Source organism: Sceloporus occidentalis, unplaced genomic scaffold (genome assembly GCF_023333645.1).
Source record: "Sceloporus occidentalis isolate IW3139 unplaced genomic scaffold, rSceOcc1.0.p SCAF_5, whole genome shotgun sequence".
Taxonomy (NCBI): Eukaryota; Metazoa; Chordata; class Lepidosauria; order Squamata; family Phrynosomatidae; genus Sceloporus; species Sceloporus occidentalis.
In genome coordinates, this window is record NW_028316985.1 from 38,904,973 (window position 1) to 39,193,330 (window position 288,358).

Here is a 288,358-nt window from a genome sequence, read left to right on the forward strand (position 1 = left end):
GGTCAGTTTGCCTTCCTTGTAGGAAAACTAGTGGATGTTATCTTAGATTTAATATGCCATATTCCTTTTAAGGACAAAATATCTTCATATAAATCTAATTAGTCATAGTGAACTATTATTGTTTCTTTTATCTTATTTAAATTTTTTACAGACTGCCTTTTATGTAACTCTTGGCAAAGTGGCTAGTAGAACCAATATAAACACAGCACCTAACCAGTCTTCTTTAAAAACATTAACGTACTAGTTACTGTTCTTCTTCTCACCTCTTTTTCCTCCCCCTCCTCCAAAATATCCTGCAGCTCACTTCCTTATTTAAAAATTATCTTGTCATTCCATATCTAATGTTTTTGTTACAGACTACAGTGACAATGTAGGTGTCAATGCTACATTTAATCGCTACAACAACACATCTCTCTATGTTTCACAAGGCTGCCGCACTAGCACTTGTGAAGGTGTGGAAGTCATCAGGACACTCTATGTGAGTATTAAAGCACTTCTAGGGAAACTGTTGCTGTAGTTCATATAAATAAAGAGACCAAGCACTCCGGAAATCAAATACAGCAGTAGCAAAGTCTGCTATGTGAAGTCCTAGTTATATATCAGTATAGTTGCACTTAATAATAATGATCATAATTTTTATTTCTATCTTCCTGCCTCTCCCAATGGATCGAAGTGGGATCACAGCAAAGTTAAAATTACAATTACAATATTGCAGCATTAGTTACTGCACCATTAAAAACCACAGTTAAAAGAATAAAGAGAAGAACATAAAAACCTAAAAACATTAACAGCAATCAATCACGGGGTCAGCTGGTCTCGTTCCATGCTAGTGGTCTTCATAAGAGGTCAGGAGGATAAGCGCAGCGAAAGAGCTCTGTCTTTACTGCCTTCTTGAAGGTTTCTAAGAATGTAACAAGGCGGGTCTCCTCTGGGAGTCCATTCCAAAGTCTAGGGGCAGCCACTTCCACTTATACTACCATTCCGGTTTGTGAAAACCGTTTTTCAAGCGGACAGTTATGCCTCTAATGCATCTTTCTCTCGGACTGCATCTGCAATACAGAAATAATCTAGTATGACACCACTTTAACTGCCATGAATCAGTGCTATGGAATTCTGGGAATTGTAGTTTTGTTGGACATTTAGCCTTTGCTGTCAAAGAGCTCTAGTGCTACAACAAACTACAGTTCCCAAGATTCCATAGCACTCATCCATGGCAGTTAAAGTGGTGTCAAACTGGATTATTTTTGAAATGTGCATGCAGCCATACCTTCATTTTGTTTATAAAATGGCCTTGAGGAGTTACTTGTGACCCATGGGGTGCACTTTTCTCACCCTTGCTTGAACCCCTGCTTCATCTTTAGGCTCTTCCGTCTCAATAATAATCTTCTTTTCACAACTGTAATTTTTAACATCTCCAAGCTGCTTGTTTCAGCACTATAGTAGCACTTTGCATCTGGATAATGGTTTCTATCTGAGTCTCAGTCCCTTGCTGATGGTGGCATTTTCTATTGCAGCATGATGGTCTGCTTGGATGTACTGTCCTGGGTCCCACATGTACCTATGCCACATACCAGATGGTCTCGTAAGTATCAATTGGAGGTATCAGGTTAAATTAAGTTTAAAACATTTAATGATCCTAATATCCACTTAAGAACCTAGCAGACACATGTGTAGACTCTTGTTCTTCGGGACCACTTTTCACATTATACTTCATAATGTTTAAGTACTTAGAAAAAAGCTGAAAATGTACAGATTTGTAAAGTTGGAGCAGTCAAATTAATGATTCCTCTTAGATTTGTAAATTTTGTAAATGTAAGCATGACATGGGAATGAGGACCACATACAATAAATAAATACATGTCAATTCTAATATTGTGTGCATACCTGTACAGTACTATTTTTTTCACCGTTCCGCTGGTGTTTCCCCTTTTAAAAATCAACAACGTCTAAGAAAGAATACTGGCCTCTCTCAGCTAATAAGTGCACATTCTTCATAGGCTGGGTTTGGTTTGAAAGTGATGGATACTGATAGCAGACAGATGCTAGGGCAATACTGACTCAGCACTTATCCTCAGACACCAGAAGAATTACTTGTTTTTATTTTATGTTATTTTAAACATCTATGTTCTATGCCTTAGCAAAAAAGGCTCACAGAGCAGCTTGCAAGAGTAAACTATATACAACAATCTAATTTTAAGACACAACATAGAAGGAATAAGAGATGGGGAGAAAAGAGGGAGAAAGCTGAAAAGGCTATCATTAGATGACAGTTGAGTGAAGACCAAATGGAGCTGGTCTCCCAACCGAAGATCTGGAACAGCCCTTCCTGCTTTCTGTTTTGTAGTCTTCTAGAAAGGCTGCTGCTAGGTGTGGGGCATCTCTTCAGTGTCAGAAATGCAACAACCCTTGGCATTTGAAGAGTTAAAGAGTTCTTTGGTAGCATCCACACTACAGAAATAAACTGATTTGACACCACTTGAACTGCCATGGCTCAATGCTATGGAATTCAGGGAACTGTAGTTTATTGTGCTACCAGACCTCTCTGATAGAGAAGGCTAAATGTCTCACAAAACTGAAAAACCTAGCTCTCCCTAGCACTGAGCCATGACAGTTAAAATGGTGTCAAATTGGATTATTTCTGCAATGAGGACAGCTCCTTAGACTAATAGGGTCAAATAGTTTTCAGTGACTCAAAATCTCCTTAGCCACCAATCCTAACCTCTCTACCCATCTCCTTATTCTCTCACTTCTACCAAAAGTGAAATTAGCAATTCTGTATTGGCTTAGCACCCTTTAGAGAGTTTTCCTATCTTTTTAAGAGAGCAGTCACTGTAAAGCCTTAGTTTGTTTCTTTAGCCACTGGTGTCTTTATTCCTTAATCAGAATTGCTAGCTATTGCATACATACACTATTCATCACATCTTCTGTATTCAGTGTTTGGCTATGAATGGTGTTGCTTATGTAATAAAATGCCATCAATGATGCACAACAAGAAACGTATCCATTGACTCTGAAGAGCCCTTCAGTTGTACAAATATGATAAAAGAAAAAAGAAAAAAGAAAGGAAAACCTTATAGGTGCTAACCCTCATATTAGCTAAACAGAGGGAGGGTGAACAGAATAGGGCAAAGCAGATTGAAACCAACAGGATCATTCAGCACACCAACATTCTTCCAGGGTGTCACTTGCAAAATGTACAAACACTTTTCTTAAAGGAACTTCTCATCAAGGTTTTTTTTGACTTCATATTTATTTTGCAGTTTAGTCAAATCAATGAAAGGGTACTGATAGAAATGTTAGAAATTTTCAGCACCTGAAGCCGTCATACTGATATCATTTGCTTCTTATTTTTCTTAGAGTAGAGACTGTTATGGGACTCCCTCTCATCTCTGCTGGGAGTTTTGGGGTGTCTTGTGACTTCAAAGAAAACTTAACACGGATGCTGACTCCAGCCAGGAAACTGAGCTACTTCTTGATTGATTTCTGGAAAAATAATGGATTACCATTCAAGAGCGCCACTTGGGACTCTACCTACCTTTATAAGAAGGTTAACAACACTGAAGATTGCTTTTGGTAGGAATCATAGTTGTATAAGATTTCAGTACTTTTTGACACTTACCGTGCTTTCACATGTGAGGTTAAATCACGTGCTAGTAATGTAGTGATATGGTTTTAAGTAATTATTACATCTTGCTGGGAAATCAGTTCAGAGCTGTAGGAGGCCATAGACGCACAGAGAAAAGCAGGAGCTGAGTATGTAAGGGAAGAGGACTAAAAGACCTCTGAGACAAATGTTAACAATTACTAAATTGTGTATAAATGTAAACAAAATGAATAAGTGAGAAGAAAGTCTGGATTCTCTGTGAAGGAGACAAATACATGTAACAGTGACATGGTTTATGTCCAGACTATCTGAAAGACTTATTTATTTATTTATTTCATTTGTATGATGGCTTTCTCACCCTATACAAGACAGCTTCTGTCTTAAAATCCTCAGGGGAGGTCTTTCTTATGATCTCATTGTTCTCAGAGTTTCATCGGGTAAGGATATGTGAAAGGGCCTTCTTGGTAGATGCTCCCAGGCTGTGGAATTCCCTCCCTTGGGAGGGTTGGCTAGTCCCCCTCTGGTCTCAGTCTACAGCTAAGTAAAGATCATTTTATTTAAACAGAGATGTCATTATTAATGGGTCTTGCAAAAGGACTCTTACGGGCTGTACAGACATTGAAGCTTAAGCGCAGTTATGGAGGCGGTGTGAGGATGTGGCATTTGGACAATGCACACCCTGACACCACCCCCATGCTGGTGTCATGCCACCCACCTAACCACATGGCAGGCAGTATCATGGTGCTCCTTTGGCATGGTGTTTATATGACACACGCCAAAAGGAGTGCTGAAAAATGCTGCCATGCCAGCAAGGGTGCCTTTTTGATGGCTCTAAAAGGAACTGCATTTTGTTGTTTCTTTTAGAGCAGGCAAAGCACTGGATTGGGGCTGCGGCATGTGATTGCTGCAGCCCTGGTCCAGTGCTGAAAGTGGCAGTGTGCCACTTTGGGGTGGTCTATTTTTCCCCATTATGGGGAAGGTTGCTGCATTTTAATCCTTATTGTTATATTTTTAAATGATCTTATACTGTTTCTAAATTATGGGTTACATGATACCTAATTTCATTGTTCGTTTGTTTTTTTTTACTTTGTTTCATCTGGTTTTTAGGTGCATTTTGTTTTAACTTTGTTGTCAGCCACCTTGGAAGAAATGTGGGATATAAATTAAACAAACAAATAGGTAAATTAATCAGTGCAAGAGCTGGACATAGCTCTTATCTCTAATAAAATTCACTTCAGTTAGACTTCCCAGCTAAGTGACCTCTTGCTTTCAAATAGTGGAATAGTGTCCAGCCTCAGACTGCATCTACGCTGCAGAAATAATCCAATTTAACACCACTTTAATTGTCATGGCTCATTGTTATGGAATTTTGGTCATTGTAGTTTGTTGTGGCACCAGAACGTTCTGACAGAAAAGTTTAAATGTCTCATAATGCTACAAATCCAGGATTCCATAGCATTGACCCATGGCAGTTAAAGTGGTGTAAAACTGGATAATTTCTGCAGTGTCAATGAAGAATGGCTCTGGTAAAACCAGGAACAGTTATGGGAGGGGTGGTCCAGGGTGGTTTCACTGTCCCTGCAATATCAGACCAAGCAGCCATCTCCCAGGAGTGACAGGTATAACTGTCAAGAGTCTGGCTCTTAGGCAGAAGGAGAAGCCATCTGAATTCAAGAAGTAATATCTCCTGTTCTCTGACTGTGAGGGAAATGGGCCATGACATCCTTTCTCCTTAGCATGAATGGCCTTGGGCTGAGAGGTGATAAACAAATAATAAGAAGCTTGAAGAGGCGCAGAAAAGGGTCACCAAAATGATCAAGGAACTGGAAGAACTCCCCTGTGAGAAAAGGTTGCGATTTGCAGAACTGTTTAGCTTAGGAAAAAAGTGATTAAGGGAAAGCATGATACAGGTAAATAAGACCCCCCACACACACACACACATACTCTTGTAATGCTAGAATGTGCAGCCATCCATTGAAGTAGAAAGTTGGGAAATTCAGGACAGAAAAAAGGATATTCTTTTTCTTACAGCACATAGGTAAAATGTGGGATGTGCTACCTCAAGATGAAATGGTAGGTGCCATCTTTTGATAGCTTTGTAAGGGGGCTGAACAAATTCATGGAGAATGGGGCTAATCAGTGGTTACTAATCTAGATGGATATATGGTGTTTTCCAGTACTAGAGGCAGTATGTTTCTGTATAATCAGTTGCTGGGAAGCAAAAGCAGGAGGATGTCGTTGCACTCCTGCTCTGTCTCTTGACTTGCCAGAGAGATTTGCTTTGCCACTATATGAACAAAATGTTGGCATATATAGGACTTTTTTCAGATCCAATATGGCTCTTTTGATGTTCTTATAAATGTCATATGTTCTTCCGATATTCTTATGAAATTTATATGTGTGGTGTCTTAAAATGACAGAACTGTAATTTTCTCTTTAAAAAAAAAGAATCAAGATGGAAGAAGATTTTTTACTCAGAGTGCAGAAATATATAATTATCCCATTTATTGGTTGATTGCACTGTTGGATTGTCTGACAATGGATTTTTTAAAAACATCTATAATTGTGTATAATGGCTATTTGCTAAGACAATGATCTGTTATGGTATGGTGTGTCTGACAACTAGAGTTCTCTGTGCAGTGTACAATAGATATAAAATATGAAGAATAAAACAGTGGTTGGGTACAGGATATTATAAAATATTAAGCCAGCAGTTTATCTCTAAGAACAGTGACTTCAAGTTTGTCTCTAAGAAGACTGGAACTCTTTATGCTAACTTGAGCAACACTTTACTGAAGTGTTTGTTCATACAAGTATGCATTTTTTTTGCACTGTTCTTCAGATCTGTTCATTTGTGACAAGCAACAGCTCCCCTCATGTTACGTTTTGCAAAAAGTTTTTTTTTTTTTTTGCTATTTATTTCCATCAATGTTCATTTACCTGCATTACCCTAAAAAAATGGGGAGGGGACTTGGGGTCCCCACCAACAGTGTCAAGGTATCCCTGGTATTTTGGGGAAATTATTAGTTCAAAAGGAGGCCTGTGAGAGCAGCCCAAAATCCAGGTTGTTCGCTCCAGCTGTGTCTATGCTACCTTTCTCTTTAGAGGCACATGGGTTGAAATATGAGGAGTTTTCTAAGTGCCAGAATGCTAGTAATCTCCTTACACCAGGCTCAGATTTGGGCGTATTCACACAATGAAAATAATCCAGGTTAAATTTGAGCTGAATCCTTACTATTCACAAGCACCCCAAATACACCTGAATCAGTTTTGTGGGGGGCTACCAAAACCCCCACTTAACCCAGGGCAAATGAACCTGGGAATTTCCCCAAGTTTTAAAAAAAGATTTGCATCATCAGCAGTGTGAATAATGATATGAACAGACCTGCATTGAACAGGTTCCAAATACATACTCATCATTGTCTTGTTGGCGAGGTGAGTCTCTGCCCAGCTGGCTTTACAAGGAAATGCTTCTCCTCTCCCTTTTTCTTTGTGCAATCGGTACCAATGGATGGCTTCCAGGGGCTCCTTGACAGGAAAGCGGCATGTCCTCATCCCCTCAGATCATGGAGGATAAGCCCAGGACCAGCAATGGGGGATTCCCCTCTCTTCCTCAGCTGTTGGCTCCCACTAAAATCTTGAAGAGATACATACTGATGCCATTTCAAAGTGTGAATAACAAAACCGGAATGCATGAGTGAGGATATTTGTATTGCTCTGGTAAAAAAAAAAAGATGTGTGAATGACCCCTTTGACTCTGAGTGCCATTTCTGGAAGAAAGCTGCCATTCCGTAAAAAGGTGTGTTATCTGATGCTGGAGCCAATCCTCTTCCTGTAATCAATAACACTGTGGTCTTTTCTATGCCAACAAATGCAGTCTCTGTCCATTATTGCCTTGCCTGCTTCTGAGTTTGTAAATAAATAGGTAAAGTGTTTAACCCAAAAGTATGCCACTGCACAAGCTGATTTGTACCACTTGCTTCCTGTACGAATTCCAGGTATATGAATGCCTTAGAGGCTCAAGTTACTTTTTTTTCTGAAAGAATGAAATTCAAGGAGATCATAAGGAGCCCAGAAGACTTACAAGACATTGTGAGGAATCCAAATCGAAAAAGCAATGGTAAGGAAATATGGAGAGTATTTTGTTTCTGATGTCCCTGAGAGTAGGAGCATCTGCACATGAGAGAAAAGTCTCTGAACATTCCAGGTTTTCTTCCTGTACACACTTTTTTTTTAAGTGGGGGGAAGATCCACATGATATTTCTTTTATCCCAAAGTATTTCTTTGGAACTCCTAGCATTATCAAGGACTTTTCAATCATAAACTAATCCAGTATTTTCCAAAACAAAACAAACCTCAATTTGACTGTCTGCATGTTCCCGGAACTAGATAAAATGGCCACCACCAGTAAGCGCAACTGTCGTTTCCTGGACACAAATTCAAAAGAGATCCAGGGAGGGAGAGCAGAATTTTTGCACCAAAAGACAATTGTATTACTACAGTAATATTGTTAATTGTGAAGGAAGGAGAAAGAAAAATAATATACACTTGTCCCTTTGACTTTTGTGGATTTGATTATTCACAGATTTTACTAATATGTTCTCTTTAGGAATATCTAGGTCCTACAGAGCAACTCTATGGTCAACTTTAATCAAAAGTCACACTGAAGGATCTAGGGATTCCTAGAGAGAACACTCCACTAGGCATTTGTAGCTCCTCCAGCACATTTCTTTGGTCAGTGTCTGGCAGACATTGACTACAGAGTTGCAGTGGAGGACCTATAGGTTCCTAAAGAGGTATTCTCTCATGTAAAACAGTATTTTTGTTATTTGCGGTTTTTCCACATTCACAGGGGTCCTGTGCCCCTGACCCCAGTGAATGTGGAGGGATGACTGTACTGCCTTTCTCTCCACACACATTTGGCACTAAAGAGTGATAGCTGAGCAATTGCCTCTTTCACAGTCAGTGAACTGGGCAGTAAACCTCTAAGTACTATCAAGTAGAAATGAAGGACTCACTTCTCAAGAGTCTTCCCACATGGATTGTTTTTGATTTTGCAGATTTAAAATACACAAAAGAAATACTTCCTCACACACCATATAGTTAAATTTGGGAATTCACAGCTGCAACATGAGATACTGGTCACTAGTTTAGATGGTATTAAAGGAGTGTTAGATTCATGAAGAATAAGGCTATCTGTAGCCATTAGTCATGAACAGTAATACAAGTTGACAGAAAAGGCCAACTGTGAGAGGAGTACTATCACTATTGTCCTGTTTGTGGGCTTCCTGGAAAGGCCTGCAGAGCAGCTGCAAATGGTAATTTCAGAGGACAAGATCTGTTTGAAGTTTTAAAAGATTATGAGATGAGGGAACAGGTGCCTTGAAGTTATTCTGAAGCAGTTAGTATTCAGATAAGCAGCCTGGACAGGCAAAATTGGTTACTTGAAAGGTCACAGCCATCCCTGCTGTAGTGGGATGTATACATTACAGTATTTTTCTAGTATTTGTATTTGCTTATATAAAATAGCATAATCAAAGCATAATCAAATATATACCCTCTTTTGATCTCTTTTTGTTGAAAAATTATTTTCAGAAATTTTGTAAATGTCTACCGTAAATATTTGGGTGACTGCTGTTGGAATCAGACCTTTGATCTGATTCAGGAAGAATCTTTGCATGTTTTTCTGTAACAACATCCTTCTTCTTCCTTCCCCTCTGCAACATTAATCTGCCGCTCCCATTGAGGAAATGAGTTTTATCAACCTGGTGTGTGGGAAAAAAATATTCCTAGCTACATAGAAATAGGCCATAATACAAAATACAATAATATATTGTGACTTTTCATTTTATTCTCAGACAAAATAAATATGCATTGTTTGTTTGTATTCTGGTCTTCTGAGGTTCTGCACAATCATAATGAACACAGCAAAGTGGAATTTCAACAGGATAAAAGCATCTTTGGATGGCACTTATCACACAATGTCATGTCTCCTTTTGTTGGCTTGCATTTAAGTTGCTGTTGTAGCACAGCAAAATCATGGCAGAAATAAAAAAAATTGAAATACATGCATGAGCAGAGTAGGGCATTAAAAAGTAGGAAGGTGGGGTTGTTGAGCTGGTGTGGAAAGGACCATGGATTGTCAGTGCAGCACACTCACAGCACATTTGCACAGTTGCAGTGAAGTGTGATACTGAATGTTTTCAAACTAATATGTTCCTGTTTGCTTCACTAACATGATGGTTGCAAAACAAAACAAAACAAAACAAAAACAGGCTTGTGAATTTCAGGGTGAGAGTGCTGTTTGAAAAATGTATGTGTGTTTGTGCACGCAAGCACATTTTCCTCCTTGTTTGTACTTGGTGCTTTTTATTTCAATGGCACACTCTGTGCAATTATGAACAATGTTTAATGACATCAACAGGTCCCTCCCCAGTGATGTCACAAGTGGCCATCCCTTAATCTCAGATTTTAGCCCTGAAATCTCAGGGCTGTACATAAGCAAAGTTTGGAAGCTCTTTACATAACAAATATAACATATAAAACATGGACCTGTTAGAGAAATGCTGCTTAAAAATTAGGAAAAATGTCTTTCTTCTATGCAACACCTCTACAGTAAGGGTGGGGGTGGCTGGTAAAATTTAGCACTTCTGTAGTGTAGTTATTCATTGCCTTTGGAAACATTGTTTTAAGAAAGTAGGACAACACAATCAATGTGTGGAATAAGATTTGAAGAACAACTAGGTGGGTGTTATAATGCTGGAAGCCTAAGGAAACTTTATATAGGCATACCTCAGCTAATGATGCCTCTGAGAAGAAAGCTCTTTTTGCAAAAAATTGCACATGTCTAGAGGTGAGTTCATTTCTGCTCTCCTTACCTGATAGAAAGAGAAAAGCTTTTCCAGTGCCACCCTACCCAATCATACTTGAAGCTGAAGTGATGAATCAGTTGCCCAGGGGTCAAGGGATCAAACAGAATAATAAATCTTTAGTTTGCTAGTAAAGGTTTATTAAAATATACCTATTTACAGCATACAGCAGATTAACTCTACTGAACATTTTAATGCTCTTGCATTTTCAGTTGCTCTACACCAGCATTTTTAAAGGAGAAAGAAAAATGATTTGTTACTCTTTGTCTTTCTGTTTTAGTGATCATCATGTGTGGTATCCCAGATGAAATCACCTTAGCCCTAGGGAATGCAGAGGTGGATGAAGATATTGTTATTATCCTGATAGATCTCTACAGGTAAAACCATGGCAAAGATCAAAATGAGACCTCTTAAACTTGGAATATCTTTCAAGTTTCTTTCAATGTTGTCAATATCTTTCATTGTTGTCAGACTCTAATAATTCTAATGCATGGTGGGACCGTAGGAACAATGCAGCCTATGGATGATGTCTGGCTTCTAAAGTCACTTCTGTGGTTCACAGGCTCATCCTAGACCCTATAAGATTTGCGGAGGTGGTTGGACATAGCCCCTGAACCCTCTGCAATAACCCATCCCTTTTTAAATACATGGCTAATGGGCTGTGGTTAAGTTTATAGACTTATATAATGGATATACTTCTTTTTGACCAGAGCCTCCAAAGTAGTTTACATGAAACAGATTGATAACACAGATTAGATTAAACAATGCTGCCTTTCCAAAACAAAACAAAAACAGTGTTAAAAGAGTAGTTGTGTTATGTGCCTTCAAGTCAACTTTGACTTATGAGGACATTACCCTAGCAGGGTTTTTTTTAACAATATTTATTCAGAGCAACTTTGCCACAACTTAAGGCTTACTTAGAGAGCATTAGTTGCCCAAGGTCATCTTGCAGGTTTCCATGGCTGAGCAGTGATTTGATCCCTGATCCCCTGGAGTAATGACCTAATATTGAAGGGTAACTGTTGACTGGATAACTCAGGGTTTCTAATACCCTTGTTTGTGCTTTCCACTTGTATTTTCCTTTTCAGTAATCAGTACTATGAAAATGCCAACTCAGTTGAGTACATGAGGCATGTCCTTGTCCTGACTCTGGCACCAACAAACAATAGCGCAGTTTCGAATTATAGTGGGATTCCTGTGGATCCTGAGAAGCTCTATTTGGTAACTTTTTCCTGACTTATATGGTCTGCTTGCAATTGTGTCACAGAGTTAAAAGGTTTTCCTGATTTATCATTTAGCATGTGTAGATGGTATTCCTCCTTAACTGACATGGCAACATCGTATGGAATCCTAGGGCTTGTGGTTTGGTGAGGCACTAGTTGATTGGCTAAGAAGTTTAAACCCTTCCCTAAACTGCCCTTGCATGTAATGGCAGTAGTCTACTAGTTATGAATGTGGGACATCACTGGGGTAATTTTTTAAAGCAGATACGCCAAGTGTGTATGGAAGGATTACTTAATCATTTCCCCACCTTCCAATTTTATCACAAATCTCCACATCCTATTACTTTTCTACCAGTGTGGCTTAGGCTTTTACATACCCCAGTCTTATACATATCCTCCTCCGAAATAGCATTCATCCTGCACAGTACTTTGCATGCTTTATAGACAATTGTGTTCAAGCGTCCCATAGCACTCCTACAAAAGAAGCACATTGACTTAGGAGTTTATCAGACAAGGGGAATTGGAAGTATAATCCAATGGCAATCTGAACGCAATCATGGGGTTTAACGTTATTACGTGATAACGCACTACACACAAATTCAGGCAATGGGAAGTCAGTCCGAATGCAATCATGTGGTTTCACGTTATTGCATGATAGACTGCCACACGCAAATTCGGGCAATGGCATGGTATTTTCAGGCAATGGGGAGCCAGTTTGAATGCAATGCGTATTCACGTAATTGAGCAAAACTAGCGACTTTAAGTGAATGCGTTTTGGCCCCACTTTCTTTTCATTCGAATTTAAGAGAAATTCTTCCCGTTTGATAAACTCCTTAGAGGCATTGCTTCACTCAAGCCAATTGTATTCAGAGTTTGGAAATGTATTTTTTTTGCACAACAGCTCCCAGAATCCTATAGCCAGATTCTGGGAGTGGGAGTAAAAGCAAACAAATAACTTTTCCAAGATCTGGTAATGTTGGTTATAGCATGAATTTGTGAGAAAGTGTCCCTCACCATTTATAAAGTCTTTACAGAACCATTTTTGTAATGGTTTGGTTGCTTTTTAACTTTTGTCTGATGCTAATTTTTGACAATGTTTTGACTTTTGTAACTGTCTTGTGTCTCAAAAATGGGAAAAAGATGGGATGAAGATGATGGTGATATTTTAAAACTGATAAAAATCGATAGATTTTGATGGAAAACCTGGATATGTACTTATTTCCATTCTTTTCTGAGATTTCAATAGTGTTTCATATGAATGCATGTGATAGAATCTTGTTCATCTGACTAAACATTTAATTTATGTGAATTTAAAACAGGAACAAATTGGTAGGTGATCACTCTCACATAAATAGGTAACATGTTTGTAATGTGTCTTTTTCCTTAACTTCTCACATGTTGTCAGTTAAGAATTCCATAGCATACGAAGATAAGCTATGTTCAGCTAAGCATCGGTTGCTTCTGAATCACTGTATCATGGGCAATGAATGGATCCATTCCTGTAGGGATGGCAAATCCATTCATGGCTTTACAGCCATTCCTTCTGCAGCTGATCCAGGTTGTATGGGAGCATTACACATGTTGTACCCTATTCCTAAGAGAGGTATGGAACCAGAAGAGCTCCCATACAACTTGCAGCAGCCATGGGAAGGGTGGCTGTAATACTGAAAGTGGATTCACCACCACCTCAGTAGGAGATCCACTAGCTGCCCTAGTTTGGAACTGAGATTCAGCAGTTTCTGTAAATCCACTTGGACCTCTCCTTTGACACTGGAGAAGATCAGTCAAATGGATGTTGGAGGGATTAGGTTCGCACAGTGAACAGGGACAATCTAAGGGTAATCTGTCCCAGTAATAAATCCTTAGCTAATCTGATCTGATTGTGAAACATAAGAAGCTTCACTGCATAAGAAGTGAAACAATCCATTGCTCAGTTTGATCTACTGTAATTTCGCTTCTGGTTTCCAAGAATTGTCTCAAGATAGCCATGGCACCTGAATTTGTTGTGCCCTCTTTCCTTATTATATTGCATCTGTTCAATTGTAACCCATAACTTTAAATTATGAGCTGACATGTGGGAATTGACATGTGGTATAAGGCTGCAGGAATGGATGGACAGTTAGGTTTTGTAGGCATAAATTTTGTAGGTTTGGTAGAAAAGGGAAATGAGACAATTCAAAGTGAATTGCCAGAGTCCCAGACTATGATATATAAAATATGGAGATAAAGGAAAGCTGTGGGGTTTAATGAAAAGGTTGAGCCTTGTGCTGTGCACAGAAAGTGGAAGCAGATATGAGCGCAGCTCTTTTAGTATTTCAGTCTGTATGTTGTTAATTCTTTACTGCTTGTAATTACTCTCCCACAGAGAAAATATTAAGCATAATCTTCTGCCATCTTTTAAGGAAGCAAGCTTTCTACTTTCAATGAATTTACTGAAAGGGGTCGAAGTTCCTTAGTCCTTTGGTATATTATCTGCTGCCTCTTACACAGTTTAAGATTTCTCATTTTACCATCTCTTCTAGCTGGAAGATGACTTCATTGTTGGCTATTTGGATGCTGTCTTGCTTTTCGGCCATGCTTTGAAAAAACTTCTTTCTAAACAAAAAACAATAGGTTCTCCTGATTTTATTAGCCAATTCCGGAACGTCACTTTTCAAGGTAATTGTATATACTTAAAAAAAAACTATTCATAGAACATACTATAGAGTGGGCCAACTGTAAAACACGGGTAGTGTTAAGTAGCAAAAAAGACTCTCACAGATAATGTGGACTGAATGTTCTATCCTCTTATTTTTAATTATCTACTAGTTTCTCATAATAAATATTATGTAAGTACTGAGGAAGTGGACAAGATCCTTAGAAGTGTTAGGAAGACAACGTGCTCTCTCGATCCCTGTCCCTCTTGGCTGGCGGCTCAGGGGGGTGCGGCTGTAACAACCTTGTTGCGCTGCGTAATTAATTCATCCTTTATGGAAGGGCGTTTTCCATCCAGCTTAAAATTGGCCACTGTAAAACCGCTGTTAAAAAAGCCCTCCCTAGACCCCCTGATTCATAATAATTATCGGCCTGTTTCGCTGCTGCCATTTCTGGGGAAGGTGATCGAGAGGGCAGTTGCCATCCAGCTTCAATCGATCTTGGATGATACTGATTTTCTAGACCCATTTCAAACCGGTTTCCGGGCGGGCTATGGAGTTGAGACTGCCATGGTCGCCTTGGTCGATGACCTCCGTCTGGGCATGGACAGGGGTAGTGTGTCCCTGTTGGTGTTCTTGGACATCTCAGCGGCATTCGATACCATTGACCATGGTATCCTTCTGGATCGCCTGAGGGAGTTGGGAATTGGGGGCACTGCGCTCTAGTGGTTCCGTTCCTACCTCTCGGGCAGATTCCAGATGGTGCAGCTGGGGGACGTGTGCTCTGATAAGAGGGCACTAACATCTGGTGTCCCTCAAGGGGCCATTCTGTCCCCCATGCTATTTAACATTTACATGAAGCCGCTGGGAGAGATCATCCGGAGACACGGGGCGCGGTGTTATCAGTACGCTGATGACACCCAAATATGTTTCTCTGTGTCTCCGACTGATGCAGTGACCAGGGATGGTATCTCTCCTCTAGATGCCTGTCTGGAGTCGGTAATGGGCTGGATAAGGGGAAACAGACTCAGCTTGAATCCAGAGAAAACGGAAGTACTCATGATAGGTTCCCCGGGCCCGGGAAAGGTAATTTGTCCACCTGTCCTGAATGGGGTCATGCTCCCCATGAAGGACTCAGTTCGCAGTCTGGGGGTGCTCCTGGACTTGTCGCTCCACCTTACATCTCAGGTGGATGCAACAGTCAGGAGTACTTGTTATCAGCTTCAGCTGATACGCCAGCTGCGACCCTACCTGGGCCGGGGGGGCCTTGAAACGGTGGTACACGCTCTGGTAACCTCTCGGTTGGATTTCTGTAATGCGCTCTACATGGGGCAACCCTTGTACCAAACCCAGAAGCTTCAGTTGGTGCACAACATGGCAGCCAGATTGGTCACTGATTGTTCCAAGGCCGACCATATAACACCGATTTTGTACGATCTTCATTGGCTGCCTGTTCGCTTCCGGGCACAATACAAGGAGTTGGTTATAACCTATAAAGCCCTAAATGGCTTGGGCCCAGGGTACTTGGAGGACCGCCTCTCCCCATATAATCCACCCCGCACACTCAGATCAGCGGGGAAGAAATTGTTGAAAGTTCCAAAGGTGAGATATGCATCTACCTCGCAAAAGGCTTTCTCTATCTCTGCCCCTAGGAACTGGAACATCCTCCCCGAGGAGCTCCGCTCCACCCCCTCTCTAGATTTCTTCAAAAAGAGGCTTAAGACCTTTCTGTTTGAGCAAGCTTTCCCTGATGTCTCTAATAACATCTGACTACCCCCCCCCCCATATGAATGTATCACTGTCCACATTCGCTAGTTGGATTTGTTATATAGTGTATATTGTGAAGGTTTTATTGGTAATTTGTAATGTTTTATTGAAGTTTTATGTGTATTGCAATTTTTATTCTCATGTCTTCCTGTTATTGCAATTCGTGTTGTACGCCGCTTTGATCACTGGAAAAGCGGTTAACAAATAAATTATTATTATTATTATTATTATTATTATTATTATTGTATATTTTTTCAGTGATGTATGTGCAGGTAAGTGCAGGCACCATAGTGTGTTGCAAGGAGCTTATTGCATTGAGTGTTGCAAGGACAAGTTATTGCATGAACTTTAAAATTGTCTCCAGGCTACTGGGCTGGAGCCAGGATGTGGGATGAAGGCAGGGATTGTCACATACTAAATCACCGCCTAATCACTGCCCACCATCAGCCCGGGTCCAGCACATTTTAAAAGTTGGAAGTTTTCCGGCTTCGAAAAAATGTAGCAGAGCGTGGCTGGGACCTGGGCTGATGACAGGTGGCAATTAGGTGGTGATTTAGCATGTAATAACCCTCACCTCCATCCTGCTTCCTAGCTCCATCCCAGGAGGCTGGAGCCAGTCCTAAAGATCATGTGATAAGCTCCTTGGACTAGGACTCCAGAGGAATAATGTTTGAATCCCCACTCAGCCATGGAAACTTACTGGGTGACCTTGGGCAAGTCACACTCTCTCAACCTGAGAGGATGGCAGTGGCAACCCCCCTCTGATGCAGTGGGGATATATTTCTTTTTTTAAAATAAAATTTATTCATAAAAAACCTGAAATTAACATGAGAAAGGTAGATCAACAGCACAAAAACACTTACATAGAACATAGGGCAAGTATTATGTTATTGTAGGACACAGGGGAAACAGGGCAAAATCGGGGGTTTAAAGAGTGATTATCATATGCAAAACATGATATCGCAATTAAGATTTTCACTTGACGTTGCTATTAAAAAGGCAATAAACAGCAACAAATCATTCATGGGGAAATCCCGAAAATGATTAGTTGCTGTTTATTGCCTGTTTAATAGTGATGTATGTGACAATCTTAATTGCAATACTGTGTTTTGATAATCGCTGTTTAAATTCCCAATTTCCACCCAATTTTCCCCATATAAGATCCCTAGTCTTGAAATTCAAAGTAAATCTCCCTGCCATTATTTGTTCTATTAGATTAATCCTTTCCAAATGGAACCATAGGTTAATAGAATATGACTTCTCTCCTCATTAATTTGATTTACATAGGAAATAAATGGGAACCATGCTACCTCAAAGTTATTGTTATCTTTCTGTTCTTTCACTTGTCTTACTTGCCATATAAGTAAGCATTATCTTTCTGATAGTACTAAATTCCAAACCCTTTTTATTGCCATCAACTGGAAGAACCCTATAGCACCCATTCGATCTATGGTATAAAATGACATATTTCTAATTAGATAGATATAGCCACATTTCTGCTGTTCTGTATCACAGCAAGAGGAGGAAACTTGAGACAAAAAGAAGAGAATTAAGCGAAGAGAGAAGAGAGAAATCTTTGGTCAGATTTTGATGGTTGGGGTGAGAAGCACTCTATTTTTTTCCCTTATGTTGATTGTTACAGGAAAGGGTGGTTTTTGTTAACTATGTGGAGGAGAGTAAAAACTTTCTTTCCCTGCACACAGTGCCATCTTTTTTTTAAAAAAAAACAAAAGAACAAGAATGGGTGCTTTCCTCTGAAATACTGAGATGAAATTCCCATTGTAGACTTAGGGTCCTTTCACACTATATAGTTATAGTGTTATGATTCCACTTTAATTGCCTTGGCAGCATCATATGGAATCCTGGGAATTACAGTGCAAAGAGGGGTACTTAGAATTCTCAGCTGGAGAAGTCTAGTGCCTCACCAAACTATAAATCCCAGTATTCCTTAGGGATGCAACTATGGCAGTTAGTGGAATCATAGTATTCTGACTATGAAAGGATCCCCACTCTGAAGTTTGAAGAGAACGTTTCACCTACCACTTCAACAGTTAGCACTAACCTGAAGGTTATACTCCTTCACGATAATACATAATAGAAATCAGCTTGCCCACTGTTCACATAGTACTATTTCACTTTCAGAGGAAATGCCCAATCTGTTACCAGTTTGTTACTATGTTTTTTCCCCTCCTGCAGGCATTCTTGGTCCTGTAACCCTGGATGAATATGGAGATATTGATGTCAATTTCACCCTTTTCTATACATCAATAGATGTACCTAAAGTAAGTACCACCATAAAACCCATAATAGCAGCAGAAACTACAAACAACAATGATTTCCTCCCCAAAAGACTATGGGGGGGGGGGGGAATCAGAGGCAGGTATTGGATTATGTTCTCAGCTGGAACTAGCTACAGTTCCAAACTCCTTAGCTGCCCTCAAGTCGATTCCGACTCATGGCGACCCTGTGGATGAGACATCTCTAAGGTCAAAACTAGACACACCTTACTACTTTAAGATAAGCTTTATTGGTGGTAATTGATGCAACAGGTTGTCTACAGGAAAGAAAAGCACCACAGTCCTTCAGATGATGGATTCTAGTGTCCCCTCATAGCAACTGGCAAAATTGAGCCCCTAAACAATGAAGTGGAGTGTACCCCTCAGGGTGAGACAACTGGAAGATGTATCCCTGGACTAAATTGGGCAGAACCAAGCAGAGGAAAAGGAACAAGTCAGGCATAACCTCCATCTTAATAGCTATGAGAATGTACAGCAAATTGCTAACATTAAAGTCTACTCTCCCATCAGTTCACAGTTCCCAGCTCCGAACTGTCAGGCTAAAGTGAAACTTTGAACTAGCTGTGCCTACTGAAGTATAACCTTTTATGCCATTGAGCAGTTAACCAAAATTTGGCTATATCAACATTGATTTTACTCACAGAGCCCATCTGCCTGGTGGCAGAGGCCATGTGCAGTACAGATGGTGCCTCTGACTTCATGAAAGGAGGTCATCTATTGCTTAACAATACCACTTTGTATCCCAAACAATTTCAAAACCTTTCCAAAAATTATTTGGAGGTTGTGTTACCTTCTGTCCAAAGCTGGGCTGTACACTCATGACATATGATGGACAGAGAGTAAATTAGCTGTACCTAGTAATTGCAGGAATTATGTTTTTTTCTAAAATAAATAAATAAATTATAGATGCAGCCCTGCTATTGAGACTAGAACCATGCTGTGTGTGCATGTGGGTAGAGGCAGAATGTTAATCCTTTGAACTTGCTATAGTCCTGATACAAATCAGGTCCTCCCACTTCTATTATATGCATTGGAAAGAAAGATCCCATTTTCAATAACTGGAACTTTTTCCATGGTGTAAAAATAAGATGCAGCTAAAACACTGGATGGCCCATGTTACCTCATTTGGAAAGGACAGGAAAGTCTGACAAAGGGATCCAAACAGAGATCCAACTGTTTAGATTGTCTCTAGCAGCCAGTGTGGTATAATGGTTTGAGTGTTGCACTAAGACTCTGGAAGACTAGGGTTCAAGGAAGGAACTCAAAACCTATCTCTTCCGACAAGCTTTCCCCCATGTGTCTTGACATCTGTCCTCTCCCTTATTACTCAGTTGCTATTCAGCTAGTTTGTTTTTGGTTTTATTTTTTGGAATTGTATGTGTTTTATCGGGTTGTGTTTTATGATGTTTTAACTTGGTATGTTTTTATATTGTATATTGTATTTCTACACGTATGTTGTAACTCGCTTTGATCTCTGGAAAAGCAGGCTAGAAATAAACATTATTATTATTATTATTATTATTATTATTATTATTATTATTATTATATCTGTTCAGACATGGAAACCCATTGGGTGACCTTGGGCAAGTCACACTCTCCCAGTCTTACAGGAATGCAATGGCAAACATTTTCTGAATAAATCTTGTCAAGAAACCTCTAGGATAGGGTCACAATAAATTACAGTTCACTTGAAGGCACGTATCGATAATTGTTTGAACTGACTTAATATGAAATATAGGCAGTGTAAGAAGGAGGAGTTAAGGGTGTAAAGAAATTTGTTGAGTGAATTTGCCTTAATTTTTATTAATAGTCACTAATTATCTGGGGGAAAGGAATATCAGAGTGAATCTTGCCTCCATTTTCTCATTCCAGTACAAGATCCTCTTGCAATATGACACACATCTGAATAAGACAGTAGTAGGAAAGGAGAAGCCAAATTTCATCTGGAAAAGAAATATGCTGCCTAATGATACTCCTAATGCTGGTGAGAAAATCTGGTTTGGGGGTGGGATTTGAGCAGAGCTGGAGAAAGCTCTATATACAATTTGAAACCACATTAATCTTAACCAAGTCTACCTTTTGTTTTCTTTGAATGCCTAGCCCAATTCCAAATTAGTGTGGGGGACTTCAGTGGACTTTACTGGGAGAGGAAGTTTGTTAGAGGACACATCAGCAGGGCTTAAATAGTGTGTAGTTCCTAACTAAATATGACAAAGCTGATCTTGAATTTAATCAAAACCCATTTATAATATTCCCAATATCTATCTTCATTATCAAAAACTCCATGCAGATGCCTTATAATTCTTGCACAGTGCAGTAATTTCCCCATTTTCACCAATCCCCTCTTTAGTCTCCCAAGCTGAGCAGGAACCATAGAGTGCTTAATGAATGAACAGTTGTTTCTATGGAAACACTTCCGTGGCTGCCTATATGGAGCCACAATTGTACTTGAGAAATGTGTTGAGAAGGTCAGAATATTCTCCTGTCCAAATATTATCCTCCACTACGATGTAGTTCTTTGGTCTTATGACCAAATATTGTCATATTTTTTCAGATGCATGTTCCGGTGTGAATACTTTGGTCATCTATAAGAGAGTACCTGTGGCAAGTAACACACATTCACCAGATATAGCTATGTTAGGCCCTCTTCAGACTGGCCATTAAGGCCAGCCTGGGGGCGGAGTCAGGGTGTCGTGTCCAGATGATGTATGCACTGACTCCGCCCCAGGTCACCATGGCGCCGCACGCCGCTCCACACGGCATGCAGCATCATGGCGCTCCTCCAGTGCTATGTCCTGGTGATGCAGCTACGGTGCCCTTTCGAGGGCACAAAAAACCCCCGCTTTTTGCGGCTCCTTTTTGCGCCCTCAAAAGACCAGATCGGGGCCATGGCCTCGATCTGGCACAGGAAGGGGCAGTCTGTAGAGCCCCTTAGTCTGTAGAATCAGTATGTGGAGATATCTTGTAGCACCTTTGAGACTAACTGAAAGAAAGAAATTGGCAGCATGAGCTTTTGTAAACTTCAGTCCAAATGCATCTGAGGAAGTAGACAAGTCTACAAAAACTCATGCTGCCAATTTATTTCTTTCAGTTAGTGAAACCACATTAAAAACATTGACAAGTTAAAACAGGTTTAAAACATTAAAACTATTTGTTTTAACATTTGAAGTAAACCAATTAGACCCTAAAGGATTTAATAAATAGCCATGATTTTGCTTGGCACCTAAATGAAACCAGTCTTGGTGCCAGTTGGGCCTCCAAGGGAATGCATTTCACAAGTGGTATGTGATCACCTCATTAGACACAGAGCATGTTCACTCAGAGATACAGCTTATGCAATAATTAAAGAGGAGATGGATGAAGACTTTGAACAACTTTGTCATCTGAAGGCCCTCTCCCATGTCCTAACATAATGTATTGACCTCAGTGGTAGGACACAGAGGAGCCCCCCCCACCTCAGGCCTTGGGCAGTCACATATGGGGAGAGGAAATTCATCTTAGGAGTCTTGAAACACAAAGGGAATAGAAGCTCCAACAACTTAAAGTAGCCTGGAATGAGGAGCAAAAACAGAGTCCACTGATAGGTGCTACAAGGCACACATCCTTTGATCTAAACCTTTACAAATTATTCTATATATTACAACAAGGGAGAGTTAAATCTGCACCTTTCCTTGTACTGCATTGCTCTATTCTGGAATTAGATCCGCTGCTTTCTACTTACTGTCCCAAATATTAATAATCAATGCTATTGGACAGTTGAGATACTGGGCCGCTAATGTTCTTGATTATGTCAGCAGAAAGCTTCTATTCTTGTCCCAGAGCAGGGAGTGGATCTATTGTCCCATAGGTGCCATGCAAAGTTTTAAACCTTCAACATAGTTTTAGTCTGGTGATGTAATTTCCCACCTCGCTTTTAAATGAATTCCAAAAGTATGACTCCTTAATTTACCTAGACAAATTTTTATCTATATCCAAATTAAATTGTATAATCAAATATCTTGGCTCTGTGGAACATTGCTCCATTTTTGGTTGAAAAAGTTATTGAAGTTCTTCTTGAACTAGATATTCAATTAAAATGAATGGTACGACAGAATATAAAAGAAAACTCTTTGCAAAAAAGCTGAACCATATTGTACAGATTAGACTGCTTCTATTTCTCAATTTCTTTATGTAACTCAAAAATTATTAAGTGCCTTTTTACCCATTTGAAATGAAATTCAGAAATGTAATATTATAATGTCTGTTAAAAAACATTTAGGGGTAGCCATGTTGGCCATATAGCAAATCCAATAACACCCAAACAATGATACCTTTATTGGGACAACCAAAATGCACAATTACATGTTGCAAGCTTTCAAAGACACACTGGCTTCTTCATCAATCAAACAGGAGGGAAAAAAAATGAAGATATTAGTCATAGGACTGCATTTTCTGTTTCTGGTCTTAGTTCAGATGGTAGGGAGGGCTATCTGCAGGCTGGCACCTCCCCCTTTGGCTATGCAATCACTGGTAGATTTTCAAAAATTTAATGCATGCAGGGTTAGCTGTGTTGGCCATTTAACAAATACAAACAAAAATTCATCGGTGATATCTTTATTGGCCAACTGAAATGCACAATATACTTGTTGCAAGCTTTCGAAGCTCCATGGGCTTCTTCATCAGGCAAGATGTTATAAACCAAACTGGAGAGGGGGAAAAATGGAGATGTTAGATGCCTGCATGTTGTTTCAGTCCTTAGTAAATATGTAATGCTGGGGAGGATATCTTTTGCATGGAGACTCCTCCGAGGGAGTTTTTCAAAGTCCAGGAAATTTAAAGTCCATTTGCATCTCAACAAGGAGAGGGATCCCTGTTGAGATGCAAATGGACTTTAAATTTCCTGGACTTTGAAATTCTCCCTATTGCTGCAGGGCCAGAAGGAGGAGTCTGCATGCAAAAGATATTCTCCCCAGCATAACATATTTACTAAGGACTGAAACAACATGCAGGCATCTGACTAACATCTCCATTTTTCCCCCTTCTGTTTGGTTTGTAATACCTTGCCTGATGAAGAAGCCCATGGAGCTTCAAAAGCTTGCAACCAGTATAATGTGCATTTCAGTTGGCCAATAAAGGTATCACTGAGATTAAGGAAATTTAATGTTCATTTGCAATTCAAAGAAGATGTTTCCTTGGAATCCAGTATGTCTCCTTCCTTTGTGAAGCCACAGGCTCCAATGTAGGTAGAGAACACTGAACTTCTCAAGAAGTCTTCATGTTTTGCATCAGGAAAACTTTAGGTGGTGTAGAGGCAAAGCATGTTAATCAGTCCCAATATTAGGGGGGAAATTGATTTACCTTTGTTGGAGGCAGAAGCCTCAGATAGCAAAATCCCAGTGCATTGGCTCTCTCTTTAGGTGCCAGCCTGCAGATAGTCCTCCCTACCATCTAAACTAAGATTAGAAACAGAAAATGCAGGTCTATGACTAGCATCTTCAATTTTTTTCTCCTTTTTTGCCTGATTAAGAAGCCGGTGTGACTTAAAACTTGCAACATCTAATTGTGCATTTTGGTTGTTCCAATAAAAATATCATTGTTATAATGGCAGCTTAGCACAATAATAACATGCTTTTCAGGAATGAGGATTTCTTTTGAAATTGGAGCGTGGGAGTAGTCTTTTTTGTAATGATATTTTGGACCACTAGAGGACAGCACAATCTCAGAAATATAAATATGCCACTCTTCTGTTTCTGAATTCCAGACCATCAGTTTGTAATTTTATTTAAAGTGTGCTTGAAGCTATTTAGCCTTCTGTCACTCAGCCTAGGGTACAGGGCAGGAAAGCATCTTTTAATTTGCCAAACACATTTGCTTGCTAACTGATTTATTTATTGGTGACCCAATGTCCTGACTTTCTACTCAGATCAGCCAGCTTGAGTGTTTTGACAAGGATCACCTTCTTGTCGGAGAGTTAAGGGGGTAAGATTGGCCCTTGGATGAAAAGGTAGAGGGAGAGTATGGGTAAATGCCAAAACAAAATAAAACAAAACAAAGACCAAGAGCTTTCAAAGTAGAAGATGCAATTTTTTCTACATAAAATAAAATGAAATTTCTCTTTGTTTTTCCAGTGTTAGGTAATACATCTTTTTTATTCAGACAGGCCTTCAGCAACTAAATGGGTCTAAATGGAATTGTTGGATTTGAAATGATTTAATGCTGTTATTAAGATAGTGTTTTAAAGGAGTGTTTTGAAATGTTGTAAGCTGCTACCTTTGAAGAAAGATGGAATATGAATGAATGAATAAAATAGCAGAAATTTTTAGGGCCAAGACTGCCAAAAATGAGATCAATGTTCCTGTTGTTTCCATCCCCCCCCCCCCCCCCCCATTTTCCAAAATGTAGAATATACTCTGAAGTTTACTTTGCCTTTCTATAATTATCTTAGGCTTTGTCAGCAGTACTTGTTGCATTGACTTAATTTTTAAAATGCTACTAACTCTTTCATAGACAGAATTTGGAAAGGTTACTTTTTTGGATCACAATTGCTAGTGCTCCCTGAAGAGCATCATCAGCTGTGGAATTCTGGTAAACGCAGATAACATTTTCAAGCTCTGATCCTGTATCTGTGTATTGAAAGTAAATTCCATTATCAGTGGGGCACACTGTTAGGAAAGTCCCATTGAACTGAGTGGGGCTTACTTTTCAACAGACACATATAGTGCACTGCAAAGCTTCCAACTGTCTTAGTAAATTAATCCACAGAAAGTACATAAAACTTGCACATCTATCTGCTTTGTATTGTTTTGTTTAAATTAGTGTTTTCCAAATTTTAGTCTTCCAGGTGTTTGGGACTTCAGCTCCCAGAAGCCCTAGCCAGATTAGCCAAAAAATCAGGAATTCTGGGAGCTGAAGGACGAAAGTTTGAGAAACACTGGTTTAAATAAAGTAAAAGCAGTGACTGGCAGACAGGAAAAACAAAGATGCAGTGTTTTGACAAATTCCATTTCATAACTCTTTCTAAAACAATTTAAGAGGCACTTTGCATATGAACATGTGACTTCCTCCTAATCTACTTAGTCCACCAGCCCTCAGATATAAACCAAGCTCCTTTAGCTGTAGGTGTCAAGTATTTCTCTGGGTCTTCTTCCATGATCCCATATACATATGTTAACTTCGGTAAAACTAGATTGCCTTATTCACTAAATGGTGACTTCAAGCTGACCATTGTTTGGTGGTTGTCATTTTTATGTATCTCTGTGTATTAGATTATTCTGCTGTAATACATTACTTCTTTCTTTCAAATGTTCTTGTTTGCCAATTTCTCACTTTCACAGGCCCACACATTCTGACTATAGCTGTTTTCACTCTTACTGGGATAGTGGTGCTGGTTTTGATCATCGCTCTGCTGGTCTTGAGGTACAATCCTCTTTTCCTCTTCCTCTGTGGAGACAGGTTCACAAATCCTTTCTGAATTTTTCACTTTTGAACCCTTCCCTAGCAAAGGTTAGCACAAATGCACTTGCAAAGCACTCTTTGTTTTTCCAGCTAATCAAGTCTTCTATGGTATATTTGCTGCCTCATCATAGCAATGTCTTATTTATTTTACCCACCTGGAAATAAGGATTCCTTTTCAACTCCCCTGCCACATCCTGCATATAAACTTAAGTAATGCTTTCTCTACACTCCATCTCTGAGATATCTCAGTTAAATAAATGACAATTTTTGTACAGGTTTCACTTGAAGCATGATTAAGATGTCCTTGAAGTGAATGCAAGAACTAAAACTGCTCCTAAAAGATTGCTTTTAGCTTAAGTCAAACTGACCCATCGAGAGAGGTCAAGTGTTCTGTTAATTTAATATGTGATGACTAAATTGTTAGTCTGTCTTCTATGTTCATGAGTAATACCATCTCTAGATTCAAGTGCTCCAAAAATTACTGCAATTATACTTTTTTGTGATGTGCAGGAAGTACAGGAGAGCCAATGAACTCCGACAGAAGAGATGGTCCCACATTCCACCTGACAAGATATTGCCTTTGGAGACCAATGAGACAAGTCATGTCAGTTTGAAGGTAGGGCACAGGTGTACTTCACAATACATGTGAAATGTCTTCTGAATGTCTTCTGAACACAGTCTGGACTAGGGTACCCAGAATCATAGGTGTTATCTGTGAAACCACTGTAATAATCCTAATGTTCTGCACTAAAGCAAATTATCCCACTTAATATCTGTCCAATTAAGCGTCTTTATGACAGTAGAGCAGAAAACCATGCATTATATTTCATGCTCCCTCACTAGGCTTTTGTACTATGTATTCTTGTGATAGGGGCCAGTTATGCTTACATTTTTTGCACAGAGAGATTCACATCTGTGAATCGATTCAAACTCAATTCAAAATGCAGCAGTTTAAATTGACTTTTTGGTCCTGTCCCCCCCCCCCCCCCCCCCGCAAATTGCACCAAGTACAATTGGTGCAAGTCTGAACAACAGAGAAATATCCCAGTTTCCAAACCAGGTTATTTCATAGTGTGAAAGGGGAGTTACTCATCAAACCTCTGGACGTGGACTTTCCAGTGAGAAGCAGGCCCAGGTTTGTGAAAGTATGGCACAAGCACATTTTTATCTTTCCTTGACATTCCCACAAATGAGTTATATATGATGGCAGCACAAAATTCTGTCTGCATTTAATTGATTGTCAAGAGGTAGTGGTGTCATGTAACTGTTGTGGTTCGTTTTAAAAACCAAAATTGTACAGCAGGGGGAGCACATTCCTAAACATTTATTCTGCAAGTAAATGTACGGTATATATTTACACCCACATAGGCTTATAGACAGCCTTCAAAAATGAGGAAAGAGTCTACAAATATTAAGCTATGGAAGCGCCGAAGAGTCAAGAGTTGTTGCACCCCTGTTGAACTCACTTAGTGTATCCAGAATAATATCTAGTAGATGTCTATATCCATGCTTCAAATCACAATAGCAGCTACTGTGATATTTGGAGGAGTTGACTTTTCACAGGGATGAAATGATGTGACCTAATTGATTGGAAATGCAATATTCTTACTTACAACAAGAGGCCTACCTGGATATAAAGTTGTGAAAGATGAATAATAAATGGAAAACAAGTGACATTTCTTGTTAAACTCTCTTCAAGCAAAAATGTTCACAGCCACATTCATGATGTGTGAAGTATACTGAAATCCCATGTCCTAATACATTGTGGAACACATAGGTATCACATTCTGCTTTATGACATACACTGGGTGGAGTATATTATGGAAACCTGCTTGATTTAGCTGTCTTTGTTCCACAGATTGATGATGACAAAAGGCGTAATACTACCCAGAGGCTGCGTCAAGGCAAATATGACAAGAAGGTATATTTATTCTAGCACCTCTGCTATTCTTCACCCCTTTAGAAGTGTTCTTGTGCAAGGCAAATCTCAAAGTGCCATTCATATCCTTTCCCAGTTATTTGCAAACTTGTGTAGATTAAGGATAGAGTGGGAATCTTGTTTTGTTTCCAGGGCTCTATCTTTGGCATTGTCTTAGTGTTGTATAATAGGTGTAGTGGATCAATAGTACTGTAACAATTTGGAGAACCTGTAGGCTGGATGCAGAATGAAGACTGGATGTAGTAGATTCATTATACATTTTTAATGATTAATGATGTGTTATAGTCATAAAAGTTTGGTTCATTTCACCTGCTTCTGTGTCCAAACAATTTCAAAGCCAGCCACCCAGCCTCCTGCCTGCCTGTCTACTTGCCTATCTGTCTGCCTGTCTATCATTGTATAACTAATATCACAAAACATAAAAAGCAGCAATTTCCTCATTATTGCTTGAGCTAAATATAAATGAATAAAAACGTATTTCTAAAATATATTTGACTTATCCAATCCTTATATGATGAATTACTGTTTTTCTGCTATTATTTTCTTCCAATTGTTTTCATTTTCTAGGTGATAATTCTGAAGGATTTCAAATTCAGCGATGGGAATTTTACAGAGAGACAGAAGATAGACCTAAACAAGGTGAATGTTGAACTTACTATGTTCACCCATTAAACATGTCAAAAATAGTACAGATTGATTCTCCCTTTTCCAAAATGCTTGGGACCTTAAGTGTTTTGGATATTGGAATATTTACATATATGTAATGATAGATCTTGGAGATACCCAAGTCCAAATGTGAAATTCATTTACAGTATGTAATAATATGCTTTATTTTTATACCGCTTTTCTGAGGTGATCAAAGCGGTTCACAGAATCAATTTAAAACTTATACATCATAAAAACAACCTCAGAAAAACCAATAAAAATCGAACAACATGCAATAAAGACAAGCAAGATGGTGGTCGGGAGGAGGGCTTGTCTTCTTAGCAGGCAGAGGCCTGGTGTTGCTGGCCTGCTTCTCTCCCCCTCAAGATGGTGGTCGGGAGGAGGGCTTTACTTCTTAGCAGGCCTTTTACACATAGCCTGAAGGTAATTTTATACATAATATTTTTAATAATTTTGTACATGAAACAAAGTTTGCACACACTGAACGCAAAGATGTCACTATCTCAATCATCCATATGGGCAATTTTAGATTTTGGAGTATTTTGGATTTGGGAATTCCAGATAAGAGATCCTCAAGCTATAACTATTGTATAGAGTATAGGATCCTTTTTTCTCTCTTTCATCAGTCACCCTATAGAAGATTTTAATCCCATGAACTTCCTGCAACACGGTAGCTCTTACTAAAGAGGCAATCATATGGCAATACCTTTCTGTTTTTACTGTTGAATCATGGTTAAATTGGAAAGCATCAAATTACTGATTCTGCTGGACTCCTGTGCCTAATTCAGGACATAGTAGACCTAAATGGCTTGGGCCCAGGGTACTTGGAGGACCGCCTCTCTCCATACAATCCGCCCCGCACACTCAGGTCGGCCGGGAAGCAATTGTTAAGAGTTCCAGAAGCAAGATATTCCACCACCATACAGAGGGCCTTTTCCACCTCGGCCCCCAAGCTCTGGAACTCACTTCCCGGCGAGCTCCGCTTGGCCACCTCTCTGGACCAATTTAAAAAGGGGCTTAAAACATATCTTTTCCAGCAGGCATACCCCTAATACCCCCGAAGTTACTCCTCCTCTCCCCTCACTGTTGCACTACTGTGCTAGTTTGGGGAAAAAATATTATCTGTATTGCAGTATGTACTAATCAATGTTTTTATTGACTGATGTTTTTATAGTATTTGTGGATTGTATTATTGTATAATCTATATGTTGTAACCCGCCTTGATCTTGGGAAAGGTGGGCTAGAAATAAAGTTGTTGTTGTTATTATTATTATTATTATTATTATTATTATTATTATTATTCCAGGTGGAGGACCTCATGAAGATCTCTGTATCTCTTGTCCGTATCATTTCTTACATTATAAGTCATGCTTCTGTTTCTAATAAGTGGAATTTTGTTTTGTTCTAGCTCCTTCAAATAGACTATTACAACCTAACTAAGTTCTATGGAACAGTCAAGATGGACATGATGATCTATGGAGTGATTGAGTACTGTGAGAGAGGATCACTGCGGGTAATCAGTTCTGAAGCTCACTAACTTACTTGTACTACTACTACTACTATTCATCATCATCATCATATTGTGACTCCCCTAGTTGTTGTTTGAATGCAACTCCCATTACACTTTGCCATCATACCCAATGGTAAGGGATTGTGGAAGCTGCTGTCTGATAATAGCTGGAAAATCAGATGTTCTTCAGAGCTAAACTATACTAAATAAAGGCTCTAGTTTAGCTCTGAAAAACAAGTGATTTTTCAGCTATTATCAGACAGCGGCTATTAATTAAACAAAAGGTCAAAATTATGTATTGAAACATAATGATGCTAGTAGATTTAGGAAGGCTTCCTTTGGATCCACTGAAGTCATAGCTGTTAGCATGTGAAATATTTAACAGGATCTTACTTGGTGTATACACTCCATGGTTTCATGTCGCCTGTGTTGGGTTTTTGTTTCTATTTTTAGTCAGTCAAGTGATGGGTACATTGAGGAACCTAGGGTTATTATTGTTTTATTCTCCTACTGAAATGTATTAATAATTAATAGACTTTTTAAAAGTGTGAAAAAAGAATAGGATGGGAAGGGACTAGGCTGATTTTTCACAAATGATATGCACACCATAATCACTATTGTAATGAATGTGGTAGTATGTATAGCTGGCCCAAGTGAATCTCTGGTAAACAGCAGCCGGTCTCTGAAGGAGGACATCTAGGTCCCCTACATCTGAGAAATAGTTCCACCCAGCACTTAAATTCTTGTTTGTCTGGACAAGCACTTACAGTCCCGAGGCTGTCTTTCACTGTTTCTTGTCTTGCCCATTTAAATCAGGGTTTCAAGTTTTTCAGGGCCAAATTAGACAAGGTATAATCCATTAATTAGCTTTTAAAGAGTAAATTGCAGGTCCCAGGGTGGTGATGATGTGTTTTAGGAGATGGGGGCTTCAACCCCACTGCAGTCCTGATCTAGATCAGCCACCCCCATCTCCCTGCTATCCCATTCTCTTGCTTTAGTTAGTTTGGATCTTACTGAAAGCTTCAGAAGAACTTGAAATTTTGTTAACTATTTTGTGGCATTTTTGTTGCTCCTAAGAAACATGTTTCCTGACCATGGACTTTGGGATTTTTTCTTACAGACCAACACAGAGTGCTTCCATTGCTTTTTGATAACTTTGATAAAGAGTCTTACTAGAACCCCTTTATTTCTTTTTATTTCAGGATGTCTTAAATGATAACATTTCCTATCCTGATGTTACCTTCATGGATTGGGAATTTAAAATTTCGGTTATGTATGATATTGCCAAGGTACGTAGATGGGCGCCAGTCATGAATTAATGGAGAATATGCTTGCATTTGTACCATATGTTCCACTGATTAAATATCAGAGGTTAGAAGTAGTAATGAACTACAAACATCATAGTTACCTGTAATGAATTGTGCTTTTTAGTAATTATAGTATAACATTTACCATTCAAAATCAATGTAACAAGTAGGAACAGAACTGTTTTACTGGTACAATGAGTAACATTTTATAGTTACATTTAAGAGTTACTTAAACCCATTTTAAAGTATTTTGACGGGTTTTGAAATGCTTTATGCCATTTTCTTGTCAAGCCTTTAGGTTTTTTAAAGTAATGAAAAAGCAAGAAGAACACATTGAGCAATCTTTATAACAATATCATCAAGAAATTTCTCCTTAAATGAGTAATTGCTATGAATAACTGTTTAACTGAGTAATTACCATAAATAACTTCTTAAATACTGTAATGAGTAACAATACCATTTGAAAACAAAACAAAACATAACCTTGTAAGCTCTTTTGGATGTCAGGGTTTTTTTTTTTAAATAAAAGAACTTCAAATAGTTAGCCAGTTAAAAACCTTGTGTGCAGATTGCTCCCTCTCAATCTTTTCTCCCTCAGACTAGTCAATATATTTTTGTGATTACTCCCAGGCTGCTTCCAAGTGAAGCTTTTATTGTGAAATGGTTGCCCCAGTTTACAGAATTTTGCATGCAGTCAAGTCTTTTCTTTTTCCTGCAATCTGCTTCTCTTATTGATCTTATCAAAAGGACTACAGGCTGGCATCTTTTTCTATAGTTATGAAATCATAAACTAGAGTTACAATCTCATAAATGCTGGGGATTCATGTTTACATCTGTGACTCCCCAAATCCATTTTTTTCTGAAGGCTTTTCAAAGTGCTGTAGTTTAAGACACTTGGAAATGATGACTGCAGCACTTTCCTAGTCATAGAAAACATTGACCCAAGCAGTAGCGGCAGGACCCTAAAGTGTCTCTCCTGCTGACTATTCTCAACATGCCCCACAACCAGGAGAGTGTTGCAGACATCATTGTCATCATCATCATGATGTTTATTTATATCCCGCCTTCCACCCAGTTCAGGGACTCAAGGCAGCTAACAAATCTAAAACAGTCCAAGTTAAAACACTATAAAACATGCAAAATACAAGTTTAAAAAACAATTAAACAATTAAAACAATTACAAACATTGCATTATTAAAATTTAAAGTTTAAAACTCTTTAAAACATAAACAAAAACAAAACAGCATTCATTATTAATAATTTCCTCTTGCCCAAAATTTGCAGTGCCTCTGAAACCCTTTGGCTGGGGCATTGCCTGGCTGAAATGTTGGGGGTTTGGGGAGGGTCTGGCACTATGAAGACGTAAATATGATGATGGAGGTCTGTCATCGTAGTTATGTCTGATGATGCAGGATCTTGGTCATCTTTGGGGTCTATAGCCCTCTGAGGCCTGCTGGGGTAGGTAATGTTGGCCCCTAAGTTCTCACTGTTGCCCACCCCTGCTGCTGAAGTCATGGACAGTCAAAGACATTTTGTGCTTGAGGCCATTCCTCAAAAATTCATGTTACACAATCCTCAAACACCAAAGAAATTATTTTGGAATGTGAGGCACCCACAAGCACCTCTCTCCATTTCCCTGATAGCAAAAAGGCAATAGCAGCAACAAGAACAATATATTAATAACTAATAAATATATTAATAACCTAAATCTACCTATTGCCTCACTCTGTCAATGGCAGGACTGGCCTTTATAGAACAAAAGCACTAGCATTTGTATCTTCTTTATGACCTCGAGCTGCAAACTGGTGGCTTACAGTCATATAGAACACAATCTGTTGATATCCTCCTGCTGACTAGCCCTTTCATGTTGTTGTTGTTGTGTGCCTTCCATTTCCGACTTATGGCAACCCTAGGGTGAACCTATAACAGGGATTTCTTGGCAAGATTTGTTTAGAGGTGGTTTGCTATTGTCTTCCCCTGAGCCAGAGAGCATGTAACTTGCCCAAGGTCCCCAGTATCTGGATGCAAAAGAAAAGTGAGATCAGGAAGAAGCATGCATTTCTGCTTGCACTGCCTATAAGCCAGTCTCTTCCAGTGCAGATATATGACAGCTTTGAGGACAGCCAACTAAGTGGCCCAGGCCTTTATTGTGGCCTGGCAATATTGTCTGGAATCAAGGCCAGATATGTGGTGCAAGATGATGGTCAAAAATGACATTTATTTTATTTTATATTATTTTATTACCTTTACTTGCAGCAGAAATTAACTTTGAACCTGTCTTGAAGGAGAGAAGCTTCTGTAATGCAAATGCCATTCTGATCAGTGCAGGTTATACACCTGCATTACAAAGTACCTTAAGCAAGAACTGCTGTAAGCTTTATGGAGGAGGATAAATCTTATACCTTGATCACAGCCTACCAAACAAAGACTCCTCCATACCTAAACAAAGAATCCTCCATACCTAATCTAGAAGAAGGTTTTCTCTGTAACCAGTTCTTGTTTGAAATATCTTGATGTGTGGGTTGATGGTGAAATCCATGCTGTTTGGCCTTCTCAGCATGTATAAAGTGCCAGAAGAGAGGGTGTGCCAGTTTAAATAAGAACTTGTTAGTAAGAGCAAGTCAAAGTCTCCCTCCCCTATATTAATTTCCCTTAAAATATTAGGTATTTTTTCTTGTTGTTTTTCTCCTTCAACTTTTTGTCCACATTTTTGTGTTTTCACATTCACTTTCCTTAATCAAAGGGCTTTTTCTACTGCAGAAAGAATGCCCAGCTTCTAAGCATGTTATTAACAAGAATTGGGAAAGGAAGGATGGATAAAGAAACGGGAAATGTCCCTGTGAAAGAATGGTTGACCAGCTGGTTACCTGAAGTGCCTTCCCTCCTGTCATTTGATGGAAAGTGAGGGTACTTGTCAGAAAGTCTGTTTAGTCTCCTTTGACTGGATTTCTCCTTTTGTTTAGCCACACTGAATGCACCTTCAAATAATTAAAGCATTATTACCCTGCTATCCAGCTCCCAAATCCTCCCAGAGTAGTTTACAATGCCTCTCTGCAGGTTTACAATACTAAATATATATCATGAAAGGATGAGGAGGGAACACAAGGAAACTCAGGCAACAATTTGTAAAATTATATATTTCTTGGATGGAACTGAAAAAGTTCAGGGAGAAAGACAGAAACAATTCAGGGAAAGGAAAGGGTTAACAGGAGCTGGATTCTTAGCAAGAAAAGTGTAGTGGGCCTTAGTTGCAGCCTAATAGAGTAGACATTACTTCTCTCTAGGAAACATTGAATTGCAGTCCCATGACAAAGGCATGGAACTCTAAAAGGAAATGTTCAGATTCTTCACCAAATTGACATTCACATAAACTTTTGGGGGAAGGCATGGCAATTAATTTGATACAAAATGAATGTAAATTCAAAATGTTCATCTGGGAAATAAGTACATGGACAGTAACAATTTAAGCAGCTGATCTAAATCCTCTTAAAACGGGACCAGGATCCATTGTTTTTCCCCCTCAAACCAGTGAGGTGAAAGGTACAAGAAGCAAAATGAGAGGAAGCATAAAGGATGGGGTTTAGGTCATAAAAGAATAATCCCCTGCTGTCTGTTCTAGTAGACAGCAATGAGAGCAGGACCAGGGTATAGTTGTGGAGGTAGAGAGAGAAAAGAGGAAAAGTCTGGCACACCCCTGAAGAAAGGATCTGAAGATGTAAAAAGGTGGCAGGCTTAGGGTTTGGCAGAATAATTTGGGATGGATTATTTAACCTATGGAAGTGGCATTATATGGTGAGGTATTATTACTGTTGTTAATAGTGTTATATGTATTTATATCCCACCTTTTCCCTAGTCTAAGATTCAAGGTATCTTATAAAAGTTAAAATAGAAAGAGAGGGCTAAAAAAAATGTAAGACCCGGAGCAATGGATGCAAGCTAAAGGAGAAGAGATTCTGCCGCAACATTAGGAAGAACTTCCTGACAGTAAGGGCTATTCAACAGTGGAACACACTCCTTCCTCGGAGTGTAGTGGAGGTTCCTTCCTTGGAGGTCTTTAAACAGAGGCTGGATGGCCAACAATCAGGAATGCTTTGATTGAGAGTTCCTGCATGGCAGAATAGGGTTGGACTGGATGGCCTTGAAGTCTCTTCCAACTCTATTATTCTATGATTCTATGATTCTTTGATACCATACAAAATTCAAATATATAACTAAACTATCAATGATATTAAAAGCAGTTAAAAGCATAACAATAAATAAATAACTAGCAATAGATTTTAAAAAAACCTATGCATCAGATGAATTGCCCTGTGCCCTTGAGCAGTCAGCTCTCAAATGCCTGCCAAAACAAAAAAAGGGCTTCACCTACCAAGGAAAGGTTGGCAGGGAGGGTGTCAGTCTAACCTCTCCAGGAAGGCAGATCCAGAGCCTGGGAGCAGCCACCAGGGAGTCCTCTTCAATGTTCCTACCAGATGCCCCTTGGAGAGTGGTGGGACAGAAGGGCTTTATAGGATATAACTAATAAATAAATTTATAGGTTATAACTAGCACTTAGACTGGCAGCCAGTGGAGCTGTTGCAACAAGGAAGTTGTGTGTTCCATATAGGCAGGTCACAATCTGGCTGCAGTTCTTTGGCCCAGTGGAAGTTTCTCCTTCAAAGGCAGTCCCACATAGAGCACAAGAGAAGGTAGTATGGTGTAATGGCCTGTGTATACTGGAAAAATCTGGCTTTAAATTCCCTATCATTAAACTCAGTAGGGAATCTTGAGCTATTGTTTAGCATAATCTACCACACAGAATTGTTGTGAGGATAAAGTGAAGAGGGGAATGGACCTTGTATATAGCATTGAGCTCTATGGAAGAGAGGGGCTCACAAAACAAATAAAACATACTGTATGTATATAATTTATAAATAAATGACAACTATGATTTAAAAGATTATTCATTACATTTAACAGGACTTTTTTGTCAGAACTTGGAAGTGAACCTGAGTTTCTAGAGTTCCATGCCAGTTTGCTAACCACAAAATCTTGCATTCTTCTGCATAGCACATCCAGAGAATCCAGTGTTCTTCCCGATAGCATCTGCATTTATGGGGCATCTTAGAAATGCATTTCCTTCCGGCTAAGATGATAAGACTGGACAAGTTAACTAGTAGTTTCTGTAGTGGCCTGATTCCCTGCCTCAGTTTGCAAATCTAAGAGGGAAGAGCTCCCCTCCCTCGCCTCATAGGAGGCAGCTAGTGCTTAATAAGTGGATAATGGAAAGATGAACTAAATAAACAATATTTTGATAAGAATGATAGAGAAGTGGGACCAGAATGAAAGTAGCAGGACAGGACAGCTCTGTTCCTTATCCCATCTGAAATGTAAGAGAGCCAATCTATTAAAACTCTTCCTGGAATTGCAAAGAATTATGAGCAAGCCCATGCTAAGATAAGAGAAGTAAGTAGAGCCGCAGTTTCTATTTTCTGGGATCATTTTGTTGGTTGTTTACTGTGGCTTTTGCTAAACCAAACTCTCATGGTGAGAGTGAGTCATTTGTTCCTCTTTGATTAGTGGCCATTCTGATTAAGCACAGGAAGTGCCCAGAAGATCTAGTTCTGTATTGTTACATGCAACAGATATAGACCTCTATTCTGGGGCCACAACAAACTCCAGTGGGGCCTATGAGTTCTATACTGGATAGAATTTTCAAGAAGAGAAAAAAAATTATTCCCTTTGTTTCATTGGTGATTTAAAGGGGGGCTTTAGCATATAACTGTAACCTGAAGAGTCTAACTTGATTATTTGCAGAGTCTTCTTTACATAATATCTCAATACAAGATACAGACAACATCAGTTAAGATCATTATCTCCCATTTTTCTCCAGCCTACTTTTAAAAACTTTTTCAACTACTTGTTTGTCTAATGAAGAAACCTGCAGTTTCAGATGTTTGCCTGGACAGCTTTTAAAAAAATAATAACTTTTTTTGTTGTCCTGATAAAGGTATTAATACTATATGGATCTTGGAACTAGCTTAATGGCGATACTTTCCACATCAAAGTCAATTATATACACTTATTCTGTCTCCACAGTAAACCAATCAGATATAGAAGATATATACTTAAAAACATATTTAGGATCATGCAAGTCTGGGAAGTATTTTTATATCAGGAGGGGAACATGGGAAACGCTAGCAAACCTTAGTTTGCATTAACCTTTTATCTTGAAATCACTCCAAAATACCTTTAGTCTTGATTAAGTTCATAAGATAGGAGAGACATTTCTGCTCACAAAGGCAAGCTGTCCCCAAATGTGATTTTCATTTTGTAGTTATGCTTAACATTGACTCACACCTTATGGGACCATTTCACATCTCATCTAGAAAGGTAGTTGTGCAGTTTGCCTTTCCTGTGGCCATCATACTATTTTGGAAACAAGCTTCAGTCTATTGGCAAATGGAGGAACATAGACCTGTGTCATGTGTATGACATATTGAAAAACCCAGCTGTTACTGGTGATGTTAATCAGTGAAACCAGACAGACACTTGTCACCCTTTTCTTAACACAGGGGATGTCCTACTTGCATTCAAGCAAAACGGAGGTCCATGGGCGCCTGAAATCTACAAACTGTGTTGTAGATAGCCGCATGGTAGTGAAGATCACTGATTTTGGCTGCAATTCTATTCTGCCACCCAAAAAAGGTACACTAACGAGACTATTCATAATGGCATACAGCATCATGGCTACAAATCAGTGCTGTACCAAGTGGGATCAAAATTGCATTAGAGTGTTGCTTCTGACACCATCTGCATAAGGATCAGAGCAATGTTGAGTAGAAAGTTTTATGCTTTTGTTATTTCTTGGTAAGATATAAAATATCTCTCATACAATTCAGTTTCCTGCTGTGGAGGTGCTTTTTTTTACTGTCTTCTCTAGTATTCACTGATATTCATAATATATGGAATTTTAGATTTTTAATCCATGAAGAAAAAATGCTTATTTTTTATGATATCTGAGTTTACTACATGGCATCATGTTGCTTAGCATGCATTGTTTATCCTGTATATTGTAGAATGAGGGTGCAATATCTGATGCAGTTTGCATCTTTTGTACAAGTATATTCAAAAAATCATGTATTTATATTGTGTGCATATGTCCTTCCAAGTCAGTTTATGGTGACCTCATGAATTTCATAGGGTTTTCTTAGGTAAGTAATACTCCGAGGTGATTTTGCAGTTCCTTTCTCTGAAATATAGCCTACAGCATCTGGTATTTGTTGGTGGTCTCCCATCTAAGTACTAATCAAGGTTGACCTTGTTTATCTTATATTAGTACAATTGATGAAGGATGAATTGTAGCACCTAGGGGAAGAAGCCTGCATACAGTTGCCATAAAGGAAATAGGGCACTGAAGAAAAAAGCTGTTCAATGCTAGCAGATTTTGTCTGCTGTCTCTCATTATCATTGTGTGGCACTGAGAAAAGTACAACTGCTAGTGTAAGTTCACCAACAGGATTCTGGCAACTGACTGCTGTTGCAACTGAAACTTGAAATTAGCAGTCATGAAAAAGATAGGAGACTGCTGAAGAAATAGGGGGTGAACAGGAAAAGACTCTTGTTAACAAATAGGAACAACTGAGATAAAGGTATACAATAAAGTTCACCAAATTATGGCAAGCATTATATCAGCATTCTTTATTGTGATCTATAGTGAGATCCAGCACGGTGATCTAGTGTGGTGATTTGTTGTGAGAGCCAGAAAGGTGTAGTGATTTGAGTACTGCAGTAAGACTCTGGAGGCCCCAGGTTCAAATCCCTGCTGAGCCATGGAAACCCACTGGATGACCTTGGGCAAGTCACACTCTCTCAGCTTAAGAGGAAGGTACTGGCACATGAATTTAACTGAATCTTGCCAACCCCCTTCTCCCTCTATGATAGTGTTGCCATAAATCAGAGTTGACTTGAAGGCACTTAATAGCATAAAAAATTAGGTGTACTTGATCCCTGCTCAGCCATGCAAACGCACTGGGTGACTTTGGGCAAGTCATGCCCTCTCAGCCTAAGAGAAAGGAAATGTCAAACCCACTCTGAACAAATCTTGCCAAGAAAAACCTATGACATATGATCAGAATATCACTCACTTTTTAATCTGTTAAATGAACCACATTGTGATACTTTTAATCTTTTACCATTTACATATATGTAGCCTTAAATTTATATTGCTCAACTTCCTGCTGTTTGTGCTAATGGAACCACATCAGATTCCATATGTAAATAGTTCTTTCTCCCCAGTTATGGCAGTCAGGCAGTTAGTTGCTACTAATTAGCTCTTTCTAATCTCATGAATAAATAAGAAATAATTTTGCTGTGAACTATGGCCTCATAGCTGGAGCAGAGATGGACAGAGCTCTTGTATGGGGGTTCACTTTTGCTTTTTACCAATAGGTTCCAAGGTCCATCAGTTGGTTTAATATGTTGGGGGTTGCTCATATGAAGTTCAAATTAACTTGCTATATTCATTGTCAAATAGACAAATATGGGAACAGAGACAGAAATAATCTCTTATTCTGCTCTGGATTCTGCTTTTCTCCTCCAAGGATAATCTTCAAACCCTTCTGTATATGCTCCCAGAACAGATGTTGTCTCTGAACTCCTCCAGACAGAACAAATGTGCTGGGAGGTTGCTGTATTTGTTTCAGTAGTTTTAAAAATCCAAATGATGTTTCTGTTGTTCTGGAATCTTTTACTGCAATTCCCTGCACCAGATGAACAGGTTGCTCACCTGTAACTGTGTTTCTTCGAGTGGTCATCTGCGAATTCACACAAATGGGTTTATTCTGCGCCTGCGCAGCAATCCTCGGAAACTTCTAGAATCTCCAGGCAGAAAGCTATGTATCTTTCTGCAACTTTTTGGCGGTAGCCCCGCCCACCCATATATAAGGCCCCTGGTGGCCCGCTCCTCTTCAGTTCCGAATGAGCCGCTAATCAGCGCGGCAACAAGCGTTGTCAAATGAGCAGACACTGAGGGGATGGATGGGCGGGTTTGTGTGAATTCGCAGATGACCACTCGAAGAAACACAGTTACAGGTGAGCAACCTGTTCTTCTTCTTCGTGGTCTCTGCGAATCACACAAATGGGTTTAGACTAGCGAGCTGTAGTCAGTGGAGGAGGGAGTGTCAATAACCAATAAATTGCATAACCAATAAAGTATGTAAACCAAACAACTGTGTTATTTATTAACAGTGCAACAGGTCTAATGCATGGCAGAAAGTAACACTGCCCTCCCAAAGGCTGCATCATGCCTGGCCCTTGCGTCCAGCCTATAATGTCTAATGAATGTCAATGGCTGGGACCAGACAGCCGCCTTACACACATCCTCAAGGGGAATCCCGGTCAAAAAAGCTGAGGATGCAGCTACCGCCCTAGTTGCATGGGCTCTAATCCGACCTGGTAGAGGCTTCCCTGCCAGATCGTAGCAAAGGTGGATGGTGTTGGCCACCCACTTGGAAAACCTCTGCGGTGACACCGGCAGCCCCTTCTTAGCTTCGGAGTAACACACGAAAAGTCTCTCTGAACGCCTGGAAGCGGCAGTCCTGTTCAAATAGAACGCCAGCGCCCTGCGGACATCCAGGGCATGGAGTTGGCGCTCAGAGTCTGTGGTCGGATTAGGAGCAAGAGTCGGCAAAACAATGTCCTGGTTGATGTGAAAGGCAGACACCACCTTAGGCAAGAAAGTGATGTCTGTACGGAGCACCACCTTGTCCTTATGGAAACGAAGGAAGGGTTGGTCCATCCTTAGGGCACACAGTTCACCAGCTTGGCGGGCTGACGTGATGGCTACCAGAAAGGCCGTCTTCCAAGTCAGGAGTCTCAGGTCCGTGGTAGCTAAGGGCTCAAAGGGCTTGGATACCAAACGTGCCAGGACTGTGTCTAGACACCACTGCGGTGTAGGGTCCAGAATCGGTGGATGTAAATTGTTGAATCCCTTAAGGAATCTCTTTATGAGAGGATCCCCAAACAGAGAAGGTTTGTCCTGAAATAGGTAGTGAGATGAAATGGCTGACAGGTAGCACTTGATAGAGCTCAAGGAGAGACCTGCGCCTGTTAAAGCCATAAGGAATTCCAGGACTATCGGGATGGAGACACGGGATGGTGGAATGCTCTTTGCTTGTAGAAAGGTTAGGAACCTATCCCATTTATAGGCATAGGACCTCTGTGTGGATGGTCTCTGTGCTGCCTTAATGATATCCTGTACACCGGATGGAAGTGTCCTCAGGATCGTATCCTCCATGCTACCAATGGGAGAGATTGCATCTCGGGATGGTGGACTCGTCCGTCGTGGAGAGATAGCAGGTCGGGCCGGTGCTCCAAGCGGAGATGATCTTGCGCCCGTTGAAGGAGCGGAGCAAACCAAGGCTGTCTGGGCCACCACGGGGTTATCAGGATTGCGTCCGTGTGGTCTGCCAACATCTTCGAGAGGACCCGTGTGATCAGAGGAAACGGAGGGAAGGCATACAGGAGGCCCTGAGTCCACTTGAGCTGGAAGGCGTCCCCTTCCGATCTCAGGTCTCTGTACCGTGAGCAAAATCTCGCAGTGTGGGCGTTCAGCCGGGAGGCAAACAGGTCGAGGAGGGGGGTTCCCCAGCGATTGAAGAGTCGGGACACCACCTCTGGATGCAGTCTCCACTCGTGGCAAGTGGAAGGTGACCTGCTGAGATGATCTGCAAGGTCGTTCTGGTCGCCGGGCAGATGGATGCATTGCAGCAGAACCTTGTGTTCTATACACCATTCCCAAATGCGGATGGTGACTGACAGCAGAGTCCTCGACTTTGTACCACCTTGTTTGTTGAGGTGGTACATGACGGTGGTGTTGTCGGTGAGAAGAAGTACCACCTTGTCCACGAGGACCGACTGAAAGGCTCTGAGTGCTTTCTCCACGGCAAGCATTTCCAGGACGTTGATGTGGAGAGTAGCTTCCGCCGGTGACCATTTGTCCTTTATTGTAAGGTCCAGTGTGTGGGCGCCCCATCCCTGCAGGGAGGCGTCCGTAGTGAGGGAGAGATCTGGCTGAGGAGGTAGAAATGGCATCCCTACACAGACGTTGTTGGACTGGAGCCACTATCGTAGAGACCTCTGTACAGTCCTCGGGATGGTGAGCAACTTGGTAGCCGTGTCTCGGACGGGATCGAAGACGGAGAGAAACCAAGATTGAATGGGTCTGAGGCGCAGTCTGGCCCACGGTGTGACGAAAGTGGTAGAGGCTAGGTGACCCATGGCGACTTGTACGGCACGGGCCTGAAGGCGTCTTTGGCGGAGGCAGGGCTGCAGAGATGTACAGAGGGTCTGAAACCTTGTCTCTGGAAGGAATGCCTTCCTCTGTACAGAGTCCAGTGTTGTCCCTATAAAGTCTATTCGATTGGAAGGAATCAAGTTGGACTTGTCGAAGTTGACCTGTAATCCCAGTGCTTGCAGCAGGGATAGGGTGAATTCGAGTTGCCCGAGTAAGATGTCCTTGGAGGGCGCTGTGAAGAGCCAGTCGTCCAAATATGGGAAGACTGTGATCCCTCTTTGACGCAAGTACGCCACCACGGGTGCCATGCATTTGGTGAAGACCCTGGGAGCTGTGGAAAGACCGAAGGGAAGGACCCGGTATCGGTAGGCGTTCTGGCCGACGGCGAAGGCGAGGAACCTCCGGTGGTCCTCGAGGATCGCAATGTGGAAATAGGCATCCTTCAAGTCCAAAGTCACGAACCAGTAGCCTTCCTGCAGGAGTGGTAAAATAGAAGCAAGGGTTACCATCCTGAACCTTTTGTAAATAATAAATTTGTTAAGGGCCCGTAGATCCATTATGGGTCTGAGGCCAGAATCTCTCTTCGGTACGGTGAAGTATCTACAGAAAAAACAGCGCTTGAAGTCAGAGGGGGAGACGGGTTCAATAGCGCCTTTGTCCAAAAGAGTGCGCACTTCGTCAAGAAGGGTGTCCGAGGGGGCAGTGGAAACAAAAGCTCCAGTTGGTGGGAGCTGGGAAAATTCTAGGGCATAGCCCCTACGGACGATGTTAAGTGCCCAAGAGTCACTGGTAATGGCGGCCCAGGTGTCAAAAAAGGGGCTCAGCCTGTTAGAGATGACGAGGTGCGCCGGAACCCATCAGAATCTCTTCTTGCCCCTGCCGTCCTTCTTCCTATAGCCCTGTTGGTATCTGGGCTGGGAAGATGGACGCCCATCGGTTGGAGGAGCAGGTGACCGGGAGGATTGGCTTTGAGGCCGAGTGTCCTGATGGTAGGGACGGTCCTGTGGTTGGAAGCGGTAGTGGCCGCCTGGATGCCAGGGGCGCTGACTAGTGTACCTCTGTCTGGGGGACTTGGAAGCGGAGGATGACATACCATGTTTTCTGGCGGCAGTCTTCATCCTATAACGGAAGCTCAACTTCTCATCCGTGTCCCGGTGAAACAAGCCCGAGTTGTCAAAGGGCATGTCTTCTATGGCCGCCTTTGCTTGTGGAGTGAGGTCTGAAGACCGGAGCCACGCGTATCGCCTGAGGGCTATGGAGCCAGAGAGGACCTTTGATGCACAGTCCGTCGAGTGCCTCGCGGAGATGATCTGCTGTCCGCCTATGAGGTGGATTTCATTCCTGAGTGCAGACATCATCCGCCTCCTGTCATCCGGCAGGTCAGCGATGGTGGGGTCCATCTTCTCTACGAGGTACTGCACGGAGGCCCCCATGCAGGCCGCGTAGTTAGCCACCTTCAAATCCAGGGCCGCTGAAGCATAAAACTTTTTAGCTAGGCCATCCAGTTTCTTGCTGTCCTTGTCGACCGGAGTAGACAAGGACTTTGGGACGAAGGTGGACTGGGCTCCTTCCACGATAGCTGAATTAAGCTTAGGGTGGTTGGAGAGCCAAGAGGGTGCCGAAGGAGTGACCCGATAGAGGTTTTCAATCCTACGGGATGTCGACGGGATGGAGGCCGGTGCGTCCCAGGAGCGTTTGGCAATTTTCTCTAGCGATGGGAGATATGCCAAGGCTGGTGGAGCTGGGGCAGAACCGTGGATCCTTCTCTCCACCGGGTCGAGGGCATCGTCCTCGGGGTGGGCGACTTCCAACTTCAGGGCATCTGCCATACGGATTACCCTGTCAGCAAAGGACCTGACGTCGTCTGTAGGGGACGGAACCGCAGGTCCCTCCAGGACGAATGGAGCCTCGTCAACGTCGGAAGGTGACGCAGAGCGTGGGGACCTCGATCTGGATCTTGATGGAGATCTGCTACGCTTCCTGGGCGACAAGTCGGTGGTGGTCAAGTCATCCAGCCCGTGGGAGGCATCAGTGTGGCGACGGTCCCGTGAGCAGTCCCGGATGTTGCGCCGTAGGCGGGACGGATCTACCGGGATAAGATACTGTCCGGTACGGTGATCGAAGACGAGATCTGGGAAGGCATCAAACAGGTCCTGGTCCCGTTCCATTGAGTCTGGGTGGTCCGGATCAAAGGCGGCATCCGCCTCAGCCCCTAGTGTGGCCCGATCCTTCCTCGGGGGGGAGCGGGGGCGCTCCACGTCCCGTCTGGCGGAACGTGGTCTCACCACAGGAGAGGGAGAACGGGGTCTAGCCCTCTGTGGGGATATGGGAGCGTCGGAGTCGTGGAGCTCCCCTTCGGACTCCGAACTCAAGTCCACGATCTGCAGGGCGTCTGCCGGTGCAGAGAGGTGGCTCGCAAGGAGGACCCTGGGTTCCAAGGGTATAATCCGGGAAGACGCCGGTACAGGAGTCGGGGTCTTGGCCGGTTCGGCCACTGGGGATGTAGACGGTGCTGGCCTCGACTCAGGCGGAGGCACTGAGACCGTACTTGGAGGGCCCTTGCGACGGCTCTTGGCTGGTGGAGATGAAGAGCGGGCCCGTTTCCTCTCATGGTCGGAGCGTTTGTCTCCTCTCTTCTTGGAGGCCCTGGGAGCGTCCGTATGTCCAGAACCACTGGGCTGGCTCAAAACCTTCTCGTAGAGCGCAGCCTTAAGTGTCCGGTCCCTGTTCTTTAGGGCCTGGGCCGACATAGCTTTACAGTGGGGGCAGTTGCCAGGGATATGGGACTCCCCCAAACAAAGGACACATTTTTCATGGCCATCGGCCTTAGGGATTTTCACCCCGCACTTAGTGCACTGCTTGAAAGAGGCCATGGTAATCAAGTCCGTTACCGGTCCGAGGTCAAGACGAAAGATCACGTAGAAGACAAGCCGATAGGGAAGTCCGAAGAATGGTCAAGAGAAGTCCGAAGGTCAAATGCCAGAGATTCAATAGTGAACAGAGCAATAAGATGCAAGCGAAGTTCCTCGAGCTGCTTAGCGCGGCGGAATGAAGGAACTGAAGAGGAGCGGGCCACCAGGGGCCTTATATATGGGTGGGCGGGGCTACCGCCAAAAAGTTGCAGAAAGATACATAGCTTTCTGCCTGGAGATTCTAGAAGTTTCCGAGGATTGCTGCGCAGGCGCAGAATAAACCCATTTGTGTGATTCGCAGAGACCACGAAGAAGAAACAACATTTTATTCCTACTCCAAGTGGCTTTCTTTTAAATTCTGAGACATATCAGAGCAAAAACATTCCTTCTCTTTGCTTCTTATTTCTCTTTTAATTTTTTTTAGAGTTATAGTGCTGTAGTGCTTGACTGAAGTGGCATTTTTGCACTATTGCACTGTAATGTTAAGATTTTTTTTTAAAACCAGAAAAGCAAAAACCTGTCCTTCAAACCATAGGACAACCTCAGCTACACACACACTGTTGTTTGTTGCTGTAGTTGTTTTCAATTAGAAAAACCCTAGTGTGGATTCAAGAAATCTATACATATAGCCCCTTTAAAAAAAACAAACCCTGAAACAAGAGGATTCAGAAAAGAAAACAGGCAAAGTTGAATGAGAAATGATGCTTGTTTTAGACCAATGTTGAACAGTCCTCTTAATAAATCCGTGTGTCTGTACTCTGGCAGATTATATAGCATCTGTCCAGGAATGACACCTCATCTGAGGAAAGTCAGAGATACTAAGCTAACTGCCTAGCCTACAGCTGGAAAGGCTTGGAAGACATGTACTCAAGAGAACTGTGCACTAAAGCATACTTTGCCACAAGATCATGCTATGTAGAATCATAGAGTCATAGAGCTGGAAGCGACAACAAATCCAGCTAATTTTCCTGGCTTCTCAGTTGCTATGTCTAGAGGCAGACGATCAAGTTTTCCCACATAATGAAAGGGATTGTTTTAAATGGTGTATACATTAATTTTTTTCTGACTTTGATCAAAGATATATTGCACTGTGTTACACAGTGGGTTTTTAGTTTAAGAAAACTTACAACAAGGAAAATCTATTTGACCAAAATTTGTAGACAATAAAAGAGAATGATGGTTCTTTCACAACATTTGCACTTTCAAATTATAGTATCTCTCCTTTCTTAAATCACAAATGTTATGACATAGTTAAGTATAGAACTTTAATACATTCTAAGAGAAGTATTCATTGTACAGATATCTTTTCTCCCTGTTCTTTCCACTCAGCTCTTTGTAACAAGTGCATTACTAGATCATAAATAAGGCTTTGGTGGTAGTAATTAGGCAAAGATATGTTTCAAATAAACCATGCAAGCAATAATGGAAAAGTAGTTCCAGACAAGTCTTTATCACATTAATATTCTGCTAGATTCACTTAATTTTATGGGGGCTTCAGTCACTTGAACTCCTCATTTGTTTTACCATTGTTTATTCAATGTTTTTGTTACCCTGAAAAGTCTGTTAAAGAGAACAAGACAGAACTAATGTACATGTGAACTACTGTTAACACAAGGAGTCCTCCATCTGGAAAGGCTCCAGATCCGACCAAAATGGGATCAGATGGATTTGAATAAAGGTCACAGCTGTCAGCCAATATTATTTCCCTTTTTCTTATCCCTTCTTCTGCCACCCCTTCTTTCTTTGCTCCCCAGATCTCTGGACTGCTCCTGAACACCTCCGCTATGGTGGTGTTTCTCAGAAAGGTGATGTGTACAGCTATGGAATTATAGCACAGGAGATCATACTTCGTAGAGAAACCTTCTACACTAACAATTGCCGGGATCATAAAGGTAAATGGTGTGCATAAATAAAGATCTAAATCCATGCTGATAATAATTTATGTACTGAAGGGATTTATACTGCATCCTTTATCAGGTTCCCAGGGTGGTTAACAAAGAGATTCTGAGCAATGGGATTAGCAGAAGGGGTCCAAATTCCAAGGCACCTGTGGAGGCTTATACAGTAGTGTGTGCATGCTTAGTTCTTGCTTTTTTGGAATCATCATTATTTAGATCACTTTGGCATTTGCTTCACCTTGCAATTTGTTTTTCTATAATTCTTGCTTCATCTCAGCATTATTGTTATTTAGATCCACTGAATCAATGGAAACCTAGAGTCCGTTCACACTATATAGTTAGCAATATGATTTTACTTGAATTGCCTTGGTTCTACCCTGTGAGGTGCAGTTTAGGGGAGTGATATTTAAAATTCTCAACCAAAGAGCTCTATTGCCACACAAAAACTACAAACCCCAGGATTCCATAAGATGCAGCCATAACAGTTAAAGCAGAATCATAGCACTATAACTTTATAGTATCAAAGGGCTTTTAATAAGTCAACACTTATACATTTTCCATTGATTTTACTCATGGCAAGAGCAAGAAGGGGTTTACTCTAGTTGGGACATTTACTCTAGTTGGGACACCTAAACATTTGGGATTAAAATGTATTTTAGCTGAAGCAACATAGTCACCTTAGGTAAGATATTCAGTTTTCCAGGATAGTCAGGGTCTATCTACATCTTGCATAGACTAGCAAAATATGCTTAGGAGATGCAAGATATGGATACAAAATAACAAAAGCCTGCTGTTGCAAAGGAAAAGGGATGTTGTGCAAAATGGCTATACCATCACTTAAAAGGCATCTGCTTTGTTGTTGTATTTATTGTTACCAGGCAGAGAGAGTAAGAGTGAGAGAGAGCCAGCTTGTAGCTCCAAAGGATTGCTAGATGCTCTGTGTTTGTACAAGTCATGATAGAATATCCTAACGGTTAAACTACATGGTACACAAGAAATGTGTGACTGAATTTTCCAACCTTTTGAAGTCCTTTAACTACAGCTAAGAGGTTTTAGTTATGATTAGATTATTAGTACTATTTTACGCACCTGAAACATCCTTCTTCCCCTAGCTGCTGCTAGCTGCACAGTGGAAAAATGCAAGTGAAATCATCACACCCCAAACAGTCCAGATAATCTTTTATACCATTAAAAATATGCTCTGATTTATCACTGGGATCAGGATTCCAAGTGTCACACCCAGTATATGCAGATAGCTCTCTCTTCCTGTCAGTTTACGCCATTAGGCACTCTATTTTGGCATGCCTCACAAATAGAAAACTCACAACATAGAGATCTTTATCAAAATATAAGTTAGTTACTCAGATCCAGGACTATAGTTGAAGCCTATCTGTACTTATAAAACACTGCCTTGACATGTCCTACTTGGCTAAGAGAATCTGCTTGTCATGTTTTATTGTCTGCATGTACTGAATTGTTTGAACATTCTACTTTTTCTCACCTGTTTCAGAAAAACTTTACAGAGTAGAAAGCAGCAAGGGACCAAGACCATTCCGACCAGATCTTTTATTGGAGACCGAGGGAGAGAAAGAACAAGAAGTAAGATCATACTGAAATAAAACCATGGTCAGCAGAAAGTGGTAGCACTCAGTTACAGACTGAAACCTGAAGGCTTGACAGAGAGAGAAGGATAACACATCTTCTTGTTTCAGTCTTTGCACCATGAAAAAAATGTCCTATCAGCAACTCTAATGCACTGCAGTTAAATGAGATTAAATTATCCATTTTATAAAACACACTACATTACGGCTCCTCCTATATATTATCTGGTTGTATTAACAGTTTAGGGTAGATCATTAAATATCCATATAGTGTCTGGGAAGGAAAGGGGACAGGAGTTAATTTGGCAATCAAAAAAGGAAATAAATGCTAAACATTTTAATGAAGTTAAACAATTGGTTGTAAAAGTATTGGTGGTGCTGTGCCCCAATAAATAGCATAAAATCTATGACATTTCTGTGGATATAATGCAAAAAGTGCAAGCTTTCTACGCATGCAGTGGTGGAACAGTATATAGACAATTGTGTATCTGTATCTACCAGGATCTGGAAAAAAGATTGCTGAAATTCTGGAAAAAAAATTAAGAATGATGATTTTTCCAGATTAGAAATTTTATTGAGCTAATCTGAGGCTCAGTTGATCTAAACATGGCTATCTGTCAAGAAGGGCCGCAGGTAATCATTTGGTGGTGGTTGAACTGCAGCTCCAGTCATCCTTCCCCATTGGTTGCATTGGCTTGGACCGTTGGTTGTGAGTTGCAGAACAACAAAATCTGGAGGGCTACACATGTTTTTTGCTTGGTGCCAAAATGATACTAATGTTAATGCCACTGGACCTCCAAGTAAAGAGTGTTTCACATCTGGGACACCACAGCAGAGATGGTCCACTCCCATGTCCTCCCACAGTCTATTGTCCCCACTGATGAGATGGGCCACTCCTGTGGTTCCTGAGGATATAGGAACCGGTGGTCCTTCAAGCACCAAGATCTCAAGTTCTTTAGGATCTAGAGGTTCCTGTACATGGATGATGCTGTTGTAGAAATGGAGGCAAAAAGTTGGGATTTCATTACAGTTTGATAATTCATAGGTCTAGGTTTCATGAATAAGGAAGAAAGCCTGTGTATAGGGAAAATGTTATTTTAATATTTCACTTTGGGAATAAAAAATACATAAGCTACTCTGACTTGGATTTGTGCATCTCCAGGTATACCTTCTAGTGAAAAGCTGCTGGGAGGAAGATCCAGAGAAGAGACCAGATTTTAAGAAAATTGAAACTACTCTTGCAAAGATATTTAGGTAAAAAAAGAGAAAAGAGTGGTGTTGGTACGCATATGTCTTTGTGTCAGAATGGTTCAGCACAAAGAGAAATGTTGTTTTGCTTTAAGTGATAATTTTTAAACCATATTTAATTAAACATCTGTATATGTAAAAGGAGGTGAGAATAAAGTAGTGAAGAATACAGAGTACTGGGGTGGGGAGAGGATGATATACGCTAGCTTGAACCCCTTGAAAAATGATTCACATTTTTTAAAATATACACATCAGTTTTAGTGGTATAGGTGAGGTGAAGAAAAAGAGTGAAGTTGTTCAAGGTTAAAACAAAATTTGCTTTTATTGAAATGTAAATGTCAAGGACACAAAACTCCCACTCAAACATATGCAGTGCTCTACTCCAAATTATTGTCTGCATTCATTTTAGGAAATTAAAAATAATATAGAACTTTAAAACATGAAGTAACAAGACTATAATTACTTCATTATCAAGCTACAATGTTTAACTTTTCTTAATGAAACAGTACTGCCAAACTAGAATCATAGTTCATGGGGGAAGTTTAGGGGATTTCCATTTTTGCCAAATGTTATCTAATATAGAAGTAATTTTCACTAACTTCCTTTTCTCATCAGTCCTGAAAGTTACCTTCATTACCTTCATAACTGTCTTCATTTCTAGCAATTACCACAGCCAAACTAATGAAAGCTACATGGACACCTTAATCCGACGTCTGCAGCTATATTCAAGAAATCTGGAGCATTTAGTAGAAGAGAGGACTAAGTTATACAAAGCAGAACGAGACAGAGCAGACAGACTTAACTTCATGCTTCTCCCAGGGTGAGTGCTGGGACTACATGGCAATTACTGTGTGGAGTCCAGATGTGAAAATCACTGACCAAGACTCTTAAGTAGATTTACACATTATTATTTTTTTCATTTACAAGATTATTTTCCAGAGAGAGATATCATTGGAAAATATGACCTAAAAGATTCCCTCAGTTGTTCCAAGTAATTTAACAAAAACTTTTTTAAAATGTCAGTTTGAGAACAGTTTCAGACATTACCTTGCTGCACAAGAACAGAATGCACAAGCTTCCTGGGTTTCCATTATAAAATCATATTTGAAATATAAATGTTGCTCCTCCTTTCCCCAAGTGATGTGTAAACTGCTTTTTCAGAGACAGACTATGCTGTACTGACAGAGGAGATGTCAAGTTTGAATTTCTGAGGTAACATCTTTCAGAAATATTAGTAAACATTGGGAGTTTATACACCCTGCTCTTGCATGACAAAGTGATTTTCAAGTAACCCCCCCCCCCCCAAAACAAAACAAAACAAATTACAAAGCAAGAGTTGTTGTCTTGAGTACCTGGTTTGGACTGTACCACTTGACACCTGCTCCTATTAAGTTCTCCTGTGACTGACCAGTAAATTTCAGAGACAATGGAATACCCATTTCCTTACCGGCCTAGCAGGAACACAGAGCAACAAATACTATAAAGTTGACCTTTGAAAAGTGAGACACCTGGGGATGCTTTCTTCCTGCAATTCCTTGAGCAAGATAGCAGAGATAGATCCTATTAAGTTCTCCTGTGACCGACTAACTGAAGGATTCAGTGCATAACCATCTAAGTGGGCAGGAGATCTAGGGAAAATGTGGCTTTCTCTGTCCTTGCCTGAAAAATGCAAATGAGACTTCTGTCTATATTGCTAGAGAACAGGACATATTTCCATGGATTTTCTCCCTCAAAGATTCCCACGTTCAGGCCACTTTCAGCCTGGTGCTCTGTGTGGCCAAGTAAACAGTGCTGTCAGCAGTAAAGGGAGCTGAACATCAGAAGATGGAAGGCTCATGTACAGCCAACCAGGAGATCTCCGCTACCGTCGGGAAATGGGGCATCTGAATCACTCTGAAGACAAATGATTCAAAATGTCCCGGAGCCACCTGTTTTTGCATGGGACCTGAAATCATTGCCCTTCCATCCATTATTTTAGTGGCCACAAGCACAGCTTTCTGCATGGAGATGGAATGAGTAGTTCCAAAAATGTCACTTGCAATATTACTGGCAGTATCTTCATGAAATTAGTCATCTGGCATGCACAAGATTACTAGAAGGATACCTGTAAATACCTGTAGTATTTGGAACCATCCCCAGCTTTCATCATCTTTTGGCTACACTGATTACCAGGCTGAAAGTGGCCTGAGTGTGGGAATCCATGGCAAAGTGTCTTGTTCCCTTGCAATACAGAGAGAAGTCTCATCTGCATTTTTCAGGCAAGGACAGACAAAGCCACATTTCCCCTTGATCTGCTACCCTTTCAGATGGTTGTCAGTACTTGCTTGTAGTCCTAACAATAGGACTAAAACGCCTTTTGATCTAGAGCTTGGCCTTTTTGAGATTGGGAAAATTCTTAAGGAGTGATGCATGGACCAGCTCATCCATGATTTCATTCTTCAACTCCTGCAAGTCTGGGACAAAAGGCAGGTTCATTCCTGCCCATGTTTAGGGCCCACAGGTGCTAAGAGCTTGCATAATCCATGAATATATGTTAGACTATTGCTAAATAACTATCATATGTGGTTATGGACATTTTGAGCCTTCATCGGGTCCTCAAAAATTTGCTTTACATATACCAGAAACACTGCATAGTTGTGCAAGAGAGCTGTGGCACTGCAGTATGTATGGTGTAGGAACATAAGCCTGCAATCTCTCTGTCCGCATATTGATTAGGAAACTTATCTTAACACAGGCATTAGGAAAATCTTCAGGCTGAATTTCCATATAAAATTCACATTGTGCCACGAAGCTGGAGAAGAGGCTTTGATCAATCTCCCTGGAAGACCCACTAGGCACTTTCCCCATGTGAATGGGGAATACATGCTGCTGTGATGAGTTATCCACCCCTTGGAGGGGTCACTGCAGCATCCATCCTATTTCAGTGGGTCAGAGGAAGATAATCAAGTCCAAAGCAGTCTGGAGAACAATCAAGACAGAAAGATTCAGCACCACTGACAGCTCTTGGTGAGCATCTTGCTCTGACAATGGCTGGAGCTGAACTGAGGCCTCTTACACTGCTCCACCTTTTCCCAACATATAGGAAGCCTTAAGGGGACTTTAAGCCTGGTATGTGGTTCCTTCTCAGGAGCTCCTGTTAGGCTTCCTGCTGACACTGATGTACTAGCTTTGAAACAGTCCTGGAGGTCCTGGTGATAAATTGCTTTTTCTAGTGCTGTGGCTAGTCTCAAGAGGTACAAGGTTATTACAGAGAAGAAGGCCTCAGATTCAGGAGTGCTGTGTCTTACCAACTTTGGGGTGTCAGAATTGGTCATCTGAGAGGTAAGACCTAGTCCAGTTTCTTCAGTGCTGGCTCCTCAGCTTCCAAGTCTCTACTGTTAGTATTACATCTGTGTGAACAACTGAAATGTACAGAGACACAAAAGGGATTTTTGGGATCAAATGACCATCTTTTTCAATATACTATTGCAAAATGTAATCCTCACCCCCCTAACCTCCAGCATATTTTGAATACAGATTGACTGTCATTCACATTTTTCAATTTTAATTTGTCTTGTGCTTTACCATTAGCAGAATTCATGGAGCTATATTGACACATTTCTTTTAACAAACTATGGCCATCATGCAAAGTTACAAAGCTTTTCAAAATAAAATCTGAAATTAAGAAGATTTCTTCCCTATACCTTTCTTTCCCATTTTGACAGGCCTGTAGTAAAGTCTTTGAAAGAAACTGGACTGGTAGAGCCAGAACTCTTTGAAGAAGTCACCATTTACTTCAGTGACATTGTGGGATTCACAACCATCTGTAAATACAGCACCCCTATGGAAGTGGTGGACATGCTTAATGACATCTACAAGAACTTTGACCACATTCTTGACCATCATGATGTTTACAAGGTGATCAGATTTGTGAAAAGAGCACAAAAATCTAGACAGAATTGTGTTGAAAAGAAGGGGGAAACAGAACAATGCCACCAGTCATGTAAAATTATAACATGAAAGACAAGAATTATTTTTCTCTGAGTTGGTCTGTGTGTAAAATGGAGAAGGAAGGTAGGGTTCCTTTTCTTAACATTTTAAAAGTTAAAAGAACAATTCATTTCAGAGAAAATCACCCTCACATAGACCCACTGTACTGAACATAATTTACAGTTTTTAATACCTGTATAAATGTTTATTAATTGAAAGATGCTTAGTATATTCCTTCTCAAGTTAGCAGGAAAGAACTGGATGACATATTAGCCCTTCTCCCATTTGATCAAAATGTCTCTCCTATCTGGGAAAGACAATGACTTTTGGTTGTGTTTTAACAGGTGGAGACCATTGGAGATGCATACATGGTAGTGAGTGGTTTACCGAAGAGAAATGGCAACTGTCATGCAGTGGATATTTCCATGATGGCACTGGATATACTGAGTTTTATGGGCTCCTTTGAACTTCAGCATCTTCCAGGGCTTCCTATATGGATTCGAATAGGAATTCACTCTGGTATGGAGTGATATAAATATTTGAGGGGAGGAGATCAAGTAGTCTCTTTCAATTGCATGTTTTACTTTCCATAAATTGATTACAGAAGTGGGTCATATTATGACATTGGGGGATTTTGGATGTTATATTTTTTAAATATTAGTTGTAACAAATTGCTGGAGGAAGAAAATAGTAGATTTTAGAACAGATGATCTAACACTAGTATTCTTGGCTAGGTTTGAGAAAATTAGCCTTTATGTATCTAATAGTGGCTTACTTCAAAAGAAGTAAGGAATGAAATGACATGGGGGTGGGCACTCTGTTACCTGAGGCACTTCACCCAACCACTTCATTGCTAGTCATAACTGAACTCTTCACAACAATTACAATAACATAAGACAACATTATACAGGAGATGTACCACTTTTTTTTAAAAAAGTGCAGCTATTGAACTGAAGTTGCTTTTCACTGTCTACTATCATTGAAGGTTGCTTGCTCAAAATATGCTACTAGCACCAAACAAACAAACAAACAAAAATCAAAAACAACAATAACCTAACAACACCAAACCAATGTGTTCAGCTGGAGCCAGAAGCTTTCCATCATCCTTGCTGTAGCGCTTTGAAATAAAAAGATAATTTAAAGGGCAGAGACTGGTGTAATCCTTGTGTCCACAAATGCTTTAGGTGTATAAAATTATATTTCATGTTCTCGAGATTATGTTTAAAACAATGATTGCTTCCTTTAAAGACTGCTTTCTTCTTATAATGACTGACTAACCGTGGCAGCTATGGCATTTTCAGAAGTTGTCTATCAGATCATACCCACAATTTTCTAATGTTGCTTTGCAAGCCTTTACCTAAATTACATGTATTCTCTTTACTACTTTCACAGTTTTCTTGCAACACTAATTTCCTAAATGCTCCTGTTTATTGGTCTGCACCAGTCTTTAGAGCAGGGGTGGGATTCATGTGTCCTCCCCAGCAGTTTTGGACTGCACTTCCAAGCATTCCTCACTATTAGTTAGCCTGGCTAGGGCTGCTGGGACTTGCAGTTTGACAACAGCTGGATGGTGGCATGATTTCCACACCTGCTGTACAAAGTAATAATGAACACAGCAAATAAATCCAAGCAAATAGGTTGAGCAACCGATAGTCCCCTGCTACCTCTGAAATTGTCCACTCACGTGATTTGTGAAGTTTGTTTCTCAGCCTTTCTCTAAAACAGTCAGAGTTGCATCACAGCTGTTGGCTGCCAGAAAACTGTAATGATATAACTAAGGGAGGTGGAGGAGAGAATGCCAGGATATGTGGGTATTAGGCTTGCCAGAATGAAAACTGGAGAGAGTTCCTGTACCTTTAACGGCTGTGTAGATGAGAGAATTTCAGCAGGTGTTCCCTGTCCGGCAACCAAGTCACAAGAAACACCTGCTGAAATTCCCTCTTGATTGAATGTAGAAGTGGAGGAACTGGAGAGTAACAAAAAACTGTATCTTTTCAAAATTACAAATAGCAAGCAACCAAGAGTGAATGAAATACTTTTAGCTATGCCCTTGCCTACAAGCTGAAAAGACAAGTATCTTAGATTAGATGCAATATGCAGTATACTTCCTGTGGGAATTCAGATTTTTTTAAAAAAATATGACAACCAACCTTGACAATATTTACGAGGGAGGAAAACCAAAGTCCTAAGACAATGCTTGCACCATTACGGTCTGATTTTGGCCCCTAGAGAATCTGATTCCAGATTAATTACTATGATTACTGAAATGTTCAACTATTCCTTTTATCAGAGATGTATCCATATTAAGTTGGTTGCAGTGAAAAATGTACCACCCTTGTGGCACCTTAAAGAAAACAGTGCATAAAACCTTTGTAGGTGCATGAAATGTCATCTATAGTTATGTGTACATAAATACTGGAGGGTGAAAATTTAAAGAGTTTTGTTGATTTCTAAGATATCCTTTGGACATTGCAGGCTCATCTTTTCATTTACAAATGCCCCATCTTTCTCTTAATTCTTATTTTGTGTGTCTTTTTCAGGTCCATGTGCTGCTGGCGTGGTTGGAATTAAAATGCCTCGTTACTGTTTGTTTGGAGATACAGTGAACACTGCTTCAAGAATGGAATCTACAGGTTTACGTAAGGACAGACTTCTGCACAGAAGAATATTGTACACAATCTAATCCAGAGCAAGCCACTATTTTATCCAGATAGGAACTATTTTATCATTCTAATTTACAATCTGACTGGTGGACCTACTTTTTAACCCTCATGCCTCTCCCAGCACAGTCATTTCTGAGCTGCTAGAGAGGACAGGAAATGTGACATGTAAGGCCTTCTTTCTGTAGCTGGGCCTTTTGCAGCTGTACCCAGCTATATAAATAGGGCTGGACACACTTCTGCTCACCCACCCAACACTCTATGCAACTGAGAAATGGCCATGTTGAGGGTGTTATATGGCTTATATGTGGAGTGTAGCATCAGAAGATGTACACAGAGTCATAGCTATATCTCTGTTTCCTGATGTCTTGGCTGTTGCTTATAGAAAAATATATATTTGTAAAACAGTCAAGTCCTAAATATTTTCAACATTGGAGGCTCACAAATTTCATCAACTAAACTCTGACTCATCACAGCATAACATCCAAAATGAAGCAAAAGTGTGTATTATTGAACTTTTCACTTATTTAAATGAAAATTATATCAATAAAATTAACCTTTCATTTCTACTTATTTGTTGTTTGCACACTTATAGCTCTAAGAATCCATGTAAGTGGCTCTACTATTGCTATACTCAAGAGGACAGATTGTCAATTCCAGTATGAAGAGCGAGGAGAGACATATCTGAAGGTAACATACACTCATACCATGGATCATTTTCAAATTCATAATTTAAACAGACCTCTCCAGAGGTATCACATATCTGAACAGCTCAATTAACTTTAAATTGCTAGTTGCAGACAAAAGAACATGCCCAGGCTGTCCTGTGAGCTTTACTGGGCTAGGATCTGAAGATGGGTTTTATACATCCACAGCCTGAACACTCTAACCACTGTACCTCACTGGTTCTCTCATCTAATCTCAGCAGGATGTCCTGCTGATTTCACTGGTAGTTATCTATGCATAACTGTGGGCAGGATTGCTGTAACCTCAATTTGCTGATCATGGCTTCTGATATATTTATATATGTACTAATTTCAGTTAGATGCCACTCCTTTGAACAATTTATGTAATGGGCTTTTCAACAGACATTGTATGCCTAGTGAAAATGCACTAGGCAATTTATGCTCTACATTCTCTTTACTAAAATTGTACAAATATATGTTTCATATATTGCAGCACTGTAGTTGGCTTTGAACCAGTGGCGTCCTTGTAGTTGGTGTCACCTGGTGTATGGGGGGCAGCGAAGAGGAAATGGGGGATAGATTGCCCCACTGCCCTCCCTCCCTTCCAATGCCTTGCTTGCTAGCTCCCCAGCCTGCTCACCACCACCCTGCAAAACTGTTGTGGTTGTGGGGTGCTGTAGTCTCTGTATAGCTGTTTGGGGTCTGGCACAGTTCCTAAGGGGAGTAGCCACACTGACCCCAAATGAAAAGCAGCTCCCAGTGCTGTGACCTCCTGATGGCCATTCAGGATCCATAGTGGCTGCTCAGGAGAGCAGCTGTGCTAGACCCCAAACAAAAGGCACTGCCCCCCCCCCAGCAGCAGGTACTATTGGGGAAGCAGTGCTGTGGCCTCTGGAGGGCCATTTGGGGTCTTGGGTGGCTGCTGGGCACCCCCACATCTCCTAGTGATACCATTCCTTTGAACAATTTATGTAAGGGGTTTTTCAATAGAAGTTGTATGCCTATTGAATTTTACAAAAGGAAATGAATACATAAAACACAATTTTGTGGTCATCAAAGGAATATATTCTCTATTCTAACCTCAAATTTATTATTCTTTCATTTTATATTAGGGCAAAGGAACTGAGATTACTTACTGGCTGACAGGTGTGAAGGACCAGCAATATAATCTTCCAACACCTCCTTCAGCGTAAGAGATTCTGTAACTTGTGGACTGCAACTTAAAGAGCGTTCACCAGTCAGAGTATCTTTATGTTCTCCTTCTGAGAATATATTATCTGGTAGTGTGGCATGTTCCTGGAAGACATCAAAATGGCACCAGTTGATGCATACATCTTAATATCCCAACAGATGCACATACCTTCAGTCTCATGAATCCTAGGACTACATAAAATCATGCTTGTGCATCTGTGAGATTTATATACACATATGCACACACATACATACATATAACACATACACACAATTTACATATATTATTTACAAAGAAGAATGCAGATAAAAAATATCACATTAACTTTTCCTGTATTTTGCTTCCATTAACAAACCTTTGTTATGAACAGTATGAACTGTAGAGTAGAAAATGGGTGAGAGAGAACAGGCCTTCAAACGTTCAGTAATAAGCAACTGTATAATAGTAGCCGGGGCAACAGAGGTGACAAATTGCCTCTCAGCTATCCCTAGCTTTCCCAATCACTCTGGCAACCAGAGACCAATGATCCATACCTCATTTTTATGAGGGTTTTAAAGTAGGGACTATTAAGGGGTTGTTGTTGTTGACTGCCCTTGAATTGATTCTGACTCATGGCAACCCTTTGGATGAGACCCCCTATCCTCTACTCCTCTGTTTAGGTCCTGTACCTTTAGGCCTGTAACTTCTTTGATTGAGTCTATCTATGTGATGTGCAGTCTTCCTCTCTTTCTACTACTCTCTAACATTCCTAGCATTGTTGCCTTTTCTAATGAGTCATGCCTTCTCATGATGCATCCAAAGTACGACAATCTCAGTTTGATAATCTTGGCTTCCAGGGAAATTTCCAGATTGATCTGTTCAAGGACCCATTTGTTTGTCTTTTTGGCTGTCTGTAGTATCCTCAGCACTCTTCTCCAGCACCACATCCCAAATGAATTGATTTTCTTCTTATTTGCTTTCTTCACTGCCCACCTCTCACATGGTAATGGGGAATACAGTGGTTTGTACGATTCTACCTTTAGTGTTCAATTGTATACCTTTACTCTTTACTCCTATCTAGTTCTTTCATAGCAGCCCTTCCCATTCCTAGTCTCTTTCTGATTTCTTGACTGCAGTCTCTGTTCTGGTCAATATCTGATCCAAGATACGGCAACACTTTAACTATTTTGATTTCTTCATTGTTTAGGTTGGGTTTATGTAATTCCTACATGGTCATTATTTTTGTTTTCTTTATGTTCAGCATTATGTTGCTTTTGCACTTTATTTTTGACCTTCCTTTGTAATTGTTCCATCCATAGCTTTTTGTGATCTAGGCAAGCAAAGGCTTTGCTATAGTCTAGCACATGCTGATTTTTCTGGAATTCTTTTGTATGCTTCATTAGTCATTGTATGTTTGCAATATGTTCCCTAGTACCTCTTCCTTTCTGGAACTCTGCTTGAACCACTGGGATTTCTCTCTCCATGTATGTTGCAGAATTTTGATTATACTTTTGCTTGCATGGGAAATTAATACTATGGTCTTATAGTTGCTGCAGTCTTTTGTGTTTCCTGTTTTATGTATTGGGATGTATATTGACCATTTCCAATCTGTTGGCCACCATTTTGTTTTCCATATTTGTTGACAGATATTGGTTAACACCAGAGTTGTAAGTTGTAGCAGTTCAATTGGTGATTGCCCCTCACTGCAAATTCTCCTAGTGCAGTTTCCACCTCACTTTTTAGAATTTATGGTTCTTTGTTCCATGTGTCATTCATTTTTTTCACCTCTTTTGAATAACTCTTCTGTGCATTGTATACAATGTCTTTATTTCTTCCTGATCCTGTAGTATGTTCTTATTATTGTCATATTGCATCCTGGTCCTTGGTTTGAACTTCCTTTGAGTTCCCAGATCTTTTTTGTTGCTGTCCTCTGTTTCTCTGTATTGATTGTTGTAGTAGTTCTCTTTAGCCTAGCATACTAGTCATACACTGATGGTTCTGATTTTGTTCCTATCTACCTTTGCTTCTCTTGTTTCCTAATACATTATCCTGTAATACATATTATTTGACATCCAGGTCGTTTGCATTTAATAACATATATTAAATCACTGGACTTACAAATAACTATTCTTTTAATATAATAAGTCTTGCCAATCATTATGTTTTTAAAGGTGAACATGAAGAGGCTGAAACACTTAGCTAAATAATTTTAATTCTAGCTGTGTTTTGTCAATGATTTGTTTACATGTGTAGACAGCTTGACGCTTCTATTACTTAGTCACATTTAACATCCTGCTCCTGTTTCTTCTCATTGGCTTGAGTACTGGTGGATTGGGACGCAAAATTGGGAAACAGGCTGATCATAGGTGGATTATGTCAGTGGTATCACTACAATTGTTCAAGGTTTTTTGACAAAAGGAAAAAAGGAGGAAGGAAGTAGGAGAATGGGAGAGGAAAAAAGAGAAAGCAAGACAGGCATCTAATTAAAAAAAATAAATGAATTGGATATCACTGCATTAAAGTTAAAGATCGGTCTCAGGTCTAAAAAGTCAAAAGGCTTCTGGGACACTGCAAACAGTGTAGTTAGATTCACTATGGGTTGGTATTAGAAGAAAAGGTCTTTTAAGATTTACCTGGCATCTCCATAATGTTTGACTTGTGTTAATGAATTTCCTGCTATTTCTCAGGTCTTAATGTCAGAGGCTCAGATGACCTTGATTTTGGTGCTGAGATCTCAAATAAAATTAAGCCTTTAGATTGGGTTGGCAACTGTGGAGAGAGTAGGGGCCATTTTTTGCCCCCAGAAGCTCCTCCCAGCAAGCTGCACTGGTGTGCCTAACATGGATAGAAGTAATATCAACTTGTTCTGGCTTCACTTTTGGCTGATTTTATTTTTTGGGGGGGAGGGCAATTTTTGGATGATGATGGTGCTTCTATTTCTAAGGTAGCCATTCTGGCCATAAGAGAAACACACACACACACACACACACACACACACACACACATTAAGGCAGTGCCTTGCTTTCACAATCTAGAGATCTCTTCTTGAAGTACAGTGTTACAAAAAATGGTGGAATGCTGAAAGGAGAAAAAAGGATAACATGATGTTGAAATCATAATATCTGGATGGTTAGAATCTTAAGATGAAATTGGGCCGGAGAAGAGGCTGCAGACATTTAAATCACTTGGTACAGATGAATTTGAATGTCTGCAGTCTCCTCCCAGTTTTATCTCAAGACTTTATGACTTCATGGAAACTTAATGACTTCGGCATTAAATCACTTTTACCTCCTACTCTTACCCTGCCTTCCAACCTCCTTTTTGTAGTATCTTTACTGACGAAAAAAGATAGAGATTTTTAAAAGATTACCGAGAATTTTTTAATCTTTGAGGTCTCCTAAAAAGGTGTTGCCCTAATATAGATTTGGGAAATCCCCTAATTGCTCTGTAATTGTTCCACTTCGAAGCAGAGAAGAATGACACTCCTTCACTTGTCACTTACAGTTTTGTTTCTGTCTTCCTCTGGAGGCGTTAAACCACCATGGCAAATTTTGTAACCATGCTCAGTCCCTCCCTGGAAGTGTGACTGTGCCAGAATGGTTTTGCCTAATGGGAAGATCCAGCTCCACCAGAATCCCTTCCACATCCTGGCCACAGGATCCTCAAGTCCATACTAAGACGCTTTGAAACATTGTGATTAGTTTTAATAAAATAAAATTTTAAATCCAAGAGCATGTTATGAAATATTTCATCTTTCAAAAATTCATATTGACCCAAACATCCATATTGATTTGACTGTTATGACTATTTGACTGCTATGGGCTTCTCAGTATTAGATATGACTTAGAATGCTGAGTGTTACAAAGTAATTAGTCCATAGGAAACCATTTTTATTTGGTTTATGAGACTGTTTGCCTTATCTCTGCTTGCCACCCATTGGTTCCACTCCATCCATTTTCATTATTCTCTGTTCCAAATAAATTTTAATTTACGTTTGGGTTTTTGACTATGTGACATGATGAACTCAGTGAGACATGCATAAATTGAAGACTGGAAAAGGAGGAATAGCTTTGCCTTGGCTGTGTCTTCCCCTCGTGAAGGGATTTCAGTTTATGGTTGTTTCTACAATGGTATGTAGTTAATCCAGAACATCTAGAACTTTAGGAAGAAGCCACAGTTCAGTGGCAGTGATGGCAAGGAACTACTGTATAAATGAGAAACTTTTGCATGTATCTTGGAAATTAGCTGTGAGGCAACTCAGCAGAGGTTCTGAACAGGTGGTCTCAATTGGATGCTCCAAATATGGAGCTCCAGTATAATGTATAAATCATACTTTATATTAGATTATGGATTTAAAATGAACAGTATAAATATACAAGGGTTTATTATTGGGAATCATGGTAGATATGCCACTGTGACTAATTTGAACATTTTCTGTTCTGCTGTTTTTAGGGAGAATCAGCAACGTTTGCAGGCGGACTTTGCTGAGATGATAACACACTCTCTTCAGAAAAGGGAAACCGAAGAATTCCAGGTGCGAGAGATTTCACACATGTCTAGTTACTGCAAAGGCACTCTGGAATATCTTCAACTGGCTACTACTGAATGCCCTAGCACCTACCTGTAAAACAGTATAAAGAGCATGATTAAGAATCCCAAAAAGTTAGAACTAATTTGAAAACAGATCTCACAAACACCTCACATATTTGCAGTATTGTAGAGAGGACAGGTTGGTTAAGGAGAGAAATTTATTCCTTCACTGTAAATTAATCATTTATGGAAAGAACATTCTTTCTGTTACACTGACAAATAGAACTTAGCAAATGCAAGATGCTTCTTAACTAATTAGAGGCTTCACTGATGCATTTTTTTTAACAGTGGGGGAAGACAAAATAAGAGGGCATCCACATGGCAGCTCCCTTCACATCCGTTTGCTGTTTGTGGGCTAAACCGACAGTGAAGAATGACAGCAAAGGAATCAGATGCACAAAAAGCATTTTCCCCCTCTTCCAGTATTTTAAAAGCATTATGAATGGCATAAATTATGCCGATTCCCTGCTTTGCAATGACATACATTGTAATGCATGCAGACAGTAGGAAGGAGGACTGTTGCAATTAATACACAGATCGTGTTTATCTTTTATAAGCCATTTTGAGCATATAGACAAGTATTATTTGAAAAAGAGAGCGAGAGCAATGAGAAAGAGAGAAAGCAAACATTGAATGCACCATTTGAAACTATTCCTTTTTTTAAAATGGCTGTCCATGCCCTTGCTTCTTTAAAAACTGAAGCCATGTATATGTATATGTATGTTAATCTGAGTCTGTCTTTCATATACAGGTAAGGTTTTGTTTTTGTATTGCAAGTACCTTCTTCCCTATTATTAAAAAACCTAAAATATTTGTTATTTAAAATGTGTTATCTGCTATCCATTTTCATCTTTTAAGGCTTTGATTGCCATGACTTGTTTTATATTTGTTTTGAAATATGTGTATCAGTGTATTTGAAGATAAAAATAAACCCCTTTGAATGAGGTCCTGTATATTTGCTTGTGTTCAGTCTCATCTTGCTACAGATGATATTGGTGTGTGCTAGTCTGCAAAACTAAATTAGATCCTGAATAGTTTCTATTTCTTTCTGCCTATGTTCCTGAGGGAACTACCAAACACACAAGAGCCTACAGGATTCTGCAGCATTCTATTTTGTTGCACATGCGTTTAAAAATCTGTATGAAATTGCTGGGAGAAGTTGTCAAGAAATTTGGAGGAAGTTACTGTTAACATGGAGATAACACTTTATTTCACATTTCTGTTATATTTTAAGGAGAAAATGCAGTTCTGAACCATCATCTTGATGCTGTGATAAGCTGGAGGGCAGATAACAAACTAGATATATCTAGATTAAATGAGTAGTTGATACTTACTGAAAATTATTCTCATGAGGCTGAAGGAACAGTCCACAACCTTTTCCCCCCCCTCCCACACAGGAAAGGTTGTCCAAGTGGGGAAATGTATGGGGCTGTCTTAAAAGATGATTCAAAACTGTGGATTGTTTACAATGCTGTAATTGGGCTGCTTATAAGGGGTCAATATGTTAGAGTGTATTATTTAAATGCTGCTTAATCACCATTGGTTTCTGATCCAAAGTGCAATCCCATTTCAAAGAGCAATTTATGATCTCCAAAGTCCTAAATGTTTTGGGTGCAGAGCAATTAAAGGACTATCACCTCCCACAAATCTGTACTGTGTTGTATCCCCCCTTCATCAGCAGTTTGGCTGGATAGTACACAGTACAGGGACTTTCCTGTGATGAAGCCTGGTATTTAGACCTATCTTCCTTTCTCAACCTTCTGAATGACCACAAAGACAGTCTTCTAACTTTTTAATGATACCATAGTTGCTTTTTTAGTCTCTGGTATCTGACTTATTATGGATTATTCTAATTCTTTTATTCCATGGTGGCTGATACGTTTATTTTTTTAAAGTAATTTTATTGATCGTGAGTGTGTGGAGGGTGAGGGTGAGGAGCAAGTGCTCTTAAGGACTGATCATTTCACCAATACAGCTTCGCCACCACATTTGTTAATAATTGCAAGCATGTCACCTTGGACTTGCAGTAACCCTATGAAGGAGAGACCTCAAAGACAACCTGTTATTGATGGCCCTGCTCAGTTCTTGCAACATATGATGGCAGAGGAGGCGGAGGAGAAATAGTGGAAAGATATAAGAGAAATTTGCAAGTCATATCTTGCAGCATGAATTCCTCTTCACTGATTTAAATGTGGTCTTCAGAAGAGTGAATTCAAGATCCTGTTGGACATTTATGTGAAATAACAAGGCAAAATATCTGTACAGGTTCTGAGAACAGAAGTATTACCAGTCTCTTCTTCCTATAAATTATTCTCAGGGCAGGATATCTGTGCATAGTAACTTTTCAAATCATCCCCATAACCAAATTTCTGCTTGTGTGCTCTAAGGGCATAAAATGCCAGAGAGCTGTGACATGAACTGACATGCACTAGATCCTGAGAACTGAAAGTTTTAAATACTACAAGAAAATGACTGATTACAAGCTGCATATGTCTGTCGTTGTTGTTGTTCTGCTAGTTTGAGAGACTTTAGGACACAGACAAGCTTACTCCTCCCCAGCATGGCCACTATGCTGCCCATTTTTGGTCCTTCTGATGCCAGGTAGTGGCATCAGGATTTTAGTTGTATCATATTTTACCCTTGATGTAAATAAGTTACCTTGGATCCCATGTCAGAATCCCAAGTCTGGAGAAAAAAAGGGATATAAATTAAAGGTGAAAAAATATTTAAGTGTGGGATAATTTAACCTTTAAACTATCAGTTTATAGCTATGGCTAATTAATAATAATAAAAAAGAGCCACTTTTTTTTTTAAAAAAAATACTTATTTACAATTGGATTGTATTAAGGAATACTCTAAAGAGCCACAATGGTTTCAAGAGACATAAACTCTTGCTCCTACCAGTTGGATGAAATATTGCACTAATGCATAAACCATTGTGAGTTTTTTGGGCTATGCGACCGTGTTGGGAAGAGTTTATTCCTGATGTTTCACTTGCTTCTGTGGCTGGCATCTTCAGAGAATGGTGGCATGGAGGTGTGTGGCATATATATACATAAAAAACCTAGCCTTTGATTTTACATTGTGGTAATGTGTAACTAAGTATGATAGTCTTTTTGTTGCTGAGTTCAACATTCTTTCTAGATCTTCCTATCATTTTAAATTTTTACTAACAGGCAAAATAATCCTAAAGAAGGTCAGCAGTTGGAGTAATGAAGCAGATTTACAATTGGCTCATGCTGGTTAGGGTAAAAGGGTAGTGGTGTGTTTTTTTCTCCTTTTCTCAGTGCATTAGTGTTCCTAAATCTCCCCCCTTCCACAATAGAGGGGATTGCTATGCTATATTTGAAGGGGGAATCACCTTTATGAGAAATACCATTCAGAGAAGTGTACTTTTTTGTATCATTTCATTTTTATTATTAAAAGTTACATGTTTGCTAAAAACATATTTTTTATTATCCATTTGTTACAATCATAATTGTTTTTTATTATATTCATCTGCTGAACCTTCTTTCTTTTATTTGTCCCCCCTACACACACACACTCTGTGCTGAGCTTAATTCAAGGTGCTAGTGGTGACCTACAAAGCTCCAAATTACTTGGGGCCAAGATATCTGAAACATTGCTTCCTCACACATGGGCCTGACAATTTGAGTTCATCAGAAGAGGCTGAACATCAGAAATGTCCCAACACTTTGTGAGGTTAGGTTAGTGCATAAGGGACTGCAGGGTGTGCATCCCACACAGAGTGACATCCCAGAAGAGGGTGACACCCGGTTAATAATAATAATAATAGGATTTATTTATATGCCGCCCAATCATTGGGAATCCGGGCGGCTTACAACAGAGGGGATAATAGACCGTTCCCTGCCCTCAGGCTTACAATCTAAAAAGACACAACACAAAAGGAGAAGGGAATGGTGGGGGGCGGAAGGGATCAGGTCCAGCATTCTTCTCTCCCTCTGAGGCCCGGACCAAGGCAGATGAACCGAAGGGAGGGCTCTTCTTCTTCAGGCTATCCCTGGTGGAGCTGGGCCTGCCTGGTCAACTCCCTCATAGGCCGGAAGATGACAGTTATGGAGGGAGGAGTCTCTTCTTCCAGGCTAGCCCTGGTGGAGCTGGGTCTGCCTGGTCAACTCCCTCATAGGCCAGAAGATGACAGTTATGGAGGGAGGACTCTTCTTCCAGGCTAGCCCTGGTGGAGCTGGGCCTGCCTGGTCAACTCCCTCGCAGGCCAGAGGATGACAGTTATGGAGGGAGGAGTCTCTTCTTCCAGGCTAGCCCTGATGGAGCTGGGTTGTCCCCTCACTCCTCACTGCTGTGACCTCATTCTCCTCATTAGGAGAATGAGGTTGTCGCAATGAGGAAGGCCGATGCACCTCATTGCTGCAGCCTCATTGTCCTCATACAAATGATGCCAATGCAATGGAAAAGGCTGAGCGTGCCACCCTGCACCTCATTACCACTGATGCTGCCATTCCCTGAAGCCCCACCTCAGGAAGCCTTGCCCCCTGCATTGGGTGATACCAGGGAGAGGGACGCCATTGGATTAGTGGACACACATAATGGGTCTTTCTCTGTAGCAGTGCCTTGGCTTTGGAGCTTCCTACCCAAGGAACTTAGTCCCATTTGTGGTCCCATCTAAGCTTCCACACAGCATTCAGTTTGAAATGGCTGTTTTAGCTGATTAAACACTGGAATCTAGTATTGTTTTAGATTGCTTTTAAAAGTTTTAAAACAGTATTTGTGTTTAAAAAACGTTTTTATCTTTCTATTGTTTTAATTGGTTTTGATTAGTTCATTGCCTCAGGAACCTTGTGGGCTTGAAGGTGATACAGAGATATTTAAAATAAACAAATAACTTTTTGTAACCATTCAGAGGTTTTTGTAAACAGTGTCTTCCTGAAAATTCAAAACAGGAAAATTGCTGATGATGTTTCATAATACATGTGTGTTGTCTGCATTTCCTGCCCATTTGTATAATTGTAAGTTATTCATATATGTTGTCCATAACTGATCATTAGAAGGTTTACAACCCAGTTCTAAGCATTACTTGGAACTGATTCAACTGACTCCTTATATTATGGCAACAGGCTCTTGAGGTAGACCATATTCCAGATTAGTCCAAAAAAGTGCAAATTCTTGCAATATAGCTGCTTGGCCTTTGCTGGGGTTTGTCAATTTTTGTTGCTTCTCCACCCACAAATTCCATTCTTTTTTTGCGGGGAGCTGTTTGTAGCCATTTCTTGGATCTATACAAGACCTCTTCCAAAGTAAGATTTGCTGAGGCGGTCCTATGGCTTGAAGAATAATTCTTCCCATCTCTGAATTTTTTTATTTTCTTTCTTTTAAGAATAGCATTTGCTATTGTTGTTTGCCTTCAAGTCATTTCTGACTTACGGCTACCCTATCAGAGGGTTTTCTTGGCAAGATTTGTTCAGAGAGGTTTGCCTTTACATTCTTCTAGAGAGAACGTGACTTGTCCAAAGTCATCCAGTGGGTTTTCAAGGCTGAGGAGAGATTTGAATCTTAGGCCTGTTACAGACAGGCCAAAATAAAGCTGCTTCGAGTCACTTTGGAGGTATGGTATTTCAATGATGCATGCGTCCTAAGAGTCCAAAAGCTGCGCCAAAGCCATGCTCCAGTCCTAAGGACTGGAGTGCAGCTTTGGTGCAGCTTCCAGACTCTTAGGACTCATGTATCATTGAAATACCATACCTCCAAAGTGACTCGAAGCAGCTTTATTTTTGGCCTGTCTATAACAGGCCAAAGTCTCTCAGAGTCCTAGTCAAACACTCAAACCATTACATGACAATAGCTCTGACATATTATTACCTCTGTGGGGAAAAAAACCCCCAAGAACAATCTACTGGATCATCACTATTCAGAATGATTGTCCAAGAACTGATTCTAATGAACTAGTTATCAGCTACAGGTCCCAATTGAATTTCCTGGAAAGAAAGAACAATTGCAGCCAATGGATGCAAATATGGCCAATCTGGGATATTGGAAAAACGTAATTGCCAGCCATCTACATCAGACAGCCTGGAAAATGCTGAGTTAGACAACTTTTGACATCAATGTGAAATGTTGAAGTACAACCTTATACATGTCTGTGTGTAGCCTTCAAGTCACCTGTCAGGGTTTTCTTAGGCAAGGAATACCGGAGGTGATTTTGCCAGTTCCTTCCTCTGAAATACAGCCTATATCACCTGGTATTCATGAACTTCTCAGTAGTAAATTCAGTTAGTTAACTGCAGATTACTCTCAGAAAAGTAGCTATATAGTTGCAGTCTAAGGATTATTCTGTGTAATTTATTTCTTAGTACAGATGTATAGGATTGCATAGATGGTGCCTTTTGCAATAACACGACACCACTGGCAAACAAAAGGCCACACAACTAAAGGCAAACCCCCCAAACTAGTTAAACCTGAAAGCACCCCATAGCTCCATCCCACCAGAAGCTCAAGCATGATAAACATTTTTAATTTGCATTAATCCTATGTACATCCTAGAGCGGCATTACAATAGGATAGCTCAACTTTTTTAAAAATGGCTTTATTGGGGATTATGGAAAATCACTCTTTCAGTTAATAAAATGCATTTATAGCTGAAATTTCATTTTTGGTTTATGTGAAAACAGAACCTTAGTGATATTTATTCACCTGAAGGATAATTAGCATATTTACCCTGCTTATCTTTGGGACCTCTTTATCTAGAAAAACAAGGGAACACCAACACTTCCAATGGATATTATCTGTAACAGACATATCCTTCTTATCACAGCTTCTACTTAAAATCATCTTTGATTTCTTCACTGTTTGAAATATTTACATCAAAGAGTGGGTGTCTTCTCAAACAGGGTTATTTATCATTCTGCATTCATTTGTTCACTGTTCTTCCAACATCTTGAAGTTGTGAACAAAGTACCTTTACATCCCTCCAAAATCCTATTTGACTATACTTTAATTCTTGAACTGCAGTAAAGTAATGGATCAACATATAAAGCAACTTTTGTAACAAAATAAGTGTACTTGCCTCTGGCTTAAGTCACAAGACCTCATGACATGTGATTCAAACAGCTCTTGATAAGAGGACACTACCTCTTTTCAAGCAATACATAACTAGGATACACTTCCATTAACATGCCAATCCATATACTTTCAGATACTTCAAAATGAGTGAGCCACAATAACTGCATTAAGCCAGAAAAGGTTTAGAGTTTAATGACATAAAAATGATAAAGTAGTTTGTATACTGAACAATAACTTAAAATTAACATTGCTCCCTCCCCATATGACTTTTGAAGAATGGTCCAATTCCTGAAATGTCTAGACATCTGATTTAAGATCCTTGCAGAACCATGAAGTATGTTTGCCTCAGTAGCAGAGTTAAGTAATCTATGGTAAGTACTCCGGATACTGTATTTTTGAACTTCATTTTCCATAATCCCTGGTCATACAACTTTGAGCTGATGGGCGTTTGAGAGATCTCAAAGGCAGTAGCTTGCTGTCTTGCTAATGGAACTTAATGGAATTTAAAGTTTATTTCCTGAACTTTAAGAATCTTCCAGTACCCACATGGCCAGAAGGAGGTGGGGTCTGCCTGCATGTATAATTACAGCGCTCTAGAAATACAGTTTAATAATAATAATAATAATAATAATAATGTTTCCCCATCCATACCATTTGAATTGAGGACAACCACAACATCTTGACAAAATGCAGGCCAATGACTAACATTGTCATCTCCCCCCTTTCTCCTATATGATTCTTAACACTTGTTTGATGAAGAAACCAGTGGTGCTTTGAAAGCTTGCAACGTACATATTGTGCATTTTGGTTGGCCCAAGAAAGGTATCACTATTTTGTGAATTTTGTAAGTTATTGTACTTTGCTATACAGCTAACATGGCTACCCTAGATATGTTAGAGCACCACAAGTTTCTCATCCGAGCTCTATATTTCTATAATCTAAGAGCCTAAATACGGTGAAGGGATCATATCCCATCTGATTTTAGAAGCAAAGCAGGGTCAGCCTTGGGTATTGCTTGGGTATGGGAGACCACTGATGGAATACCATCAGGAGGAGATATTTCAGATGAAGGAAGTGTCAAAACCATCTTTGAATATTCCTTGCCTAAGAAAACTCTATGAAATTTATGGAGTATTCACCATAAACCAAGAGGCAAAATGGAAGCAGGTGTGTGCGCACACGCACCATTTACACAGTTTACTAAGTTGAAGACAAAAACTGGATAATTTTTTATTTTTTTAAGTCCAAATGACATCTTAACATTTCAGATTTGTTGTAGTAACCCAAGATACTAAATGAACTTGGTGCTCCCTGGTTTTGAATGTAACCTTTCTGAGCAGGGTTTTGACTAAGGGCAAGGAAAGCCTGCTTGGTGTAGTGGTTTGAGTGAAACAACCATGAATCTGGATACCATGGTTGCAATCCTGACCTGGCCATGAAAACCCACTGGATGACCTTGGGCAAGTCACACTCTCTCAGACTCAGAGGATACTAATGTTAAACCCCCTCTGAAGAAACTTACCAAGAAAACCCCATGATAGGGTTGAATAGCTGCCCTGAATCCCATTTTGGGGGAAAAGAGGAATATAAATCCCATAAATAAATAAATAGGTTTGCCATAATAATGACTTGAAGGCACTCAACAACAACAGCAACAACAACAACAACACGGAACCTAAGACTGCCTATTTTACCTGGATTAGATGTTTTCCTAGGCAGGCTCAAGAGCACCGAAGACTACTTGTGTGCTTTCAAGTTGTTCCTGACCTATGGCGACCCTAAGGGGTTCTCTTGACAAGATTTGTTGGCAAGAGGAGGTTTGTCATTGCTTTCCCCTGAGGCTGAGAGAGTGTGACTTGCCCAAGGTCACCCAGTGGGTTTCCATGACCGAGCCGGGAAAGTCCAACACTCAAACCACTACACCAGCCTGGCTCCTGAAAACACTACTAACTCCATGATTTTAATGACTTTGGAAAGGTCAAAATTGAGACTGAGTAGGTGAAAATAAAAATACAGCTAAACAAGACAAGGAGACCCATCCTCATTTCCAGGACATATCCTCCATGTCCTCCAAAGATTCCAAAATGTCCTCCATTTTGAGCAAGACTAAAAAGCATGGCATTTACATTTCTAGGAGAGTTTGTTAGCTTCTCTGTGGTCCTGCCCCCCATTTTTCCTTGAACTCCCTCCATGTTTTGAGCATGAAGCATGGCATTTACATGTCTAGTAATGCATGTTAGCTTCTTTGTGGCCCTGTCCTCCCTTTCCTTAGTCCCCTTGGCCTTGAGGAGGAGGAGGAGGAGGAGGAGAGCAGGGGGATGCTGCTGCTGCTGCTGCTGCTGCTGCTGCTGGAGCTGGCGCTGGGGCGGCTGTGTGCCGGGGGGGGCGGGGCGAGGGCGGGCCCTGGGCCTGGCTGGGGCCCAAGGGAGCCAAGTGGCCCAAGTGGCCCGGCCGCCTCCCTGAGAAAGGCAAGCCATGGCCCCAGTCCCTGGAGGAGGCTGCTGCTGCTGCTGCTGCTGGTGGCGGTGGGGACTGTGCCTCCTGCTCTGGTGCCTGCTGCTGCTGCTGCCGGACTCTGGGGCAGGTGAGGAGGAGGAGGAGGAGGAGGAGGGCAGGGAGGGCAGCCCTTTTCCCAGGGGAAAGGGGCTTCATGGGGAAAGGTGGCCTTCCCCCGCTTTGCCTTTGGGGAGGCTGAGGAGGGAGGAAAGGGGGCTCCTTCTGGCACAGGATAGTTGTGGTGGTGGTTGCTGCTGTGTGCCTCCAAGGCGTTTTTGACGGCCACTCTATCCCTAGGGTTTGCTTGGCCGGTTTCTTCGCCCTGTGTGGGAAAAGGCTCGGAAGGCACACAGCACACAGCACACAGCACACAGCACACAGCACACAGCACACACTGGGGTTGAAGGCAGGGCTCCTGGAGGCTGAAATCTTGGCTGCTCTCTTCACAGAAAAGTTTGCCTCACTTTCTTAATGGCCTCTTTGCTGTTACTGTGCGTAAAAGTCTTTAAAAAAACCCTCTCTTTTTCTCTTTCTCTTTCTCTCTCTCTCTCTCTCTGTGGACCCCAAGAGGCCCCCCAAAGACTGGCGGTTTCCTTTCTTTCTTTCTTTCTTTCTTTCTTTCTTTCTTTCTTTAATAACGGAGACCCCCCAAAGGTCCCTCCTTTGGAAGCAAGGCCTTCCTAGGTTCTGAATGTCCAGGTTCTCATTGCCAATAGTTGAAAGAGTGTTCTGGAACTGTGGAGCTGGTTCTGAATAAGGTCTAGGAAGAGGTTCCCTTTGGCAGAAGGGGAGCCAGTAGATTATGACACTGGAGGGATTATTTTCAAAGACTCTTAGACACCTTTGAGAGGAACTGAAATATATAGAAGTGGGCAGCATGAGCTGTCCTAGGAGTTTATCACGCCAGGGGCTGATTTCCACATTAAAGAGAGGTTAAAGTGCATTTAAAGCATCCCAACAACAACAACAACAACAATATTTATTTGTATCCCGCTCTTGTCCCAGAACTGGAACTCAGAGCAGCTTCACAACATTAAAAACAGTACAAGTAAAAACATAGAAAAAAAGTACACACAAAAAAAAGGAATTAAATTATTACAAAGCCAAGTAATTGCAGAAATGATTATCACACACAATGGCACAAATAAAGCAACATCGGAAATGCGTTGTCACTGAAATCCCCAAAGTACAAAGATGCGCATTAATGCTTCTTTTGTGACCACTTTAATGGCAGGTTTTGTGCGTCGTTGTGCAAAATTGTTACACGTAATTACTCAGTGTTTCCAGGATAGTCAGAGGATAAACTCCTGATCTCCTTCATGAGATAAACTCCCTAGACTTCAGTCTACTTCCTCAGGCAAGATGCATCTGAGGAAGTAGACTTTAGTCTATGAAAGCTCATGTTGCCAAGGTCTTGCTTTTAGTTAGTCTCAAAGGTGTTACAAGATCTCTCCACATACTGATTCGACACAGCTATACATTCAAAGGAATCTTACAGTTAGACATTTTCAGCTCCCATGTGTCTGTCAGTGTTTGTGTGTATCTTCAAGTCGCCTGTTGACTTATGGTGACCCCATTAATTTCATAGGGTTTTCTTAGGTAGGGAATACTCACAAGGTGGTTTTGCCAGTTTCTTCCTCTGAAATATAGACTACAGCACCTGGGATTCTTTGGTGGTCTCCCATCTAAGTGTTAACCAGGGTTGACCCTGCTTAGCTTCTAAGATCAGAACAAAAGAGACCGGGTGGCTTTTGGGTATTTAGGCTCATGAGCGCCAGCATGGTGTGGTGGTCTGAGTGTTGGACTATGATTCTGGAGGCCATGAAACCCATTGGGTGACTGTGGGCAAGTAACATTCTCTGAGCCTCAAGGGAAGGCAATGGCAACCCTCCTCTGAAGGAATCTTGCCTAGAAAACCCCATGATAGGGCTGCCTTAGGGTCGCCATAAGTCAGAAATGACTTGTAGGCATACAACACACTCACTGAGGCTTTTTTTCAGTTCAAGACTCTACAGTCCCAATGTCTGCTGTCACATTTAAGGATGTCCGCAAGAATTTTTCCAAGGCACGGCAAAGTTGCCTGGTTGTGTGTGCATTTAATGTATGCACATTAGTGTGCGCCATTGCAACACACCTCTGCACTTTGATTGCATGTGCACACAAGTGCCTTTGATACTTTGTGTTACATTCGGGTACATTTAGAAGCCTACAGAAAGTGAAAGGAAAATGTGTAGAAGCTGAAATGTGACAACACTTCTGTGGAAAACAAGAGATGTCAAAAATTCCAACCAAAAATTGGCAGAGTGAAAGATATTATAAAAATTGCTCCATATATTTGTTTGGGAGCAGTGACCTAAAAGAATGAACACTATGCTTTGGTATGTACTGGGTAGTTTCTGTCATTCCCTTCCAATTTCACAAAACACGTCAAAAAGGGTCTTCAAAAAAAGGTCTCTTTGGGATTATTCCCCTCATCTTAGAAATACGGATTCTGACAAGAGGTTCTAGAGGTGCCTGTACTGTACTGATCTTTTTTCTTTTTAACAATTCACATTGGCTGAATCTGCACTGCAGAAAGAATGCAGCTTGACACCACCTTTAGCTGCCATGGCTCAGTGCCATGGAATCCTGGGAATTTGTAGTTTTGTGAGCTATTGAGCTTTTTCTGTCAAAGCGCTCTATTGTCACAATAAACTACAAATCTCAGGATTCCATAGGATGAAGCCATGGCAGCTAAAGCAGCATCAAACTTTATTATTTCTGCATTGCAGATTCGTTCAGCCTTTGTTACTGGTCAATTTTTCCAGCAGGAGTCACAAAACAGCATTATCATTACTTCAGTTTTGAATTGGACAGATTCTTTGGAACTGCACATTTGGTGGATTAAAAAGTCCTGACAGTTTCAGAGAAAACATTTACAATTGTCTGGTATGCCAGGTGCCAGGTCTGCCAAGATAGGGGAAACGGAGCAATCTATACCAAGAAGGTATCCATATTACATACCTAGCAGATTGATACGACTTTAATCACCATGACTCCATTCTACAAAATTCTGGGATTTGTAGCTTGATGAGTTCTCAGAGAGAGAGAGCACTAGTTTGTGTCACTGAACGATATTCTCTGAGTGCTTGTATGTACTACACAATTAGACTGTTTTAATCTTCAGTTGCTCTTTTCTCTGGGTACTTTGGAAATACTTGCTGTGCTACTGAAATGGAAACTGTTTTCATAGCATAGCTTTTTGTGGGGTTTTGGGGCTATATGGTCGTGTTCTGGAAGAGTTTATGCCTGACATTTCGCTAGCATCTGAGGCTGGCATCTTCAGAGAATACTGTTTTCATAACACTTCGTCATAACTATCATATAACTACTATTTGTCTGTGCAGTAGTGCTTGTAGGCTTGTAATATAACTTGCAGTTACAAATATGGTATATGAGTGTGTTGGAGCTATGAATTATGAGATTGCACAATCTAAAGCTTTCATGAGAGCTGAAAGAGATGTGATAGCAGCCATGGGAAAAGCACTTGTGCATGTACATTTACCTCATGTACCCAATCATTTATAAACACACCATGTAAGTTGGTCCATTTGTGTGCAGACAGCTAGCAGTCAGTGGTCCAAGCAGATGCACTGGAGTTAATCGAATTCTGAATCTGAACAGGCCAACTTGCATTGTACATTCATTTAAATATGATTTATATGTGATCTATGGAATTTTTGTTTGGTTAAACGCTTCACTCGCCACTGCTATCACTTCTGCGCATTTGTGTCTGGTTGTACTCTTATTCATATCTATGAATGAACCTTCCTGGAATCAGTAGGTCTTTCTTCTGAACAGACATTCTGGCAGTTAATGTTTGTGTTTATTGTAGTCATTCTAAAGTGCATATGAATTCAAACATTTTGTGAAATCTGTTTGTTAATTCACATTGATACTTTAGAACTGAGGTTGCTGTGGCACTTAACAGTTTTTCTTTCTTGTCTCCATTTTTTACATCTTTATTCAACATATTGACTGAGCCTTTTGATGTCTAGGGAACAAAACTAAAGAAGCATGCTATCAGCGTTTACTAGCTATCTAGTTGCTCTGAAAATTTGAAGCACTCCATTTGTTTTTATGAGGTGTGTGAAATATGAAACTAAGTGTCACTAGTATTTCCCCCCCGTAAATACATCTTCTATTCAAAAGAAAAAAAATAGTGTATTTTAAACTAGTGGTTTTGTGATGGGTGTCAGTCTACTAACTGAATAGAAAGGCAGGATAGGCATATTTCAAATGACTAAAAATAAACATGCCACCCTATTTCTGTCTTACCATATGTCTGCCCTTATAATAACTGTCATTGTGGGGAAGGCATAGCTCAACAACAGATCTGTTCAGACAGGCCAAAATAAAGCTGCTTCCGATCACTTTGGAGGTATGCTGTTTAAATGATGGATGTGTCCTAAGAGTCCAGAAGCCACATCAAAACCACTCTCCAGTCCTAAGGACTGGTGCATGGCTTTGGCCCAGCTTCCAGATTCTTAGGATGCATGCATCATTTAAGCATGCCTCCAAAATGACCCGAAGCAGCTTTATTTTGGTCTGTCTGTATGGGGCCAACGTTACCTTTTTTACTATTGCTTCCAGAACGTTACCTTTTTTACTATTGCTTCCAGAATTCCTCAGGCTGCATAACTATGGTCCAAGACACACTGCAGAAATAATCCAGTTTGAGACTGCTTTAACTGTCCTGGCTCAGTGCTAGGGAATCCTGGGAAATGTAGTTTGTTGTGGCACCAGAGCTCTCTGACAGAGAAGGCTGAATGTCTCAAAAAATAACAGTAGCCAGAATTCCCTAGCATTGAGCCAGGGCAGTTAAAATGGTCTCAAATTGGATTATTTCTGCAGTGTGTTTTGAAACTATGTTGCTTGGAGGATTCTGGGAGCTGTAATCCAAAAAGGTAACTTTTCCAAGCTCTATAGCTAGCTCACTGTAACACTCCCTTTTGATATGTGGGAAACTGAAGAGTTCAATTTGACCAGGAACACATTATGAGTTTATTACTGTTATGGACTGTACAGTTCTCCCTGGTGTTTAACACCAGCGATCCACTAAAGCAAACATGGCTGTATAGTGTTACAATGGATCATATAAACACTCTGCATGTCCATTAATTTTCTTAACAAAAAGAATGAAACCGTTAAAATGTAACTATACAAATATAGTAACCTGAAAGGAACAAAATCTTTATTCTTATTCTTATTTATTTTACATATAACAAATTTTAACAAATAAAACACACAGACACTTTAACAAACAAAAAACGTGACTTCTTAAGACTCACCCTTCACTGATTCATAAACTCATTTTTCTTATCTGTTTATCTTATTTTAATTATTAAGCTCCAGTAGTAAGTTTACCCTTCTTGTTTCTACATGAAAATCTAAAGTTATAATATAACCATCTAAACTTTCAAAAGGAACAAAATCTTAAGAGCAACAACGACAAGACAGCAAGATTAAAATTGCATCTAAGGACCCTATCGTATGGGGTTAACAGACTGGCTTACCTTTTCCAAATTCAGCGTTAATTCGGGAGGCAACCACATCCTATCACATCTAAATTGCTGCCGAATCACCGCCTGAGTCCGTCCCGACTTCTAAAAATAGCTGCAGATCCTGGCTGCATCCAGGATGGACCCAGGAGGTGATTTGTTGGTGGTTAGTTGTGATAGGACATGGCTGCCTCCCAAATTAACTCTGAATTCGGGAAAGGTAAACCAGTCTGTTAACCCCATGTGATAGGGTCCTAAAATGCTTTAGGAAATAAAACGATTTTCACCTGGTTACTGAAAGGATAATAAGGTGGGTGCCATTTGAACCTTTCTGAAGAAAGTGTTCCAAAACTGCATTGCCAACACTGAGAAGCCACTTTTCTTGTAGCTTCAGATAGCAGGGGCATATATAGGAGATCCTCCGTGGAAAATTGCATAAAAAGGTCATCATAACACCCCACTCCATTCAATAATCTAGCAGTTGCAGTCTACATTACCTCCAATTTGCAAATAATAATAATAATAATAGATATTATTTAGTAAAATATTTATGCCCTTCCCTATATCAAAAGATTTCAGGGCAGCTTACAATAACATTAAAGGAAGCTAAACAGTTTAAAACAATAAGAATAATTTTAATAAGCTACAAATATATTAAATATCATAAAACAAATTTTAAAAAATCTGAACATTTTTAAAACAGTATTTGGAATGGATTAACGAGGCCCAAAGACCTTGAGGAACAGCCAAGTTTCCAGATGGTACCTGAACATATTGAGTGTTGATACCAATTGGGTCTCCTGAGGGAAGGCATTCCACAATTGGGGGGCCATGGCTGAAAAGGCCCTCTCCCATGTCCCAACACAGTATATTGCACTTTCTGGAGGAACATAGAAGAGGACCCTCTCAGCAGACCTCAGTCCTCCAGCAGCCATGTATGAGGAGAGACACACCCTCACGTACTGAGATCCCAAGCCTGGAATTCAAGCACCTTGAATTCAGACCAGATACACATCAGCAACCACTGCACTTTTGTTAAGACTGGCACAATATACTGTCTGCATAGTATTCTAGTTAGCCGTTGAGCTGCTGCATTTGCACTAGCTGCATCTTCAGAGAGTATTCTATAAGGGCATCCTCACATAGAACATCTTAATCTAATTGGAAGGCCACCAGTGCATGGACTGCCATGACTAGGTTGTCTCTGTCCAGAAAAGGCTGTACCTGGCATACCCATTGAAGTCTTCAAAGCCAGCTCAGCATATAGCACATGGCTCAATAGTTCCCAGAATATGGAAACTGAGGCAAGACTGTTTCTGTCAAGAAAGGATTGTTTTGAGCAAACCAGCCTAAACTAGTAAATTAGACGCCATGCCAGAGAAAGAACTTGTTCTTCCAGTGACTAGAATTTATCAAGGACAGTAAACTATTCATCTGTTTTGTTTCAGGGGGAATGCAGCCCTATCTAGCACACATGGAACACTTTTCCATAGCAGGTCCAAACAGAAGTCTTCTCCCCCCACCCACTTCGACCCCAAAAAGCCAATGGAAGCTGCCCCTGCCAAAATTCAACAACAGAAGTGGAAACAACTGCTTCCAGTTGTTGGAGAAACTGGATTTTTTGCTTTATTTAATACATGTTCCAGGAGTGCAATTCCATGCACTTTCTATGCACTTTGTTTTAAAACAAATATGCATACTTGTACCACTATGACATGGGGCAGTGGCAGTAAAAACTAGAAAGAGACTTACCAGGGGCATCACTAGAGATGTGCAGGGGGTTTGAGCTTCATCAGGTGACACCTTGAAGGTGTCTTCCTTTTGGCAGAAATGATTTGAGGTGTTTGCCTGCGCCCCTTTAAAACATGAAGAGTGGGGCAAGGCTCACTCTTGGAAGGTGTGGGGGGGGGGAAGGAGGGGCTCCAGTTTTTTTAAAAAAACCCTAAATGTTAATTTTAACATTTTAATTTTGTTTTTTAAAAAATTACATATTACCAAATTTTCACTTTAACCACATTATTATTATATTTATTTATATCCCGCCCTTCTCCCAAGACTGGGACTCAGGGTGGCTTACAACATTAAAAAACACCATACAATTAAAAACATACAAAAATAGTATATTAAAATAGAATTATACTTTTATTTTCTTTACACCTGCACTCTTTCTTCCTTTCTATTTTCCACCTCTCATACCACTATCCTTCCTTCATATCACCACCTTACCTTCTCTACACATCCTCATACCCTCAGCGCTTAGTTTTACTTCCTTCATTAACCCTACACCTTCTATGAAACCATGTACATGTAGGCTGCACAAATTATATTGCAATTGAAAAGTATAATTTTAATTTTGCTAGTTGTTTATGTCACAAGTATTGTCATGACACTCAGTTATATACGGGAATTACAATTTATGAGTAAGATTTATACAAAAAATGTATTAAGGATTCTGTATGGTGTGGTGTGGGAGGAGGCCAATGGGGGGGTGACACCCTGAGTCACCACCACACCAGGTGACACCAACCGTAGTGACACCACTGAGACTTGCTGTAAGAGGATCAACAGAGTTGTACTACCCCACCTTTCTTCTATCATAGGATGACCAATGATTTCTTCAATCAGGCCTGTAACCCAATTGAAATGGAACTACTTTCATCCAAGAGTGTCTGGAGTTACAAAAAAGAAAATATGTTAGGTGACCATTTGCCTTTGAGTGTTACAGTGACCCTTCGCATTTGCTGGGGTTGGGGCACAGGATGCCCATGAAAGTGGAAAAACCGCAAATTAAAAAAAAACAAACAACTTTTTTTTTTTGACTGAGAGAACATCTCTTGTAATCTCTAGGTTGTGGCCAGACGTTGACCATGAAACTGTGCTGGAGGACCTACAAATGCCTAGAGGATAGTCCTCTCTAGGAATTTCTAGGTCTTCCAGCATGACCTTAGGCAGAAGCTGCCAATAGAATCACACTGGAGGACCTAGAGATTCCTTGAGAGAACATATTAATCACATCTGTGAATAATCAAGTATTTTGTTCTAAAGAAACACTTGTTATCAATTATAATAAAACAAAGGTGATGGTGTTTGGGAAAAGACATGCTGATTTTCGTTGCTCTATTAATGGCCATCAGATTGAACAATGCCGAGAATTTAAGTATCTTGGCATCTATTTTACAGAAAACCTCTCCTGGAAGTCCCACATAGAAGCTAGTAGAGCAATAGCTGTGAGATCTATTGGAGCAATCCTTAGATTCTACAACCAGGCAGGGGGCCATCTGGTTGCACCAGCTTTAAAAATATTTCAGAGTAAAGTTATAGCTCAGATCCTTTATGGCGCTGCTGTGTTGGGATGGGATGATTTCCAACTGGTCAAACTGGAGGCCATCCAGAATACATTTTTCAAGAAATTGCTCTTACTTTCACCTGGCACGCCTGCAGTTTTGGTTCAGGCTGAGGTTGGCCTCCACTCCATCAGAGCTCATGTTCATTTTGCTTTATTTAACTACTGGAGATCTGTAATAGATTCTCTGGTTAAGGTTTTTCCTAAGCTGTGTTTCCAACATTTACCAAGTTGCAAAGTCTGGAGTTTAAGATACCATAGGTTGCTTGATTCATATCCTGCTCTAACTGAAAATCCTTCTACCTGGAATTCAAGAGAGAAGCTTCGTGAATACATTTTTAACCATGATGTGTATCTGGATAGACTGGCTAATAATAATTCGAAATTTTCCAAATGGTTTAGATTATATAAATTGGACCATCAGATGGCTGTTTACCTAGGGAAACTTACATTCCCAAAGCTTAGGCAGGCTTTTACAGCTCTTCGTTTTCAAACAATGCCTTCAGCCATGATCGATGGTAGATGTTCACCCACACCTACGGATTCCCATTTTTGTATTTGTGGAGCTCCAGAAATTGAGGATTTGCCTCATTATCTGCTTTTTTGCTCACTATATACTAATCCAAGAACTAAATTTATGGGATCTATTCTGCCCAATTTACAGTCTAATACTACTTCTGAAAAGATTTTTTTCTCCTGTCTGATATTGATTCTAAGGTAACTTATAATGTTTCACTGTTTGCCTCAGCAGCAATCAAAATTCGGGCAAGGGTAATAGCAGACATTGCAGCTAGGCTTGCCATAACTGTCAACCTCCAAACTGGGACAAATGTGTTAAAAATGTAGGACAAATGGAGGGCAAAATTTAGCCCCAAATGTAGGACATATTTTTTAAATGGAGGACACACGAACAACTAAAAAATTTAAACATTTAAAAAAGGATTAATATAAACGCATGTATCTTAGGCATGCTCAAAATGGAGGACATGTTGGCATTATTCCTAGACAGATGGCAGAAATATACTTCCTTTTCTGGCCAGACCACCCCCCCCCCCAATCCAAAACACACACAACACACATTTGGGCATTTGACATGGCTTTATTGAACATAGCCTCTTGCATATTTCAGAGGCTTATTCCATAACCAAACCCTTTGGGTTTAACACTTAACATGGTTAACATGGCTATGCATATCTAACATGTCAACGTGGATTTGCCCTTGGTTTCATCATCCTCAGACCATGCAGAGGTTGGGGGAGGCAGCTGGAAAGTCCCAGAATGCTTGAGCCCTTCTCCAGGGCCATGGGCATGTGGGTTGGTTGGGGGTGATGGGAATTGTAGTCTGAGGACTCTCGCTGGCTCTTTATTCAGCTAAAGGGCCATCGCTGCATGGCTCTCGGGCGCCCTCCTGTGGCTAGCATTGGGAAATGTGCTTGAATGCAGCCACAAGAGGGCGCCCGAGAGCCAGGACTGAGTCCCTTGGAGCCTCCTGACTCCTTTGTGATGCAGCGATGGCTCCAATAGTCTCCTGCACAAAAGTTTCTCTATATCAGGGGTAGGCAACATTTTTGAGCCGGGGGCCGGGTTGGTGTCCCTCAGGCAACTGGGGGGGCCGAAGCCGGGGGTGGAGCTTCAACCCTCTAGGGCGGGGCCACGTGCAGGGGGTGGAACTTCCACCCTCTGGGGCAGGGCCGTGTGCCGGGGGTGGAGCTTCCACCCTCAGGGGCGGGGCTGCGTGCTGGGGCAGAGCTTCCACCCTCCGGGGGCCAGGCCTCCCCATCTTTGCTGGCCCCTGACGGGGCCCCAGGCCCCGTCAGAGACCGGCAAAAAAGCTGGTGGGGTCCACCAGCGCTGGAGGGCCCCCTGGAGGGCCCCAGCGATGGCACCGGGCCTCCCAGAGGCCCCCTGCTGCCGTCAGAGCCCTCCTGGAGGGCCCCAGCGATGGCAAAGGGCCCCCAGAGGCCCCCTGCCGTCCCTCGGAGCCCTACTGGAGGGCCCCAGGGATGGCAAAGGGCCCCCAGAGGCCCCCTGCCGCCCTCGGAGCCCTACTGGAGGGCCCCAGGGATGGCAAAGGGCCCCCCAGAGGCCCCCTGCCGCCCTCGGAGCCCTACTGGAGGGCCCCAGGGATGGCAAAGGGCCCCCCAGAGGCCCCCTGACGCCCTCGGAGCCCTACTGGAGGGCCCCAGGGAAGGCAAAGGGCCCCCCAGAGGCCCCCTGACGCCCTCGGAGCCCTCCTGGAGGGCCCCAGGGACAGCAGCGGGCCCCCCAGAGGCCCCCTGCCGCCCTCGGAGCCCTCCTGGAGGGCCCCAGGGACGGCAGCGGGCCTCTTAAAGGCTTGCCGCCGCTGCCGCGGCGGCCGCCCATCGCAGTTTTTCGCCGCTCTGGGCGCCGCCATTTTGGGCGGCAAAATGGCGGCGCCCATAGCCCCAGAGGCCGCTCTGGGCGTCGCCATTTTGGGCGAAAAAATGGCGACGCCCAGAGCGGCCTCTGGGGCTATGGGCGCTGCCATTTTGCCGATCAAAATGGCGGCGCCTAGAGCGGCGAAAAGCCGCGACGGGCAGCCGCAGCCGCAGCGGCAACAGGAGGCAGGGGCCGGCCGCCAGGCCTCCACGGGCCGCATCCGGCCCGCGGGCCGGAGGTTGCCGACCCCTGGTTTAAGGGATACATAGGAAGGGTGAAAGTCTCTCAGTCCTTGCTTACTAGTCAGCAGCCACCCTGTTCTTCAAGAAGCAGTTAACTACCACCTCCTTTGTGCAAGCAATATCTGCTGTGAATGGGGATTGCAACAGGACCTGCTCCAGGGGCCTGATTTTTGCCTATGCAATGGAAGAGACTGCTCACACAAGGAGTGGGAACATTAGTCTGCTACTTCTCCAGCACAGGGAGATAGACACACACACACACACACACACACACACACACACACACACACCATCAATCGCAGTGGCTGCTGACCCAGTAAGTGGGGATTGGAGGGGTTGGGCCAGGATGCTTTATGTAGCCATGTAACTACAGTAGTTATGTAGCAACATAGTGCATAGACGATTCCAGCCCTGGAGCACTGAAACATACACATAACTCTGTATTTGCTCTTAAATGCAGAATCATTAAAGTTTCCACATTTCTTTTGCATTTCTATGTATAGAACAGCAAGCTCTAGGAAATAACAATATTGAAGGTAAAAACAAGCATCTGGAAATGAGCTGACCGTTGATGGACTGATTCAGCCCTTAAAAGCCCTGCAGATAAAATAAAATGATTTTCATCCCACTTGGTCATATAGTGAAGTACATAAAAATGAACAGTCAGGTGTGCTCCCTTTACGCCTGACTACCCTCCCATAAATAAACTCAAGATGCCTCTTAACAACAAAGTCACTGCAGAAGCGATGGAATGTTTTCCCCCTAAAATTATTGGTCCTTGTGGTTAATTTATGGAAACAGTTTGCTTGTCAAACAGTAAAATAAAATAGTGCCTGCATTTCACTCCGTACATTGATGGTAACGCTAGAGGTGACTCAAGCCTCAAATATAAAGGAACACCATGCTTAGTTGTGTCTTTTGAAAAGTTGCTTACAAACAACTTTAAAAAACAAATACTTCATGACTTAACAAATGCAGACTAGTCAGTGAGGCACAAATAGGGCGAAATGTGGGATGCTGCAGTAGTAGAAAACTTGAAACATGAAATGGAAAATATTGGCGTGTTACAGACAGGACGTACAAGATGGCGGTGCCCCATCTACATGGGGACTGCCATGATGGCGTCACGAACGCACCACCTCCAAACGCGGCCTGGAAAGCGGCGGACTGGGGCCTCAGCGGCTGCCGCTCTGGCCACTGAGGCCCCAATCCAGCGGGAAAGGGGCGGGTGCAGGCCGCTGCTTTCCAGCGGTCTGTAACGCACCATGATTACCTTTCAAAGTAATCTCTGCCCTTGCTAAACAAGGAAAGCACCCCATAAATATAACTCTCCTGACTTATGATATAGAAGCTTTGTCTGGTGAATCCCATAAATTCATTGGAAGATGCATTGACAATCTAGTAAAGTTCCAAGGGGTGTAGGAGGAAAGATTTAGCATTAGAGCACTAAAAGCAGTGCTAAAACAGTTCCAAAATACAACTTCAATAACCATCTCATTTTCCTGGAAACAATTCTTGTGGAAACTAAACAAATGCTTACAAAATAATTAATCAGATATTTGTTTTCTGCTGTCAAGCAAGGGACTAGTCAGTTTGGCACAGCAAACAGCATGTGTACCATGAAGCTCAGCATGGAAATGCTGGCCTGTTACAGACTGCCAAAATAAAGCTGCTTCGGGTCTCTTTGGAGGTATGCTGCTGTTTAAATGATGCATGCACCCTAAGAATCCAGAAGCTGCACTCCAGTGCTTAGGAATGGAGTGTGGCTTTGGCGCGACCTCCGGACTCTTAGGACCCTTGCATCATTTAAATAGCATACCTCCAAAGAGATCCAAAGCAGCTTTATTTTGGCAGTCTGTAACAGGCCTATATTTCAGAAGCCTGCTTTCAAGAGCCACTATTCTACTAAACATGTTTTCTTCTGACACGTGGAACACATTTCTGACTTCATGGTGCAGAACAGAACTGCATGACTGGTATTTTACCATGCTTTTAAAAATGCAAATACATATTGAAGAGGTGTGAACGACAAGTTCTGTGTATTTGTCACCAAATGTTTCTAGTCAGATTCCATTTTACTGTGCTTATGCTAAGCAATACCTGTCTTGATCTGTATGTATTACAGGGTGTAACATATGGTTGGCAAGGATGAATGAGCTCATGTCTGCCAACATTGATTTTGTGTTTTGAATGGGAGGGGTAATTGCCACATATAGCATCTTGTCTTCCTGTCTTCTGGAGTATTAGCTATTCTTCCTAATTGGTGTCATCTGCAAATTTGATAACTATGCCCCCAATACTATCATCCAAGCCATTAATAAAGACTATCATTCAAGGATAACCAGATCCATGAAACCCAAACAAAGAGACATACAAACTGGAAGCAGGATTCCATTTCAACATCAATGTTTTATTTACAGATGCTTTACAGTAGTCCCTCTGAATTTGCGGTTTGGGAACTTGAAGTTTTGATTATTTGTGGGTTTGCCAGCTCTTACTCCGGCCCCCCTGCTATTTCCATCTCTCCTCCCTTCCCTCCTTCCCTCCTTCTTTTGTGCACAAACAACACACACTGCATAGCTTTGCCCAGGGGGCTAGCAGAGGTCTTCCCCACAGTCCAGGGGCACTGGGCTAGAGGCTTGTGTTTCGTCGTAGCTGCTGGGCTTCCCGCTGTTCAGCTTCTCTCTTGGCTTGAATTCGAGCGCTTCTGCGTAGAGCCTGAAGAGGTTCTACTCTCTCCTTAGCTTCCTTCTGGGCCCTAATGCGTTCACTCCTCCGTAGGGGGAGAGCCCTCATGCCCTGTTCAGCAATGCCATTTTCCCCATCATGGTTATTGCGTCGTCGAAGTGGCTCTGCTAGGATGATGTTCCTCTGGGGACACTGGTGGTGGTGGACTTCAGGCATATGGCCGTTGGGTTGTTGCGGCGCACCCTGCTGGTGGTGGACTTGGGGCATACGGCCGTTGGGTTGTTGCGGCATGAAGCCCATTCTCTGTGCAGGGGCCTGCTGGACGTTGATATAGATGGGGACATATTGGATCACAACACAGGGAGGCATCTGGGCGGCTCTGCGTGGCCTACGAACCTGCTACCCAAGAGAAAAAAGAAGACAAAAAAGACAGTCATTGACCAGACATTTGATACTGAAAGATAGAACATGGGAGTGACAGACAGAGTGGAGGGGGAGGGTCTGCAACCTTGCTCAGCCCCACTGCCTGCTCCCAGAATACAGACATTGACACTCACAGGCCAGCAAATAGCTTTCCGAGGACGGCAGCCATAGGCGGGCACCTCTGGTTGTCACCCTTCAGAGTTTGTCCACCACTCCTCCACCCCCCATGCCATTTCAGACCCATAGCTGTCTCTCCGGAGAGAGCTATCGATCTGAAAAGGCCTGGGGGAGGGGGGCTGGAGAAGCTGGCACTCAGAGGGCAGCAAACTCTGTGTGTCCCATTGTGCCACCTTTGAGGTTGAAAACAAGGCATCCGTTTGCATGGCTGGGCACCTCGTTTTCATCTTGCACCAGCACTGAAATTGCCCCAGAGGGTTCTGGATTGTTTGGACAATGCAGAGAAAAAAGGTGAGTTTTAAAAATCTGTGTGAAGTGTGGCAGAAGGTGGATTCAGTGATGAAATGGCATCATCCGTAGAGTGGCCAGTACGTATGGAAGTAAATAGTATGAACAGTCCATTGGACTGACATTTTGCACCAGAATTGGGGATTGGGCCCTGTGTCACATGGACTTTTTACCATGAGGACAGGTAAGGGATGTGTTATTTGGACCTTGCAGACATAAACTTGATCTTGCTTTAATTTGTTTCAATCTTTTTTATTTGATCTGAGGCTGAATGAGGTTTTTGGAAAATCTTTATCTGCCTCTGCAGTATTTTAAATGGCATAGGTCCGTTACAGACCGCCTAAAAGCGGCAGTCTGCCGGTGCTGCCAGTTGCTCCGCAAGGGAGCCACAGCGGCCAAACTGCACAGCTCCCTTGCAGAGCAAAAAGAAGCCCCAAAATGGGGCTTCTTTTCGCGGCACGCTTATGACAACGCGAGGCACCAATGGCACACTCATGACGTCATTTGCGCCTCGCGACGTGCGGATGCTATGCGTCCACTACATCAAGATGGCGGAGCCCATGTGGAAGGGTGCCGCCATTTTGTACGGACCCAGTCCGTACTAGGGTTAGGGGCGTCAGGAAGTGATGCCCCTTCCTAACCCTAGTATGTCCAGGGGACATACTATATGCCCATGCAGAACGGGCCTTATTTAACCAATAGCAAGATCAGTATCTGTGTAAGCCTTTTAAGGGACTTTTAAAGTGTACTGCAATGACAGTAACTGTATACTTATAGTGAATGAAGGTACAATGATCGTGGATTTTTGGGTATACAACTTCAAAATGAAATTATTAGGATTTATATGTAAATGCTTTTCTAGGTTTAATCATTGACCAACTATAATAAATTGTCAATATGCCAATTGACATGCTTTTTATATTTCTCAATGTATTGTGAATAATTGTGATTAAGCACATTTCCCAGTCTCTTTCTTAAGTCTAATGAATATTATTTCTCCATAAATTAGTATTAATCTTAGTCTGTTGCTTCTTTCTTTCTTTAATTAGGGATAGCTTGTTGTTATGAACCAAGGCTGAAGATATGGTTTCCCAGCTTCAGACCAATCTTTTGGGGACAATATTGACATGCAAAGCTGCTGTGAAGAATATGATTCAGGAGGAGGGTGGTTCTATTGCTAACATAGGTCTGTTTGCCTAAGCAGATGTGATTTTATTCTACTAATACTGTCTAGGAATAATGGAAAGCTCTATTGTAAAACCTCTTGCATAAAGGTCTAAGTAGAAAATTATCAGTTCATTCCAACTCCATTTTTGTAGGGTTGGGTCAGAAGGTGGCATTTTGGGTGTAAAAGGTACTTAAGTGACTGCAGCGACTTACACAAGATACAGTTAAGAAAACTCCATCATACAGAACTTAAAAATATAATTGGACTATCAATACAGTTAAAAGCAGTTTGTTCACCCCTGCTTTTGTGTGAATTGATTCAGGCTTAGGCTGATGGCAGGGTAACACAGAACACACTACCAAATCTATTGTTTACAGCCAAGCCCTCAGCTCAATTCAATCTGCTCAGACTCACAAGGAAAAGAATCACTGATGTAACCCTCTTGCCAAACCTTACAACAGCACACATAGCCTGGATGCTAATACAATCAGCCCTCCATCTTCATGGATTATGCATCCACAGATTCAAGCTACCATGGTTTGAAAATACACACATGACATCCAAAAAGCACACCTTTATTTTGCCATTTTACATAAGAGATGGCATTTTGCTACATGACTGCATATAATGGCACTTGAGTAACTACAGATTTTGGCATCCATGGACCGTCCTGGAACCAAATCCCAGCTGATACCAAGGCCCCGCTGTACAGGGACAAGATGCTGTACAAACCCAAATGCCAACGCTGACCTCACATCTACTCTGGGAGCAATATCACAGGGACTAATAGTATCACCTAGAACATTAGAGGTACATTGTTCTTCTCCAGTGTGGCATATGCCAGCAATGCCCTTCTACACTATACTAGACAAACTGGACAGTCTTTACACAAGAAGACAAATTGTCACAAATCCGACATTATAAATGGCTTTATCGAAAAACCAGTTGCAGAATAATTCAACTTTCCTGAACATACATTGGACAATGAAATTACAAAGGAAGACTAGAAATTGAAACAGCTGAATTGAATTGCATTTGCAAATTCCAATCCACTAACAGAGGTATGAGCAAAGACAATGGCTTCATGGCATGCAAAATATATTAATACAAGAGTTCTCACTACTCTGACAAAAAGAATCTTCTCAGAGAAGGTTGATCTGAAGGAAACTGACTTTTAGCAAGCAAATTTATTGCTTTCACACATTAGTACTAACTGACCATGTAAAGATCTGAAAGACCTGTATTACCTTATTATGCCCTTTGAAAATTTAGGACAAGCATCATGATTTGCACATGTTACATCTTATTACTTCTGTCCCACTCCCACAACTATGTGACTATGCTTTATAGCTGAGCATTTATCATCACTCTGTACTGCATCAACGACCACCTGTGTCTCATTTATTTATTCAGTTTAGATGTCCCTTGATTTGATTCTGGCAAGCCCTCAGTCATGATAAGGGCAGGGGGCAGGAATTGGGTCACGATACAGATTCTAAACAAAGGGGAAACAGCCAGAAGGAAAACAAATTTCCTGCCTCAAAGGACTGGAAAGAAAACTACTTTTAGCGCACATTTTCCCAAGGTGCTGACCTTTCCGGTCTCCAAAAATGGAGATGGGAGACGCCAGCCATTACTCACCGGCATCTGTGCATATGCTACATTCCTGTAGTGGACCTGGCGGTGGCGGGTATACCCTGCAGCCATGATGCAATATAGCTCAGGCAAAAGGATGAGCAACATGTGCGAGACACCCAAGAAGCCAGTTATTATCGGAGACCATGTATGGGAGAACAGATAGAATGAAGCTGCAGCTCCTCCAATAACGATCAGCCAGATGGAAACCAAGCTCAAAAGCACAACCAAGCCAGCCATGTCTCGGCCGAAGGGATGCCAAAGGCCAACTGCCCAGGCCTTCTGGAACCTCATGACTTAGGCAGCCCACCTAATATGACCTCAGGGCTATGCAAATCTGCCTTTGTTGGCTCCATTCCATGGGTCTCCAGCCCCATGGCTCCAAGGATAGCCTATAGTTCTTTTTATTTATTTCTTGCATTTATGCCCTGGCTTTTCTCCTGGGCTGGTCAGAAGCTTCTTGGTCCTGATTGCACTCTGGACATGCTCAGGACCTCCCATGATTCAAAGATATATAACCTCATTAGTCTGTAAAATCAGGGTCTTGCAGAACCTTTGAGACTAACTGAAAGAAAGACGTTAGCAGCATGAGCTTTCACAGAGTAAAGTCTAATTCCACAGATGCATAAGACATTATATATGTGTGTGTGTCACACACACACACACACACACACATATATATATATATATACACATCTCAAATTACTATATATACATATACACACATACATAATATTGCACACACAGTTATGTATACACATATATAACATAGTTTCATATATACTCATACACATATATAATTATATATACAAAGTTATAATTTTATATGTGTGTGTGTATATATATATATAGACGCATACATAATATTACACACACTGTTATGTATACATATTTATAACTATATAAATACACACACATATATGCATATATAACTATATATGCGTGTGTGTGTGTGTATAATTGTGTATATATATATATATATATATACACACACACACACACACACACATATATAGACACACAGACACACACATACATAATAATATTACACATACGGTTTTATATATACACACACACACATACACACACAAATAACATACAGTTTATATATATATACACACACACACATATATAAATTAGATACATATAGATATATACATAATAAATACATTCTATCATCTATCTATCTATCTATCTAATAGGTTTTGCTGCAGAATGGGCCTTTTAGGGGAGCCTTAGGAGAGGAGGGATCTGTCCCTCTGGATCAGTCTCCCAATTTTTCTCGCTGGATTGATCTACAGTGCTATATAATTAATTAATTAATTAATTAATAGAGGCTGTAGTGTCAAGAATGTCCTTTATTAGCCAAGTCTTAATAAAACCAAAGTCTATGGGTACTCATGTGATTTCCCATTGGCTCCCCATTCCTGAGGGGCGTGACCTCCATCCCTTGACCTGGACCTTCCTCCGCTTCCATTGGCTGCCTATTCCCAAGGGGCGTGGCCTCCTTCTTTGCACATGGGGCATGCTCATATTTATTTATTTGTTTATTTGTTTATTATTTTTAATGGTATTTATACCCCGCCCTTCAGCCCTAAAGGCTATCTGAGTGGCTTACAATTATTATGTTTAATTAGATGGTTTCCTGCCCTCAGGCTTACAATCTAAAAGTATAATCATTTTAAAGGTGAATGGTTTATTATTATTATTATTATTATTATTATTATTATTAGAGAAACATTCAAGAGCAAGGCTCCCAAAAACTGGTGGACCTTTGCCTCTGGGTTCCCAGGAGAACGAAGAAGAAGCAGTGGCCAGAGGGCTTTCCAGAAGAAGGCTCCCAGAAGGTCCATGCCTGGCTTCAGACAGCGGCTTTTTACCAGTGTCCCTCTCTTGATCTTCCATTGAGGCCAATGCTGCTAGAAAGCCTTACAGCTGGATGGAGGAGGAGGAAAAAGGGCCCTTGGCTTTGCCAAGCGAGGGATGCCTCTGCACTTGGCACTTCTGTGTGTGTGTGTGTGTGTGTGTGTGTGTGTGTGTATATGTATATATATCAGAGGTCTGCGTGCGTATATATATAGATAGATAGATATAGATGTGTGTGTGTATACACGCACACACACATATATACAAACACGCATGCATACTTTTGCTCTGTGTATAATACATACATACATACATACATACATATATACACACACACACACATATACACAGCAGAAGTATGAGTTTGGGTATATATGTGTGTGTGAGTATATATATATATATATATATATATATATTGCACACTTCCGATCTATCTATCTATCTATCTATCTATCTATCTAGATATATAGACATACATATACACAAACACACAGGATAGGATAAGATAGGAGTTTCAACTGGTTGATGGAAACTGGAATGTCTATAGCTGATCTGAAAGTGTATTTCAAATTCTTTTGACAGTTTTTAAAAACTGTACTGTGCAAGTATTATTTTATTAATTTTTGTATTGGTCAAAGACCAAATCAATTTTACTACTCTGTGTGTGTGTGTATATATATATATGTGTGTGTGTGTGAATATATATATATATGTTTACACACACACACACATATATACTGGTAAAAACATTTGTAAGAAAGGGGTTGGTGACTTGAATGTCAGTGTCAGGGGTCTTGGAGGACACTTCCCATCATCCTCACAAGGCACAGCATGTCGGGGGGTTGGAGGACACTTCCCATCATCCCCAGACCATGCAGAGGTTGGGGGAGGTCTCCCTGCAGCCTGTCTGCGCCCTTGGCCCCCTCAAGCCCCTTTCTGGACATTTCCAGAATCCTTGAGCCCTCCAGAGCCATGGGCATGAGTTGGGGGTGATGGGAATTGTAGTCTGAGGACTCTCGCTGGCTCTTGTGTTTGTGTATACAGTACAACACAATAGCGAAGTCGTAAAACACGCACACTCTGCCTCTGCTCTGTTCAGCCCCCTTCCCTTCCCTTCGGCAAGAAGAAGGGGATGAAGAAGAACTCGGGGCAGTCGAAGGGGAAGCGTTCTGCGGAGGGAGGCTGGTCCCACTCTTTCTCTGTCCCTCTCCTTCCCTGCTGCACCTTCTTCAGAGGAGCCTGGCCAGCGAGTGACGGACGGAGAAGGGCTCCAGATGACCGCCTCCCGGGACTTTCCTTGAAAACCGGGCGGGGACATTCCCTAAGACCAAAAACCGTGCAAGTCCCGGGTAAAAGGGGGACATGGCAACCCTAATTGCAGCTGATTGTCATAGGGATGATCTTATCTAAACTTTGAAGTTCTTTTTAATGTTGTTTTATTTAATTGTCTGGAATTTTATTATGTTTAATGTATAATCAAGTCCACAGTCAAAACCGCAGACATGGAGGGCTGACTGTATTCAGATTTTCATTTCATCAAGTGGACATCTGATTTTATGCTGAAATATTTTAAATATCCATGATCATAGAATCATAGAGTTGGAAGAGATCACAAGGGCCATCCAGTCCAACCCCTTGCCATGCAGGAAATCTCAATCAAAGCATCCCCAAAAGGTGGCCATCCTGCCTCTGCTTAAAGACCTCCAAGGAAGGAGATTCCACCACACTCTGAGGGAGTGTGTTCTACTGTCTAACAGCCCTTACTGTCAGGAAGTTCCTCCTAATGTTGAGGTGGAATCTCTTTTCCTATAGTTTGCATACCCCAGTTTCGAGATGATACCTTCAAATTCATTAGCGTATAAATGAAATATGATACATTGTAGGGGCACAATGTATTTTAGGCTTTTTTGAACATAAAGTTTGTATGACAGAGAGTAGAGAGGGTGTTGTTTTAAGCTGAGGGTTTAGCCTGGCTGTGATTCCTCTTCACAGTGAAGAAAATCATTGTGGCATCCTAGCTACAAATTTGCAGTTTTGGCAACTGTCATAAGTAGCTTCATAAAATGAAGCACTCGTGTTCCCGCATGCACTGAGAATGTGATTAGGAAGACTACATGCCACACTATACATGTCATAATTTGCTGAATGGCAAGCAGGAAATGTGAACAGCTATCTTTTGTATTCATTTGTTGAGAGATATATGATTGTCACAACTGTAGGATCAAAAATCCTTTGTCTCAAAACAAGAAGTGTGCAATTATAAATTCACATGCACCATAAAGCACAGACAATGTTAGTTAAGATGCTCATCTTAATTCCCTTGTGACATATTCCACAGTCTCATATCTTTGAGTTGTTTCCAACTTGGCCTCTGTGCAGCTTTTCTTTCCCTTGGTTTTGGAGTCTTAATCCTTTTTCTCTGCACACTGGGGACAACACTGAAGTGCAGGACCCTACAGAGGCATTGACCACTTAGCAGTGTAATAGATAATATAATAAAAACCTGGGAACCTAAGAACCTGGGCCTTCTCTCAGAAAGCTTCAGGTCCACGGACGAAACCAGGAATTGGCAAAGGCCCCAGTAAGATGAAAATTCCAAAGTTTTATTCTTAAAACCGGCAAAGAATAATGTCTTCAGTGGATTTCAAAGTTCCAAAATTGAGGCCCAGAACAAAACAAGATGACCTAATTTTATAGTCAATTACACAAAGAAGCTCCTTCTTCACATTTCATTGGCTAATTACAATTTAAACATACAGAATTCTTACAATCAAGACAGAGAAATATGCATATATTAATAACTGCATCATCACTCCTTACCCCTCCTTCAGGAATTCAGTAGCTTTCCTTCTAACCTTCACAGTTGCATCTGCTTATCTAAGTTGTGTGTTATGTCTACTTCTGCTGGTGCCAGCTCCTTACAGGTCAAGATGCACTCTCCATGCCTTTGTTCTAGTTTGCTAAACCTCAGTTTTTAAAAACTATTCTTCTTCAAACCAAAGTGATTCCATCTTTCTATAGCTTTTTATTATAACAGGAAAATTCCCACTACAGCAGAACAATCATTGCCTAATTTCCCCATCTACTTTCATTTGGGTTAGAAGGCCTGAAATACATTAGCATGTGTGTATCTATGTATGGGGGAATAGGGACAAGACTGATAAACAAGAGGAGCAGACCACAAAGTTTTGTGGTTGGGACTAGATAAGCCCCAGTATTATAAGGCAAAATGCAAATCAGGAAGTGAACATAAAAGAGGAGCAAGCCCTGCATCAAATCTTCTAAGAGCTCTATTACAAAACCCAGTATCTTCCCACTGTGGCAAACAAAATATGAGAAAAGTCAATAAAATCCACATCAGCACTAAAGTATTTATGATAACAAACAGTAATATTGAGAACAAAAAAAGCCATATAATTTTCTGTTATAAAACAAAGCCTCTAAGAACAACAAATTCATATTTTTAATTAAAAGTAGTCTGAAATATAAATATTCCTAGTGTAAGTCTAAAACAAAATATGGAGGAAACTAACAATAAGATAAAATGTTTCATAAATGTGCGGCCAAAAGTGAAAAGACCCTGCTCTTGTGTCCACTAGCCAAACTACTCCTTGTGGTGAACACAGCCGATCTTAATATTTGGGTAAATTCATAGGGGAGCGCTCAAAGTAGTAATTTAAGTAAGTTGATCCTAGATTGCTACTATCATTAAAATTCAACTCCAGTCAATGCAGCTGATGGGGAAGAGCTATAGTATGGTCCAGATGTTTGGCTGATACAAAACTCCAAGCCATTGCATTATATATCAGATGACGCTTCTAAATCTTCAAAGACAGACCCACATGGAGTAAATTAAGTGGTAGCTTTACAACAGGTTGGCTGTGTTTAAATTAGCTAATTAAAGACTTGCAATTTATAAGCAAAACAAAACAAGTCTTGACTGTTTTACATTTGGTTAAATATGCAGAAGATTGCATTCTGCAGCTTTGAAAATTGTTGTTTGTCAGAAGTAAAAGTATCTGGCTTAATCCAATATCAGCCTCAGCTGGAACAAAAACATTGAAATGAATGTGAATTGTTAATCACCACATACTTCCCATCCACTTCAAAGAGTTTATTATAGTTAGGAATAACATTGGATTTAACTAATAGAATTTGGAAATATATCCTTCTTGTGGCAAGAAATTTCATAATTAAATGTCATAACTGAACCCTCTTGAGACCAGGGTTCAATTCCTAGAACAGCAAGTCACACTCTCAGCCTCAGAATAAGGCAATGGCAAACCTACTCTGAACAAATCCTGCCAAGAAAACCCCATGATAGGTTCACCTTAGGGTCATCATAAGTTGGAAATGACTTGAACACAGCAATGGCCTATCACAAATGTAATTTGTAATTTGGCCATCCCTCTGGGATGAGTGTGGCATGGCAAAGTGGTCTGACATTGTTGAGTGCCCACTGCAAAACTAGCAGTGAGTTGTAGTGGACCATCGTAGGAACACTGGGCCATTTCCCCCCTTTATTCTGACATTAATTGTGACTGTGATGTTGCATTTGGATTGAGTCAATTTTTAAAAGCAGTGAATTCCATTGCATTACAACAGCGGGTAGCATTAAATGGCTGGAACAGTTTAGAAAGAGATAAAAAGAACTTGTATTTTATTTCAAGAGAGTACAGATATAGTGCTTGTTAATGTGTCAAAACTATATTGCTTTTATGTATATAGATCCCCTCCATTAATAAAACATTAGTGCATTTTACAAATTAAAAGGCTTTCTATTTGTTCGGCCACCATCACAAGTTCACTTGGTGAGGAAACAAGAGAGTGTCTTCTTGGTGGCTGCTCCCATCCTCTGGAACTTCCTTCTGCAAGATGCTAGACTGGCCCACTTCTTGCTTTCCTATCCCAGGCAGGCAAAGACATTTTTGTTTAAGTAGGCTTCTAATGTGTAAGCATTATTGGGATGTATTTTATTTATTTATTTTTAAATTTTGTATGACTTTTAAATTATTTTATTCTGTTTAATGTGGAGATTTAAAATTGTTTTTAATTTTTTATTGTGAACATTTTTAATTTGCCATTTCTGGAAGATGTCTTTGGTCCCATTTTGGAAGAAAGGTGGCATATAAATGAAGTAAGTAAGTAAGTAAGTAAGTAAGTAAGTAAATAAGTAAATACAGATAAGGAACAGAAACAAATGGGATTTACAGCATAACCTGTGTTATGTTCTCTCTTTCACACATACATAGCCATATCCCACCTCATTTTCTCTATGAGATAATCATTGTTTTACTGTTTAAATGAGGTTACTTTCGCTAAGGCTTTATCTGCACTGCAAAAATAATCCAGTTTGACAGCACTTTAACTGTCATGGCCCAATGTTATGTATTTCTGGGATGTGTAGTTTTGTGTGACATTTAGCCATCAGAGAGCTCTAGTGCCACAACAAGCTACAATTCTCAGAATTTCATAGCATTGAGCCATGGCAGTTAAAGTGACATCAAACGGCGGATGCAGCCTAAAATTTAATCTCCTGCATTTGATAGCATGCACCCCTACCGTTTTCCTCACAGAATAACTGCACAACACACCTTGCACAATGTGCCACAATTATTAATTAATTAAATAAATAATTAACCCAAACACCTTAGCTATGGTCACCTGTGACTATAATATTGTGATGAAACATTGATTAGCTTGTGTTTCTAGGCTCATAGAAGCTGTGATAACATGTTGACAGGCTTTCCTCAACATAGCTACCTTGTAGCATATTATGTTTTGCAAAGGGTAAATATCTGTGTTTCCTGTTTGATCTAATTACATCTTTTTTGAAAAGTGACTGAATATTAAGTATCATATATGCAGGGTGATGCAGCCAGTACTTAATTAGTAATGACTAAAAGTTCATTTTGTATTTAGTGCAGTTGAGTCACCAGTCTTTCTCTGAACTTGCTCTCTTTCATTACTGCATAACACTCTTGGATGATGTTATTTCTTAGCAACGTCAGCCCATAGCCCTGGGTCAGCTTACTTAAACTGGTGCTACAGGAGATCACATTGCATGGCACTGTATTCGTTGAACCCTTTCTAACATTGATTTACTGATGCAATGGCTCATAATACCATAGTACTGGATAATGAAAAAAATCTTATTTTAAGGTTCATTCCTTTCAGAGAATCAGGAAGCAAAAAATAATTAGATTACAAGAAAATCCCATGTCGGCATGTTCACTATTATGTAAAGCTCTAGGAATACAGTATAAACCAAGTGCAGGTCAGGTTATAGAGGTAAAGTGCAAAAAATATGAAAATATTAAAAATATGAAAGGATGGTATTAAGAATGGAGCTCAGATACAACAAAGCAGCAACTGCTTATAAAAAGTGCAGGCAATACCTAGAAAGCTGAAATACTGTAGATCAGTGATACTTAAACTTTGTACCCTTGAGACCCCCCTTTACATCTACATCTACATGAGGATGTTGCGTGCTCCCTACTCAGTGTAGTATATGAATAAAAATATTTTGTTTATTTAGTAGGCATATTTTCTACTGACTTATGAAATCATGGGAGTTGTACAGACAGCCTGGTAAGGGGCAGCTTTATGCTGCCCCTGGAACTGCTGGATTGGGGCCACAGTAACTGGATGGTCAACCTGTGGCCCCAATCCGGCATTTTTGGCCCTGAAAAGGGGTGTGCTTGTGGCTTCATGCCGCCTGGCACCCTGACCCTACAGAGGAGAAAAGGGCCGCCCCTTTCTCCTCTGGATCATTGGCGCAGCTGTGTAGTGGCCACGCCAATGATCCGCTGCCAGGAAAAAGCTGCTTAGAGCAGCTTCTTCTTTGCAGCATCATAAGGGCTCTATGATGCCGCTTCCTCTGCACGTCGTGCACCTCATCATGGCGGCCCCGGTGTAGACATCAAATCTGGCTACACTAACAGTTAATTACATCCTGTTTGGCTACTATAATCTACTTTTTGGAAACTGTTCAGAAACCTCAGTGGGATCAAAATACTGTGGCCAGAATGCTTATTGGGATCCTCAGGGAAGGGTATGTATTGAATTACATGCATATAAAATCCTAATGGTTCATATTAATTCTGTTTAATATTAGAAACATATACATACCACTCAGTCTTTCAACAGCAGAAATTTCTGTAGTTGGCTAAAAATCTTGCTCCATATAACGGGGCTATTACACAATAAAAAGGGTGACTAGTCTTCTACTTTCATTTATTTATACATTTCAACAGATGGTCAGAAAAAGGAGAAGGGAGGGTAGAGATATTGTGGTGAAAAAACTTTCAAGGACATCTGCTGTAATATGGTTGGAAAGTCAATTGGAGGTTAATGTCAATTAAACAGGCACGTATTCCCCCCATCATTATGTTTCCATAGGACGAAAAGCTGTACCTTTGGATTGTACTATAAATTGCATAGTAGATTTTATCATGGGCCCAAAACACAATGCAAAAATAATCCAGTTTGAGACCGCTTTAACTGCTCTGGCTCAATGCTACGGAATTCTGGGAGCTGTAGTTTTGTGAGACATGTATCCTTCTCTGTCATAGAACTCTGGTGCTACAATAAACTACAATTCCCAAGATCCCCTAGCACTGAGCCAGGGCAGTTAAAGCAATCTCAAACCGGATTATTTCTGTAGTGTATTTTGGACCACAGCATCTTGTTTGTAAATACACTCGTCCCTCCACATTTGCTGGGGTTAGGGGCACAGGACCCCATGAAAGTGGAAAAAAATGCAAATAGAGAAATAGTACAGTACTTTTTAAACTTCTCTAGGAATTTCTAGCTCCTCCATTAGAACTCTGTGGTCAATATCTGCCTGAATTAGACCATAGAATCATGTTGCAGGACCTACAAATGCCCAGAGAAGTGTTTTCTCTAGGAATCTTTAGGTCCTGCAGTGCAACTCTATGGTCAGCTTCCAACAGAATTTTTCTGGAGGACCTAGAGAATCCCAGAGAAAGCATGTTAATCAAATCCGTAAATAATCAAATCCACAAAAATCAAAGCCGCAAATGTGGAGGACTGAGTGTAGTCACTTACCTATGGTAAAGATTTTTTAAAGGCAATGAAGTAAAAATGCTTTAGTGACATTTTTGCTTCTTTCAGACCAAAAATGGCTGAAAAATGTCCTTTCTAAAATTTGAATTTTATTTATTATTGTTATTTATGCTTGCCTCTTCTAGTATTGCCTCTGAAGAAGGTCATTCAGTAAAGGCTGAAATGCTTTGGGCTCATTACAAAACAAGATAATCATAATACGTTTTAAAGGAATAAAAATACAAACATCAATAAGCCAGTGAAGACTTGTTTCTTCATTTGCATGTGGATCCTGTTTAATTTCTATCTGCCCTCTAGTTTTAAAGTCAGGGGCCCATTCTAGTGAAATAGTAGAAAACCTGTAATTCAGTTTCTATAACTCTCATAAATATAATGTATTGGTGTAAAAGGAACTGAGGGAGGGGTGAGTTTTGTATTTCAAGTTTTATTCTGCATGTTTGTATTTCTACACTAGCAAATAGAGTGTCATCTTGTAGATTTGCAGTTGTGCAATTACACAGAGGAAAAAAGGAAAAAACCTAAAGGCTCACGCTTAGAACTAGGGAGTTGACAACAGATTCTGAGGCAGGTTTTTGCTTGTGAACTTCTAGGGGTCATGTTCAATTTGAAAAATATTACCGGCAATCATTCCACCTAAATCACTTTGCTTTTATGATAAAAGAGGATCTAAATAGTTCCATTTCCCCTATCATTTAAGTAGAAACCATTATGAATCAGTAAATAACCATAGCTGCAGAAGTTGCACAAAAGTACTTGTTTCATTTTCTGCAACAGAAATACCACCCTATAGTTAAAGATCACGCTTACAACTTTAGCTCTATTGAGAAATGTACAGCTCTTTGAAAAATATGTTTACATGCTTCAGATGTATTGCATAAGCTTATGGGAAGGTTTGAGTGGAAACTTCTGAAAGTTTAGGATCTAAATGTTGCATGTACAAACACAAGGAACTGAAATTATTCCATGAGTAAATGTATCAGAAGCACTTAAAGTAGGGTATTTAAGTAAAAATGTGCATTTCTACATTTTCACATCTCTCAAATACTTTGTTGTGTTTTGTTGTAATTATCAGGTAGGGTGCAATCCTAACTGATAATTATTTTGGTTGAGCAAGGCAAAGATTAAAACTTTTGTGCATATTGATGAAACAAGAAGGCAAACCCAAGGTAGGGGATGTTATGTTAATATCCGTACGGGTTTCCCAGAACCAGGATGCTGAACTAGGTGAATCCTTTGTTTGATCTAGCATAACGCTTAACATCTTATCCACTGCAGTTACCACTCTTTCTTCTCCCAATAGGCCATAGGGGGAATACAGACCACTGAGTAACGGCCGTCTGCAGGCACCTGTTTTTACTCTGGAGGGACAATGCAGCCCCCAAACTGCATGCCGTCACTCTCCGGGTTCTTTTTGCACCTCCATTGTTATGTTGCGAGTGCCCCAATGGTGCAATCATGACGTAATGGATGCACCGCAATGTGCGGATGCTATGCGCCTGTTACATCAAAATGGCAGCACCCGTGTACACAGGACGCTGCCATTATAGCGCCGCCAGCATGTACTAGGGTTAGGGACTATGTGGTTGGTGCGCGGTCCCTAACCCTAAAATCGGCACCAGCATGGCGTATTTGAATAGTCTGTTCTGGGCCGTAGTTTGCACCACAGGCAACCAAGCAGACTTTCAACATGCACTGAAAAAAAGAGTATTCCCCACTATCGTACATGCAGAACACAGTAAGCATCAGTAGTGACCTGTGAGAAAGTAGCACTTTCAATGTGAGGTGCAAAGACCCTGGAAAGTTATTCAGAAATGCCTAACATGTTAATAGATAATGCCTTATTATCACAGTACTTATTATTTAAAGTGTTGTTAATGCAACATTTTACTTTTTAAAATTATTATTTTTAAAAGCCTTGAAACAGAAGAATGGTGTCCACTCATGACCCTTACGAGGCTAAGTTTTAGGAGTAATGAGTAATTCTTATTACTCATTACTTCTTATACACGGCCCTTCTTATACACGGAGTTTTTTATACATGTATTCAAGCATCTACGGTTTGAAAATGTTCCAAAAAAGTATAAATTTCAAATATCAAACCTTGATTTTCCTTTTTTAATAAGGGACACCATTTTGCTATGTCATTATATTTAATGAGACTTGAGCATCCACGGATTTTGTTATACACGGGGGATCTTGGAACCAAACCCCAGTGGAAAACAAGGGTCCACTGTACTTGCAATTCCCCTAAAATAATATATTAATATTCGTATTTTATAAATATGGGCAAAAGGACATTATTACCCACTCTTTATCCTCAAAGGTAACACATTACAGGGATTTAGTTATTTATTCCATTTATATGCCACCTTTCTCCCGATGTGGCTCACATACTTTGAACAAGATTGGCTAAAATCTGATAACAAAAATTAAAACACAATTTTAAAACCATAACACCATTAGTCATGGACTGAAAATTCACAAGGTGGAAGAAATTAAATAGTGTTCAGTTTGCTATTAAAGGGATCTGATTCATTCCACTGTGAATGTGATAGTGCTCAAAGGAACAATACGGTAATTATTATACTGTGTTTTAATTCCTCCATTAATTTATTGTAAATAGATAGAGTAGTTTGGAGAGCAAGCCAGTGATGAAAAGGATAACCTACACTTTGGTGGACTGCAGAAGTGTAGGTCATGAATATGAATATCATTTCCTCCTACTGTGAATGTCATTTCCTCCATACATTCTTTGATCAATGACATATTTACACATACCTGTTCCTCAGTTTTTTACTTTGGGAGGGTTATTCTGTTGAACTAGATCTTGAAGTCAAATTATGACACAGCCAGTCTCCTCAAAGCTTAATCTGGCAAGTTCAAGGCAAAAAAATATGATGACCATCCTCAAATACAAACCTATGGTGTTTAAAAGCTGTTTAAAACAGAGTGGCTCCACAGCTTCAGATAGAAAGAAGAATGATATCTAAAGTTTGTTGAAGATTGCAGTTTAATGGTAAATTAATTAAACACTTTAGGATTTCTGGGAAGGCAAATTGCATGTCTGAAATCAGACTGACATTGTTAACTAATGTCACCTGTGAGATGTGTAGAGAAGAAGCAGATTAGAGCTCAAAGGGGAAAGGTGAATTGCAATTAATACACTGAAATACATGTGACTTTTTCTGTCACATTCAGCCATTCATAGTATTAAAAATTTGGCAGTAATTTCTAGTGCAATTATTGCAATTATTGTTTGAGTGAAGTAATGGAACTGGTTCCTTTTAGTCTGCATTTCTCCTGTTGTAACTAACTCCCCCCAACAATCTGCTAATTTGGTTTAAAGTTGCTAAATCAGATATTACTGCTCAAAGCATATTGAATTTCTTATCTAAAGCTCTATTAAAATAAAATTGAAGTGATAATTGGAAATTTAATGTCTTATGATGTAAATATTGTACATTGGTTGAGGGATAAGATCAGAAGTTAAAAAAATTTCAATGCAAAATAAGTTAAAATGTTTCAAATGAAGTAATTATATTCAGACATATAGTACTGACATTCAAATCAGATTCAAAGTCACACTCTCTCTGCCTCAGAAGAAGGCAAACACAAACCCCTCTGAACAAATCTTGTCAAGAAAACCCTGGGATAGGGTTGCCTTAAGTTGGAAGCAAATGGAAGGCACACCACACACAACACATACACATCAGATAGTTTAGGAAGCACTGATGTACGGCAGGAAAAAATGGCTTATTCATGTCTGCTCAAACATTAGAGCCTCCTAGCTCAGGCCCGGTACAGATGGGCTTTACATGATGTCTTCGTCACAGGTTAGGGTTGCCTCGGGGCGCTCCGCCCACATGCAGCCTAATCCTAGCACGTGACGGCCTCCCGTCCACACGGGGGCTGCCATTATTATGTCAGACACGTGCCGCATCCAAACAGTGCGGCGCATGTGTGATGTTGTCACGCCATCCCAGGCTGCTTATGACGACCTGGGCATGGAGTGTGAAGGAGCTCCAAAACGGAGCTCCTTCTGAGGGCATGCCTCATTCCCACAGCCACCAAATGGCTGCGAGAATGACGCCAGGGGAAAGGGCCCGAGTGGCCCCTTTCTCCCCTGGCTGTGGCTCCCAGGGTGTCCTGGGGCATGAGGCCCCAAGGACACCCCTTTTCGGGACTAGGGAACACCGGATTGAGACCTCTGGGCTGCTGGTTTGGCTGCCCTGGCACCAATCTGTGGAGTAAAGGTGTGTGTGCAGGCCGCCCCAAAGGGGCGGTCTGTACCCCGCCTCAGTTAATTTTTCCCTTCCTTGTTCCTCCTTGCTCCATGATTCTTTACCTTTGGTTTGCAATACACAGCAACATATTTACATGGGGCAAGCCTTCCAGAGAAGGGCGAGAGATGTAGCCAGTGACAAAGCTGTGCAGCCCACCTGTATGCCCACCTACCCAAGATGCTGTTCCGAGGGGGAAAGTTCTGTGCCATTCCCTCTTCATTAATGGTCATTTGTGTGTCAAGCAGGCACTGGTGAATGGGCTCTGTGTTCAATCAGTCCTTCTTTGATTCATCACCTGGATAGAAAGGGAGAAAGTACAGAAAGAGAGGAAAGGGACAAGAGAGAACTGTTGTGAAATTTATACTGTAAGAGGGGAAAGGAAAGAAACAGTCAGGCTCATAAGGAATTAAAAAACAGTCAACTTCTCCAAAGAGAAAATGTGGAAGGTGGAAAAGACAATGTTTGCTATACAGCCATGGGACAACTTAGTGTAAAGGGTCAGCATATAATAGGGGAGGTATATACTCACTGTCTTCAGTAGGTTCTCTGAATTTTTCATTTGTAGATTTTAATTCTTTTTAAAAAGACACACAACACAGGTGGGCCTGCGAAAGAGGGAGGGAGCAGGGGTACTGCTTCTCCCTTTCTAATGTATTGCTTGGCAGTGGACCTATTGGTCACAGATAGACATGTTACTTCAACAGTCTATAAAGAAGTACGATAATGTTGGAGAAATAAGTGCAAGGATAATCTAGAAAGAGGGAAAGGAGATGTTGCTGATTGAAAAAGTCTTCTTCATCATTTCGGTCCGATAAGGTCATTTTCACCCTTTTAAAAGAAAGGTTTTTCCTTAGCTATTTGTAAATGTTAAGACAATGTACAATGTTTTATTGTACCTCTCAGTGTGACAAATTAGGCTTACCTTGATGTTGCTGAATTACACAATGATCTAGAAATAGTTCAAAGAGAATAATTCAAAATCTGAACTTGTGTTTTGAAAGCAAGTAGGTAAAAGCATCCTCTAGTTTTACCATTTATTTTTTGACATGTTAATGGAAATGTATATCTCTCATTTAACATCCATTTTAATTTCCATTTGCAGTCACCACGGCTGAACAATGGCTGATGTAAGATTGAAAGACATGAACTTGTCCTTTAATGTCTTTTAAAATTCTCTCTCTCTCTTTCTCTCTCTCTCTCTCTCTCTCTCTGTGTATGATTCTTTATAAAAAGGGCTGTACTTAATACAGAATACAGGTGGGGTACAGACCGCCCAAACAAGACAGTCTCCCGGTGCCAGGGCCCAGTACAGATGGTGCCAAAGCGCTGTGCTGGGGCCAAAAGTAGAGCTGGGGAATGTGCAGCAACCGCACACTTCCCAGCCCTACTACATGTGGAGGGTGCCATCGTGGTGTGGCACCGTCCATACACAGCACGCGATGGTGTTGTCATGCACATGCCGCATCCAAATAGACTGGTACGCACCTGAAGTCATCACACTGCTGGAGGGCGCTTATGGCATCCTATTTGCATCGCAAGAAGGAGCTCCAAAATGGAGCTCCTTCTGGGAGGGTGCCTCGTTCCCACGGCAACTAGAGTGCTGTGGGAACGAAGCCAAGGAGAAAGGTGCTGAGCCCCATGGACACCCCTTTCCAGTGTGCTGGGTTGGAGCCACAGGGGCTGCTGGTGAGGCTGCCCTGCCTCCAACGTGGCAAGAAAAGGGGCGGCTGCAGACCACCCCTTTTCTGCCGTCTACCCTGGCCTAGTTTTGGTCTGCGGGGAAGCTGCAGCCTCCAGACCGCGGGGTTTCCCCATGGACCAAAATGAAACCGCAAAAAGCGGGTTCTTCTTGCGATGCCAGTTGGTTTTTACTCTCTGCTTTCTGCCTTATTATGGATGTTTTCTAATTCTCTTGGATATTGATGACTGGCATCTAATTTTTTAATTTAATTTTATTGATTGTGAGTGTAAGTTGTTTTGAGTTTCATTACAGTGGCAGAAAAGTACTGTAGTATACAAAAGACAAAGAACTATCTTTATAGTCATTCAGAAGGCTGAGAAAAAAGAACATAAATAGTTCCCAAGGAACAGAGGTCCAAATACCAGGCTTCATCACAGGAAATTTCCTGTCTTGTGTACTATCCAACCAAAGTGCCCGATGGAGGCAGATGGAGAACACAGTACAGATTTATGGGAGGTGTTAGTCCTTTAATTGCTCTGCACCCAAACCATTTAGGGCTTTGGAGATCATAAATTGCTCTTTGAAATGGGGTTGCACTTTCAATCAGGAGCCAATGGTGATTAAGCAGCATTTAAACAATACATTCTAACATACTGACCTCTTATAGGCAGCCCAAGTTACAGCTGTAAACAATCTGCACTTTTGAATAATCTTTTAAAATAATTCCATGAAGGCTGCCCATACATTCACCCACTTGGACGACCTTTGCTATGTGTGAGAAAAATAGATGGGTGCCAGAAACTTGCATTAGGGAAGCTTGCATCTTAGCTAAATTTATGGAAGGCATTGTTAGTCATAAGAGCCAGTGTGATGTAGTGGTTTGATTGTTGGACTGCGACTCTGGAGACCAGGTTTCAGTTCCTAGCTTGGTCATGAAAACCCACTGGGTGGTTTTGGGCACATTATGTGCTCTCAGCCTCACAGGAAGGCAATGACAAACATCTTCTGTACACATTTTGCCAATAAAACCCTGTGATAGTCAGAAATGACTTGATGGCACACAACAACAAGAAGTCCTGTTTATCCCAGGATCGGGTTAGATCTGCTGGATCCACATCTGGTCTGCCAGGATCCAGCTTAATCCTGGCCCCAGGCTTTTTGACTGCACTGTCCAAACAGGATGATGCAAAGCTGGGGGAAACATGGACCTTTTGACCTGTGCAGACAGCCCATAAGAGAATCAGTGAAAATGCAAGAGCAACATATACTTCCATTCACAAAAGTCTTATTTCTACTTATTTATCCCTCTGTAGCAGCATCCCTTCACAATGTCAAATGCTGTGCTGAAGGGCTCCCAAGTTCTCAAGAAAAATATTTATGTAGCTGGGGTGGTGGTGGTGGTGGTGTAAGTGAGAAAGTGGAGATGAGAATTTCATGTAGTGATCAGAACTCCACTTGTAGTTCTTATGGTTTATGTGACTCTTGTTTTCCAAAAGGTTTTAACTATTCTTAAAGTTGATGTTAATAAACAGGCTCCGATGTCACTGTGAATAAAGCACTTGATGATAAGTAGATGCTGCCTAATCCCTTTCTCTGAAAGCAGGAGCAGCTAAATAAACCCCTGGCCTTCTATGTATGATATATTGTGATGATAATCTGGTTTGTCTCTTATCTAACAAGCCAGAGAAATGAAGATTTATTCCTGGTTTATTTCTCAAGTTTCTAATGGAAGAGACAAGCTAGACTATCAGGTTTGGATGTCAAGAATATTCAAGAATGAGAGGTATGAATCCAGCCATTGTCGTCAGGGAAAATGATGTCCTCCTTCTTACACATATGCACACACATGCAGGCTTCAGAAACTTTACTTCAGATCAAATTAGCAAATGAGTATCTTATCTTGGAGGGCTGAGTTCAAATGATACATGAATAATATTTTTAATTATTGGCAGTCTGTTTATATGCACCACCAGACATACATTTGCCTTAAACAGATGTGGTGACCATGAAGGAAATCTCTTCCTCTTACCAATCTTCGCTAACAATTATATCAATTTATTCTTTCCGTCCAAAACAAGTTCTTGAATAGTTCCCATGTCTGACATTTTATTTTTTTAAAAATTATCTGAGATATTTTTTAAAATGTATTTGCAGTATTGTATACTGATTATCTCAATTTCTCCTTTGCAGATATTCACTATGCAACTGTGAATTGGATGAGAGCTGAAAAGTCCTTCCAGGTTAAAGATGTATTGGACAAGAATGGTGATGCTTATGGCTACTACAATGACACTGTACATTCCACTGGGTGGGGGGTTCTTGAGATCAAGGCTGGCTATGGGAGCCAGGCCCTTGGCAATGAGGACCTCATGTATGCTGCTGGTTACTTGGAGGGCTATCTCACTGCTTCGTAAGTGCTTCTGTAAACTTGAACTGAATGACTGGTCCCTGGTAAAAATCACTGCTTCAGTATAATTATTTTTTCTTTCTTTTTTTTAAAATCTCAGCACCTACAAAAGCCTGTTTTTTGATACTTCTTTTAATTCTTCCGTTAGCTGTAAAATTGAAGTGCCAAAAACCTAGATACAATGTTTGTATCTTATATAAATCTTAAAATGTTGAGTAAAATTTTAATAATTTAGATTTAGTATGGCTCATATTAAAATATGGAATCAAGGCTTTATTAATAAATCTAACTTTCTAAATTGCAAACAGGGTGTTTTAATGAGATATGGTGGGATATAAATATCTCTCTTAGACATTGCATAGTTTAAAATGTTAGCGTAAGTAGCTATTTCAGGTACGTATTTGTTGTTATACATTTAAAATTGAACAGGACTTCCTGTACTCAAGGAATCAAGGCTGGAGGATAATAGCTAATGATGTCCTGACATAAAATGGAAATCAGTTATTAAACCAGAGCACAATGTTGATATGTATGTAATTAAATCATATTAAATACGCTATAAGCGGCTTTGAGCATATGGTGAAAGCTGTGTGGGAGCGCGCAGGGCGCATGAATGGAGCATGCTCCCATAGTGTGCGCCTTGTGCGCCACTGTCATGGGCATAAACTCCATTAGTTTGAATGGGGCTTGAGCATCCACATGTTTTCTCTTGCATGGGGGAGGGGTCCGGAACGGATCCCCCACGTAAGAGAAGGGTGGACTGTAATACAGTTTTGAAGAAAATTTAAATTATAATAATTTTATGTAACTTTTCCAATGAAAGTAACTTGAAGTAGGTTCTGAACAAATGAGATAAAGTATTTTTTTCATATTGCCCTGGAATAGATGCATTTGTTGTTTTCACTATCTGTAATTATTGACTGGAATTCTGTTGGTTTGTCTCAACTAAAGTAGACACATTGAATCAATTATTGAATGTTGAGTCAACACATAGGTAAATCCAGTTGATTCAATGGGCCTACTCTAGTGAAGAGCAACAACAGGATTCAGACTTTTATGTTTTTGAAGCCCACGTTTGTTCTGTCCTGTTTCCATATCAGTTAGTCAATGCTATTATTTAAAAATGTACATGAAAATTTGTATGGATTTTTGTATGCCTTTTCCTTATACATACGTTGTGTATGCTATTTCTCCTAATATTTATCTTCTTCTATGTATTCCAAAATGTATGTATTTTTGATAGAACTGCATTGCAAAATATAAACAGGTATGAAAGCACAGTTTCCCTTGTCTTTCTTTCAGACATATGTGTGATCATGTTGCAAACCTTTATCCCCAGATGATTAAAAATCTTGTTGTTGAGAGAGAAGTTAAAGATTTCATGAGGTATGTACTCAATTCTTATAAATGTGGCCCTTTTATAAGTACTGAAGGAACAGAAGTTTCATATTAGGCATCAGACATCCCCAGTGACATTTTCCTAAACCATCTGATGCAGGAAAATCTTATAATACAATAAATAAAACCAATTACTTTGTAAGGCTCCACCAGACTTCTTGTTTTATTTTAGTTTCAGCCATAAATACCGCAAAGGTTAATGGAGATAAATATAGTGGGGGTTGGTGGCTCCCATGTCAGTGTGGTGGTGAATCTGCTCTGGGTTTAGTCCACATTTTAAAGGAATTATCTAAGAGGTTGAACTTACTTTGGGGATAGGGCTCAGCCCTATGGAGAGCTCTTTGAAGTCTGGACTGCAACTTCAAGCAGATTCATCACTTCACTGACAGGAGAATCACCAGAATAAATATGAACCCCTCTCTCCATCTGTTCAAAGGTCTACATGTAGCTGAGGGAATAAGATGCCTGAATATTTCCCACATGGAGAGAAAAACCAGCACCAACAAGTATCAGGGAAATAGGCTGAGATATCTGAGCAAAATGTGTTGACATAGCCTGCATTTTCTCAACTGGCTGCATTTTTTATTACTTGATAAATGAGTGATTCACCACATATTTACAGAGAGAAAGTGCCATGGAGTTTCTATTGAACTTTTTCTGCTTATCCAACAGAAACCCACATGTAGTTTGAGATTACGTGGATTATAAAAAATGTACTCTAAAGTCAAGTTTTCTTCTGTACAGGAAACAAGACCAGTGGACCAGGCAACAAATTAAAAATAACAAGGACAACCCGTTTTGGAGGCATGCAGGATACATTATTGCCCAGTTGGATGGGCTGTACATGGGGACTGTGGAGTGGGCTAAACGAGAGAAAAGAACAGTAAGAATAATTAAGTTCACTATGAGCCAGAAGTGGAAAGAGAATTCAAACCAATGTTCTCATTTATTTTAAGAGCAATGGTTCTCATTGCTTCCTTGTAAGATGTTTTAAAAAAATCAATTTATATTATAGCTACCAACTTGAAATGGAGTAGACTGTTATTCCCAGGAATTTTTATTTGCAGTGTTTAGGTTATTTAAGTGGCATGATGAAGGTTTGCTCGCAAATGTAAACAAAATAGGGAGCAAAATGACACTGCATGGAGTTACTATCGTTGTAGTTGTAATTGTTGTGTAGGCTGCTGACCTCTGGGATATCTACTGGGATTTAGGAAGTTGTGAATTGAATGCAGACAAATAACTTTCACCTTTATTGCCAGGCTCAGCCATTTTATTTCACACTGTGAGAGTAAAGACTGACCTTTCCATCCTTGTCTTAGCACTGCAAGGAAACAGCCTGGGGTTTATGAAGTCTGGATCAACCGCCTTTAAAACAAATAGCATTTATTCCCATTGATTTACTTCCAGCCTTCTCTGAAAGTGAGCTACAGAGAAAAAGAGAGAAGGAAAGGGATTGAAAGTTATTTCTCAGTCGAACATATACTACTACTAAGCACACTTGCATGAAAGTGAAGGTATCATTGAACATTAATAGGTCTTGCTTCAGATTAAACACATTTAGGACTGGTATGGAAAATGTAAACCAAAACATTCTGCTGTAATTGTAAGAACATAAGAAGAGGTGTGTTGGATCAGATCAAAGAGCTTTCTAGTTTGGCCTTTTCCCCAAACAGTAGCCAGCCTCTTGCTGATGGGAAGTCCTCAGGCAAGATGTGAGTGCAATCTTCACATATTTAATGGATCCAGATAAACAACTAGCCTGGACTTAGAGAATATTGTCACCAGGTGGTGTTTTGGGAGCGCAATGGCCATTTGTATGAGTATTATATTACTCATAAATGGTGAGTTTGCAACTCATTTTGTCTTGAAAATCATTTGGATCTTCCATATGTGTGTGTATGCATGTGAGCGTGTGTGTAAGGGGGTTGATTTTACATTTTTTCCAGACTCAAACTAAAATGATGAGAAGATATGAAAATTAAAGTATTTTCCCTATTACATGTGTTAATTTTCTTAATTATATAATTATTATATAATATAACTGTTACACTTATTTGGAGATGAGAGGCATGCTATCTCTCTAAAAAACGTAGCAAATCTTTCTCTGCTTGAAATCCCTAACATTTCAGACACCATGTTTTATTCTGAGCAAATACTTTTTCCTCCATGGGATAGTAATATATATAATATTCATTCATCCAACAGTCATGCCCCAAAGATACCCCCTGGTTATGATATTGCCTCAATCACAAGCTGTTCGTCTGGACTAGGAAGTAAAAAGCTACAATCACTGCATTTGTCCTTGATATTTATTTATTTATTTTACATCCTACCTTTCTTCCAACAGGGCAACTAACAGTTTAAATGAAAACAAAGTACAGCTTTTAAAAAAACCCTACCCTTTTAGAACAGTGCAGGTTAAAAACAGTAAAAAAGACCATTTCAAAACAACAATGGAATCAAAAGTACAGCAACCTCTGCCCCATTAAAAAACCTTTTATTCAAAATGGTAACCCCCCCTCATCATTGCAGTGTGTGCATGTGTGTGCGCGTGTGTGTGTGTTGTTTGCCTTCATGTTGCTTTGACTTATGGTGACCCTGTGACAGGGTTTTCTTGGCACATTTCTTCGGAAGGCGTTTGCCATTGCCTTCCTCTGAGGCCGAAAGAGAGTGACTTGCCAGTGGGGTTTCATGGCTGAGTGGGGATTCGAACTCTGCACTCCAGAGTCATAGTCCAACACTCAAACCACTACACTATGCTGGCTGAATTATCACCTCAGCAGATCCCTGTCATTCCCTTATTTATTCCTATAGCACCAATTTAGACTTTCTTGCACCTTGTATCAAATCTAGGACCAGTTTTTCTGATGATACCACCAAAGGAACTGGTCAAGCATTGACAGTGTTCTTACAAAACTTGTAGGCACTAATCCAAATCACTAGCAGTGTACTCTTTTTTTGCAGTGTCTGCCAGGTCTGCAACTTAAAAGCAGCATTCATTCATTCTGTCCATCCAACATTTTAACTATAACAGAGTGAAGGGAGTAATTTATGCACCAAGAAACATGGGCATCTATAAGAACAAATAAAATATAGTCTAACTATTTGTCTGTCTCTCCATATTCTGAATGTCTCTGTATATATAATGTAAACAATACACCTGTTCTGAGATGCATTGGGGACGCCTGGCAGAGCTCCATAAGATGTTTTCAGTGCACTGCTTATTTGTCCTCTCACAATATGAGCTCCGGGCAGCATCACCTGCATTTGTTTTTCAGAAATCCATATGCCTATAAAAGAAAAGTCTTTCCCATCTGTACATTTGTCAGGTCAGTTTGTGCTGTAACACCTCACGCCTGCCATCCAGTAACTCCTAGTTTCTAACACACAAAATAAAATTTAGTTGACCAACTGGTAAGAAATCTACAATATTTTTTTCCCTCTGTATTTAAGGAATAGACCATCTGACAGCTTCATAAGAACTTTCTTCTCCATTGTCAAGCATGCACTGCTTTGCAGTAGATCTGGATTTGATGATAACTTTTTGTTAAAGGAATTCCTTTATTATTATTATTAAATAAATAAAGGACTTGAATCCTGAGCACAATTAGAGAATTATATACACATGTGCATATATTAAATTGTTTCTTCTTACAGTTTTTATGCCTTTTTCCATTGAGTCTAATCCTGCTTTACATATGTGTTCATCACACAAGTTAAACAGATAGGGTGATAAAATGCAGCCTTGTCTGTTCTCCTTGTCAACTGGAAACCATTCAGTTTCTCCATATTCTGTTTCAACAGTAGCTTCTTCTCCTACATACAGGTTACACATAAAGTAACAAAATGTTGTGCTACATTCATTTCTTTAAGAGCGATCCATAATTTTCATGATCAAGATATCAGTTTCCTTCTTACATTCCCATTTATATAAAAAGCCAAAAAGGTAACTAACCCTATTTACTATATTATGAAGCAGAGTGCCAAAAGGTTGAATACTTCACTGATGCACAGTAATTTGGGTTGGGAAATTCAGTTATAGTGTGCTGTTATTATTTTGCAATATCTATGAACTGAGCGTTTGGATTTCCTATTGCCTAATATTAGGGCAAACAAAATTCTACATTTACAGAAAAACAAGTGTTGAGTTCATTATTACTGTATATACTGTAGAGTGAGAACTAAAATGGGGTGGGGGACCTCATTCCCTTACTCCAAACACCAAGCCCCAGACAGACAGATTGACCCCAGAGTAGAAAAAGCTTTATATTTTGCTTGCAGGAACTTCCAGATTCAAATATAGGATAGATCTGTCCACACACACACTTCATTTGTTCAGGAAACTGGCCTTAACCACCAAAGTTTACTTGTATCTGGGGTTGAGTGCCAAACTTTGATGCCAAATTTGATACCAGGGAGATATAACACTGTCATCTGAGTTGTGGTCTTCTCATGTATGCTATGTTTGGGTGTTCACATACCCTGTGTCCTATACTATGTCATGCTGAGAGCTATAAAAATGTTATCTGTAAAGCTAGCATGTTGGTATGAATCTCTGCTTGTTACCTGGTATGGAGGGTAGTAATGTGTTCATTTAGTTATTATTTCCCAAGTTTTCAAAATAGAAGTAAGGGACTGTCAAAATTCATACCATGCAGGATATCAGGAAGCATCTGTTAACAAGTTTGCATTCTCCTTAAATACCACATTAAAGTACTGATTTCAGTTAACCTAATTTCTCTGTAAAATTAACACATTGTCCAAATTCATAAATTACATGATACACACATTTTTGTCTTTGTGAAGGGCTCATACCCCTGAAATATGGGATTTTTTGGCATCTTGTTTAGTCTGTATAAAAGAAGAGACTTCCAACCCTCAAATAGGGGACATCTCTTGTAATAAGTGATACCTACCACCCTTATAAAGAACAAGATTTCTGGTCATCAAGTAAAGGACATCCCTCAGAAGTCACATTGGCAGCCCTTGTTATTAGTAATATGCCATTTTTGTTGTTTGAGGGTAAGGGGGTGTTGCATCTTGCCTTTGATATAATGTTCCCAGATGGTGGTTCCTTTCCCTTGCCTTTTAAGTTTTTAACAAGGGTTCTGTGCCCCAGATCAGTATAAGATGCTGTTGCTTTCCATGACCCTTCTCACAAGTGACCCAGCACTTTCTGAAGTAGCCAGGACACAACACTAACCAGTCTTAGTAAGCAGAAGGATCACATCTGAGAAAGCAACAGTGTCCTATGCAGGACCGTCTTTAAAAGTGAATAGACCTATCGTGCCCCACTGTCTTCTCAACAAATAACATGTAAAATGTTAATCAGTGAACAACTTTCCCAGCACTGTGTTTGTTCATTTTTTGCAAACCCCAAACATTGCCCCATATTTGCTCCAGAAGTAATTGGTTACAGGTAATGTTCATTGCTGCAATGAATTCATTCCAGACCTTGGCTGTGATGAATGCATTGATGCAACACTGTGTTTTGTTGTTTGTAACTTAAAGTCAATAGGGAAGGGAATTCTTTGCAGCATACTTGGGGCTAATGTAAGCTTCTGCAATAAGCAGGTGTGCCGCCATGGGTTGAAGGAGCAGATCATGGAATACATATGATTTTGTCTCTGTTGCCCACATCCAGCACAGAATTCTAACCCATTTTAGTAATTCTCCCAGGAATAGGTATAACTCTTTTTTGTCAGATGATGACAATAATTTAAAAACATAGTTAGGAAGGAAAATGTTTATATTTTCTGTGACATCATTATAGAAGTGCACTATAGCATTATAGAGGTTCACTACAGAAATAATACGATAGAAACAGTGATTTGATTGACTGTTAAGGAAAAAAAACAACCACTAGCTGCAGTACTGTTCTTGCTGATAAGTGATTTGAATGGGGCAAGAAGATATATTGAGTCAACAGGAAAGTACTTACTTATGTTGCTATCAATGTCCTAGCCTTTTTGTGAAAATGACTCCTGACATTATGCTGGCTACTATTTAATTCCTTCATAAGGAGGCCAAATTTTGACAATGTTTCTTATTTTGAGCAGAATATTAACTAGTTTGTTTCTGACTAAAAACTCTCAGTTGTATACTATCCAGAATTAGTAACTTATTCTCAAGAACTTCATCATTTTTGTTTGACTTACAGACAGGCCAAAATAAAGCTGCTTCAGGTCACTTTGGAGGTATGCTGTTTAAATGATGAATGCGTCCTAAGAAGAGGACATAAGCCATGCCAAAGCCACTGGGACTGGAGCACAGCTTTGGCACAGCTTCTGTCCTCTTAGGACACATGCATCATTTAAACAGCATATCTCCAAAGTGACCCGAAGCAACTTTATTTTGGCCTGTCTGTATGGGCCCTTATGTGTCTTTTTTTAAAAACCACTGAAGCTGGGTAGGATAAATCTCATTGTCTTTCTCTCTCCATCTCTTTCCTGTTAGCCTCTCACTGCCTTTCAAGTCAGTTTCTTGAATGCAGTTGGAGATCTCCTCGACCTGATTCCTGCCTTATTTGCAGATAAAGCAGAGGCCAACTGTCATATATTGCCAATAGGCTCGCAGCGATACCAGTGGGACATGGGTCATTGCTCAGCTCTGATCAAGGTAAGACCAACAGTATTCCTAAAAGGAATGATGGAACCTACTCCTGATTATACTTCTAGATCTCAAAATGGTATTTTGTATTCCATTTTTAATAGCTTTCATGTACACACTACACTATATTAATCTCGTGCTGTTGGTTATAAAGTACTTTTAAAAAATCACAGAGACAGACTTCATACATTTTCTCTCAAAATTGTGTGGTGTATTGTGTTTTCGGTTATGACTAAATTATATTTGCAGTCACTGAGTGCATATTTGTAATGTATAGGTGTGATTGGTAAAAAAAAAGTTGGGTTTGCATCTTTTGTTGTTATAGAAACAAATTACCATTACTGTATATACTCGGCTATAAGTTGAGCTCATCTATAAGTTGAGGGCAGGTTTTGGAGCCAAAATTACAGATTTTGATCTGACCCATGGATAAGTCCAGGGTAAAACTTAGAGGCACGTAACAAAGGACATAAAGGACGAACCTAAGGAAAATGATGCTAAACAACTTACAAAATTCTGGCAGGCATAACTGTTAATGCTTTTCCAACCCAGGCATCTAAAAGGTTCAGACATGGAGCCATGGTGGACAGAGTAGAAGGGACAAAATAGAACAGCTTTTCAAGCTGTGGATCGTTGACAGAATTGATGCTTCTTTTAGGTGCTCCTGGAATGGACTAAGCTCTCACCTTTCACCACTCTCTCCAGAGAAAGAAAGTGGTTCCATTTTTTGACCCGTGGATAAGTCGACCCATTTTGAGGGTCAATTTTTTGACTAACATTTTTAGACTTTTACAAGCTCATCCTTAACAAATTTCTCTTGGGTTTTGAATATAACATCATTATCACTCCACTTTAATAAATCTATATAAGTAATCCATCTTTTATCTGCACCTAACAGCAGATTTATGAGACTATAAAACAACACAACAAAATTAAACATGGAAGCATATGAGCACCAGTTTTAAGTAAATTTTTACTTCTAACTTAAGCTACTTCAAAAACAGTATTCTGCATAAATATTAGGTGTTACAGGCAAGCTAATTTTGTGGCTGGTGCTCCCAGTAATCATTCTGGAAATGCCTAACAATACTACAGTGTTGCATGTGAAAAACAGCTACAGTGAAAAACACCTCTTAACAAAGCAAGCTGTTGCTTTGCATTTTTCAATGGACTTAGCAACAATATTAAGATGTATTGCTTTATTTATTTATTTATTTATTTATTTATTTATTGGAATTATGTCTTGTTTTTCTCCCCAAATGGGATTCCGTGTTACACTACTGAATGCTAGCATGACTGGATTTCTTTTTCGCCTTCCTCTCATACAGCCCCTAGTTGTCTGTAAAACCTTGTTCCAGGGAGTTTCCCAGTCCTCTGAAGTTTCCCAGTCTTCTGAGAGTGTATGGTCATGATAGTGGGGAGATAGTAGGGGAAAATGGGAATCCTACCTAGTTCTGCTGGTACAATTTCAGCCCATTAGCCCTTTCAAATTCTGCCAAATGGCATGTACTAATTTGGCTTTAAATCAGAGTTTACATCTTACTGCATATTCTCATATTTCTGCTACAGATTGTGTTCAAACTATCAATTTGTGCTGAGGCCACCAATAGAAAATATTAGCCAAAATTAATAGATTATATCAGCTATCAAATTCTTTTAATTATTTACTAGTTTTCATTTAATTTATTTAAAAGATGAAAATAATTGGATAGATTTGATACACTGTTAGCAGCATATTGTCTTTGTGCTGTAATAAAGCAAGAGGTTTTACAGCAGTGTGTCAGATAGACTTCAGAAGTAATGCTCACTTTTGTATGTTTTTAATTGTATTGTTCTTTTGAATTGTAAGCTGCTTTGAGTCCCATTTTTTGGGGGGGAAAGCCAGATATAAATAAATATAATAGCAACAATACAACACAACAACAACACAACACAGAATCCTCTGTCTTTCTCTTTCCTAGGTTCTTCCTGGATATGAGAATATCTACTTTGCACATTCTAGCTGGTTCACATATGCAGCCACTTTGAGAATATATAAGCACTGGGACTTCAGGATTGATGATCCACAAACAAGCACAGGCCGAGCTTCATTCAGCAGTTACCCAGGTAACCCAACTTTGTGAAAGGAACTTCATAAGTTTCCATGTTTGAGTCTTGCCTGAGTGCCTTGTGGAAGAGACTGGTCTGTAATCTGGGCCTAGGGTATCCTGGCACAGTACCAAAAATGCCATAAAATTGTATAGAGGAGGAAGGACTTTCCTCCATTGTTCCCATGGTCAGAAAGACAAATCAGAAGTAAAACAGACAGGTCTTGGGCTCCCTTCCAGACTTTTTGGTCCCAGTAATATATACTGGCTTTCATTCTCTTTGTTGGTCTTGATCCTGCATTATTAAGGAAAAAACAACAGACACATCAAATGCTTTCATGCATACCCTTTTTTGTCTTTTTTATTTTTCTATGTTCAGAAATGGGACTTTACTAATATAGTATTTGCATCAGATATATCCTAATCAAGTTACAACTAGAAGAAAAAGGTAGAACTGAAAGGCTCCAATTTCATGTTGAAATATGACATTTCATTATGGAGTATTGCAGTGAGAGATACCAATGAAACTGAAATTCAAAACTTTGATAAATGTCAATTCAAAGCATTTAACTCAGGGGTAGGCAACCTTTTTGAGCCGGGGGCCGGGTTGCTGTCCCTCGGACAACTGGGGGGGGGCGAAGCAGTGGGGTGGAGCTTCCACCCTCTGGGGCGGGGCCATGTGCTGGGGGTGGAGCTTCCACCCTCCAGGGGCGGGGCCGCATGCTCCGCCCCCGGAGTGATGATGATAATAATAATAATAATAATAATAATAATAATAACGGTTACTAGCATGGAAACTACTAAAATGCAATTCAGAATAGAAGGGAGAAAGCATGCACCACTGTCTCAACCCAGAGAAGCACAAGGAGCTGAAAGGAGTTTTTGCAAAGAGACCACTAAGGGCAAATAAATAATAATAATATTAACAAGTTACTACTAAAATGCAATTCAGAATAGAAGGGAAAAAGCATGCACCACTCTCTCAACCCAGAGAAGCACAAGGAGCTGAAAGGAGTTTTTGCAAAGAGACCACCAAGGGCAAATAATAATAATATTAACAAGTTACTACTAAAATGCAATTCAGAATTAGAAGGGAGAAAGCATGCACCACTGTCTCAACCCAGAGAAGCACAAGGAGCTGAAAGGAGTTTTTAAAAAGAGACCACCAAGGACAAATAAATAATAATAATACTAACAAGTTACTACTAAAATGCAATTCAGAATAGAAGGCTAACCCCCCTCCCCTAAAGAAGCAACCAACCTCTCTCTGGCTTGCTCTTGCTCTTGCTCGCCGGCTGGCTCCTCCTTCTTCCTCCTCCTCCTTTTCCTGCTCTTCTATTCATAAGGAGGAGGAGGGCAGAGGGCAAGGTGGAGCCTGATGCAGGCCTGCTGGAGCCCTGTTGGAGTGCTCCAGGGGCTGCACCAGGCCTCCTAATGGGCGCCGCCATTTTGTTTTTCAAAATGGCGGCCGAAGTCTCGCGTGACCTTTGCCCTCCTGAGGTCATGCGAGACTTCGGCCGCCATTTTGAAAAACAAAATGGCGGCCGTAGCGGCGCGAAAACGGGGAAATCGGCGGCAATCGGCGGCAGGACTGCGCAGGGGCCGGCAGGAACGCCTTGGCGGGCCGGATCCGGCCCGCGGGCCGCAGGTTGCCAACCCCTGATTTAACTAATCCGAATTTATAGATTCTTACCATAGGCAAAATGTGGTAGATTATACAGATTGTTTATGCATTTCATCTGCAAGAGAGGTTGTGCTTCTCTGGTTAACAAAATCTGCATGAAGCCCATTGCACCAATGCCAAGGAGTGCTCTGTCCTCCTTTTCTGGGGTAATTGCAGAATGAGCTATATTATCTTTAGCCCAAATAGTGTGTGATCTTGGTTGCATACCAGTGATACTCAACATCATTTACTTTACAGTTTATCATTTTCATCAAACAATTGAACAGACATTTAGGTTTGTAATGTTTAATCTTAGACCACAAAGAAGAAGTTTACTTAATAGCTGCTGGTGCCAAGTTTCCCTTTCTCTTTGAATGCCTTTTTCATGTTGATTTTCCCCCAATAACAGAAATGGAAAAACAAGGATTTCCCCCCCCCCTTGGGATATGTCTTGTGACAATGTATCAGTTTACATCAAGGCAGTGTCAAAGTGCATTATTTCTGCAGGGCAGATGCACCCCCAGATTGCAAGGTCCTAGAGGCAGGGTCCTATCTTTTGTAATCTCTGAAGCACCATTCACCTATGTACTATGTACATACATAGAAACTTCTGTAACAGTATATATGTTTAAATGGTGGTGCATGATAATGCGTATGTAATTGTTTATATTACCTGCAAGGGAAGAGGAAGAGAGCTGCAGAAGGATCCATCTCTGGTGTTGATGGCTATAGAATAACTCCATTAATTTGTTGAAGGCATACTACGGCATGCATTTGTATACATCAAATTTTAAAGGATTTTTGTAAAGTTTATTTGGGCTTTTGTGGGGCCCATGCTGTAGCTTTCCTACATACTCTTTCCTGCTGCTGGCACAATATCCTCCACTGAAGCATGTTTGTTTGTTTATTGTTTGTTTATTTTTGGATAGGTATTTCCTTTGTGTTGTTATGTCCTGTGCATGTATTCTTTCCAACACAGGTAATTTCCCTTCAGATCAAACCTAATCACTTTGGGAAGTGCTTGAAATAACTATCATCTCTAATGAGTAAGGTTATGATAAAGGAAGTTGCTAGTTGTGAGTTCACTGTAATGTCCATTGAGTAGTTAGATGACACGGATCCAGAAAATTAAAGCAGAAACAGTCTTGTTGGGTTTGATAGAATAATGGGGTTTATTTAGGATTACTTGAGAGTTGTTGATGATACTCACAAACATACAAAGCTAACAAAATGAATTTCAATATGGGGAAATGTAAGGTACTGCACTTGGGTCGGAAAAATGAAATGCACAGATATAGGATGAGCGACACCTGGCTGAATGAGACTATGTGTGAAAGGGATCTGGGAGTCCAAGTAGACCACAAGTTGAACATGAGTCAACAGTGTGATGCAGCAGCTAACAAGGCCAATGCGATTTTAGACTGCATCAATAGAAGTATAGTGTCTAGATCAAGGGAAGTAATAGTGCCACTCTATTCTGCTTTGGTCAGGTCTCACCTGGAATACTGTGTCCAGATCTGGGCACCACAATTTAAAAAGGATGTGGAGAAACTGGAGCATGTCCAAAGGAGGGTGACTAAAATGGTGAAGGGTCTGGAAACCATACCCTATGAAGAACGACTTAGGGAGCTGGGGATGTTTAGCCTGGAGAAGAGAAGGTTAAGAGGTGATATGATAGCCCTATTTAAATATTTGAAGGGATGTCATATTGAGGAGGGAGCAAGCTTGTTTTCTGCTGCTCCAGAGAACAGGACCCAGTGCAATGGATGCAAGCTGCAGGAAAAGAGATTCCACCTCAACATTAGGAGGAACTTCCTAACAGTAAGGGCTGTTCGACAGTGGAACATTCTTCCTCGGAGTGTGGCGGAGTCTCCTTCCTTGGAGGTCTTTAAACAGAGGCCAGGTGGCCATCTGTTGGGGAATCTTTGATTGAGAATTCCTGCATGGCAGGGGATTGGACTGGATGGCCCTTGTGGTCTCTTCCAGCTCTATGATTCTATGATTCTACTTTCACACTTCATTATTGATGAAGTAGGCAAATCTGATTACATCAAATTCTTATAAATGCACATACAACACAAGGGAATTAGAGCTGACTGAGCAGAATTTAACAATAGCTTCTGATGCCAAGTTTTCCTTATCTTTGAATACCGTCTTGCTGATCCCCCCTCCAGTTTTGGGATAATGGTGGGGAAAGTATGCCCCTCGGGATGGTGTTGGACTCCCATCAGTCCAAGCCAATATAACCCGTGGTGAAAGATGAGAAGGCTAGTTTGACCAGTGTAGTCAAATTGGCCCATATGTATGATCATTTATTGAAGAACCTGTGAATATGAATGTGGAGAAAGTGAATGTAAAGAATGTGAACACCCAAAAAACTGTTGTCTGGTTAGTATATTTACAAATTTTAAGGTCTCCCTAGTAGATAATGTTGAGAATCCTCATGGTACACTGTGCTAGCAGATAGCTTTTTCCAAGGTCAGAGATGAGAAAAGGCAAACAAAATCTGCTGGCTCTGAGCAGCCTATTTTTCCTGGTTTAGTTACACCAGACTGGTAGACTAACAATTTCAGTCAGTAGGTGAGGCTCAAGATGTCTTTTTTCTTTTCTTTTTTAATTTTAGCAAAGTGAGGCACTAGGAGTACTCACCCTGTTGCGCTTTTTACAACCAGAGTGAACTTAGCAGCATAGCCAGGCTTTATGTCCTTCACCATTACTAGTCTCACATGCATTTCCAGAAAGGAAAAGGGACGTTTGACAATATTTTCAATCCTTCATCCCCACTCCTTACACGAGGGGTGGGAATTGTGCAGACCCATTGTTGCATTGTTTCTGGATGACAGTTTCCAGTCCTGGCCAACATAGCCAGTGGTGCGGAATGCTGGGAGTGCAGTGCAACAGCATTTGGAGAGCTACGCTGTTCCTTATACAGCATTACATTATGACAGTAATATATTTTGGTGGTGAATCACATATCAGAGTCATTAACAGCATCATACCTACATGCCTATGCAGAAGTAAGTTATATAGGTTTCACTGGGTAGGCATGAATGGATTTGTAGCGCAGATGGGTTTCCATTACAATTAAAAATAAAGTATGAATAAGGTATGAATCAATAAAAGCAATGCTGAAGCTGTTCCTTGCTTTGGGCATTATTGGTTTGAGGCTAGCACTATAGATAATGCTTCTCTTGCTCTTGTGTCTTTATTACATTTGAATATAATAGGAAGGAAGCCAGTGTGGAGTAGTGGTGTGAGCATTGGACTAGCACTCTGGAGACTAGGGTTTGAATCACCGCTCGGCCATGGAACCCCCCCGGGTTACCTTGAGCCAGTCACATGCTCTCAGTCTCAAAGGAAAGCAAAAGCAAATTTCCTCTGAAGAAATCTTTCCAAGAAAACCCCATGATAGAGTCACCTAAGGATGGCCATAAATGAGAAATGACTTGAAGGCAGACAACAACAATGGAAGACACCTTGAAGATAATTTAATCTCAACAACTTCTCAGTGCAGGATGCAATTACACCATCACTGACAGATGACATTCCAGCCTCTGCTTGAGCATTTCTAATGATGCTCTTCGATCTTCCACCATTGAATATGTACCACTGTCAAACATACTTTTGGGAAATTTGAATGTTCAGCTGAAATTTCAACCCAATTTCAACCCATTGACTCTATGGACTCTGGAGCAGTAGAGAACAACTCTGCTGCATTCCCTGCTTGGCAAGCCTTCAGATATTTCAGAACTGTTATTATGCATCCCCTTAACAACAATTTCTTATTGTGGCTAAAAGTGCCTAGCTCTTTCTACCATTTCATGTAGGACTTAGTTTTCAGACTCTTTCTTTCCTGGTTCTCTTTCTCTGGACATATTCCAATTTGTCAACATCCTCCTTAAAATATAGTGCCCAAATTCAGCATATTTAGGATCTGTGTGTATCAAGCTATTTGTTGTGGTAGGTCAGCATTTTCCCCCAGTGTGCCAATGACTAGTGCCATATTTATACCCATCTGTAACAATTGTTTATTTCCTAGAAATTCATCAAGGACCGCCAACTAGTAGCTTGGGAAGTAGCACTGGTCTAAATATTGCCTGATAAGTGCAGAATCTTGTTAGTTGTCCTGAGTGCCCCTTTTGGACAGAAAGGAAGGCTACAAATTGAATGAACAAATTCATCTGCATACATACATAAGTGCAGAATGTTTTTAATGAGATGTCTGAAAGCACCTTTAGAAGTTGTCTGTAAAAGGGGGGAGGAAGGTCACACTCACATGTGATCCAGCTGCTGAAAACAGGAAAGGGTTTCTTAGGTTATATTTTAAATATAGTTTAAAGTGTATGTATGTATGCAGATGAGTTTGTTCATGCAATTTCTAGCCTTCCTTTCTTCCCAAAGGGGGCATGCAGGACATCTAACAAGAACAAAATTCAGATAAAACAAATACAATTAAAATATAAAGTTATATTTAAAATACTATATTTAACACATCAATTTTAAAAATTCATAATTATGCTTCTGTTAATGCAACCTAAGAAACCATTTCCTGTTTTCAGCAGCTGAATCACATGTGAGTGTGACCTTCCTCCCCCTTTTTACAGACATCTTCTAAAGTGCTTTCAGACATCTCATCAAAAACAAAACACTACAAGACTTCACTGCAGATCAAACCTATACAGTATTGCTGTGTGTATGGGGTGCATGTGTATGGGGTGCATGCCTTCAAGTCCTTTCCAACTTAAGGTGACCCTAAGGCAACTCTATCATGCGATTTTCTTGGCAAGATTTGTTCAGAGGGGTTTGTCATTGCCTTCCCCTGAGGCTGAGAGTATGTGACTTGCCCCACATCACCGAATGATTTTGTAGTGCTACTCTGAGTGTATTCAGACTATGTATCTGGCCATGGAGTGCTTGAACCTTTAAGCTGCTTCTGGACATTATTCTACTAGGAAACTATTCTTTGTTATGGAGTTTGCTTACTAATGGTCCAGAATAATTGTTGATGATTAGTTGATGATTCGTTAATGGGGGCTAAAGTTTGGCAGAAAGTGAGCAAAATCTCTGTGACTGGGAGATTTATTAAGCTGTTTCCTCCAGGGAAAGGGGCAGATGCCTGGAGGGAGAGGGAGAGACTGTGAGCTAGCAGAAGGCTCTTTGACAATGTAGAGACTCCCTCTTTGGGAGTCTTAAATTGCTTAACTGATCTCCACATATAAGATGTTCATATTGTTTGTCTCCATCTACTGTATATTCTCAGTTTACTTTATAATTGGCACTCTTCCAAAGGAAACCACAACCTGGGTGATGCAGTCTGGAAAACCTCTCACGCAGGAGGATACAAGAACATATTTCCTGTCTGTCAAATGTTGCCTCTGTCTTCTTGGCTTGAGCTACCTCCCAAGTGCCCCAAAGGCCATCCTAAATAATAAATTATATGAACATATTTTTAGGGAAATGGCTGAGAAAATAAAACTCTTGTTACAACAACTTCTTCAGTTCTGGTCCTAGAACTAAAATAAAAGAAAGCTAGAACAGAACATATATTGTGAAGCATCTGTTTATGGATAACTCACATACAATTTTTATTCTGTATTCAGGTTTTTTGGTATCCCTGGATGACTTTTATATACTTGGCAATGGCTTGATCATGTTGCAGACCACCAACAGTGTTTACAACTATACTCTCCTGAGACAAATAGTACCCGAGAGTCTCTTTGCATGGCAGAGAGTCCGCATTGCCAACATGATGGCAGAATCTGGAAAGTCCTGGGCACAGATTTTTGAAAAGGAAAACTCTGGTTGGTATATCTGAAGTGGAATCTCTTTCTCCTTCCCATCTTTCCCCACAATGTTGTGAAAATTTAAATGTCTCTTTATTGTCCCTTAGGTACCTATAATAACCAGTACATGGTCTTGGATACAAACAAGGTCAAATTGCAAAAGAGTCTTGATGATGGAACTCTCTATGTCATTGAACAGATTCCGCAACATGTGGAATATTCTGATCAGACAAATGTTCTCCGAAAAGGTAGAAACTTACATAGAAATTCTGGGGTGGGGTGGCTTGCTAAAACATGTGGAATTAGAACTGTCTACAGAATAGTTTTTCATATTAGGAATTCCAAATCTGTATTTGTATAAAAGAAAAAAATAGAAGAGTCAAAGGTAGAAGCTTTGGTATGACAATTTAGGATCAGATGAGTCCATTTGAAGTTGTTGCAAAGGTGACAGATGATGCACAAAGAAGAGAGGGCTTTTGCTTCTCAAGAGTGTTAGCGGTAACTAGCTGTGTGCATGCCTTCAAGTTGCCTGCTGACTAATGCTAACACCATTAATTTAATGGGTTTTTTTTAGGAATACTCAGGGGTGTTCTGTTAGTTTCTTCCTCTAAAATACACCCTACAGCACCTGATGTTTGATGGCATTCTCCCATCCGAGTACTAAGCAGGGTTCACTCTGCTTATTATACTAAGATCAGACAAGATTTGATACCTTTAGGATATTTAGGCAGCTTATAATTATTTTTAGTTACTTCTATTTTGTTATATTTAGTATTTAGTTATAATTATTTTTGCAATTACTAAGGCATAACTTCATTGCTTACAATTATAATTAAATGAGGGATAGCTTCATTCCTTTTGCACTGTATCTAAACTTTTAGTTAATTTTATAGTGATGAGGTTGTGGTCCCACTAAATGATGTAGGAATGCTTCTCATGGTTCATATATTTCTTGTGTTGCTGCCTGGCTTTGTAGGAAAATACAGAGTGGGTAAAAGACTGTATTTTGTATCCCAAACCAGAAACTTGTGCTATTCCAATTTTTTAAAACAATAACAGCCCTTACAATAATTATTTTTGTTACCTTTGAGAAATCGGAAATTAAAGAGTTGCTTTTAAAATTATTAGTATAATGTGTGGGGGAGGAACTATAACTAATTACTGCTATTTTAAAAGTAATAATCCAAGCTCTACACTAGGATTACTTGAGAGTTCAGGCTTCCCTTGATACTTCAGCCTGCCAAACTTGCTTTCATGGCTGTTGATTATTGTGTTCCTTCCCAGTTAAGTGCTATCACGTGTGAGCAATGGGGATTTCTAAACATAGGGCAGCATTTTTTTTTCACATCAGCTATTGAAGTTCAAATCTTTTAAGGACATACAAGATGTATGCAAAACATCTGGCTAATCTACTCACTGATACTGCTTTCTCTTACAGGATACTGGCCTTCCTACAATGTCCCTTTCCATGAAAATATCTATAATATGAGTGGCTATGTTGAGTATGTTAAGAAATATGGATTGGACTTTTCTTATGAAATGGCTCCCAGAGCAAAAATCTTCCGACGGGACCAGGGAAAAGTTGTAGATATGGAGACCATGAAATACATCATCAGATACAACAGTATGTCATTTAAAAAAAAAACTTTTTAAACATATTCCTGCTGCTTCTTCTATGATAGGAAAGAGCTTCTTGCTTTGCCAAGATCTGAACCTCCTAACCCTAATTTCAAGCAATATCAGAGAAACTATAAGATGAATTCAGTGTTCCCTAGACATTATTCTGAAGGTAAACAAGGAAAGAAGGTGTTGAATTTTATATATCAACACACACATTTCAAAATTCATGGTTGGGGGGGGGGGGGGAGAGAAATAAAATGCCAATTAATATTAGCCCTCCTCAGTCAAGAACTTCTCAGATCTTTAGTGAAAAAGTTTGTGTCTATGTTTTCCAGTCCAGAAGGAGGGAAAACCCTATTTTGTGTAAGTTCTCCAAATCTTGATATTGCCAAAATACACCGAAGTAAGACTCAAGTTGAACTGTTGTTAAATTCCTGTCTAGAAATATCTAGACAGAAATATCTATCCTTGTGACCAGTCAGGAGTGTCTGCATTCTGAACAGCTGAGACTGCCCTGTATAATATCCCTCATGTGAGGCACTTGATTTCTGTCTTGTAGCAGCATGCCAAGCAGTTTTGTTTAAAGTGAATGTATGGTTCTTCCTCTCCAACTTCTGGATGGGTCTTAATCACACTAATCAGTACAAGCTTTATCACTTCTCAGCAATGAAGTTTTCTTGGTACCCTTGGGCTGTGCTCTCATTCTCTCAGGGGTTATTCAGACAGTGAAAATAATCCCGGTAGAATGTGGGTTGAATCTTTGTGGTTCACATTCATTTCGAATGCACCCAAGTAAGTTTCGCAAAGGGGAGCTGCCAAAAAATCCCTTTACCAGGGATAATCAATCTTGGTTTCCCCCCCTGAAATTTCCTATAAAATTTGCCTTGTCAGCTGTGTAAATAACCAGTGCAAACAGAACCGGTATAAACTGGGATAAAACTCTGCATGCCTTGAACATCTGCATCATCAACTCCAACTTATTCGCAGTGCTGACATGTATGAGCAACAGAACTCAGAAAGATGTGCATAGATGTCATTCTGATAAAAACAATAGTATGAACAACAAAACTGGAATGTGTGAGTGAAATTATTTGCATAGTTGCACTAAAGAAACCAACAACATCTGAATGACTCCTCAGTTTGTTGATGAGTGCCCTCCAGTTTATTCTGACTCATGGCACCCCTGTGGATGCCATCTCCAAGCCCTCCTATGCTCCACCTCCCTGTCCAGGTCCTACAGGCCTATGACCTCCCTGATTGAGTCTAACCATCTGCCATTCAATCTTCTTCTCTTTCTACTTCCCTCCACCTTTCCAGCATCATTGTCTTTTCTAATGAGTCGTGCCTTCCCATTATGTGGATGAAGTATGGCAGCCTCAATTTAGTCATCTTAGGCCCAGTCCAGACAGGTACGATAGGGCGCCCTCATCATGTGTGAGGGGCAGCCAAGAAGACCTATGATAGATTCTCCTTAGAATTGCTATAAGTCAGAAATGACTTGAAGGTGCACAACAACAACAATGTGTTTTTCTGCATGTTTCTTTGACTATGTCCCTGGATACTGACTATAGTTCTTTTTCCTGGTAGATATGCTTAATAATGCATATCTATTTCTTACATTATCTGTAAATTTTGTTGAGATATTGTTCAGATAGTATTTTGGTATGATGATTGGTTTTGTGTTTTTCTTCAGCTTTACCCTAATCTTTGATATAAGTAGATCTGTGCATAGACTGCACCTGGTCTGGTTTTGGCCACAAGAATGGAGCTTCTCCATCTTTTGCTTCCAATTATGTAGTCTATCTGATTTTTGTATTGTGATATCCATGTCTATAGTCTCTTCTCTGGTTGGAGAAGAAAGTATTTGCAATGAACAGATAATTGGCCTCCCAATATTCTGTGAGTTGCTCTCCTGCTTCATTTCTTGTACCTAGGCTGAATCTTCCTATAGTTTATAAGGTAAAGGTCTCCCCATGGTCATGTAGCCAGCATGACTAAATGCCAAGGTGTACAGAATGCTATTAGCTACAGCTTACCCAGCCTCATAAATTTGTTGTGAGAAATAAAGGCAGTAGGCATAGGAAATGGCTTTGAGTTGTTTTAAGAAAGGCAGGATTAAAATGTAGACAAATGAATGTTGTTGCTGTTGTGTGCCTTCAAGTTGTTTTGGATTTATGGCGACCTAAGGCAACCCTATGTGTGACTTGCCCAAAGTAACGCAGTGGGTTTCCATGCCTAGGCAGGGATCTGAACCTTGGTCTCCAGAGTCATAGTCCAAAGCTCAAACCACCATGCCAGGCTGACTCCTACTCAAATGAATACAGGTTGAATATCCCTTATCCAAAATGTTTTGGAACCAAAGTTTTCAAGATTTGAGGGTTTTGTTTTGTTTTTTATTTTGGAATATTTGCATATATATGATGAAACATCTTGGCAATGGCATCCAAGTTTAAACATGAAAGTCATGTATGTTTCATACACACCTTATACAAATAGCCTGGAGGTTATTTTAAATAGTATTTTAAATAATTTTGTGTATAAAACAGTTTGTGACATTGAACCATCAAAGAGAAAAGGTATCCCAGCCACCCATGAAAAAGCTTTTGTATTTTGGAGCATTTCGGATTTCCAGGTAAAGGATATTCAACCTGTGTGCAAAAGTGGCACTGGACTATTGCTTGACAAGGACACAATCCTGCATGGCTTGGTGTAGTGTAGTAGTTCAGCATGCAGAACTACAGTATTCTGAACAATTTATCACTCTCCGGACCTACTGCAGAGCTGCTGAAGCCTTCTCCCCATGATCTGTACCTGGTAGAGAATGGGAATTGGGCTGGCTGCAGAAGTGTCTGGCTATGTTTCCTTAGCCAGATGTGAAGAGAATTCATAATTCACTGCAGTTCTCTGTAGCTGTCAGCAGCTGATGTAATCATTTGGCATCTGGCTATGATGTTAATGTATGCCTAACTAGTATGCCACTAATAGGATAATAGGATGCAAAACTTATTCAGATACCCCTGTTCTGCTCCTTTTATTCCTCAGACTACAAAAAGGATCCCTATGCAAGGAACAATCCTTGTAATACTATTTGCTGTCGAGCAGACCTGAATCTCAAGACTCCAGTTCCAGCTGGTTGTTATGACTCTAAGGTAAGGAACCCCAGAGGAAGTAGCTCCCTAGTGATGCCTAAGGGGAAAACAGGCAGCCTGCCTGCCTCCATTCTCATGCCCTTATGATTATTTGTGCATTTAATTACACAAGCCATCAGCTCAGAAGACTCTCAGACTTCAATGACCTCTATAGTCTCTCTCTTTGTTTAATTCATCTCCTCAGAAATGAGTAAGGGATTTCTTTAGAGAAACCTTCCAGTGTGCAAGCCAGGAAAATATTAACCAGGAAAAAAACAAAACAAAGTGAGAGTGAAACATCAGCACTTGCTTTCAGGTCAGGGTACAAAGGTTGGCAGCTTCAGTAGTGACATCTGCAGTGTTGCTGCTTCATGCTATAAAGAGGGTGATAAGCTTAACTCACACTACGTAACCTCTACCTCTTAGAAATGTGTGTTTGGACCACAACTCCCACAGTCCTCCAGAAAGCAGAGTTTACTCACAGCATAGGAGTTGCAGTCCAAAGGGATAAAATTTCCAAGCTCTTGTTTTAACCATTCAGGTGATATCACACTCAGAAATTAAGTTGTTGCTCCAGTTTTTTTTAAGAGTGTCTATAGATGTTGTGAAACCTCTTGCTTCTGTCTTGCAACCTGAGTCTTGCCCTATCTAAATACAGAGTCAGCAGAAGCAATAAAAGTATACTGATAAGGTATCTGCACATGTCCATGTCTGGTGCTTACAGGCAACAGTCTGTATTGGGAAATGCTATTAGAGCAGACAGTTTTGTCATTACTCGCTTGAGTTCTTCTTTTGCCCCTTTGGGTAACCCTGAAGATGTTTCATCTTTTTTCTATTGCACAGAAACATATTAATAATTTCCATAAGTGAGGCTGTCTCAAAATATTTTGATTTGTGGTGCACTGTTCCACATGGATAACTAAAGACACTACAATTCCCTGTATTTACACACTAAAATCCAAACAGCTCTACATGTGCTAATGGCTAGAATCTTGTTGGTTAGTCTCAACTAGATTAGACCAATTGGAACAGTTCCTGAGTCAACAAATAAGTAAATCCCATTGATGTAATGGATCTGCTTTAATCAGGAGTAACAATAGGATTTAGGCCAATATTCCAACGCAGAGATGTGCCAAGTGCTTTTCTACAACTCAGTTCATTTTCTGCTGCCACCACCAGGCTCTCATTTTAAAAATAAACCAACCAACAACCTTGGGTGAATGCACAAATCAATACAACAGGGATGGAGAAAGTATAGCCTCTAGGCTACAAGGGGCCTCTAAACCCCTTGTTCTATCCTTCAAGTATAAACACCCAATTTTTATTTGGGGGAGGAGCAAATACCACCTCCAAATGGCTCAAACATTTCAACATCACATCAAAATGCAGTGGTTTCCCCATTTGTACACCCTGCTATCACCCAACCCTGCCAGTACTTCTCTTCAGAAGGACCAAAATGGACTGCAAACAGAGGAATTGGAAATAGATGTCTGAGCACTTTTGATTTTTGACCAAAAATGCAATGGTACAGCATGTTTAGATAACATCCACCTTTCCTTCCTTTACAATGGTGTCTTCTCCTGTGATTCTTTCCAGGTGGCAGACATCAATATGGCTATGAAGTTTACAGCTTATGCCATCAATGGCCCACCTGTGGAGGAAGGCCTACCCATCTTCAACTGGAGCCGTTTCAACCAGACAAAACACCAGGGCTTGCCAGACTCATATAATTTTGATTTCATCACTATGAAGCCAGCTTTGTGAAAATACAACCAGAAATTTAACTGAATGGTGTGTGTGTGTGTATCTATGTATGTGAGGGAGATTTTCTCATTACTTTTACTGCCTACCAAATAAATTGGCCTGTACACACCTTAGTTTCCCTCTTTGGTGCCCTATCTGATGTTCTGTGAGCTGGGAGCAGTCAGAGAGACAATGCAGTAGCATCACAAGAAAGTGCATCAGGAACTAGAAAATGGAATACAGACAATCTGCAAAGCAAGCAACTTCACTAAACAGTAGTACTGTTTAATTCTCTGTACAACAGGGAAGCTAACATGCTATCCTTGGTAAAGTGTTTTATATGCTGTAAAGAAAATCTTTAATATTATAAAGCTTGTACTACAACAACAGGGTTAGCTCAACAGGGTTAAACCTATTTGAGTTAGTTCCCAGAACAGGCTTCATATGTATGTGATTCTTTATGTACAGTGATGGCTGTAGACTAGCTGTGAGATTTTTCCATATAGTACACTAGTTCAGTGCTTCCATTTCAGTATGGCATCCATACTTTGGCTTCAGTTCACTATCTTCAGGAAACTTGGATGCAGTCCTTGAATGCTTTAAAAGAGAAGTAATCCACTGGCCTGTAAGAAGCCTTCTTTCCATACATCAAAGGCAGCAGGCAAACTTTTCACTTGTATAAGACAAGATCAAACAATTCCTGATCCCTGGAGCAAACATGTCCAACTTGTGCTATAAAATGAATATAAAAACCAAACCCTTGGGTAGAAGTAAGGAAACTTCTCTTTAAAATTCAAAAGTGAGCAACTGATGACAATCCAAACTAGGAAAGGCGCAACTAGCTGGCATCTGACTGTGAAGAATATGTTTGTGTGTGACATCTCTCTCTTACTCAACTCCTGGGACTCTCAGGATGGGTTATCTTACTCTTGATCACTGCAAGGAAAGGAAATATTCCAGCCCATCTGCCCAAATTCTGTTGCAGCAAAAGCATCTTAGAATTTTTTGTCACTGGAATGATTACTCAGTTTTATTTAGCATAAACATTTGTGCTCACAGTTCATTTCTTCATCAGATACTTCAAATGAGGTGTTTAGTTGGAAGATGATTATACAAATGCTTGGGTAGGTGGAGGAAGTTACATTACAGCTGCAGCAAAACTAGGGGAAAGTTCACTCCTGTATCATAAGAGTTGTTGGCTTTAAACTGGTTTTTAATTTCATGCATAGTTACATGTTGTTTGGCTTATTTACTTAGGTGTGTTTTCGTACTACAGACTAGTGACTTGTAGCATTCTGATTTCCCCAGGACCAAACCATGTAGTTACTTTTGAGATAGAAGAGAGTAAAGTTATATTTTAAAAATTGTATCTTTCACAGTAATTAATTAGTGGTGGAGAAGAGAAGGGCTTGGAACTGTAAGTCACTTACAAATTCTGGAGCTTCTTTAAACTGTATTCGCACACATCCCTGTTCAGAGACTGGGCTTGTACAGAGCAAACATCTTGTGGAGAAGCAGCTCCCAAAATATCACCCTGAATCAATGAGCAAAAAAGGTTTAAGTTTGCATAGAGCCTATAATCCCTCAGTAATGGTCATGCTGGCTAGAGTTGTTGGGACATAACTCTTGTGGTTCCCTCCAAAAACATCTGGAGGACTACAATTAAATCTGGTTTAACTTCTGAGCAGAACATAGGTAGAGCCATGGTGGTTCATTCCGAAAGCCAGGACTGTGATCATAGTAACCAAGATGATTCTGCATGTACAGGATTGAACTGGTACACTTGGAAGCTGCACTCAGCAGGATAAATACACATACATTACAGCACATGTTTCCTTGACCGTTGAGCACAGCTTTACCTTTCCACACTTTATACATTTTTTTTAAAAAAATCAACAGAATTCTTGTCTTAGTGTGTCTTTAGTTCAAATGTTTTGCATTAAAAATGGTGCTAATAAGGGGGAAGCACTGATATTGAACCTGGACAACAGATTTAAGGCACATTCACATGGAAATGTTGAGGTCCTGGGAGTGGGGGCAGCCACTATGTATGATTTACAGAAGGAGACATATGGATGCTCTTTGTAGCCATCAAATGCAGGAACACAAGAGCAGTGAGCCCAAATGATTGTGATAAATAAATAAATTATTACCTTCAGGAATAACACCCCTTTCAAATCTCACCTTCCCCTTTCCTCTCCTCATGTCCACAATGCAATACAAATTGAACCTATTTTCTGTATCTTCATTGCAGCAGTGTAGCAGAAAGAGAAAGAAAACAAGTTGGAAGAAAAAACTTGTCATGTAAGCAGAACTATGCCCTTCATGCACAACGGGAGAGAAAAGGGCTGCTGCCTGCAGGTCAGCCTTCAGCATGCTAGAATTTGATCATTTGTCAAGAGTAACTTTACAAGTTACTTCTGTAAAGACTATCACCACAAAAAGAAAGTATATGATTAGGGTCAGCTAGGGGAGAGGCCTGAATCCACATAATTTCCCCCCCTACACATTTATTTTGCAATATCAGCTGTGCTGAGTATCTCTGCTTGAATGCCATCTCTGAAAGGCTGCCATTGGTTCTGTGCCAGAGTAACACTTCCACAGAAGCAGTTAAATATATTTTCAGGTGCAATTAGAAAGCTCCTTCGGGTACCCAGCTGGATATACCTGCCTCTTGCCTCTCTGATTTCTCTTTGTCTTCTTGACTATAGTAATCATCCCCTCTCAACACAAAACAGGAATGATCTTTTTGACATTTGGCAGCAGCTGCTGGTTAAATTATGCATACACATTGTGACTGAGCACCTGCAGTTCTCTGTGATTGATTTTATTTGAATTAAAGCAAAGAAGAGCATATCTTTGCATGCCTTTCAAACACGGCTATTAGCACTCTTTCCTTCTGTGAAGTTCTAGATCTTCAAAACCCCTGCAGATTGGAAGCTGAACAAATAGAACAGCAATCATCAGAGAAAGCTGTGAGCACACTTTTTCACCCGACTCTCCTTGATTCTTGCAATCTAGGCAAAAGCCACCAAGAGGCAGCAGTACCTCACTTGCGCACTTGCAGTAGGCTAACAGACAAGCCACCAAATTTTTTCTTCCACACCATGTATATTAGCCACAGAATTCAAATCCAACAGAGAAGCTCAAATACAATTTGTCTGTGCTAATGTTCTCATCATGTTGTTGAAAATATATTCATTTGCATTTTAAACTTGTGAATAGTAACTGTTCTTCCAAAAAAAGGTAAGAATAACAGTCTTATAGCACTTCATAGCACAATTCAATCAATGGATGTGTAGATTTACCAAGTTCCCATTGATTTAATGGATCTACTTTTGTTGCAACTCACATTTGGATTTAAGCCTCAAGTCTTTTAAGGTGCCACATTCTTTCTGTTGTGATAGACTGATAAAGCTAGTTATCTCGACATGGCCACATTTCTAATGAGATTTCATTGATAGATTTGATTCACAGGTATAATGCTAAATTACAACTTTCCATTATGTTTAAATAGCAAACATTTAAATTTAGGATTCTGTTGGTGGCTAATACTGTTGTGACCCTGTGTAAGATTTTTAGAAACCCTGAAAACAGAGATACAGTACTACATACCTCCTTGTCTCTGCACTGAGTTTAGAAAGTTACTGTAAAATACATCAAACATTCTTCGATAGTCAGAATTTGTAAACGGCAACACAGGATAGAGAAGTTGCTTTTCAGAGAAGCTTATGGAAGCTTTCCTTAAGCAATCCCAGTTTTTCAAAGCATGATTTGAAAACCAGAATACAGTGGGCTCTTGCTATCTGCTGGGGTTTAGTTCCAGGGCCCACCATGGTTAACCAAATATGTGGATGCTCACATCCCATTAAATACGGGGGCACAGTAAAATGGTGTCCCTTTTATAAAATGACAAAGTCAGAGTTTACTTTTTGGAATTTAAAATTTTTATGAATATTTTCAAGCCATGGATGGTTGACTCCATGGATAAAGCATCTGTGGATATGGAGGGCCAACTGTACAAAACCACACATAAAGTGGGGAAGCCAACTTTATGATGTTTCTACTGTAAGCTCCTCAAGGGAGAGAGTACTTTTCTTGTAAATTGTAAAATGTTATACATATAGAAGTCACAATGCTGCCACTGTTGGAATGGGATGGATAAGAATATACAAATTTTCAAAGTGTGGTAATCATCCACTGAAATTCCTTGGCTGGCGCCCATTACACTAGTGACAGAGGCTGAATTTTCTGTACCCATCCATTACTCACCAAAGAGCAGAGCTTGCTTAATTCCACTGGGAGACTGAGCTGGAGCACTCTCAGAACTGAGTCATGTAGGGATCACACATGAAAAAATTGCTCTGCTGTGCTGATAACTGAGGGTGGAATGAAGGCATTGCTCACTCAGGCAGGATCATTTGTCCAGGGAAAAGGAGAGGCAGACTGATGCCAGGTCTTGTCTCATCAGTGCCATTCTGGGGCCACAATGAAGTCCACTGGGACACCAGAAACATGGCAGAAGGAGCGGTTGAAGACAAAAAGATTACTGAGTTTAGTTTCAAGGTTGATTAGACTTGCTTCCTTGAATACAGGAAGCTCTACTCTCTGTTAGAGGATCACCAGGTTCTAGAGCATGATTCATCTAAGTGTGAAAAGAGGGCAGTGCATTCCTAATACCAATAGCTGGGTGGTTTTGTTTTTGAACTCGGCTACGATATTGTTTTGGCTGTAACTGGGTAGCCTTGTCTCCAGATTGCGCTGGTAGTTGGCTTTCCCCTTGTCAACAGATACATGACAAAGTTCCTCACATCACACCATTCCGCCTCCTCTAACTCTCTCAGCCCATCTCCATCTATATGCATTCTGGTAATACTTCCACTCCTGTCACAAGTCAATTCTCATACATACCACTGGTCTTACTTCAAATTACGTTAATTTATGAAGTATGTAACATCACATCAAACCCCTCACAGCAGCCCAGTTGATTACCAAAGTGTTCACAACTTTCTGTGTAGTCTTTGGGGAAGGTTGGACAAGCTCCTATGGAGCAAAGAAACAAAGAAATCGACTTCAGGCAACCATAGTGCACAAGCCTGAAGCTTGATCCAGCCAATTCTATTTAGCACACAGTTTCTCCAAAGCAATCAGTATGTGTACCCTTGCATGCAAAATTGAAGGTGTGTGTGTGTCCCCAGTTTATATTAAGCATGAATTTGTCATAAGAATCATGAAAGTATTTAGAAAATAAAAACAAAAAACAGGCTTTCTTGATGATCAGAACCAACCACATGAAACTCCAAAGGTTAAAAACCCAGTAGTTTATTTCAAAGTATAAATCTCAGGCTTATCAGACAAAAACCCACTACAGTTAACACGTATACAGACACTAATCTACAATGCATACAAAAGTTAGAACTTGCCATTGCCCTGCTGAAACTGGACTTTTTGGTACGTCCCACTTTATCTTTATTTACACGTTCGTCTGCAGAAGGGGAAAAAATCAGAGTGCAAGTTCGTAAGAAAAGGTTTTGTAGTTTTCCAATGGCTGATAAGCTAACTGAAGTTCAGCAAGTAGCCCAAGGTTTGGCTGTCTGATCACTCTATTTACAAATAAAACTTCCAGTGCAGACAGCATTTAAAATATATTTTCAAAGAGGAAAAATCCAGCACAATTAGATAAGAAACCTATCAGTGTGCTTTAAAATATTGATCAAACACATTTTAATTTATCTTTGCCTACTTGTACATTTTACAGTTCTTAACATAAAATTAATTACAGGAAGGATGGAATAACTTGTCTGTGGCATTAGTAGAACCTCCTTTGTTGCCAAAACTTTGGTACCCAGTTTTCATACACTTCAAGTGAAGGGGCAGGGAGGAAGAAGTATCTTCAATATATCAAACTGTCATTATTAAAATCTGGATATTTTTGTCATCGACTCATAATACAGTTCTAAGGGGCATTATCCCAACTTCATTTTGCATTGCCGTTGCAATCCCAATATTGTAAGAGGGCCATTCTGGAAACCAGATTTAATGCTACTGACACACTAGCTCTCATGTACCATGGATTCCCTTAGGCAAAAAAGGCATGTATGAAAGCATGAGCCAGTGTAAATTATTTCAGTACAACAAATGTTGTATCTTACTATCTTTCCTTATGCTCTCAAATTCAGCAGTTACCATCTTTTTTAAACCTTTGCAAATCATAGCTTTAAGAATGCTGAATATTCAGTCTTGATGTTTCAACAGTCCTTGAGACACATGACACACCTCCTTAAAGTTTGGAGTTCTTAAGAGTTCCCAATACAGGATTTCCTAGCTGTAATCCAAAAATCAAAACAGAACATAACAAGCAAATTAACAGAATGGGAATTGTCCTGTCACATTCTCCTTTTTGAATAGAAAATACTTTTCCTCTGCAATGGAACTTATTATCTGGAAATGGATTTTCACATATTAAAGACAACAGAATATTGATGTAATACAGATGAAAAGAACATACTGTCTTGCACATGATAGTATTAGAAAACAATTTTTTCAAGCATGGGCCAGCCATATACTTCAATAAGCAGTGAGGTGGGGGGGAAATAAATACTGGTACAGTACAATGTGGACACTGAAATCGCCTTGAACTCCTCAAAATCTTTACAAAGTAATTGTTAAGAAGTTCTGCCTAATCAGTAATATATTCAAAGTGCTGAGTGGGATGTACCATTTCTTAATGAGCACAGACTAGTAAAAATCCAATCTCTATCCAGTTCTGTATTGTGAAATCCAGTTTACTTCATAATACTTTGACAGAAAGGAAATACTATTTTCAAATATCCTTTATCAAGCAGATAGTCAACCTGGTTAACCCAGTTCTCTGCTTTGAGACAAAAAGAAAGAAATATGGCACCAAGTACAAGGCTGTAAGGTCCCAAAAATGTGCTCCCATTCATTCTGCTCAGAAAGTGTGTCCTCCTATTCAGTTCAGAAGTCTGAAGATATCTAATTAATTAATAAAGTACTACCTCCATATATTTTTGTTCTCTTCCAATGGCAGGTCTTTTAGTATTATGATGATTAGTGTCAGCACTAATGTTCCTCTCAAAGTGAGAAAAAAATAATCTCAATAGGTAGCCATGGTACACAGCTCATTGATTGCTTTTATACTGTACTGCAAGAAAACAAGTATCTTTATTCATAGAGACAAACCATTGCAATATTTCCTGTCTGTTGCTTGAGACTGAAGAATTCCACTCAGATAACAAGCACAATATTCAGCCTGTTCAAATATATCCCTTGACTAAAGCCATTAGGGGAACAAGCTATAACTTTTTAGGAAGTAACATTTAATGTCACTCAGAAGGAATACAATGCAGACAAGAACACAAGATGTACCATCTATCAAAATGCAAGGAATTTTACTCAATCAGAATTAAGACCTATCTTCCCCAAACACACAATATCGATAAGGACCAGCATGCTCCCATTTTGAACCTTTCATTTCAGTTTCAATTCTTATCAGCTTCAAAAGACAATGAAGTGGGAAGAGCTACCCTGCCCCCCAAGCTGATAGGCCAGGAAGACAACATATGTGCCCTGCTTTCCTCTGGAAGACAGTAGGGTGCAGTTTTCTTCAAGTCCAGTTCAGGTGTGGTTTGGGCATTAGGTTGTGACACTTAACTCTTTGTGTGATGGAAGAAACTAGGTGGAGGCACTATTCCATTGCCTTGACTCAGCCACTGAAAGGAGCAAATATTGGACCAGAAGGTTTATTTGAATACTTTCATCAAGGGATTTCATCAAATAGGCCTTACAGAGCAGCCCAAGTATTTGTGTTTAAATGAGAAAGGGGTCTCTGATGCCACCAGTCTATAGTACATCTTCCAAGAAGAACATGATGCAACCAAATGCTGTTAAAGGTAACCCAACTTCATAGATAATTCATAACAATTAAATATTGACTGGAATGAACTGGGAATTAACCCGAGAGCTGGGTGCTATACTTCTTCAAACTCTGCATGGAGAGGTTAGAACATTCTGGGGCTAGATGAAAAGCAGAAGAAGGAAAGAGGGCAGAAGCAGGAGGACTGCACAAAGTGTGACTGCATTTATTTTTGAAATTATTGTTTAAGGCACAAATTAAACTTTTGTTTAAAAAAGAGAAGGACAAAGAGGAAGGTGGGAAGCTACCGGAAATGCAAATGAAGTTTTCTACAAACCTATTTTTGGTCTAGCTTCAAAATGCCCCTACCTCTGGTGGTGAGCACATTGTGAGCTAGCCAAGATACTACTCACTCTTCTCTAATTCCACTCAAATAAGTGGATGCACATACATTCTTCAAGAACTGGCCACGCACAAGGTCCTTTTGCCCTCTAGAGAGTAGACGATGACCTGCAAAGTAAGACTGGTTACTGTCCAGAACAAAAGAAAGCAAGACCCTGAATCCTGGCTTCCCTTCTAACCTGATCATTGAGCACCCACTCCTGCCCTTGTATCAGAACTTGATATTCTTGATCAACTCACTGGGACACATCAGTATGAAGTAAAAACTCCCAACTTAGTGTCTTACTACTTTTCACGTAGAGCAGCTTGCGGGAGAAGGAGAGAGGATTTTGTACTTCAAGACTTCACCAGAAATACAGGCTCTCCAACTGCTGGCTCGAATTTATTTTGGTTTTGGTTATATGTCCTGTAGTGTATGACATAGCTGTCCAAAATAATCCTGCAGAGGGTATTTTACAGCAACTTTCATGCATGAGAATAAACCCAAAACCAGAGTAAGCCACAGGTGAGGGGCAATAATGGAAGCCTTCAAAGTCTCAAGTTTAACTGCTTTGGGACGCAATGACATCTGTTGACTGGGGGTCACAGAAGGGTCCAAAGCGGCCAAAGATGTCCTTAGCACGCACTGCAAAATAGTATTTGCTGCCAGACACAAACTGGGTAAGTGTGCATGCCATTGGTAGGGGAAGGGCCTTTACTTCCCCAATCTTTTTCCACTGAGAAGGCACAGTGGCACTGGGGTCCTCATGGTATGCATACAGATGATAGCTGTCCACAGTGGCACAGCTTCGGTCCACTTCCAAAACACTCCAGGAGAGTACAATGCCGTTTTGACTTTGCACACGTGCCAACTTCAGATGTGGCTTCTGAGGCAGGGAGGTATTGGCAGCTTCAGGTGGCAAGCGGGATGGCTGTGGGGCTTCTGGCAATGGTGCTGGGTGCACAGGTTGTAGTGGCTCCTGAGGAACAGACAAGAGAAGCAATGAGGGTAGCAGAAAAGATTGCCACAACATCCTAGCTTCAAAAGGTATACTATATAATACTCTATGACATGCATACTGGAACACAAAAGTATGATCTTACATTGATAAAACATACATTACAAACATACAGTTCGCCCTTTGTTTACACAGGGAATTCCAGAATGCCTTTTTGGATTGCATAATATATCTGTGTACTTTTATTGCCTATTCTTCTATCCCTCTGAGGTCACAGAATTTGGCAGTTGGAGGGGAAGACCTAAAGTTTTAGTTTGAATTTTAAAGGAGCTGTATTTCAGAGGAAGGAACAAGCAAAAACATTTCAGAGTATTCCTTGCTTAAGTATACACTATGAAAACCATGGGGCTGCCATAAGGAGACTGCTGACACCCCATCTCACCCCAACAATATGTTCAGCACTTTGGATCGTTTGTTTAATTTTCTTTTATTTTTATTTTTTAAAATATTTTAATTAAAAAAAGTAAAGAAACAATGACAAGCGAAACAGAACAAAACAGAAACAAAACCACTCACAATAAAAACCTATACTAAATAGAAGATTAAACACATTAAAAAAAGACATAAAACTTATATCTAATAAAAGTATATCACTCTCTATATAATTATTACCATATTTTCTGGCATATAAGGCGATTGGGGGGGGGGTATAAGGCGACCCCCAAGTCGCCCATCGGCAGCATCCCTGGCCTCCTAATGGGGGGTCTCACGCCGGCTGGAGGGGGCCTCTCTGGAGGCCTGAGACAGGATCTGCGGCGGCTAGGCTCTCCCCATTTTTTTTCCAAAAGGCGGCGGGGAAACTGCTCCAGAACCGGCCAGGCCGAGGAAAAGAGCTGGCTCCTTACTCCTCTGCGCCGCCGGCGGGGATCCTCTGATCCTCCAGCGGCTTCAGAAGTCCGCCGCAGAAGCCGCCGCTGCCGCCACCGCCTGGGATCCTCCACTCCTCCAGTGGCTTCTGCGGCGGACTTCTGAAGCCGTTGGAGGATCAGAGGTTCCCCGGCAGTGGCGGTGGTGAGGAGTAAGGGGCCGGCTCTTTTCCTCGGCCTGGCCGGCTCTGGAGCCGCTTCCCCGCCACCTTTTGGAAAAAAATGGCGGTGAGAGCCCAGCCGCCGCGGATCCTCTCCCAGGTCTCCAGAGAGGCCCCCTCCAGCCGGCGCAAGTGCCTGCTGGCTGGGAGAGGACCCAGCAAGGACCCTAGAGACAGGGAGGTGGCTATGCCATTCGCCTGTCTCTGGGGTAAAAATCCAGCGCATAAGGCAGACTTAAAGGGTTGCCTTATACGCTGGAAAATATGGTAATCCCTCTAGCTTAAACAGATCCTTTTCACCAAATGATTTCTAAATTCTAAGATCACTATAAATACCACCTAAATACCAATATACTGGTTTCCATTCAGAAACAAAATAATTATTCAACTACTCAATCCTTGTAGATAACTATCTTAATTCTTATTCCTCAAACACTATGCATATTACATCCCTGTCTGTTCTTTTCAGTTATTCCACCTATAAGTTAAATTTTTAAAAAATAACCCTTAATAAATATGTTAATTTATTGATTTCCACTACTTTCAATACTTTTTAAAACCAATCTTCATTTGAAGGACTACTGAGTCTTTTCTAATATTTAGTATAAACTATTTGTGGTGCTGTAACCATATGACACAAACTTCCCATGCTCTTTTTCTAATATCGAACTTTCATCAAAAATCCCAAGTAAAAAATAAGAATAAAAATATAATTTTAAAAAAATCCCAAGTAAAAAAAGTTCTGGTTTTAATTCTAATTCAACTTTCAAAGCAAAGGATGCCAAAGAACTTAGAAAATTCTGGGAGGCATAACTGTTTGTGCTTACCCTAAGGGCTGGAAGAATAAGGAGGGAACTATGGTGCATGGTGGCTGTGCGATGTGTAGGGTTCTAAGAAAATTCACACATATCAAAAAGGATGAAAAGGCAAAGCAACTATGTTAATAATGCTTAGAGAAAGCAGAGGGGGTCAGTGTTTCTTTTAGGTTCTTCTGGGATGGACTAAATGAACCAACTCCTTTTTTTACATTTCCAATAATTGTTATTCATGTCTTTGTATATGCCCACCAGTTTCACTGGGAAGAGATACCACCGATACATCATTCAAAAAAATTCTTTCAGATCATAATGAAGAATATATTTAAGTGTTTTCATACTCTCTCTCACTGGGCCAAGTTAATATTATTCCCTATACATCTGAACCATTTGATCACATACTATTTTATTAGTTCCTCCTTCAACTTAAAAGTTCATTAAGAAGTTATAGATTTTGGGGAGTAAGTGATCATTATTATCACATCCCCCCCCCCAAAAAAAATTCTAATGCGATTACTTCAAAATCTCCATTCTTTTTATTTAGTTTGTATCTTTCCAAGATTTGTAAGTAAGTAAAATATTTTAGCCTAAAACTGTCCTGTTCCAATTATTTTCTATCTTTAATAATAAATCCTCCCACTTTGCTTTTTTAATAAATCTTGTATGTCAACCATCTTTTGACAAATTACTTCTTGTGGTGATAACCATAAAGAGATTTTTATACAGTTTGTATTTTTCCAAGACTCTTAAGAGTACCCTTCTGATGGCAGGATTATTAAATAATGCACAATCTGTAAACTTGTTACACCAAAGTTAACCATGCCAACCACACCTTAAATTGTGGCCTTTTAAATCCAGAAACTCTTTATTTTTCAAACTATTAAAATCTTTTATTCATCCTAAACAGACGACAACAAAGTACAAACTTAAATATGGTACTCAAAAATATTCCTTTCCCTTAAAATTCAGTTTTGGTTTCCTCCCATGTCTCATTCGAAATAAAATTGGGCAAATAATAATACAGCGCGCGCCCGCATCATATGAGGCTTCTAGCATTCACTAGAAACTGCGCCGGAAAGACTTCTCCCACATCCTGGAAAAAGCACTGGGGCTTAAGTTTATGTGCTTTTTTCCTTATGTGGCGGGGTCTGGAATAGATCCCCCACATAAGGGGAGGGCCATCTATAATAATATCCCGCTCTCCAATTGGATTGAGGCAACTTACAACAAACAGCATTAAAATACATTAAAATACAAAATTATAATTAATATCATAAAAGTACTTTAACCCTAAGACCTATCCACTCTCAAGTTTAAAATGACAATTCAAAACAAATACCAATAGACAAAATCAAGCAGATGGGCAGTTGATGGAGCAGTCAAGTTAATCTGCGAAGGCCTGCCAGAAGAGATCTGTCTTGACTGCCTTTTGGAAGCAGTCAAGGTTGGTAATATTCTGGATCTCCTCTGGCAGGTCATTCCATAGTTTAGGGGCAACAGAAGAAAAGGTCCTTTGAGAGACTGTAGTGAGCCTAGGTTTTATTGGCTGCAACAAGTTTTTATCTTCTCTTAATTTTAAAATTACTTTCTTATTTCTCCCTTTATGAAGCTTACATATTGACCATCTACTGGGCTTATTACCAAATTGAAAATTCCATTGCTTCACAGATCATAATTTATTTTTCAATTAGTTTATTGTAATAACTGAAAGCTGGTTTTGTAAAGTTTTCAATTGTTCAAAAATTTGGGGATCCATTGGAGTATTTCTTCTTCTTTTTCTCTTAATTTCTACTAAAATAGTCTTGACATTTTCTTGTTTCTTTTCCCTCCATTCTGGACTTTTACTTCATTCTTTAAATCTCAAAATAAAACCTCGAGCTGATGCACCACTTCACAGCAGCCACTGTTTACCATATCTATGCAGTGACCTATTTATGGACAGTATTTGTACACATGATCTATGTTAAATGTAGCTAATGCACTGGGGCATGAACTTTTTGAGAAGCAACATTTACTTCTATCAAAAATGAAGTAGACCAAGACATTTATAGTGATTATATATGTCAAGGAAATGCAACATGGGACATGCAGTTATAGAAATAAAATATGTATGTGAGAGTCAGAATGACTAAGCATGAACAATTAAGAAATCACACAGGTGTAAAGGATGATATAATTTAGAAGTCTTGGGAGCCAAGGACAAAATTAAGGAATGTACATTGGTAACACCTGAGACTTGTTACATGTACAAGGTGATCAGATGATGTTCATGGGTTGGACTTGAGTATGGGATGAACAAAAGTCAACCAATCATTGTGAATGTACACACCCACTGGGTGGTAATTGTCTAGTGGGTGGTAACAAACATTTGCTATAATAATTGCCAGTTTTGCTAATGTAACTTGTGGGTAGTTGTGGAGTATTGGTAGAGTGTAGAGATATTGTGGATTGTTGGGCATATAGAGATAGTAACTGTATATAGTAGAATAAAGTAGATCTTTTATCTAAGACTACTGAGTTGTGTTGGTGTCTTGAGAGAAGATACAAGAACCAGCAGAATCCTGATGGTGAGGTGTAGAGCAACAACTCCCATCATCCCTGACATTCTATGAGCTACTTCAGAGAATAAAGCAAGCTGACAATGGCCAGAAACAGAGGGGCCCAAAGAAGTGCAGTGAGGCTGTGCTGGCGCCATTCATGCTGAGATGGCGGCAACTGCATGTGCCCGGCCCTAATCTGGGCTGCTGCCGCGGTCCTGAACCTAATTGCTGAAAGGAACTGATTCTATCTGCTCCTTCTTGGCTTGTGCTTTCCCCCACCACCCAAATGCTTATTGTAATTGTCTGCTTTATATTTCTGGGGGGCTGGGAAGGGATTAGTTTGTTTTTTATTGTATTTTTATTGTACAGGTACTTCCAACTGTTGTCAGCTGCCCGGATTCCTCATTGATTGGGCGGGATACAAATAAATTATTTATTATTATTTTTTCCCCATTAGTGTGGCTTCAGCGTAGCTTCAGGCCGCATTTGGAGTGTGTGATGTCTAAACACCATGCTCCTACGGCGGCCTGAAGCCGTGTCATTTTGCCCATGTGTTTTGGGCAAATATTAGGACTGAAGTCCTTGATATAATATGAATACTATAATCTGAACATTCGTTAGAGTGATAAACTCAAATTCTGGATAAATAGCAAAAGCAACAGTCTTCACAATATAGCACTTATGCCCTAATGTCCAAGTTGCTTATTTCAGATCCCCTGTGTGTCCTGTTCCAAATGCTCTCTGAGATGTTGGTGAACACACTTTGTTGCTTTTATTTTTCTTTGCTAGGAAGCTGACTTCCAACTTTTGGCGAACCTATGAAAGACCTCCGCATTTCCAGTCTGGAGGCCATTCTTTAGTTTCCCATGTTTTTTGTCTTATTATTGTTATAATTTCAATTGATTCTGTCTCTACAGCTTGAAACTGATCTATTGGTATGTCGTGTCTCCTGGTGATTTATGTCTCCCAAGTGCTTTAAGAGTCTTTTCCACATTATTTTTTAAAATTGTGGGTTCATCTTCAAATTGTTTTTAAATACCTTTTATTGAAATTGTTTTAAATCACATTTACAAAATATATTGACAACAACTAAAACCATTCATACTTCATCCATTACTTCCTTATTGCCAGCTTCAATAATTTTCCTTTTCCATTGCTAAATATAAAAGACTATCTTAAATTGAAAAAATCAGTTAGCTAAAGTGACACTGCCATGTTCTCTGAGAGATCTTATCAACCTCCACTACTGCTGCCTCCCAATGGCTGTTTGACACATTCAGTCTGACTCCTCACCAAAAGTCTGGCTCACATAGGAGACCCTCACCACCAGCAGTGCTACCTTCAGTATAACCTCTTGCTTCACAGGAAAATGCAATCCCACTGAATTGGGATTAAACTTAGACAAACAAGATTGATTTTAAGGGCAGAGAGAGAATGTGCACAAAAGCTTTCTACATGCTTCCATTTTAAATATTTATGGTTTAGAACAACATATTGGAAGGAATGCCTCCTGTCCATTTACTAAGGTGATTAGTGGAGACATTCTTGAGAGCCCTACCAATGTCTCATTCATGTTTTGTAAGCTCCATGGAGATGGCCATGCAGTAGTTTTACCTCAGTTTTGGAAAGTTAACTAGAACCTTCTCTTGTCCTTGTCACAGTATGACAAGGCTTTTCTCTTTTTTTAAAGCAAGGATTTTGGACCCTGCATTGTTTTAATGCTGCTGTTCAGCTACTTTAATCCTACTGCTCTTTTTCCCCCTCTGTATATATCATACTGGAGATACTATTTTCCTTGGCCATGCTCTGGCATATTACTATTATATACCCATTTCTGTTCAGCTCTATTCTATGTTTTTATTAGTCTTTCAGTTTGTTTGTTTTTAAATAATGGTTAGTCACCTCCAACTCTTCAAGAAAGTATATGAATAAAACTTATGTCCATGTAAGTGGAGACTGGCCAGTTCTCCATTTCTTAAAAAGGGCATTTTTTGCAAGGGAGAGTATGTAAGGGAGAGGTCAGGAAGAAATATCCCTCTTTGAATGTTCAACAATTTAGCCATGTTACTTACTGAATGCACTTGTGGTGGTCGATGATGTACTGTGAGCTGGGGCCCTCCAGATCCCAAGGTTAGTCCATTGTTCACAACATATGCAGTTGTCTGAGGCATTCGCACGGCCATACCTACAAACACAAAATATATAGCCAAAAAGAAAAAAGAAAAACAAAAGAGGAAAAACAATGGTTAATTGTATGAATATGTCTGTATGTCTGCACTTTGTTTTATGGGAAGCAATTAACAAATTGGATTCAAGAAGCAAATTACTTGTTGGTTTCTCAAAAGTGTTGTTATTCTCATTTTTTCCCTATCCAATGGTGCACCTGTAGAGAGGTTTACCATAATGTCCCTTATAATTGAAAGGGGGGGACAAGTCACTAAGATCCGATGATTCCGTCTCCATCGTATAGTTTAATACAGAAATAAAATTAGGAACTTTCTGGATAGCATACCTATTGTTACTGTGTATAATGATGCAACTGTATCAGAAGACAAATTAACCATTTTCGGCTTTCATACTGAGTGAATTGATTAGAATATTCATACTATAAACAGCTCTATTACAAGAGAGATGGAGAAGGATCACTTCTCATGTTAACATGTGGTTATGATGACATGGTTTCTATTCAATTTATATTTGTCATCTCTAGTTTTTATTAGGTTGGCCACAGTGATAAGCACAGTTCTTTAAATACTCCTACACACCATGCAATTGCATGAACATGACAGAACATGTTCTTATGTCCTAATCCAGGAGCTGAGATTTATATACTATCAGCTTTTCACTCACATTGCAAAATGCATCTAATTCTGAATGACATTTGAATGCACACTGGTTTTACACTTCACACTGTAAAGACACATACTTTCATCTCCAGTTCTATGAGGACATTATTAAAAGACATAGCTGTGTTAGTCTGGAAAATTGGTATGCAAAGAGATGTTGTAGCAGCTTTGAGACTAACTGAAAGAAGCTGGTAACATGAGCTTTCATAGACTTGGGCCTACTTCTTCCAAGCATCGGAGGAAGGTGGCTCAAGTCTATGAAAACTCATGCGACCAGCTTCTTTCTTCCAGATAGTCTCAAAGGTGCAATAAGAGGATGGATCGGTATCTCTATAAATTCTATGACCACTAGTCACACGTATCTCCTTCTTATAAATAACTTGAGCTGGAGAACTTCAACATGTGATAACAAAACTTAGGGGAGACATGGGTTTTATTTTTAGCAGTTTGTTGCTACTGTACTTACTTTTGTGGGTTTAACTTGTGCAAATTTGATTATTTGCAGGTTTGCCACAATAATTAAATGGGAATTTTTAAATTTATGTTTTTAGTTCTGCTGCCTACAGTGGAAAATCACAGGTGACATGCATACACTAGAATATGTAAGCTTAGTAAGTCATAAATGTATAAATTAAAACAGAGTATCCCTGCTCTGCTCCCCCCACACTCTTGAAGAACTGGTCACTCTGCTGCAGCTGCTTTCCTCCTCTCTCACTGCATTCGGGATTACAAGGCCTAACATGTCCCTAGAGACAGGAACAGACTAAGGTAAGGTTTGTGGGAGCCTATAACTGTTTGTGGTTTTTCCACATTCACAGGTATCATGAGCCCCTAACCCCCATGAATGTGGAGGGCCTACTCTATATCAAACCAAAATTGGATGATACATTTCTACATAGGATGAAACATACCACCACTGTCCTTGTGAACCTATGTTATAAGTAAGGGACACAGAACCTCTTTTGGCCTAAATGCTTAATTAAATTAACAAAAAATTTCAGGGGCTGTATTCTAGCGTATACTAGTGGCAGGGTCAAAATACCCTAAAAAACACCAGACCATTTTTGATCTTGGAAGCTAAGCAGTCAGTTCTGGTTAGTGCTTGTAAGAGAGCCCACCAATGAATTCCAGGTACCATAGCTATAAGTCAGAGAAAGGAGCTGGCAAATTACCTCTGAGCTTTTCTTGCCTAAGAAAATTCTAAGAAAGTCTTGCCCCAGACAAACTATTCAAAGGCTGAACCACTAGCGGCCAGCAGATTGTATCCCCGAACATTAATGACTACAAGGTAGCAGAAGAAACAATGTTTGTATTGGTTGATGTCAAGCTGTGTGAGGAAAGCACAGCTCTAGAGAAGGAGTGGGAGGAGTATTCCAAATCGATTCTTCGCCTTTCTCAGATTGAGAGGTTTTCCTCACTGGGGAAGTTTGAAGTCAGCTATTCTCCTCTCTGCACCAGTTAAGAAGGACTGAAAGTCCTTCCTCAGTAGGGAGAAGCTTCTTCCTTTGCACCCAATTACCTAGGGAGCAGCAACTGACCAACTGATCAAGCAGTGGCCAAGAAGCCTATCACCCATGTTGGCCTTTGTTGCAAGGCTGGCATGGGTGAGAGACCTCTTGGTCACTTCTCAGCCACTGCTCAGTTGCCATTCCCAGGGTGACTGAGTGCAAACAGAGCAAGGATTGAACAACATGTCAAGCAGTGACTCAAGAGCCTTTCGCTTGCACCAGACTTGCAACAAAAACCAGCACAAGAGAGAGGCTCCTTGGTTGCTGCTCGACTGGCTCCTTGGTAACTGTTTGGTCACTGCTCACTTTGCAACTAGTCACTCTGAGAGCAGCAGGTCTTCCTTTTGTTGGAAGTCTGGCACAGGCAAGATGGAGCAGCAGGTCTGGGCTTCTACTGCTACTGCTGCATTCACACATGAGAGGCTGAGGCAGAAGAGAAAGCAGTGGAGAGCTGGGCATGGCTGAGATAGACGCTGCTGGCTGGATTGCTTTGTCTGAATATAAATGCCTGAGTGAATTCACAAATAATTCTCATAGATTCTGATTTCACACAATAAATCTATGTACGAACGAGGCTTCTTACCTGAACTTTGTGGGTTGACTTGCCTTAAACTAGGGCTCTGCATAACAGTGGTTCGCACAGGATTTTGTACTGATGGTGCAGGAACAGTAGTATAGACTACTTGATGGTTACTAGGGTTTCTTGGTACTGGAAGCCTGGGAGCAGCCTGAGTCATTGGACGATGAGTTACATTCACAGTTGTCTGAGCTATTAAAAAAAAAAGGAACAGTTGAAACAATAAAACAAATGTTGTCTTGAAATAAACTATACCAGAAAACTGAAATATATGAATGAAGCAACTTTTCATAGCACCCAAGTACTTTGCCTTTTAATGGAATTTACTGAAAAAAATAAGAGATGGCTTTCAATTACTGAACATCTTCAGAAAACTCATTATTGGGCTCTTTGCCATATATATCTAACTAGTTATGTGGACATTCTGACTAATTCTCTCCGGGTCTCCAAATTAATTATTTGTCTGTTCTTCTCTGGGCATCATTAAAATGTAAAAATAATCTTATTTTATAAGAAACTAGAGATTCTAGGACTGTAATCCAAAAAGATAATTTCACCAACATCTGTTTATTACACTCCCATAAAATCTCCCATTGTATACACCAGCATACAAATGGTGTCCCTCATAGAAAATGGCAAAATCAAGGTTTGCCTTTTGGATGATTTTTTTAAAAAAAATTTTAAGGTGTGGATGGTGTCAATCGTGGAATCTGTGGATACAAAGGGCCAACTGTATATCTATGACTGCCTGCAAAAAACTGCATGTAGTAATAAAGTAATAAATAATAAATAAAATAAAATGTAGTATGAAATCCATTGTTCTAGTGTCTCTCCTTCAACAGTGAAGTATCATCTCATCAAGCTTATGCAATCAGTCTGTTTCTACAGCTACATATAAGGAGGCGTAATTGACTTGAATACAGAAAAAGATAAAAACATTCTAGAAAATGCAAGACCCTGTGCAAGAAATACTGGCAATAAACACACATTACAATGCAGAGGATTTTGAAAGTATATCTACAGATGAAGCCAGAACTATTATTATTGAGACTAATAGATGATCAAGAGAAGTATGGAAGATTACTAGAATACATGACTATATTTTTCAGGAAAGCGTTCCCAGGCATTGTGTGATTGTTTATCCGATCATTATCTGAGATCTGACATTTGATTTGATCTTTGATCTTTTTAATTTGTTGTCTGCTTTTTATCTAATTCTATCTTGTATTATTATCTATTGTTTTATATGTATTTTGTAGAATGTACGCCACTGGCAGGTTTCATTTTTATTGATTTTACTGTTTGTGTGTACAGTGCTGTGTAAATCTACAGCACTATATAAATAATAATAATAATAATAATAATGATAATAATAATAATGGCAGTGAGACTGTTACATGCACAGAGATGGAAGAAAACACAAATTCCAATACAAAAAGTGAACAAAACTGATGGACTTAGTGGATGTTGACAAATTATCTATTTTGTTAAGAGAGAAGTATTTGAGAACATTTAAGAAAGACTGGGAACCCTTTATTTTTTTTACAAGTTATAAGATGAAATATTACCTGTGGACTGTGACAATTAGGAGTGATTAAATGGTAGAAGCATGAAACAGGTAAGAGGGGAAGGCATTAACACACACACACACACACACACACACACACAAATAACCATGGGTAGAAAAGTTGAAAGCTTTCCCACTTTTCTTTTATTGGACCTTTTATTATTATTTTTGTTCCTTTTCTGTATGCATTTGAATGTTACTTAAATGTGTATTTTATCTCTATCTTGGTATGTATGTGTGTGTATATGTGTGCGTATGTGCATGTATTTATATCTATATATATATATGTGTGTGTGTGTGTGGCTGCCTTGAGTCCCTATATTGGGAGAAAGGCGGGATATAAGGAAATAATAATAATGAGTGTGTTTGTGTGTGTACACACACACACACAGAATCATGCCTTCATATTTGCGGCTTTGATATTTGCGGCTTTTATTATTCATGGATTTCATTAATATGTTCTCTCTAGGACTGTCTATGTCCAGTCCAACTCTGTGGTCAACTTTAACTAAAAGTTGCACTGAAAGACCATTTGTAGCTACTCCATTGCCATTCTATGGTCACTGTATGTTGGACATTGACCACAGAGTTGCACTGGAGGACCTAGAGATTCCTAGAGAGGTGTCCTCTCAGGTAAAAACAGTGTTTTTGTTATTTGTGGTTTTTCCATATTCACGGGGGTCTTGTTTCCCTAACCCTATCGAATATAGAGGGACAACTCTCTCTCTCTCTCTCTCTCTCTCTCTCTCTCTGTGTGTGTGTGTGTGTGTGTGTGTGTATATAAAAATCAAAACTGGAGCATGGGGGATTACCTGCGGGCAGAACATGTATGGTGGTCTGTGATAGTCCATTTGTTGGTGCACTTGCTTGTTGGAGAGGGTTTGTCTGAACCGGCTGCAAGGGACGAGCTACAGATGGGGTTGATAGGCCCATTCCAGACGCGTTCAATTGGTTCTGTTTTTTGCCATCTGTTAAACAAAAACAAAAGCCAAAGTGGAAATATGGAAAAGAGACAGCTGGAAAAACAGGTTGTTCCATATCCTTCCATTAGTTCATAGAAAATGACAACCTAGTAAATGCTTGCTGCAGCAACACTCTATGCCACTGCAGATTTACCTTTTGCATCTTGGTTTTTTCCCTGTGCTTGAGGAAAAAGACACCCATTAGAGTAGCTTCCCACTTCATTTTGGATCTATAGTAGTTTGCCCATTTTATGTGTCCAATAATATGTAATCTAGAATCTATCTAAAAGAATTGAAATCCTCAAGATACTGAGCAAACCCCACAATTTGACTTCTTGTGCAATTTCTTTTCCATACTAAAAGTCACAGTTTTCAGGGAAGACTGCACAGTTTCGAAGAGAAGCTATGTTTTTCCAGAAAATTACAGTGTTCTGAACTCCTAGACAAGCTGCACATGGAAACTGAGCAGTTTCATGGAAAAGCTGAGCAATTTCCTGTCATTGCAGGAGGAAAAACTCCAAGTACCTTAAAGCCATTTAAAGAAAAACTGGTCCACTATTCTCAACATCTGTTAGGATTCAGAAAAATCAGGATTTGCCATCCCTAGCTTGAACATGTTTGCAGGTTGCAAGTAAAAAAAACAACACCACGAATCTAACTACAATGGTGATGTGGATGTTCTTAGTTCAAAACATCATCCCAGAAACACAAGTCAGCGAATGCTTAACTTACTCTTATTCTACCCTATTTCTACAAAAAATATGAACTATCTACACTGCTATATTCTTTCTCCAGGTTTCACAGTCCCTCAGAATCTAGATTAGTATAAATCAGGGGTGAAAAACAAAAATGGGGTGGGGAGATGATTCTTCTCAACAGATCTCCACTGTCTGACATTAGTGATCGGCCATGCCCCCACACTATAGGTTTGTGGTTGAAGCAGTGAGTGGGGTCTTTTAATCTGAAACTTCATCCTGGAACTATCTTTCAGGTTCTGCCTGTTTTCCTAAATGGGAACAAAGGACCCTCAGGCACTATTTCCATTCTTCCTGTACAAAGTGCAATGGAGGAGTGAAATTACAAGCTCTCTATTAATATTTTCAGAAGCCTTTAGAAACAATAGCTGGGAGTGTGGCACTTGCTCTCTATCACTTCTCAATGCAGGGAGGGAGATAGCATTTCCACAATGAATTTTATTTAATCATGTTTAGCATTTTTTTCATTCTCTCTTACACAGTTATTCTAAACAGACAATCATGTTTACTTCAACAAATATAAAGAATCTTGTAGCTTCTGAAAGGTTAACAAATTTAATGTAGCATAATAACATTTTTAAAAATGTAATGGCATTTTAATGAGATAACCTGTTTAATTCTATTTTAACTTTTTTACTTGTATTTTAAGTTTTCTATTATCGAGCTTTTAGCTTTTCCTTGTTTTAGCACTTTTCTAAGCTGTCTTGCGTCTCGTAGTGGGAGAAAAGAGGGATAATAAATAAACAAATAGATAAATTGCTAGTATTTGTGGACTACAGTCCACTTCATCTGAACTGTACATATACAGGTCTGTACATGAAAGCGGGGGGAGGGAGGGAAAGGCATTTGAAAATTTAAAGCTCACTTAAATATTGCTTTCTTGTGGAATCATTTTACTCAGCAAACATTTATTCTAGTACATACATTCATCCTCTCCACTTAGCCAAATCCCATAATGGACCAAACACATCTTCTCATTTACCTTGAGATGAGCCATCATCTTCCTCATCCAGTGTCAGATCAATTACTCCTCCTCCAGCACTGCCTGGGGCTTTGCCACTCTGGAAGTTTAAAAGAAAAACAAACTAAACAAAGCCTATTATTTTCCTTCATTGTTCTTTTCCTAATAGTATGCAAAAATGCCACATGATAGGTTAGACACAGACACTTCCAATGAAATTGACAGAAGGTAAGCCTGAAAACTTACAATATGACTTAGAGAAGTAAATAGAACTTAGCCCTGAACGTAACTTAAGGGAATACAGCTAAAATAGTAACATGTTTCTGAGGGGTGAATAGACAATAGATGCTATGCATAAGCAGAAAAACATATATGTGATGTAGAGTAAGTGAAGCTTGAGCAGCCAACCATGAGTTAGTGCCCACAGAGTCTACAAGTTTAGGCTGTGTTTGTATGTAAAATGCTGTCACAGCTTGCTCTGACGTCATAGAGATGATTATAAAACTGTGTAAGAATGCTGTTCTCACCAGTAATGGGAGGACACATGATTTGCTACTAAGCCACGTGTAGTCAATATTGCAAGATTTAACAAAGTGCCATAAAGAATCTCTCTCTCGGTGTGTGAACAGGGAACCATGCGTGCTGGCCATGGACCCTCACTCTGAAGGGCTTTATATAAGGTTTCAGGTGACAAAATTCATGTAGCAAGTTAGTCCATGACTAATGCATTGTATTAATTAAATGTGACTAATTTATCAGGTTAAAAATCCTATTACAAAATAGTGAATTTTCGAAACACAAGACAAGCAAGGTCAATAAATCCAAGCAAATTACTGACTACTAGAAAGGTCTTTTTCTGATGGTAGAAATACAGTTGGCCCTCTATATCCATGGATTCTGTATCCATGGATTCGACCATTCACAGATTGAAGATGTTCCTCCCTTTGAAGCTGGAACAGGAGGCAGCCATTACCAACATTTCTCTTTCAGTTAGTCTCAATAATATTGCAAATATGGCCGCACCAAAGATGTGTATGAATGCACTTTGTAACTGGATTTCCCTTTTTATTTTTTAATTCAAGATCCCCAAAATGGAATAAATAACCAGTACGCTTGACAACAAACCTGAAAAGTTTCTAGAACTGATTAAACAGATGTTCTATGAGCAAGAAAGAAATAACATGATTACTAAGATTCAGCATTGATTTCTGAAAAGCAAATAATTGCAGACTAATCTTCTCTCTCCCTGTCTCAATTTGGTACAGCTTTAAAAACTTAGTAGACCTGGGAAATGCCACTGATGTAGTATATCTTGATTTTATAAGGCTTTCAACAATCGGTCATGATAGTACAGCAGAAAAGCAAGTAAAATGTGGCCCAGATAATGCTATTCTTAGGTGCATTTGTACTTGGCTGATGGACTGAACCCAAAGAATATTTACCAATGGTTTCTCATCCTCCTGGAAAGAAATAATGAATAAGATGTTACAGGGTTCTGACATGAGTCTGTAAAGTTGCTAACATCCACACACACACACACACACACACACACACACACACACACACACACTGGGTGAAGGAATACAGGAGGTGCTCACCATAATTGTAGATGACACCAAACTAGGAAGGGTAGCTAATCACTCAGAAAACAAGATCATGAGAATTAAGAATTCAAGGTGAAGGACTAGGAGAAGAAGTTTCGGAGGCAGTGAAAGGCTGGAACAGGTTTGATGGCTTCTTTTTGCAAGAAGTATCCAGTCCTTGGAAAAATATGGTGGAGGGAGGTGTAGTTCACATGGCAGGTCCTCAATCATCAAATGAGCCTGCTCAGAGATCCCTGAGGAGCACAGCCTTGCATGTCTACAGAGAGCCATCTCAGCCATCGCTCTGCTACTGCAATCCACAATGTGCCTATAAGTCATGTTTTACTGGTGAGCCAATTTGTATGCCTCGGAATGGATCACGGATGCCGCTCTCCTTTCTTCATCATTCAACTTGTCAATGATGCCCATATAGATCAAGTAATTAGAGATCTTGCAGCGCATGTCATGCCCAATCAGGCTGAGGACTCAGACAACTAGGTGGTTGAGCTAGAGTCCCAATATGAGGTTGCGCCTAAACCTGAGCCGGGCCCTACCTCTGCCCTGCCAGCTCCAGCAGAGACTGTGGTCTGTCAGGAGGCTCAGCAACCAAGTCTCCTGGCAGCAGAGATTCCAGGCACAGAAAACATGGAGGAGGCGGCGGCGGCTGCTGCCAACATACTTATCTTCAACCAGAGAAGGTCTGAAAGGGTGTGCCTCCACTGCTTATGGAGGCTTTATGAAAGATGCTCTCTAATCGGCAAGCACCTGTGCTCATGAAACCTGAAAATATAAACAGGTGCAGGACGTGAATCTCATTGTCAGAGATTATCTGAGCTTCCTGGCGAAAACACATTTGTCTCTGACTCCCTGTCTTCTTGGCTTGAACCTTTGACTCTCAGACTGCTGACTCATCTTGAATACCTGGAACCCTTGACCTTTGGATTACCTTGTTAAACCTGCCTCTTCGGAATCCTAGACCTTGGATTGCTTGACCATTCTCTGACCGGACCTTGAATTGGTACGTTGAGAACTTTGTTTTATTTCCTTTTTGATTTGCCTTAAACTTTCACAAACCTGTGTCAGCAGCTATCAGCATTCTTGGCAGCTTTTCTGGACAGGCAAAATAGGAGTAGTATTTTCTGCTCATTGAACTGAGCTATTTTTGCTCCTTATCAGCCAGCATAGAATTGAAACAATAAGAGTCTTGGGACTAAGCAGCATCAAAAATTGTGGACTTGAGATTTGGATGTTGTGGCCAATCTGAGTCTTGAACCCTACAAAGGTTCTTGATTTTAGTATAGGTAGCCAGAATGGAGGATGGTGTTCTCCATGGTTTGTGGATCACCTGAGCCTGATAAGCAATATTGGCAGAATAGTGGGAATGTTGTAGAGGAGACTTTGGTGTAGAAACTATGGTTGAATCTGAATTGGTATCTGAGGTGCTAGTGGTGGAGGCGGACTGTTGAAAGAGCTGTGTCGAAACAGTAGAACTTGTTAGCCACATTTGGTTTTGAAGCAGGAGGTTGTTCAAAGGCTTCTTGCTGCTCCCCCGAGGAGACTTGGACCTGCTATTTTGCTGGGTGCCTATCTTGGTCTGACCTTTCTACTACTGGAGTGGTGTCAACAGCAGATACAATATAGTTGGGATGCTTATGTTGGGGATGTCTAAACATCTTATAGTGGCACCTAGCCATGTCTTCATAAAAAGCAGTTGTAATCCTGCCAATATTGACTATCATAAGCAGAGCAATTGATGTAAATGGCATAATGGGATTCTGAGGACCATGATCGAGAGTATCCAATGCAATGATACTTCCAACGTTTATATCGATGAGTCTGTTGATAATGACAACAATCTGTGGAACAGGACCTGCAGGTCAAATATGAACCATAACTGGAGCGTGATCTTGAAGCTGACAGAGGAGCCAAATAGATTGGCTGTAAAAGCCGGCTTCTGGGTGGCTTAGGGGTATGGTGTTTTGATGCCGCACACCCCTGGAGTGGCTTGAAGCTGCCCTGGGGTTGTGATGGGGTGGCCTAAGGCAGCTTTTTACCGGCCCAAATAAAAGCGGATCTTTTTGGTAGAGGCAGCTTGGGGCTGCGGCACGTGATTGCCACGACGGCCCCAATCCATCCAATCCTGATCTGTCCCTAAGATCAGGATCAGTAAGACTGGTGAGAAGATCATTGGTTGTCAGCTGACTGGAGATGAAGGGTTCAGCAGAGGACAGGAAGGCCTAGGAGACTGATCTTGCCTCAAAGGAGTGGGTGAGACAATTACCCTGACTACTGGTGAAGATGCAAGACTACCCTTTAGAGACACAGGAGAAAGAATGGACAACAACCACTAGATCCACAATAAGCACAAGCCAGTGAGCTATCTCAGAGGATGTCAATGACACCCCCTCCCCCCCGAAGTAACACGCCAAGAAAACCCTTGATAACTTTCATCCTTCGGCCTGCGAGGGAGTAAACAGACAGGCCCAGCTCCATCAGGGCTAGCCTGAAGAAAGAGCCCTCGCCCTCCATGATAAATGTCATCCTTCAGCCTGTGAGAGAGTGAACAGGCAGGACCAGCTCCACCAGGGATAGTATGAAGAAAGAGAGCCCTCCCTCCATAACTGTCATCCTTCGGCCTGTGAGAGAGTGAACAGGCAGGACCAGCTCCACCAGGGCTAGCTTGAAGAAGAAGAGTCCTCCCTCCAGTCCATCTGCCTTGGTCCAGGCCTCAGAGGGAGAGAATAACCACTGGACCTCATCTCCTTCCCCACCACCATTCCCTTCTCCTTTTGTGTTGTGCCTTTCAGATTGTAAGCCTGAGGGCAGGCAACCATCTAATTAAAAAGACTGTAAGCCGCTCTGATAGCCTTCAGGGCTGAAGGGCGGGGTATAAATACCATAAATAAAATAAAATAACCCTATGATAGGGCCTTACGGTCGCCATGAGTTGGGAATGAATTAATACATATAACAATATCAACGTTGCTTTTGGACTATATTTTGTTGTCCTATTCACACACAGATTTGAATGGACTTGCATATTTATATGACTCCATCTTAAATTATGGAACTTGGTTCTGAACCACGGCATATTTTCACAAATATGTTTATATTGTACTGTTTTCCACTGCCTCGATATTTAAATCTATTGTAATATCTATAGGCTTCTATTGCTCTGTGTCCTTTAGGTTTTTCATACTATTATTCACTGTTATATTAACACTTTTTGACATGCTATTTACAGACAACTGTAATTAACTACCGTATTTTCCAGCGTATAAGACGACTGGGTGTATAAGACGACCCCCAACTTTTCCAGTTAAAATATAGAGTTTGGGATATACTCGCTGTATAAGACTACCCCTCTTCTAACGCACACCAAAAAATTTAAAAAAACATCAGATTTGATTTCAATATGGTAATTTTAATTCAAATGCTTATGATATGCAGGTATTTAGCAGGAGAACTTGTTGTATACAAAGCCTACTTGGATTGGTCAGCTCTTCCTGTCTGCCCAGCCCTCCCTGTCTCCAAGATTTTCTTCTACTGTACTTGTACAGCGTCACCCTTGCTGCTTTCATACGGTCGCCACATATGGAGGGTATGTGGCCATGGCCATTTTTGAGCTCCCCTCACCATATGCGGCAACTGCAGATTCTCCAGTCTGGCTCAGATGTTTCAGCACCCGCCCTATAAGATGACACCCGGCGTATAAGATGACCCCCTACTTTTGAGAAGGTTTTCCTGGGTTAAAAAGTAGTCTTATACACCAGAAAATACAGTACTATTTAAAATATGATTTAGTAATTACAACAATTATATCAGCACATTCCACTCTGGGAGACCTGTGTTTCTTTGCAAATGACCTTAAAAACCAGGGCATGAATCTTTTTTTCTGATATCAGGTGCACTTAATTTCATCAAACACCTTATCATTTCCAGGATGAAAGTATCCCCAAGCTGGTGAGGGAAATGGTCAGTTCAGCAGTACTACTGGTAAGTACAGTTCTAGGGAAAGCTGTGTCCTATACTGATTAAATTATACAAAATTTTTCATGAAACTATTAAAAAAAAAAAAAAAAAAAAAACGCTGCAAAAGAACAATTTCAAAATAGACATAAGATTTGCCTTAGGGTTGACATAAGTAGGAAATGACTTGAAGGTACATAACCAAATAATAATAATAATAATAATAATAATAATAATAATTTTTAAAAAATCACAAACATGATGAGTACCTCCAAATTGATTTGCTAAACAGGGAATATTAAATCTTAGATGAGATGCATAACTGTGAATACTACTCTGTATTAAAACAACTTACCTGTGGCGCAACTTCAGGTGCTTTCTTGTTGGCTGAAGTATCTGGTGGTGGTGGAGGCGGTAGCAGTCTGGCTGTCTGACTCTCTGGGAGAGGGTGTCAGGAAACAACTTCATCATAATGTTTTATTGAACAATGTCCTTTTTCAATACACAAGCCTGAATTCTATTACTAGTCCCAACTGGAGTAGACCCTCTGAAGGAAGACAACTTACATAAGTACTAACATACCAAGTTACCACTGATTCTCTATTTAGGATTCATAATAGGATTTATGTCATACACTTAGTTTATCAGCAGCATGCTGTATACCAGTTTAATATCAATTAATGTCAACTAACAGCAGATTAATGTCATATAATTTATAATAAATAAAAGTTATACTACAAAATACCCAACGTTCTATAAAAAGTTCTGAAAGTTTGGACCATCAGGCTTAAAAATTAATTTAATAATGTGAAATGTTAGAAAATTAGAAAAAGATGTTAGACCCACCCATTCTTCCCCAGAGTGATACTTTCCACATACAGCTGCAAGTCCCCCCTCCTCGGGCCACACAAACAAGGCCAATGGATCTCTCATCTTTCTTGCACACCAATACTCTGTTGCCTCCCTTTTCCTCACTGCCTCCTATTGCCTTTCCCCCCCATCACCACCTCTCTGGATCTTTCCACCGGCCCTAGGGGGGAGGACTGCCAACACTGGTTGAGACTCTCCCTGCTCAACCTATCAGTCTGGCAATTCCTTTGAGTTACTCCTCTCTCAGCAATTGACAAAGAACTTCCCTCCACTGTAAAAGTAGCATCATCTCCCACATCAGGGACCAAGAATATGTCCACTCTTGACTGTTTATGTGAGTTCTGGTGGACATATTGTCCATCCATATCAACACATGACTGCTCTGAACTTCTCCCTGTAGACTGAGGAGTGCGTAACAATGCCAGTAGCTCCAGCCAGTTGATACTGCGTATCTTCTTACTGAATGACTATAGGTTTCAGCCATCTGTCCATTGAAGTTCATTCCTCATTCTCAAAGGCATCAACGGTAACCACTACAATCCTCAGGTCTCTGATGGGCACCTCCACCCTGAACACCTCAGATTGCCACCAACCCAGAGACAACTTCATAGTCAGTGGAAGTTGTACTTTCAATCAACACTTTCTGGCAATTTCGTCCTGCAGGGGCAAGAGCAACCACTGCAACCTTTTCAGATGGAATCTGGCCCAGGGGACTGAACTGATGCATGCACCATCACAGCTAACAACTTGGCCAACACCATCAGCTCTGATGCCGATTGTTCCAAACTATCCTTACCAGAGCCAATAGCATCTTCCTCCTTTACTTTGGGAAGAAAACCCTGTGGTGAATTGTATTGATGATGATGATTCCCAAGTGCTGGATCCTCTGAATTGGATCCAGGTGGCTGTTCTTTCTGTTGATCACAAACATGTAAAACTCTAGATAATCCATAGTGCCCCTCTAGCCTTCCTCGTGAATTTACTTCCTATGCAAAAGTTGAATCAGAATGTACGACCAGGCCTCCTGGAAGTTAAAGCGCACCAGATAATCCCCATTCTGGACCACTTCCAAAATTGACCGAAGAGTTTCCAGGCAGAAATTCTACCTGACAACAAACTGACTGATGCTGTGAAGAGTCTGCACAGCACTTCAGTCCTTGTTTTGCTTTGAACCTAAAAGAAGCACTGAATGGAATCCTAGTAACCTGAGGAGAAGGCACTGCCTTTATCTGTACAAGATGATTTATGGACTCAAGCATCATTCTCCTGATGCAGCAGGACTTCCTGTTTTACTGGAATGTGACAGAGGGAGAGGCATCCGGTTCAATGAATTCTAACAAAGTATAATGATCTAATTCACTAATGCATAATTTTTCTTTAATGTTCCCATGGAATCTGGAAGGTTTGGTGAAATCACTAGGAAAAAATAGTGAATTAATAACTTAATGAGTTCATGAACTAGCTAATCCCAAAGTTTGCATGCTTCCCTCATATATCAGTTCTCTACTACTATTCAAGTACAGTGGTTGGGGATATATAACTTACCAACTCTAGGTGTTGCTGCAGTGCTTGTTTCAGGAGCCGTACTGTTGAAGGCTGATAACGGGATCTTCATTTGTATGTTACTCCTATTGGTGGGAGGAGTATAAATCCCTGAAGTAGTTACAGTAGCCAAAGTAGTCCTTCCAGCTTGTGCAACAGGATGTGCTGTTGAGACGGCTTGTACTGCTAGAGTTGTTCCTATTGAACAGCCAACACTAGCTGGTGAGTTCCTCTGAATGCCAGAGCTGGGTACTGAAGTGTTATTATTTGGTTTTGATGAATTAGCTGGTGGCAGAGCCAATGGAGTTTTGGTTAGGTTACCAACATTAGATTGGCTTTGTACAGGAATAAATTCAACACTGCCAGATTGCTGGTTAGTAACCAAGGTACCAGTATGGCCTTGTAGAAGTTGAGGCTGGGAGGACATTGCAACGGGTACATGCAATATTACTGGCAAGGACTGCAGTGAAACAGACATTGGCTGTGTGTTGCCACCAGCCACCTGGCTTGTGCCAACTACTGTTGCTGTGTTAGCTGCAGGAATAACAGATGTTGTCAAGGTACCAGATGTTAATGGTGCTGAGGTGACAGGTGTTTGTGGTTTGGGATGTCCACTGATTTGTGTTTGCGGAGTAGTAAGAGTAGCAGCAGATACTACAAAGAAAGTAAAAGAGAAAGGTTTTAAATTTTGTCCCAAACACGCTATTTCAGTTAACAAAAGTGGCATGAAAATGAGATCAACAATTTTAAAATGTTATTTCAACATGCTAATCAATACTTTTAAAGTAATAAAATATGATTTGTCAAGCCTGAATTGCTCTATCTGAAATATGTACAGACTGGAAAGCAGAAATGATGATTAGAATGACACTCCCCCCCCCCCCCCCAAATATTCTATTACATTCAGTAGTGGATCTACTGGACAGATACACTAAGCCTTCTTTACTGAATAAAAAGTCTTACAGAGAATTACTTTACTATTGCCACACTATTACTGTTTTACCTAGATAAAGGGTGATGATTTTTGAAAGAATGAAATGAAAAAACAAGACTAATCCAATCTGTATGGGATATTAATCTTGGAGGTCCTCACAGTAAGATAGCATCCTACTGGGTTTGAACAGAATCTACACTGAAATTACCAAGAATGTATTTTAGTGTCTGTTATTACATGCGGGCAGGAGGCAGACCAGAGCTAGCATGCCTGAAAAAAGCAACTGACAAAACAAGGGGCTTAACAGCTGTGACTGCAAAAGAGAAGTTTCTATAGCGCTGGTCAGATATCCTGCTGAACTCAGGTGCATGTGTCAGGAAATAAATGGCACACTAGAGAAGAAGACAGTTTCAAAGAACAGGGCCAATATGATTCAATCAAGAGGTTCTATAAATCAATCAAAATTGGTCAGATTTGATTTGAAATTCAGTCACATCAGTTGCATGTTCCAAATACATATCTGGTACTGAACTGTAGGGACTGAATTAGGGATTTCATTGTCCATCCACTGTCTGCCTCTCTGAGATCACAAAACTGACCTTGAACCTTGACTTTTGTCCTTGAACCAAAAAGTGACCTTAAGCCTTGGGTCCAATTAACATCATGGTACAGTCAAATTTCTTAAAGTGTGGTCCAAAACCATTGCCATTTTTGTCTTTTAGCAGATAGCCTTGTCAATGTTGTGTTTAATACATTCTTGGTAGAGGGTTATTTTCTTGTATGGTTTATTATCCAGTATCCTAATGACATCTGACTTTATGATGAAATGCAGCTGAAATTATAGTACCCTTTCATGTGTTCAACCCCAATATTTTTGCCATGTTTTTAATAAAGACCTCCTTTTTTTACAGTCTACGTTTACTTTTACAATCTCATACCATAAATATCCATGCCAAACCAATCTTAAATCATGTCCCTCCAATTCTAAATATCTTCTATTCTCTAATACAATCCACTGTTTCAGCCAAATTAAACTTACCGCCTCAAAGTACAATTTTAGATCTTGCATCCCTAATCCTCCTCTTTCTCCTGAATCTGTTAGTATTTTTATTTTAATTCTTGTTGGTTTTTTGCCAGCCCATTTAAATTTAGACAGTTCTTTTTGTCAGTTTAAAAGGGTAATATTTGAAAACAGTATTGGGGTAGTTTGGAGCAAATACATTAATTCTGGCAATCAATACATCATAATAGCTGAAATCTTTCCATTAATGATAATTTTATACCCTTCCATTTATTTAAGTCTTTCTTAATATTTCACTGTGTTATTCTCACAAAGGATGGAGACATACTGGATTGCAAAGGAGTATCTTTTTGTGTTGCAAACGGATGTTAAATTTCCTGGACTTTGAAAATCTCCCAGTTGCCACATGACCAGAAGGAGGAGGTGCCAGCCTGCAAGAGATACCCTTCCACACCATCTGAACGAAGAACAAAAACAGCAGAATGCAGGCCTATGACTAACATCTTCTACTTTTTTTCTGTCCTGTATGATTTTTTTAACACCTTGTCTGATGAAGAAGCCAGTGGCGCTTCGAAAGCTTGCAACATGTATATTGTGCATTTTGGTTGTCCCACCTAAGGTATCACTGTTTGGTGGATTTTTGATGTTATTGGATCTCCCATTCTTGTCTCTTACATCAATCTTCCTCATTTGGAGCAGCATGAATGTCTTATTCTGCTTATATGCATGCTCACTGACCATGCTATCAAAGGTATTATGAAAATTTATCAGTAAGATATGAGACACTTGTGCCTTGCTGATCCTCTTTCTGCTATTTCCTTCCCTAAAATTGCAAAAGAAAAAAGGTGAGGATGATATTACCATTTGGGGCAAGGCTTTCCCATCTCAGAATTCATGAATGATCTGTGTAACTAGCAAAGAAATGTAAAACCACTCTGTAAGGCTGTATAATGTAGAACTATTAGAAAGCACTTTTAAAAGATTCTTAATTTGCCTCTTTGTCTTTATGCTTAACTTTAATAAAACTTCTTAACTGCAACTTAAGGGTGACTATGTACTCTCTCTTGTGTGACAATTCAATGGTGAAGGGTCTGGAAACCATGCCCTACGAGGAACAACTTAGGGAGCTGGGGATGTTTTGCCTGGAGAAGAGAAGGTTAAGAGGTGATATGATAGCCCTGCTTAAATACTTAAAGGGATGCCATACTGAGGAGGGAGCAAGCTTGTTTTCTGCTGCTCCAGAGACTAGGACCCGGAACAATGGGTGCAAGCTACAGGAAAAGAAATTCCACCTCAACATTTGGAGGCACTTCCTGACAGTCAGGGTTGTTTGACAGTGGAACACACTCCCTCGGAGAGTGGTAGAGTTTCCCTCCTTGGAGGTCTTTAAACAGAGGCTGGTTGGCCATCTATCGGGTATACTTTGTGATTTCCTGCATGGCATGGGGTTGGACTGTATGGCCCTTGTGGTCTCTTCCAACTCTATTATTCTATGATTCTATGACCTAAAGCAGGAGTGGACAACCCTCACAGGATAGGTGTATGTCTGCAATGCCCCAAGGAATATGGGACACTCACCAATTTGGAATTTCTTTTGCATTGAAAAGCCCCTGGGTGTGTGAAGGGCAATTTTGTGACTTTTGGCCCTCCCTGGCCTTTTGTGGTCCAAGAGTGTCTCCCCCCACCCCCCACCCAACAGGAAGTTATCTGGCAGTATGTTAGTCCAAAACTTCCAGAGGAGGTAACAAAATTACACTCCATAGAGAGATGTTTCAAGTATAAACATTTGTGTGGCCCTGGGACCAACCTGGCCTAAAGGGGGACACAAAGAAAATAAGAGTGGACTCTACTGACATGTGATGGAGTGAGTGCCCTCCTTCCAGGTAAAATCCATAGCCTATGGATTCCCCCTTTGCTTCTGTTCCAGGTTTGATGAAAGAAGCAGCAATGGCAAAATTAATGTTAAGTCAGCATCATGTCCTACACTGTATGGCACATGATGCTTTGGTTCTCTACAGATGTTTCTTTGGAAGGACATCTTCAGAAGACTGTATTCTACAATCCAGAATCACATGATTCTGTCCAAACCTGGCATATGTTTTTGCACTTTTAAACTTTGGATCTAAGGAGGAAAATAATTTCTGCTACTAAATGCTGTTTGTACTACACTTCCAAAGTCCAAGGTCAGTAGATTTAAACAATTCTTATCATCTAACAGTGGGGATTCATCAGTACTAAATGTTTTAACACCAAAAGGCTCAGAGTACTGCAGAGCTTAATGAAAAGCCATCTATCTGCAAGTTGCCATCTTGCTTCCCTATACATGTAATTTCTGCTACTATGGTTGTTATCTGATAGAATTACACTGACATTTATACAAATTCTTTTTTTTAAAAGACAGCATTGTATCTCAGATGAGAAAATATTTTCACCTGTATTTACAGGAGATTGAAATGTAGCTGTTGTGGTGTCTCCCACGTTTCTTTTGGATTCAAGCATCTGTCTTACTGTGCCAGCATTTCTATGAAATAAAGATTCGTGTTAGCTATAACAAGCGGTGGAGGTACAGAAATAAGTAGTATGACGCTGAGATCCCATTCAATTCTGGCAGACTATACTGCACTTTTGATGTGGTTCCATTAGATTTCACAGCATACAGCTGCTATTGGAGACCAGTTCTATTTCAGCACATATTTCTTAAAAGCCTGTCTCTGAGGGGTTCTGGGAGCCAAGGTATTATGGAGAAATGGCTTGGAAAATCACCTGTACCTCATCAACAAACTACTTTATGAACCTCCCCTCACAGCATTTTGACTTCAACAGCCTCTTAGGACCAAGTTCTGGAGAAATTGATGGGTTGAGACATGAGCTGGCCTCTCTGGTGGGAGGTGCATGTCAGGTGGCCACCTCCTCCTCCTGCATGCCTGTACAGTAGGTAAGGGCCACCTGCTATTTATTCTCCACTGTTTTTCCACTTGCAAAGACATAGCTTGAAGTCTTTCCTGCATGAAGACTGAGACAGTCTAACAGCTTGAGTAAGTTCACTGAGTAAGCAGTTTGACACTAATGTCCCCCGCTTATTCATTAGTCCTCCCCCACCCACATCCACTCCAGTGGATGCTTCAAACTGTCAATAGTATCAGACTCTATACCTGTAATGTTTTTGGCCCACAATTGACTGCAGGTAATTGAGACTGCAGAGAGCAAAACTGTGGATGGGGTGGGAGGCTACATTATATTTGGAGACCTTGGCTGATGGCAGATAATGAAAAACACAGATAAGAGTGGACTACTATACATGATTCTGGCCCAGGTGACCAGAGGGGGGCAAATGTTTTAAAGCTTCCAGGGTGTCTCATTTACAAGACCACTAGCTAGGCCATATTTATTTGCATTAAAAAGACCTAAGATGAATTCCTGAAAAATAAGGGGGAAAAACATTCTGGGCTCTAAGAACTCATATTCTACACAGGCAACTTCCTACCTACATGAGAATACATGAACAGACTCATGCTTTTAACAGCAGAAGACAAGAACCGTTCACAATAGTCAAGTTATGAAAAATATCATCCACAATATACATTATACAATGAGTTGATGTACTGGTAGTCTAGCCATCCAGACTGGGGCTCCCATGGACCATCCCATTCCATATTAGCCAACCGTGGTGTGGACCTGTGGGTATGCTGATATGGGTGTGCATGCATCACTGCCCATTAACTTTGAATTTCTGGGTTTGAATTTCTGCATTTTTTCCTTCTGTGGTGGGCTTGGAACCAACCCCCTCCCTTGCGGATGGAAAGGACCCACTGTATTTTTATGGAATTTTTCATAAGAATTAATTTCCACAAAAGGAACAATTTTCAAAGCTTACCGATATTGCACACTGTTGATACCACTTGTGTCGCCAGCTGCTTTTCCTGGGGAATGGGCCATGTTTTGTGGATTCTACAAAGTGATGTAAATTAGGTGAGTTCTATGTTTTAAAAGTTGTAGTTCATACATGATTATTCCATCCACTAGGCACATGTTTATGCTTTTAGAAATTCAAAAGCACATTCATTATATAATATGGTTTGCTCTTCTCCTGATGCCTCTAATACTGAAACCCTATACGTATAAAAATGCTGGTCTATCTATCTACAAATTTATAACGACCCTGCTTTTTCACACTGCACCATGCAACGACACAGAATAACTTTCAGCTGAAAAAAATGTTAAGACAACAGATCTTTTTTTTCTAACTACAAGTTTCCAACTAAAAGTTAAGAAAAAAATCAGACACTTCTTAAAAGAGAGGTCTTTGCTCTGATTTATGAGTCACAGGACATGAAGTATGTCAGAACTGTGAAATATTCAACTTTCCCCTGGTAACACCCAGTGCCAGAAGACCTTTACTTTGGGCACTCAACTCCTAAAATGTTCGCCATCAATAATGTGGGTTATTTTATGTACCGCATGCCTTAAATTATTAGGTGAAGATTTTTTTAGATAACAACTAGATTAATTACAGAGTTTGAAGTAATTATGGTTTATTTTTAATTCTGTGTTAGCATCAACGGCAGGATATCTTGCCCTGTTCCTCCTGCCCAATTTCTGGCAAGAAAATTAGTCATTAACTATCTAAGGCTAAACATCTACTAAGCCGTTCACTAAGAAGCTACTCTGATGATGATGATGATGATAATAATAATAATAATAATAATAATAATAGGATTTATTTATATGCCGCCCAATCACTGGGAATCCGGGCGGCTTTACAACAGAGGGGATAATAGACTGTTATGGTGAAGTAAGTGAAGATGTTCTGTCTCATTATTTGAGAAAAATCCTCCACTTGTTTAATCCTTTGAACCAAAGGACAGGCTGCTTACCTGAACTGAGGATTTAGGCTGGAAGCAGTTCTGTTAGGAATGTGGGGAGTGGGTGTGGCTACCATTAAAAACCTTATGTAATAGCTCTAGAAGATTCCGAATGATGCACTGCTCAGGCACAGATAACCTATTTCTTTGAGTCACAGAAACAACAAAGAACTAAACTGTTTCCAATATGTTTACCAAATTAATACATACACATTCCCATTGCTAAATGCATTATGTAGCCAACTAGTATTTTGAACAGGAGTATTTTTCATCATGAAAGTATGTGAACTAGCAGCAAGAGAATTATTTGTAACAATAAATCAGAAAAGTAATCAAAAACTCAATTCTTACTTCAGACTTTTTTTTTGAGTCTTCTCTGGCTGCTCCAAACCTTTTTGTCAGTCTTGCAATTTTAGCCTTTAAATAAGGGGGAAATAGCATGGAAGTGAAACAGATTCTCAATAAATCTTTGATTTGTTTAATTTATTGGGTTAGTAAAGCCTAGTATTGTCAAAACAATAAGATTTTGGAATAGTAAAACAAAAATGAACATGTACTCTCAAGCTAAATACATTGCTTTATAATTATTAAGGAACCATCATTTATAGAACTGTGCAAAACTTACTGCACTATATAAATGAACAACAACAACAATAATAACAATAACAACTATCAATACACAGTATCTTTAATTTTAATACACAGGAATACAAATCCTATGAATTTCATACCCAGCACCTTTAGAGACAGTAGTGAATTTGCCATGGTTAACAAAGTCAAGTCTTCTTTATTATCAAGGCTGCCTAAAAAGGATGAAATGTCAATTACACCTTCTGTCCTGATTAAGGAAGTAGCTTACTAAGAACCAATCTAAAGTCTTTACAAAATGTCCACTGCAGCTGTGTCTCTACATATAGTTTTATCTACAATAGCCTTTCATTCTTGTTTCCACAGCCTAAAAGTGTAAAAAGCAGAGGAAATGCTTTTCATATTAGTGCCTTTCATATAAAATACAATTTTCTATGCCATGACTGGATGTACAAAAATAAAGGAACAGCAAAATCCTAAAAATAGTATTTCTGCCATATTTTTAGCAACCAATATTTTTTTAACAAACTTATTTGCAACCACAATCCAATGGTCCCAATGGATGCCTTTTAACGAGGCTTTATCGATTCCTGAGACAAGATACTGGACCTCCCAGAGAGTGTAAAAATCCTAGGGTAAAAGGACTGTTTCAAATAAGCCCAAACACAGATTTCATTAATCCATTTTACTGTGTCTTCAAGTTGTTTCCAACTTATGGCAACCCTAAGACGAACATTTTCTTGGTAAGATTTGTTTAGAGGGGGTTGCCTTTACTTTCCTCTGAAAATGAGAGTGTGACTTGCCAAGGGCACTCAGTGGGTTTCCATGGCCGAGCTGGAGTTCAAATCTTGGTGTCCAGAATCCTAGTACAATGCCCAAACCACTATGCCACACTCTCTAATACATACATACCAGATATTTAAATGAAGCAAAATTTTCAAATCCAGTGGGATAGACTTTCACTATACCAAATATAAGGCTATATATATACAGTCATCCCTCCATATTTGCGGCTTTGATATTTGCGGATTTGATTATTCACGGATTTCATTAATATGTTCTCTCTAGGACTGTCTAGGTCCTCCAGTCCAACTCTGTGGTCAACTTTAACTAAAAGTTGCACTGAAAGACCATTTGTAGCTACTCCAGTGCCATTCTATGGTCAGTGTATGGTGGACATTGACCATAGACTTGCACTGGAGGACCCAGAGATTCCTAGAGAGGTGTCCTCTCAGGTAAAAACAATGTTTTCGTTATTTGCGTTTTTTTCATATTCACGGGGGTCTTGTTCCCCTAACCCTAGCGAATATGGAGGGACAACTGTAGTTTACTTTCTATTACAAGTTGAATAAACATCCCACCTTCTCCTTGTACATCAGCCAAGGTGGCTTTAACCCCCTTTTCAAACATTTTCTTCCAACGATCTATTTGACATATTTGACACACACCAACTATTATCTGATACTGTTTGGTCCAGTGAGAATTTCTTTTAAAAGTGGTCTTATCTCTGCACTGGAGACATGTGTCATCTGCATGCCCCGCCCCCAGAATGGCCAGAAGCCGCTCTTTCCAGCTCATCTATTTCAAGCTTAAAACTTCTTTAATTAACATGGGCACCGACATTCCAGTTACATTTGTGGTGTCTCTGAATGCTTCTTAACTTAAGAATCTGAACTATTAGTTTAATGTTCCATGAAAAAGAAACAATTTTTAACTTGCAAGCCATTTCTAATCTTGCTGTTAAGCAAGGAAAAATAAATTTTTATGTAGGAAAAACAATACTGTATTTTCCAGAAACTCAGTACTGTTGAAAATTCCACCTTTTCCTCCATTGGCAATAAAATTCCATTTCAGAGAAAATTTCTACTTGAAAATGAATAATCTGTGGGCAGAACCAGAGTGCCTAATTATATCTGCAGCATCTGAAATCACTGCTTATATATATTCAAGAATAACTGTGCTGTCCATACAGCAAAATAAAACAAAATCCAAAACCCACAAAGGAGTGATACTCTTATTGGCCAACAAAAAACACATAATGCAAACTTTTGAAGCTCTATTGTCTTCTTCATCAGGAGCAATATGTTAAAAATCATACAGGAGGAATACAAATGACTGTTGTAGGCCTGGGGCACCGAAACTGTTACTTTTCTTTCTCCTGTATGATTTTTAACATCTTTTGCCTGATGAACAAGCCAGTGGAGCACTGGAAGCTTGTATTATGCGTTTTGTGCATTTTGACTGGCCAATAAATGTATAGCTCTTTTGTAGATTTTAATTTTGTTTTATTCTGCTTATATAGTTTAGCTTAATTGGAGTATAGTATCACAAAACTACCTTAATAAAATGCTCTGTAACTTTTGTTAAAACTGAGTGCACTGAGTCCCTTCAACTGAGCCATGTAAGTCCAGGCCAATTCATCAGTGAAAAAACTTTCTGTCATCTGGTTCTACTGCTCATGCAATCATGCCAAACGTAACTGTCTGTCCCTCCATCCAATTTATCATTCTCTCCACATGAACCTTATATCTGCTATATATTTGATGTCCAAGTGTCAGCCTGTCATGTGCAAACTGTAAAGAACTTACAGCTGCTTAACATGGGCTTCCTCAAAGAACTTTATCCAATGAAGGTCACTATGATGTTGGAAAAGATTCACAAATGGAACAGAAAATGAGTCTATTTTCAGAGATGCAACCTCCTCCCAGAATACTTGCCCATACCCCAGACCTAGTCAGAAGAACTGTGGAATCCTCTGGAATATATCTGGAAGTTGGACAGGGAGAAGGGGAATCCCATTAGCAGAAATCCATCAGTAGAACAGTCAGTATTGGATACAATGCTTTGTTTCATTTTTCCAGGTAGAAAACACAAAATGTTTTGACGTAAATAGAAAAACAAACACATAAAACAAAAGGGGGTACTACCGAGGAAAACATTATATCCATTATTAGGAATTGTACTTTTTAAATCTGGGGAAAAACGGGAAAACGATGTCATAAAGTCCTGAAAACATATGGTTACAAACCTGTAATTCAGTAAGCACTGTTTTATGTCTCTTGCTACATTCAATCTTCTCTACTCTGGTTTTCAAATCTGCTAGAGCTTTATCAAACACAGCACACTGTAGGGCAGTGAACTTCTCTTCTAGAAACTGATGGATGACCTGCAAAAATATAAACATTTATTGGTTATAATGCTAATTCACGTGAAGTATTGTGGTCATTATTACTCAAGACAACTGAACTCTTTTCTGCAATACAAGTATTATGATTCAATGAAGTCTGAATTTAAACCATAGATGGGCAACACATGATTCGTTGGATCACATGATACTCTTCTAGTTCTTTTTGAAACATCCAAAACCTCTGCTACACACCACTGAATTCAGGATTTTGATCATTTAGACTTACATTTAAACCAAGGCACTGTGGTCGTAAATAGCAATCCTTTTAATATACGTTACCCTTTTCTCTCAAAATGAACTGTAAAGAAAGTACTTTAAGAGAATGTGAGAGACTGCTGGCCTTTAAGGTCTCCAAAACCATTAGAAACATGGAAAGAGAATGAAAAGAAGTAAATATCACTGTTTAATTGAACTATTTTAACTTTTAGGGAGATTTTTACTAAAAATATTTAAAGTCTTGACAATAAATTTAATAACTGGGGCATGATCTAACACAATCATAGATACAATGTCAACTTTTGAAATTTGAGTTACAGCATTAGAGAAAACAAAAGTATCAGTTCTCAAATATATAATTTATATGGATAAAAGAATTGTATAAATTTTCACCACAGTGCTGTAAAATATCCACTGGGCAATTAAATCAAGTTGATCACCACCAAAGTACAAGTCACTGGAAAGCCACTCAAATGTATTGATAGTTGAAGTTGGTTTTTATTTTTGCTTTTTAAAATTCTATTAAATTTATATCACACATTTCTCCTCATGCACGACCCAAAGATACCATTAAAATTTCTTCCTCATATTCCCCTACACCATGCACTGCCAAGCTACTTTGGATCCCATTTTGGGAAAAAGGTTATGTTATAAATGCAAAACAAGGAGTATGTCCAACAAGTAATGATAAAGACTTTTTGATAACTGAATAAACATGATGAATATACATTTGTTCTTGCTACATCTTGTTCAGTAATTTTAGTGGAAAAAAATAACATGTCACTCACTTTCCCATACTTATGACTGCAAATTTATAAAATTATTATGTGTAAAAGAATCCACTCTTTTTAAAAGCATGACAAAAAAAAGCATCGCCTAAATTTGTATCATGCCCTTTTAAATTCCTTGTTGTTGTGTGCTTTCAAGTCTTTTCTGACCTATGGCAACCCTAAGGCAAACCTATTAAGAAGTTTTCTTTGCAATATTTGTTCAGAGGAGGTTTGCCACTGCCTTCCCCTGAGGCTGAGAGAGTGTGACTTGCCCAAGGTCAAACAATCCATTATTTAACTAATTCTATTGTTTTCTTCCTTTCTCAACTACCTTAAGTAACATGTTGTGCCTCTCTCAGAGATGCTAGCAGGGCTGGAGTGTTTGGGGAGAGATTCCTCTGCAGCTCAATTGGTGCCTCCTGAGCAATTTGCACAAAAGAACCGGCCTCCCTAGGTCTGGCAATCGATACTGAATGGCTGCTTCAGGCAACGTTGATTACTGTGAGAGGAATCCATACCAGCTCAGAGATTCTGCCCTGTTCTTAAGTACTCATCGACATATCCCCTGTTGGTTTTGGCTTCCCAGCTTTGGACTGATACCTTGGCTCTTAACTTCTGGACTGCTAATCAATCACACGGCTTCCTATTTTCCAAGTAAATTGTAAGATTAATGTTTCAAGCTTGCTGGTGTAACACCACTAGGTACTTGGATCACTGTCAGACAGCAGCAAATGGTACTGATGTTTAGCAAGGATAAAAACAGGGGTATGATCTCACTTCAGTCTTGCATGGTCTACTTTTTTGTTAAGCTCCATTGATGAGTTTAAAATTTGCATTTCACAAACTAAATCCAATTGCAGTTCCAAATACAACATACCCCAAGAATTAATGGGATTTACCAAGTGTTGAAGTATTCAATCATTGAGTCAATGGGTCTATTCTAGTCGGAAGGAGTAATTGGATCCAGGTCAATTACTGCATACTCAAGATCTCTACAAGATGACCTAAATTTTGGCTAAAATTTCAGATGCATCACAATATGGGAGTATACAGGGCTAGATAAATCCACCCCAGTTCAGTTAGATTTACATCATAGCTTATTGGCATAGTATTGTAGCCCTGAGCCGACATTCCCAGTCTTGGCTAGAATGCTAGCAACAAGCAGATACTAGATGGTCTACAGTTTATTCTGGCATAAAGGACAGTAAGAGAGGAATTTAGTTATTGGCTTAATTGCAACCAGACTAAATAATGATAATACAAAATATAAGAGAAGCCCAACATTGTTTTGACAGGATTGCTCGGAATGTGGTAACATCTCCATAACATTACATATGATTTGTGAAGTCAAAGGCTTTCAAGGCTGGAATCCATAGTTTTTTGTGGGGCTTTCAGGCTATGTGGCTGTTTTCTGGAAGAATTTATTCCTGATGTTTCACCCGTATCTGTGGCTGGCATCTTCAGATATGCCAGCCACAGATGCTGGCAAAACATCAGGAATAAACTCTTCCAGAACATGGCTACATAGCCTGAAAATCCCACAAAATTCCATATGATTTTTGCTTATTTACAGCATAACCTCAACTATTTGGCCCTCCTCAAAAAAGCATTCTGAAAAACAGGTTATTAAGAAAAAGCTAAGACTGTTTATATTAAAATCCAAAATACACACAATAGAAGAAGATAATCAACTCTACCTTTTCTAGCTTTTGGTGAACATCCCCTCTTGTTGTAATTTTTACTTCAAATTCTGCTTCATATTCTTCTTCCGTATATCGACGACGCTTTGAATGGACACTATCCATATCTTCTGACTTGGAACGCTTTCTTCTTGATGCTTCACCTAAAATTTATGCATTTTTATTAAATTTAAAATACTTCAGCTGCCTACTTAATAATGCAATCTTCAGAAGGTGGTTTCCATGACAAAAATAAAGTATCAAAGCATCTTATCATAATGAATGTTAGAAAGAAGGATATTGCAAACTAGCAGTTAAGTAATCCTGCAGTAAGTAACAGAAATCAGATCTGAAATAGGAAGGACATCTATTATATAAATTTTAACATATACGTTCGCTAAAATTAAACTAGACATAAAATAATGACGGCAAGCTTAGCTAAGAAAGATATTACAATTAGTCTGCGCCATACATGCATATATGTTTCACTTCCATGGCTTTCAGCATATGCTGAAACCACAGGAGAATCTAATGAATGGCGCATGCGACTGTGGCGCGAGCGCTGCATGCACGCACCACATTATTTTCAATGGGGCGCAAACATACGTAATTTCCCCCCTACACGGGGGGAGTTCCAGAACGGATCCCCCCACGTAAGGGAACGGACTACTGTACCCGTATGTGGGATTAGACACGGTACAGGGATATATTGCTGGGGAGAATAGTAGCATCAAGCAGACTAAATATGATACTTTCATGTAACCTGGTGTGGTTTTTTAGTTTTTGTTTAACATTTATCAATAAAAATTGTATATGTGACACACAAATAATAGCTTGAAGACATATTACTGGAGCCATCTGGTAAATCTACAGTGCTATATAAAGTATAATAATAATAATAATTGGTTTTGTTGTCATAACCTATCCATTCTGTCATTAACTATCAACTTGACATAGAGATACTTTATCAAAGTACAAAAGTACTTTGCGTTGTGGTCTTGCATAATCTGTAGAATCAACAGCAAAGTGACAGCTAAGGCTGCTGTCACATTGATAAATAAAACAAATTGACACCACTTTAAACTTCCATGGCTCAGTGCTATGGAATTCTGGGATTTGAAGTTTGGTATGGCACCAGGACTCTTCACTGCAGAAGGCTAAATATCTCACAAAACTACAAATCTTAGAATTCCATTGCATTAAGTGGTGACAAACTGCCTTATTTCTGCAGTGTGGCAGCAGCCTGAGAAATCTGAAAACTAGAGGAACCAACTTTGCCCCCTTAGCAAGCCTTCCATGTGCCACCAAAAGCAATAAGCACACATACCCAACACTGAATAGCCATTTCATGGTTGATGGAGAACACGAGAAGCCTCTGGCTATGCCCCTTAGGCAGGTACAGACCAGTGACATCAGATGGCAAAATATGCCATTTGCATCTGACTATGAGGAATAGCCAAACACTTCTCTAATCCCTCTCCCTGCTCTAAAGCAGCTACAGAATGGCTGTTGGGGGGGGGGTGTAATGCAGCAAAACTGTGAGTTCTCAGGCATTCTGCTGGGCAATATAGGAACCTGCCCAATACTTACTTCTTAGGTATGAAGAAATATTTAAATTTCTAGACAAAAAGGAAACAAAACTGCTCAGCAATTACCTATGAATCTTCAGGACAACTGCAGAGGACAGGGACTGGCTTAGAGCCATTAAACATTTATAACAACTACTGGGGCAATGGTGATGGAGATAAATATCATGAGGCAATATATACCTTTCTGCAATATACAGAAATGCTTCAGTGGGAAAGAAAGCTAGAAAGATTCACTTTTTTTACCCCACTCCCACCTGAATGAATCCCACTTGCTATATAGGTATCAGTCTGGGGATGACAGGGTGTACTCAGCCTAAGCCTGTTGGCTTGCTGAAAAGCACTGCTACAAACAACAGTAAGGGAAAGTTGTGCAGTGGAAAGGACTCCTCCTTACATTCTGTACTATCAAGTTCTTGTTTCAGGGTGGCTAGCGGGACCAATGCTATTTGTGGCAGGGTTACACTAATGTTTTGCTGAAAGTTCCACTGACCTATAATACAGTATGACCCCTTGCATCCACAGGGATCAGTTTCCATGGTTATGGCCCATAAGTGAAAAACAGCAGTTATCACTGAATGCTATATTTCCACTGAATGTTGATGACAGAGTCACCTTGGAGGACACCTTCAGATTCCTGACCTTTTACTCCCTGGACGCAGGTAAGGGAAATCATGGTTACCAGATACAAGGATCATATTGTACTTTCAAACAGAGATTAAAAGAAAAGTGCAATTTAATTCCTTCCAAAATACGATTCTGTCACATTTTGGAAGGAATTAAGTATGCCTGCCATACATACTTCTTTCTGGAGGTTTCTCTTCCTCATTGTGCTCTTTTTCTTCCACTTTGTTCAATTCTTTTTCATTTTTCTCTTCTTTATCTTCTATGAGAAAGACAAAACATTTAATCTTATTTAGCAAAATCTCTCCAATATGTTTTAAAGAGATTTTCACAGGTACTTCTATGGCTGTATACATACACAGGCAGCTAACCAAGAGAAATAAACCTTTTAGTTCAAAAATCCAAAGATATCAAACATTTATATTTTAACCCACAACATTTGATGAACACACAAATGTATTTAATTATACTATATTTAAAATTAAAAATGCTGACTTAACCACTGAGTTAATTATACATTTGTTTTTGAATTTCAGGTCTCTACTTAAAAACTTGCATGTTTTAGCAAGATAGGATTTGAGTTATATTTATTTTAGCATTTGGAAAAGGATAAAATTAAAGGTGTATTTGCCACTTCAAACAAAGATTTGTGGAATTTTTATTCAGTACAGCTCATTTCTAACTCAGAAGAGTTCTGTGACATCATGAAGTAGAGATAACTAGGAACACAGGTCACATAGATACAGGATTCACTTAGGTTATATATTTCGAAATGCCCAAATTTCTTTGAGAGTAACAAATTTTATAGCTGGCTATAATGTACTGAATTTTTTGGGTAGAAGCCAAAGCTAAGGAACAGTAATTCCACTTGGTTAGCTGGATCTCTGTTTAAATATGTAACAAAAGCAGCAGTGGTTGCTGGAATCACTGGTCACAGAGTGAAACTGTCTTACTCTTATGCTTATTGGTGTTTGTTTTTTTTTTAAAAGAACACCCTGTATTGAGTGAGTTGTGGGGCATTTTCTGAACTTAAGGAGAAACTGAATGTACTATGAATTATACAATGTATTAAGAGACAGCTATGTTTAGTGTCAGGATCAGAGCTAGAATTAGGAAATAATGTACATATCTAGTAATTCCTCACTTCAACAAGATTCAAATCTTCCCCTCAATAAGGCCAACCTAATGATAGCTAGAATCATTTCTGATAAGCTTAAACATGGTTCAATGAACAGCAAGGCCTTTTCCATCTCATTAAATTAGACTCATAAACTATTTCAATTTCCTTGTCATTAACATTGAATATATGTAAATCCTCTAGGATAATTATTTTTGTTTTCTTAATGTTCAGCAGAATGCCTGTTTTAGCCCTTTCTTCTTTGACTTTCTTTAGCAATTGTTTCAAGTGCTTGCTGTTTTCTGCTAGCATTATGGTGTCACTTGCATGATATTCCTTCTTCTGATCTTCACTCCTTTTCCTCCAAATCTAAACCTGGTCTACGTATGATGTTTTCTGCAGACAAGTTGAACAAATATGGTGATAGAATGCAGCCCTCTCTGGCCTCTTTCCAATTGGGAACCATTTTGTTTCATCGTGTTCTTTTCCAACAGCAGCCTCTTGTCCGGAGTACAGGTACTCACTACATCAGGACAATCAAATGTAATGGTACCCCATTTCTTTGAGAACAGTCCCTAGTTTTTCACAAAGACATTACAGTGGGACCTTTTTATCTGCTGCGGTTTGGTTCCAGGATCCCCTGTGGATAACAAAATCCGTGGATGTTCAAGTTCCATTAAATATAATGGCAGAGCAAAATGGAATGGTATCCCTTATATACAATGGAAAATCAAAGTTTGCTATTTGGAATTTATAACTTTTTTGAATATTTTCAAGCCATGGATAAAAAGGGCTGACTGTACTTTTCATGTTGACAGTACTTTCTGCTACAGTTTTAGCTAACTGTCATATATAAGGCTGGGATGTCCACTGGTGTGTTATCCCCAAGATATCAATGGAATTTGACAAGATGTATGAGAGTCTTGAAGGACCATCTTTCTGGCATTCCTGCCAAAATCCTACTTTACTTTACTTTTTTGAGTTGGTTAATTGATACAGCTTCTCAAGAGAACATGCCAGAGCTTCAAGATCAGGGGAAGGCTTCTTCTTGGTCCTGTCAACATCAAAGGCTCGCTTGGTGAGGGCACGAAAGAGCACTTTCTCAGGGGCTGCTCCCATACTCTGGAATGCCCTTTTACAGGAGGCTGGGCCTGGCCTTCTCCTTGCTTTTCTTTTGCTGGAAAGCAAATATGTTTCCCTTCAAGCAGGCTTTTATAACATAATCACTCTCAGTGAGGCTTCTTATTGAGATGTGTGCTGTTTTATTTATATTTTTAACTTCTGTATTTTTAAACATAATTTTATACTGTTTAAATTAAATTATTTTAATTGTTTTTTTAAAAACAGTATTAGTAGGTTTTAACCACTTTTATTTGTGAGCTGCCTTGGGTACCACTCCAGGAGAAAAGTGGCATATTATGTTAATAAATAAAAGTGGCCTGTCCTGTTATGTATAATTTTGATAATCCCTTTGGTTTATTTGAGAAGTAATGATATTGAAGCATACAGAAAAACAAAATCAGGGCAGGAGAACTCTGTATATATACATCAGCACTATGAGCTTATTGGCAAGCATACTCTACAGCTGTGATCCTAGGAAAGGGTTACTTTGTCAATGTGTTTTCAGCACATGATCCAATTTTAATGGTTCAGAATCTTTTACAGATGGTTCCACAAATGAGAAATAAAGGAAACTTCTAATGAATGTTATAAAATGTTTCCTAAACAGTTTGAAGGTACGTATGTTGAGAAATCTTGTAGCACTTTTGAGATTAAGAGGAAAAAAATTGTCAACGTGTGCTTTCAGAGACAAGTCTACTTTGTCAGATGCAATTTTGAGGATAATTCACTTGTATCTGCCTTGACTTAGACACAAGTATTTCTCCAATATAGTCAGAGGCTTTAGCTATACAGCATAAAATTCAGTTATGGCTTGTAAACAGTGTCTGGAGAAGCGAGGTCTACCACACGTTAGTCTGGCCTCTTCCCCTTATGACATGAGCAACTTGACTAGTTAGTTGGGTCCAAAAAGAAGAGAATGTATCTTTGTGAAAGGAGCAGTCCAAGACACCACACAAAAGGCTACTCCTAAAAGAATCTCTCTGGGCCGCCTCAAACTCTCTTTGGCCAGATTCATGAGCATGCAATAACTGTTCAGGTTCTGGCATTCTGTTTAGGAGTGTTGACTCATCAAGCTTTGACAACGAAAGCCTAAGTGACGAAGTGGATTAGAGTAATCTTCACAAGTAGGACTAAGTACACCAGTTGTAACCTCTTTTTAGACAAAGACAGCCGAGCCATTGTTATCTCTGTGTTAGTAAATCAAGACTAGAAGACGTAATGGGTGGCAGATATGGTGTCTTTGCTCAGGAAACAAGGCATTCCTTTTATTTTATTTTTCTGTGATACAATTTTTTAAGATTAACCTTTACCACAATCTAATATGCAATCAAAGATAAAGAAACCATGGGGAGGGGGATGGAAAAAAGAACAAAAATTAAAGGAAAAAAGCAAGAGAGAGAGAGAGAGAGAATACACCTAGAATAGAATCGAATCTTTATTACGGTCATAGACCAGCACAGATAAACAGGGAGATACAGAATAAAAGAAGGTAAAAACACAGCCTAAAAACAGTATTTAAAGTATCCTTTCAGATTCCAGTATAGCAAGACAAGATTAACACTAGTGTGCTGTGGAGCTCATTGTCTGGCAAATTTTAACTGTAGCTGCACAAAATCTGGCAACATGTTGTATTGAGGTTGATATATGAAAGCAGCAGAGAAGTATCAAATTGACTGGTGTGTACTTGGTATTTATGCAATAAAGGTGAAATAAGGCTGTGGCAGATGTCCCTGTAGTATGAGTGCTATTAGTATATTAGTAAGTATATATTATTACTATTAGAATAGTACATGCCCTGTTGTCTCTCCTTGGCCAGAGTCACAGGGGCATAGTTTGTCTGAGAAGGGGATCTTCTTATATCAGCCTTCAAGGACAGCTGAGGGAAGGGCATGAGATCATGCCAAAGTAAAGGCTGTCCGACGTTTAGCTACTTTGAGTTTTGCTAAGTACGCCACAGGTGATGCCAAATATCTATTGAAGTCACTAGCAATAAAATTTGGGGCGTTAACTAGATCTAATAGCCACTCTATATCTACCACCCGTTGTTTGATAGTTGCTCTAGCCTTTTCATATCCCAAGTCAAGCTGAAGATCTGGAGAAAAGCCCAGTGAAGACATTTTACTCATCACCATTTGTTTCCACATACATCGGAAATCATCAATGAGGGTTAGTGGAGCACGGCTGGTGGGGAAGACGGATAGTCTAAGCCAGTAACTGAGTATAGTCACCCACACTCTGGCCTCCAATTTCATAAAGCCCGACTCCAGTCTCAGAGTTGCATCAGAGACACGTTGGAGCTTGGAATGCTGATCTTAGTCATTTGGATTGTACAACTTCTATTGGTACAGAGTTGGGGAGGGGCCCCAGTTGGGATCCATAAAGCAGTTGTGGAATTGATTTGGCCTTGAAATGTTTGAGTGCTACCAGTATATAATCCTCATCATAAGAAATCTGAGCATGGTTGAGGTCCACTGTGTGTTACCAGCAGCATACTCTCCATGCGCTTTCCTACTAGAAGTAATGTGAAAGATTACCCCCAGATAACTGAAACAGGAGACCTGTTCGAACTTGTGGCTATTTATACCCCAGTTATGGTTCTTGGGGCTTTTAGGAAATGCCACGATTTTAGGTTTTTTTAAATAGTTGTGTACTAGCTGGCCCTCTCTGCATTGCTATATTAGTGCTCTTTTTATTTATTATTTATTTCCAGGAGTTATATCCTGCCTTTATCCTACAATGGGATTTTTGGACCAATGGATGTTCTTGAAAGTACTGCCGCATCATCTGCATAGGGCAGAGCTGAGATATGCCTTCCCTCCAGTTTCAGAGGATGGAAGTTGGTATTGTTGAGATGACCTGCCATGTCATTGATGTAAAAGTTGAACAAGAGTGGAGCTAGAATGCAACCTTGCTCTATGCTCTTCTCAGTGATAATGACATTGGTGAGATCAACTAATACAAAGTAGGGCTCTGCCCCCCAATCCTGATATAATGGGGGGAGGGGGGGAAGAGTTTTAAAAATTTTTCTACCATTACAGATCCAAATAAGTAATGCCACTAAAATTGCTAATAGCCATAGTCACATATTATTAAATCATTAGATTTCTTACTACTCAGAAAGTCCAAAATGGTTTCTAGTCTTTAAAAAGGTCTTCATTTGACTTCTCCTTTAGAACCCATGCTAATTTGGCTATTTAGGCTAACTCAGGATCCTTAATAATCCATTCTTCCATTGTCAGTGCTTTAGTGCATTTCCAAGTTTGAGCAAACAGTATTCTTGTTGCTATTCACATATATAGAAGAAATGATGTATATTTACTATCCAGTAATCTTTTCCCATAATGCCATAAAACAAAAGTCTTTCTGGTGACATTATAAAATTTATTTTTACAAACCTTCTTTATCTCAACAATTTGAAACGTTGTGTCCCACTTATGCTCCATCCCCAGCTTAAATCCCCTTAATCCAAAATGCTTGGGACCAGAATTGATTTTTATTTTTTAAAATTTTATTTTTGAATATTGGAATTGCTTATAAGTACATAATGGAATGTAGGAGCACTGTGCCTATAATAGAGGAAAATACTTTTGAGTGACAGGGAACACAGAGTGACATATATTCCATGGGACAGTGAGTCAGGAGCACATGGCATGATGCCAAGTTGCAGCAAGGTTGCATTATGCTATGTGGCACTGAGTGAACCAACACACTATATAAGTGGACCAAGAGTGTGGGTTAGTTGGAGTGGTTTGGAGAAACAGTATTTGATTGGAAGTGTTGGGGAGTCAGTGTATGTAAATATTGTTGTAGGAAATCACCAGTTCACTTGCACCTCCAATCGCCAGTCAAAGTAAGGGTACGTCTTGTACTTGGTCTTGTAAGACTAAAGCTGTTGACCCTGGCAGAGCAGACTAGGTTGTTTTATAGTCCCACTCAAGACCAGAAGGCCAAACTGTTGAAACAAGCCAGGGAATAACACTACCAATTCCACTTTGGGTTAAATCCGTGCTGCAAAAGACCACATTACTTGTCAAGAGTCATTCCTCTTCTGCCTAAAATGATTATGTTGGATTTATCACAGGTTTCGTCAGGTATTTCTATAATGAAATCCCACCTAGAATGTTGGTAAACATGAATCTAGCTCCTCTGCAGATGATATCTGTTCCTTTATGGAACAGTTGTTTTGGGGGAGGCATATATCTTTTTAAGAAAGCAGTAATCTTTGCTGCTAAAGAACAAGAAAACTGTAGCATCCAGTCACTAATGTGCCTTTGGGATACAGACATTTTTTGCTGATATTGTGTTAAATAAGGTTATGATGTTTCATTTCTTAATTTTTTGTGAAATAATTTTTAGTACAAGGCTCTGAAATATGAATATGGTAGTACACTGTGAGTAACCCTTATCTGGAATTCCAACCTCCGAACTACTTCAAAATCCAAATCTTTTTGAGCTAAGACACAAATAGTGTAGTATAGACCTTAGGAATATGATATGCAAAAACAGATGCAAGGATCTATCAAATGCAGGAATCCACTCCTCCCCACATTTCACAGATCCTCAGTTGCTCTCCAGCCTCAATGCATATATGCAAGTGTAGGTATTCCAAAATCAAAACAAACATACAAATAAAAAAACTGACATACAGAATATTTCTAATCCCAAGCATTCTGGATAGGGGATATTCAATTTAGATATAGAAGTCTTAAAAGTCTTAAGTTAAAGAAAATAGTAACCACTGTTCTATTTGTGGCAATGGGAAATCATTTCAATCACATTCAGACAATGTTAAAAGTACAGTTGTGCTAGGAGCCAGACAACAGGAATATAATCCTTTATTTCTCCTGTGTATCCCACACATATTTGATATTACTGATTACATGATCGTTCTAGGCTGTACAGAACCCAGAAGTTGTGGGTCAATTATGTGACCACATGGTCTCTGAAGATGTTGATATTCTGTCCCATGTTCCTTGGGAGTTCCATGATATACCCAATATTACTGAACATTTACAAAAGCACTGGACAAGACTTTCTGTTGGAATGCTATAACTGAATTTTTCAGTATGCGAGAACATAAAGTTCAATTTTCATTCTCTGTTTATCTCAGAGAATCTGGGAACCAGTACCAAAGCTCTTTAATGTACTAACTATAAATAAAGCCAAATCTATTCAACTTAGATAGAGAAATGGGTAGCCCTCCTTAACACATTTCCTGCCGTCAGGTTTACATACTGGGATATGCTCTTGCTTCTAAGTTTTAGTTCTTCATGTTCAGTGGTATCTATATCAGACTATTCATCAGTTCTATCTAAGATGCAAACAAATTCCTTTCGGGAGAACAGGGATGAACAGGTTGCTTACCTGTAACTGTGGTTCTTCGAGTGGCCAACTGTGTCCTCACACAATAGGGTTTTGTGCCTGCACAGAGACTCCACTTGGAAAACTGATAAGCTGAGCAGATTAGCAGGAAGCTCATCTACTGCTGTGTACTAAGCATGCCCAATCCCGCCAATCTAGCTCCACCTCCAGTTCAAGTCTGCCACAAGAATATGCCGGGACCTGACAGGGGAGGTAGGGCGGTTTCGTGCGAGGGCACAGATGACCACTTGAAGAACCACAGTTACAGGTAAGCAACCTGTTCTTCTTTTTCATGGTCTCTGTGCCTCACACAATAGGGTGACTAAAAAGGTTATCTGTGGCAGGTGGGAAGGTCACTGCAGAATAGAGGACAGCACATCCAAAACTGGCATCCCAATGAGACCTGGAATCAAGCTGGTAGTGCCAGACAAACATAGAAGGCTGAGAGCATGTAGCTTCTTTGCAGACATCAGGCAGAGGAACACCTCTGAGGAAGGCAGCAGATGAGGAGATGGCCCTAATTGAGCGTGGGCACACACCAACAAGAGGAGGGCATTTAGCAAGTTCATAAACCAAGAGAATGGTCTGTGCAATCCACTTTGAAAACTTTTGTGAAGAAACAGAATGGCCTTTCGTAGGTCCACCATAACAAACAACTTGCTGGTCAACCTGAACTCAGTGGAATGTTGAAAAGGCCAAAGCATGGTGGAGATGGACAGTGTGCAGAGTCTTTATCAGAGGTGTAGAAGGGTCTGGATAAAAGTGGGTAGCTCAATAACTTGAGAAAAGTGAAAAAGGGATACCATTTTCGGAAGGAAGGAGATGTTTGGTCTAAGGACCATCTTTTCTCCATGGAAGGTCAGGAAAGGCTCAGCAGAGCGTAGTGCAGACAATTCGGAAGATCTACTAGAGTAAGAGTCACAAGAAAGGCTACCTTAAAAGAAAGGAGCCCAAGGGAGGCTGTGTCAGGACCATGTTGAAACAGGTCCTGATAAAATGACAATGATGTGGTCACTAGGTGGAGCTGTTGTGCAAGTTATTTACAGCTCTAGTGTCAGTTATATATGTCAGCATTTAAACAGTGCATCATTGGAATGCTGATGCAACTGTCATTCTCAACTGTCACTGAGGGAGAGTGAGACAGTTGGTCCTTCTGAGAGTGTGTGTGTGTCAGTTATGACAGTTGGTGATAGAGTAACTGCCTCTCTGTTTGTTGTTATGGTTGCTTGGTTGGCAAAGTAACTTATTTATTAAAGCCCTCGTGAAGAGTGAAGGCTTGTTAGTGTCGTTATTTCTCAAGCCAGGAGCTCAAGGCTGTTTGCAGTGGTGAAGGAATTTTTCCTTCTTGACCTGAATACCTTTGCAGACATCTCTTCAAAATCCTTCTCCCTGGCGTCCTGTTGACGTGGTTCAACTCTGCAGGTGGCCGTGGTGGACACAGTGCGTCTTTCCACGCCCCAACAGGCTGATCCCATAGGCTCAAACGGGGGTATCATGAGTTGTGAGTACAAGCGAGAGTGACCATGATGGGGCCAGCGAATGTATGAGAGAGTAGAGATGACGAAGGCCCTTGAAGAATCTCTTGAGAATAGAGTAAGTGAAAAGTTTGGAAGATGGCAAACCAGGAGCTTGGTTAGCAACATGGCTGACAGATAAACCTTGTGAGTGGAAAGGGCCTGATCATGAAGGTAGAAGAGAAAATGCAGAGCTGTGGAGAGCTGAACAGGTGAGGAGGGCTCTGCTCTAGCCTTGGCAGTAAGGCGCCACTAGGATTGCATTGGATCCATCATCTTGGCCACAACCCTCGCCACTAGGGGAACAGGGGGAAAAGCATAAAAGAACTGGTGGCTTCAACTCAAGAGGAAGGCGTCTCCTAGTGACCTCTTCTCTTGGCCTGCTCTGGTGCAGAAAAATGGACACTGAGCATTCACCGGAGGTGTGAAAAGATCCAGTTGAGGGTCCTGCAATGGGACGTGAGGAGATGAAAGGCATCTGGTGACAAGGTCCACTCATGTTGCAGGGTGTTGTTTCGACTCAGAGTCTGCCAGGACATTGTTTTTGCCTGCAAGGTGAACTGCTACTGGAGGAATGGAATGGAGGTGACACTACCTTCAAAATTGGAGGACGAATCACAGAACACTGGAGAATGAGCGTCTCCTTGTTGATGTAACAGACTACCGTGGTGTTGTCTGTTATCACTTGGACCAAAGCCTTGATGACTGCTAGCACTGATGTGCATCTCCATCTCGGAAGGAGACCAATGGCCTTGAATACAAAGATCCTTGTAATGTGTGTCCCAGCCTGTCATAGAATGTCCATAGTCACCATCCTGGAAGGTTCTGGAAGTTAAAAGGGCATTCCCTTCAGAATGCTGGATGTGATTGACCACCAGTGGAGAGAGGCTCATACCTCCGGGAGAAGGGTGAGCCTCTTGGATTATCTGTTGTGAAGATGATCGAAAACAGAGAGAAATCACATTTGGACAGGACAAAACTTGAGCCGAGCTAAATAGGTCACAGCCTTGGTGGAGGTCATCAGGCCAAGCAGAGGTTGTATGTCCAAATGCTGAGGGGCGGCTGAGATGCAGAAAAGCTTGGAGGTGGGACCACAGAGCATCTGCTCTCTGAGTAGTAAGCAGGCGCAAGCCATGCCTGAGTCCAGAGAAGTCCCAATGTATTCTATCACTCTTGACAGTTTCCAGAATAGATTTTGAAAGGTTGACTGTGAGGCCTAGGTCATTGAGGAGAGATTGTTGTGGACATCCTGGAATTGTTGTGTACAGGAGGAAAACACCAGCAGCCAATTGTCGAGGTAGGGAAATATCTTGATTCCACATATCTGTAGATGAGAAATTACCACTGCCATGCACTCTGTGAACACTCTGGGAGTGGTGGAGATGCCAAAGGACAGGACGTTGTATTGATAGAGATCTCAGTCAACAGCAAAATGGCGGTGTCTGCAATGTTCAGGTCGAATAAGAATGTGAAAATAGGCATCTTTCAGATCGATAGACGCATACCTGTCTCCTTGGTGGAGAAAGAGGGTAATGGACTACAACGTCACCACTTTGAATTTGTGTGGAGTGATGTAGCTGTTCATGCTCCTGAGATCGAGGATAGGGTGAAGACTGCAGCCTCTTTTTGGCACTGTGAAATATTTGAAAAGTAACCATCCATCCTGCATCTGTCTGGCATGCGTTGGATGGGACCTTTGTTGAGAAGGGAGCAAATCTCCTCTTGTAGAGGATGGGAGGAGGGAGTAGAACAAAAGATGACAAGCGGTGGAGTACTTGTAAACTCTATGAATTAACCCAAACGGATGATGGTAAGAACCCAGGTGCCTGTGGTAATTTGGCACCAACTGTTGTGGAAGCAGTAGAGTTTGGAGGAATGACATGCTGACAGCAGTGGAATTGGCTGAAGGGGAGGTGATGTCCTGGAGGAGTAGCCATGGTTAGCGCTTCAGAGCCACAGCACCAGATATGACTTTGGCAGCACAATCTACAGAATGCCTGGCCAAGGTTATTTGCTGGTTAACAAGAGAAAGGGCCTCAGATTAAAAATCAAGAGCAACTGCACTTTGATCCTTTGAGAGATTAGGGATAAAGGAGGCCATACGATCCCATAGATTTTTTTGATAGGCTCCCATGCCAGCTTGCATGTTTCCCACTTTAGCAGAGAGAGCAGCTGAAGAATAAAAGCTTATCCCAAAAATGCCCAAGCATCGACCTTCTTTGTCCAAGGGGGCAGAGTGGGTTTTGCCAGAGGACTTGGAGGTGGACTCAACCACTAACGAATTTGGAGTGGGATGAGTGAAGAGGTATGGAGATGTGTCTGGTTGAACCTTAAAAGGCAGGTTTAACTCATGAAATATTCATGACATCAGAGAGGGAAGTCAGAATGAGAAGAAGAGCTGGAGACACAGGTCTGTTATCTACTATCTGAAAGATAGGATCTCTTGCCAGTTTGGGAGGGGTTTCAGCCTGTAAATACAAAGTCATGGCTATCTGTGCCACTACGTCTGAAAAGTCATACATCTTCAGTAGGTGAATGAGTGATGGTATCTTCCACTTCTTCCTGAGGTGACTCAATCAAAGGAGAAAGAGACTTAAGTGATGTCATAAGCTGATTGCCTATGTAGTCTGTTGTGGTATGGCAGGAGTGGCAAACTGTTGGAAAATAAATCCAGAGGAAAATGTTCAACGTGGGTGAAAGGTGACTGGGGTTACTATAGGTCACTTGCAGCCATGATGACTGTGCATTTGGGCTGTGCCGAGTTACAGGCTGTGACATCATCTTGGTTAGAAAGTGTTAAATCACCCTGCACAGGGGACATGTATATATGTTGCACACATCAGAAAGAGGCTGGGCTAAGTGGCCGCGTGGTGCCTATGTATATAAGGGAGGAGCCTCATTGTACATTGTGGCTTGTCAGTGTGATGGTGTGTCGGAGTGTCGTTGGTGTAATGAGAATAGCTTTGTTGGAGAAGACAAGCTTATACACATTGGAACTTCAAGTAAAGAGCCTCATTAAAAGATATCTGGTTAGAGTCTCTTTTGTCTGCTTCTGGAAGGGGAGATGAGTTCTCCCACCTGCACACAGCTCTGTATCGCTTTTCAGGTGGTCATCCTGGTGCAAAACTTCAGTGTGGTACAATGCACCCTGCGCTACAATGCTAACACAAACTGTATGGCCTGTGTGGTGAACGAAACAGATGTAATTTATTTAGGTGGTATTGACAAGACAATAGAGACACCCGAGGGAACAGGTGCTATCACAGAGGGACAAAGGCTGCTGGTGAGGGACAAAGACTGTTGGTGCCGAGGCCCAAGGTGATGAAGGTGGAGGACTAGAAACAATCACAATGGTTCTAGGTGGAGGTGAGCCCCCCCCCCCCGTCAGATTGATGTTCTCGATGGCATTCGGATTGAAGGTCCTCTAAATGTTGATACCAAGAAGGATCTTGAGGAGAATGAGATCGAGAGAGGGATTGAGAGAATGCTTGGTACAGAGATGGAGAAAGTAATATGGCTCTCTGTGAAGGTATCAATCCCGATATGACTGGGAATAGGACCGGTATGAAGAAGGTCGCTCTTCTAATAATCTTCAGCCCAATACCACTTCAAATAGGAGCTGGACATGAAGGGCAAACTTCGATAATAAAGACAGGAGGACAATACTGAGACATCAGCCCTGTCTTGGGTGGCGTAGGAAAATGATGAGATCGAGCCAGAGAAGTCTTCCAAGGCAGAGGGGGCAGAAGCGAGAAGGAATGCTTGCATGCCTACAGAGGAGAGGTGAAAATTTGAGACTGTACACAGTTCGGGACCAGTGGTAGCAGTGATACCGTCAGCAATGGCATGGACACAGAATGACTAGGTTGCAAGGTCGATGTCGTAGCCACACTCAAAGATGTCGAGGACAATGGCTCCAATGTTAAGTGCAGCAATGGGACTGAGTCAAGAGGCTGGGCCAGTGGCATGGTAGGTGGGAGTAGAAACGCCATGGTGGTTTCAAGGGCTGCTACCAGTGAGATTGTCTGAGCTGGAGCTGATGTCAGTAACGAAGACAGAGGTGATCTTGCCAAGTAGAGGAAGGCTCCTGCAGTACCAACTACTGATTGACAGAGAGATCAAATAGGGTTTTGTGAAGCCATAGATGAAGTTAGGCCAGGAGTACTCGATACCAAGGGTGTCATTAACGAGGCACAGATGGTTCGCGTCAATGTTGGTGTCAATGTCAAAGATGGTGCAGGGGATACTGACTTTTTGGAAAGCTCAGGAATCTGTGGTAGTTTGGAGATGGGAACCAAGCCTAGGGGAATTTGTTGGGAGAAAGATTTCTCAGCCACAGAAAGGGAGCATTCCCAACGAAAAAGTTTTCGACACTGAGCTCTACTGCATAAAGTTTGAGAGGTGAAGGAGCAGCAGACAGAGGAGCAATCAGTAACGTGGGATTCTCCCAAACAAAAAGGGCATTTGGAATGTCCATCAGTAAAAGCGACTTTCCTCTTACAAGAAACACAAAGTTTAAAAAGCGAATTGGAGGCTATAAGAGGCCTGGAACTTGGGCGCCCAGCTGTGCGAAAAACAGAGTAAAAACCGAAACAAAGCGCTAAAAAAAGTAGGCAGCTCATGTTGACAATGAAAACAAAGTTAAAGAAAATGAAAAATAAAAATGTACTGTATCCAAGAGGTAACTCAGCAAGAGAAAGCAATCTGAGCAGCTTCTCTTGAGGAGGACAAAAGAAAACTGCAGGTGGAGCTAGACTGGCAGGAGTGGGCATGCTTAGTACACAGGAGTGGGTGGGGCTTCCCACCAATCTGCTCATCTTTTCAGCTTTCTGAAAGGAGTCTCTGGGCAGGCGCAAGCCCTACTGAAGGCACACAGACCATGAAGAAGAACCAACTACTACTACTACTACTATCACCCCTGTAACCTCAATAACTGACCTGTAACCATCCCATCTGATTTTGGAAGATAAGCAGGGTCTGGCCTGGTTACTGCATGGATGGGGAACCACCAAGCAATATGAGATGCTATAGGTGATAATAGAGAGGAACAAACTGACAAACTATCTCTGTACATTCCTTGCCCAAGAAAGCCCTATGAAACTGAGTTGCCATAAACAGAAGGTGACTCGAATGCACATAAGCATCTTAAAAGAAACACATCTGCAAATAAAATGCAGCTAGCCCCTTTTGGAAGGTGAAATGCTGTATCTAAAGAAGATAATACCTGATTTCTTCTTATTCAAAAAAAATGGTGCTGACCCATAAAATTCAGCTTTGCACTGAAGCCTTCCCTGAACATAAGAGAAAGGTAGGAATGCACACAGAAGCAAAGAGGCAAAACTTACCAGATTTTTAGTATTTTTATTTCTAATGGACACTAATGGGTTTAGTATGTGCTCTATAACTAATGTTGGGGGAGGGGGGGTTGAAGAAAAGGCTCAAACACAGCAAATTCTTCCCAAGCCACTAAACGCACAATAAAATACAACAACAATAAAGTTGAACATTATGGACAGTTTGTCTGTTAGTACTGTTACATAAAAAAGAACCACACTGCTGAGATTCACCTTTCCCAACCTTTAATGTTTAAAGCAGTTTACACATCAAGCAAAAGTGAGGAAAGGAGACTCTGCAACTAATCTAATTATGCCACCTGGCTACCTTCAAATATTTCGTAAAGCTAAGAATGATCTTGCTGATAGCAACGTATTTTTTGTCTATCATCTACACATTCTAACTGGAAGAAATTACTGGACTATAATTCAAGAAAAATAGGCAGTCATCATTAACATAATTTTTAAAAATGTAGGAAAGCCTTCAGAGTCACTGTGAGTTTTCTCAATAAAGTTATTGTAGAAACAGGACTCTCTGGTCTTGAGGAAGTGGCCCATCTATACTCAAGTGCTGTGCTCATAATATCATAATTACATTTAATTTTTACAAATACACTCATCCCTTCAAATTTGCAGCTTTGATTTTTGTGGATTTCAATATTCACAGATTTTATTAATATGTTCTCTCTAGGAATATCTAGGTCCCCCAGCGTAACTTTATGGTCAACTTTAGTCAAAAGTCACACTGAAGGATCTAGAGATTCTGAGAGAGAACACTCCACTAGGCATTTGTAGCTCCTGCAGTGCAATTCTATGGTCAATGTCTGGCAGATGATGACCACAGAGTTGCACTGGAGGACCTAAAGATTCTTAGAGAGGTGTTCTCTCAGGTAAAAACATAGGCCTGTTACAGACAGCCAAAATAAAGCTGCTTCGAGTCACAGTGGAGGTATGGTGTTTCAATGATGCATACGTCCTAAGAGTCCAGAAGTCGCACCAAAGCCATGCTCCAGTCCTTAGGGCTGGAGCATGGCTTTAGTGCGACTTCTGGACTCTTAGGACTCATGCATCATTGAAACACCATACCTCCACTGTGACTCGAAGCAGCTTTATTTTGGCCGTCTGTAACCGGCCATAGTGTTTCTGTTATTTGCAGTTTTTCCACATTCACGGGGGGCCTGTGCCCCTAATCCCAACAAATGTGGAAGGACAAGTTTAATGGGCAGCATCCTTTTTGTAAATTATGATAACATATATCAGATTTATTCCCTCATACTTCTTTGGTTGTTATGGAGTTCTGAATTCTGTTCCAACCAAGAAATGACAAAAAATCCCCCTCCTCATTCTCTTATCAACACAAAAATGGCCATACTGTGGGAGGGGGTTGCACTACCTCAAGGCATGATTTTTAGGGTAGCACTAGAAGATGTCACTAAGAGTTATCAATATACAGGTTCTCAGAATTTGCTGGATTGCATAGTCATCAGATTGCTGGGAGTTGCAGTCAACAACATCTGGAAACCTCAAAAATTCCCACTGCTTTAACCTAACCTTGACATTCCATCACAAAAGTACTGAATGTTCGCTCTAAATTTATGATTAAGTACTTATGTAACTATTTCAGATAAATTTCTTTTACAGTTAGAACCTACTATTTATTAAAATGTGTTATTCTAATAAATCAGTATATTACAATTATATGACAAATATTCTTGAGATGAACACTTTTATTACACATCGAAATTCCCAAGCAGGTGAATTCTGTCACACAGTTTATTGTAATTCTAACTAGTTTATTTGAGAGATGTGATCAAACTAAGAAAGTTCATTCAATGAAACACTACTTTAAAGAGAAGATGGAAAAGAGGCACCACATACCTGAATGGACTGATGTTATCATTTCAGCTTCTTTGTCACAACAGAGTTCTTCTTCATCAGAAAGCACTAAGAAAGCTTCTTTGGGCAAACTTTCAGTGCTTTCATGTTTAGATGGGGAATTCACTGAATTTTCTGCTTTATCCTCTGCATCCAAGTTAGCATTTTCCACTGGAAGCAAGATAGATTTGGAGAAACTATTTAATTCATCTGCTGGTGCAAGCTTTTCCAAAATTGGAATAATTTCATCTGTTTCCATAGTGGCTGCATTTCCTAAGATGTTATCAACTGATTCATCTTCTGCAGCTTTTTGAATGTTAGTCTCTGTAGGCTCTGAAGATTGGACCTCTTCCATTTTTTGGCCCTCATTTGTATCCAAACTGCTAGATATTGTTTCTTCGCCGATATTCTCTTTTATAACATTTTCTTCTGCATTCTTTTCTTCTTCCACAATCATATCAGGACCAAGAGCTAACTCCTTTGTTTCTGCTGGCTCCATTACACAGTCATTAACATTGCAACTTACTTTCTTATCCTCTTCAGGCTCACTTGGTGTGGTTTTTTGGTCCAAATCATCCTTTACATAAGCATCATTATGGTCCAAATCATTTTGTATACTGACCTCTTCTTGGATCTCACTGTCTTTATTACATTCAAGTATTTGTCCTTCTGGGACAGAGCCTAAAGTAGTACTAGTATCCTCATGAACTTGATCAGAAGCAATGCTCTCAGGAGAAGGTTTCGGGGTTGTTTCAAGTCTGTCAGTCAGGTCACCAGCCTGGTTTTCTTTGACATCTGGGCTTTTGGCATCAATAATTTCTTCAGAGTTCATTTTTCCTTCTTCAGAGTCAAGTCCTAAATCCTCTATACCATTTACCACTTTGTCCTCAGGGCAATCAGGATTGAGTACAGAAGAACTGAGATCTGAATCCCCATTTTCATGTTTCCCATTTACCAATTTAATGTCGGTAGTCTTCAAAAGTTCCTCTTTCACCTTATACACGCTCTCAAGCTGTTGTCGATCACTGGTTCTCATGGTTTTGCGAGCCTTAAACACTTTTTTTTGAGGCTCTTCATTGCTTTCCATTTTGATCCTAAAACAGAAAAAAAAATCTTTAAGACAAAAAGGATCAAGATAATATTTTTCCCCAAGTAACTGTGGTATTTAGAACATCTAATAATAATAATAATAATAATAATAATAAATAACTTTATTACGGCCATTTGGCCAGCACAATTACAAAATTCCAGTTTAAAACACAACAGATTAGAGAATATAAACAAATTACAGTCTATAAAAAGTAATGATAAAAAGCAATGATAGGACAGCATGATCAGGCAAACACACAACAATGAGTAGGCTGCCATCACCTCGCAAACAACTCTATCATATTATGTAAAAGAGGACCACATTCATGACATATTGGTTCAAAATTCACAAACATATCCCCTATCCAAGCAAGAGTTAAACTACAAAGTGCCATTAATCAGATGCAATTGATTACTAATTTACAAATTTTACCGTTAAATCAAGCCCTCTGTACAGATTTTGAGATTATATTATAACATATTACATCTGTTTAACAAACTGTTTACGATTTGCAATGGCAGCTGCAAAGAATTGTGCAACTGCTTGCGTTATATCTTCCTTCTGATCTGCAAGTAGAAAATTTGTATAAAATTTCTCTTGTCTGCCTGGAAACTGCAGCACAATTGGTGTTATATATAAAGCACGTATTTCTGTATACAAAGAACAGCCAAAGAGTACATGATTAATATTTTCGATTTCCTCTGAGCCACAAGGACAGTATCTGTGTTCGTAAGGGATCTTTTTAAATCTGCCCTCCAGGACTGCTGAGGGTAAGATGTTAAACCTTGCTGACATGAAAGCTCTTCTAAATTTCGGGACATTCAAATTCTCAAAATATTTCGCACATTTGCCAGGTCTACTGGATTACCAACAGGATGTAAAGTTAGTTGGCTTATATGAGTCTGGAAATCAATATCCTTGATGCGTTGAGAAATCACAGATTTTGCTTTATCATAACCTAGTACAGTTATTTCAGATAGTGAGAGTCCAAGAGATGAGAGTTACAAGGTCAGTGTCTCCTTCCAGGGAGACAGAAAGGAGTCTGTTAGAATTAATGGCACTAAACCGATCGGAACAAAAAACATTTTGAGCCATAAATTTAATTTGCGTATCCATACACGCACCTCAATAGATAGCATCCCTGTTTCTAGACGGAGAATAGAATTCGAAACACAATTTGGGACACCTAAAATTGTCCTTAAAAATTTGGTTTGAACTACCTCAAAGGTTGTAAAGCTACTGAAAGTACCAATCTCAGAACCGTATAATAATTGTGCTAATATCTTAATAACAAAGACTTGGAGAGCTGCTGGAATATATTGGCCTCCCTTATTATAATAGAAAGAACATAAAGCTTTAATACTTCTTTGTTTATTCATTACAGCATTTTTCTGATGTAATTTGGTAGATCCCTTGTCATGAAATGTGATTCCCAGATATTTATAAGTGAACACCTGTTCTATGGGATGATCATCTAGGGTCCACTAATATCGGAGGCGGCTCCTCGAGAAGACCATTACTTTGGTCTTATTATAATATATTTTATATTATATATTATATATTATAATTAATTTTTAGAGCATCATTTGTGCAGTAAGAACATCTTAACAATTAATGTGCATGGAAAAGGAGATTTCCCATTTAGAGGACACTTTTAAAACTTTAACTTCTTGTTTTTAAAAATATCATTATGCTAATGAATTTTCCCCCTTTTTAACTTAAGGGCAGCACAAAAATGTACTAAATAAAATTCTATATGATGCAAAACCACAATTCATACAAATTGTCTGGGGCTATCTGGTGGCAAAGTTTCATGCAAAGAAAAGAACAGAGCCACATAAATAAATTTTGTAGTTCCAGTGTTACATAAAATATAATTAAATTTCATGTAAGTTTATGGTATTTTCATATTTTAAAAAATAGTTAAGAATTTACATTCTGCTAACCAAGCTCTGCAATCCTTGATCATTTGTAAGAGTCCAACTAGAACTTCCCAATACAGAGGTGAAAAAAGGAAGTAATGTAGAACAACAAAACATGCCCCCGCCAGGACTATGAATTTTAATGATCACATACAATGTACTAGCTTATTTCTTGCTCATCTTTAAAACAGCCAGAAATGAGAAGAACTCCACAGCATAGAGTAAGAATGTTTATTCACAAGTAACTTCCCACCAACCCCCACAGTACTTCTAAGTAAACAAGGGAGCCCAGGACTGCATAAGACAGAATATTTAACTGAAATTCAAAATAAGGGTAGTCATAGAAAAGACTATGAGTTATTTAGCCAGGTTTTCAGTACACTGGGCCCACAGTATCCACTGGGGTTTGGCTCCAGGATCCCCCACGGATACCAAAATCTGTGGATGCTCAAGTTCCATTATATACAACAGTATAGTAAAATGGTGTCCCTTATATAGAACAGCAAAATCCAAGGTTTGTTTTTGGGATTTTTTTTTAAAAAGAGTACGGTCGGCCCTTCTTATACACGGATTTTTTATACATGGATTTAAGCATACACGGTTTGAAAATGTTCCAAAAAAGTATAAATTTACCTTGATGTTCCATTTTTTATTAGGGACACCATTTTGCTATGTCATTATACTTAATGGGACTTGAGCATACACGGATTTTGTTATACACGGGGGATCTTGGAACCAAACCCCAGCGTATAACAAGGATCCATTGTATTCCTGAACTGTGGTTGACTGAATCCGTGGGTGCAGAATCTGTGGATATAGGATTTCAACTACGGGTGAAAGCACATTAAAGAAAGTTCAGAGCTGTCCATTTTAGTTGAGATGCCAGGTGCTAAACTGGGTATCCAAGGTGGTCAAGGGTCATGGTTCAGACATGGTCCTGCCATGCTCAATTGCAATACATGTGTGTGTTAATGTGGGATAATGAGTTATGCTATTCTATTGATAATGCTGGGAAAAGAAAAATATTGTGCATCGGTAGTGGTCTGGGATAAAGAGTAGATGTGTGGGGTGGAAGTATGTGCTGCAAGTACCAAGGTTGAGCTTTATACATACTGAAAAAAGTCTTCAGTCCTGAAAACAACTATGTACTGTGAATCACAGTACATAGTTGTTTTCAGGGCTGAAGATATAGTTGTTTTCAGGACTGAAGACTGAAGACTAATCTGTGATCTACTTTGCTTACTGAATAAAGGTTTTCTGACTCTGCTGAATGCTTGTGCTCTTAGAATGGAGTTAGGCTGTACATTAGAGACTGTAAGCATGTCCTGTAACACTGAAGGCATATAGTAAAAAAAGGACGATGACCAGACAAAGAAATCTGACATTAGTTAAAGAACAAGACAAGATTGCTCAAGAGAGGTGGGATGGGTGTGGGAGCTTCACCATTCCCAGCAGAACTTTGGGAGTCTCCATAGTGAGGAAGGGCCAAATGCAATGGAAAAACCTAGAAGATACTCACCTCTATAAAGAGTCACAGAGAACTTGGTGAGTCAATGAACAATGAAGAACAAGTGGGAAATTACAGGAGCCTGCCTTTAAAAATGCCAAAGGGCAGGCTGGGGAAAGCAAGTACGCCAAGACCATGTCAGTGGCAGCCCAACAACTTTTTAAATCAAAGTCAAGCTGAGAAACCTTCACGAGGGGAGGACACATCGATTTGTCAGCAAAGTTGGACTCTGGATGTATTGAGTGTCTCATGAACCTTGTGATGACTATGGAATTGGGATTATAAACTGAGGGGCTTGACTTGCCCATCAATTTTGTTCCAATAGGTGGAAGTAGCATGTAGGGCAGCCTTGTTTGTCTTTTTTGGGACTGGGGAGCCAATGGAAGGCCATCAAGTTTGTGCTGATTCTTACCACTAACTATCCCCTGTTGCTAGGGCTAAATTGGTTCAGGTTCCACAATTCCAGTGTTAAAAAAGTGCCCTACCCCCTGATGAAAGAACTGTTGGCCCAGTTGGCAAGAAGGAAGGTGTTCATCAAGTTGGACTTATGGGCTGCTTACTTCCACGTAACGATAAGAGAAAGAGACGAATTTAAAACGGCTTTTAATTGGTTTCTTGGTTTCTTTGGGTACATGGTCATGTCTTTTGGACTTGCACCCTTCCAAAGTACCTTGATCAATGACATGTTGCATGAATATTTGATAAGGGGGTGTTGGTCTATTTGGATGATGTTTTGATCTGTTCACTCAAGATCTTAAGTCGCATGTAAGCCTGGTAAGGAAAGTGTGTAAAAGGATGCTGGATAATCAGCTACAAGCAAAACTGTGGCAGTGTGAATTCCACAAAGAGAAATTATTGCTTTGGATACCATATTTCAACTAAAGAAATAGAAATGGATCATGCAAAGGTGGAAATGTTTTGAATTGGGAGCCTTCAAGAACATGAAGGCAATTGTAGCTTCTTCGGGTCTGCCAACTTTTATACACAGTTTATTTCCCAATTTCACTCCAGTGGCCTTGAACTTCACTGATTTTCTGAAGACAAAAAGAAAGACAGGAGACGTCAAAACCGAAGCCGAGCACTAAGTGGGGCCACGAATGCCAAAAATCTTTTGAAGAACTTAAATGATTATATGGTTTTGAACCGATCCTCATACATCCTGACCTCACTCAGTCATTTCTGGTACAGATGGATACTAGTGATGTGGCGTTTGGAGCTGTTTTCTTGCAAAAAGATGAACAAGGATTGTAAAATCCATGTGCTTACCTGCCAAAAGAATTTTCAGGTCCTGAAGTCATAGACTGGGTTTGAGAAAAGAAAACTGCAGCCATCAAACAGGCTCTAGAAATGTGGCAGAATTTATTAGGGGAGATACTTGTCTTTTTGAGGTATGGTCTGATCGTCAAAATCTGGAGAATTTGCAGAAGCGTAGAAGTTTGTCCAAAACAAATCCAATGGACAAAATTATTTCATAAGTTCAAATTCAGATAAACTACATATCTGCCTGGGAGAAAAGGTTTTCTGGGAAATATGCTAAAGGGCCCTCTTGACCTTTGCCCTTCATGGCTGGTTGTCGGAGGAGATGCTTTGATGACTCATCTGAAATTTATTATAAACGCATCCCTTAGGGAGGGCTATTTTCCACCTTGTTTAAAAGAAGTGGTGGTACAGCCACTTCTGAAAAAGCCCTCACTAAATTCCTTGGTTAAGGGTAATTATAGACTGGTCTTCCATCTTCCATTTCTAAGCAAGGTGATTGAGAGGGTTGTTGCTCTTCAACTCCAAGCGGTCTTGGATGAAACTGATTATCTGGACCCATTTCAAACTGGCTTCAGGGCATGATATGGAGTCGAGACTGCCATGGTTGCCTTAGTAGATGATCTTCGGCTTGAGCATCGACAGGAGAAGTGTGACCTTGCTGGTGCTCTTGGATCTCTCAGTGGTTTTCGATACCATTGATCATGGTATCCTTCTGGAACGCCTGAGAGAGTGGGGGTATCGGAGGCACTATGTTACAGTGGTTCTGGTCCTATCTCTTGGGCAGATTCCAGATGGTGATCTTGGGGACAGTTGCCCTTCTAAAAGAGAGCTTAAATTTGGCATCCTTCAGGGCACCATCTTGTCCCCAATGCTGTTTAACATATACAGTACATGAAACCACTGGGAGAGATCATCCAGAGGCATGGGGCAGGGTGTTACCAGTGGGCTGATGACACCTAATTATATCTCTCCATGGCCCGGACCCGCAGTGTCAACTAAGGAAGGCATCTCCCCTCTGAGTGAATGTCTTGAGGCAGTAATGGGCTGGATGTGGGAAAACAGACTGAAGCTGAATCTAAATAAGACGGTGGTGCTCACTGTTGGGGGCCCTAATCCAGGGTTGGAGGTTTGTCAACCAGTCGTGGATGGGGTCACACTCCCCTTAAAGGACTATGTTGGTAGTTTGGGGTACTCCTGGATCTGTCACTTCAGATGTCAGCTCAAACAGATGTGAAGGCCAGGAGTGCCTGTTATCAGCTTCGGCTGATACGCCACTACACCTTTTCCTGGAATCTAAAGACCTAAAAACTATCATGCACACACTGATAACCTCACAACGTGACCTGCAATGCACTCTACATAGGGTTACCCTTGCACCTAGTCTGGAAACTTCAACTAATTCAAAATATGGCAGCCAGGGTGGTCACTGGAAGCTCTTGAGGTGACCATATTACATCAATATTAAAATCCCTTCACTGGCTGCCTATTAATTTCCGGGCACAGTACAAGATGTTGGTTATAACCATTAAAACCCTTCATGGTTTGGGTCCAGCCTATCTATGGGATTGTCCTCTCCCATACAATCCGCCTCATATATCGAGGTCCTCAAATAAAAATCTACTGCAATCATCTAAGACTAGGCTGGCTGCAGTTACTCAGAGGACCTTTTCATCTGCCACTACCAAGCTATGGAATGGCCTGCTGGAGGAGATTCGACATTATCACTAGCCTGGGTTGCTTTAAAAAGTCAGTCAAGACATATCTCTTCCAGCAGGTCTTTCCTGAGTAAGATCAATACCCTAACAATCTGTGACTGATTGTTGATGAACGCCTAGTTGCCACTGCTCCGTTTATTGTTAATAATTATTAATTATTTAACTATTAATGGTTCTTTTAATAACTGAAAATTTAATTGTGTTTTATTATTACTGATGGGAGTATTAGGGTAATAATATTATATGGCATTGTATTGTAGTTGTATTTTATTGATTTTAATATAAGCCGCTTCGATTGTTCGGAGCAGTGGGGTATTATTATTACTATTAATATTAAAATGTCATGTTATCTTGCAAGAGGGACCCATAATAGGAGGTTGGTTGTTCCCAAACTGTTATATGGCACAGACAATCTTGATAGGTTTGCTAATAGTCTTCCTGGATTAAAAACATTGCTGCTCACCTGCATGTTAGTAACTTGTAAAATAGCAGCTAAACAGAATTTGACCTTTTTATTACAGAAGCCTGGCTGGATAAAGTTTGAAGGTAGTTAATTTCACTTTTCACACCAAGATGCCCTGGTTGCAGCAGCAACTGAAACTTGGAAGGCAGGTAAATGGAATTACTGTCAAGATTGGGTTAATCCTGCCATGATTTGCTTTGACTCTTATGAATACGTTTGATGTTTTACAACAACAACAACAACAACAACAACAATAATGTTTATTTATATACCGCTTTTCCAAATTAGATCAAAGCGGTGTACAACAGGAAGTACAATACAAAGTAAAAAAACAAACAAACAAACATAACAGGCCTCTCTCTCCCTCAAGATGGTGGTCGGAAGAGGGCTCTTAGTCTTTCAGGCAGGCAGTTGGAGCTAGCCTGCCTCTCTCCCCTCAAGATGGTGGCTGAAGGGAGGGCTTTTCTTCTTCAGGCAGGCAGTTGGAGCTTGCCTGCCTCTCTCCCCTCAAGATGATGGCTGAAGGGAGGGCTTTGTTATATGTTATAATATAATATATGTTATATTATATATATATATGTTATAAGGGTTATGTTATATGGTAGATTATTTAGAGTGAGATTTGCAAAGATGTGGGGTATATATATTATATATAGGTTGAAAGTTGGGACAGCTATGTAAGTGGGTATTAATATGCTTTTGGATCTGTTTGTTTTGTTGTTATGTTTAGTTCTAATATTTGGAATGTTATATAACTGCCTGGTTCATAATAAAGATTTACGCCACTTATATCAAAGTGGGCAAGATCATCAATGCTTAAACAAAGAACAAAGAAACCAGAGACAATTTAAGGTTTTATAAATTAGATTAATCATAGAATTAATAGAGAAATTATAACTGAGACATTTTAGCATGTTATATGGGTTTAATGAAAAAGATACAAAATATGTGATGTTTTATGTTTTAAAATATGTTAAATGCCTAGGTTGAAACAACCTTTTAGAGAAGATTTAAATTAATTGGTAAAGAAATGTGGAGGAATGTTTTTTGTTTGCCGATTTTAGAAGTGTTTGAAGGTCTGTTATCACAAACTATGGCCGCTAGCACAACCAGGTTTAAATTCTCTGGGAAAGAAAAGGGAAAACATTGGAAGAAGAAATTGTTCTAAAAACTGCATGTGTTTAATCAGCCAATTGCTTTCATTTGATGTTTGGGTGCTGGGCTTTTAGTTCTGTCTAAAGATGCCTTCGTAGATGGATCTTTCTGACTTCTCAATAAAGTTTTCTGCTAATCCTCAGAAGCCCAATTCACTCACTGAGTCTGGGAAGGGTTGCCACTAGTTCTGACAATTACAATGGTGTACAGCCATTCCATTGTGTAACTAGGTGCCGTTTCATTGTCTGCAAGGTCTTAACCTGTCTATCTAAAGATGAGGGTCCAGGGCAGAACAGGGATTCTGTTGGTGTACAATCCACTCCACTTCCCAGCAGTCTCCCTTCTTGAGCCAGCTGAAGTGGTCTGAGGTGTTGTCCCCCCCCACCCCATGATTCTATGACAGAGTTTGTCTTCCAACAAATATCAGGATGGCTGAATGGGTGTCAATTGTACATCTATTGAAGACAGTAATGCAATCCAGTCTTTTTGTAATAGTTATGTATCAGTTGTACTGAATCACAAATCAATTATTTGGTTTGTTGGTCCATTTGATAGGCACTTCTTTCCTTGTGGTCTTATAAGTATTCTACTGCCATGTTAGATTCAAATGAAAGTTATTAATTATATTGACTGTTTGGCCAAGAATCATAGCTGAAACTAAGTTACCTCAAGTGGCTAGTTAGTAGGGTTTTTTCCCCCTGAGAAATTTCTGGTAGACTGATGCCAATATTGATTTCAGAACCTCACAATACTGCATGCCATTGGTGCTGGCATGTACTACAATGACTGATTCTGGCCTACGAATATCTTTATTGTAGTCTACATAGCTCTGTCTCTAATGTTTTAAATTGCTTCTTTCTATGAAGAATGTGTTCCTTCCAAGGGTTTCTCTTTCTTTGTGAAAAGATTTTTCCTCAATACCTTTATTTTTCATGATATTAGAGGAACTAGGACTGAGACAACACTTTCACATTTGTGTTCCACAAATTTGTCTGTTTCTCTCTAGTTCTTCAGGTCAGCACCCCGGCTTCATGGGGATAATCTATCTCAGTCATGTTTGGCAAATTTGATCGTTGACAGCCAAGAACTCCTTGCATGAAACACACATGATACTTCATTGTATCCATTCATTATATTATAAATTTTATGAAAGAGGCTGGTTTTTAGATGTAACATTGTCCACAGGGGTTAATTAAACAGTAGAAAATTGCTGCCTCATGTCATTATCAGAGAGAGGAACATAAACAACAGTCTCTTGTTATTCTTGTGTGCCTTTGTCATTTTTTCTTATGGCGATCCTAAGGAGACCCTATCATGGGGTAGCTTTGATGCTTAATTAAATTCAGTTCAGTTCATCTTTATTATTGTCACAGACCAGCACAATTCATCTGATGTTGAGAGAGTGGGACTTGCCCAAGGGCATCAAATGGATTTCCACAACTGAGCGAGGGTTTGAACCCTGGTCTTCTCCAGAGTCGCAATCCAACATTGATGAATCTGAGGAACACAGTTCCTAGTGATCCTGCTGCAGCAGCTGACAAAGAGGAACTGCAGTTTCTGCAGGAAGGCCACCAAACACAGAGAAGTGGGCGGAGCTACCACCAAAAAGCTTATGCAGTGCTCTAGAAGGTTCAGAATGATGCATTGCTCTGGATAACCCATTTGTTTGAGCCTCAGAAACCATGAAGAAGTATCAAAAATTAAAATGTTCAGTCTTGAATCCTGCAAGTTACACAGTATAGTGATGTAAAATCAATAAAATTATTTTTGTAACTACTTCTCATTTGAACAGAACACATCTTAAAATCCCAATGTATTTTAATAGAGGTTTTGAAGGGGAGGGGGATATAATTAGCACACTCATTACTCCTTAAGAATACATATAAGTAAAAAAAAGTGTGTGTGTGTGTGTGTGTGTGTGTGTGAGAGAGAGAGAGAGAGAGAGAGAGAGAGATCCAAATTTTAGGTGGATAAAATAATTTAAATCTTTTAAAATTCAGTTTTACTTGGTCTCTAAAAATAGCTAGATTTAAAGTACTATATGAATCTAACACTAACATTTAAAGAAAATTATACTCATAATCACTTCCAAATGATTTAATGACCCAGCTGAACACACTCAGTTAAAACTGGCTTTTCAGTGTAAATGTACAGTTTAAGCAGAAGGGAATTATATCACTTGTCACATAGGTGAAGTGGACTGCAGACATTATAATACAGCAGTCATGTTTTCCAGAAATCACAAATATTCAGACTGTCAAACAAACAGTGTGGATACAAAGTGATGATACAAATACTATTTACTTTAATAATAACCAGCTTTTGTTTCTTGTAAATTGTGAACACTTTTTAAGCCTGTAATGCAGCTGTGTTTTATTACTATTTTATTTCTTCCTGTGAGAACACTAAGCAGAAATTCTTTATTTCACAGTTGTTCAAAGTGGTTTGTAGAATACAGCACAAAAGTGTGATTAACTGCCAAAGCATCAGTGTGATATCAAAGAGGTATACTGCAATTTTCTGGTTTGCAAAAAGGAATATGCCTAGTAATCCGATGTGTAAGGAACTCTATGCAATAGTACTTCCAAGACTTTTTTGTCTTGGTTAAACAGATAAGCAAACAAAAATCTCACTAATACATTTAACAACAAGACATGGAGCATGCACCAAACTGTGCATTTCACATTTCTGACAACTGTTTCCAAAAGTTCATAATCATCAAACTGAGCCCGCAGACAAATATTAAAGCAAGTATTGCAAATTTCTGTTAGATTCCCCAGCAGTTCCTCCTTAGTTTAATATATATTATACTCTGCATTTCAATTATCTCAATAGTTTTTATATCTACAAAAATGGTTATGTAATTCCAACTAACAAATATTTAAAAGCTGTGGTTGCAAAACCAGGATGAATTCCTGAAGAATTTTATCTAGAAGTTCTAATTGCCCATGTCAACACTGTTTATTATAATTAAGTACATCTGTGGACTGACATGTGAGCATAATGCCAGTCTTTTAGATGATATGATGATAAACATGAAGAAATTAAGTTGATCCCCATCTTCTTAGATTCTCATTGAGAAATTTCTATGACTGCATACAACAAATGTCATTCACCATAATACGAATTGTGGCTTAATCGGAATAAGACAGCACACTTGCAGTGACACCAGCTATACATGTCATGTAACTTCCATTCATGGTTTCCTGTGACACCTCACTTGTCAATCCAGACTCTTCAATTACAGTTTATTTGTGATGTATGACTGGCTTGAATGGGGAGAGATAAGCCAGAGTGACAAGTCTGTGCATTACAATAAACAAACCATGGATGAAAGGTATGTAGTTTGTTTAGCTACTCCTGCTTTCAACTAAAGTTCGAACTCATTTAGGTGTGCTGATGTGCCTTGTATTTTGCTGCAGATCTAAGATTCAAAGGAATGTATACACATGATGCGCTCAGCCCACATAGTGCATGATTTAAGTATATGACCCGACCAGCCCACAACATGAAGGATTTAAGTAATCAGATAAAGGAAGTCAAACATCTTTTGTGAAGCTACCTAGATTTTGCAACTGAAGCATAAAGACTGACTCTACAGCGCAACTTCATTCTATATCCACAAGGGTGCACACTGTAGCTACTTAACAAATCTCTCATGGTAGTGAATAGAACAAAAACACAAAGCAGTAGAGAATTAGATCACAATAGACCAGTTTACATAATTTGGTCATATCTGTGCAAGCCAATCAGTGGTCCTCTTTTACAAGCCTTCTGGTTCCAATCTAAATTGTTTTATCTATGGATACATTTATAATCATTTGATTCTTGGAGACCATGTCTACAATATTTAGCAGTTAATAATGCCAATACTAAAGACTTCTCAAAATGGAAATTCATTGTTCCAAAAATTTAATTTTTTTTTTTTTGCACAAGTGACACTTTAAACTGTTATTTAGTTGCATATCTGCTAATCTGACAAAGATTACATTTCAACAGTTTTGAGTCCTTTTCAGTGTGAAATAAGGCACTTGCACGAACCTCACAGGCTACCGAGATTTTGCTATTTAGTTTGATTCAATACATTAAAATACAGACATCCACATTCCTCCTGCTTTTCTGGCACTCCATACTAAGAAACAGCACTTATAAGACTTCAACTGCTTTCTTTCAATATAAGGAAACTGTACAGTAGAGTTACAAAGAATTACTTTAGAAAAGGACAGTATGTAAGTGAGACCTATTATAACCCCTTTACAAAGTCTTGTTTAGATATTAGTAAAAATATATTTGCCTAGGTCCTGTCCCCCCATCGCCTTGGGCTGCATTATACAAAACCGGAACCACTGGGAAGGGATTCCACAAATTATTCATGACCTTTTCTTAATAAGAAGTCAGGTTATCAAAAGCTGCAAATCACAGCCATGAGGTAAAGTGAATGCACCAATGGATTTACAAATAATACCCAAAAGGATCCCTGCCCTCCCAATTTGGTAGCTTTCCAATTCCACACCTCCCCTGTGCTTTTTCTCTGGAGAGAGATCACTGCTGTGTGGCAACAAAGGAAGGTATTAGCATATCTGCTGTGTTTTAGCCTATAATCATAAACTCATGCGAGCAGCTTTTTCTTTTTCTTTTTTTTTTTGAAAATGTTAGCCAATCAGCTGCTAGTTCTTTTGAGTTTTGCCTGGCAACAGAGGAGGAAAAAAAGAGAGAGAGAGAGAGAGAGAATGAGAAAAGGAAAAAAAGCAATATGTGCTAGAATCCAAAATGACTGTTTAGTGGTTCTCTGCATAATAGAAGTACTCTAGAACAGCACTTCTGTCAGTCATACAAACACAAATGGCATTTGCCCGACCCACAAACAGAATGTGTAAAAGAAGAAAATTAGGTGATCACAGAGTGCTTGTTGAAACCCTGCCAGTAAGTCTGACTTGCATTTAATGTTCTCTGCATAGTAATTGAGGTCATTTATCACAATATCTTGTTCTAGATTAAGAGCCCCAGATTCCAGTCTCACACCATACAAATAAAAACGAAACATCCCTTGTTGAGAACCTGGCTGGATAATTTCCAAATAACCTATTAAAATTTAACTCTGCTTGCAACAATGACCACTGCTTGTGCATTTATCAATTGTAACATGGAAGAGGATACTATCTGCCATAGGCAGCTTGTTTCACTTCATTTTGCGTTAATTGATTAGTTTGCCTTAAACAACGAAACCAACCCCCCTCACTTACTGAAGATTTAAAAATTATATATAAACATTTATTCAATTTCCATAAATCCTATTCTACATTAATACTCTCTATTCAACAAACATTCAGAAGATATCTTTGAAATAGACACAAAAAATGCACATGCATCGAACAAAATGAAGAAAACATGTATCCCAAGATTAGCGCCTTATAACTGCTGGTTTTACTTCCCAAGAAACAAATTCAGATAAATTGGAGCACTTCATCAATTGTACATGAAGCATTTTGTTTCTTTGTGCAATGTTCCATGATTCAGAATGAGGGGACTGAGAAATAAAAGCACAGCCTTCCTCCTCCACCTAATTTCTCAAGACCTTGTAATTTCTGAGACATACCCAAGAGGGAGCCAGCTGTAGCCACACACTCAGTTTGTGTGATCTTCACACAGGGAAAAAAAGAGAAACCGGCAGCCTTGCTTCATTGTTATGGAGTCCCTTCCTTGTTCCATTTTATGTACTCTGATTGGCTGAAGGAAGCTGAAGCTCAGCCACCAATCAGAAGCAAGCACTCTAGTTCTGCCCAGCAACAGGAAAAAGATACAAAAATCAACAAAGAACATTTAGATTGCTGCTTAAAACAAAAAGTTAAAACAGTGAATTATCCAAATACTTGAAAGCATAACGCTTTAAAATGCTTTGCTTAAACGTATGGAAGTCAGTTACAATCTTCCTGGACTTACTAAACAAAATTTGAGGATAAAATTTAAATTGTTTTTAAGCACACACAGAGATAATGTTGTACGGGAGAGCATGACATTGGATATACTATTCTCTGCAAATACTTCAGAAACTGTGAAAGAAAATAAGCAGACTAATCCAGATTCAATATTACATGTTGATGACACCAGTGAGATGAGCACTCTCTCTCCTCCAGCTATTTTTTTTTAAATGCACATTAGTGTGAGATCTGGTTAACTTACAAAGATGCTTTTGAACACCTTAGATCAGTGCGTGCCTGCAAAAGGCTGTTGACAAACATCATATGGTGCCAGACAAATCAATGGACTATAATGGCTTATCATTATCATGACTTCCGTTTTTCATGTCCTTTCCTTCGCTTCCAGGGCTGTGGAATTGGAAGCAATTCTGGGGGGAGACAGAGTTGGCAGAAATGTCCTGATCCCAACTTCAAAACAACAAAACCTTGGACAATGGGCCCTTGTCATCCGCTGGGGTTTGGTTCCAGGATCCCCTGCGGATAACAAAATCTGTGGATGCTCAAGTTCCATTAAATATAATGGCATAGGAAAATTGTGTCCCTTATACAAAATGGAAAATCCAGGTTTGCTATCTGGAATTTATACTTTTTCTGAATATTTTCAAAACATGGATGCTTGAATCCATGGGCAAAAAATCTGTGGATAAGTAGGGCTGACTGTACTACTGAACGCCTAGTTTGTTGCAAATTTACTTTCCTATGGATTTAAAATTTCTTGTTCAGATATTTTAATCAAATAAATATACTTATGTTCTATCAATCTAAGTAGCCTGTCTTGCAATGTCATTTTACTACAGTAAATTGATTAGTCGGCCCTTCTTATACACAGATTTTTTAATACACAGATTTAAAATGTTCAAAAAATTATAAATTTCAAATATCAAACCTTGATTTTCCATTTTTTATAAGGGACACCATTTTTGCAATGTCATGATATTTAATGGGACTTGAGCATCCACAGATTTTGTTATCCACGGGGGATCTTGGAACCAAACCCCAGTGAATAACAAGGGTCCAGTGTACTACTAATTGATATACATTTGCTATTTATGGAGGAATCACAATTGTAGAGTAGAAAAACAGAGGAGTCAGAGCCAGAATTAAGGCATGGCATATCAACTCCACAGCTCTGTTTCCTTCTGTATTTTGATATTATAAATTTATAAAGATATGTATGTGGCTCTCTCTGTGGAAGAGGCTTGTGCAATGTTAGCATATGCCTTCCCATGTTTTCAAAGACACTTCTGATGATAGGTCCTGGTCTGTGGAAGTATTGACTACTGACTCCGTGTGAGGAGAAGTAAATACAGGTTGAGTATCCTTCAGCTGAAATGCTTGGGACCAGAAGTGTTTTGGATTTTGATTTTTTTTTGGGGGGGGGGGGGTTGGAATATTTACATATACTTAATGAAAAATCCTGGAGATGAGACAATATGGAATTCATTTGTTTTCATACACACATTATACAAATAGCCTGAAAAGTAATTTTTATACAATATTTTTAATGATTTTATGCATGAAACCAGGTTTGTTTATCCTGAACCATCAGAAAGCAAAGGTATCACTATCTCAGCCACCCATTTCAGATTTTGAAGCATTTTGGCTTTTCAGATAAGGGATATTTAATCTGTATTATCTGGTCTTGTTATGTATTATTGTGAGTTGTTATTCCCATGTGCCTCCACAGCACTACTTTGCCCATATTTCACTGGTGTGCAAGGCTAGATTGAAATTGCTTTTGTACTCACAAGAGATTTTGTTTTAAAATATACATAAAGCATGTTCTTGCATCATTGGAAGCAGGCTAGATCAGGCGACAACAATTAAATATTGCTCCATTTTAAATTTGTGCAGATTATCAGAAAACAGCATGTGCAAAAAAATTCATACCCACAAGCACATTAAGTCACAAGTTCCTAAACAAAAGAAAGGCACTGAAATCTTGAATTTGAGAAATTTTATTGGGGGGGGGGGGAGAGACTTCCTTAATGAGGACATCAATTTTGATGGATTTAATACTCAAGGCTGTATATTATTTAACATTATGATACTCTTGACAAGATGGACAGTGTGTCAAAGAAAGCAAAACATCTATTATATGTGCTTACATTGATAACTACTTTCTTTCATGCACGTACAGGAAATTGTGCTACACGCCATGATGATGCAACATTGACCTTTAATATCCTTGAAACTGTATTTAATACCCCACCTCACAACATTTTAATGTCATCATGAGAAATGCTTTTGAATTCTCTAATTAAATTTGAGAGAAAAATAGTAAACAATATTTATATAGCAAGATTGAGCAATATGAAACTAGCATTATGAAGTACCATAAAGAAATATTAGTTTAAATATTCTGTTAAGAAATTTCAATGCTCATTATCAAAAGGGCATTCTGAAAACCTACCTAAATTGCATCCAATAGGTTTCTCACAAAGAACACATTGTTTGCCTACTTCTTTTATCCACTGAGGAGAATTTCTTTCTTAAGGGAAATGAAATGCATCTGATGATTTGGACATGCACAGCCACAGATAGAGGTCACTGCCCACCTCACGCCAAAGTCATAAATGTGGCTCAAGTAGGAAGGACTGCAAGCTTGGGAGGCATGACAAATTAAAATCTGATTAACAAGAATGATTCAGCTTTCCCCCCCTTACCCTAATAGTTTATAACTTTGCATTAAAAATGACAGTCTCTTTTGTAGGTATGGAAAACGTCCTCTAAAAAGGAGCCCCCTGAAGCCATGTTGACATCAAAGCATTAAGATGAGCCATAGAATGTATGCTTGACTATCTTATGTCAAAAAACTGAGTTGAAGATTTGCATAGTCACCCTGGTTGGTTGCTGAAGATCGCTTTGTGCAATCCCTTTGAAACCAGAGGCTGAGACTCAGCAGGAAGTGCAGGCAGATCTGCCCAGCAACAAGGCTAAAAATAGAATCAAGTCTGAAGCACTGGAACCGGTGTGGAAACAGGGGCAGAGTGCGCATCAAATCTTCCTCCCCTCCCCCATATGCAAAGTTATACAAATAAAGGGACAGGCTCTTCACCAAAGTTTAACCCCACAATGCTTTCTGAATTGCACAGAGGTGCCAGATATTCTGAATGCACCATCATATTTTGGGGGGGTGGGGGGTTGGGGGTCTGTCTTGAAATAAAACTGCTTAACACAAATGTTAAATACTTTGTTTTTCTCATGTTACTTCGTTTTTAAAGCCATCTTTTAGGCAGGAAATGCAATGCAATCTACAGGAGTGTAATTATTCAATTTCACAATAATTTCACAAAATTTACAAAAAAAATTGTTGCTTCATTTACCATGAAAGTGGCAGGGATGTACGGTGTAAATCTTTCTTTCGGGGAGCTTAACAGTGGCCTGACTGAGTTCATTCCAGGTGCAGTTCACAACTTAAGATAAAGTAAATCCTGTAGATTAAAATGCCGGGTGATTTGAAAAGAATGGCACAAAAGTAAAGCTGCTCTTATTTGGTTTTCTACCATTCTTTTTGGATCACCCTGTAGAGCATGGTTCTTCAGCCTTCAGAAATAGTCTGAACAGGCAGTCAGCATACCAGGATAGGAAGAGAAATGTGCACAGGACCCTTTCTGTTCCTCACATCCGTCCACTACCTGTTCCTACTAAATATGTTGTCTGTCCTCCCCAGTGTCAGTCTGTATACACGAGAAACAAAGGGGAAGGGGCGCTCTGGATTTACAGTCAGTTATAGGAGTCTATTGAATTTTCTCCTTTTTTGTGTCAAGAACTCTTTAAAGTAGGTGTCCTAAAAGATTTTGAAAGGCCCAAAAGTTATCCAGAGAACTGACTGGTGAACCCAGAGTTGTTCCTACATCTCAACGATGAAGGCATTAAAAGAAGAGAAATGTTATCTCCAGCTTTTATTCTCATTTCCCTACCACTAATCTTGAGTAAGGATCAGATGTTTTTTTAATGGAATAAAGAAACTCTCAATATTTGCAACTGACACTTAATGCTTAAATAGCAGTGAGCAAAATTAGAAATCTACAGATATGAGGGTTCTGAACAGCCCTTTATTTTGCCTCAAGGGTTAGTTCAAAAATCAATACCTAAAACACAGAACAAGCAAGCAAGACAAACTTTGTTCTGCCAAAATTAAACCAGAAAATGCTGTTTACCTGTAACTGGTTCTTTCAGAGGGTCTATGAATGTACACAAATGGGGTTAACGGCACCTGTACAGTTCACCAGGAGTGATGAGATGTGCTAACCGCAAAGGAGGACAAGGCATCATAAAATGTAGTACATTCAAGAAGAATGTAGAGCATTACAAAATTAAGAGTAAAAACACAAATATAAATACAAATTCATGCTTCTTACTCATGCTCAAGATGGAGGACATTTTGAAATTCCTCCTAGATTGAAGGCTGAAATGTAGGACATATCCTGGAAAAGGAGGCCATCTGGTCACCCTGAGGGCACCATTCAAAACCGTCTAGACCTGTTAAGTAAATGTTTTGGCAGTAGTCCCACCCACTCCCCACAAGCCCTAATAGTGTGCTTCCTACCTTCAGTTCCCTGGATGCCAAAGCAGCAGCCAAGGAGAGGCACAACATGACAACTAGAGGATTTTTGGGGTTCTGTGAGTTCATAGATGACCACTTGAAAAACCAGTTACAGATAAGCAACCTTTTCTTCTTCATGGTCTTTGTGGCTCACACAAATGGGGAGACTAGCAAGGGGTGGGGGTGTCATGACACACAAAACAACACAGCTTTCCCAAACGCAGTCTCTGCCTGTGACCTCATGTCCACTGTATAATGGGAAATGAATGTGGAAGGCTGAAACCAGTTTCCTGACAAATATCATGTAAAGGTACACCTTGCAGAAAGGACTCCAACACGACTAGCATCCTGGTAGAACGAGGTCCCACTTAGGCAGAATGTTTTATAGGTCAGGTGAACAGCAGCAGCAACCCATTTGGAAAGTTTTTTGTGGGGGAAACAGGCAGCTTTTTCTTTCTGTAACATGCAAAATGCTTCTGGAACTTTTGGAAAGAAGTCATGGGGTCAACAGTAAAGGAAAAAGCTCTACAAGCATCAAAGTAGTGAAGAGCACACTTCAAATTGGATGTAGGGTTCTGCATGAATGCAGGGAGTACTATATCTCTGTTTAAGTGAAAAGCCAATACCAATTTGGGGAGAAAAGAACTGTCTAGGCGAAGGGCCACTTTGTCCTTGTGGAAATGGAGGCAAGGTAGATCAACTCAAAGGGCACAAAGTTTTCCACCTCTTCCAGAAGAAGTGACATTGACGTAAAAGGCAGTTTTCCAGGTAAGGAACCTGCTTCACGGGAGCCCATGGGTTCAAAGCTGGGAGGGAACCACCTGGGTGGAAGGTTCCATAACAGGTGGATGTAAACATTTATATCCCTTTAGGAATTTCTTCACTAAAGGGTCTGATAAACAAGATGGCTTGCCAAAGCATTGAAAAGGCTGGTAAACAGCATTTAACTGAGAACAAAGACAGGCTTTTTTCTGCAAGGGATACCAGATAATCAAGGACATGTGTAGTGTGTGTGCCTCATTTGGGGCACAAGGCTATGAGACTTAGAAGCACCTGGACCTCTCAAGCATGAATCCTCCACATTCACAAGCACCTTGGAGTCATCTTTTGAACAAGCTGGGTACTTTAATTAGGGAGGATGGCAGCTTCTGCCTGTGAATCTAAGTGCATCCCTATCAACCTTACCTGCTGATATGGTTCTATGGGATATTTCTTATGGTTCACCACAGGCCTACTATGTAAGAACCATAATGTGAAATGTATGATGACAAGGAGGCTTTTGTGACTGAGCAGCCAATAGCCAATTGTCAATATAGGGAAGCAGAAAAACACAACACCTTGTTATTGAAGGTAAGCAGCAACCACCACCACGAACTTTGTGAATATCCATGGTGCAGTGCTTTAACCATACAGAAGCAATTCGCTTTTCTGATCAACATATGGAAATACATAACCTTTAAACCTAGAGCGGCAAACCAATAATCTTTCTGCAGCAGGGGAAAGGATGCTGTTCAATGTGACCATCCAAACCATCTGGGCTGGAATTAGAAACTGATTTTGTGAAGATCCAGTATGGGATGCAGTCCATTATCCTTTTTGGAGATGACTGACATAGCAGGATTAGAATCCCCTGTGCAGCTGAGAAAGTTTAACAGGCTCGTTGCCTCCCTTTTGAAGCATGTTGGATGCTACGTCCCTGAGAGTGGGTGAAGAGGGAGTAACATGAAGAACACGGGATATGTAAACTTTCCCAGAATTCTATGGCATATGGTCTCTTGACAACATCAAGGACCTATACATCAGAGGTGAGGGAGGTCCAAGCATGGTGGAATTCACAGAACCTACTGCCAAAGGATGAAATAATAGCTGGGATGGTAGAAGTGGTGATGGTAATGGTAAGGTTGAAAACAGGGCAGTTTCTGTGAAGAAGTCAAAAACGCCACCTATCGGTGCCTTGAGATCGTTTCTGAAATAGTTCAGACTTATATCTGGCTGAAGCCTAAGGCTATGTGATCCAGCTGATTGAACCATATTTTGTTTCTCCCTGTGAACAATGAACAGGCTGTAAACACATTTGGCTTCTGAAGAAAACTGCTGGAACCTTGATGTGGCCATCTGAGTTTGACATTGAATCCAAACTTTTTTCCAGTAAATTTCATTTTGTGCTTATATTCCAGTCTCTCATTGCTGGCTGAATTAAATAGGCCAGCTTTGTGAAATGGCAAATGTTCTTGCTTACTGGCTAGACCTGAGGATCTCAGCCAAGCATGGCAGTGAAGAGCTATCACCCCCACCAATATCTTGTCACTACACATAAAATTAGTAATGGTAATTTGTTGTGAGGCCATTTGGTGATGCATTGGCCTGGAGCATTGCTGTAAATCTTCTGTCCTCTTCAGGGAACTGCTCAAAGGAGGGTAGAAGCTTTTCCTACAAAAACTGTTGATGGGCCCCATGTACATACAATTATTAGCAATGCAAATGAAATTAGGGTTGATGTTGAATTAAATTTGCACCTATAAAGTCTAGCGTTTTCCCTTCCTTGTCAGCTAGAGTGGAGTGCAGCTTTTGAAATGTTCTGATTGCTGAATCTGCAAACTGAGTACTCAAACCATTAGCAACATTTGGTCCGCAAATGATGGTATATCATCAGTTGGGGACACAGGTTCAGATTCCACTACCTGTTGGCAGACAGGTTGCACAGATCATGCCAGAGAGTCAGAGATATCATCTGAATCTGAACAATCCTGCTCTGAAACCAACATGTGAGGAAGGGTATTAGAAGTAGTCAATGGATCAGTTTGGCCTGTAGAAGACAACTGTTTTTGCACTCACAGTGGGAAATGGGCTGGAGGTGATGATACAGTAGCATTCTGGGAGTGAGTCTTGTCTTCATGTTGAGCCTTTGGTGGAGACTCAACGCCTCAGTACAAAAGAGTCTTAAATGAAGGACAAGAAGTACATTGGTACCTACGAGACAGATAATACTCATTCTCATAGAGTTCATGCCATCATGGACAGTAATAGTTTCTAGGTAAGTAGTATTCAGGAGATGATGACAAGTCAGAGTATGGGGAATCCCAATGATAGTGCCGATAATAAGAATCTTCTCTAACTCGGTACCTATAAACGTTCCTAAGGGGCTGAGTATCATTTTGATTGTGCAAATGATATCAAAGGCTACAAAACCAATGGTATCCGGGGTGGGGGACTGAGACTTAGGTGAGCTGGAAGAAAAAGAAAAGGAGGTTTGCTGTAACAGTGCTTAGGAGTTGAAGGACATACCCCTCGCTGGGGATAGCAATAGCATTCATAAGTTGGGATTCAAACTCTATAGTCTCCAGAGTCCTGGTCCAATGCTCAAAACACTAAGCATGCTGGCTATTAGAATCATAGAGTTGGAAGAGACCGCAAGGGCCATCCAGTCCAACCCCCTGCCATGCAGGAACTCTAAATCAAAGCATCCCCAACAGATGGCCATCCAGCCTCTGCTTAAAGACCTCCAAGGAAGGAGATTCCACTACACTCCAAAAGAGTTTGTTCCACTGTCAAACAGCCCTTACTGTCAGGAAGTTCCTCCTAATGTTGAGGTGGAATTTCATTCCCTGGGGATTGCATCCATTGCTCTGGGTCCCAGTCTCTGGAGCAGCAGAAAACAAGCTAGCTCCCTCCTCAATATGACAACCCTTCAAGTATTTAAACAGGGCTATCATATCACCTCTTAACCTTCTCTTCTCCGGGCTAAACCCAGCTCCCTATGTCGTTCCTCACAGGACATTGTACCTCAAATCATACTTAGCATGATGGCTCCAATTCTAACCACCAAACATGCTGACCTGAATTAAGGAAGAGACTAATATATGTTGTTTAACAAATAGTTAAACAACCAACTGAAACCTAGATTTAAGCTGGCCACTTCTCTTGGCGACAAGAGGGAGTTTTTAAAAATTATTTTTATGCAAACAATCTAAGAAATGTAAACCAGTTTCTAAAAATTACATTTTTTTACAATAACCTGGTTTAAAAATAAATTTTAGTTAACAATGAATCTACATTTATGATTTTTAAAAATTGAGTCCACAAGCCTTGATCAAATATCTGAATTAAAGCTAGGCATTAAAAATATAGCATCAGCCCATGTGTTGTATTGTTACAGCAACAAAGATTTACAACAGTACGAGCCAGCACAAAAATTTACTTCCAATTTAATGGAGAAACATGATAAACCTGGTCCAACTTTTAATTCCACCTGTTATCCTGGAACAGGCTGCATTGGGATTTCAAAGAGCAGCGTAGGTCCACACACAATCTCATAGTTGTCTGTACTGGGAGCAAAGACACTGTGTGTTATTTTTTTTTTTAATAAAAATCTTTTAACTCACCCTATCAGTTTGAAACAAAGGCACGGGAGTAAAAGATTTATTAGTAGATGTTGGTACAATGTTTGTGGATAACCTGTAACCATGAAAAACATGCCCTTATAGATCACCACATTACAACATGTGCATGCACAACTCCTTACTCGGGGAAGAGACCAAAGGCATGACAGCAAAGCAGGAGCTTAAATAGATTGTCCAAAAGACAAAGAGGCCTCCTTTCTTCAAGATATGGGAATGGAGAAGCAAAGCAAATACAGGTAAAAAACAAAAACAAAACCTCTCTCATGACCAGGCAGAGGAGGTGGAGAAAACCTCCAAAGGAAAATATATGATCTCTTATCTTTTGGAGTATTCAGATGTTGAGAGCTGCTCTGCTTGTTCATTTAATTTGCATGAATATCCTGTACAGTGTGCAGGTGATAACTGTCACATTCAATGTCCCCTGACATCATTGTGCCCCAGCGGGTATGCTGGGTGGAGCTTTTCCAAAGGTGGTTGTTTTGGAAGGAGGGAGCTAAACAGAAAACTTCCATTATAGGCAACTTCAGCTTTAAAATGTCTGGTAACTGGACAAAAATGAGTTAGATGTTGAAGAATTATTGCCACTAAGAGTGGACAACACTGGAATCAGATTGAATGTCTGAATTAGCATAAAACAGTGTCACACAAGCATTATTTTAAATTCCTCTTTCCGCTAACCATGAACATCAATTTTTAGCTTTATTTGCCAACACTAGAAGAATGGTTTTCTGCACTCCAATATTTAATTATAAATCTATTTTAATTCACCTGGCCTCTCAACTTTACTTTTCCTCAGATCTGTATCTTTTCCTTCTTTAAAAATACTCACTTACCTTCAGCTCTAGCAAAAGGTTTAACATAACAATACTATGGCTACAAGATGAGTGATTCCTGCTATGGTATACACAGAGAGAAATGGAAAGAATATACTGGCAGTCAGAACTATATGAATAAGGTCCTACATGACAGGAGTAAAATACGATGGCAGGGAAGCACCTAATTCTCAAGGAATACTGTCACAGTCCTTTGGCACTCAACTGGCTTAGGTAGGGAGTATTCTTATTAAATGCCAGAGATTGACAGAACTGTATGTTTCTCTTTTTTAAAACCATGTTTATTAATTTCCATTAAAAGAACAAGAACAAACTTACAACCATACTAGATATGCAGTCATAAACATCCTAAAATTCACACATAATACTAAATATAGAAGGGCAACAAGAATTATCCTTATTTTTTATCCTTTTCTTCTCTATTCCACCTCTTTTCTTACATAATTCCTTGAATTCCTTCTACTTAATTCCTTTCTAGTTGCTGTCTAACTCTTCTCTATTCTCCTACTTTTTCTTCCTCTCTCATCACTGAATATGTACTTCTTATCCTTTATCTTTCTTAAATCTCTCATCTCTTTCCCACTTTCTCACTATTATCTCTCCTTTTTACCATATCTTCTATCCTATTCTTCCTTTCCAGCTCTTCCTTCCTTTCTCTACTTTCATTTTCCTTCCACCTATAACTACCTTTCTTCCTTTACCTTTAACTAGGCTTCCTTTCTCAGCATATACTCACCCTCAACTACATACTAACCCCTCATAATCTATTCATACGACAGAACTATATGTTTCTTGGAACAAGCAAGGTTGTGAGCAAGTCATTTCAAAATAGTTTTGTAAAAATTCAAAAGAAAATTCACATACTATCCACAAATCTATTAAACACCAAAATTCAAATTGTAGAAATGAAAGTAATTGTTTTAAGTAATTAGGCTTTAGCTCAGCCCAAAAACATTACTGCAGCAGGCAGAGTGAGCAATTTGTACATGGTTAGTGAGTTGCTATAAAGGATCCAACATTTATACTTATATTCTATTAGCTGTAATTTGAATAATTTGAATGATGGACAAGGAGACTTGTGAAACTCAAATGTGAAAAAAACTAAATTAGCTTTTGACCTTTACTTGATGGATGCGTGGGTTTTTTTGTTGTTGGTATTAATTTTTTTTTCACGAGGTCTTGAGGGCTAGAAACCTACAAGGCAATCTCTTTATCTCATAATTCACCTAGAAGCTGAACAACTGTTTTCTTGCAGGCGGTGACTGGACAGTATTATATTATAATGGGAAGTATTCTATCATAGCTAGATTTTTTGTTAATCTGACTATAATCAACTGAGATTCCATATCATGTTTTTAATAATTCTTTTTTTTAAAAAAAAACAGAGATGGTAAAAATTAATCAGTCCTTACTATTACATATATGGAGACATTCTAGATTTTTCTGAATGCGCGTACTGTGATAACAATATTTTTTTGTTTTTAAAAAAGCAATAATCCTTTAATGATGGGATTCTAGACTTGCTCAGACATCCCATCTTTTAGCTGTCACTACCAAATGAATCTGCCCACATTTAAAAAAAAAGATATGGGCTGCCTCCAGCAATCCTGAGAATTCAGTAATATATCCTAAAACACAGCAAAGCACACAGTTTTTAAAATTGAAGGAAAAATAAATGGAAACGGGTAGACAGACAGAAAGGCAGACCCCCAATTACAGTGAGTATTGATGAGTAAGATCTTGGCAGGGCCTGTCAAAATTTATGAAGGAACTGGTTTTCTTACCTGGAGAAAGCTTGACACAGATCAAGTGAACTTCCTCCTCAGCTCAGCTGCTTACATACCAAAACTGCAGAAGAACAATTCTAGGTCGGCCATCTTGAGAACAAACCTTATTTATCTTCATACAAGCAAAATATGTTGCATTTTAGCCAAACACCTGACCACTGTATGACCTTTTCTTTAATCACCCACATCCATGGAACAGGACATGCCAAGATCTGTCCACACAACAAATATTCCTAGAGGAATCACATTCTCTCTTTTTAAAAATGTAGTTTGCAAACGGCAGCTGCAATGGAAAGTCTTTAGAATGAGACTATTCGTATTGCTTGCTGCAGTGCTAGCAGTTGCCTGTACAGAAGTGTGTGCAGTGTGAGACCTCCCTGATAACATGCAGTAGCAGAAAAATGCATAACAGAGCACAACAGAAAACAGCACACAAAACCTGTTGTCTTAAGGGCTGGATACTCTTGTGGTATTTTAAATAGTACAAAAGATATAAAAGTTATACGTAAATATTTATATTAATACGTGGTCTTATTTTTATTCAGCATAGAAAAGAAGTACTTCTAGACAACGCAGAATTCATGACAGAAGCCAAAACCAAACCAGAACACTGTTACAGCCAAGTGGCTCCAGTTGAAAAGAACATAAAGGGGCCTTCATCTCATAAAGTACCTGCAGTAAGATATTACTCCACAAAACCTTCTTAATATATGCCCTTTTAACAGTCTGTTGACCAACAGCCCAAACAAAAACAAGATTGATTCAATATTTTCACATTCCTGCAAAAACAACAAAAATAAATTTAAGCAAAAATATTTTAATTCCTCTAAATAAGAGTATTTGAATAAATATTTCAATCCATTATTTAACTTCTACAAGACTGTGTATAAAAACTCCTGCACAGGATATTAGTTATCAATAGATTCACAGTGATCTCAAATTTGATCCATCAAAAAACAAAATTAACTTGCAAATTCTTTGTCTAAAAAATTAACCTTTAGAAAATATCTGTTCTTATCTTTACCACTCTATTTTTCTAAACTGAGTATGGCTAATGAAGTAGTCAGTTTCCATTCCAGAGCTGAAACAAGGTTCAATACTGAAAGACTGGCAAGGACAGAAATTGAACTGTTCATAATGCTATACACAGATTGTGTCTGTAGCCATGAAAAATTATCCTGTATATAGTGCAGATAAATGCATGTCTGCTTAGCAGAAAACATGAACAGGCACCAGCTGCTGGGAACGTCTTACTTCTCATCTCATTTTCAGTTAAGAATGTTTATAGTCTGAACTGAATTAATTTCTCTCCCTTCTATTGAAGGAATTTATCTTCCTTTGGACTGCAATTTTCCTGCTAGCAATTGGACAGTTTTCAGAACTAGAGAAAAAAATTATATAAAAGCCATGATATAGCTGTTTTATTTCTCTAATGTGCCACCCAACAGTTGGTCCATTGAACATCTTGTGGCACCACTAAAAAAATATGTCTTTTTGTGTTTTTGTTGTTTATAATCAGCATCTATTTCTTATCACTGACTATCATTCTTTTTCAAAAATAGCCTATTTTCTTCCTAATTATCCTTGAATCTGGTTTGACAAGGTGCTCAGTGAATGAGTTTTAGGCTCCAAAACAGACTACAGAAATAATCCAGTTTGAGATTGCTTTAACTGTCCTGGCTCAGTGCTAGGGAATTGAGAACTGTGGTTTTGTAAGACATTTAGCCTTCTCTGTCAGAGAGCTCTGGTGCCACAATAAACTACAGTGGGCCCTCCCCTTACGCAGGGATCTGTTCCACGGGCGTGCCCCCTATTACTTCTTCTGGGATGCACGAGGGGCTTTGCTGGCGCGGCTTTTAGTGTATGCTGAAAGCTGCGGGCACACATTACAATGCTCAGGATTCCCTAGCACTGAGCCACGGGCAGTTAACTGGATTATTTCTGCAGTGTGTTTTGGACCTAAGTTAATGTAAAAGAGGGGAAAAAACTGACATATTTAATAGTTTATCTATATAACTGCTAGACCTTGTTAACATGCATCATCCCCAATCCAATATTGTATGAAATGCAAATTGTGCTTCTTTAAGCCAGCTATTCTTCTCTCCCATCTTTACAAAAACAAGAGATCTCAATAAACCACCCTTTTAAGTAGTAAAAAAAGTCAAAACTATTCAATATGTTTTAAATGTTTATATATTTTGGGAAGTGTTTTATAGTTTAACCACTAAACATTAACAGTAATTTGGTTGGGCACCTCTGTAACATCCCAAAAGTGGGTGGGAATGCCAGCTAAGAAGGAATTTTTAGTTCACAAAACAGTAACATGAAATACCATTTGTAATTACTACTGCTACTATTACTACCACTAAGAAGCAACTATAATTATTATGACATATTATAAACAATAATCAATACTTATCAACATTTTGGAAATGTATTTAAGTTTAAATCTATGCTTTGTCAGATTAATGCCAGTCATATCTTTGTATCTCATTGTGCGGGAGAAAGTATCCAACCTCCAAAGGTTGCCTGAGGTGAATCAATAATGAAAGAGTGCTATGAATGATAAGCCATAATTAAAACATTATTTTACCTATGTCTAGCCATTAATAAATAGTTAAGAGCATGTGGGACAGGGCAGAAGGGATCTTTTCTCCTCAAGGTGACTTCTAGTGTTGCAGTGATGAAAGGGAGTACAGGGACACTAACTGTTTAATCCTGACTGCCTGTGCCCAATGTTACAGGTGATTAGAGAGCCCTCAGAATGGTCTGTAGCATGGCGGCAGACAAGATACTGAGGAGCCACAAACGTTAGGCAGGTGTATTTGCTGCAAAAGGAAGATTCACTCATGCTTGGTGCCTTCACAATTTTCAGACTGCCCCCCCCCCCCAACCAGCCACACACACCACAGCCCATCACATTTAGTAGGGTCTCCTGATTGTCTTTTAGTATTTGAGAGGTCTGGGGATTGTTGGGGGAAGGGAGTGAGAAAGTTGCCTTCAGAGCCACCCACCAGAGCAATGTTTAATATCACTTTAGACAGAAATATTTCCCTGTCCTCCTTCAATGTTACTATGTTAAGGTATTTTTAAAACCAGCTTTTATAAACTCTGCTAACATAATGTATATGTCCCTTTTACTGTTTTATTTTTAAAGCTTACCTCTTTGCTAGCACAAATTCTCCATGTTGATTGCATAGCAGATACAAGAGACTGCCCCAAAAGTGACTTTTGTATATGAACTCCCTCACTTTTTAAACTTTAAGAGACCTTCACAAAACTATTTTCTATTAACTGAAATGAAGTTGGCAGCATGAGCTTTTGTAGACTTCAGTCTACTTCCTCAGATGCATAACCTGAAATCTGTGAAAGCTTATGCTGCCATCTTCTTTCTTTCAGTTAAGTATCCAAGGTGCTACAGCATCTCTCTGCGTAGTACTCTCTGTAGTACTGATTCTACACACTAACACAGCTATAACTTTGAATTCTATTTTCTGCTGTTCATTATAAATAGTAAATAGTTATTAACAATGAATGCTGAAATATAATTGATATCCAATGCCCTCTTAACATTTTTAAATGTGAGGTACATTTATCATCTACAAAAAAACAGAAATGTTACATTTCTATATGTGTACATTCACCTTTATCCATTTCTATTATGTTCATTAAAACTCAACCAACATTTAACAGTTAATATCAAGAATCATGCTGTCAATGTGATTAATTTAGGTAGAACTCCTATACCAGATATTGGTATATCCACTCATCTGAGTTTAATCTCAACTAAAATCACTGCACTTTAATATATTTGTATATATTACTATTACATACATTACTAAGAAAATCACAGTAGTTTAAATAAACAGTACAAGATAATGAACAAACAAGCTAACACAAAATCCCTGAACTAAAAAAATTAGATTACATAGGCCTGTTACAGACTGCCAAAATAAAGCTGCTTTGGGTCTCTTTGGAGGTATGATATTTAAATGATGCATGGGTCCTAAGAGTCCGGAGGTTGCGCCAAAGCCACACTCCATTCCTAAGCACTGGAGTGCAGCTTTTGGTGCAGCTTCCGGATTCTTAGGATGCATGCATCATTTAAATAGCATACCTCCAAAGAGACCTGAAGCAGCTTTATTTTGGCAGTATGTAACAGGCCAATGTAATATATTTCTACAAGAAAACATTCCATAGTTTGGGGGCCATGAATGTAAGTCCAGCTTCTACCTATAATTATCCTGACTTGACAGAAGATATGGTGAACAGTATCTGTTGAATATACATCCCTGGCATGGACTCGTATAGGACTTAAGGTATAAGAATCTCAGTCCATATGGGTACAAAGGCTGAAACATGCCCTGGATTACATCAGTGTAACTAGCATAGACTGCAGTCAATAAATGCATGCCAGCAGCAAATGAGAAATAGGTATATTCATTATGTACCTGTCCTAGTACTCATCACTTCTAGAAGGTACAAAAGAACCGTCAGCATAGTAATGCTTCCCAATTTCAGCAGGAAACAGCGTGTTCACTAACTACAGCTGGAGACTGCTATAGCAGAACATCTCCCAACCTGCATTTCAAAAAGTAGTCTATACTCCAAGAATATTTTGTTTACTCTTAACCATCACACACATAGTGCATTTTATTCAAACTAATGGCAATTCCCACCAATATCCCAATTTTGTCCTTCTTTTCACCACATAGTAGTAAATGTTGGCTTCACTCAATGCCAATGGAGGGATATAGAGAAATATTGTTTTTTCAATCTTTTTTGGTAGGACTCCTGAAGAAACAGTCAGTTGCTTGCAACACTGTAGCAGAATTTAGAGTCAAATCATCCATTATTGACATTTTCCAGGGAAACACATTGAGGAGAAAGGGTTTTTTATTACTGTGTTGCTGGGTGTCATCCTGATGCTGCCGTGACATTATACAAAGTAACAGCATCCCAGCTGAGAGAAGGGCTGAGACAAGTGGATCAACAACAGTGGTGGAGCTAGGGCAGGATATAATTATCCTTATTCTGAAACATTTAAATCTAATCCTAGATTAAGGGTGGTAAAACATTTTTTTGATTACCACTGAATGTTCCACTGATAATTTTTCTCAACAGCACTTTTTGGGGCAGTCAGCAGTTTGCTTCATACATGCTCGATATGTCAGCAGCTGGAACATTCTCAGGTCCTCTAGAATCAATTTGCATTCCACTTTGCAAATAAAATTCACTGTATGCACTCTGACTAATGCCGAAGTTTTGATAGTTTTAGCACTGGATTTAGACATGGAACAAATCTGCTTTTTGATGTGTATTGTCTAATAAAATTAGCTAGGGCAGTATTTATAATGTGCATTTTGCTAATGCTTCATTAAGGTTTTTGTGGGGTTTTCGGGCTATGTGGCCATGTTCTAGAAGATTTTCTTCCTGACGTTTCGCCAGCATCTATGGCTGGCTTCATTAAGGGTTGGAGCAGTTTCTGCATGCCTCCTCAGTACTGGAGAAAGAAGCAATGAAATCTCTGTTGAAATCCCTTGTCAAGTCTAGACTCCCTGACTATGACAGGTTATCACTCAGATTCATGACTTTCATTTCTCAGCAAGGTTTTCACAAATAGATAGTATAATCTCAGATCTAGGCTGTATTGGATGGGATTATTTAGATCAGTTTCTCATCTAGGGTTCTCCAGAACCCCATAGTTCTGCAAGAGGTTGCTATAGGTTCCACAAGAGATTGTGATTTGAACTTCATGCAGCAATCAGAAGTCCTGCAACTGTCCATCTTGAAAACAGGAAATATAATTTCTCTTACCCTCTGACCAGGAGTCTCATAATCAGTCCATGTGATCTGCAGGTTTGACGTTCTGACTGGATGAACTAGGGGCGGTGTAAGGCGGTGGGGGGCTGGCACATGGCGGTCACCTAAATTGGAAGAGCCACATAAGGCGGGTGGATGGCTGTATGCTGCCTGTTCCATGTGAATAGAGCAGCAACGAGAAGGTTGCTGTCAATCAATACAAGGGAAGGAGGTATAACTGGCAGCCTCTCACAAGAAAGAGCCATCTTGTGAGGGGAGAATGTAGGGTGTATGAGAAGAAAGAAGTCCCTGATCTCTATTCCAGAACTTCTGCACTTTATTCTGTTCATCCTCCTTTTGATATATAAAGGGTCATCTGCTTCCAGCCTTCCACCCCATCACTGCAACTATCTCACTTTAAGTGGGACAGCCACATTTACTTATTTGCTATCCTGCTTTTACATCTGATTTTAAACATGCTGATTTTCCCTCCCAATTCCAAGCTTTTAATTTTTCATTATATTTTTTAAAGACATGGTGTGCAGTTCTGGCGAACCTTCTTCAGCACCGCCAAGTCAGATGGTTCCTTCTGAGACAGAGGAGAGGTGTATGGCTGGCATTGGCTCAGCTGAGCTAGGTGGAAAAAGTAGAGAAAGGTGGTAACTCAGCCCTCAGGGTGGAGGAAAGGGCAGAGGCATAGACAAGAAAACAGGCAGTGACTCGGTTCTTAGTAATACATTACTGTTGGTCATAGCAGCAAGCATGTTGACAGAGGCGGCTACATCTTCCTCCTCTTCCTGCGATGTGCTGTAAAATGGCAGCAGCCTGGTCCCTGCTATTAGCAGGGCTACTGCCCTTGATGTCACCACCATAACCCAACTTAACTCTGAACTAATGCCATAACTGATCCCCTCATATGGAACTAGGGTTGAGCCAATGGGGACTGTAGTCACCAGTGTGCCTAGCAGCAGTTCCCAGGCTGCTCCTACCTCACTTCACATCTCATAGGAAAAGAGAGGCAATGGAGGTCCTCATTGTCACGGTCACTGCTGAACAGTAGCAACAACACTTGACAACTGATACATAAATAAAATTATCTTTTTAACAGGCAGTGGTGACATAACTTGCTGGAGGTAATAATGAAGCCATCTAGTTGTTGCCATATTTGAATCTATATTTTAATTGTAACTAAGAGATAAAACATTTGTGGAAATTTGCTTAGTAATCCATTTAAGAAAGCAGTGACTGTGTCCACTCAAGCAATAATTTAATTTGCTACCTCTCCAACTGTTTTGTCCATTTGTCTCCATAACAATAAACTACTTTTGTTTTAATAACAATGAAATACTTTTAAAAAATATCCTGGCATAAGAGCCTCTGATACATCAGTTGTATTTTAATAAGATGTTTGTCTAAAGGATATTAGCACTGCATCCACAGTTAATCAAAGACTGGTTCATATGCTTCATTACATGCCTTTGGGGGGGGGGGGATTTACTAGATGAATGAAGCAAGGAAAAGCCACAGGTAAGGCTGTTTCATTCTTTCTAACAGTTCTTTGTTGCAGAAGACTACTTGATCAGTTGAATACTTCCAGAAACAGTAGTTGCTACCAGTTATTTTTCAATTACATGAAAAAGTCTATATAATTAGTCGATATTTTAAACATTCATAATTTGCATAGTAATAAACATGACACATCTTTTTATAAACCTTTCATTTAACTAGAAAGACATGCTTTGCTGATTGCCGTAAATTCAATGTTCAGAAATTTACATTCATACTTTTTGCATTGCTGTGAGATACTTTACACTGTGATTTTTAATTAAAGAAATGAAATAAATATCAACCTTCTACAAGTACGTTTTACTCATATTAGCTTACAAACAGTAGCCCAATAATACTTTTTTTTTTTTTTTAGAAAGTAAGAGTAAATAACCATTTAGGCACTACTAAACTGAGTGTCATTGAAATGACTGGCTTGAGGAGATAACTGAATTAAACTGGTTTGTTCTAAATCCAGTCCTTAGGCTAGTTCTAATAAGACTTCACTCTTCAAAAATAATGCATCAAACGGAATACTAAGGAGGTACACCAAACACTCAGAGTGAAAATCTCACGTACATTTTGAAAAAAAGTTTAGGAAGAATACTTTACTACAGTGTAAGTATTTTACTTCCACTTAGAGCCAGCATGGTGTAGTGGTTTGAGCACTGACTATGGAGGCCAGAGTTCAAATCTCCACTTGGCCATGGAAATCCACTGGGTGACTTTGGACAAGTCACATTTTCTCAGATTCAGATGAAGGCAAGGGCAAAACCCATTCTGAACAAATGTTGCCAAGAAAACCGTAATTATACGTTGAAAATGAATTGAAGGCACTCAACAACAACAAATTATTTTAGATTGCTAAACGGTCTGTTTTGCCACATTAAAACTGTTAGTATAGTAAGTCTCAAGGGGGTGTTAAGAAAAAATAATGCAACAATTAAATGACCCCCAAATGGCTCCAATTAACCCTGAAACATTTAGTTCAAAGGAAAGAATCCAAGTGTTGTAAATATAAACATCACTTTGTATTTGAAAATAGGCAGTATAAATAGCCTGGAGGCACCAGATCATGTTCTTGGATGCTAAGCAGTGTTGGCCCTGGTTAGTATTTGGATGGGAGACCACGAATGAGCACCAGATGCTGTAGGCTACACATAAGAGAATTATTATTTGCCAGGAACTTGCAAAACTACCTCTACTATTTGTTGCCTAAGAAAACCCTAAACGTGACTTGAAGGCACAGGAAAATGCAGGTCTGTACACATACATGCGCCTGTACTCACACACAGCAGACAGAGTTAACCTTCAATCTGGCTGCATGCCCTTATAATGACAAAATAAAGTTTCAAGTATTATGTTCTGACACTAAGGTTTATAATTACCATGCGTGATCTTCATGAATGTGTATTTATGATATATAGACCCTTAAAAACTTTGTTCAAGAGAAGAGGGACGAAGACATTTGGAGAAAAATGACACTACAGCTAACACATTTGGAGAAATGGAACCAGGTGGCTAACAGAGATGAGCAAAGGTGTCCCTAAGCTTGAACTATTTATCTACATATGTATTTTATATCTAGCCTTTCTCCCAGTACAGGACCCAAGATGGATTATGTCAGTCATTAATTTAACTTGGTGTTGTTGAATCTCATTAATTCTGTTAATAATTGAAAGTTAACTTGGAAAAATTAACTATATACTGAAATCTCCCGTTAAAATTATTAGGACTTAGCTTTGCACAAAAAACGTGAAACAATTACAATTTATCTCTTCCATATGTAAATATTGAACTAGACAATATATTTCGTAAGATCCTAAATGTTGAACTAGATAATATTTTTAGATGTATTATGCTCCTAGTCAACCTCCTTAATGCAGATTTGAAAAAGTAACTCTTTTTCAAAAGTACAGTTACTAGCAAAAAGGAGATATGAAAAAGTAATGACATATACCTTGATTAATATCCTTGCTTCCATTAACTCTCCCTTCACTGGTGCAACAATAAGGAACAACATCAACTATTTTTGGTAGGAAATATTAGGAAATAATTTTTTTAAAAAATTTAAATATATTTTTAAAATATATTTTTCAGACTAAGATTCTTTGATTATTTAGAATACTTCATAAAGGAATCCACATAGCATGGAAGTTCACTCAACACTGACTTCAGTGGAAGGGAAATGTGGTATGTTGTTTTTTCTTTTTATAGAATTCTGGTAAGTTTCCCTAAATATAACATTGAAAGAAACAGTTGTATAAAGTATGCAAAGAACAGAAATCTATAACAAGTCTTGCTTAATTTTAATATTTTTACTATTTTGATTCTACAACTACTAGAGTTGCTACAACAGACTTTTATTTCCTCTTAAAAGCAATATAATGACAAATATATGGAAAAACCAATACATTCTTCCTTTGCTAATGTTGGCCATCTAGTCCTTTGAAAATCTACCTAGTGTGTGCCATATAATTTCTAAACTCTTGACTTCTTTGTTAAGTCTTTTAATTAGCCAATTAAGATGAACAGCATTAGTAAAAGTGTTGTCAATCTTGATATGGGGGGAGAAAGAGGTTTCCCTGCAGTGCCAGGAAATGCAACCATATTGCCTCCCCCTTGGAAGAGTCTTCAGAAAGGAAAAGACATTTCTTTCCATTCTCTCTCTCCCATGATGTGAAACACTTCACATTATCAAGAGTAACAGGTTTTCCCACTAATTCAGTGATTCTCACCAAAAAAAAAAAAAAAGTGCCTGGTAGTCATGAATGTACAAGGTCTAAATCCTCATACTTTTTGTGTTCATGATTGGATCTTTTTATAAGGTAGCCTATGTAGAGTAAAAAGGTATACTAAGGATTCTGAAAGAAAGAGGAATTATCCTTTCCCCTGTGACTCAGGGGAATTCAAGATTAAGAAGTGCTGCAATCTCATTTGTTTCTGGATTAAGCCCAAGTATGGAGATTCTTTTTGGACAGATTTATAAAAGGAAGTATTTTTAGATTAAAGCTCAATTATTTCCCTACTGCTGTTCTTGTTTCCATAATCAATGTTTATGTTCAATCATTTCTTTTATGTAAAGATATTTCACTAATGAAAGACTAGGCCTTCTAATATCCTTCAATATAGACTACTTTATATGTTGACATTTTGCTGTTGCCAAGTAGATAAATCCACTTGTATGTCCTGAAAACTCATACTATATAGAAATGAAATTTGATCATTGTATTGTAGAAACATGAATGTTTCTTCTGTGAACATATACAATCACCTACCTTTCCTAACCATATCCATGGGCAGAAAAATTCTCAAAATATACCAACAAAAAGAATAAATCATAACATAATATAATGTCATAATGTTGTTGTTGTGTGCCTTCAGGTCGTTTCCCACTTATGGTGACCCTTAGGCAAACCTATCACAGGATTTACTTGGTAAGGTTTATTCAGAGGAGGTTTGCTGTTGCCATCCTCTGAGGTTGAGAGAATGTGATTTCCCCCAAGTCAGCGCGTGCGTTTAACATGGCCAGGCTAGGATTTGAACCCTGGCCTCCAGAGGTGTAGTCCAACGCACAAACCATTACGCCACACTGGCTCAAGAAGAGATAATAGCGGATATGCAACTGCTGTTTTGGAGCCAGTAGGGTTGCTTGAGCACTAGATTAGGACAGGGTTCAAGTCCTTGCTCAGCCATGGAAACCCACTGAATGACCTTGGGCAAGTCACACTCTCACAGCCTCAGAGGAAGGCAAAGGAAAATCCCTCTGAACAAATCTTGCCAAGAAACCCCCATAATATGGCCTTGGAGTCACCATAGATTGAAAACGACTTGAAGGTTCACAACAAAATTGACCTTGTACCTAGTTTAACACGCCCAAAGACTAAATATATTTCCTTTGAAATCCAGGTTTCCTTGCAAAAATAATAATTGTATTTTAAAATTAAGATACTATTTTGACTAAAACTATACTGGATGAATGTGTCAAATAACTTATTTATAAGTGTTATTGTACAATCTGATATTCTTGTAAAAAAACCAAATCCAAATATTTGGAGAAATTAAATACAAGCGCATGCACGCCTCTATGCACACTATCTCTCTATCTATGAATGCACAAGTATTTAATCCTTTAAATGCCTGTGTGAATACAATAAAAGATAAACGGGTTTAAAACAAAGTAATTTGAAAACATAAAAGAATTTTAATAGAAAGTCTGGAAAGATATGCCTAATTTGTTTTCTTAGAATCAGCTGATTCCAACAACAAAATGGTGCCAAAACACAATTATTGCACTTTTACAAGAATATGATCTTTGACCTCGGAAGCATCACTTCTACAATCCTGTTTACATATGTAATACTTACCTTCTTCTGAAGTCAAAAACTAAACAAAAAATAAAACACTTCTGAGTAAATAATTACATTCGTCACATATTTCTACCTCTTTGACTTTCTTGAAAAACAAATACAAAAGAACAGAATTACTTCTTACCTCTGAATATGTAACATGTGACTCCTCCAAATTTGCTCATACAGATTAGCATACAGTCAGGCTAAACTGCTTTACAGAACATTTCGTCAGCCATTTTGAGACTGCACTGTTTCAGCTGTGCTGAAAGTGTGATTAAAATGGCTGCAGTGTGCCTTCAATGCCAGCCAGTAATAACACAGGAAAGTGTGAATCACTTGCCACAAAGCACCTCCCTCTTTATGCAGCAGTACAAACACAGGGGGCTATTAGTGCAAATGCTGCAGTCACACTGCAGTTTCTCAGAGCACAAGTGCTAACAGAGAAAACCTACCAGGCACAAAGACTGCCTCTGTGAACCAGCCGGTAGCTCAGGATATAACACTCCAATCCTGATCTGAGTCCAAGCAGCTGCAAGTCCATGTCACATATTATCTACTACAGGAATGAAGCCAAACATTATTGGCAGGCAGGGAATGCTACTCAGGAGGAGCCTTATTTGAGCTTCCCCCTAGCATTAGAAAAAACATTCAAGTGATTCTGAATCTACTGCAAAGGGGGAATAAAGTAATTGACTTTTCAATAACCAATCAACTGCAAGCCATTCCCTGCATGACTAGAAGATCCACAACAACCTTCTATTCGCATAAGAGTTTGCAAAGGTAGAAAATTGCTATAACATATTTTAGTCTTGCATAAGTACTTCTGCTGACTATTTGGGGCAACATTTGACCCATGAAGCTGAAAAAGGCAAAACGCATAAGAACAGAACAGAGTAATCTGGTGACAAAATTTCTCCCCTTCTATACCACTTGTCTGTCTTAATATAAATTACGTTAAGGGCCTTTTTTGGAAGGAGGTTTTTAAAGAGCACATATTCTATAAAGATTAAACATCTATCATCTCATAATAAACAGTTAAGAGGTTTGTTCTTCATGTTAGATAACTATTCAAACAAGCTTTCAGTAGACAGGAATAGGTAGATATTTTACCAACCTTCTTTTCAGGGCATGCATATTTTATTGCTGTGCATGAAGATAATTAATAATTATTCCAGAATTTTGCAATTACTCACAGTGCAAATCACCACCATAATCATTTACATAGTGCTTTCTCAGCATTCAAAACACTTCACATACATTGCCTTGGTAATCCCAATCCTTATTACCATCTCTGCACTGCACAAAATATACTGAGGTTGATATATAATGCTTTCATTTTGAAGCCAGCATGGTGTAGTGGTTTGAGTGTTTGACTACAATTCTGGAGACAAGGGTTCGAGTCCCACTCAACCATGAAACCCACTGGGTGTTGTTGGGCAAGTTACAAGCTCTCAGCCTCAGGAGAAAGCAATGGCAAACCTCCTCTGAAAAAATCCCTTGCAAAAAAAAAAATCCATGTGATACTGTCACAATAAGTCAGAAACGACTTGAAGGCACACAACACACACACACACACACACAACCCCACTATGTACCAGGTGTAACATTTGAAAAAGGGAGTTCCTGATTGTTGGTTCACATTCTTTGCCATCACACAATGCCAATACTGAGTTGCTATATAAAACAAAGTGTTAAAAATTAAATATATATGTGTGTGTGCGCGCGCGCACGCATGCAACCACACATGTATCTACACAAACACACAGACACAACCATTATTATATGGAAATAAGTAACCGAAGGAAGAATGTGAAACATCTCCTCAGAGAGCAAAAAAGGATGAAATCCACAGATGAATTATTAAAATCAGTGGTTTACTAAAACATCTTTTAGTTCTATCAGAATGTTGAGAAAGAATCCAAAACTAACCACAACACAATCACACCTTCAAAACCTATATAACAAAGCATGAGAGATTCCAGGTCTTTAGTTCTGAATTTCCATTAAAAGGAAAAATACTATTAGAGCTTGGAGATGGAGTGAGAACAATGCTCAAACCATTTTCACACCCGCCAATTATCTCCTGCAGTCTTCCACTCAGTTCTCCATTCCGCTCCTGCATGGCCAACCAGGATCCAGCTCTAAAAATGAAGGGCTGGAAAGGACAGGCAGCTTCAGCTGGGTTTGAGCCAGCATGGGGGCATAGCAATGCCCCCAAGTCGCCTGGATGTTGTGCCGGCAATTACATGTCAGGCAATTCCGGGGCTTTATGCTGCTCCTATTTGGGCCAGATTCTGGCTGGATTGGGGCCATGGCATGAGGTTGCCACGGCCCTAACCCAGCTCTCTGAGGGGCGGCTTGAAGCCACCCCTTCCGGTTGGTCTGTTTCATCCCAATGTAATATTTTTTATATTTTATAAGAGTGTTATATGTATTGATTTTAATAGTCTGTAACCCCGCTTCAATCCACTGGGAGAGGTGGGGAACACACAAATAAATTGTATTATTATTATTATTATCCCAAACTTAACTAAATGAGAAGACAACCTCAAGATCACATAAAGGCAGAAATTAGGACATATTACAAGTATCTTCTCCCTACACCACTGCTAACACCTCTCTGCACCTCTCCACACCATCTTCACATTCCACTTATGTCAGCAAACATGGTATTGGGACACATTTTTGACATGTTGCCCTTACTGGTAACTAAGTTGTCTTTGTCTGCCATTTCAAACTGTATGGTGTTTGCAATATTGTCTTCCCAATATGAGTTTTTAATGGCCTAGGGAATGTTCTTTAATACACTAAAAATGTGGACATAATGTATTTTGCCCAAATTTGTCATTTGATCTGGTGATGATGAGATTAATTTTAGAAATGATGATATCTGATTATGTTCTATGCCCAAACACCCTCCTGGAAGGGAAGCAGAAGAGAGGCAAGCAGAGATTGTCACCTAGACATCCCCTATGTGGAAACCTTATGTAGTAAAGCTTGCTGGTGCACACTGATTGCTTGTACATCGCAGAACCTAAGCCTGCAAATAGCTGCAGACATGCCCATAAAAGGCAATTCTAAAGCAGATTGCAGACCATCAGTCCGGGGGAGGGAGCATCCTCTCCTCTCCAATCAGCAAGAAGCAAAATATTCTTAAACTGGAGACTCGGTGAAGCTCAAACTATGCCCTTTGTAGTAAAGAACACCAGCACAAGGAAATGGAATAATGTCTAAAGATATATTCAGCAACAGTATTTTAAATTATCTGCTACTAGGTACTGTTTTCAAAAATATCTGTGTAAACACTATTTTACTTGCTTTTGACTAAGAAAATGTTCAGTTTCCTATCATATCCAATACCGAAATTCTGAATTTTTAACCAGACAATTTTGCTATTTAAACATTTGTTACTAATTTCACACTTAGGGGTTCAGTGTGAAAGCTTCCCTAAACTTTGGGACTTCAACGCTTTAGAAGAAATGTATACATATATGGGATGGATACGCTTAGTCTGCAATACCTAGACTACAATGCATTAGAAGCAGAAAAAGCTTTATATTCTTGGCTCGGAACTGCGTGATAAAATGGAATTAATGTCTAAAAACATACAACTCACTCCAACTTTTTGGCATGTCCATACAAGGAACAGCTCTGACATGTGACTGAGCTAGTTTCTCTGAACCAGATTTGAAGCAACTAGCACTACTAAATGGGGCTGCCCAGAATAAAGAGATTCAGAGAGAATGGAGATTCTAGATTAAATTACTTTTGAAATACTGCTCTACACAAAAATGCTTATTTTTATCTTCTTTTCTACCCATGGTAATTGATCCTAAAGCAAATTTTTATTTCCTCACTGGAAAGATGGCTGCCCTAACACAAAATGGAAGCACACTGTGGCACGTTTCCTCAATCATGCTGCATTTCAAAGATGAAGAACTGTATAGAAAACATCTGAATCATTACTATGGAAGATACTGAGCTCACTAACAAATTGTTAGTCCTTTTCTACAACATTCCCATTTCAGCTGCAACTTTAAGTCAGAGCTGCTTTGTGTCCTGTGAAAAATGCAGCTAAGGGAGAGTTGACAAAATCAGCATGGCTTGTTACGGAGAGAATATAAACTGGGTATAGGGATAAGGTTTTACATAGGATTTGCACACAATGGGATGTAACTTGGCTTTCCCATATTGAGAATGAATGTCTGAAGGTGGCTTGTTATAGAAGGTCTACCTTATAGAATTTACATTTCTTTACCACTTATCGATGAACTCAGCATTCTCTCTAAGCAGTTTACAAACAGTAAGACAACCCCCCCCCCAAAAAAAAAAAAAGCTCAGTACTCTTTTACCGACCTACGAAAAGATGGAGGGCTGAGTCAACCTTGGAGCCCTGGGATTGAATTTACAACAATGTGGCTGCAGTACCAGCATTTAACCACCACACCACAATGGCCCCTTATATCCAAGTGTTTGGGGCACCAGAAGAAGGACTAGATTGCCCTTTGCATGAGAGTTATGGCTATTTTCTTGACCAAGAAAACAGGACAGTCATGTAACATCTGTTTACTAATCTTCTTTATAAAAATCATAAGGTCGAAATTTTAAAAATTCATGAGAGAATATTTTTGTTCCAAGAACTTCTCAGTGCACTATATTATTTCAAGCAATATTCAATCCAGCCCAGCTTGCTATCAGCAAGCAGTGATGCAAAATGAAGCAAGCCATAGGATGGTTCCACTACCCTCCTCTCCTCCACCTCCATATATAATTTATTAAGGAATGACAAGCATTCCAAAATAAACTGCATGTGTGAGATAAATTAATGAACACCTATTACACCTGTCAATATTCAGATTTGAACCAAACACTTTGAGTGGTTTTATGCCAGTCACTCCCACAATGTAATCAACCACACAGGGATGTTATATGGATGAAATGCAATAATCTCATTTATGTCTGAGCTCCCTTGGAAGAAGAGCAGAATACAAAAATGATTTTAAAAAATCACTGAATGATGTATTATACATGGCAGTAAAATAGCATCATAATGGGCTCAAGAACGAAAGCATTCTTCAACACTGGCAACACTGGCTAGGACTGCTGGGAATTGAAGTTTAACAACAAATGAAGGCAACACTATGCACATTCTTGAACTAAATGAACACAGAGTTTCTTTTTATAGACATTGGGTCAAGTTGCATATATGCATGAGACCTCCAAGTCACTCTTTCCTCAACTATCCTGATCAGCTCCTGCAGATCCATGTCCTTTGGTTCTCTGATTGAGCCTATCCATCTGGAACCCCATCTTCCTCTTTTCCTATTGTTCTCCACTTTACAAAGTCCTGTTCTTCTGTTTTCTTGACTGCAGTCTCAGCTATGATTGAGTCCATGTATGGAAAATTGAACTCTCTTGATCTTTTCATCATCTACTTTAAAATTATGTAGATCATCTGTGGGCATAATGTTTGTTTTCTTGATGTTCAGCTGTAAAACTGCCTTTCTACTTTCTGCCTAGACCTTTTTAAATAATCTTTCCATATCTCTAGTAATTCAGTTAGTATTATGGTATCATCTGCGTATCTTATATTGTTGATGTTCCTTCCTTCAAGTATCACACCTCCCTCGTCTGAGTCCATTACTGCTTCTCGTATGATGTTCTCGGCACACAAATTAAATAGAATAACAGAATACAGCCTTGCCTGACCCCTTTTCCAACTGCAAACTGTTCTGTTTCTCCTTATTCTGTCCTAACAGTTGCCTCTTGCCCTAAGTAAAGGGCTATCAAATGTTATGGCACACCCATTTCTTTAAGAGCAACCCACAGTTTCTCATGATCTTACAATCCAATGCTTTACTATAGTCTATAAAACACAGGCTGATCTTCCTTTGAAACCCCTTAGTACATTACATTATTCGGGGTATGTTTGCAATATGACCCCTAGTGCCTCGTCCTTTCCTGATCCCTGTCTTGGACACCTGGCAATTGTTGCTCCACATATCGTAAGAGCCTTTGTTGTAGAATTTTTAGTATCAGCTTGCTTGCATGAAAAATTAATTCAATGATTCTGTGATTACTGCACTTCCTGGTGCTTCCTTTATTGGAGACTGGAATGCATACTGAACGTTTCCAGTCTGTGGGCGATTCTTTGGTTTTCCATATTTTAGTTAGAACAACAATAGATTCTGTCTCTGTAGCTTGGGGCAACTGTATTGCTATGCCATCAGTTCCTGGAGATTTATTTCTCTCAAGTGCTCTGAGTACAGCTCTCACTTCACTTTTTAATATTTGAGGTTCATCCTCATATGAATCTGTCATCAATTTGCCTACTTTGTATATTTTTTCTGTTTATAGTTTCCATTTTATTTTTATTTTTTTCTTGGCCATGTAATGTTTATGTTTCCTTGCTGGTCATAAAGTATCTTCTCTTTTGGCTTAAAATTTTCCTTGATTTCTCCAATTTTGCTGAAGAGGTCTCTTGTTATTCCTTTTCCCCCCATTAGTTTCTATTTTATTGTATTGATTATTATAGTTCTCCTTCTCCCTGAGTAAAAATCCTTGTACATTTTCATTTAGGGTTCTGGTCACCATTCATTTTTGCTTCTTTTCTGTCCTTGACTGCTTGTAGGGTTTTGTCCGTCATCAGTTGAAGCTTTTCTTTCTTTTTGGCTACAAAAGTGTCTTTCTGCTCTCCTCTGTAACAATATTCCTGGCTCAATTAGACTTAATATTGCAAATCTGGTTTTCACATCGTCTTTAAATTCTTCAGTGATGATTTCCAGGTTGTATGTTGTATTTTGGCATGATTGTGGGTTTACTGTTATTAACTTCATTCTAGCTTTTGTTGTTAGTCTGATCTGTGCCACAGTCTGCTCCTGACCTTGTTTTTGTGGAAAGAATTGAGTTTCTCTGATTCTGATATTGGCAGTTAAGTAATGTCTATGCATAGAGTCTCTGAAGATTAAGCAATAATCTTGAGTATGATGAAAAACTAAGCTTTTAAATTTAGAACGATAAACAGTCATCTGAATTATTTGTTATAGCTGCTGTACTTTTTTTCTTTTTAGAATCATAGAATCATAAGAGTTGGAAGAAACCACAAGGGCCATCCTGTCCAACCCCCTGCTATGCAGGAAATATAAATCAAAGCATCACCGAAAGATGGCCATCCAGCCTCTGTTTAAAGACCTCCAAGGAGGGAGATTCCACTACACTCCGAGGGAGTTTGTTACATTGTAGAACAGCCCTTACTGTTAGGAAGTTCCTCCTAATGTTGAGCTGCAATCTCTTTTCCTGTAGCTTGCATCCATTGTTCCGCATTCTAGTCTCTGGAGCAGCAGAAAACAAGCTTGCTCCCTCCTCAATATGACATCCCTTTAAATATTTCAATAGGGCTATCATATCACCTCTTAATCTTCTCTTCTCCAGGCTAAACATTCCCAGCTCCCCAAGTTGTTCCTCATAGGGCATGGTTTCCAGACCCATCACCATTTTGGTCGTCCTCCTTTGGACATGCTCCAGTTTCTCAACATCCTTTTTAAATTGTGGTGCCCAGAACTGGACACAATATTCCAGGTGAAGTCTGACCAGAGCAGAATAGAGTGGCACTATTACTTCCCTTTATCTAGACACTATACTTCTATTGATGCAGCCTAAAATCACATTGGCCTTGTTAGCTGCCACATTGCACTGTTGAATCATGTTCAATTTGTGGTCTACTCGGACTCCCAGATCCATTTCACACATAGTCTCGTTCAGCCAGGTGTCCCCGATCCTATATCTGTGCATTTCATTTTTTCGCCCTAAGTGCAGTACCTTACATTTCTCCGTGTTGAAATTCATTTTGTTAGTTTTGGCCCAGCTTTTTAATCTATTCTGAAGTTTAATCATTCTGAAGTTTGATCCTGTCCTCAGAGGTATTAGCTACTCCTCCTAATGTGGTGTCATCTGCAGATTTGATAAGTATGCCCCCAATTCTGTCATCCAAGTCATTGATAAAGATGTTGAATAGCACTGGGCCCAGGACAGAACCCTGTGGGACCCCACTGGTCACTTCTCTCCAGGATGAAAAGGAGCCATTATTGAGCACCCTTTGGGTTTGGCCGATCAACCAATTACAAATCCATGTAACAGTTACTTTGTCTAGCCCACATTTCACTAGCTTGTTTGCAAAAATGTCATGGGGAACCCTGTCAAAAGCCTTAGTGAAACCAAGTTATACTATATCCACAGCATTCCCTTCATCTAACAAGCTGGTAATTTTATCAAAAAAAGAGATTAGATTTGCCTGGCATGACTTCTTTCTTTGAAACCTGTATTGACTTTTTGTGATTATGGCATTGCTTTCTAGATGTTCACAGACTCTCTGTTTAATGATCTGCTCTAGAATCTTTCCTGGTATGGATGTCAGACTAATTGGATGATAATTGTTGGGATCTTCCTTTTTCCCTTCTTTGAAGATGGGGACAACATTTGCCCTCCTCCAGTCCACTGGCACATCTCCTGTTCTGCAGGAGTTCTCAAAGATTATTGCCAATGCCTCCGATATTACATTTGCCAGTTCTTTTAATACCCTTGGATGTAATTCGTCTGGTCCTGGAGATTTATATTCATATAGATTTACCAGATATGCCTATGCTATCTCTTTACTTATTCTGTGCTGAAATTCCCCTATTCTGTCCTCTGCTCCATTATCTTCAGGTTGAGCACCCTTTTCTTTTTCTGAGAAGACTGAAGCAAAGAAGGTGTTGAGTAATTCTGCCTTTTCTCTGTCCCGTTAGCATTTTGCTATCTTCTCCACGCAGTGACCCTACCGTTTCCTTCTTCTTCCTTTTGCTGTGGACATATAAAAAAAAAAGCCTTTTTGTTGTTCTTAACCTCTCTAGCAAGCCTGAGTTCATTCTGTGCTTTAGCTTTTCTGACTTTACCTACATGTGCTCGCTATTTGAATTCCTCTTTGGTGATTTCCCCGTTTTTCCATTTCTTATACATGTTCCGTTTAAAACTTAGCTCAGTTGAAAGTTCCTTAGTCATCTATCCTGGTTTCTTGAGACATCTCCCATTTTTCTTCCTCATTGGAACTGTTTGAAACTGTGCCTTCAGTATCTCCCAATTGAGAAACTCCCATCCATATTGAACTCCCTTCTCTTTTAGTATTCCTGACCATGGGATCGCCCCCAGTATTTCTCTAAGTTTACTAAAACCAGCTTTCCTAAAGTCTAGAACGCGTGCCTGACTATGCCTGGCTTCTCCTTTCCACTGTATAACAAACTCCAGGAGAACATGGTACTTCCACCTAAGGATCCCACCCCTTGCACTCCATTAACTAGGTCATCCCTGTTGGTTAGGATCTGATCCAAAATAGCTGATCCCCTTGTTGCCTCTTCCACCTTTTGGACAATGAAATTATTTCCAAGGCAAGTGAGGAATTTGCTAGACCTTGAGGATTTGGCTGAGTTTGACTTCCAGCAATTATCAGGATAGTTGAAGTCACCTATTACTACTACATCTCTCCTTTCTGAGTGTGTGGTCATCTGTTCTAAAAAGGCATCATCCAATTCCTCCATTTGACTTGGGGGTCTGTAGTAGACTCCCACAATAACATCCCTGTTGTTTCCCTCCACAAAGGAAATACTATAATAATTTATTTAATTATATCCCACATCGCACAATAGACCATTACTTTGTAATATTTTATAGTTCTAAGTGGATGGATTTCTAAAGCTAGGAGGGGGGCTCAAATAAGTCTCCTCCTGATTAGCATTCACTGCCTGCCAATAATGGCTGGCTTTATTCTTATAGTTCATCAGAACCCATTCGTTGGGACTGATCAATGCCTGAAAAGAAGAAGGACTTGGCAATGTTGTACGTACCCTAATTTACATGACATAACAAATAAAATGATACCCAATTACTATGTCAGATATCAATTACATAGCAGTTCAAAAGTCAGAAGAAATTATATAAAATGATATAAATTGGTCATGATTCTCTCAATGCCACTTAATAAGAATCTTGCATTTCTCCTCTATAGGCTGGGTATCTGGCATTGTATTAATCATGTTGCTAATCAATATTATTTTCATATACGGTACTGAAGAAATGGGAACGTTTTGTAGGTAAATAGAGAATCATTCAGAAAGGAAAGAGGGGTGCCTGTTTGAAAAATAAGGATGTCTCCTACCTCCTCCAGGATGTTACTTGAAGGACAGGCTGACCATGGCACTCTTACTGATGACATCTATTCATTTTAAGTATTTAGATCTATCCTGTCTCTCAATGTTGCTTAGAAGAAGCTTTGTCATATAAGAAGTGCCTGTTACTTTATTTTCTGGACTAAAAATAACCTAGCTATTAGAATATATGGGCTTCTGTGAGCTTCACACTTAGGATACTATGAAGAATACTTTTCTAAAGGTGTTTGATTAAATGTTTCAGTAACTCATGAGTATGCTTTAGCCCCTGTACTTAAATGTAGCTTTTACATTTTTAATTTTTTGAAATGTATACTGATTATTAAGATTTTACAAATTATTGATTTTGTTTATTTTCTGTCTTGAAGTTGCTTTCAAGGAAATGACTGGGATATAAGCTTCTCAATAACTGAACACTAGGCAGACTTTAAGCTTTCAAACCCACTCATGTGAATTAAACTGTTTTCTGTTACAACAAGGTCTGATTTCTGTATTTTAGCAATCACTTCCTAAAAGACCTCATACTAATACATTACAGAAACCTGAAATACCTTTCCATCATGAAGCTATTTAATTTTCATTAGGACTTTTCCTTAAAGGCATTTATTTACTATGCAAACTGAAAACCACGACAGAAATATAAAGATTTTTAATAAAGTGTATAATTCTGGTCCTGTACAGTTCTGAAAATTAAAATCATTCTAGTCCCAGTACAGAAGGGACATTTATATTAGTAGCTTTTTGTGGGTGAAATGAGGCCAATGCCTCATTTCTGAATTTTTTTTACTGCACTTGAACATATTATATTACAAGGCATTATGCTTATGCTTTAAGACTGATCTAAATAACCAATTTTACAACTTATTATATTACTGCACAAAATCAAAACAGAAACAATATTTTTTTAAAAATGTAACATTAGGCTTTAATCTCTTTCAAGGTAGTATTAGCCATGTTTTATGAGCAGTGTACTATTAAATATTAATTTTTGGTTTTTTCCGCATTACTTTTTGAAATCATTTTCTAAAAAAATGTGAATACAAAACTGCCCACAATCCTTTAGATGAATCCCCCAGAACAATGTTTAGACATAAATAATGCTTGCTGCACAATTTTTGGGAAAACAAAACTAAACATTATTACCAGATATTACCAGAAGTTACTTACTATAAAATTTCTATAAAATACACAAGGTATTTCAGGTTCTTAAAGTGGCAAACAAAAATGTAATTGCTAAAGCAGTACTGCATGTTTCATTCCAGCCAACTTAAAAAAGAAAAAGAGAAAAACAGCCCCCTCTGCTTCCAGAATTTCCACATTTGTGTGAGGGATCAGTCCAACAAACACTATGAATGTTTCTGAAGATCAATAATTGAAGTAGCTGCCTTGATACTGATATCTCCCCAACCTGCTCTAACAGAACAAACTAATTCAGCTAAATCTGGAATCTTCAGTACAATTCTCACAGTTGCAATGACACTTGTGAAGAGAAGGCTTCTGTTTTTGTCCACAAAATATTTAATCTCTTTTTCTCTACTCAATGTCTCCCCTACAGTCAGAAATGGAAAAGAAATGATCTCAACTGTGGAAAATCACAGAGCTGAGTGTAAAGACAATCTATAAGTAAGACAATCTATATCCTTTCACATTCCCTGTTAACCCTGTGTATTTTCCAAGATGAGACTAGTACCAGGAAAGCATAGAAAAAAACTAGTGTGACTGAAAGGGAAAAGTATGTGCTCCCTTAATTTTTTTTTTTTATAAAGAAAACAGACAGGAACAGCCTGACCTGATTTGGGGTAGACTGGGGAAAGGACAGAAAGTCAACTGGGAATTGCAAGAAAAAGAGAGATGCATGTCTGTCTTCCTACTATATTTTTCTTCCCTCCCAGTCTCCCCACCCAGGATCTGTCTCCCCCTCCGCTCCAGTTCTCTTCCTCCCGCTTGTTTATTTTCTTTCTCTGAGTCTGGAGTTTCTGCTGTGCTTTATTCCTTTTTTCTCTTTCTCTGGGTCTAAGTCTGCTTGCATCCTGAGAGAGAGTAGTGGTGGAGCTGACTAATACATGAAGAGACAATGTTAGTTTTTTGTGTGAATTAGGTGTTCTACTCAAGCAAAAGACTGGATTTAAAGGAGTGGCTTAGCGTTGCAGGATTCAGATCCTATCTCTGTTATATTCATTTCTGCAGGTAGGTTACTCTCTGCTTCATCAGTTATCAGTCTATGTTCACTGAAAATGCGCCAATGGTAGCAGCCATTTTGTTATAGGTACCCACAGCAGTCTGAACATTCAAATGTACACACTGGTTCAGAAAAGTTTGGGAACACTGCTGTAATTAACCAGACAGTCTCAACAAGGTCCTACTCGCTGGGAACTGTAGTTTTTAAATAAAAGACTGCTGTTATAAAATAAAATTCAGCTGCTGATATTCTCAGAGGCAAAATGGAAGTCTGAAGTTGCACAACCCATACAATAGGTACATGGAATGCAAGAAGAAGGAGTCAGAGAAATCAAGAGGTTGTAAAACTAGAAACTGAATGAGCAAACATTACAATATTTGCAATGAGCAAGCTAAACGAAAGGAATAGCACATTTACAGTGTCAGGTAACTGCACAGTCTTTAACTTGGAACATGAAAATCTAGTAAGTGAAATGACATTAATAGTGAGCTGAGACATAGCTGAGATGTAGTAAAAACAGCCAGGGACATAATGCAAAGTCTGACCAAATAACAATACAGTTGGCCCTCCTTATCCAGGGATTCAAGCATCCACGGCTTGAAAATATCCAAAAAAGGATAAATTCCAAGTATCAAATCTTGATTTTCCCATTTTATATAAGGGGCACCATTTTGATATGCCATTGTATTTAATGGAGCCCTGGTGGCGCAGTGGTTAAATGCCTGTACTGCAGCCATTCACTCAAAACCACAAGGTTGCGAGTTCAAGACCAGCAAAAGGGCCCAAGCTCGACTCAGGCTTGCATCCTTCCGAGGTCGCTAAAATGAGTACCCAGACTGTTGGGGGCAAATTAGCTTACTTGCTAATTAGCTTACTTGCTGTTCACCGCTATGATCTTTGGAATAGCGGTATATAAATAAAACAAATTATTATTATTATTATTATTAATGGGACTTGACATCCACGGATTTTGTTACTCACACTGTAATATTGCAGCAAAATCCCATCAATATAATCATAATCCAGGTTTATGCTCCAAATGCAGAGGCAAAGGAGGAAGAAACTATAAGATTCTATGCTGGACTCCAAGAAAAAAAAAAGCACTATCACTTACCAAAATAAGAAATATTGATAATTACAGGTGATTGGAATGCAAAAATAGGAAATAGAGCAAAACTAAAAATATTGAAGAGTTTGGCCTATGATCAAGGAATGAAGCAATAAAGAGACTTAATGAATTCTATGAGGGTAATAGTTTTTTCAGGGAATTGAATAATGACGGTATATGAGAACATAACTGGACAGCCAATATAGAAATCAAATAGACTACATAATTGGAAGTAGATGGGGAACCTTTATCCTTGCTGCAAAAACAAAACAAAACCAGGAGACGATTGTGGCATAGATCATGAACTATCAACAATAAAATGAAAAGCAAGAGAGGGAGAGAGAGAGAGAGTAAAGTTTAACACTGAATCACTGTAGCAAAATACAATTTAATGAACATCCCTATAGAATTTAAAAAAACATGTAAATACCAGTATTAATCTTAATTGACTAAGAGCCAAAGGAACTCTGGTTTGAAGTCATGGACATTGTCAGGAAAGAATGGGAAAAGACACTATCTCCACCACTCAAAAAAGAAATGCAAGTCTTGTCCAGCGACAGACAAAACTATTCAAAAGATTAAGCCAGAGGTGAGGCACAAAAGTAGAAGGTGACAGAAATTAAGATCAGAATCCTGAAGACAATTGTTTGAGATTTAAGTATCGAGACAAACAGAATCAATGGGGAAAAGAAGAAGAGGACAACAAAGAAGGTAGAACAGACCTCTTCCACAAGAGCCAACGGTTAAAGGGAAAGTGAAGATTCTACATATCAGACCAATTTTTTTTTTGGGGGGGGGGGAATCCATATGTACAATACAACATAAAAATGAATACAAACAATACTCTTAAGAACTATATAAAAGAAATGATGGGCACCTAAAGCAGCTAATTAACTGGGTCATCATAAGAAACTGACTAGATAGGTATTAACAATTTCTGGAAAACCTAGGGTTCCCCCCAAACTTGTCAATACCTCCTTCTTCCCTGCAGACCAAGCTTTTTCTTCATATAGGGACAGGTACTTTGAGCTCTGAGTTTGTTATTTTGATATATATGAAAATGATGATTAAATAGTTCATAGCTCACATTTTCATTCATCAAAGATTGATGACAAACTTTAAATTATGATAAAATCATAATTACACGGGCCCTGAACAGTGTGGTCAGATACCAAGTGAAGTTTATTTGCAGATGTTTAGTGCAAACAAACATTACACTATAGGTTTCTAATACACAGTGCATATAGATTTATAACCCATTTTGTTTTATTTTATTACATGACAGACAAGACTTTCATTATGTCATTGATCATCCCTCTCTCTCCTTTCTTGGGGTGGTGGTACTGTTGATAGCGGCAATTTTAATAAGTTAAAATTATAATAATCAATGTATCTTTTTTGAGGATACAAGAACATGAGTTTACTAATACAGTGTGCCTGTGAAAGCCGTGCTGGGAAAAGGGGCGGTGCACCCCATAAGGGGTAATGACAGTTGAGGCCATAGTGTGTGTGCACCGCTGCATGCACGAGCCCCATTCATTTAAATGGGACTCAAGCATACGTGGAATCCCCTTTACGCGGGGGGGGGGGGGGGAGAACAGATCCCCTGCATAAAGGAAAGGTGGACTGTATGTCCAACTAGGACAGACACCCAGGAAATTAAAAGTACCTTTTTGTGGCTTTTTTGGACTGTATGGCCATTTTCTGGAAATGTTCATTCCTGACGTTTCACCAGCATCTGAATGCTGGCATGGAAGTGAGTGGGGTATATATATGCTGTGTGACCCTTGGTTGAGAGGAAGTGATTTACATGTCAATCTGTGTGTTCATCTGTTGTTGAAGGGCAAGGCCTCAGGGTGTCTATTTAATTAGCGATCCATTGTCTGTTGCGAAAACCCCCCAACCCTGGGTGGTTTTCATTTGCATTGTTCAGCTGGGTCTAGATTTTGGTGTTTTTCGGGACTGGTAGCCGAACTTTCTTTACTTTAAGGGTTTCTTCTTTTCAGTTGAAGTTGTCTAGGTGTTTGTGGATTTCAATGGCTTCCCTGTGTATTCTGAACTGATATACAACTTCAACAGGAAAGAAGAAACCCTTGAAGTAAACAAAGTTTGGCTACCAGTCTCGAAAAACAACAAAATCAAGACCCAGCCCATGCAAATGAAAATCACCCAGCAGACAATGGATCACTAACTGAATAGATATCCTGAAGCCTTGCCATTCAGCAATACACCAACACAGAGATTAACATGTAAATCACTTCCTCTCAACCCAATGGTCACACAGTATATATACACCCCACTCTTCCATGCCAGCATTCTCTGAAGATGCCAACCACAGATGCTGGCAAAATGTCAGGAATAAACGTTTCCAGAACACGGCCACATAGCCTGAAAAACCCACAAAGAACTATAGATGCCGGCTGTGAAAGCCTTCGACTTCACAAATTAAAGGTTACTTATAAGGAAGATTTTTCTTCTTGTTCTGTGATGCAGTTTAGAAAAAATAAACAGTAGCACAAATATTTCAGGGTACTCAGGGTGTTCTGACATTTCAGAATTAAAACAATTTGACTTTAATTGCCATGACTCTAGTCTACAGAATACTGGGGTTTGTAGTTCCATGAGGCACCTGCCTGACAGAACAGGTTGAATACCTCACCAAATCACAAATCCCAATATTCTGTAGGATAGTCATGGCAGTTAAAGCAGTGTCGAATTGCTTTGATTATACAGTGTGAATACACCCTCAGAAGAGATTCCAAATTTTTCTGATATTCTCCAGACTATAAATAATGAATAATAAAAAATTGACTGCCTACAGTTTAACAAACAAAACCTATTTCCATTAAAGATACTGATAGGTAAGATAGTCTTTCCGCTCTCTCTTTAGTTTAGGAATAAACCAAACATATCTTTCTTCCTCTCCATGTGTGTGTATATGTGTGTAAAAAACCCCAAACAAGTTCAAATCCCATCAGTATTGTGGAATATTTGGATCAAAAGTCAACTGGTCCATTTGAACATAATTAGTTTCATTTGCCTCTTCAACTAGAAAGCAATTCTCATTGTAATTTCACTCTGAAATTGAGAAAACATCTCATCATTATATTATTATTATGCTTTATTTATATAGAGCTGTAGATTTGCACAGCGCACAATTAGCTGACTGAAACATACCAATCTTGTTCAGATGGAAAACATTTTAAAGGTATAACATTGTTCAAACATTATCTCCTGACTAAAAGACTTAATATTGATTAAAAAGTCTAACCAACAGCACAAAATTGTTGGAAATAATAAATGGAAATATACAATATTTGCTGCTCTGAAGAATATATACATGGAAAACAAACTTTTATGCACAAGACATTTTAACAGTGTTTATAAATGATACTTCCACCTTATTTTTGCAGTAAGTATTGTGCACTGCTAACTATGAATTCATTGTTTAAATGTATATAACCTTCCCCAGTGTTGAAATATATATATGTTAAAAGTAAAAAAGTTTTAATGATAATGTAACCAGCATAAAAACTGCTGTACATAATGAACTCTTCTCTCAGTGTCAGGTAACTCAGAGGCCTCATACTGAACAACACAAGACATATATCTTGTTGTGTTTATTTATACAACTAAAAGTGAATTGGTATATTTAGTTGAAACTTAACTATTTACAGTTTGTAATTACAAACCAACTTCCCTAAATTAAAATGAAGTGCCCACATGCACAAACAGTGGATAAGATCCAGTAGTGATCTTGCTGCTTTCTTCAGAATTGATGATCCCCTCCCTTCCTCCTGCAACTCTCAAGCACACACTTAAAAACCTGCTCTGGAGGACTGGAAAACCTACAAGAGCAATAGTTTTTTGTGGTTTTTTGTGCTATGTGGCCATGATCTATAAGAGTTGGTTTCTGATGTTTCGCCAGCATATGGTGAAACATCAGAAACCAACTCTTCTAGAACATGGCCACATAGCCCAAAAAACCCACAAAAAACTTGGATGCCAGCCATGAAAGCCTTCGACTTCCCACCAGAGCAAGTTTGGGGCACCGCAGAGGATTACTTTATGAGCGAGGGAGAATCCCAATTCTGTTAGAACTGGATATCAAAGTACGCTGTTGGATCTTGGTTCCAAGGCTATGAATTTTCTCTACACAGAAACAGTGCACACAGTTTTGCCTGGGTTCCACTTGCTTTGTGCACACATTCACCACCCGCTTTAAGAAGAAATAAGATGTATGCACTTCCTGTTTCCATGCAACTTCCTCTTATTTCTCAATCAAAGAACTAAAAAGAATGTGGTCTAGGTATAAGTACAGGCCTGCTTTCTGCCTGTAACAACTTGAAACATGGTTCCTGTGTATGAAGGTGTGGAGAGGACATTGTAGGCCTTATGGTGGAATTACTCCATAAGTGGCCAGTCTCCTAACTGTACACTGAAGGACTGAATTCATTTTTAGACTGGTAAGAAATAGCATTTTAAAACTCAACAAAATCATATTTAGCACTATAGAAAGTTTTCACCTTAAGATTATGTAACAGCACATCTCAACATTATCTGACTTTGCCTTTGTAAATATACTAATAGAATTATGTTAGAACGTCTTTACCAAAACATAAAAATGTACGGTTTTTAAAATTACATAAATAAGGACTCAATAATATAAAATTCATCAACAGAAAAAACCTGGGGGGGGGGGGGGGACACTACATAGTACTATCCAGTCTTTAAAAAATTCTGCAATATAAAACCAAGCAGATCTTCCTTTCTCCAAACCTTCATTTACCTGATAACTGCAAGCTTCTATGTGATATGAAACTGCAAGTTTTTCTTTCATGCCTAAGAATTTGGAGAAGCATGCCAAGCTCTACTTTCCCCTGCCTTGGAGTCTGGCATGGCACTTCTGCCTACAACATTATGGTGATATTTTTTCTGGCCCCTATTGAAACCATACACACTTGCACGGCCGTCTTGGATCAACAAAAACATATTGTACAGCTACTTACCAAAATTAGGGATTTATTAGTTAGATCTTTTTGGGATCATGGATTCCATTGAGGATCTGATAAAAAGGTGTAAATCTCACCCCCCATTGGAAAGCATATTAAAAATACAGGCCCAAAGGGGGAAAATCATTTTAAAACCTGTTTCAGGCCCCCTGAAGCCCATCCATGAACCCTCTAGGGATCCATAGCCCACACATTAAGAAACCCTGATAGAGATTATGTAGAAATTATGCAGATCAATAAAGGGACCCTATCTTTCAGCCTGGCTTCTCACCTACAGGAGTCTGCAGTAAATGCCATATATATATAACATGGCAGAAAATTAGGAGGTCATTGCTCAGTGATCACTTCTTTCTCTGGGCGTTTTAGGTCCGCCAGCATGGTTCTATGATCAATTTCCGGCAGGTATCGACCACAGAGGGACACTGGAGGACCTGGCGATTCCTAGAGAGGTGTTCTCTCAGGTAAAAAGAATATGTGCTTTTCCATATTCATGGGCCACCTCTAACCCCAGCTAATGCAGAAAGGCCACTGTAGTTGGGGGACTGTATCTATAGCTAAAAGGTAACTGGCTGATGGATTTTTTTGAGGAAGACTATTTAAAGTGTTTTTTTAAAACAACTTTGTATAAAGTTTCTCCAGGAGACCCAAAACACATCCCAGCATTTTTTAAAAAAGTCTTTGAAAAAGTATTCACTATTCCAGAACTCCACTTCCTCCAAATAAAGAAATAAATAGCTAAAACAGCTAATTTAAATAAGTATTAAGAAGTTGCCTCTAAGTCCATGGGCAGCTCTGTGAAGGATATGAATTGCTCTGGAGAAAAACGAAGCCCACAAAGCAACCCCTTAATACAAAAAGCTTCAAATTAATTATTATTGCTTCTATTAATATTATTATTATGTTATGTCGCCTTTCTCCCGAAAAAGGGACCCAAGGCGGCTCACAAGAAAAGCAATTCCCTGTTTATAGCTGGTAGGCTGCATCTCCTTCTGGCAGACTCAGACTCGCATTTCCTGGTCAGGGCTGCAGGGGGCGCAGCGGAGGCGCTTCCTCGCCGGCCCTCTCCTCGTGGCCAAGAGCGACGACGCCTCCCCGCTCAACCAGCACCAAGGGCGCACTGCGCATGCTCGGGGCACGAGGCCGTTCCTGTGACGATAGAGGCGCCCTCCGCTCGGCTAGAGCGGCAAGGTTGGCGGGAGGGGGCAAGAGTGGCCAACCGGGAGGAGGCTCTCCTTTCAGGAGCACCGAGGAACGCAGTCGGAGAAGCCTGTTTGTGGAGGGGACTCTGTTGTTGCAATGAGGGGAGGCTGCCGCCATTCTCAGACAAGAACTGTAATGGAGGACCCCCACCTCCTCCCTCCCTGCCCTCATTTCCCCTCTGAGCCGTACCTGAGGCTGCGAGTTCCTCCGCCTTCTCCTCCTCCTCCTCCTCCGCCTGCCGCTCTCCAGAGCCTCGCCTCCCAGCTGCTCTGCTGCTCCTGCCGCCGCCGATGCAGGAGGAAAAAGAGAAACCACAACAGCCCAGAGCACGCGTTCGGCCGTTATGCAAATGAGCGCCGAGCTCTCCGCCCACTCGCTTTTGGCCACGCCTCCTTCGGGGGAGGGGACGACGGTTAGGCGCGCGAACGGCTCCTTCCTCCCCTCCCTTCCCCGCTGGCCAATGGGCGGCTCGGCCCTCTCGGCGGTTATGCAAATGAGCGGCAGTTATTTAGCATACTGAGCGCGTGGCTCCTCCCCCCTAGTGGATGGAGGGCAACGATTGGCTGGAGCGGTTGGCGAGGGGTTCGGGGTGGCCGAGGAGGAGGAGGGGGATGGGAGCGTTTGGAAGGAAGGGAAGCGCTGCTTATAAAGTGGGGGAGAGGTCGCTTAAGACGCCTCTTCCTCGCTTACTTGGCGCTGCTTGGCCGAGGGCTATTCTGGCTTTTGGAGCCGGTGGTGGATTGAGTCACTAGTCCTCAGTACATTTGCCGTTTCAGTCCCTCAGCCCCCTCACAAAATAAAGTACCAGAACATGCCCTACATACATTTCAACCTTCAGTCCAGAAGGAATCTCAAAATCTCTTCCATTTTGAGCATGACTCAGAAGCATGAATTTATATTTATACACGAATTGTTTCTGGCTTTTGTCAAGTCCTCCATTTTGAGCACGACTTAAGGAGCATGAATTTATACTTATATGGCTGCTTTTAGCTTTTTTAATGTTCGGAGTGACCAGGCGTCCCCTTTTGCCTCGTCCATTTCAACCCTCTCTCCAGGAGGGATTTCAAAGTGTCCTCCATTTTGAGCAGGACTTAAGAAGCATGAATTCACATTTGTATGAATGTTTCCATTCAGAGATTTCATACCTCGCTTTTCCGCCAGAGCAGCGTACAGACAGTTCCTCAGCCTTACAATCTAAAAAAGACATGGCACAAAAGGAGACAGGAGCAGCAGTGGGGAAAGGGGGTCCAGTCCAGCGGTCCTTCTCTCCCTCTGAGGCCTGGGCCAAGGAAGATGAAGGGAGGAGGGCTAGGCATGGTGGAGCTTCGCCGGCCCCTTCGTCCTGTTGAGAAATGTCCAACACTTTTCTTGACTGTCCTCTATTTTGGGGTGCCTTGTCCTCCTTTGCGGTTATGATACCAGGTCACCCTGAGTCTGGGTGGACTGATGTCCTGTACTGACAGGGGATTTCTCAAGTCACTGTGTTGGCTTTTAGGATCATCAATAATGAATGGATAGCGTTTTAAATAAGCAAGTCAGGAACCTCGTTTTTACACAATTCTCCCCCTCAAGTTGATTACAATAGGATGATATAAATAATAATAATAATAATAATAATAATGCCACTTGCTGCAAAAATATTGATAGTGCTAACAGGCATAATAACTTAAAGACGCATGGAAAGGGATCTTGCAGGACCTTTGAAAGGAAACAAATAGTTGGCATGTGCTTTTGTAGACTTGAGCCTACTTCCTCAGATGCATGCGCTGGAGACACATATTTTCCCCCTCTTACTTACAAGTGCAATTATGACTCTAAGTCTTGTTGAGTAAGTGGAGATACTGTTGTGGGTTTATGTAGCATATTTTTATTACTACATCTACTCAGAAGTACATTCAGTTAAGTTTAGTGTAACTAACATCCAGGTAAGTGGGTAAAGCATTGCATTTTAATTAAGTAGGATCCCATTTGATTGTAGAAGCTAAGCAGAGTCCGCCCTAGTTAGCACTTGGATGGGAGATTGTCAACAAGTACCAGGGCTACATTTCAGAGAAAGGTACTGGCAAAATCACCCCTGAATATTCCTTGCTTAAGAAATCCTCATGACATTTATTGGGTTGCTATAAGAGGCAACTTGAAGGCACATACACACATAGGATTTTTTTTTAAATGACAAGACTTGTATCTATAATTACACTCAGCACTGACCTATTAGGATAGTGGCTTTAACCACCTGTGTAAAGTTCTTTTTTTTAATGTATTACTAGTAAATAACTATATACACAATGTATCACAACAATAAAGCAAAATAAAACAATTCTGGAGAAGCCTGGAGAAGAGAAGGTTAAGAAGTGATATGATAGCCCTGTTTAAATATTTGAAGGGATGTCATATTGAGGAGGGAGCAAGCTTGTTTTCTGCTGCTCCAGAGACTAGGACCCGGAGCAGTGCATGCAAACTGCAGGAAAAGAGATTCCACCTCAACATTAGGAGAAACGTCCTGACAGTAAGGGCTGTTGGACAGTGGAACACAATCCTTTGGAGTGTAGTGGAGTCTCCTTCTTTGGAGGTCTTTAAACAGAGGCTGGATGGCCATCTGTCACAGGGGATGATTGGATTGAGAGTTCCTGCATGGCAGAATGGGGTTGGGCTGGATGGCCCTTGCAGTCTCTTCCAGCTCTATGATTCTATGAATTCATCTTACAACTTTGAATTGTGTTAAGGGTCTCCATCTTGGGTTCTATTCAGTATAGGTGGTCATTTGTGTAAATGTAGCTAGCTGTCTTTGTGTAAATCTAGTCCAAAATGTCCGACCAAAAGTTCAGATGAGATGGAGGTTGTTTTCTCTTGTTTTTGTCTTTGTTTATAAAGTCAATGAGTGGGAACCATTTATCTGTGAAAGGTCCTGATTTTGCTTGTCCTGTATAACTTGCCATTCTGTGTAAAGTTCATTTAATATTCCTTTTTCTTTTCTTTTTTGCCCAGATTTCTTTTTAAGATGTAGATGCCCAAACTGACTTTTTACAAGATAAAGATGCAAGTGTTTGTTTGAAGGCTGAGGGGAACTTGATATCTTTACACAAACTGTTGTTGTGGAGACGCCTTTTAAGCCAGTATGCTGAAGTACACCAGTTAATGCTCCAAACGTCCATTTCTCTCAACCTATACCTTAGTAATTTGGTGAATGTTATCCATGATTTGACTTGTAAATTACGCTATTTTGTCAGCATTTTAAATACTTTTTCTTTTCTTTTTGTCCTAAATGCACATGCAGTCCTATACAACTCTAGGCATACAATAGTAATTTGGCAATATAGTAAAAGAGGGAGTAAGGAGTCTGAGGTAATTTCTTAAAAGGATGTGTTTGTTAAACTGCACAGTTTAGCATGTAATTATCTTTTTATGACTGGGAGAGATGGGGATCTTGCAATTTTTAATGTACTCTCTTTTAACTATATTTTGCTTGAATGTAATCCGCTTGGATTCCTAGAGATTAAGCAGAATATAAATAATAATAATTATTATTATTATTAATCCTTTTTGTATGCAATTTGCACTTTCACCACCTGTATTCCATTTTTTTCACTCACAGATCTCATTTTATTTATTTATAGTATTTATACCCCTCTCAGTGGCTTACAAAAGATTAATTAGACAGTTCCCTGCCCTCAGGCTTAGGCTCTAAAAGACATGACACAAAAGGGGAAGGGGATCAAGTCCAGCAGATCTCTTCCTGGCAGATGGAGGGAGGACCTTCTTCTTATTCTGGCCAGGCCTGATGGAGCTAGCCTGCCCCTCTCTCTGCCTTTGAGGCCGAATGATGGTAGATGGAAGGGGGGCCTTCTTTTCCCACACATTTACTCATTCTTGTGCACCACATCTGCAGCAATACTAACGTAATTACTACAGGAGGGATGAGATTTTATGGAAGCATACCAGTTACTCATTTAATAACAGAAGCATAACTCAGTATCAGATCAGCACTACCAGCTGGGCGTCTTTGTAGTGTGCAAAGAAATTCCCCTGAGAATAATGCTTTTTTCTGGCCGCCATTTTGAATTGAGTTTTTTTCAAGGATTGAATTGGATTTTACTTTACATGATGGCTATCTCGTAGCAGAGGGTTGCATGCTTTCTCCTGCTTTTCATGTTTAATAGAACAACTTGAAGTGGAGAGCAGATATCGTACAGTAAATTGTCTGGTTGGGCTGGAACAAAAAGAATATGGAGCTGATGTTTTTCAACCACATACTCCCTTTCTGGCCCTTGTGACAGAGTGACTTGTGGCAGGTTCTAATTATATCATAATTTGTATCTTAAGTTGTGTTAGATTTGTTACGTGTCTTTGTTAAGTGTCCTTTAAATGTATCTTTCCGCTTTAATATTTAGAAATCTATACTTGGTGGGGAGGGGCTTTAGCTTCTTGGCAAAAGCAAGTCATACACTGGAAACTCCCTTTAGAATGAAGGGGGGAGGTTTTAACTCTTGGTAAAAGCAAGTCATACACTGGAAATCCCCTTTAGAACGAAGGGGAAAGTGATAGAGAGGTTTAGGGGAAGAAGAAGGTGGAGTAGATAAAATAGTTTAAGGTGCAATCCTTTTACTGGAGTGTTACTGGTTGAGAGGTTTCAGCTCCATACCAGCGAAATGCTGAATTGATGCCGTGTGATGGGCTTCATGTGAAGGAGCACATCTTTACCATATCCTGTATCTATTCCATCCATAACCAGCCAGCCCCAATCAGTAACATGATTATACACCTCCCATGGACCTGGTTCAGGATATTTCCTTTCTGTTGACAAGGAGGGAACTAAAACAAAGTAGAGGCCCACATGTCAGTAAACATCATTTCCATGTCTTCAAGAGCCTAAATATCCTGAAGGCACACAATCCTGTCTGATCTTTGAAGTCAAACAAGGTTAGATCCTGTCTGATCTTGCAAAGGAGACCGCCAGGGAATACCAGATACTGTAGGTTATGTTTGGAGGAAGGGAATCACAAACCATATCCGAGTACTCATTTCCTAAGAAAATTTGTGAAATTCCTGTGTTCAGTGTAAGTCAACAGGTAACTTGAAGACATACAGTACTACAGTTGGCCCTTGCTATACATGGGGGATCTGTTCCAGACCCCCCCCCCACCATGTATACCAAAATCTGCATATGCTCAAGTCCCATTGTCCCCAATGGCAGCACGCATGCACGCACACTGCCATTGGGGGCAAAAGTCACTCTCCACCCTTCCTCTCCTCCCCTCCTCTTTCCTTAATCCCCTCCCTCATTCCTTCCCTCTGTACTTACGTCTTCCTCGCTGCCACCACCATTGGCAACAATGGACAGGTTTGCCATGCATCTATGCTCAAATCCATGCATGGCAAATCCGCGTATAAGGAGGGCCCACTGTACTACTTTCCCTTCAGTTATTGTTGCCTGCCTTCAAGTTATTTCTGACCTATGGTGACCCTAAGGGTCATGGGGTTTTCTTGGCAAGATTTGTTCAAAGTGAATTTGTCTTTGCCTTCCTCTGAGGCTGAGAGACTGTGACTTGCTCAGTGGGTTTCCATGGCTAAATGGGGATTTGAGCCCTGCTCTTTAGAGTTGTAGTCCAGTGCTCAAACCACTACACAATGCTGCACTCTCTTATTTATTTAATTAGAATATTTACATCCCACTCTTCTGCCACAAAGGCTCCCAGAGTGGCTTACATATTGTTAATTAGGCAGCCTAGAGACCTCATGGATGGCACAGCCACAACCCTGATTGGAAGAGCAGGGTCTGAGGAGAACCTCACTAATGTCTCTGTGGCAAGGAGTGGCTCTGGGAGTGGACCAGATGCAATTGTTCACACTCAGGTGGACTACCAGCCTGTTCTCCCATTTATTCATCTACAGACACCAGTGGCCTTGTCTGCTTCTCTGCAACCACCTGAATCAACACTACCCAAGGAGACAAATGAGTCAGTGGTGGGAAACAAGCAGAATCCTGTGCCAGGTAACACAGCAGACCTTCATCATGAGGTTCATACTGCAGAGAAGATGCTGATGGTGTCTCCAGACTCACCCACTGTACCAATCATGGCTTCAACAGCCTAGCAGACGCTGCCTGATGCAGAAGAGCCCAGGGGGGTGGAGGAGTCCTCAGTTGGCAATCGACAGGTCCAGGTGCAGGAGGCTGCAGTAGACTCCCAGCAGGGAGTCAATGCAGCACAGCTGACAATAGTGATAATGGGTCCTGTTTTGTCCAATGAAATTAGGGAGTTGCAAGTCCTGGCTAACAGCCCAGTGCCAATGGTAGCCAGAGGAGCAGAAGCTGAGGGATATCGCACTGAGGTCTTTGGGGAAGAGGATTCTGAGGGAAGTCTGGGAGCAGTTAATTGGAGCCAGGAGGACTTCCAGTCTATACTTCAGTCTGCTTAGTTGTTTAAAAATAATTGATAATAACACCAACCTTATTAGTGTCCCATCTTACAGTACTCTCAAAGAACTGGCATCCCTCTCTACAATCATCCTGTGAATCCCATCAAATAAGAAAGAGTAAACCACTGCAGTCAACCTAAGATACCTTTAGGATCCAGACAACTGAATCTGGAAATGACTATTTGTTGGATCGCCTCCAATTCCCAGACCTGGACATCAACACAACTGACAGGAAAACTGAGTACAGAGGGCACTTGGCATCTGTTGGGGTTTGGTTCCAGAATCTCCTATGGATATCAATCTGTGGATGTTCAAGTCCCATTATATACAATGACATAATAAAGTGGTGTCCCTTATATAAAATGGCAAAATCAAACTTTGCTTTTTAGATTAAAAAAAAATATTTACAAGCCATAGATGGTTGAATCTATGGATACAGAATCCATAGATTCAGAGGGCCACTTATATTTTAATCTTGATTGCTCTTGGCCGTGATTTCCTACGTGATACATCATAATGCAATCAGAACAACAATCTTATTTTTTTAAACTAACATTAGCAAGAGCTCTTGTTCTTGGATCATAAATTTGGTACCAAGCACTAGCTAGCATTCCTCCTCAGAAAATAAACTAGGCATGCCTTCCCTTTTCCTCTCCTGAAAAAAAACTTTCAGCGGACACTGTTTTCTAATACTGCTGCTGTCTTAGAAAATAGGCTTTGAGAGCACTCTTGCCTATGACTTACTTGTACCTAAGCTGATGCCTACTCTTGCATCTCTGGCTCCTGTACTCTTCCCTTTCCTGATAAAAGCTTTACCATGGTCTTGAGACTGTTACAGACTGCCAAAATAAAGCTGCTTCGGGTCTCTTTGGAGGTATGCTATTTAAATGATGCATGGGTCCTAAGAGTCCGGAGGTCGCACCAAAGCCACACTCCATTCCTAAGCACTGGAGTGTAGCTTTGGTGCAGCTTCCAGATTCTTAGGACCCATGCACCATTTAAATAGCGTATCTCCAAAGAGACCCGAAGCAGCTTTATTTTGGCAGTCTGTAACAGGCCACTAGCTTTTCCTGTATTTGAACTTGCTGTTGAGAAGTATATGCACCTTTTGCTTTGTGCACTTAAACAGACAAAACCTCATTCCCCTCACCCACTGTGCCTGGATTTCTCTATGCAGGCTTTTGCTTGCTGCACAATCTCCATTTCCCTCCTCCCTCTCCTATGAGAGGGAATTCACTCAGGTATAGTGCTCCTTCCCAATAAATCGTTTTCAATAAAGTCTCTCTTATCTGGGTGAATTTGAATTCTGTTTTCCTCTTCTAGGAACTTTGTGGAAATAGATCTGCACCCATACTAAAGATCCAAGGATAAATATGCAATGTTCTTGTTAATCATGGTCACACACAACACCGTCAAACTGTAACATATATAATATAAAGTCCAGCAGATGTTATTTTCAGGTGTTTGTGTCACCTTGTATCAATATCACATATAAAAATAACTATTCATAGATGGATAGCACACAAAGAAAGGCAATTTATCATGCATACCCAAGACAATTACTTCTAATTTTACACATCATTCTTACCTCAAACTTCGAGCCCATTCACACTACATTTTAATCTGGATCAGGATTTGATCTTTGCATGTGAAGTTCATATTCACCCCGAATCCCCCACAAGCGAATCAGAGGCTTGCACACCCATTCCGTGGCAAATGCCCCTTAGAGTGGGTTAAAAGAAATTGGGGAAAATAGGGTTTCTTTTGGGAAACCCTGGTTTCTGCTGAATATGAACTTGCCCCCAATCATGTTCGGGGCAAGTTCAGGGAGGCATTTAGGTCCGGGGGAGGGCAGAGGGCAGGGCATTCCCTCCCCTTCATCGGAGGAGGAGGAGGGAGGAGAAGGAAAGATCATGGATGCAGAAAGGGGAATTGGAGGCTCTAGGGTGACAGAAGGCTAGAAGGGGAAATCAGGGTGACGAGGGCTGCAAAGGGCTGTCAGAGGGAGGGCGGGGGGGGGGGCTGGAGAAAGTGACGGAGGAGGAGGAGGAGGATGAAGGAGCCGTGGGAAGAAGGGAGCCATGGAGGGCATTCTATAACGGAGCAGGAGGATGAGGATGAAGGAGCCAGGGCAGCTCAGAGGGAGGGGAGGGTTGGAAGGAAGGAAGGAGGAGGAGGATTGCCAAGGGAAATTGGACTGCGGGGCCAAGCCGGAGGAGGGATGTAGGGAAATCAGGCTATAAAAGGAACCTCTTTTATTTTTGACAATCTATGTGCCTGATTTTTTGGGTGACATGCCTGTGTGCTTGCTTGTGCTACTTTAATTTCCTCTTGCTCCTGGATTATTATTATTATTAGTGTTATATGCGGATGCTACAGTCAGAATGCCTGCGCTGCATTTCCCTTTTATTCCCAATTGATTTCATGGGTCTACTTTAGTTGGAACTGACAGGTCACTCTCTCTCAGCCTCAGTGGAAGGCAACGGCAAACCTCCTCTGAAGAGAATGTAAGCAGGAGGGAAGGGGTCAGTTCAGTTCAGGTCAAAGGCAGGGCATGAACGGAGCTCCCATCAGACACTTCCCCCCCCCCCCTTTAATTTTTTTAAAATTATTTTTGACAAAAAAATGCATATGTTTTTTGCTTGAGGCAGATATATAGATGGATAGAACATGGGTAGCTGCTGCTGGTTCACTTTCCCTTTCATTTGCTTGCAGCAAAGGGGAAATGTTGCAAAGGGCAAGACTTTTTTTTCCTTTGTGAATGAATGCTACAATCCGAATGTTACAACGTTGCTCTTGTCAATTTGGCAAATTGACAAATTGATACATGCTTTTGCTACTGTCTCTAAGGAATTCAGGGGTTGCCCTGAATTGCTTTTAAAAGCAAAAAAGAATGCATGGCAATCGCATCCTTTTCTGGCATTTCCGAGGTGAGGAATTTATTATTATTGTTATTATAATTATTACATGTGTAAGAGGCTTTCTGGGGTGGCATGGAGGGGGGGATACAGGATGCATTAGCTTGCATTTTGGGGTTGAAAACTGGGCCAAGGGCAGATCATATCCTGCACTGACCCAAACATCCAAAACACACAAACACACACAAGAGGTTTTTAAATTTGACAAAATGTGTGCATTCTGGTGCCTGGCCCTTTTAAAAAAAAGGAGGGGGGGAAGCACACTTCTGATGCCCCAATGAATGCTGGAAACATCACCTATGACGATTGCGGAACTAAATTTGATTGACAGCCAGGCAACTTCATTTTAAACCCGATTTCTCTCTGAGGGCATTTGGGTTAAAATGCCCCTCATTTTGTAGTGGCACTTGCTTCTGGAGAGATTTGGGAGGGAGCCCCCCAAATCTGCCCAGTTCCTTCCACTTCAAAATGCCAGTGGGAATGGGGCCAACGATAACCTGGACTTTTTTTTGCCCCCACCTCCACTCCCTATGTTCTTTGTTGACCATTGGCCATGCTGGATGGAACTGATGACGTTAATATATCTTGAGGAGCCCCAATTGGGGAAGGCTGCTATACATGACTGCAAACTGTTTCCAGAATACAAATGATGGTGGCAGGTGCTGAATTTAGGTTAAATGTGCTGGGCAAGCCAATTTCACATAGTAACTCTGGCCATACTTTTCAAGGAAATAGGCTGTTATCTGGTGAATAAAGCAAGCCCAGAAACTAATGCCTTTTCCTGTACAAAAGAACACAGAGGCCTGTTACAGACAGCCAAAATAAAGCTGCTTCGAGTCACAGTGGAGGTATGGTGTTTCAATGATGCACGCGTCCTAAGAGTCCAGAAGTCGCGCCAAAGCCATTCTCCAGCCCTAAGGACTGGAGCATGGCTTTGGTGGGGCTTCTGGACTCTTAGGATGCATGCATCATTGAAACACCATACCTCCACTGTGACTCGAAGCAGCTTTATTTTGGCTGTCTGTAACAGGCCAGAGTGTGATTAACAACTGGGCATTCAATTTAGGTAGTTGAGTGTGCACATATTCACCTGGGGATGAACAAAAACAATATCAAAACATCTTCAGAATTTAGAAAATAACAAAATGGGAATTTAATAACTAAATATAAAGTCTGTCCCAGGGATGGGAGGGAGACAGCTGGATGAAAAATGGGGCTACACTCAAGTCTGTGTTGTAGATTGCTGCTGTTTCCTGAAAAGTGAGAAGAAGGGGTTTGCTGTTGGATTTGCGAAACTGATGAGAGAGAGTGTGTGTTTGCTGCACTGTCCCCTCCTTATGAGCTGTCTGAATACTGAATGAGCATCCATATTCCTTAGCATCATCTTAAATCCAAAAATAGATAAATATTTGTCTTATCCAAGGTAAAACTTCACTAGGTAGTGTCTGCTGATAGTGGGGATGTAGAAGATGTCCTGGTGGGTCAAGAGGTGACAAATGAATACCTTGATAAATAAACACCTTGAAATAAATTCAAGACATTTATTTATTGATAATTTAAATTATTAAGGACACTCACAGCTGGGGTTCCCAATTCAGTCAGTATGTTTATCACAGAATTTGGAGCCTAAAATGTGGAAATTCGGTGTCAAGCAGGATGCCCACCAATACAGCTGCTTATGAAATCACACAGGTTGTGTGATCTTGTAGAGTTTCTAAATGTGTAACAGAAATCTCAGGATCTAAAACCAGTTCTAATATTAAAAACTGGTTAAAAATATGGTAGTTCTGGAAAGAAAATTTCCAGGTATACTAAACAGAGGTTATTGTCTAGTTCCTGTCTAATAAAGGGGAAATCTAGGCTTTGAAAAGGGCTCTCAGAAATCTCAGAATATTCTAGAATCTGCATATAGTTAGTCTGTAGGGAGAGCTTTTGAAAACCAGATCTGCTTTTCAAAGGACTCTCCATATGCAGGAATTAGAGATTTAAACCTCCTTAACTCCACAGTGAAGTGGTAAAAATAAGAGTGAGACAGAAAGTATTATGTGCACATATGTGCATGGCACTCAACTGAACATCTGCTGCCACAAACCTTTGGAGGCAAAAAGGTTTCCCAATCCTGTTGCATCTTGCCAACAGTTGGTACTAGATTATTTGTTTCATGATTTCAGGAAAACCCTATATTTGCTTGGGGAATGGCTAGGCAAATATCACTTCCAGATGTTAGAACATAAGAAGAGCTATGTTAGATTAGACCAAAAGCCTGTGTAGTTCAACTGTCTGTTCACACAATGTCCAGTTTGTTGCTTATGGAGAACCCACCAGTAGGATCTGAGCATAGTTTCACCCATTATTTTGTGTTCCCACTGACTGATATATAAAGGCATATTATCTCTAATACTGGACGGGATACATACTTGTAGCTATCTTGACCGGCAGCTTTGTCATCTATGAAATTATTCTGTTCTCTTTTAAAGCTATCCAAGGTGGCAGCCTTGACTACATATTTTGACAGTGAATTCCACATTTTAACTATGTATTGTATGAAGAAGTAGATTTGTTCATCTATCCTGAATCTCCCATCATTCAGTTTCAATAAATGTCCCCAGGTTCTAGTATTATGAGAGAAAGGGAAGCCTCTACCTTGCATTGTATAATTTTATATATCTCTTATTATGTCTCCTTCACCATTTACTCACCATTCTTTCTAAGCCAAAGGGCTCCATGAGTTGTAACCATTTCTTATAGGATAGTTGCTCTAGTCTAAGCCATCAATCATTTTGGTTGTCCTCTGCAGCTTTTCCATCATTACCACTTTTTGGATAGCAATTCCCACCATTCTTGTACTATTTGCAATGCTGGCTAGGGCTGAAGGAAGTTTCAGTGGACTACAAATTTCTCACCCTTGATTTTTGTATTTGGCTTTCAGTGGGAAACTTCTAAATACATTTTCTCTTAGTTTTCTTGATTCTTATTAGCTTATTTTCCCAGACAAAATATGACCCAGAATGCCTATGAGGGAATACAGAAAATGGTGGCAGAATAGAATAGTGTCATTAGGCAACAAAACAATTCATTCAGAAGGCAGCATACATAGAGATTATACAGGATCATACAGAAAGCCCTATAGTGGTTTTAAAAAGTCCTTGGTGAAACATCCCAAATTAGAAGTAGAAACCTTTTGTCCATGTGGAAAGGCAAGTATTAGGGCAAACAACTATGGAGTTTGCAAGGAAATCTTTTAGCACTTTTGAGACTAACTAGAAGAAATTGTAGCATTAGCTTTCATAGACTTGGTCTGCTTCCTCACATGCATGGAGTGAAATGATGCCCAGGAGGGACTTTTTATAGTTAGACATTATAAATACCTATGGAAATGCAAAATGTGTGGATATGGTAATGAGATGACAAGTTCAGCTTTATCTGTGGTCGTTGAGGGACAAAAGCAGGAGAGAAAATATTAAATACGGTCAGGGTGGATGGGTGTCCATATGAAATGATGGGAGGAGGTTTTCGAATGTGGTATAGGCAGGCTGGAAATCAGAAAGGAGATATGTTAAACTGGCTGAGATCGTCCAGTGTTATATTATCTATAGTGTGCCAGGAAACCACTATCTTTGTTCAAACCACTGTTTATGGACTGGAGTTTGTGAATATATTGTAATTCAGCTGTTTCTGTTTCCAGTCTCCTTTTGTAGGTTTTTTTTTTAAATTGTTCAAAGACTACTGTCCTGAGGTCAGAGATGGGATGCCCAGAAAGACTGAAGAGTACTGCAACAGGCTTTTGTGTATTCCCATTCCTTATATCTTATTTATGTCCATTTATCCTCTGGTGTAGAGACTGGCCTGTTTGCCCAGTGGAGAGTGCTGAAGCGCACTGTTGACAAGAGGATGGCATACATTACATTAGAGAATGAACAAGTGAAAATGCCTGTAATATTGTGGGTAATGTGATCAGGTCCTGTGATGACATTTCCCGAGTAGATGTGTAGGCAGAGTTGGCATCTGGGTTTGTGGCAAGGTCTTGTATCTTTCTCCTTGCCTGTGTGGTTCATCCTCTCATAAGTACCATATATACTTGACTATAGGTCAACCTCATGTATAAGTCGAGGGTAGGTTTTGGGGCTAAAATTACGGATTTTGATATGACCCTTGGATAAGTTAAGACTTAGGGGCACATAACAAAAGATGTAACGAATGAAGCAAAGGAAAACAATGCCAAAAATCTTACAAAATTCCAACAGGCATAACTATTTGTGCTCACACTAAAAGCTAAATGGATGAGAGAGTAGAAGGGAGTCAGTGCTTCCAGAACAGATTATACTCTTGCCTTTCACCAAGGAATGGTTCCTTTTAAAATAAGAGTTAAAGTACAGTATTTACATTGACCAGCGGATAAGTCGACTCATTTTTTAGTCAATTTTTTGACTAAAATTTCTAGACTCATACATGAGTATATACAGTAAGCAACTAAGATTAGGAGGCTATCTGTAGGCCAGTAAGGCCTACCAGCAAAAATCTATGTATTTGCATTCTACAGCTATGGAATTTTAACTAAACTGTCACATGAATATGCTTCTGATAAGAATTAACAATAGCAACAGCTATGGTAAAGGTATTTAATACCAGGTGCTGTAGGCTTTTCTTAGAGGAAGGAACTGGCCAAACCACCTTGGATTATTCCTTGTCTAAGAAAATGCTATGAAATTCATGTGATTGCCACAAGTAGAGAGATCTTGTAGAGATTAACTGAAGGAAAGGAGTTGGCAGCATGAGCTTTTGTAGACAAAGTCTACTTCCTCAGATGCATTTGGTGCAGAGGTTGAGGTTGCCATAGTACTTACACACACATTTTAAAAGAAACATAATATCAGAGATAGAAGGATGTTTGAAGGTCCAAAGATGGGGCTATCAATTTGTGTTCCCAGTAGGGCTCCTGTGCCTTTGAAAGCTACATGATCAAGAGCAGTGAAACTTAATTATCTTTTACATACAGGTGTGTGTTGAGGGGCTGCTCCTCTTCTAGGGATATTTTTCATTGTTCCAGTTTCATGCCATGTGGTTGAACCAAATGTATTACCAGAAGGTAGATCTTGCACAAGTCTTCTAAATGGAAAAGACAAGAATGGAGAAAAGGAGGAGAATAAGAGCAAGATTTTCTTTGTCTTTCAAATATATTTGCAGGCTACAGAATAATCTTCTATGTAAGCAATTTTTATGTGTCAGTTTTATTTGTAAATATTGCATGCTTCTGAATGGCTAGCCCATAGTGTGCTTTGTACTGCCACTCTTTGTTTTGTGTGTTCTCCTTGCTTTTTAAATAAAATTTGTGGCAAATTTGTATACATGTTACATTATGATAGCTGTAATAATTCTGCAAGACAGGTGGTCATCTTGGCAGTCCAGTAGCCATACTCTCATGAAAAATCCAATAACGCAGACAGCTGGGTTGATCCATATTAGTAAATGTTTTCTAGCAGTTTTTATTTCTGCCAAAAGCAGTTTTTTTGTAGCGTGAACGGGTCTCAACTGCCCATTCAAAACCCAAGTGCATCCTTTAACTACTTTGCATTAAAAGAGGGATAGCTCATTAACATTATGAGCATTGCAGCTAAGCTTCAAACCAAGGGATTTACCAGAACGGGTTAGGGATAGCAGCTAACATCATCTCTGCTAATTTAAAAGGTTCTGACACTCCAACTCCGTTTGCCCTAACTCCACAATAATACTTTTTTATATACTTCATGGTAACATTCCCCACACTGGTAACATCCTCCTTCTCCCTACCATTCCCATAAATCATAGGCAGTCTGCTGTTACTCGAGTTCTATTACTAGAGTTCTAGCCGAGGTGACTTTCATTTTCTTGGTTGGGGTTCTCTGCACTTTTAATCACTGTGCTATGAATTTTTGTGGCATAAGTAATACACTTTTATAGCACAATTCTATGCATGCTAACTGAAAAGAAGCCCTAATGAGTTTACTTGGACTTTACTCCTAAATATTTATTAGTCGGATTACCAACTCGTGCGCGCGTGCACACAAACGTGTATGTTTTGATAGTGGTGTTCTAACCTGGTGACATGGAAACTTTCGTTTTCCTTCCAAAAAGTTTTCAATATAAAGGACAAATACTTTTCTCATGTCTTACTATGCAATAAAATAGAGGTGAGCAATTATCAGGATTTGGGGGGTTGCATTGGTCGCCTGTGGGACCCTTGGGGGCTGCAACCTCTTTTCTCCCCCTGTTGTTTCCCAAATTTTGAGATGTGGTTTCCTCCCCAGGTAGCCAACAGTGTTTGTCAATCCTCTTGGAGAATGCTACTGGCCATTTCAGCATATGTTCTGGCATTTCATACACCCTTTTTAATAACCTTTTTTTATACAGGAAGTGATCAGACTTTTTGGTCACTGCCTGTTTTGAAGGAAAACTTTTGCAGACAGACTTAAAAATGAACTCCCTCCCAAATGTCCCCAATCCTGTAATCCCCCCACAGAATCTTGAGGGCACTATTAGCCATTTGTGGGGAAATTTTTAGGAGACCTCCCATTGTTTTAAGGGCTGGAGGGCATGGGAATCTTTGGGGCCTGAAGAACAAGTTTAGGGGCCATATGTAGTCCATAGGCACCACTTTCTCCACTCCTGAAATAGTAGCTTCTACATTAATTTTAGAAAGTCCATTCAGGACTAAAATCAGAGGTGATCAATGATCATGTTTATTAAATTAATTTACATAATTATAGAATATGAAAAACTGCATATGTGAAAAAGACTGATGTTTAATTGGCTAGTTGTCTTGGTTTTATTAGTTCACATCACGTGAACTCAAGAAACTGCTTCATAATAATTATTTCTCTATTGCCTTTTATAGAATATTGTGTTGTTAGATTCCCTAAAATAAGTGTTATTGTGTGCCTTCAAGTCACTTCCGACTTATGGTGACCCTAAGGCAAATCCATCCTGGGATTTTCTTGGTAAGATTTGGTCAGAGGTGCTTGACATTCCCTTCCCCTGAGGCTGAGAGAGTGTGACTTGTCCGGGTTTCATGGCTGAATTGAACCCAGAATCGTTGTCTGACATGCAAACCACTACATGACTCTGGCTCTAGGATAGATCCAGATCCTGAATTTGAAGTCTCTGAAAAACCTAGATGAGTCATAAATGGCCTTGGGCTAGTCCTTGTTCCCCAGTTTGTGAAACTAAAATAAACATTAACTCTGAGAGTCAATTTAAGAATGAAGCGGAAGCTAGAATGGTAAAACACTTCCCAGACTTAGCACATTGATGACTGAAGTTAACTGGCATCATCAAGTATGATTGGAGAGCAGCCAGAGTCATAGTATTTTTAGGTGACACTAGCAAGTAAAAAGTATTCCTTGTTTGATATTGGTTGAAGTCAAATCTTTTGAGACAGGCTGTTGCAAAACGTTAGAGCCAGGTGAGGATGGAATTAATTCGTGGTAGGTTTTGGCTGCTTGCTGCCACAGATGGTTGCATTGACAGGGGTGCTATGGTAGCAGCAGCTGGAAGAAAGGAAATGGAGAGATGTTGCCATGGAAGCTAGCCACATGGAGAAGTGAGAGCTGTTGCGTAGCAACGGTGAGGGCTTCAAGGCATGAGCATTCCAGAGAGAGCGAGGAAAGCAACAACTGGAGTGGGAGGGGGAAGGGAAAGGATGGAGCTGAAGGACACAGAAATAGGGCTTGGGATGGGGGCAAGGAAAAACAGAGAAGGAAAAGTAGGGAAGGCGAGAAAACAGGTTCCCAGGGAAAATCAAACTCCCCAATTAGATATGGTCATACTTTATGAAACCTTGTCAGAGTGTGGAATGAAACACGAATCTATAGTACAGTTGGCCTCCCGTATCAACGGATTCTTCATCCACAGATTCAAGCATCCACGGCTTGAAAATATTTTTCAAAAGATACAAATTCCAAAAAGCGAACCCTGATTTTGCCATTTCATATAAGGGATACCATTTTACTACACCACTGTATTTAACGGGACTTGTGCATCCATGGATTTCTGTATCCACGGGGGATCTTGGAACAAAACCCCAGGATACCAAGGGCCCACTGTATTAAGTTAGTCCAACTCTAACCTGGAAATTGGTTTGTGGTATGCGATTGCAAACTTTATTTTTTTACTTAAAATGTCCCGAAAAAATGGACAAGCATCTGTATACATCATGAGATGTTTCTATTTGTATGATCAGAAATAGTGTGCCAAACTTTTTAAAAAGTGTTGTTATTGTTGTTCTTGTGTACATAAGTAGTTTCTTATGGTGACCCTATCACAGGGTTTTATTGACAGGTTTCATCAGAGAGGGTTTGCCACTGCCATCCGCTCAGGCTGAGAGAGTGTAACTTGCCCAAGGTCACCTAGTGGGTTTCCATGGCTGAGCTGGGATTTGAACCCTGGTCTCCAGAGTCTTAGTCCAGCACTCAAATCATTATGCCACACATGTGATATCTTTCAGAGGGGGAATATATATTGGTCTGTTACAACAAAAACCACAATCACACTCAGAACTTACACATGTATTATGTCACACATTTTGTGCATGTGTTCAGGTAGACTCTTCATCAGAAAAGGTTATGCCATAATATATTTGTTTTTTAAAATTTCAGTGGACACTTGATTTTAAAAGCGCCAGTGAAATTATGTAAAACCACGGCTACATCTCAGAATTCCTTGTATAGTTGCAGAGAACCGCTATTTTCTTTTCCCATTTTACATGAAACTGTTGGAGGAAGTCTTCTAGAGATTTGGCCAAGGTGCCAATATTATGCAGAACAATCGTTTGTAGGAAGGTTTGATGTGGAAAGAAAAAGGAGGTTCTGTGGACAGAGAATTTTAGTCTCAGAATTCTTTTTCCTTTGTCCTCTGTCTGTCATTCCCCTGACCTCTCTTTCTCTCAAACATCTTCCTTCCCTTTTGGGTTGATCAATTCACAATTTGCAATTCATGTTTAACCCCCCTTCTTTTTCTGTCCTCAACAAATTAATTCTAGTTCAAATGCTTTGTTTATGCCTCTGTCATCAATCTTGTAATGTTATATCTAAATTTTCGGTTATTCTGTTACATTGATCTGTATCAGTATTGTTATTTTATGCTATTTCCCTCTTTTCCACTCTCCAGACTGCTTACTTGTACAGTCCAGTTTATTATTTTTGTTACCAGAAATATAAATGTAGAAAGAGATCTTCACCCAACTCTCTGAAATATAGTTATTAGTCAAGTCATTTTAAATGTTAAATTCAATGCTTACTTAAAAGAATTGGCAGTAGTGCTTGTGCCTCTCCAGGTGGCATCTCCTTCAACCTGTTCAGCTCCATCCATGTCTCAGTGGCCCCATGCCACCAGTTTGCCAGTTGCTAATAACTGGAAGTGGGTCCCCTCTGAGCCTTTTAAAGCCCCCTTCATTGGGGGAAGTAATTCTTGTCAATCTTGATATCACTCGGTTGACTTCCCACTACATTTGGTAACTATCACTCATCAGTGTGTGTTAGACAGCCATTTACAATGACATTGCCAACTGGAAATCACCCAGTGGTTTCCTTGACCAAGCAGGGAATCAAACCCTGATTTCCCAAGTCATTGTCCAGTGCTCAAACCACTACATCATGCTGGCACACAACTCATATTTCCATAGCCAGACTTCAAATTATTATTGTTGTTTTTGTGACTAAACTTATGTGAAGGCGAATGATGTTGTTGTTGTTGTTGTTGTTGTTGCAGTTTTAACCTCTAGTCAAGTTCAGAGTTCATCTTGCTTTTGTATTTGGATGGTCGATATCTTTCTGTTTTTCATATTCAGTTGTAACCCCTCCTTTAGAAATTTCTTCCTTAAATTTCATTACTTGTTCCAAGCCTATGCTGTTTTCTGCTATTAATACTGTGTCGTATGCATATCTTAAATTGTTGATATTTCTTCCCCCAATTTTCATGTCTTTTCCCTTGGAGTCTTATACCACTTTTGTATAAATTAAACAGACGGGGCCATTAAATTTCTCCATTTTCTGTCCTAACAGTAGCCTCTTGTCCCAAGTACAGGTCGCATCAGGACAATCAAATGTTGCAGCTCACCCATTTCTTTTAAGACTGATCCAGACTTTCATGTTCTACACAATCAAATGCTTTGCTATAATTTATACAGCACAGATTGATTCTTCTTCGGAAATTCTTTTGCGCCCTCCATTAGCAAACATACATCTACAACATGATCCCTAGTGCCTCTTCCTTTATTGAATCCAGTGTTCAGCATTTTATGCTCCATTAAATTTGTGTTGTAAAGTCTTGAGTATCACTTTGCTTGCATGGAACAGCAGTGAAATAGGCTGTTGGTTAGTACAATCCCTTATATCCCCCTTTGGGAGGGAATAGCTATTGAATGTTTCTGGTCTGTGGGCCATAGTTTTCTATATTTGTTGGTAGATTTTTATTACAATTTGGGTGGATTCTTTTTCCATCACTTGAAACAGCTCTATTGTTATGCCATCCCTTCTTAGTGATTTATTTCTCTCAAGTGCTTTGAAAGGCTCAGACTTCTCTTTCTAAAATTGTGGGTTCATCTTTAAAAGACTGAATAAATCTGTCATCCTTTCATCTCTTTTATATAGTTCCAATTGCTTTTATTTTATCCTAATCATATAATATTTTCTCTAACTTTGATTTGAATGACTTTAATTTCTCAGCACCCATGCAATAAACAAAATGTTGACCTCACAAAATTATTTTAAGTTGCTTTCCTGCTTTCTTTATTCAACCTAGATCAACTATTCTACAATGTTTTTGTTGTGCTCTGCTTCCTACTTTTGTATTCCAGCAGCCTACAATTATTAACATGTCCTGTTTTGGTGTGTTCCCTTTTTCTTTCAACTGTATAAATTGGCTACAAAATGTTTTATATCTGTTTATTAATACAGTCTGCCCGTGCCTTACGCAAGGGATCTGTTCCAGCCCCACCCACCCCCCGTGTAAGGCAAAAAGCGCATATGCTCCAGCCCCATTAGATATAATGAGGGTTGTGAATGCTGCACGGCTGTGCATGCGTGTCATTCCCCCATTCTCCCGGTGGCTTCTGCGTAAACTGGAAGCCGCCTATAACAAGCCCACATATGGCGCGGACTCACTATATGATTTTCCATTCAATCTTTAGAATCTGTCCATCTGGAATGTGTTCTTTTTTTTTCTGCAGCCCTCTAGCTTACTATGCATTGTTACCCAAAACGCCAGCATCCCAAGAGGGCATCCACAATTAATATTTAAATAGCAGAATTTTATTAACTCAAATGAAAGCAGTCGAGAGAGCTTGGACAACTCAAAGTGGGGATCAAACCTGTGTATACCAGTTCTAAGAAACAGTACTGCAGACTGCAAGTTCCAAAATAGTTTTATTTTATTAGTCAAAGGTAATCATCATCCATGCAAAGACACTCACTCACACACACACACATTCAAGGACTAATGAAAGGAAAGGTGGTAACAGATAGCAACTTGAAGTGTTGCAGAGGGAGCTACTTGCACCAATTCCAGATGTGGACCTCCACTCAAGAGACACTGGGAAGAGAAGTGGCTGAGCAAGCTGCCTTAGGATCATGGCGTGGCCAGCAATGATGAGGAGTCAAGCAAGATATAGACAGAGTGTCTGTCTGACCTCAAGCAAGACCAAATTGGGGGGGATCTAAGCAGGCATATTTATAGGGCAAAACCTGCCCCAGAGCATAATTCAGGACTAAGGGGTGACTTCCAGAGAGAAGAACGAAAAGGGAAGTTGTGAATGGCCAGACAATCAGTGCCAAAGGGGCATCACTCCCAGAAGGAAGGGTACTCAGATTTTTGTTCACTTGGAATCATTGGCCCCATACAGACGGGCCAAAATAAAGCTGCTTCGGGCTACTTTGGAGATATGCTGTTTAAATGATGCATGTGTCCTAAGAGGCCAGAAGTTGCACCAAAGCTGCACTCCAGTCCTTATGATTGGATTGTGGCTGTGGCATGGCTTCCAGACTCTTTGGACGCATGCATCATTTAAACAGCATATCTCCAAGAAGCAGCTTTATTTTGGCCTGTCTATATGGGGCCATAGACTCATTCTACTGCCCAATATCACTCCTATCAGTGAAGGGATTATGCAGGTTCTGATCTTGATTCATTTATCCTGGCTACATACTCTACATGTTCCCCCATGATGAGCCTCCCAGATCTCCTTATATCATAAGGCTAGTTTCCTGCACTGGGGCATGCACACAGCTACAAGCTCTCTTTTGAGATCAATTTGATATTCAAAGGGCCAAACCTTGGGATAACTGTTGGAAGACTTTTGCATTCTCTTCCCCCCTTAGATAGATAGGTTTCCTGCAGGCAAACTCCTCCCTTCCTCTCTCATTCAAACTAGCCATGTGACTTAGGCCACTCCCCCTTTGGGACTAACAGACTTTCTCTTGAAGGTGTGAAACAAATTTCCCTGAAAGGGTGGGCTGGAGGTGGCCAGTTTTCCTCCAGAGGGACGCTGCAGCAGCCAAACTGCATGGTGTCCCTCCACCCCCAAAAGAACATAGAAAAACTGAGTGGTTCTTCGGATGCTGCACAGATGTCAGGAGTGTGCCATTGGCACATTGGCACATTTGTAACGTAAGCAACGTGCAGTGTCTATATGTTGCACGTCGCTTACGTCATGATGGCTGCTCCCTTATGGATGGGAGGTCACCATTACAACAATGCCGTGATGTGCTAGGGTTAGGGACCGTGCGGTTGGTGTGCGGTCCCTAACCCTAGAATCGCCACCTGGACGCCACTTCTTGGCAGTATGTACCGGGCCAAAGATTTTCAATTGAGCTGTTCCCATCTTCCTACTCTCTCAAATTTCTTTTGAAAGATGGTGAGATAAAGATTTCTATCTGAACTATTCACTAGCTAGATTAGGATATAGCCTTTATGTAAATATAGATCAAAGCCATTAATATTTTTTTCTTCTGAATTACAATCTACTTGTGTTATTTTTGAGTCAGTCACAGTTCTTTGGGAAATATAGTTAGACAAAAGCACATTTCTGGTACTCTGAAATTTAAAGTCAGACTCTAACAGGCTTGGCTTTGATATTTTGATATTTAAATATTTTTGGCCCTCTCCAGATGGGCCCTTTGCGGCGCGTCCATGATGTGCTAGGGTTGCCTCGGGGCGGCGCATGCACACGCCCTGCAACCCTAGCACGTTGTGCACATGCCGCCGTTACACAGTGCCTTACACATGGTGCACGTAACTGTTACGTCGCAGTTGCGCAGCTTCCATACAGAGCTGCGCAGCTGCGATGTATAAGCCCCATCTTTGGCACTTTGCGGCGCAGCAAAAAGGAGCAGCTTTTTTTGAGCTCCTTTTCTGCTGCACAGCTGCGCCGCACAATTTGTATGCTGCGGCGCAGCTGTGCAGCAGAGAGAGGCGCCGAAGAGGTGCCTCTTCTGGGTGGTCTGTACCCCGCCTTTGTCTCCTTAAAAAGGTTGAAGCCTTAGGAAAGTTAAATAACCCCACAATAACACCATAATTATATTTTCTGGTGAGTCATGTTTTCTTATGATATGTCCAAAGTACAACAGCCTCAGTTTAGTCATCTTGGCTTCTAAGGGAAATTCAAGTTGATTTGCTCTCAGATCCATTTATTTCTCTTTTTTAGCAGTCTATGGTAGTGATTTCCAAACTTTGTCCTCCAAGTTTTTGGGACTTCAGCTCCCAGAAACCCCAGCCAGTTTCACCAACAGTCAGGAATTCTGGGAGCTGAAGTCCAAAACATCTAGAAGACCAAAGTTTGGGAACCACTGGTCTACAGTATCTGCAAAACTCTTCTCCAGTACCACATCTTAAATGAATTGATTCTCTTCCTATCTGCTTTCTTCACTGTCCAACTTTCACAACCAGATATAGAAATGAGAAATACAATGTACAATCCTAACTTCAGTATTTAATGATACATCTTTACTCTTCAAGATCTTGTTTAGTTCCTTCATAGCTGCCCTTCCTAACCCTAGTCTTTTTCTCAGTTCTTGACTGCCGTCTTCTTTCTGATTAATGACTGAGTCAAGATATGGAAAATCTTGAAGTAGTTCAATGTCTTTATCATCTTTAAAGTTATGTAAATCATTTGTTGCAATTATTTTTGTTTTCTTTATTTTCAACTATAAATCTGCCTTTGCACTTCCTTCCTTGACTTCCTTCAGTAATCGTCTTAAGTGTTTGCTATTTTGTGCTAAGTAGTATATCATCTGCATATCTTAAATTATTGATGCTCGTTCCTCCAATTTTCATGTCTCCTTCCTCTAATACTGTTTTGTGTATGATATATTCGGCATACAAGTTAAACAGATATCATCCTCATCCTTATCCTCATGATGATGTTATGTATTTATATCCCGCCCTTCTCTCGTTATAGAGACTCAAGGCGCCTAACAACAAATTTTAAAAAGTGTAAGTTAAAAACAACACAAAAGCATTAAAAGTGATAACTGATAAGACACAGCCTTGCCTGACCCCCTCGCCAATTGGAAACCATTCTGTTTTTCTAACAGTAGCCTCTTCTTCTGAATACAGGTTACACATAACAATCATATGTTGTGGCACGCCTATTTCTTTAAAGCGATCCTTAGTTTTTCATGTTTTAATAGGTTTTTTTATTCACACAATCAAAAGTTTTGCTATAATTTATGAAGCACAAACTGATTTTCTTCTTAAATTATTTGGTGAGCTCCACTGTTCCATGTATGTTTGCAATATGATCCCTAGTGCCTCTTTCTTTCTTTCTGAATTTTTGGAGCATAATAACAAAAGAGCCATTTCCAGCACAAGATATTGCTTACTTGCTCAGGACTTCAGAGAAAGCCATGTTCTATTTCTTATCATAAACAGAGGAATGGACTTTGACTTTGTGATGGAGCTTCTAGGCTGAATTCCATAGATTGCAAACTTCCTACTGTGGGAGGCATGTTTAGTAATCTTGTTTTGTTAAAGTGACAATCCTGTGTTCACTTATCGGGGAGTAAATACCATTTAGTTTGAAATGACTTACATACAGTTAAATGTTTAGGGTTGTGAGACTCTTGTTTCAACCCAAGCTATGGTATTAAACAACTGATGGATTTCTGAGGCTGTGTTAATTGTTTTTCTGCCAATGTTTGTTTTAATTTTTAATTTTAATTATCAATAATTATCTGTTGTTCAAACTAGGATCTCCAAGTAGCAACAGATCACTTTTAAACACAGATATGGTGTTTAAAAGTGATCTGTTGCTACTTGGAGATCCTAGTTTGCATTATCAGAGAACATGATATAAATATTTTGAGTACTGTAATATATAAAATCTGCTTTGCCTAAAAAGGTCTAGGAAGGCAAGATTGTTGTAATCTGGCATTTTTGTGTATTCCAACCCAACAGTATACTTCCATATCCAATAGTAATGGTAGCAGGATTTTGTTGTTTTCAGTCTGCAGCTTTCCATGGCACCCAAAATGTAGTCCAGAAGGTTTCCAGCCCTCTAGAATACATTTCTAGGAGGTATGGGCAACAGTTGGAAGGAGTGGAGAGATCACTGAGTTTGATAGAACTTTGCAAGATCCAGTAAACATATGCTATTAATCTTGGTCACTGTATTTAATGTCCAGGCCATCAAAGTAAAATAAAAACTCTCACAGTTCTCTGTGAAATGTACCATGTTATTTTATAGAAATATTTTAGATTGTTTCCATTTTTTAAAGAGATCTTTCATTGTTATGTTTTAAGTTGTGAATAATTTGGTGAGAAAAAATGTTAGTTAATGACAAGCCAAAACCATGGCAAGGCATTCAGTGAGAGAAAAAAACAGTACACATTGCTTAATATTCCTTAATTTGGGAGTGCTGCAGAATAAAAGTTGCCTCAGAACCTTTTGATCGTAGAGAACTCTGGTGTGTAGTATAATTTTTATCAAAAACCTTGATGTCACTGCATTTATTTTACCACTTGAATAATGACAAACACTTCTAGTCTTTTGGGTATAATGGTCAAAGTACACTTTATGTTAATAATTTTTAACATTCCCTGCATCAGAAGATTTTGCTACATGAGTCAAAGAGTCAAGATGATGCCACCGCCTTCCCCATACAGACTGTTGGCTGAGCTTTTCTTTTACAATAGTGGTGAGAGGACTGCATTATCCACTACACTGAAAAGCAGCAGGTAGTTTAAGGAGCAGGGAGGCAGATGTCAAGCTTACAGAAATTACTTTTTTTAAAATATCAAGAAAAAACATATTAAGAGCTTGCTAACATTACTTTGTGATAAGAACCTAATAAGATAAAATGATAAGGACTTAATATTGTACACTGAAGAAGACAACAGCATCAAAAGGCATCTGCGTCTTGTTTTATTAAAAGCTTTTTTAGATGCAAGGTCATCAGTTTTCCAATTAAGATTCATGCCCAAAAGACATCAACATCTATTGCTACTAAATTGTTTGGAGTGTGTAAAACACACACACACACACACACACACACACACACACACACACACACACACATACACACACACACACACACATGGATTATTGATTGCATGGTGAATTTATTGTACAGTGCACCCTTGCTTTACACGGGGGATCTGTTCCGGACTCCCCCATGTGAAGTAAATTCCGTGCATGCTTGAGCCCCATTTAAATGAATGGGGCCCGTGCACGTGGTGGCGCAGCGGTGCACATACGCCACAGATGCGTGCCCCATTACTCCCTATGGGACATGCCGCCCCTTTCTCCCCGTGCGGCTTTCAGCGTATGCTGAAAGCTGTGTAAATCACGCCCGCGTATGACGCAGGTGCACTGTAACTTGCTAGTATTCGTTTATTATTTATGTATTTATTTCCTGGTTCAGTTTCCACCCTTTTAAGGTGTCTCACCTTTGTTGTTTCATGCATATGGGTGCCTCTGTGATGGAAAGTAAATTTAATAAAGATATGCTTGTGTAGGCAGCACATCACAATGCCCTGTCATGAAAGTGCATGAGGCATGCAGGTGCTGTAGCTCCAGATGCTCAGAATGGAATACTTTGCATGGGATAGAAGAAATAATCCAACCTGACCTTGGTAGCTAAACAGGGTCAGCCCTGGTTAGCTCTTGGATGGGAGACCACCAAAGAATAGTAGGTGCTGTAGGCTATATTTCACAGGAAGAAACTCGCAAAACTACCTCTTGAATATTTCCTGTCTTAAAAACACCTATGAAATTATGGGGTTGTCATAAAATGACTTGAAGGCACATACATGCATACACAAGTGTTCTTCTTGCCTGAGATAGAGGACCTCCTCCTCCTCCTCCTTTTTAAAACCACATTTAAACAAAGGTCCTGGGCCACTGAATATCACAGGATCATTTTTTGCTTCCTGCCTGCCTGTGCAAAATTATTTAGAATGAGCAATATGATGCAGGTTTTGTGGCAACTTCCTGGAGTAGTTAACAACATAATTCACCAGCCACTCTTAGGAATTGCTAGTACTTGACAATACTTCCTGCAGTGCATTGTTTTCAGCCAAGGAGAGAAAAAGTGCTCTGGCCACATCACATATACATTTCACAAATTAAAATTGGAGCACATGGGGTCAAGCAACATCAGAGTGTGGTCAAGATGGCAAACATTATTAATAAGGAAGAACAGTCAAACAGGAGGAGGCTTGCACCAGTTTGCTTTCGTAAGAGTCTATAGAGAAGGACAAGATACTACCTCTTCCTCTCTCCTCCCTACACTGAATTAACCAAGTGCAAAATATTTTCGCATTTTGAACTCAGTTTTCAGCAACTGAAATATGCTGAGGACAAAGGGGGAATGTGATAGGAGGAGAGAGAAACTGGGGCATTTTACTAGCAGCTGGAAAAGTGGGATGACGGAGGATTAATTGGGAATATCTCTGCAAATTAATCAGGACAGTTGGAGCATATGCATATACAGCAGGAAGGAACACTTCCCTCCCCGCAAAAAGTAGTGTGTAAATAAACGCAACAGCATTGCTGTTCACACCACCATACATTGATAATTCATTGCAGATTGTAATATTTGCTCTTGTAATAAACTGCTTCTAAAATCTGTTTTTTCCTAGGACTCGAATATCCAGCAATCTGAACCAATAGCTTCGTCAAGAGGATGAACACTAAGAATTAAAAAACTGTGCCTCAGAGCACATGCTCAGCCAAGGAATATGTGACTAATATTAGTATGAGAGCCACCGTGGCGTAATAGTTTTAGTGTTGGACTAAGACTCTGGGGACAGAGGTTTGATTCCCTGCTTGGCGAGGAAAGCCCCTGGTTGACCTTGGACAGGTCACATGCTCCCAGCCTCAGGGGAAAGCAATGGCAAACCTCCTCTGAACAAATCTTGCCGGGTGGAAATAAGTCAGAAATGACTTGAAGACACACGATAACAATTAGTACCAAACTGACATGTCTCTCCATGTTCAATTGCATTTTAGATTTTTTTTCTCTAGTTTTCTCCTTCTAAAGGGAAAAATGTTTTAGTTGTTGCTGTTGTGAGACAGTTAGGAGTTCAACATCTGCTCAGACGTCTATCAGGAAATCCCAGTCCACCTTGTGCCCATGTTTGATTCGGAGGTGCAAAGCAGGCTGGTGAAACATGCCACTCTGTCCCACAACTTCCTGCTGCTTGTTCCATCAGTGTCCACTGCTTGAGGCATTCCTTTCTGCGCAATAGTAGGATTGGTTCTGCTGCTTTCCGTGCTGTCTCTATGTCAAATAAGACCCTATTTGTTGTATATAGTACCTTTAGAGGTAGCATTGGTGGGGATGAAGTTTACTTGGACAACAGTGTGATGAAAGGGCTTGATCTGTAACTCTCCCCTTTTTGAATTAACGCTTGGAAAGTGCAGTTGTTGTGATTTGCCTCCAATTATTATTATTAACCTTTATTTATGAAGCGCTGTAAATTTACACAGCGCTGTCCATACAATCTTTTTAATTAGATGGTTCCTCCTAGTCCTCTGGCTTTTGCCTCAGATAAGATTTCTAGCTTCAGAAGCAAATCAAGGTTGTTCTTTGCTGTGTCTCATCATCCAAGAATTTGCTGATTTGCCCATTTTGATGGGGGTGGGGAAAAGATTCCACAAACAAGTTGTAGCCTGTCTGTAAGAGACTGTTCCTTTCACAGAAACAGGATTAGCTTTGAGTACTGATGAACTCCTCCCATCATGCAGTCGTTCACACAGTGAGCCCTGCCCTCATCACTATACATACAATTTTCCACTGATGTCTCCAGTGTCTCATTGTGCTTGTTGGAGGTGGGGCGATATGAGTGTGTACAAAGTAGAGTACACACTGATAACATTTTGGGAAGAGGGGCTACAGCAGCATATAAACAGTATAGCTGGAATTGTAGGGATATGTTAATAAAGGAGAAGAATTTCTTCCAGTACCCAGGAAGTAGCATGGTGTTGTGAAACAAACGCCTGATCCTCATATATTTCTTTTGGCTTTCCTGATCAAAAATGCAATTGCATTCCCATTGTAAGTTACATCGGGGTTTTTTTCTGAATAAATGTTCCATAGAAAAATGCAGTACCACTGATTTTGTGTCCATACAAATAATGGCAAGTGCATCTTTCAGCTTTTATCAGATATCACAATTGTGTGTGGCTCCAGTATTTTTCTGTTGCTGTGGTGGGCAGTGCTGCCAAAGGATAAGTAGCTAATAATGCTATTCCATTACTACTCATAAGTAAACCCTTTACATTTAAATAGATGTTTAGATGTTGCCTACGTCTGAAATGACTTGAATGCACAGAGCAGCATGGTACAGCACTGCAGCTGAATTTCCAGTGTGACCCATATTTGCTCAGAGGTATTCAAAGGGGCGGCTGTTGACTTTCATATGACTGTGGTATTTTTTAAAGGAAAAAGATCTCTTAGCACTTATTTTCAGTGGCATGGCTTTGTTCTGGAAAATTACGTAATAATTTCTGGCTGTTTATAGAGGGACATCTACCAGTGAATAATCAAAACCTACTGGTAGATAATTTTTCTTGGACCAGCAAGAAGATTTTTGAAGTGTGAACTGGGAGCATAAGATGTCTGTCAATAAAACGTGCACTGATGGGCCCTTTACTGTGTTGCATGCTTTGCACTGCCTAGCTTACTTGTGGGGTTATTGAGGGACAGCTTGTCAGTGAATTTCTCAAATGTGAAAAGTGGAAGTGTCTCTAGCATATGTAAAGACCTTATTTACTACTGAAGAGTAATTACAATCTGGTTTGTTGTCCACAAGTGTTGATGAGAAAGTGCTGGGGGGTGGGGGTGGGGAAGGTTGAGGGTTGTGCAATTGTCCAGCATGTTCAGTTTCATAGCATTAATAACTTGGCAACTTAAAATCCATTCCAAAATAGCAAAGTCTAATGAAGAAGATAATATTATCCTAAACACTTTTCAGATGAAACATCTGTGGAGAAAGTGTGATCATGCCTACAGCTTTCGATTGCTGAGGATCAGGTCAGATTCTCCCAGAGAATGTGCTGGCCAAGAATGTATCCCCGCCCCACCAGCTCTGTGAGAGATTGAGCTCTGTAAGTATAGTAACATATGCACATAGCTTCTCACTTAATTAGCCAACTGCCTTGCACTGTGTGAGCAACAGTAAACATACTAAACAGTTACAAAGGGGTTCACTGTAACTCAACTCACATAATCATATACAATATTGTGTGTTAGATAATAATATACAAGAGAAAACAGAATAAAATACACAGAGGAGAAGAAAGAGGGACAATGCACCCTCTACTTCCCCCATCTGAAAAACACACAGGTCAGTCGAGGGAGAACACTGAGCTTTCAGACCTAAAGGGCCTAACATTCTGTAAGGACCATTGCTGCTCACAGGCTAAGCAAAAAAACCCTGTTCTCCACACCATTCTATTCCATACTGAGACTCATTTTTTTCTTCCTTTCCACCAATTGCCCCCTAATCTGGGCTCTTCAGCAGTTTCCCAACAATTGTTTTCGCTGAATTCTGCTGCCTAGCGAGAGGTATTGGAGACATTTTCTCCAATCCTTATCTTTCTTTCCCCAGGCATTTTAATTTTACTGAATCTACCAGATGAAGAACTACCTACTCTAACATTATAAAATTAATTAACTCATTAAAACATGGATTAAGCTCACTGTTAATTAGAAAGGCTAGTGGTAAGCTACTTCAGTGGCACCAGTTCCTAGGGCTGATCCTGCCTAACTTCCAAGATCAGAAGGGATCTGGTGCCACTGAAGTACTTGGATTAGAGTTAACTGCTGTAAAGTCAACTTTAATGTCTGGTGACCCTATGAATGAGAGACTTCCATGTCACCAGACCTGCTCAGGTCTTGCAGACTCAGGACTGTGGCTTCCTTGACTGAGTCTGTCCATCTGGCATGCGGTTTTCCTCTTTTCATATTGCCTTCTACCTCATCGATCATTATTGTCTTTTCTAGTGAGTCATGTCAATGAAGAAACCGGGACAGGATGACCTCGACCAGTTAAAAACCATGAATGTCCCACCCCCAGGTGGGACATGGCAACCCTAGCTGGAAACAATAATCCTCTTCACAGGTGCAGTGTGAGCATGGGGTTCATGTCATGACTGACTGCAGGGCCATACTCCTTAGCCCTCCCTCCCTCCCTCCAGTATTGTACATACTAGGTAGATCTAAACCCAGTGTCATGAACATGGATATTGGTGATAGCTCAGCCACATGACCCCAAGGGTGGGGCCACCAATACAGCCCCACTGATTGGATGGACTCTCAGTTATTACTTCCAGTAGAAATGTGCCTTATCACATAAACCCTTGGGTAGAGTAACTACACATCTGTGCATTTTGATCCTACCCTTCAAATGGCAACATCGAAATGAGAATCAGAAGTAAGGCTAGTATGCTATTTTCTCCTTGCCTTGTGGTGTAGAAACTTCTAATCAACAAAGGTTGCTAAAGCCTATCATTACTGCTGCTTTTCTAGTAACAGAAAGTGGAATTAAAATAAAACTCCACACAGTATTTTAATATGTAATTTGACATATATTTAAAGCATTTCTGTCCCTTCACCAGGCTGGAATATGTCCTCAGGAGAGCAACCAAGATAGTGAAAGGTCTGAATATGAAGCCCTGTGATGAATAGCTTAGGGAGCCCTGTATGTGTTTAGCTTGGAGAAGAGAAGTTAGAGAGGTGATATGATAGCCATTTTTAAATATTTAAAAGGATGCCCAGTAAGAAGTTGGAGTGGAGCAAGCTTGGTTTTTGTTTTGTTTTGTTTTTGTGCTGCTCCAGGGACTAGGACACAAATAATTTTAATTACAAGAAAAGAAGATCCATCTAAGGTTTAGGAAGAACTTCCTGATGTTAAGTGCTCTTCAACAGTAAAATGGGCTGTCTCAGAGGGCAGTGGCATATTCTTACTTGGGTCTTTTTAAACAGAGATTGAATGGCCATTTCTCAAGGGTGCTTTTGGTATTTATTTCTGCAAGGGAGGGGGTTGAAAAGATGACCCTTGCAGACCCTTCCAACTATATGGTTCTATTGTCTTAAAGGATGAATCATAACATTTCTGTTTGCATGTGCTGTCCAAAAGAGCTATATTACAAAACACAAAACTTAGCAAAAATGTCACCTCATTTTCCCATCGAATGTGAGCAAAGGATAACAATTTGAGGGGGAAAGGTAATGAAACATCTTAACTCTTGCTAGCAATGCTTGAAATGCTGCAAGCCAAATAAGCAGTCCTTCCCCTTCCCGCCCTTAAGGAATTTTGACCCAAGAATCCTTTAACCCTTTCTGCCCACATGACCCTTGGGAGAAATGAGAATATTCTTGCTGTGAAAGAACATCTACCAAACCTGCAGCTGGAATGAAAGACCAGGGGAAAATATAGGTTCATTGACTTTAAGTTGTAAGCAAGCAAAAGAGATGAGACTGCAGAGTATGTCTGCTGTTTGTTCACAAATGTTAACTCTACATATTTAACATATTTCCATCTTTTTGAAACCATCACTGAAACTGAAGGGATTCATTTTAAAAAAATATTTACTACAGTCAGCCCTTTCCTTATACATGGGATCTGTTCTGGACCCACCCACCCCCACCTATGGGGAAAACTGTGTATGCTCGCATCCCATTGAAAATAATGGGGCATGTGCATGCGGGGCTGCATGGCATGCACGCCATGAGCCAAACTAAACCAAACCAAACCATCCTTCTCTTTTCTCCTCAAATACCTCAAATGCAGCATTTGAGGGTGGGGGCATTGTTGGTGGTGAGTGGGCAATGGTAGCCACCATTGGCATGTTTTCCCTAAAGCTGGCTGGACAGTGGGCGTTGAGCTCCAGCTCTAAAACACCTCACAAAATATGTTGATAAATGTAATAAAGTGCATATGAATATACTGAAGACTAAAGATGCTACTCATTGCAGTAAACATTACCTACTATTAAACTCTGTAGCAAAAGAAATCAAAGACTGACCAAATCACTTCAATAAGGTTTCAGAGAAAATCCACCAATATAGCCATAATTCAAGTGTATGATACAACTACAGAGGCAGAAGAAGAAATTGAAAGATTCTGTGCTCAAGTCCAGGAGGATATTGATCACACATCAAAACAGGACTTCTTGTTAATCATGGAAAATTTAAACACCAAAGTTGGAAATAGCAACATTAAAGAATGTAGAAAAGTTTGGCCTTGAAGAAATGAAACAGGAGAGCGACTGACTGAATTTGTGAGTTTCTTAACTGCAAAAACATTATTTAAGCAACCCTAGAGGCTATTGTATATATGGACATCACCTGATGGTCAATATAGAAATCAAATACACAACATAATTGGAAGTGGAAGATGGAGAAGCTCCATTCTGTCTGAAAAAACAAGATCAGGAGCAGACTGAAGCACAAACCATGAATGGTTAGTATCAAAAGTTAGAGTAAAGCTAAAGAAGAATACTAATCATCATGCCATAATACAACTTGAATATCATATCTGTAGAATTTAAAGATAATGTAAAAAGAAAGAAAACAAGAAGGAAAGAGTTGCATTATTAAACCTAATTGAGCAGGAGCCAAAAGAACCTGGAGTGAAGCACAGACATTGTCAGTGATGATATAAAAAGACCATATTTGCAGCCAAAAAAGGAAGAAAAGCCTCAGTGGATGAGAGATGATACTCTTTAAGCTTTAAAGGGCAGACAAAAAGCAAAACGAAAAGGAGACAGAATTAGGGTCAGAATTTTAAATGCAACTGTTGAGCAACTTGTGTGCAGGGACAAAGAAAACTACTACAATAATCAATGCAGAGAAGCAGAAGGTGACAGCAAAAGAGGAAGAACAAGAGATCCCTTCCACAAGTTCTGAGAAATCAAAGGGAAATTTAAACCAAGAGTGGGGATGCTCTACAACCAGCAGGAGAACATGACCAAATAGAAATTTTAAAAATGATGGAAACAATACGTAGAAGAACTGTATCGAAAAGATCAAAGGATGACAGATACACTTATAGTAGAACCATTTAAAGATGAACCTAGAATTTTAGAAAGTGAAATGCATGCCGCATTCAGAACACATGGGGGAAATATATTACCAGGAACAGATGGCACATCAATAGAGCTGCTTCAAGCTACAGAGACAGAATCTATTCTAGTTCTAACTAAAATCTGTCAATATGGAAAAGATAATAATGGCCCACAGATTGGAAGTACTCAATATACATTCCAATCCCCTAAAAAAAAGGCATCAGGGATTACAGTAACCATGGGACCATTGCATTAATTTCCCATGCAAGCAAAGTGATGCTCAAAATTCTATGACAAAGATTGTTACCATATATGGAATGAAAAATACCAGCTGTCCAAGCTAGGTTCAGGAAAGGAAGAGGCATTAATGATCATATTGCAAACATACATTGAAAATCACCTTGTTCTTTATAGATTATAGCAAAGCCTTTGATTTTGTAGATCATAAAAAAACTATTGATTGCTCCTAATGAAATTGGTGTGCCACAACATTTTACTGTCCTAATGCATAACTTGTACTCAAGACAAGAGGCAGGACAGAATACAGAGAGAGAAACATAATGGTTTCAATTGGCAAAGGGGTCAGACAAGGCTGCATTTGATCATTCGATTTATTTAACTTTTACACTGAATGTATCTTATGTAAGGCAGGATTGGACACAGAGGAAAGAACTGTGAAAATTGGAGGAAGGAACATCAGCAATTTAAGATATATTTTTAAAATCAGTGGACAGTTTGGAGTTGGTTGATATATGCAGAGATAAAAATGCAGATACTACACAATATATTTAT

General features: G+C 39.9%; 3 protein-coding genes across 7 annotated transcripts in view; 2 read left to right on the plus strand and 1 right to left on the minus strand.

Moving 5' to 3' along the window:
* Positions 1-7,648: 7,648 nt before the first annotated feature.
* Positions 7,649-64,038, plus strand: GUCY2C (guanylate cyclase 2C). Its single transcript, XM_089526619.1, has 23 exons — positions 7,649-7,724; positions 10,754-10,850; positions 11,562-11,694; positions 14,219-14,354; positions 18,293-18,378; positions 20,266-20,377; positions 25,707-25,788; positions 26,338-26,443; positions 27,686-27,748; positions 28,334-28,405; positions 29,841-29,945; positions 31,145-31,231; positions 37,804-37,936; positions 47,191-47,328; positions 48,845-48,933; positions 50,098-50,189; positions 50,845-51,003; positions 53,888-54,080; positions 54,497-54,671; positions 56,693-56,791; positions 57,408-57,502; positions 58,611-58,687; positions 63,122-64,038. The coding sequence occupies exons 1-23, from the start codon at positions 7,649-7,651 to the stop codon at positions 63,294-63,296; spliced, it is 2,580 nt and encodes an 859-aa protein (XP_089382745.1). The 3' UTR covers positions 63,297-64,038.
* Positions 64,039-72,713: 8,675 nt separating this feature from the next.
* PLBD1 (phospholipase B domain containing 1) lies at positions 72,714-133,187 on the plus strand. The gene is made up of 11 exons (XM_089523782.1): positions 72,714-72,878; positions 108,803-109,022; positions 110,322-110,405; positions 111,162-111,300; positions 116,877-117,038; positions 118,991-119,135; positions 126,380-126,580; positions 126,670-126,810; positions 128,001-128,186; positions 131,225-131,331; positions 132,907-133,187. Exons 1-11 carry the CDS (start codon positions 72,770-72,772, stop codon positions 133,072-133,074), a joined length of 1,662 nt encoding a protein of 553 aa, XP_089379908.1. The 5' UTR covers positions 72,714-72,769; the 3' UTR covers positions 133,075-133,187.
* Positions 133,188-138,359: 5,172 nt separating this feature from the next.
* The window catches only part of ATF7IP (activating transcription factor 7 interacting protein), a 171,147-nt gene continuing 21,148 nt past the window's right edge, over positions 138,360-288,358 (minus strand). The window contains exons 1-16 of one of the 5 annotated variants that reach the window (XM_089523784.1): positions 234,141-234,290; positions 228,636-228,734; positions 195,644-196,734; positions 179,497-179,580; positions 177,127-177,272; positions 174,285-174,422; positions 171,020-171,085; positions 169,681-169,754; positions 168,239-168,327; positions 163,855-164,505; positions 161,795-161,877; positions 155,909-155,987; positions 154,022-154,177; positions 151,649-151,834; positions 148,784-148,896; positions 138,360-142,290 (exon numbers count right to left, since the gene is read on the minus strand). In XM_089523784.1, coding sequence (XP_089379910.1) covers positions 141,874-142,290; positions 148,784-148,896; positions 151,649-151,834; positions 154,022-154,177; positions 155,909-155,987; positions 161,795-161,877; positions 163,855-164,505; positions 168,239-168,327; positions 169,681-169,754; positions 171,020-171,085; positions 174,285-174,422; positions 177,127-177,272; positions 179,497-179,580; positions 195,644-196,734; positions 228,636-228,637 — 3,375 coding nt within the window. In that variant the 5' untranslated portion in view covers positions 228,638-228,734; positions 234,141-234,290 and the 3' untranslated portion in view covers positions 138,360-141,873. Of the gene's footprint in view, positions 142,291-148,783; positions 148,897-151,648; positions 151,835-154,021; positions 154,178-155,908; positions 155,988-161,794; positions 161,878-163,854; positions 164,506-168,238; positions 168,328-169,680; positions 169,755-171,019; positions 171,086-174,284; positions 174,423-177,126; positions 177,273-179,496; positions 179,581-195,643; positions 196,735-210,348; positions 210,430-228,635; positions 228,735-234,140; positions 234,291-253,882; positions 253,963-268,019; positions 268,132-288,358 lie in introns of those variants that run through there. The other 4 variants (XM_089523787.1, XM_089523785.1, XM_089523783.1 and 1 more) reach the window with 4 other exon arrangements.

Coding starts and splice junctions, on each gene's coding strand:
- PLBD1 (XM_089523782.1), top strand. CDS start 72,770: ATGGCCCCAGTCCCTGGAGGAGGCTGCTGCTGCTGCTGCTGCTGGTGG. Junction 110,406..111,161: donor GAAGTTAAAGATTTCATGAG/GTATGTACTCAA, acceptor TCTTCTGTACAG/GAAACAAGACCAGTGGACCA. Junction 131,332..132,906: donor CTGGTTGTTATGACTCTAAG/GTAAGGAACCCC, acceptor GATTCTTTCCAG/GTGGCAGACATCAATATGGC.
- GUCY2C (XM_089526619.1), top strand. CDS start 7,649: ATGAAATTCAAGGAGATCATAAGGAGCCCAGAAGACTTACAAGACATT. Junction 14,355..18,292: donor CCGGAACGTCACTTTTCAAG/GTAATTGTATAT, acceptor CCCCTCCTGCAG/GCATTCTTGGTCCTGTAACC. Junction 18,379..20,265: donor CATCAATAGATGTACCTAAA/GTAAGTACCACC, acceptor TTCTCATTCCAG/TACAAGATCCTCTTGCAATA.